At 38.5% G+C, this 284,168-nt stretch overlaps 3 protein-coding genes and 1 pseudogene across 8 annotated transcripts; 2 read left to right on the top strand and 2 right to left on the bottom strand.

Annotated features, from left to right (window-relative positions):
- Window positions 1-73,928: 73,928 nt before the first annotated feature.
- Window positions 73,929-76,346, bottom strand: CGA (glycoprotein hormones, alpha polypeptide). Its single transcript, XM_004766947.3, has 3 exons — window positions 76,246-76,346; window positions 74,667-74,851; window positions 73,929-74,244 (listed from the first exon to the last, which is right to left on the bottom strand). Exons 1-3 carry the CDS (start codon window positions 76,343-76,345, stop codon window positions 74,167-74,169), a joined length of 363 nt encoding a protein of 120 aa, XP_004767004.1. The 5' UTR covers window position 76,346; the 3' UTR covers window positions 73,929-74,166.
- Window positions 76,347-85,787: 9,441 nt separating this feature from the next.
- LOC101677441 lies at window positions 85,788-86,575 on the top strand (annotated as a pseudogene).
- A 55,885-nt stretch (window positions 86,576-142,460) lies between these two features.
- On the top strand, window positions 142,461-234,779 carry ZNF292 (zinc finger protein 292). 6 transcript variants are annotated; one of them, XM_013063729.2, is made up of 10 exons: window positions 142,461-142,592; window positions 142,726-142,887; window positions 143,089-143,285; window positions 189,305-189,459; window positions 189,846-189,924; window positions 192,176-192,311; window positions 208,591-208,793; window positions 215,020-215,156; window positions 217,361-217,502; window positions 225,681-234,779. In XM_013063729.2, the coding sequence occupies exons 3-10, from the start codon at window positions 143,118-143,120 to the stop codon at window positions 232,827-232,829; spliced, it is 8,169 nt and encodes a 2,722-aa protein (XP_012919183.1). In that variant the 5' UTR covers window positions 142,461-142,592; window positions 142,726-142,887; window positions 143,089-143,117; the 3' UTR covers window positions 232,830-234,779. The 6 variants fall into 6 exon arrangements, with proteins under 6 accessions (XP_012919183.1, XP_004767002.1, XP_004767003.1 ...); XM_004766945.3 differs by lacking the exons at window positions 142,461-142,592; window positions 142,726-142,887 and having other exon boundaries at window positions 142,939-143,285; XM_045075856.1 differs by lacking the exons at window positions 142,461-142,592; window positions 142,726-142,887; window positions 143,089-143,285; window positions 189,305-189,459; window positions 189,846-189,924 and adding an exon at window positions 190,496-190,593.
- Window positions 234,780-250,548: 15,769 nt separating this feature from the next.
- Window positions 250,549-263,744, bottom strand: GJB7 (gap junction protein beta 7). Its single transcript, XM_004766942.3, has 2 exons — window positions 263,596-263,744; window positions 250,549-252,645 (listed from the first exon to the last, which is right to left on the bottom strand). The coding sequence occupies exon 2, from the start codon at window positions 252,616-252,618 to the stop codon at window positions 251,926-251,928; it is 693 nt and encodes a 230-aa protein (XP_004766999.1). The 5' UTR covers window positions 252,619-252,645; window positions 263,596-263,744; the 3' UTR covers window positions 250,549-251,925.
- Window positions 263,745-284,168: the final 20,424 nt, after the last annotated feature.

Here is a 284,168-nt window from a genome sequence, read left to right as displayed (position 1 = left end):
AGCAAGCACCACATATGAGAATGGGATCAAACCTTGTTCACTTTTCAAGGACCACCATATGCAACATGTGAAAAAGCAATGTGCTCAAATTATTGACTATAACCAGCAGGAAACAAGGAAAAATGATTAATGGGATGAAGCACCACACAGTAGTTGTGAGCACCACACAATAGTTCTAGAAGGTGTTTGAGAGTGTGTATGGGCATATCTATCACAATAGAGAACACTAATGGTATTTTGTAGGAGGAGGCACGGAGGCTAAATTCTGCAACTAGGGGGGGAAGCCCCACTCAATAAAGAATTGTCACACCCAAAATACCAATATCACTACCTGCTAAGAAACGCAGTAGTACCACCATCGAAATGGGATATGCAGAAGCCTAATGTTAATTCAGGTATTGGCTAGGGATTCTTTGAGAATTTAGAAGACGAAGCATTGCAAAAGTGCTGCTATGACCTTTTTTTGCAAGCCATGGAGGGTTGTAGAGGTTCAAGGCCAATTTGAATCTGCCCAATATCAAAGTGAGGGTCAGACCAACAAATATAGACAACACGTTGATTAGAGAGTCTCCCATGACATTGGAAGAGATCACTGAGAAAAGGAACACAACACAATGTCTGTCAGCAAGGAGGAGGTATTGGTGACCCAGAGGATTGACTCAGACCCTTATCTGATGGAAAGGCTTTCAGAAGTTAAACATGGTCTCACCTAAGTCACTTCAGAGTTAGAGTTGAAAGAGAATTTCAGGTGCCTGTCACTAGAAGCAGGAGATATTTCAAAAGGTGGGAAGGATGACACTGGATGTTCCTGGGACCCTTAAATTATCCCACGACCCTCCTCTCACCCCATAAACCCAACCTTGGAGAAAACATGGCAGGCTTCAGCTTTGCCAGGAAAATGGTTTGAAATTATTTCCTTCAGAATAGAAGAGTATTATTAGGAGAAGAGAATTTTTTCAGAAAAGTGAACTGTCAGCCCCCTGGAAGCTGCTAACACCTAACACAGAGGGTGGTACATGGTGGCTTTCAATTTACATAGCTTACACGCCTGCTGAATTTAATTGAAGTGAACACATTGAATACAGAACTCAAGAAATTTAAAACTGGAACTATGTTGTGGTTAAGAAGGGAATGTCCTCCTATGGAGTTGTCAAATATTTATTTATTTTATTTATTTATTTATTTATTTTAACTTAAGGAAAGAGGGCATCGGGACAATGACGATACAAAAGAAATAGCAACAGGAGGAATTTGGAGATAATATCAATAGAGTTTTAGGCAATAAAAAAAGTTAACCATCTGCGGTGAGCTTGAGTTGATTATAAAAGTTCTTCACTGAAAAAGAAAAAGTGGTGTAAGTGCAATCGTATGACAAAAGCAAGAACAGAGCAATGAAAAGAGCAAAGCTGGGAAGATAAGGTTGATGGTAGCTTGAGGTCCACATACATCAAGTGAACACCGGCCATAAGTTTGACCTTGTACTAGGCACTGGGATCTCTGTAAGGAAAGAAAGAGGGAGGGGAGGAATTGAGCAGATAATTCAGGTGGAAAACTACATAAGACCCAAACCTTAAGACCAGATTTGTAGAAAGCTGATTATAGTTATTTCCTGTTTGGATAAAACAGGATTTCAAGGGGAGTTATAAACATTGCCTTTGCCTAAGGGGTTGGGGAGAAAGAAGACAGAGGACAGCATTTTGCACATTTGAATCTTAGGGAAAAGGAAGGTGATACCAAAAACTCTGAAGCATGGAGGAGAACAGATGTTTCTTCAAAGAAAGTGTATAAACAACATGGATACAAGAAAAAAAAGGTCTTAAGGTCATGTGTTTCCTGTTTGCGTGGTATCAAACAGTTGGTACAACAAAGGACGATTTAAGAAAAGTGAATTTATGGGGCGCCTGGGTGGCTCAGTGGTTAAGCCTCTGCCTTCAGCTCAGGTCATGATCTCAGGGTCCTGGGATGGAGCCCTGCTCTCTGCTCAGCAGAGGGCCTGCTTCCCCCTGTCCTGCCTGCCTCTCTGCCTACTTGTAATCTCTGTCAAATAAATAAAATCTTAAAAAAACAAAAAAAGCTAATTATGAAGACATCCAAAGGAATGAGGATGGAAACAGCTCTGAGGAAAATGTAGATTTATAAGGAATTTTATACTAACCAGACCAGTGACCACAAGTGTTTCTGGTTCATGGTTAAGCACTCGGTAAGGAATTGGGAAATGAATAAATTAATTATTCAGTTAAGCCATCAAGCCTGTGTTAGCATTTGGATGGCAAAGGAGAACTTGGTAATATAACAAAAGTAATTCTGTGGGGTTTCTGTGTGGCTCAGTCAGTTAAGCATCTGACTTCAGCTAAGGTCATGATCTCAGGGTCCTGGCAATCAGCTTCACTTCCAACTCCACATCCAAATAAATTAAATCTTTAAAAAAAAAAAAAAGTATCTATTTAAGTATCTATTTTTAATCTTAAAAAAAATCTTAAAAATATCTTTAAAAAAAGTATCTATTTAAGAAACATGCTAATAAAATATGCATTCAGATGTATGAAGAAGTGATATAAAAATGCTAAACCATCAGTCATCCTCTACTCCTGCACTTTGGAAGGGATGGGTAGAGAAGAGGTATTTTATAAAGAACAATAAGCACAACCACAATGTAAAGAGTATTACGTGACAACTTTACCTGATTACTTCTTATTTATCTGTTTCTCACTAACAAAAAACTAAGGCCTAACTGCCCTTTCTAATCACATACACTTGCATCTAGAAATAAAAACAATGTCTTCAACTCTAATAAGGAAAGCAAAGGCCAGTTTTATACAGGCAGATGTCATTGATAGAACTGTTAAAGGAATCCAATTAGAAACAAATACCAGGGGACGCTTGGGTGGCTCAGTCAGTTAAGCATCTGCCTTCTGCTCAGGTCCTGATCCCAGGGTCCTGGGATTGAGACCCGTGTCAGGCTCCCTGCTCAGTGGTAAGCCTGCTTCTCTCTCTGCCCCTCCCCCTGCTTGAGTTCTCTTGCACTCTTTCTCTCTCTCTCTAAATAATAAAATCTTTTTTAAAATAAATAAATAAATAAATAGAAACGAATGCCAAGTGTGCTCTGTATGCACATGTTGTTTCATGTATAGTTATTGGATATCCTACAAGTGGAATAGGAAGATAAAAAGATAACAACTTCATTGGTAATACTTAGGAAGAATCATGATCAGAGCTTCCAAGATATGTCTATAGTAGAGAGATCTTGCCTTAGAATCTTGCCTTACCCATAAACTCCATCTGTGTTACAAGACATAGTTCCTACTGAGAAAAGCAGCTCTAAGTGGTTCTTTAAGCATAAGTCACTGAGGCACCATGTGACTTCCCCTGCTATCCTGAGCTCCCCTATCTGCAGCTGGTTAGTTGGGGCAGTTGGGCCCCTGACCCAAGAACAGCGGGTCTATATTCTAGCCGTGCACTATGACGTGGTCTGGTGGTGAGAGCTCCCCCCACACAGAAGGTGATTGCTTGTGATAATGACATTCCTTTCCTTTCCTTCCTTCCTTCCTTCCTTCCTTTCTGTTTCTTTCTTTCTTTCTTTCTTTCTTTCTTTCTTTCTTTCTTTTTAGAATGGGGGAGGAGCAGAGGGAGAGAGAGAATCCTAGAGCCTGATGTAGGAATCAATCTCACTACCCTGAGATCAAAACCCAAGCTGAAATTGAGAGTCGGATACTTGACCAACTGAGCCACCCACTGATGACATTCTTACCGCTCAAGAATTTGAACAAAAAATACAGAGCCATACTATTGTTGGTGAAAGCAGAACTAGAAAGATAAGCAAAGTGAAGCTAAAACAAAAAGAGCAGCCAACTGGCATCCATGGCAAAGCACAAGAATGAAGCTCAATTAATTCCTGCTGCTAAGAAACTAATAATGATGCCTGTCCTTTAGAGTTGCCTTTTATAATCCCAGACAACCTTTCAGTTCCCAAACTCAAGCTCCAGGTCCTTGAGGTTTAGCTGTGAGAATATTCCAAACACGCCTTTCTCTCTCTCTCTCTCTCTCTCTCTCTCTCTCGACATTTTTAAAAATTTTTTTTATTTATTTATTTTCAGTTCTCCAGAATTCATTGTTTTTGCACCACACCCAGTGCTCCATGCAATACGTGCCCTCCATAATACCCACCAACAGGCTCACCCAACTTCCCATCCTCCTCCCCTCCAAAACCCTCAGTTTGTTTCTCAGAGTCAAATTCTCCCCCTCCAATTTCTCCTGACTCCTTTCTCTCATTGCAACAGTTACCACTACAATCAACCACCAGTACTTGAGGTAACTGGTATTATTCTCTTTCTTCCAATGGAAGGATTCTGAACACACAGAGTTCCTAGGTTTCTGAGCCATAAACTTCTGGAACAAACATCCTGGCTCCATTCGGACAATAAAGGCAACTGGACAAGAGTCAAGTCTTCTCATTCCCATTGACATTTCTAGTGTAGAAATGTACATAGTTTCTCTGATATGTCTCAGTTGTATTCATGAAACTGAATTTTTCCATTTAGTTTTTACTCCATGAATTTCAATTCTATTCCTCATAGGTTGTTTTTTAATTTATTTTTCATTCATTTTCGGCATAACAGTATTCATTATCTTTTCACCACACCCAGTGCTCCATGCAATTCATGCCCTCTATGATACCCACTACCTGGTACCCCAACCTCCCACCCACCCATCAATTCAAACCCCTCAGATTATTTTTTAGAGTCCATAGTCTCTCATGGTTCACCTCCCCTTCCAACTTCCCCCAACTCCCTTCTCCTCTCTAACTCCCCATGTCCTCCATGCTATTTGTTATGCTCCACAAATAAGTGAAACCATATGATAATTGACTCTCTCTGCTTGACTGATTTCACTCAGCATAATCTCTTCCAGTCCCGTCCATGTTGCTACAAAATCTGGGTATTCATCCTTTCTGATGGAGGCATAATACTCCATAGTGTATATGGACCACATCTTCCTTATCCATTCGTCCGTTGAAGGGAATCTTGGCTCTTTCCACAGTTTGGCGACTGTGGCCATTGCTGCTATAAACATTGGGGTACAGATGGCCCTTCTTTTCACTACATCTGTATATTTGGGGCAAATATCCAGGAGTGCAATTGCAGGGTCATAGGGAAGTTCTATTTTTAATTTCTTGAGGAATCTCCACACTGTTCTCCAAAGAGGCTGCACCAACTTGCATTCCCACCAACAGTGGAAGAGGGTTCCCCTTTCTCCACATCCCCTCCAAAACATGTTGTTTCCTGTCTTGCTAATTTTGGCCATTCTAACTGGTGTAAGGTGATTTCTCAATGTGGTTTTAATTTGATTCTCCCTGATGGCTAGTGATGATGAACATTTTTCATGTGTCTGATAGCCATTTGTATGTCTTCATTGGAGAAGTCTCTATTCATATCATCTGCCCATTTTTTGATATGCTTGTCTGTTTTGTGTGTGTTGCGTTTGAGGAGTTCATTATAGATCCTGGATATCAACCTTTTGTCTGTACTGTCATTTGCAAATATCTTCTCCCATTCCGTGGGTTGCCTCTTTGTTTTGTTGACTATTTCCTTTGCTGTGCAGAAGCTTTTGATTTTGATGAAGTCCCAAAAGTTTATTTTCACTTTTGTTTCCTTTGCCTTTGGAGACATATCTTGAAAGAAGTTGCCATGGCTGATATCGAAGAGATTACTGCCTATGTTCTCCTCTAAGTTGTTTTTTATTTTTAGGTTGTTATTTATTTTTGCTTTGGCCCCAGGATAAAGTAACCTATATTTGCCCAAGGAGCAATTTACTTCCTTAATTCTTAGCCTTGGGAATCGGAAAGGAATAGAAAGGACAGAGTGGGAGGGGCAGTGGGCAGAGAGACCAAAGTACTGTCAGTCTGTCAGAGCTGCTATAATGAAAATGCCATAGACCAGTTGGCTTAGAAACAACAAGAATTTATTTCTCACAGTTCTGGAGGCTGAAAATCTGAGGTCATAATTCCAGCATGGTTGGGTTCTGGTAAAGACCCTCTTCTGGCTCATAGAATGCTGAGGAAGGTTTTGATATATGAATTTGGGGGAGCCACAATATTCATTTCATGAAAAGTACTAACAGTCATCTTGAGAGGGTTTGTGAACCAGTTACACTTGCATCCTCAGCAGATGTTTGGAGGGCTTGGGGTGAGGGAAGGAAATATTCTTCCTCTACCCTCAAGGTCTTCCTTGAGGACTAAGAATTAAATTTATATGAGACAGTTGAACAGGAGGTTAAATACAAAAAGTTTTATTACAGGCACATGGAGGCCCAATAATGAAATTGAGACCTAAAAAAGTGCCCAAGACAGGCATCTTTTATTCTTTTTAGACAATGAGACAATAAACCTTTGAGGAATTGACAGACAAAGAAAATTTAACTTTGGGAGCTTTAATTAGTAAAAAATTCTAAAGGTTTTTTGTTGTTTTGTTTGTTTGTTTTTGTTTTTTTAATGTGGTCCCTAATACCCAACATGGGGCTGGAACCCTCAACCCCAAGATCAAGAGTAGCAGACTCAACCAAATGAGCCAGCCAGGTGCCCCAATTTGCAAGAAGTTCTAAGCAGAATCTGGGCTGAGGTCATAAATTGGTAAAAAGTAACAAGGGTTTTTTATACAGTCTTCTTGGCTCTAAATTTCCCATCTCTAGTAATAAGGATTCTCTTTATTACTCCCTGGTGTAGGGAGGGTACCTTTCACACGGGAGACTTAATTCCTACTTTCATGGGGGTAGAGAAGGGTCTGAGTGTCCTCCTTGCTCAAGCTGTCTCTTTAGTAACTTTCATTTACAATGTGGTCCATCTTGGGGCAGCCTGTCATCGGCATCTCTACAGGGGAACAGAGTCATGACATTAATGACTACTGTGTATTCAACCAGGCTTAGCTCTGTCACAAGCATCCTAGGGAATAGAATCATCTCTTTTAATCTTATAAAATATTGTAGATCTGAATATACTCCAGCAAAAGAGCATATTTCTACTGGTATGAGAACCTTCTTAATAAAAATAACCAGAAGAGGGGCGCCTGGGTGGCTCAGTGGGTTAAGCCTCTGCCTTCGGCTCAGGTCATGATCTCAGGGTCCTGGGATCAAGCCTTGCATCGGGCTCTCTGCTCAGCAGGGAGCCTGCTTCCCCCTCTTTCTCTCCCTGCCTCTGCCTACTTGTGACCTTTCTCTCTGTCAAATAAATAAATAAAATCTTAAAAAATAATAATAACCAGAAGAAATTACTAAAATCCAGCAAAAGGGTGTGTGTGAAATTTAGTCTACTAAATAATAATTTGAAGATAAAGTTCACTCAACACATATCTATTAATATCTATGGGTCAAGTTTCACTACATATTGTCTTATGAATGATACACAGCCCCAGTCCTGAAGAAAAACATGACCTATTGGAAGAGAAAACCAAGTAAACAATAGAGTAGGATACATTGCATAGTAGACACAGAGGAAAAAATTATCAGTTCTGTGCGAGATAGAGGAGAGTAACCTTCACTAAAAATTTGAAATGGAACATGCTATAAGAATTCAGTTGGCTGAAAATTCATTCTGATAAACAGCATAAATAAAACCATGGAGACACAGAGATTCAAATGGTGTTTGGGGAAGGAGAAAAGGCCTGCCATAACCAGCATATGAGGTAGGAAGGAGAAAGGAGACTTGTGGTCCAGGCGTGTCCATGAAGGACCTCAAATGCCTCACAAAGGATGTTAGATCTTATCTTGCAGACAGCATAAAATTGCCTGAGGTTTCTAATCAAAGGAGATCATGATCAGACCTCCAGTTTTGAAAGCATCCTTGATTGAAAGAGGATAGAGTAATGAAGATCAGATTAGCAGGTTTTGGAATAAGCCAGGGAGTAAAAAAGGTAGAGTCTGTACTAAAAAGAAGGAAAGTGAGCAAAAGGAGAGGTGGTGGAAGATGTTGAAGAAATTTCAAAGATAAAACTAGAGGACAGACAAATCAGCAGACTTATCTAGAAGATGACCTTTTTAAACTGAAAGTGAGCAAAGTTTCAGACTGCCAAAGAAAAAGTATAATAATTTCAGCTGCAGATCATAAATCCCACAATTTGGGGATATAATAGAAGAGAACAAGAGTAACCTTTATTGCCAAATAGACCAATCCTTTTCCCATGTTGGAGATTGTCTACCCTTCCTTAATCATAGTCAACTGGGCAGAAAATCTTTCCTAAGAAATTACAGTAGGTTAATTACACACCTCATTTGTCTCCACAGTTAGCACTACTCTTTCACTGCTTCCTTCTAAAACACACTGGTTACTTAACAACTCAGTTAAGCGAACAACCTTTCCTCAAGCAGATATTCATTTATCATTTAACAAAAATTTTAAAAATTCAGTAAAGAGCAATATTTCTCCAACTTCCAATATGAAAGGTCTAAAGTAAGACCCAAGGTAGTGCATTTCTAACAATTTCCCAAGTGATGCTGATGTTGCTGGTCTAGGAACCGAACCCTGCATGGCATAGAATCATGTAACATGGTCTAGGACATCTTCATCCAAAGCCATCTGAAAAGAAATTGGCAGGAGAGTGAAATCTCTTGCATTTCCCACATTTCATAATTTCAGCAAAGGTAATTAAGAACAGAAAAAGAAATAACATGCACCATCCACGAAGATCTGCAGAATTCTGATGGGATCTTAGCTGATCTTTGAGAAAGTTGGGACAGAAGATAATGGGGATGAGAGTGCCCACACTTGGAACCTCAAGCAGAAATGTAGAAGATGAGTTATAGAGTTGTAGAGGCCGAGAGCCAGGACAGAACACTTACTTCATCTCACAGGCTTTCTTTCTTTTTTTTTTTTTTTTAATCACAGCACAATGTAGAAGAATTCGTATTTAACATCAGGCCCCAAATTAAGTTATATCAGTACTTTCTAATTAATTTTAAGTGTGCTTTTATGCTTACATTGACCACCCTATAAATAAATGTACTTTATCCCATGGGCTGATATCTCCTCAATTAATCCTCATGTTAAAAGCTCAAGAGAGGAGTGCCTGGGTGGCTCAGTCAGTAAGGTGTTGGACTCTTGATTTTGCTTCAGGTCATGATCTCAGGGCTGTGGGATGGAACTCCCATCCAGCTCCATGCTCATTGGAGTGTCTACTTGGGATTCTCACCCTCTTCTTTTGTCCCTCTCCCTACTCGCACTCTTTCTCTCAAATAAATAAGTAAATCTTTAAATAAATACATAAATAAATAGGTCAAGAGAAATGGAAAGCAAATGGAAAAAGGAAGGAAGTCCCCCCTGTTTATTTAGTTAGCCTGCTTTACATCTGACAATATTGGATACTGCAAACCCAGAATCCTAACCATGCAACAGAAAGGCACAGAAACATAATGCAGGAAATCTGGAGATATCAATGAGAGATTCTTCCTCCAGGAAATGCTCTTTACTTTGCATTTTAATTACAATATAATATCTAAAATGTGTCTTTAAGTTCTACAATTTATACCTGTTAACAGAAGATATTAAATGTCTACCTAAGTCAGCATCCTGAAACATAGTTCTCCTGGCTTCCAGAGCTATATGAGATCATATTCAGTGAGCTTGTTCCCTTCCAGAAAGCTGTACTGCTGAGCCCTGTGTTTCCTGGTAAATGCCTCAGTGCAGGAGATGAGCCCCAAGAAGAAGGTACATCATGATTGTCAAGAAAAGCCAGGAATCATGGTTTTGCATAGTTCTCTTTGGCCTTTGTTACATTGGTAACCAAAACGTGTCTTATAGGATACTTCTGAAGACCAGTCCTTAACACCATTAGAGTCTTTAGGCCTTGCCTATACTTGCTCTTGGCTGCATTTATTGGCCTGCCCCCAATAAAGGAGCTGCCCACAGATCCTCCTTGAGATACCCACCCTGGACCAACAGCCCATTCTCCAAAACCATTTTATATCTCTCTTCCTCCGGAAATAGCTCCTTCAGGAGTTTGGAGAACTCTCCCTTGCCCCCATTTCATGTGGCTCCAGGAAGCCAAAGTCCCTTCCTAGGAGTTATGTTCACTCCCTGAGAATGTAAACATAGGAACGCAGTGACCATATTCTCTGCTGTATGGAGGAGCCTGAGCCAATGAGACCAACCCAAGAGATAAGATGAAATAAGGGTAGAGATATGCACAGAGCCATCAGCATTTTTGCTAATGAGGAATTAGAACAGCTAATTCCTTCCACCTCTAAAATCTTATTTTCTTGACAATACATTCATGAATAATTGTAGTTTAGTAAGTTACTTTTAGCAAACAACATATTTGGAATTAAGTGTGGACTTATTCTGGTAGACTGAAAAGAATATTGAACATGGGGCAAGAAAGCCTGGATTTAAATTTCCATCCGAAAATTAATGAGTGACAACAGGAAGTTATTTAACCTCTCGGAGCCTCAGTTTCTTCATCTATAAAAATGAGCCACCTGTGTGGCTCAGTCCATCAAGTGTCTGCCTTCAGCTCAGGTCATGATCCTGAGTCCCTGGATCCAGCCTGGAGTCAGGCTCCCTGCTCAGCGGGGAGTCTGCGTCTCCCTTTTCCTCTGCCCCTCCACCTGCTCATGCAGAGTGTTAAACGACATAATGCTCAGAACAGTGCTTGGTACATGACAAAGTCAGAAAAAAAAGAGAGAGAGAGAGGAAGGGAAGGAAGGAGAAGAAGAGAGGAAAAGATTGAACAGGATGGGAAATGAAATCAGAAAATCTCTAAAACTGCCTAACATAATGAGGGCCTATTTGGTAAGAACACTTGCAAAGAAATCAGACACATGACCACAAACCACCTAGTACTTTTAATACAAGTTCTGATCTGATGTCAGGAGCCCTCCAGTGGTTGAGAGATAGGGATGCATCTGAATTCTCCCTTTTGAGCTGGTGCTCTCAGAAGATGAATAAAAACTAGCCATAACATTATAACTAGAAAAGACCTTGGAGAGTACTTCCTCAATCTCCCATATTTAAAAGATGAGGAAATGAAGATACTAAGGGGCTGTGTACACTTATTTTGAAAGTTAGAAATTACACTATTTTGAGATTTAACCTTTTATTATTTTTCCTAAGAATGCAAAATTCAACAGTTTCCATTTTGACATGAGTAAGAACTACTCTTACTTCAAAATGTATAATTAAGGCATGTCTATAGTGACCAAAACCCCAAATCACTCAATAATACAACCACGATGCTTTGAATATATTTACATCAAGGAACCATTTTTGTATAGAAGCTTTGGCTGAAAATGTTCTGCAATTAAAACACCAATATTTTTGTCTTATCAAAACCTGTACTTGGGACAATTCCTTGATGCCCTCTACTGGCCATAATGTTATTATCCAATGTGAAATGCTAATTATTTCTGCCTAGCCTACTGATCTATCTTGTAACATGCCTGGACACTAGAAAAGTTTACTTTGGGAATAAAAATAAGTAAATAAAAGAATATACAGTATATAAGAATGTATCAAAAACATTGAGGCAATGAAATAAACCAGAAACAAGCCATCCTTGTTGTCAACATTTGGAATGCTAAGAAATTATGATATCAACCAGTTATACCTAATTTTGCTCTACAAAGTAATACAACTAGGCTATGAATTTTGTTCTTAATTTACATATTCAACTGCACCAGATTCCCTAAGGATGATCTATAAAACAATATATTACTGACTTTGACACAGAAAAACAGAGTTGTTTAAATTATTAGGATGCCTGGGTGGCTCAGTCAGTTGAGCAGCCCTTCACTCTAAGGTTCAGCTGAGGTCATGGAATCAAGCCCCACATCAGGCTTCGCACTCAGCAGGAAGTCTCCTTAAGATTCTCTTGCTCCCTCTCCTCTGCTTCTACCCCTGCTCTCTCTCTCTCCACGCCTCCCCCCTCTCTCAAGTAAATAAATAAATCTTTAAATATATTTAAATTATCAAATGTTGAGAGATACCATGTTTAGAAGTTCAAGAAATGGAAAAATATGAATGAATGTACTAAACACCCAGATAGCCTTAAGAGTAGCCTTCTCCTTCCCTGAAACAGAATTTTTCAACCTTAGGATCAGTTCCACAGTTCATGTTGACCATTACGCTGGTTCCTCTGACCTCTCACCCAGTGTCAGGCTGAATCATAGATCCATCTACCTTCCCGTCTATATCATGTTGCCAAAATATTACTATACCTAAATAACAATATTAATAAAAACATTTATTGAGTTGTAGCCATGTTCCAGGCACTGTTACAAGTGCTTCTCATGCATAGTTCTCACAACAATGCTATAAATTTGGTGCAAAATAGATGCTTGACAATTACCTGAAAAAACTATTGCATGAAGACTGTAACTGTCCTTTTTATACAGATAAGAAAAAAATGTCAAATTCCAGACAGTAAGTTGCTTGCTCATTGTCACATAGCCAGCAATTGTCAGAGGTGGGGTTCACCCAAACCTGTGTCCTTACCAGGTCTCAGGCACTGCCATGCCAGGTGGACACTCTTAGAGTTTCACCTGCCAAGCCATCTACTGCTTTGTTTCTCTTGTGACTCACCCAGAACCCATGCTTCAAAGATATGAAACAAGTGAGAATTGTTCTATGACATTCAAAATCAAAATTCAAACAGTAGATAGACACACTTAAATAGACTAGGGTAAGAAATGCATTTAAAGTTGGAATCACTTACTGCTTATGGCAATTTTAAAACCTAGTCTTCAGATTACATGATACTACTCCCACCTCAAATGGAGTATACATCCTCTCTCTTTAAATCTAGATGTGTTTGTGCCAGCCTAGATCAATAAAGTAGGAATAAATTGTACTCTGACTTCCTCAGTGTAGACAGAAAAGACCATCAGTTCTCTACCTGGTCCTTTTGGGATGCTCACTCTGTCGAAGCTGGCCATAATGTGTAAGAAATCTGCCAACTCTGAGATCACCATGCAGGAGAGAGCTCAGACGCCAGTGCTCCGGCTGACAGCTCCCAATGACTCCCTGCTGTCAACCAGCTTCAACTGCCATGAGAGTGAGCCACTGTGTGATCAGTCGACCTGGGTCTTCAGAGGACTGCAATCCTAGTTGACACCTGAAAGCAAATGTGTGAGACCCTCCAAGCAAAAACTGCCTCCCTGAGTCCTTCTTAAAGTATTGCCAAACTGTCAACAAATAAAATGCTTTTTTGAGCCAGTGTGTTTGGGGGGCAATTTCTTATGCAGCAATAGTAACCAGACCATGACTCCACTCAATTTTAGCTTCTCTTGTTACTCAAGCTCTTGACCTTGTCCCAGTTGGTGCAACATGAGAATATTCTAGCAATCACATTCAACTGTGGTTTTGATGTTTTTTAAGATATGCTTCCCCCCAAAAAGGCACAAAGAACACAGGAAACTGGTAGAACACATACTTCCTAAAGTTTAGGCTGACTGGTTTCTACTTTTTTTTTTTAAGATTTTATTTATTTATTTGTCATAGAGAGAGAGCACAAAGGCAGAGTGGCAGGCAGAGGCAGAGAGAGAAGCAGGCTCCCTACTGAGAAAGGAGCCCGATGCAGGACTCGATCCCAGGACCCTAGAATCATGACCTGAGCCGAAGGCAGCCACCTAACTGACTGAGCCACCCAGGCATCCCAGGTTTCTACTTTTTAAAAAAAGAAATAAATATTGCTGTTTGGAATAAACACCAAGAAGCGTAAGTGAACTCAGGGCTTATGAACTCCAGAAAAACATGAAAGAAAGTCCTTATTCTCAGGCCATTCTCCTTTCCCAGATGATATGGACCACTGAAGATATCTTGTTCCACTGTCGCTATATTTTCCCGGTATCCACTCTGCCATGAGGACTTCCGAGGCACCAAAGTGGCCCACATAGTAGGGTACCCGTAGAGTCATCATGCAAGGTTCTGCCACCTCTTGAGTCCTATATACAAATAGGACACAGGACTCTAATACCCATGGAAATTGGTACATTGATGCCTTGCCAATCTCAGGAAATTCATCTCCTAAAGTTTGAAAGCTTTCCTACTTCTCTGAACAAAAGTCTTCACTCCCAGCCCAGAAAGTCAATCCTAATTGCCTAGAAGAGTTTCAGTGTATACTCTAAAACCTTTCTAAGATTGTGTGCTCCAGGTACAAAGGTTTCTGGAAATTTCTTCATTGATCTATGATTGGCACGACATCACAACTGTTTCTTTCCTGATACCATGGAAATTTCAAAGTTTAAAAATACAACCATCCCCCCCAGGAACGATGAGCATATTTAGTGCCCAAACCTTGGTTTCCAAGATCATTCTCCAGCTAAAGGAACTAGGGATCCTTAGAAAAATGGCTGACTCTAAGGCTGGGGCAGGAAATATACAAGATGAATTTAAAATATCTTGTAGTTTCAGAAAGCAAGGGTATCCTCAAAAAACACAATGATAGGAGTGTGTCAAAGAGACACAGTAGTTCACTGATAGAGCTCCCAATTGCTAAAGCTGGAACAATTTTAGGAACAAAGTAAATAATGTCGTTTTGGAATATAGCCCAATGGGTATAATAAAATAAATACCCATAAGTCCATAATGATATAAATAAATTACTAAGTTAAACATGAAAGAAATAGGAAAAAATCCACATAGGATTCCAAATCATATATATAGTGTCCCCTGAAGGAGATAGAGCATAACTCCTCATCACTTAATGGATAGACCATTCATAGTGACCCCCTCCCAAAGAGGTAATGGGGAATGGTTTGGAAAGGAGAACAAAAAGTAACAGCACCTGACAAATACTACTTCAGTCAGATGATCAAGGTTAACGTTAACAGTGATAAGTCATGATGATAAGTCATGTACCCTTAATATGATGTGATGAGAATGGCACTCTATTTCCGTGGTCATCTTCCCAAAACCCATATGTCCTGTCTAACCAGGAGAAATCCAAATTGAGTAATATTCTCCCAAACATCTGAGCAATAATCTTCAAACCTGTCAAGGTCATAAAAAGCAAAGAAAGTCTGATAAACTGTCATAGCAGAAGAGCTAAGGAGACATGATGACTAAATGAATGTGATAACTGGACAGGATCCAGGGACTGAAAAAAGAACTTTGGGTTAAAAATTACAAAAATATGAATAAAGCATTGACCTTAGTTAATAATAATATATGTAGCAATTATATACTTTATACACACATTAGTTGTGACAAACATACCATTCAAATGTAAACGTTAAAATGTAAATGTAAATGTAAACATTAAAGGAAACTCGGTATACAAGAATGGTACACAAGAATGATCTGTGCTATTTTTACAACTCTTTTGTGAATCCGAAACTGTTCTAACATAAATGTTTATTTTAAAAGAATCAAGAAGAATACCTGCTACTATTCTATCAAATTTTCACAGCTGTTTACAACATTTTTGTGCACTTCATCATTCATTCATATATATTTAATCATAAACCCAATTAACAATCACATTATTCTTTTTTTTTTAATTTTTTATTTTTTTTATAAACATATATTTTTATCCCCAGGGGTACAGGTCTGTGAATCACCAGGTTTACACACTTCACAGCACTCACCAAAGCACATACCCTCCCCAATGTCCATAATCCCACCCCCTTCTCCCAAACCCCCTCCCCCCAGCAACCCTCAGTTTGTTTTGTGAGATTAAGAGTCGCTTATGGTTTGTCTTCCTCCCAATCCCATCTTGTTTCATTTATTCTTCTCCTACCCACTTAAGCCCCCATGTTGCATCACCACTTCCTCATATCAGGGAGATCATATGATAGTTGTCTTTCTCTGCTTGACTTATTTCGCTAAGCATGACACGCTCTAGTTCCATCCATGTTGTCGCAAATGGCAAGATTTCATTTCTTTTGATGGCTGCATAGTATTCCATTGTGTATATATACCACAACTTCTTGATCCATTCATCTGTTGATGGACATCTAGGTTCTTTCCATAGTTTGGCTATTATGGACATTGCTGCTATAAACATTCGGGTGCACGTGCCCCTTTGGATCACTACATTTGTATCTTTAGGGTAAATACCCAATAGTGCAAATGCTGGGTCATAGGGCAGTTCTATTTTCAACATTTTGAGGAACCTCCATGCTGTTTTCCAGAGTGGTTGCACCAGCTTGCATTCCCACCAACAGTGTAGGAGGGTTCCCCTTTCTCCGCATCCTCGCCAGCATCTGTCAATTCCTGACTTATTGATTTTAGCCATTCTGACTGGTGTGAGGTGATATCTCATTGTGGTTTTGATTTGTATTTCCCTGATGCCAAGTGATATGGAGCACTTTTTCATGTGTCTGTTGGCCATCTGGATGTCTTCTTTGCAGAAATGTCTGTTCATGTCCTCTGCCCATTTCTTGATTGGATTATTTGTTCTTTGGGCAATCACATTATTCTTAAGTATAACACTCAATAAACCCAAGAATTGAATGCCGCACTATTAATATGAATGCTCGGCAAGCTGTACTCTCTAATACATTCCCTGTAGTTTGGCACTTCATGTGCATGCCCTATAAAGAGCTCTCATAATAAAATCCATGTATAAGATAGCATATGGTAAACTTACGATCTATCTTTAACTGTCCCCAGTAACATGCACTGCGATGCTCCCAATTCTAAAACATACTTCTCTGTTACACTATTCTAACTTGATTAAAAGTTGTTGATGATTTATATTCAGATTTCATTTTGACTAATCCCATAACATTTTCCTCCCCTTCTCAATTCCAATCATTCTTCGTAAAATAGAAGGTTAAACGGGACATTTCCGAATCTCAGCTGAAACTAATAGGTGTCACTTAACTCTAGGTTCTTTTATTTTTTTTAAGGTTTATTTTTTTATTTTTTATTTATTTATTTGATGGAGAAATATCACAAGTAGGCAGAGAGACAGGGGGGAAGTTTCTTGAGGGAAGCAGATTCCCTGGGAGCCTGATGCAGGGCTCGATCCCAGGACCCTGAGATCATGACCCGAGCTGAAGGCAGAGGCTTACCCCACTGAGCCACGCAGGCATCCCTTAACTCTAGGTTCTAAAAAGAGGTTCCAACTATCCATACAGGACTGGCTAAGAAGGATCCCCCCACCCACCCAAAGAAAAGAAAACTACAACCCATAGCATTTCACCAATCTCCAGGATACAGGAAAGCAAGCCAATAAGTGATTTAAGGTTGTTGGTGAGTCCTTGACCAGAACTCTGAGTGTTATGCATTTCCAACCCAACCCCACTGGAGGTCTTCCATTCCCTGCCCCTAGCCTAAGGATAGGGCTTTCAGAAACTGCTCAGGGAGAACAGAGGTGTTTTCTGAGAAAATGAAGGATGGACAATGAAGAAGGGAGCCCCAGGAGAACATTACTGAGCACTGAGCCTGTGTAACCATGGAACAGAGTTTAACCTGTGTCCTGTGGGGTTGGAGAGGGAACATTCTGGGGGCTGTTATTGTCTAGAAAACCTTACAGGAGAGGCTGGCTGGAGTGACTTTTGACTGGATGGGGCAAAGAGAAAACATGACATTTACACTCATAGTGGGTCAAGCAGAACAGAATCAGGCTTGAGTGACCTGGGAGGGACCCTGCCCCAGAGGACTGCTAAAGAGGTGAGTGAGCCACACAGAAAGATACTGCATGGCACAGACAAGAATGGACATTACAAGGGGGTAGCCAGTGAACACAACTAACACAGCTAACTTCAGAGAAATGTTGAAGGCTCTTGGCCAGGGAGGGAGAGGGATATCTGAAAAACCAATGAAAAACTCCACAAGAGAAAGAGCTAGCATTTGGGCATGAGCCACAGAGATCACCAGTTCTAGATTACAGTCATACTAGGCAAGGCCAGATTGTTTCCATTCCAAATGATCACAACTGATTTGAACCTACAGTAACTATCCTACTAAAATAAAAATGTTACAAAACCTGAAAACAAGACATCTTCATAGGTTATGCTTGAATTAATTTACTTTTTATGGCAAAGAGATTAAAAACAAGTAGCAGTTTTGAAGGCACAGAGGGAGCAAGGGAAGGAAGTGATATTATTATTATTATTATTATGCATCCTCTGGCACAAAATAAATAGTTTCTGGCAAACCAGGCTTAACCTTAGAATCATACAAATTGGTTTTTAAGGGAATGGGAAACCTGAAAGAGATCTGAAAAACACAGGTGAGACTCACCTTTCAAAACCATATTGAGGGACGCCTGGGTGGCTCAGTTGGTTGGACGACTGCCTTCGGCTCAGGTCATGGTCCCGGAGTTCCGGGATCGAGTCCCACATCAGGCTCCCAGCTCCATGGGGGGTCTGCTTCGCTCTCTGACCTTCTCCTCGCTCATGCTCTCTCTCACTGTCTCTCTCTCTCAAATAAATAAATAAAATCTTAAAAAAAAAAAACATATTGATTCTGCCTGGAAGCCAACCATTATACAAATACAAATTGCAACACAGGTTTGTTCAAGAGAAAGAGTTTGTTGGCATAGTATCAAATCATGCCCAGTAACCAAATGACCATCTACTTGCTGTGCAAACAGATGTGTCAGTCCCTGCTATTGTCAAGAGATCAGTCACTCACCAACTTCAATTAGAGACTGTGAATCAATACTCTGGTTTAAGAAGCATAACTACTCTCATCCACACAAAAGGATAAATTTCCTCAAGGAAATTTTCTCATGAATTTTTCATCCATGATCAAAATTTACAATAGACTTTACCAAGGTATTGTCAAAATATGATCTTGAGACCTGTAGGTACATGATGATGGCAAAGTCAGATCTGGGGCCTCATTCTCTACAGTATTTCTAATAGAAAACTGCAAGCCCAGATATTCCCCATGCCTGGGATGGACTACAGGCAGTCTAAGCAGTTGTAAGCCATAGCCCACAGGCCCTCATGTTGCTCATCTTGAGGGTTGCTACCTGGATTAGATTTCTAGGGCTGCCATAACAAAGTAACACAGACTGTGTGTCTTAAACAACAGAAATTTATTTTCTCACAATTCTGGAAGCTGGAAATCCAAGATCAAGCTGTAGGAAAATTCCCTTTCTGGTGAGGTCTCTCTCCCTGGCTTGTACATGGCCACCTTTTCACTGAGTTCTCAATTACCTTCCCTCTGTGATCACAGGTGAGAGCTCTCAGGTGTCTTTTGCTCTTACAACATTAGCAATTCTGTTGGATTAGGGCCCCACCCTTATGACCTCATTTAACCTTAACTGCCTCTTCAAAGGCTTTGTCTCCAAAACAGTCACACTGGGGTTAAGCCTTCCATGGTTTACGAACTTGGGGTGGGGAAATGATGACACAACTCAGTCCATAAGACAACCATTTTGGCAATAAGAGCAGAAATCGGGGTGGTTAATGTGAAAATGGAAGTATAAAATTTAATCCTGTCCTCTAACTTCTCAGAATTCTAAGATTAACTATTCAACCAAAGTAACGCTTTACTGATTCAGACATCACTAATTTGAAATTCACACTGGAGAATCTGAAGCTTTCACTTGTACCCTAGAGGCCAAAGTAATCACCGAGGCAATTGCAAGAGTTCACGAGACTGCAGAAGAATTGAGAAACAAGAGAGAATAAATTTCACCCACTGCCATTGGTATGTAAGTAACGAGCAGGTTTCTACTTACCTATTCTTGCTATGAAAGCGGGTCGGCCAGCTCTTCCTTCAATGTTCCCTACTCATCTTTAGTCAACTAACTATATCTTCACTGCTCTACTCTTCAAAAATAGGTCTTTTCAAGAATTTCTGAGCTCTGGTGGTGAGGAGCAAGATGGCAGAAGAGTAGAACTAAATTTCTCCTGGTCTGAGGAATTCAGCTAGATGGTTATCAAAACATTCTGAACATATACAAACTCAACAGGAGATCACAGAGAAGAAGAGCAGCAATTCTTTGAACATAAGAGAGACCACTTTCTGGAAGGTAGGGCGTGTGGAGAAGTAAATCTAAGATGATACATGGGAAGGTAGACCATGGGGGGAGGGAGCTGGCTCCCAGCAAGTGAGAGAGCAGCAGAGCACAAAATTGGAACTTTTAGAAGTCTACTTCACGGAGGGACATTGCTCCAGAGGCTAATAAGCAGGAAGTGGAGCCCTTGCTGGGTCAGTGTGGTCTCAAGACCCTGGAGCCACAGAAAGACCAGAGGTGTCTGAGTGTGGCAGAGCTCCCAGGTATCAGAGCAAGGAAGCTGGATGCAAAAACGGAGCCCAGTAATGAGCTCTCAGCTCAGGGTTGCTATCAACCATGATCGGAGGCAAAGTCCAGCCATGACTCTTTGAGCAGGGACCCCATAAGTGGCAGATCTGGGGAGACCCCCTCCTTCTTCCTCTGGGAGGAGTGGCACGGAATCACCATGGCAGGAACCTGCTGGGTTTGGAGACTCCAAATGGGGCCATGCACCAGAGATAGAAACACTCAGTCACAGGCTGAGTGAGCTCAGAGCATGGCCAGAGACAAGGGAGATGGGAGGGATTGACTACTCTTCTCTGAGGGTGCACTAAGGAGTGGGGACTTGAGCTCTTGGCTCCTTGGGACCAGACACTGGGTAGCCACCATCTTCATTCCCGTCCTCCAAAGATGTACGGAAAGTGTTCAGGGAACAAATGCACCCAAAAGCGAACCTGAGAAGATTACTTAGCCCAGCCCCTGGCAAGGATGGTGCAATTCCGCCTCAGGCAAAGACATTTGACAATCACGGCAACAGGCCCCTCCCCCAGAAGATCAGCAAGAACATCCATCCAAGACCAAGTTCACCAATCAAGAACTGCAGAATTCCAGAGCTAGGGGAAAACAATGCATGGGTTTTTTCCCATGGGTTTTTTCCCATGATCCTTTAGTCTTTCAAAGTTAATTTTTTTTTAATTTTCATTATTTTTTGGTCTTCTATTTTTTTAATTTTTCCTCTTTCCTATTTTAACCTATTTTAACTATTTTCTTATCAATACCTTTTTAAAAATCTATTTTAATTTTTATTTTTATAGTAATATTCTATCCCTTTATTGTATTTAACCTTATTCTTTGTATACATATAAGTTTTTCTTTCTTTAAAATTTTGGGATACAGTTTCTTCTAACAGAACAAAATATACCCTAAATCTAGCATATGGCTTTGTTCTAATCTCCAGCCTGATCACATTCTCTCCTTTTCTTCTTTTCTTTTCTCAACCACCTGATTATCTTATCAATTCCTTTTTAAAATTTTTATAAATTTTTATTTTTGCAGTCATATTCGATCCCTTCATTGTGCTTACCCTTATTTTTATAGATATATAGGTTTTTCTTTCTTTAAAATTCTGGGACGCAGTTTCTTCCAACATACCAAAATACACCCAAAATCAAGTGTGTGGCTCTGTTCTATTCACCAACTTAATCATATTCTTTTATTTTCTTCTTTTTTCTCTCCCTGGTTTCAAGTATCTTCTGATTTGGTTAGTGTATATTTTTCTGGGGTCATTATTATCCTTTTAGCATTTTGTTCTCTCATTCATCTATTCTTCTCTGGGCAAAATGACAAGGTGGAAAAACTCACCTCAAATAAAAGAACAGGAGACAGTACTGACCACTAGGGACCTAATCAATACTAATATTAGTAAAATGTCAGAACTAGAGTTCAGAATGATGATTATAAAGATGCTAGCTGGGCTTTAAAAGAGCATAGAAGATACTAGAGAATCCCTTTCTGGAAAAATAAAAGAACAAAAATCTAACCAAGTTGAAACCAAAAAAGCTACTAAAGAGGTGCGATCAAAAAGAGAGGCTCTTACTGCTAGGATAAATTAGGCAGAAGCAAGAATTAGTGATATAGAAGACCAAATGATGGAGAATAAAGAAGCTGAGAAACAGAGATAAACAACTACAGGATCATGAGGGAAAAATTCAAGAGATAAATGATGCCATAAGACAAAACAATATTAAAATAATATTAGAATAATAACAATATTATAATAATTAGAATAACAATACTAGAATAATTCTTCCCAGAGGAAGAAGAGAGGGGACAGAAGGTATATTGGAACAAATTATAGCAGAGAACTTCCCTAATTTGGGGAAGAAAACGGGCATCAAAATCCAGGAGGCACAGAGAACCCCCCTCAAAATCAATAAAAATAGATCAACACCTAGTCATCTAATAGTAAAACTTACAAGTCTCAGAGATAAAGAGAAAATCCTAAAAGAAACTCAGGACCAGAGGTCTGTTACCCAGAATGGCAGAAATATTAGAATGGCAGCAGACCTATGCACAGAGACTTGGCAGGCCAGAAAGGACTGACCTGATACAGTCAGAGCACTAAACAAGAAAAATATACAGCAAAGAATACTATATCCAGCTAGACTGTCATTGAAAATAAAAGGAGAGATAAGAAGCTTCCAGGACAAACAAAAACTGAAAGAATTTGCAAACACCAAACAGCCCTACAGGAAATATTGAAAGGGGTTCTCTAAGCAAAGAGAGAGCCTAAAAGTTACAGACCAGAAAGGAACAGAGACAATATACAGTAACAGTCACCTTACAGGCAATACAATGGCACTAAATTCATATTTTCCAATAGTTACCCTGAATGTAAATGGGCTAAATGCCCCAATCAAAAAACACAGGGTATCAGAATGGATAAAAACCAAAACCTATCAATATGCTGTCTGAAAGAAACTCACTTTAGACCTAAAGGCACCTCCAGATTTAAAGTGAGGGGGTGGAAAACAATTTACCATGCTAATAGACATCAAAAGAAAGCTGGGGTAGTTGAGCTGGATAAAGCAATCCTTACAGTCTTTGTCTGAGCCAAAGACTATAATAAGAGATGAGGAAGGACACTATATCACACTCAAAGGGTCTGTCCAACAAGATCTAACAATTTTAAATATCTATGCCCTAACATGAAAGCAGCCAACTATATAAACCAATGAACAACAAAATCAAAGAAACACATTGACAATAATACAATAATAGTAGGGGATGTTAACACCCACCTCACTGAAATGAACAGCTCATCCAAGCAAAAGATCAACAAGGAAATAAAAGCCTTAAATGACACACTGGACCAGATGGACATTACAGATCTATTCAGAACATCCATCCCAAAGCAACAGAATACACATTCTTCTCTAGTGCACATGGAACATTCTCCAGAATAGATTGTATCCTGGGTCCTAAATCAGGTCTCAACCAGTATCAAAAGATTGGGATCATTCCCTGCATATTTTCAGAACACGATGCTTTGAAACTAGAACTCAACCACAAGAGGAAAGCTGGAAAGAATTCAAATACATGGAGGCTAAAGAACATCCCACTAAAGAATGGTGAACCAGGAAATTAAAGAATTTTTTAAAATTCATGGAAACAAATGAAAATGAAAACACAACAGTTCAAAACCTCTGAGATGCGGTAAGGGCTGTCCTGAGAGGAAAGTGGGTAAAGTCTGTCTCAAGAAACAAGAAAGTTTTCAAATATACAACCTAACCCTACACCTAAAGGGACTGGAGAAAGAACAGCAAAGAAAGCCTAAACCCAGCAGGAGAAATCATAAAGATCAGAGCAGAAATCAATGAAATAGAAACAAACAAACAAACAAACAAACAAACAAAACAGTAGAACAGAACAACAAAACTAGGAGCTGGTTCTCTAAAAGGATTAATAAGATTGATAAACTCCCGACCAGACGTAGCAAAAAGAAAAGAGAAAGGACCCAAATTAATAAAATCATGAATGAAAGAGGAGAGATCACAACCAACACCAAAGAAATACAAACAAAATAAGAACATATTATGAGCAACTATACACCAGCAAATTTGACAATCTGGAAGAAATAGATGCATTCCTAGAGACCTAAAAACTACCAAAACAGAACCAGGAAGAAATAGAAAACCTGAACAGACCTGTAATCAGTAAGGAGATTGAAGCAGTCATCAAAAATCTCCCAACAAACAAGAGCCCAAGGCCAGATGACTTCCCCGGGGAATTCCACCAAACATTTAAAAAAGAATTAATACCTATTCCCCTGAAACTGTTCCAAAAAATGGAGATGGAAGGAAAACTTCCAAACTCATTTTATGAGGCCAGCATTACCTTGATTCCAAAACCAGACAAAGACCCCATCAAAAAAGAGAATTACAGAGCAATATCTCTGATGAACACATATGCAAAAATTCTCACCAAAATACTAGCCAATAGGATCCAACAGTCCATTAAAAGGATTATTCACCATGACCAAGTGGGATTTATTCCAGGACTGCAAGGTTGGTTCAACATCCACAAATGAATGTGATACAATACATTAATAAAGATAAAGAACAAGAACCATACAATACTCTCAATAGAGGGGCGCCTGGGTGGCTCAGTGGGTTAAAGCCTCTGCCTTTGGCTCAGGTCATGGTCCCAGGGTCCTGGGATCGAGCCATCAGGCTCTCTGCTCAGCAGGGAGCCTGCTTCCTCCACTCTCTCTGCCTGCCTCTTCGCCTACTTGTGATCTCTGCCTGTCAAATAAATAAATAAATCTTTAAAAAAAAATACTCTCAATAGATGCAGAAAAAGCACTTGTCAAAGTACAGTATGCTTTCTTTTTTTTAAGATTTTATTTATTTATTTGACAGAGAGATAGAGAGAGAGCACAAGTAAGCAGAGCAGTAGGGAGAGAGAGAGAGAGAGAAGCAGGCTCTCTGCTGAGCAGGGAGCTCAATGCAGGGCTCAATCCCAGGACCCTGGAATCATGATCCAAGCTGAAGGCAGCTGCTTAAACAACTGAGCCACCCAGGTGCCCTACAGCATCCTTTCTTGATCAAAACTGTTCACAGTGTAGAGATATAGAATATATACCTCAATATTATAAAAGCCATCTATGAAAAACCCACAGCAAATATCATTCTCAATGGGGAAAAACTGAGAGCCTTTCCCCTGAGGTCAGGAACACGTAGGGCTGTCCACTCTCACCACTGCCATTCAGCCTAGTACTAGAAGTCCTGGCCTCAGCAATCAGACAACAAAAAGAAATAAAAAATATCCGAATTGGCAAAGAAGACATCAAACTCTCACTCTTTGCAAATGATATGATATTTTATGCAGAAAACCCAGAAGACTTCACTCCAAAACTGCTAGAACTCACAGGAATTCAGTAAAGTGTCAGGATAGAAAATCCACGCACAGAAATCAGTTGCATTTCTATACACCAACAAGACAGAATTAAGAGAAATTAAGGAATCCATCTCATTTATAATTGCACCCAAAACCATAAGATACCTAGGAATAAATCTAACCAAAGAGGCAAAGAATCTGTACTCAGAAAACTATAGAACACACATGAAAGAAATTGAGGAAGACACAAAGAAATGGAAAAATGTTCCATGCTCATGGATTGAAAGAACAAACATTGTGAAAATGTCTATTCTACCTAGAACAATCTACACATTTGATGCAATTCCTATCAAAATATCATCAACTCATTTCAAAGAAATGGAACAAATAATCCTAAAATTTATATGGAACCAGGAAAGACCCCAAATAGCCAGATGAATGTTGAAAAAGAAAACCAATGTTGGCAGCATCACAATTCCAGACTTCAAGCTCTATTACAAAGCTGTAATCATCAAGACAGTATGGTACTGGCACAAAAACACATAGATCAATGGAACAGGATAGAGAGCCCAGAAATAGACCCTCAACTCTTTGGTCAACTAATTTTCGACAAAACAGGAAAGAAAGTCCAATTGAGGAAAGACAGTCTCTTCAACAAATGGTGTTGGGAAAATTGGACAGTCACATGCAGAAGAATGAAACTGGACCATGTCCTTACACCACATACAAAAATAGACTCAAATGAATGAAAGACTCATTATGAAACAGGAATCCATCAAAATCCTTGAGGAGAACACAAGCAATAACCTCTGTGACTTCAGCTGCAGCAACTTGCGAGACATGTCTCCAGAGGCAAAGGAAAAAAGGTAAAAATGAACTATTGGGAATTCATGAAGATAAAAAGCTTTTGCACAGTAATGGAAATAGTCAACAAAACCAAAACAACCAAAAGAATGGGAGAAGATATTTGCAAATGACATATCAGATAAAGGGCTAGTATCCAAAATCTATAAAGAACTTATCAAACTCAACACCCACAGAACAAATAATCCAAATAAGAAATGGGTAGAGGACATGAACAGACATTTCTTCAAAGAAGACATCCACATGGCCAAAGGACACATGAAAAAGTGTTCAACATCACTCAGCATCAGGGAAATACAAATCAAAACCACAATGAGATACCACCTCAAACCAGTTAGAATTGCTAAAATTAACTAGTCAAGAAATGGCAGGTGTTGCTGAGGACATGGAGAAAGGGGAGCTCTCCTACGTTGTTGTTGGGAATGCAAGCTGGTGCAGCAACTCTGGAAAACAGTATGGATGTTCCTCAAAAAAGTTGAAAATAGAGCTACCCTACAACTGAGCAATTGCCCTACTGGGTATTTACCCCAAAGATACAAATGTAGTGATCCAAAGGGGCATGTGCACCTGAATGTTTATAGCAGCAATGTCCACAATTGCAGACTATGGAAAGAGTCTAGATGACCATCAACAGATGAATAGATGAAGAAGATGTGGTATATATATATACAATGGAATACTATGCAACCATCAAAAGAAACGAAATCTTACTGCAATGACATGGATAGAACTAGAGGGTATTATGTTAAGCAAAATAAGTCAATCAGAGAAAGACAGGTATCATATGATTTCACTGATATAAGGAATTTGAGAAACAAGACAGAGGATCATAAGGGGAGTGAAAAATGAAACAAGATGAAACCAGAGAGGGAGACAAACCATGAGACTCTTAATCTCAGGAAACAAACTAAGGGTTGCTGGTGCAGGGGGAGGGCTAGGTTAGCTGGGTGATGGACACTGGAAAGGGTATGTGCTTTGGTGAGTGCTGTGAATTGTGTAAAACTGATGAATCACTGACGTGTATCCCCGAAACAAATCATACATTATAAGTTAATTTAAAATTTTTTCTGAGCTCCTCGTGTATTTATAAATCATACCCAAGATTCTCAACCAGAGAGTCATTTAATTTATACAGAGTTGCTCTTCTCTAAATTTCCAGATCCATTCCACTACCTCTGGCTATGCCATGCAGCTCTTCTTGCTAGTTATTTTTCCTAAGCAGGTCTTTAAATAATTGTGAATTCTTTCAAGCCAGGTACTACTGACTTTTAATGTTTTTTAAATATCCAAAGGGCTCAACACAGGGTAGAAACACAATGCGGTAAATATTTTTCTCTTCAAAGTACCTCAAGTTCAAACCTCTCACTCCTTCAAATCAATCTTTCCAAGTAATGTTAATTACTGAGGCTGTGCCGCATCTGGCATTTTATTCATGCTTGACATCTCAAATCAATTCTGGAGCAAAAACTCTGTGATATCAAGAAAGAAACATAAGAGAGGTCTGAAAATTGACAATTTTTTTTTAATAAGGTGGAAAGAATCACTGAGCAGTAGTCAAGGAACGTCACCCAGGGAAGTTTTAATATAGAAAGGAAAGTTCATACTTGAAGTACTAAGTGGGAAAACAATTTAATGTTAGCTTACATGTATTGGTGTGAATTATTTAAATGATAAGAATAAAATTAGTTCTTTTCTTAAGACCAAATAAATGCAAACCTCTTGAATTTTCTGAAATACTAAAGCAAAGTTTTGGGTAGAATGGGATGGGGTAGGACAGGGCCGGGGGGGGGGGGTGATTGTTTTTTTGTTTTTTGTTTTCAGAGAATTCATCACCTAAGAGCAACTTCTACCCCTTTCCAAAAGAATAAGCTTACAGGGGTCACATTCTGGCCTCACTGCAACATGAAACAGTGATGAAAAATTGCCTCTTACAGCTCTGTGAATTAATAATTTTCAACCCTTTCAAATTGCATCTCTTACTCTAACTTGTCTCTACAACTGCACTCCACTAAGAGTCATCCATGATATAATTACGTACACACTTGAAGCATATAAGCTAAAAATACATACTTTCACTAAAACTCTAGATACAAAAGGATAGGATAGATGGCACTGAATTGCCTAAGATATCCATTCTAGAACCTAAGCAAAGATTCTCAGCACTTTCTAATGCAGACTTTTACAATCCTGAAACTCCAGGCAGAGAAAGCTCATAACTCCCTCTTCCTGAAGTCCTTGAAGTTTGATAATCCAAGCAGCATTCTCAAAAGGTTTTGGACAAAACATTGATTTTATATGGACATAACTATTATTCACATTAAGCCTGTCTTATTTATTTATTTTAATCCCAGTATCGTTAACAAGCAGTGTGGAGAGTCCTCAAAAATTTAAAAGTAGAACTGCCTACAATCCAGCATCAATTTTGTCTTTGATCTGTCTCTGATATATTTCTTTAAATGACAGCTTTTGGGTTGTGCCAAAATTATACAGTGAGGATTCCCCACTTGATCCAATGGTTAATCTTACTCAATAAAACCTATGCAGCAAGTTCGGAAAATAGCCATACATGTTTCCTCTCCCTGCAATGGCCGATGCAAAGAAGTGTGAGCTAAATGAATGGTTCTTGTTTTAAACTCCCAAGTTTTGAGGTGGTTTGTTATTCAGTAAAAGCTAACTGACACACCATGAGATTTCAAATAAAAGTCTACCATTCCCCTCAGCTTTGACTTCAACTCCTATAATCCCTTGTTTAAACTGGTCATTGTGAGGTCTTTTATTTTTCCTACACAGTGAGATTATGGGATTGTGTCCAGAAACCAACTCAGAGATCGAGGGATTGTCCATAAAAGGGTGTGTGGGAGTGTACTAGTTTTCACCAGCTGGGTTTGACTCATTTTCAGGTGTCCTATCTAAGCAATGTATTCCAAACGGCTGAAATACACACAACAAGAACAGCATCTTTCCTTGGAAAGTAATTTGAAGCCTTGTGAAACAAAGAAGGCTTTTGAGCAAAACAACAGTTTACCTTTGTCTTTTTTAATACAGAAAGCAGGTGGCCTATGGCATCCTATAGCCACAAAAAAAAAAAAAAAAAAGCCTTTCAATTTCAATCCATCTGAACAGAAACTGGACAGTTATTTGGATCAATCATGGATCAAAGCCTCAAATATCTGTAGTTTTTGTATTGGTTAGAGATTGCAAAATTGAACGAAGGGTGAATGATAAAACTAAGTTGTAGCACATCCAAAATAAACCATTAATTTGTCACTGATAAAAGTCATTCCATTTTCTGCTATTACAATTACAGTTATGGTATCTATTTTTTCTGATTCCTGTGACAAAATATGGTATTTTAAAATTTTGCATACTTGATAACTATTCTTGCTTAACTTTAGGACATTGGATAGGTTTTTCCCACCAACTTCTTCAGGCCAAAAGTTATTCTGAAGTATTTTTCTCGCCTGCCAATGAGGAGGCAAAAACTGACAACCAAAGTGGAGGGTCATCACAACAAATATCCCAGGGAGGATCCTTGTAACATTTGCAGAGTTAAGTCTTCAGACAGTTTTATTACTTGTCGAGTTTTCTTTTCTGCCATCTTTATTCTTGTTGCATTTGTGGGGAACTTTAACATGCTTAAGGGAATTTTGATTGAGATACTGTACCTTTTCTTCTCTGAAGAATGTATTCCACCAGGATTTCAGAAACTCTTCTCATGTCATGCCAAAATGAACTCAAATAAGAAATACTCCCTTTACAATGCAGGTATCTGATAGGCAGATCAGTTACATATGGGATTTTTTTTTTTTTTTTGAAACTAGAAACCTGGTAAAATAAAACAGAGTTGACATTCTCAAGTCGAACAGACTCAAATCTTTAGGTTAAAACAGTGATAATTTTACTTGTGTGCTGGATGAGGAAAAGTCACTGAGGATATAGACTTTACAAAAGTGAGAAATGGATTTCTTTCTCCATCATCAAATGATTAGATATTATTTAATAGTTTATTATATCCGGGGGGGAACAGACCAAGATTAATTTCACAATTATTAGAAGCAGATACTGACATTGATAAAAGGAAGTTGTTGAAAATTGTACCCTGGCTTTTCTACTGTTAAAACACTCTAACTTCCTGTCACTTAGATAGCAACCTGGGCTGTACGTGATCCCAGGCTTGAGTTCACAATATAAAAAAAAATAACCCAGTGAACCTTTTTCATGAGAGAACACCTTTCAGAGTTAGAGGAAAAAGAGAAGGCCTGGTCTGTTCCATGGTTTCACATTACACCGGAGTGAACTCAATCCCTCAGGACACTTAACAAGTGATGAATAATTATAACCCCTTTATTCAGAATCCAGTAATTAGGTTGATGGAAAAGCAACTCTTTTGGATGGGTGTGAATTTATTACAGCAAGTATAAACTCCTCCAAACTTTCCATAGCTACCAACACCATATTATGTGTCTCCATCCCTTATCTCACTTACTCTTCACAAACAACCCCGCAGATAAATAAGAAAATTGAGGCTAAAGAGTCAAGATAACTTGCCTGTGATCTTACAGCCTATAAATATTTAATTCAGGATTTGGACCAAAGAAGAGTTTTGCCAACAACTACATTCTTAACCAGTACCTTCCCTGTAACAACAGAAGTAGTAATAAGGAAACTGGGAGACCCTTGGTTTTATGGCTATAATTCCCATTTAACTGGTGTGCTTGGTCCATAAAGACAAACCAAAAACAGTTGATTTGCACTACAAATAAACCCAGGCAGTATATTAGACCTGACCCTTAGTGATATTTTCCTTATGTACCCTCAGTCGCTGAGCTTCAACACTCTAAATCAATGGAACCATATGTCAGCTGAGTTTATTGCATGTGGAAAAGCACCCAGGAACAAACAGAAGAAAAAAGACATTGTTTCCAGGAGCAAGTAAGTGATTATTGATCATGATACAGAAGAGTTCACTCAGGGGCTTTGCTGTAGTTGAGTGTAAGAAAGAAAGAAAACAGGTTGGTAAAATAGCGCTCCATAAAGAGGTGGATATTCTCTATGCTGTCCCCAAACATGATTTAAGAGTATAAATTTGTACCTCAGAGCTTGCCACCCACCAACCACAAGTGTAACCGTATCAACATACTTTTATTTTATGTTAACCTTCGTTCAGTGCTCCCTCTCTATTCTACTCTCCTTTTTGCCTCAGGCAACCCATGTGAACAATCTCGTCTACCATAATTGTCTTCTTTCGTCCATAAGCATGTGAAAACTCCATTAATCGTGTGCACACACGGGACTCGGTGACTGTTCTTTAAAAACTGGATTATTTTATGCAGTCCTTGGCAACTTCCTTTTCTCACTCATGTTATCTCATGAAAATCCCTCCAAATCAATCAGAAGAGGTAAGTCTAATTCATTCTGGGTCATGGTTGCAGAAGAGTCCATTCTCTTGCATGATAGCATTCACTTTGGTTCTAGATTTTCTCTACTAAGAAACCATGCTACAATAAACATGATTGCACAGGTACTTTATGTAGTGGTGATTTTATTTGTAAGGGATCCATTTCCTGGAGTGAAGTTTCTGGGTTAGGGTGTATATGGATTTGTGATTTTAAAACTGTTGCTAGATGTTATATTGCCAAAATGCTGCAACAATTCCTATTTGCACCAGCTGTGAATGTGAGAAGCCTTTGCCCCACATCCTCACCAGCAATGCCTTTTTCATGTCCATCTGTTTAAGAGTTCTAAAATGATATCTTGGTGTTGCTTTAACTTGCATTGCTGTGAGAATCTTTTCACAGGCTTGCTACCCATCTGAATTTTCTGTTCTGTGAATTGTTCATGTCTTTTGATTTTATCTCTACTGAGGTCTTTTGACAATTGGTTTTAATTTGTAAGGGGTCTTTGAATTTTATAAGCATTATCCCTCTGTCTGCTGTCTGTATTATAAATATTTTCTCAAGGCTTTCATTTGTATTTTGACTTAGTTTATAATATTTTTTGCCCTATTGATATAATCTGAAATTCTGTCTATTATTTAACAGTTTCCAGATTTCCAGTCCTGGATAAGATGTCTCCAGCACCGAGATTTCTCAGAATTACCTAGATTCTCTTCCACGATATTAAAATGTTTACAGAAAGCTTTTAATCTATTGAAATTATTTTATGGTTTAATGTGGGGATAAAAGTGGGAGCACACATTTCCTTTTTTATATTAACGGCCAGTTACGCAAACACCATTTATTACATAATTCAGTCTTTCACACTGAATTGAGATATCTATTCGTTTCCTATTTATTAATTCTCACATATACTGGGATATATTTTTAGATTCCGTTCTGCCCTATTCTGTCTCATGAGTCTATTCATGTATTCCTAGGTCAGCATTTGACATCTATTAGAGCAAGTCCTCCTTTCCTATCCTTTTCTTTCCCCCCATATATTTACTTTGGGGGTTTGGAGCATTTATTTTTCCTTTAAAAATTAAGTCATTTTATTCAATCTTCCAATTCTCCCACCACCCAGACTCCTTTGGCATTCTATTTGGGATTGCCTCAAATGCATTTGTTAATTTTGTGAGAATTGACCTTTTATGATATTGTTTTTCAATCCAGTAAAAAGGCACAATGTTGTTTAAGTCCCTGACTTGTGACCGCTGCCAATAAAATGAGATCTTTGAAATACTTTTGTTTTCTGTCTCCCTTCATCCTCAATCCTAGATGACACCTTTGAAAATGAATTTCCATTTTTCTAAAAAGCACTTTTATTTCTAGCCCATTATTCGTACTTATTCATACTTATGCCATATTCATTCATTCATTCATTCAAGTAAACCCTTATTGGGAACCTACCATTTGCTATGCATGGTTTCAGGTACTGGGGCTAGGTCAAGCGGAAAAAATCCTCTGCTCTCATAGAGTTTACATATGGGGAAACAGATACTGGACAAAATGAATGAATTAAATATAACTATGTTTAAAGGCTAAAAGAAATATTACAGAGAAAATCAAAACATGAAAGTAGGATGTAATGCCATGGCATCAAGCAGAGAGTACATTAAGTGTTGAAGGGTGTGGTCAGGGAAGGTCTGAAGGACAATGTGGCACTGGAGAAAAGACTTGAAAGATGTAAGAGAGAGGTCTGTGTGGATGTCTGAGGAAAAGCAATCCAGGCAGAGGAATGAGAAGTAAGAAGGCACTGAGGAGGGGCACCTGCATGGCACAGTCAGGTACGTGATCAACGCTTGGTTTCAGCTCAGGTCATGATCTCAGGGTGTGAAGACGGAGCCCCCAAGTCAGAGCAGAGTCTGCTTGAGAGTCTTTCTCCCTCTCCTCCTGCCCCTCCTGCTTGGACTCTCACTCTCTCTCAAGTAAATAAATAAATCTTGCAGAAAAAAAAAAAGAAAGAAAGAATGCACTGAGGAGGGATCATGACCAACTACTCAGGAACAACAAGGAAACCAGAGTGATGGATGAGGAGTAGAGGGCAGGGTCAGGAAGGGTGAGAGTAGAAGAGTAAGAGATGAGGCCTTAGAGATGATGGGGGTCAGGTCACACAGGGCCTTGCTGCCTATTATAACTTTTACTGAAATTTCACTCTGAGGGTAATGGGAAAGCCATTGCACAGTTCTTTGTAAAAGTACCATGATCTGGGGTTCCTGGGTGGCTTAGTCAGTTGAGCGTCCAACTCCTGATTTTGACTCAAGTCATGATCTCAGGGTCATGAGATGAGCCCCTCATCAAGCTCTGCACTCAACAAAGGGTGTGCCTGAGATTCTCTCTCCCTTTCTCCCTCTGCCCTATGCCCCACTTTCTCTCTCTCTCTCTGTCAAATAATAAACAAACAAACAAAATCTCCATGATCTGACTTAATGCTTTAACAGAAAGATCATTCCTGTGTTAAGAGTAAAGTGTAGGGGAATAAGATGAGTTGGGAGCCTACTGCAATAGTCTAAGCAAGAAATACTAGTGTTATTGACTAGGTGACAAGTGGTCAGAAAAGTACATATTTTTAAGATAGAGCAATGAGGTTTGTTGAGGGATTATATATAGTGTACACGAGAAACAAAGAGTTCAAGGATAACCGAAGATTTTTGACTGAGCAACTAGAAAGATGGAAATCTATTCACTGAGACAGAAATCCATGAGAGGAACAAAGTAAGATGGTAAATGGAGGTGGTAAATCAGGAGTTTTATCTGGACAGGTCTACTAGACTTCCAAGTAGCTGAGATAATAGATGGTTATGCCAGGTGTTCAGGAGAGAAGTCCAGAGTAGAGATATAAATCTAGGAATTGTAAGTATATGGTGGGCACTTGAAAGTATGTAACTGGATAAAGCTATTAATGAGGTAAATGGAGTTTAATGAAGAGAAGCAGCTCAAGGATTTTACCATGAGGAACTCTAAACTGAAAGACTGGGAAGACAGGAGTAGCAAAAAGAAACTGAAAAAATGTGGTCGATGAGACAGGAGGAGAGCCAGCAGAATGTGGCATCTTGGGAAATCAAATGAAAAAAGTATTCTAGAGTGAGGAATGATCAACTCTGCCAAACACAGCTGAAAAGATGAGATGAAGACTTAGAATTTCCCGGTGGATTTAGCAAGGTGGACATGATTGGCGACCTCAATAAGAGAAGCTGTGGTCATGTGGATGGCATAAACGATGATTTAAGTGATCCATAAAATAAATAAATAAGCGAGGAAAAAATATATAAATAGCACAGCCTTGTGAACAGCATCTGAAAAAGGAAGTGACATAACATAATAAAAAATTACTTAAAAAATAAATTTTAAAGTTTTTTAAAAATTAAAAGGAAGTGATATATTTCTTGAAACTGGGGTTCTAGTTACATTTGGATTGTTAACTATAATTTTATTTTTTATATCAAGTTTTTTCATTGTCAATTAGCATGAGATAAAAAGGCATCTTCATCTCGTATTTAATACTCACTGGCTCTTGAAAGATATTTGTTTGCTAAGAATGTATGATTTTTACATTATAACACTTCCTAGCAAGGGCTTTCCTCATCAAATCAACATGCTAACAAATGACAGGAGTCAAGAACACAGTGGTCTCCTTAAACTGGTAAATGATTATCTTTTACAACGGTACCTACAAGATCTCTGTTGATGACTGTGCCAAATGGTGAAGTAAAATTACATGAATTCTAGTCCAGACCCCTAACTTAAACTCAAATAATGTTTGCAAGTCCCTAGGTAGGCACTGAAGGGGAAAAAAATATGTCATCTAGGACAGATGGCACTACTATATGACCTTTTAATCAAAGAGCTAACTGGCTTTTAAAGTTTTTTTAAAAGATTTTATTTATTTATTTGACAGAGATCACAAGTAAGCAGAGAGGCAAGCAGAGAGAGAGGAGGAAGCAGGCTCCCCACTGAGCAGAGAACCCGATGCAGGGTTTGATCCCAGGACCTTGGGATCATGACCTGAGCTGAAGGCAGAGGCGTTAACCCACTGAGCCACCCAGGTGCCCCCTAAGTGACTTTTAAAAGTAAGTTTTCAAAACTGATCTATGTGTAAAAAGAGAGAAGTAGCGAGAAGAATAATAGCCCAGAAAACAATGCAATCCAATATGCCAGGTTTTGGTAGAAGGTGTCTTCCTGTGAGAATTGCATACTAGATGGTGATCAAACAGGAAAGAAAAAGAAAAAGAAAATGCTGTAAGAGATAATGTTCATAATTCCACTCCAATGGGTTTTGTGAATAAACACTTGTGAACTCCCTTGATGTATCTGAGGCCTCAAGCCATTATAAAGTGTATGATACTCCTTTTTCATAAAGTAGAGTTAAATTAGATCTCTCAAAGCTTCACCAATCTTGCCTCATGTACAGCAATTTGATTACAGATTAAAACACCTCTAAAATTCAGAGTAACCATTCTCACCCATTTAGAAAATGCACAGAAGAATGAAATTCTACCTGCAGTACATTAGCCAGAAACTCACATAGTAGAGCGTGTATGAGGAGAGAAAATCCAAATGTGTAAGGTGAGGAATACAGTCAAGGTGGTATCTTTATCCTCAAGGAAACAAAAGCATGTGATAAATGAGGGTGAAAAAAAAAAGATATAATTTATAAAGCTGCAAATCATTTTCTTTGATTTATAGTAAACCAAATAATTACAAATATAAGTTACTATAAGGCAGGCACTGGATGACCTTGAGTCTTTGGAGGAAAATTGACATTAAAAATAACAAGATTGGGGCGCCTGGGTGGCTCAGTGGATTAAGCCGCTGCCTTCGGCTCAGGTCATGATCTCAGGGTCCTAGGATTGAGTCCCACATGGGGCTCTCTGCTCAGCAGGGAGCCTGCTTCCCTCTCTCTCTGCGTGCCTCTCTGCCTACTTGTGATCTCTCTCTGCCAAATAAATAGATAAAATCTTTTAAAAAAAAAAATAACAAGATAAACTATTTGGGAGAGGGACTTTTTAAAATTGGGGTATATTAACATGTACCATTATATTAGTTTCAGGTGTACAACATACAGATTCAATATTTGTTTACATTGCAAAGTGATCATCACAAATCTTGTTAACATCCATCACCACACAGAGTTATAAATGTTTTTTTCTTGTGATGAAAACTTTTAACATCTACTCTTTTAGCAACTTTCAAATATAAACATACTAGTATTAATTATAGTCACCATGCTATGTACTATTTTATAACTGAAAATGTGTACCGTTTGACTACCTTTACCCATTTCACCCATCCCTATCCCCACTGCCCCCCACCCGCAACTAGCTATCTGTTCTCTATGTATCTTTGAGTTTATTTTTGGTTGGTTGGTTGGTTGGTTGGTTGGTTGGTTGGTTGGTTTTTTACAATTCTACATATAAATGAGAGACATAGTATTTATCTTTCTCTGTCTGATTTATTTCACTTACCATAATGCTGTTAGTTACATCCATATTGTTGCAAAGGGCAGGATTTCCTCCTTTTTAATAGCCAAGTAGCATTACACATGATTATACAGTATGTGCCACATTTTTTATCCATTCATTCATCCATAGATACTTAGGTTGTTTCCAGGTCTGGCTATCGTGAATAATGCTGCTATAAACATAGGAGTGCAGATATCTTTTCAAGTTAGTGTTACTGCTTCTTTTTGACATATTCCCAAAATTAGAATATCTGAATGACATGGTATTTCTATTTTTAATTTTTTTCCATTGGGTTACTTTTTTTTTATTTTTTAATTTCTTTGCAGTGTTCCAGAATTCATTGTTTATGCACTAAACCCAGGGCTCCATGCAATACATACCCTCTATAATACCCACCAACAGGCTCACCCAACTCTATTTTTAGTTTTTTGAAGACCCTTCATACTCTTTTCCATACGGCTGCACCAATTTATATTCCTACCAACAGTGAAAGGTGAACTATTGATATGTTATTCTACTCAATTTTTCAGCTAATATATCAGAGAGGTATTGTTAAAAATGTCTCTTGGGGTGGGTGGTTGGCTTAGTCACTTAAGCATCCTACTTCTGATGTCAGTTATGATCTCATAGGTGGTGAGATGAAGCCCCACCTGGGGCTCCATGTTCAGCCTGGAGTCTGCTTGAGTTTCTTACTCTCCTTTCTGTTTCTCCCTTCCCTTAAAAATAAATAAATAAATATTTTGAAAATTGTCTTTCAAGGGGTGCCTGGGTGGCTCAGTGGGTTAAGCCTCTGCCTTCGGCTCAGGTCATGATCTCAGGGTCCTGGGATCGAGCCCCGCATCTGGCTCTCTGCTCAGCGGGGAGCCTGCTTCCCCCTCTCTCTCTGCCTGCATCTCTGCCTACTTGTCATCTCTGTCTGTCAAAAAAATAAAAATAAAATCTTTTAAAAAAAATGGTCTTTCAGGGGCACCTGGATGGTTTAGTGGGTTAAAGCCTCTGCCTTCGACTCAGATCATAATTCCAGGGTCCTGAGATCTAGCCCCACATCGGGCTCTCTGCTCAACAGGGAGCCTGATTCCCTTCCTCTCTCTCTGCCTGCCTCTCTGCCTACTTGTGATCTCTCTAAAATAAATAAATAAAATCTTTTAAAAAATGGTCTTTCAAACAACTAATAATAATAATGTTAAATTTAATATACACACATATATTCACTCTGAAAGTATGGAAAGCTTATAAAAATGTCAGTAAGTGGCTTTTCCCCCTATTCTGCTAATCTTTATTTCTAATTTTTTTACAGTGAAACTGAACTGCTTATATAATTTTTAAAGGTTTTTTTTTAAATGTTCATGCATGGAAGAGTAATGGTTGTTAGCCAAATTTAGGGTACTTGAACTGAAAAATTAGGAAGTATTTCATCCAATGTTTCTATGTTACAGATGAAAAGACTGAGGTAGAGAAAGGTAATGTCAGTTTTGCTAATAATGATCTGAATGTATAGATCATGTAACTCAGTGATTCTCAACCCTGGCTGATTTAAAGGATAATAAAACTATCCCTAACAAGAGCCTATTCCAAACCAGTTGGATTGTAATTGGAGCTACTGTGGACAAGAAGTTGAAGGTTCTCCACTCTACCTCCAAACAATCTAAGAAGAATAATAGGGACAAGAGATCACCAAAAATAAAATCAACAGAAACTTTAACAAGTATCTCTGTCTAAATGCCCTTTCCTAAACATATACTTGTCTATTAAATGTGTGAACCAGCTCATTCTGAAACACAGCTTGGCAATAGGGATGATGTATCTGTCTCTTATGCTAAGGGTGTGAGTTCTTCTTTGCACCCTTTAGATAAATTCACATCTCGGATTCTGCAATGCATAAGAAGAGTAAATATTTATTGAATGCTTACTATATGCCAGACACTCTTCTAGCTGTTCTACATGTTTTATTCAGTTTATTATCTCAATCCTAGGAGGTAGGTTTTACCACTCTCCCTGTTACATGGACACTGCAGCTCAAAGAAGTTAGGTAACTTTGCCTACAGTGACTAAGCAATTTTTTGTATTACCTTCAGTTAACCACAGTACAGTACAGCATTAGATTTTGGAAGCAACTTAAGTGGACAACCCTGGAGTTGAACTCAACCATGATCCCAAACACGTGCCCTTCACCTGCACAGTGCTGTGCTGTAGGAGGATTACACATAACCAAGTCCAAAGAGTTAACTTGGATTCTGATTTCTGCATAGTAAATCAATAGCAGGGCTCCAGAAGAAGAGGGGGAAAGAGGACACAGGGGAGAGAGAGAGAGAGAGGACAGTGTAATAGTACCAGAAGGAGAATCTAAGATGTTTAAGTGTTTCCCCCTGAGGAAAGTCTCCAAGCTTTAGTATGTAGACTTCAAGTCATCTTTTAACCACACAGCAAACCTCATGCTTCACGGCTGAGCTCTGAAAACTGAGGTTGCCCGAGGGTGTCCACTGTAGAGGGGAGTGTGGCTACATCATCAGACACTTGATCAAGTATATGCATTTAAAATAAAATAAGTATTCCAGAGCTCCAATGTCTCCAAACCAACCAACCAACCTCTGAGATCAAGAAAAAAAACAAAGCCAAGGTTAATATCCCTGGTCCCACATGGAAACAGACATTTTCCCAGCAGTATCAGCAAATAAGTTAGACTGAATCCGTGTTTCTCAAACTTGAATTCACAGATACATTCCCAAGGCACCTAAGGATAACTTTCTATGAGAAAGTTAGTGTTGTCACCTTATTTTAGTCATGATCTTGGGGCGCCTGGGTGGCTCAGTGGGTGAAGCCTCTGGTCATGATCTCAAGGTCCTGAGATCAAGCCCCGCATGGGGCTCTCTGCTCGGCAGGGAGCCTGCTTTCCCCTCTCTCTCTGCCTGTCTCTCTGACTACTTGTGATCTCTCTCTCTCTCTCTGTTAAATAAATAAATAAAATCTTTTTGGAAAAAAAAATATTTTCAGTCATATGGATAATTAGTTGCCTTATTAGCAAGACTGCCATGTAATTCAGTACTTGTGTTTGTACTTGTATTTACAATCCTCCCATGCCCAACGATTACCTGTAATCATGGTATTTATCTTATGTGTATGTTGAGCACCAAGTGTGGCCACCATTTTGTTGTCATATCCTAACTTCTCAATGATGACAGCTGGCCCACATCTGCTTTTGTGTACTGGTTATAAATAAAAAAATGGTTTTCCTTTTCAGTTTAAAGACTTTTTAAATTAAGACTTTATTTTCTTTAGTTATAAAATTGAACTTGACTTACTATTATTTAAAAACATATAGTAAAGCAAAATAGTTCCTTGTCACAAGCTAATGGAAAGAACATAGATAGAGACTTCAAGCTCTATTACAAAGCTGTCATCATCAAGACAGCATGGTACTGGCACAAAAACAGACACATAGATCAATGGAACAGAATAGAGAACCCAGAGATAGAGATGTAGTAGATAAATAACTCATTTACACCAAGTTACATGGTAAGCTTTCCCCCGTCCTCCCTTCCCCCCTGGCTCACTCAGTCCAAGCTAAAGTCATATTGTCCAGAAATGTATGTCAGCTCCCCTAGAAGTCCTTGAAGACATTGTTTCTCTCCCTCCATTCACCTTCTGCCCTACGTGAAGATTGATATGATTAACGTTGGGGTAAATCTTCACAACTTTAAAAGCACATTCACTTACATACTGCATTTAATCCTTATAATATCTCTGTCATTTTCATGTCCATTTCACAGATGAAAATATCAAGGCTCAAAGAAATTAATAACTTAATGATAAAAATAACAATAACGATAACATTGGCTACAAAACCTGTGCTAAGTATGTAACATGCATAACATGCATAACAAGTCTTAAGGTACAACAGGCATAATTCTGGGGTGACCCACAAGTTGCCCTTCATCCCCACCCTTTGTACATTCTCTGGACAATTCTCGTACTGTGAATTCGATAGCTGTCTCATCAAGGTCATTAAAAGCAGAGCTGACGAACTTGTTACATAAATAGCCATTGCCCTAGCTCTTTCCTCTGGTCACCCTCTCTTCTCCTCAAAATCCAACAACTGAAGAATTAACATCTGTCACAGTCCATCTAAAAGGTACCCTTGAAAGGCAGGTGATTGTGCCTTTTTTATTGCTAAATATATTTACATGAACCCTGACTAAAAAGACGGAATGTCCCCAGCCTCATGCCCACCGGTGTCCTTTGCGTCAAATATGTCTTTCGGCTTATTCAGTATAACATGATTGTACATGATTTACAGGCCAAAGTACTCATATTCACCAAGACTCTGTGGTCTTGTATCAGACATACAACGAGCTGGCTATAGGTGGCAGAACACAACAGTCAGCATCAAGAGCTCTGGTTTTCGGCAGAGTGCCGTATTGTCCTCCTCAGTCATCATGGCTGCCTAGAAGGGAATAAATACTCAAATCCTAACCCTGTCCTCCTTCCAATACCCCAGTGAGGTCAAATCTGACTCATGCAGTACAGAAATGCCCAGCACCTGCTCCACCAAGTGGAGCAATTGAAGACGACCCTCCAAGAGACCTGATAAGGTTGGAATCCCAGAAATATGTCCTCAAGTCTCAAGTTGGGTGACACAGAAAACAAAGCAGTCTAAGCTCAAGCCCAACACCTTCGAAAACCCTAAGAGGACACATTAGGTCTGCCTCTAGATAAGCTGTGTGAAAGGACGACATTTCTGGTTTTAAAAGTCTGTGACAAAATGTTTTAGAAATATTTACAGATTGAGAAATATTCTAGATAATTTATAGGTCAAACTTAATCACTGCAACAAGCAACCCTATCTCAGGATTTGTGTTCTTGCTGTTCCCTCTACCTAAAATACTCTTCCCCATGTAGACCATCACTCCCTTCATGCCTCTGTTCAAATGGCACATTGCCAATCCCTGTATAAGGCGAATCTGCTCCCATATCCTCCCCTGGCCATCCTTGTTCCCTCCCCTCTCTCTCAATGTTTCTTTCCATGCCTCTGTCTCCATTGGCCACACTCTATACTTATTCATTTACAGTATACATATTATATATTATACATAATATATCATTCTATAATAAACAAGTCATATATTATAAAACATAATGACATGTACTAATTACTAAGATATACGTTGGAATAGAACAGGAAATTTGTATGCTTAGTTCTTTGCTGAAATCTCAGTCCTTAGACAGTTCTTGATACACAGTAGGTATCAACAGCTACATACTAAGTATATTCTACTGAACAGGAGATTGCACTAGAGAAACTAGATTGGCTCATGACAGATCCAGAATTCTGACCTAAAAGTTCAGATGACAAGTGTGAATTCTTTATGTGGAATAAAAAGGAGAGGTGCGAGATACGTTTGATATTCACTAGGGAGTTAAAGGTGAATTTGCTCACGCTGGGAAGCTTGGTCTGCAACAGGAGGCTAGATCCTGAGAATGACAACCAGTCTCAGAAACAGACATGGCAAAACCAGCAGGACACACCTCAAAATTCTCTGAAAGAGTGTGGTTTTGCTGGAAAAATTAATGTTCTGTGAGCAAGGAGTGGAAAGAAAAGAGAGAGGAAAAAGAGGGACCAGAAGATCTTTCTCTGTGGTCTAGGCTATTGGTTACAAGTTTCTATTGCTGACTGATTATGCAGGAAAAGGATTTTTAAATAAAAGGATTTGGGGTTCTTCTAAAAATCAGGGTGAGATGGAGAAACAGGGTTGGCACCTGAGGAATCTTCACTGATAAGGATGGTTTTTCAGCTGACTCATCATTCTCAAGTATAGCACAGGTTGCAGGTTTAGGGGCTGAGCTATTAGACAAGATGGATCAGTGAGGGGAATGCTGGGGGAAAGGAAGAATGGCTGCCAGGAAGCGCAGGGCCAAGAGGGGAGGGGCCCTCCAGGTGGCATCACACCACAATCCTACAGGAGGTCTCTGCTATCTCAAACTAGTTTCAAAACTCACAAGAAACTTTGCTGCTTGAGACACAGAGGAATAAATGGAACCAGGAGGATAAGTACAGGTAAGTAGGCTTCCTTTCCCATGGATTGGCCCCAAAAGGGCTCCAACCAGAATGTACAGGGCATCCCAGGATGCAGAAGGAGTGACAGGTGCAGTCTGCAATGACACATGTCCAGGGGAACTAAGTATGGAAAGCAGAGTTGGGAACAGCAATGGAGAACCCAGTAACACGTCACATATTCCAAACATAGATGAGAACTGGGGAATATGCCACAATGTGACTGAGCAGCCAATATAATTCACCTACTACACTCCATGCACTTTTTCAGAGAAGCAACTCGTGCTCCATTCTGTATCCACTTACTCTTCTTTTACTGCAAAACCCTATCGAGTGTAACATCTACTTCCCAAGCCCTCAACATATTGGAAGCAGGAGAAAAGCCACACACCAACTTCTACAACAAATAGCAGATGAAGGGCGCCTGGGTGGCTCAGTGGGTTAAGCCACTGCCTTCGGCTCAGGTCATGATCTCAAGGTCCTGGCATCAAGTCCCGCATCAGGCTCTCTGCTCAGCGGGGAGTCTGCTTCCTCCTCTCTCTCTCTCTCTGCCTCTCTGCCTACTTGTGATCTCTCTCTCTGTCAAATAAATAAATAAATAAATAAAATCTTAAAAAAGAAAAAAATAGCAGACGAAAGAAAGAAAGAAAGAAAGAAAAAGAAAGATAGCAGATAGGAGTTCAATGTTTGGGAAGAAACAGATAAAATCAGAAGACTAACAGACAGCATTTCATGTAAAGGTTAAAACAAAACAAAACAAAACCTTACACATCTCAGTAGCTCCATGATAACATTAAATTAGAACAAATTATAATGAAAGAATTGCTCGGGGTGCCTGGGTGGCTCTGTCAGTTAAGCATCTGCCTTTGGCTCATGTCATGATCCCAGGTTCTTGGGATCAAGTCCAGTGATGAGCTCTGGGAGTCTGCTTCTCCCTCTCCCTCTGCCCCTCCCCCATCCTGCTCATTCTCTCTGTAATAAAAAATTAAATCTTTTAAAAAAGGATTGCTTGGGGCACCTGGGTGGCTCAGTGAGTAAAGCCTCTGCCTTTGGCTCAGGTCATGATCTCAGGGTCCTGGGATCGAGCCCCACATTGAGCTCTCTGCTCAGCAGGGAGCCTGCTTCTTCTTCTCTCTCTGCCTGCCTTTCTGCCTACTTGTGATCTCTCTGTCAAATAAATAAAATCTTTTAAAAAGAAAAGAAAGAAAAGAATTGCCCAATGTATTCATTCATTGAGATATTTAAGAATATTTATTCAGCACCTAAAATGTGTCAAGAACTGGGCTAGTTGCCTGAGGCAAAACCATGAATGAGACAAAGTTCCTGCTCACAAGGAAGGCTTGATCTAAATGAAGATACATATCATTTTAATGCAATACAGTTGATAATGAATTACAATAAAATAATAGAGAAAAGCAAAGAATGCTATTACACACAGAAGACCAGCACAAAACCTCATCGAGAAAACTCAGGAGAGGCTTTCCAGAGACATTAGGGTCTACACCAGGGCTTGAGGGATACATAGGAGTTAGTAGGGGAAGCAGAGACGGAACAGAAGATGTGATAAGAAGCAGTAAGAATAGAATGCACAAAAGTCCAGAGGCAAATAGTAGCCCAGGGTCAGTTTAATGGGCATGTAACCCACTTTCCGGTCCCGTGCTCAGAAGCCTAACCCCCTGCTGCTTAGTTTAATATTGTGCTCCCACTGTCCTGAAATTCTGAATAATTTTATCTTTGAACTTGTGTCTAGGAGTAAAGGCCAATGGATAATGTGTCACGTGGCTGAGCAGAGGAGACACTCACAACACACAGTGGGTAGCCACCATTACTGTTCCATTTGCCTACAGCATTCCTCTGATGAGCACAGAAATCTGGCAGGCCCACAATAGGTGGAAGTTCATCAAGACTCAAAGCAAGTAAAAAATAAGTGTGTTGATCTTCGATTGGGTGAGTGGGGACTGTTAGAGATTATGTGCCTGTTCCAACCAGAACTTGCCTCAAACGAAGAAAGGAGACAATGGTATTCTAAGAAACATAGCTTTTCTTACCCTTACTTTTCTGTCTTAGTGAACCACCTAAGCTGGAAATGATGACTTCAAAAGGAAAGGATATAAAGAATAGCTCACGGTTCTTAATTTCAGCCTTTCCATCCCCATCAGAAGATGAAGACAGGAAGTGTTGGTAGAATGTACAAGTGTCAAAAGGGAAAGAAAAACAGTTGAGTTAGTTCTGTGAAGTGTTTTCACTATCCTGAAGAAAACCAAATACATATGTGTGTATGAACTACAAAATAAAAACTGCAATTTCAGTGATTATGCATGTAAGATAACTGCTCTTATACATTTGTAAAACCAGCATCACACAATATAAAGATGAATGATAAAACCTAACAATACAGGGCACCTGGGTAGCTCAGTGGATTAAGCCATTGCCTTCGGCTCAGGTCATGATCTCCGGGTCCTGGGATCGAGCCTCCCATCGAGCTCTCTGCTCAGCAGGGAGCCTACTTCTCCCCCCACTCTCTGCCTACTTATGATCTCTCTCTCTCTCTGTCAAATAAATAAATAAAATCCTAAAAAAAAAAAGACGATAAAAAAATTTTCATTTTTCTTTACTTACAACATTAAGTGGCAACTGAAAAACACTGTAACAACTAGAGAGAGAGAGACTGTGGAAGAAAGGAAAAGTTATATGCTTCTCCTGCTTTTGGGAAAACGGCCCCACATTTTCTGTTTGTACTGGGCCATGCCAATTATGTAGCCCGCTGTGACAACGTAAGAAGTCTGTGTGATGTAGAAAGTTCCAAATTAGAGGAGCATATGATGTATTGTATCTGTGGTTGTTGGGAAGGAAGAAGAGATTTGAGGATTTGAGTCAGGGAAGACCATCTGGCAATCTGTAAGGGAGGAGAGTGGCTTTGAACATCAGTGAGAAAACTGATAGGAATTTTGGAAGGGCTGAAGTCTTGACAAAAATTCATCTAAAGGTAAAAATCATAGATTGAGGGGTGCCTGGGTGGCTCAGTGGGTTAAGCCGCTGCCTTCGGCTCAGGTCATGATCTCAGGGTCCTGGGATCGAGTCCCGCATCGGGCTCTCTGCTCAGCAGGGAGCCTGCTTCCTCCTCTCTCTCTCTGCCTGCCTCTGCCTACTTGTGATCTCTCTCTGTCAAATATATAAATAAAATCTTTAAAAAAAAAGCATAGATTGAAAAAAAACAACAACAAATTTGCACTACGGAAAGACTACTTCCAAGGTCACCACAGGGAGGAAATGTCAACATAAGTGATTTTTTTAAATTTTTAATTTTCTCAGTGTTCCAAGATTCACTGTTTATGCACCACACCCGTGCTCCATGCAATACGTGCCCTCCTTAATACCCACCGCCAGGCTCACCCAACCCTCCTCCCCCATCCCAGGGTATATACAAAACTATTTGTTGCACAATGTTTATAATAGCTCCAAACTGGAACCAGCCCAGATGAACACGAGCAGGAAGATGAATGAACACCCAGAAGCACGGTCATGCAGTGGAATGCTGTTCAGCGATGAATGGACTACAGCTACCATGCAAAGACATGGATGAATCTCACAACGTTGGACCCCAAAAAAGGAAGTCACAGAAGAATAATGGGATACAGTAGTTCCATTTATCAAATTCAAGTATAGGCAAAATTAAATTGTATATTCTTAAGATATTTACGTAGATGGTGAAATCATAAAGAAAAGCAAACCATTAACACAAGTGTTAGGATAGTAATTACCTCTGGGGAGAAAGGAGGGAAATCTCGGTAGCCTCCTTTTTTTTTTTTTAAGTCTTTAAAATTTATTTATCTGAGAGAGCACACAAGCAGAGGGAGAGGAGAACACAGAGGGAAAGGGAGAGGCAGAAGGAGGGGGAGGAGCAGAGGGAGAGAGAAGCAGACTTCCCGCTGAGTGCAGAGCCCCACTGAGGGCCAAAGCCCTGAGCAAAAGTCAAACTGAACTAACCAGGCACTCTTCAGAGGGCTTCTTGTTCTTCTATATTTTTTTTAAGCATTTTACTAAAAAAAAAAACACACACACACAACATTTTACTTATTTATTTGAGAGAGAGAAAGTGCCTGTGCGAGCAGGGAGGAGGGGCAGAGGAAGAAGGATGAGCACATTCCCTGCTGAGCAGGGAGCTCAACAACTTGGGACTGTGTTCCCAGACCCTGAGATCATGACCTGAGCAGAAGGCAGGTGCTTAACCCAAGGAGCCACCCAGGTGCCTTCTTGGTGAGATTCTAAGAGACATTTCTTGACCTGAAAAGTGGATTCATGCAAGACAATTAATTTCAGTATTGTTCTCTGGACTGTGCATATATATTTTATAGACTTTCTTTTCTATATGTGATGTTTTACAATAAAAAATATTTAATATGACCATTTTATTAGACATGAAAAAATGGCTTTTTAAAAAATACTTTCAGCAAATTACATAGAGAAAAAATTCTGCATTCTAATGAGAGCAATCAAATAGAAATGTGCGTTAAGCATCTCATTAAAACATTAAAAGCAGACCCCGGTAGGGTCAGAAGAGGTGCAAGGCTGCCTTGTCACTGCTAGTCTTCATTCTGGATAAGAAGCATATAATTTTTTTATAAATTTGAAAACATTTAATTCACTAATGAGTAGCTGGTACTTATTTCATTTATCATATTGACAAAAGCTAGGCTGACATTCTCATCATGTGACCATATTCCCAGGAATAATTACTAATTATGCATTCCAACTCATTTAATAATGAATTGTCCCAACAGTACTAATTGTTTTGAACTGAACTTTGTCAGCTTGTAATTCTATTTCTCTGCTTCCTTTGACCAAGGATTACTTTTAAAGAACCATGTCTTCAGAAGATGAAACCATGAGGCATTTTGGTAGAGCAGAAATGTGTAGACCTCGAGGTCAGTCAGGAATATGTGCCAGTTCAGCTCAATCACTTCCAAACTGGATGCAACCACGGGCATATCACTTAATGTTTCCATTCTTCTGTTTGATATCTTAAAAACTGAGGATTAAAACATGGACTCCAAGGTCTACTTTGCAAAAATGTCAAAAACATTCAAAACCATACGTGGTAATAATACATGCCTAGATATAAAAGATGATTCAAAACAATATAGTTGAGGGGCGCCTGACTTGACTTGCTCCAGTGGTGAAGCATGCAACTCTTAATCTTGGGGCTGTGGGTTCAAGCCCCATCCTGGGTGTAGAGATTACATAAAGAAATAAAATTTTAAAAAATAAAATAAAATAAAGAGGCACCTGAGTGGTTCAGTTGGTTAAGCATCTGCCTTCAGTTCAGGCCATGATCCCAGGGTCCTAGGCTCAAGCCCCAGCTCTGGCTCCCTGCTCAGTGGGGAGTCTGCTTTTCCCTCTTCCCTTCCCCCACCCATTCTCTTGCTCTCTCCCTCTTTCAAATAAATAAAATCTTTTAAAAAAATAAAATTAAAAATATATAAATAAAATGGTGTTGTTATGATTATTTTTTTTAATTTCATAAGATCAAAGCCAATTAAATCCCTAAACCAACCCACAGAATGCTGTCAAAGAGCCCTGGACAGAATTCTGGTGTGCCACTCCTGTTCTTGTTGAACATCTCCTAGTCTACGTGTTTATCAATAGCGTGAGACACACATGGAATGATTGTTACATTTCTAGATTATGTAACACTAGACCAGATGGATAAGACAATTCAGTAGATCCTAACAACATTGGGACCAAAATCAACAAGGCAAAATTTGACGTGAATGGTCTCATGCTTGAACTTTCCAATAGCGGTACCTCACCGTGCCCTAGAAGCCAGTCATGACTGAAAGACCTATGTGGCTTTGAGTTTGTGGAAATGTAGGCTACAGTAGTCCCCCTTATCCACAGGGGTACATCCCAAGACCCCTAATGGATAAGTGAAACTTCTGACGGGAAGACCCTGTATATATTATGTATCTTTCCTATGCCTCTTATAAAGTAATTTATAAATTAGGTCTCATAAGATATTAACAATAACTAGTAATAAAATGGAACGATTATAACACTATACTGTAATAAATGTTATGTGAATATAGTTTCTCTCTCTCTCTCTCTCTCTCTCTCTCAAAATATATTAATGTACTGTACTCACCCTTCCTGGGATGATGTAAGATGATAAAATGCCTGCATCATGAGATGAAGTGAGGAGAATGATTCAGGCTTTGTCAGGCTACCACTGGCCTTTTAATGATACATCAGAAGGAGGATCATCAACTTCTGGACCACAGCTGATCGTGTGTAACTGAAATTGCAAATAAGGGAGAACTATTGTACTTGACAAGACACAGGCAGTATCCAAAGGAAGCAATAGAGACACATTATGGGAGGGGCCCCAGTGCAATAGGCAGGAAAGGAAGCGCTCTCCTCATGAGTCTATGACCCTTCTCAAAAGCCCTGGTAAGGTGGCAGTGGGAACACGCAGATTTGGATATGTTCATATCCATCCAATGTTTAAACTACTAAAGTGTCTATTTCAATAATAGCCTCAGGGAATAAATACTAAAAACTATCACAAAAACTCAGGTTTGTATTTGGGGATGGGGGCAGAGTGGTTTGGCTTGGTTTGGTTTGAATACAGAGTGGCAACAATAAATGAAATGTCATGAACCAAAGGAACAAAAGCAAAAAGAAAGAAAGGTAAGAAAGGTAAGAATTACAGTCATGACGATTGCAATGGTCTCTTCCTATGCCTCTCTTGGAGTCACCAGTTTCTTCAGTTCATTTCAAAGAAAATTAATCAATTGGTTCTAATATTGCTTCCATCTCCAAATTTTATATATATATATATATATATATATATATATTTGCCACACATTGCCACTGGGTGGTGCTCCAAGTCAACAAAAATATCTTAGGGTTGCAATAAGCAAGTAAATAAAAAGCAGGCAGGCATTGACTGGTTTTCAGACACACACCCAAAACGATTAAAATATTTTCTCTTTTGTGTTGATGCATAAATGAGCACAAACCCTGAAAGAAAGGAGGTAGAAGGAAGAGGCCATCTTTAAAAAGAAAAAAAAAATGCATCTCTGTTACCGAAGAGAAAAAAAAAAAAACAGCCAGCTATGAAAAGAGGTTGCTGCAACAGTTTTCAGACATCAGTTTCATGCAATCTCCTGAAGGTGTGATCGGTGGCTTACAGTAATGGCAGAACTAAGGGGCTTATACAGTTATACAGAGATTTGTTTTTTTATTATTATTATTATTCAGCTTTTTCTCTTGCACAGAGGCACTTGCCTCTTCTGAAGCTGATTCACGTATGGACACTGTGTGGACATGTGCTTCCCTGATGCATATATGTTAAATGTATTCCTGCAAAGAAAGCCAGGGATGCCCTTGGGGCCCAGAAGGTCTATCTGGCTCCAGCATCTATCCCTTTGGGAACATCAAATACAAAATGCCGCTCAGACAATCAACTATTGCACTGTTTTAGATAAGGCACTTTCCCCCTTTATCAAATTCCTGAAAGGAAAAGGTGCAAACCAGAGAAGAAAAGAATAATGTGCTTTTCATCGCCTACAGAGCATGTGCTGAAAGGTCCTTTGTCAAAGAGAAAATGGAAATCGGATGTGTCTTGATTGGCTCTCACATTTGCGTGTGTAGCTATAATAACATTTGTTTCCATTTTTCAGTTTCTTTTTATTGCCCTGATTTACCCGATACAGGTTTAACAAAATATAGTTGGGTAATAACAAAACAGCTAGTGATGCTGGATAATTAAAAAAAAAAAAAAAAAAGCTGACATTGAATGAGCTTTTATTACATGCCAGGTGCTGAACAATTCACTTCCTCATTCCCTTTAATACTCATAACCACCCTCTCAGGAAGGAATTTTTATCATCTCTACATTACAAGTATGGAAATGAAACCTCAGCAAGGTTAAGTAACTTGTGCAAGGACACCCAGCTAGGAAATGGCAGTTCCTGGCCCAGATGCATTTCTGCACCAAAACACATGCTCTTCCTTTTCCATAAGTGCATTTCAACAAGATCTCAGTTGTCCTACTTAAGGCACTGCACCTGAGAGAAGGTGTCCTGGTTATGAGCTACCTTGCTGGCCCTGCCCCCTCAGCTCCTTCGATCACAGAGCAACACTGGGATCTGAGGGTGATGGAAGACCCGGTTTTCCAATGGGAATTTCACCCAAAATAAGCACCACGCCCCCTCTGTTCAGCAGAGTTTTGATTCTGCTGACCTTCATTTCCATCCATGACAGTCACTGGAGATCACCCAAATCTACTGAGCCATGAGGTGACTTAACCTCACTTGTGTTTTTAAATCTTTGAAACATGAATAATAGAAATACCTACCACTCAGGGTGTTGTGCAAAATGAATGAACGTGTATAATGCTTCCAACCTTGCATGGCCCACTGCACAAGCTAACAAGTGTTGGCCATTATCAGCATCATCGATCCCACATCTCTAGGTTTGCAACCCCTTTTCCCACCATGGCCTCTCTGCCTGCCACCTCTCTGCACACATGACTGCCTGTCTGCCATGGAAGCATCTGCCCTGCCAGGTCCCTCCCTCTCCAAGGAATCTTGCAGCTGGCTTACAAGACTATTGTCACTGAAATGCCACCAGGTTCCTCACACTTTCCATATTAAATAATAATGATACTTCTCCATGATCTCAAAGTTTATGTTTTGTGTCCTTCCACTACCCAGTACTTTCAACAATCTGCTTCCAACCTATCTTTCCAAGCTTCTCTCCCCAGTTTTTGCTTTATTCCAGTCATGCCTCATACCAAGCCTTTGTACACAATGTCCTACATGCCGGCATAACCACCTTCATTTGTCAAAAGTTGACTTACCACTTAAGACATGGATGAAATTCTACTTTCTGCCAGCCTGATGTAACTGTTTTCTCATAGGAATTCCCACAGCTTTCTTTTTTGGAAACTTCTTTATTTCTCTGAACTTATTCACTTGTTTTATTGTTATTTCATCCTTGCTTTTATGGCTTTTTCCTCAGGTAGGTTATAAGCTGAATGAGGGCAGAGACTGTTGAAATTGTATATACTTAATTAGCTATATACTATAGCTAAAAGTCCTGAACAGGTATATGAGAAGCTCTGAAGGAATTATTTACCAGAACAAAGCCAGACAGAATTCCTCCCCCAGACTAACAGGAGTCAATATTTGTGATCCTGAGAGTCTGAAAGCTTAAGTGAAAGCTTCTAAGATGGTTGATGTGAGATGTTTGGTCCTCTGCATTTCCTGAGATAACAAAGTATTGTTAGAATTACCAAAGGGAGAGAATAGCAACCTCGCTGGCACCAAAACGCTGGACAGATTAGTTTTGCCTAAAGACTCTAGTCAACCAAATGCTCCAGCAAACTCTAAGAATGTAATAGAACTTGCTATTACCAGGAAATTTTAGGAATTATCAAGAAAGAACATGCAGGATATTTTTTAAATGATTTTAACATTCTTGAATATTGAACTATTCACTATTAAGTATCAGAGTCTTCTGGCCACAAAGATTGTGAAATAAAATGTTTTGTTTTTGTTTCATTTGTCTACATATTTTATTACTTTAATGTGCACCGCTCCCCACAGGTTTGATTTTGATGTTCCAAACACTGACCACTCTGAAGAAAACATGGTCCATATTTGGAAACTTTTTTGGCAGGTCATAAAGCTCACATTGGTCAAGTCTACATAGTTCTACAGGGGCCAGTCCTAATTCTCAGTAGCTCAATAAAACTAAGCTTAATTTTTCACTCATACTACTTGCCCATTGTGGGTGGGAAGCCCTGCTGCATATAGTAACTACTCAGGGACCCAGGCTTATGGAGGCTTCATCCTCTAGAAATTCACCCTGGAACAGTCCCTGGGAGGCAAAGAAAACTTACATGAAAGTCACTTTCACTCATATCTCATTGGTCAGAAGTGGTCACATGGCTCCCCATCTGCAAGCAGGGACTATATATGGACTTTTTATATAGGCAAGCACGCCTGTATTCATCCAAGACACACTGATCTACACTTCTCCTCTAATGGATATCACCTTCTGTTTCTTGTGTAAAAAGTTCAGAAAACTCGGGGGGACTGGTCACAGATGGCAGAGGAGTAACAGGCTGCGATGACATCAAGTCACAGGAGCTCAGTTAGATAGTTATCAAACCATTCTGAACACCTACAAATGCAATAGGAGATTGAAGAGAAGAAGAGCAGCAATTCTGGGAACAGAAAATCCACCACTTTCTGAAAGGTAGGACCTACGTGAATCCAAAGTGACGGGAAGATAGACCGTGAGGCGTGGGAGGTGCTGGCTCCCAGCAAGCGGCAGAGCAGCAGAGCACAAAATCAGAACTTTAAGAAGTCTGCTCCACTGAGGGACATCGCTCCAGAGGCTAAGCCAGGGTGGAGCCCTCCTGGGGACAGTGTGGTCTCAGGTCCCTCAGGGTCACAAAAGGATCAGGGGTGTCTGAGTGTAGCAGAGCTCACAGGTATCAGAGCAGGGAAGCTGGCTACAGAGACAGAGCTGAGGAGTAAGCTCTCAGCTTGGGGTGACCTTAAACTGTGATCCGTGACACAGTAAGGACACTGCTCTTTGAGCAGGCACCCCACAAGTGTCAGATCCGGGGAGAACCACCAGAGAGCAGAGCAGCAGGAATCTGCTGGGTTTGGAGACTCCAAATGGGGCTGTGTGCCAGAGACAGAAACACTCAGTCATGGGCGGGGAGAGCTCGGAGTACGGCAGGAGACCAGGGAGACGGGAGTGATTGACCGCTTTTCTCTGAGGGCACACTGAGTAGTGGGGCCTGAGCTCTCAGCTCCTCCAGGCTGGAGATTGGGAGGCTGCCATTTTCATTCCCATCTTCCAGAGCTCTACGGAAAGCATTCAGGGACCAAAAGTTCCCAAAAGTGAACTGGAACAGATTACTTAGTCCCACCCCTGGCAAGGTTGGAGCAATTCCACCTTGGGCAAAGACATTTGAGGATCACTACAACAAGCCCCTCCCCCAAAAGATTAGCAAGAACATCCAGCCAAGACCAAGCTCACTGATCAAGGAGAACAGCAGAATTCCAGAGCTAGGGGCAGAAAAGGATGCAATTCATGGCTTTCTCCCCATGATTCTTTGGTCTTGCAAAGTTAACTAAATTTTTTTTCTTATTCTAATTTTTTAACTATTCCTCTTTCCCTTTCAACGTTTTTTAAATAGTGTATTTTGACAATACTTTTTTTAAAAATCTTTTTAAACCTTCATTATTATAGTCATATTTTATCCTTCATTGTATCTAAAGTTATGTTTTGTAGACATATAGGAGTTTTCTTTTTCCTAAAAAATTTTGGGATACAATTTCTTCTAATAGATCCAAATACACCCTAAATCAAGCACAAGACTTTGTTCTAGTCTCCAGCCTGAGCACATTCTCTCCACTTTTTTTTTCTCTTTTTCCCACCAACTTATCAATTCCCTTTTTATAATTTTTTTTATTTTCATCTTTACAGTCATATTCCATCTCTTCATTGTGTTTACTCTTATTTTTGTATATGTTTTTCTTTCTTTAAAATTTTGGGAAGTAGATTCTTTTAACAGACCAAAATACCCAAAACCAAGTGGGTGGCTCTATTCTATTCACCAGTCTAATATGTATATATTTTTTAATTTTTAAAAATTTCTTTTTACCCCTTTTCTTCTCCCCCAATTTGGGGTCTCTTCTGATTTTGTTTTTTGTTTTCTTGTTGTTGTTGTTTTTTTTTTCTGAGACCTTTGCCACCATTTTAGTATTTTATTTGCTCCTTCATATATTTTTATCTGGATAAAAAGACAAGATGGAAAAACTCACCACAAAAAAAGAACAAGAGACAGTACCAAAGGCTAGGGACCTAATCAGTATGGATATTGGTAGTATGTCAGATCTAGAGTTCAGAATAACAATTCTCAAGGTGCTAGCTGGGCTCAAAAAAGGCATGGAAGATATTAGAGAAACTTTGTCTGAAGAAATAAAAGCCCTTTTTTGAGAAATAAAAGAACTAAAATCTAACCAAGCTGAAATTTAAAAAGCTATTAATGATGTGCAATCAAAAATGGAGGCTCTTACAGCTACGATAAATGGGGCAGAAGAGAGAATTAATGATATAGAAGACCAAATGATGAAGAATAAAGAAGCTGAGCAAAAGAGAGACAAACAACTACTGTACCACAAGGGGATAATTTGAGAGATAAGTGATACCATAATATGAAAAAATATTAGAATAATTGGGATTCCAAAAGAAGAAAGAAAGACGGGAGCAGAAGGTATATTGGAACAAATTATTATAGAGAATTTCCCTAACATGGCAAAGGAAACAAGCATCAAAATCCAGGAGGCACAGAGAACCCCCCTCAAAATCAATAAAAATAGGTCCACACCCAATTATCGAATAGTAATACTTACAAGTCTTAGTGACAAAAAGAAAATCCTGAAAGCTTCCCAGGACAAAAAATCTGTAACATACAATGGTAAATATATCAGATTGGCAGCACACTTACCCACAGAGTCCTGGCAGGCCAGAAAGAACTGACATGATATATTCAGAGCATTAAATGAGAAAAACATGCAGCCAACAATACTCTGTCCATCTAGGCTATCATTGAAAATAGAATGAGAAATAAAAAGCTTCCAGGATGAACAAAAACTAAAAGAATTTGTAAACACCAAACCAGCCCTACAGGAAATATTGAAAGGGGTCCTGTAAGCAAAGAGAGAGCCTAAAAGTAGTAGACAAGAAAGGAACAGAGACAATATATAGTAATAGTCACCTTACAGGCAATACAATGGCACTAAATTCATATCTTTCAATAACTACCCTCAATGTAAATGGGCTAATTGCCCCAATCAAAAGACACAGGGTATCAGAGTGGATAAAAAAACAAAACCCATCAATATGCTATGTACAAGAAATTCATTTTAGAACCAAAGATACTTCCAGAATTAAAGTGAAGGGGTGGAAAACAATTTGCCATGGTCATCAACATCAAAAGAAAACTGGGATAGCAATCCTTATATCAGATCAATTAGATTTTAAGTCAAAGACTATAATACGAGATGAGGAAAAACACTATATCATACTCAAAGGGTCTGTCCAACAAGATCATCTAGCAATTTTAAATATCTATGCCCCTAACATGAAAGCAGCCAACTATATAAACCAATTAACAAAATCAAAGAAACACATTGACAATAATACAATAATAGTAGGGACTTTAACACCCCCCTCACTGAAATGGACAGCTCATCCAAGCAAAAGATCAACAAGAAAATAAAGGCCTTAAATGACACACTGGACCAGATGGACATTACAGATCTATTCAGAACATTCCATCCCAAAGCAACAGAATACACATTCTTCTCTAATGCACATGGAACATTCTCCGGAATAGATCACATCCTGGGTCATCAATCAGGTCTCAACCAGTACCAAAAGATTGGGATCATTCCCTGTATATTTTCAGACCACAATGCTCTGAAGCTAGAACTCAATCACAAGAGGAAAGTTGGAAAGAACCCAAATACATGGAGGCTAAAGAGTATTCTACTAAAGAATGAATGGGTCAACCAGGAAATTAAAGAAGAATTGAAAAAAATCGTGGAAAAAAATGATAATAAAAACACAATTGTTCAAAATCTATGGGACACAGCAAAGGCAGTCCTGAGAGGAAAATATATAGCGGTACAAGCCTTTCTCAAGAAACAAGAAAGGGGCGCCTGGGTGGCTCAGTGGGTTGGGCCACTGCCTTCGGCTTGGGTCATGATCTCAGGGTCCTGGGATCGAGTCCCGTGTTGGGCTCTCTGCTCGGCGGGGAGCCTGCTTCCCTCTCTCTCTCTCTGCCTGCCTCTCCGTCTACTTGTGATTTCTCTCTGTCAAGTAAATAAATAAAATCTTAAAAAAAAAAAAAAAGAAAGAAAAGAAACAAGAAAGGTCTCAAATACACAACCCAACTCTATACCTAAAGGAGCTGGAGAAAGAACAGCAAAGAAAGCCTAAACCCAGAAGGAGAAGAGAAATCACAAAGATCAGAGTAGAAATCAATGAAATAGAAACCAATAAAACAGTAGAACTTATCAACAAAACTAGGAGCTGCTTTTTTGAAAGAACTAATAAGACTGATAAACCCCTGGCCAGGCTTATCAAAAAGAAAAGAGAAAGGACCCAAATTAATAAAATCATGAATGAAAGAGGAGAGATCACAACCAACACCAAAGAAATACAAACAATTATAAGAACATATTATGAGCAACTATACACCAGCAAATTTGACAATCTGGAAGAAATGGATGCATTCCTAGAGATCTAGAAACTACCAAAACAGAACCAGGAAGAAATAGAAAACCTGAACAGACCCATAACCAGTAAGGAGATTGAACCAGTCATCAAAAATCTCCCCAAAAAATAAGAGCCCAGGGTCAGACGGCTTCCCAGGGGAATTCTACCAAACATTTAAAGAAGAATTAATACCTACTCCCCTGAAACTGTTTCAAAAAATAGAAATGGAAGGAAAACTTCCAAATTCATTTTATGAGGCCAGCATTACCTTGATCCCTAAACCAGACAAAGACCTCATCAAAAAAGAGAATTACAGACCAATATCCTTAATGAACACAGAGGCGAAAATTCTCACCAAAATACTAACCAATAGGATCCAATAGTCCATTAAAAGGATTATTCACCACGATCAAGTGGGATTTACTCCTGGGCTACAATTTGGTTTAACATCAGCAAATTGATACAATACATTAATAAAAGAAAGCACAAGAACCATATGATACTCTCAGTAGATGCTGAAAAAGCATTTGACAAAAGTACAGCATCCTTTCTTGATCAAAACTCTTCAAAGTGTAGTGATAGAGGGTATATACCTCAATATCATCAAAGCCATCTACGAAAAAACCCACAGCGAGTATCATTCTCAATGGGAAAAAACTGAGAACTTTTCCCCTAAGCTCAGAACACGGCAGGGATGTCCATTATCACCACTACTCTTCAACATAGTACTAGAAGTCCTAGCCTCAGCAATCAGACAACAAAAAGAAATTAAAGGCAGCCAAATTGGCAAAGAAGTCATCAAACTCTCACTCTTTGCAGATGATATGATACTTTATGTGGAAAACACAAAAGACACCACTCCAAATCTTCTAGAACTTGTACAGGAATTCAGTTAAAAATACACAGAAATCAGTTGCATTTCTATACACCAACAACAAGACAGAAGAAAGAGAAATTAAGGAATCGATCCCATTTACAACTGCACCAAAAACCATAAGATACCTAGGAATAAACCTAATCAAAGAAGCAAAGAATCTGTACTCAGAAAATGATAAAGTACTCATGAAAGAAACTGAGGAAGACACAAAGAAATAGAAAAATGTTTCACACTCATGGATTAGAAGAACTAGTATTGTTAAAATGTCTATGCTACCTAGAGCAATCTACACATTTAATGCAATCCCTATCAAAATACCATCAACTTTTTTCAAGGAAATGGAACAAATAATCCTAAAATTTATATGGAATCAGAAAAGACCTCAAATAGCTGGAGGAATGTTGAAAAGGAAAGCCAATGTTGGTGGCATCACAATTCCAGACTTTAAGCTCTATTATAAAGCTGTAATCATAAGACAATATGGTACTGGCACAAAAACAGCACATAGATCAGTGGAACAGAATAGAGAGCCCAGAAATAGACCCTCAACTCTATGGTCAACTAATCTTTGACAAAGTAGGAAGAATGTCCAGTGAAAGAAAGACAGTCTCTTCAACAAATGGTGTTGGGAAAATTGGACAGACACATGCAGAAGAATTAAACTGGACCATTTCCTCATACCACACACAAAAATAGACTCAAAATGGATGAAGGACCTCAGTGTGAGGAAGGAATCCATCAGAATCCTTGAGGAGAACACAGGCAGCAACCTCTTTGACTTCAGCCACAGCAACTTCTTCCTAGAAACATTGCTAAAGGCAAGGGAAGCAAGGGCAAAAATGAACTATTGGGACTTCTTCAAGATCAAAAGCTTTTGCACAGCAATGGAAACAGTCAACAAAACCAAAAGACAACTGACAGAATGGGAGAAGATATTTGCAAACAACATATCAGATAAAGGGCTAGTATCCAAAATCTATAAAGAACTTTTCAAACTCAACATCCAAGAACAAATAATCCAATCAAGAAATGTGCAGAGGACATGAACAGACATTTCTGCAAAGAAGACATCCAGAGGGCCAATAGACACATGAAAAAAAGTGTTTCACATCATTCAGCATCAGGGAAATACAAATCAAAACCATAATGAAATACCACCTCATACCAGTCAAAATGGTTAAAATTAACAAGTCGGGAAACAACAGATGCTGGTGAGGATGTGGAGAAAGAGGAACACTCCTACACTGTTAGTGGGAATGAAAGCTGGTGCAGCCACTCTTGAAAACAGCATGGAAGTTCCTCAAAAAGCTGATAATAAAGCTACCTTATGACCCAGCAATTACACTACTGGGTATTTACCCTAAAGATACAAATGTAGTGATCCAAAGGGGTACGTGCACCTGAATGTTTATGGCAGCAATGTCCACAATAGCCAAACTATGGAAGGAACCTAGTTGTACATCAACAGATGAATGGATAAATAAGAAGTGGTATATATATATACAATGGAATTCCATGCAGCCATCAAAAGAAATGAAATATTGCCATTTGCAACGACATGGATAGAACTAGAGGGTATTATGTTGAGCAAATAAAGTCAATCAGAGAAAGACAATTATCATATGAGCTCCCTGATATGAGGTATTTGAGAGGCAACATGGGGGTTTGGGGGTAGGGAAGGAAAAAATGAAACGAGATGGGATCAGGAGGGGAAAAATAAGATAAGAGATTCTTAATCTCACAAAACAAACTGAGGGTTGCCGGGGGGAAGTGGGGGTATGGAGAGGGTGGTTGAGTTATGGACATTGGGGAGAGTATGTGATATGGTGAGTGCTGTGAAGTGTGTAAGCCTGACGATTCACGGACCTGTACCCCTGGGGCAAATAATACATTATGTGTTAATTTTTAAAAAAGAGAAATTTTTTTTAAAAAAGTTCAGGAAACTCAATGTTATTTAAATAAATGAACACACTGGGAAGAACAGAGAGTTCAAGCAGATGACTTCAGTGTGTTTAATTCCTGATCAGGATTTTAAATTCCTTCTGAACTCCACCAATATCTGTCTCTTTTAGTTAAAATAATCATCTAGGCCTTCTTTGATATTTTGATTAATGGAACAATCAGAGAATGTGACTAAGTGGAACATTTTTCTCTTTCCCTTCCGAGTAGAGAATGGACAGCCAATAAACACTTGAATTTATTTGGTCAAGAACAAGGTTAAAGACTTACCATTTTCCTTTGTGCTCTGACTTCATGGAGTTGTTGTTTGTAGTAGCAGTGATTTTTTATTGCCTGTGTCCTGTGAGAAAGATTATGTGTTAATAAGAACCCCCTAACCAGCCTTCTTCACATAAAAATGTGACGTGACATGACAAATGAATCCTTTGAGGAAATTTCTCTAATTTGAATAGAGCCAAAACCACGGGGAAAAAGGGCAATAATCATCGCTGCTTTCTCTTGCTGAAACTTAGCCCAAGATGTTTATTTGAGAGAGTTAAGGATGAAGAAATGCAAAATAAATGATTTTCAAGCAGTACTTCAAAACTAAGATCAAATGTCCTTGAGGAAAACAGTTTCAAAAATTGTCCGGATTCTTATTGCATTCTTACATCAATTAGGACTTTAGGAATCATCTGGAACAGCAGTTTGCAATCACTGGTGGACATTAGAAATACCTGTGGTGGGGTACCTGTCTGGCTCAGTCAGTAGAGCATGCAATTCTTGATCTCAGGGTTGCGAGTTCATGCAATTCTTGATCTCAGGGTTGCGAGTTCAATGTAGAGATTATTTAGAAATAAAATCTTAAAAAAAAAAAAAAGACATTCAGAAATTAAATTCTTTAAGAAACACCTGTGGGGGTGCCTGGGTGGCTCAGTTGCTTAAGTGTCCTACTGTTGATCATGGTTTAGGTCTTGATTTTGGGGTCATGAGTTTTAAGCTCTGAGTGGGCTCTACTTTGGGCATAAAGGCCCCTCAAGGGAAAGACTATGTTATTTCACTCACTAATGTGTAAAAAAAAAAAAAGAAGAAGAAGAAAAAGAAGAAAGAAAGAGAAAAAGAAAAGAAATACCTATTGAGTTTTCAAGTATACACATACTTTGGCTCAAAAACTAGGAAGACTGATTCATTGGGTCTGGGGTTGGGCACAAGGATCTGTAATTTTTAAAGCCTTAAGTGAGGTTACAATTTTTTTAACTAGGAAATTAAAAGAACCTGTTACCTAAAGGAACATGGCATTCTGGATTTTGTTCTTCAGTGCTATCACTAATGTATTCTCCATTTATTGAACTAGGAAAACTGAGTCAGGGCACCAAGGGAAAGAGTCATTATTAGAGCAGAAAATAGGATTTTCTCAACCAATAATCATTGCCCATTATTTGCAGCCACATAATTGATAATCAAATTCTCTTTCCAAACGTACTATCTTCATCTGCTACAAGCAGGTTGTTGGTGCATGACAAGAGAACAACTGGCATTTATCTTCTCTGTGTCCTTGGGACAAAAGCAAATTCTTTGCGATTGGCCCTGTCTACCTTCATCCATTCCAGAGATACCAGCCAGATTTTTCTATTTCAGCAAGTCAGCTGGACTCTAGGTAGGGCAGAAACATGGATTAGATGGCCCCAACTGGAGCAAGAATGGGGGCAGGGACCCAGGTGTGGCCCTTGGAGAGTCTAGTCAGGCTTTACTGAGGAGTAGCCAGTCAGTGTCAGAGAGATCCAAAAAGTAAGGAATGCGTGGGAGTACATAGTCACCAAGAATTCAGAGATAATTAAAACCTGGGGAGCCACTAGCAGCTAGACTTTCAGAGTCTGAAAAGGCATTGAATTAGGGCTCTAATAAACCTAGAAAAGTATCTTAGGTAGATGTCCAAGCAGATTGAAAGTCAGGAAAATTCTGTCACAACAGTCTGTGATTAAAGAACAATTAAGCAGCTTAACTGAATTTCTTTACTAATTTTTTCAACGAAAACATGAATAAGTCTGTTACTGACCCCTTTACATAGGTTGAGAGCAAAACTCAACTGAGAACAAAATCACTTCCTTAGAGCAGCATGCCTCCCGCACAGATTCAGCCAGAACGCCTCACTTCCCAGCCTACAGCACTGAACCACCAAGCCGGAGTACTGGCCAATTTCCTCACTCACACCACATCAGAGCAGGCCTTGGAGTGCAGAGACAGCCATTGCCTCTGACTGGAATGTCCTTGGATTTCCTTTTCTGCCTTCTGAGGTGATGTCTGTGGGTCAATGCCTGCCTTAGAGATTTCCAACCATAGAGAGTGGCCCCTGCCCAAACCTCCTATCCCAGGCAGAGATGAATACCCCCACCCCTCCCCACCTCAAGCAGCGCACCTCAAGGCATTCTCAGGGACAGCGAGGTTGGTCGAGGCTGAGAATCACTGTCTTAGAATGAATATCTGTTACACGTGTATTTGAAAGTCAACAATTCTAACTTCTTCACTTAGGTTGAATTCAAATGAAACTAAATTTAAACAGCATATACAGTGTGGCCATGTTAGTGAGCATATTTCCTCTTCTTTGTGTGTATGCATTAAAATATCTATTCACCGTGATTGTTTCCGAGTGGTGGGATCATGAGTGGTGGGATTATGAGTAATTTTTTTGCATTGATTTTTGTGCTTTTCCATATTGATAGAATTATTTTAACAATGATATTTTTATAAAATGAGTAGTCCTTTTAAAAGAGACTTTATCTATCTTACCTAAAAATATCTACCCAGTCCCACCCAGCCCACTATCCTCTATCACTTCATGATATTGGTTTTCTTTATAGCTCTTACCACAGTTTGTAGTTATATACTTATTCATTCATTTGTTCATTTTCTGTCTCCTCTTGACCTTAAACTCCTCAAGGGAAGGACTATGTTATTTCACTCACTAATGCGTACACAAAACCTAGCTTTGGGCCTGGCACAGAGCAGCTGCTTGATGGAGGCCTGGCACAGAGCAGCTGCTCTGAAGTATTTGTTGCCTGACAGATGGGTAGACAAACATGTGATATAGTAGAAGGGGGTCCAGCATGACTTGAGGGAAAAAGAAGAGACTGAATACTGATAGAGAAGATCAAAGAAGGCATCCCAGAGAAGGAGACACATGAACTGAGTCTGGAGCATTGAACAGGATTCCAGGCAGCAAAGAAGGAAAGCTCTCTAGGTGGGGAGACTATCCAGAGTGAGGGTACAGAAACATGCAAGGATATAAATGTTTGTGAAACAGAATCTGCGTGTGGCCAGAAGGTAGGCAGAATCATATGGGGAAAAAAAAAAAATGAGACAGGAGGGTTGGGTTGGAGCCCACTGTAAAGAGCTTGGAATCCCTATTAAGTAGTGGGGACTTTAATTTACAAGGCAACCTTAGAACGTAAGGGCAAAAGAAAAGGAGGGCAAAGGACAAAAAGTCTAAGAAATACCTTGTGGAGAGACGAAGATGGGAAATGAGTTCAAACAGAGCAGCTGGAGTTGAGGAAAACCAGGAGAAAAAAGTGTGGTGGGAGGCAAGGAAAAAGTGTTTTAAGAAGGAAGAGGCTCAGAGTGTCAGATGCTGCAAAGAGAGAAAAACAATAGAGTTTGGCACATACACAGATTAGCAATGACTGTAAAAAGACTCAATACAGTGGAGAAGGGGATACAGGAATATGATTATAAGGAGAGTTTCTGTAAACTTATTTTTTTAAAGATTGTTATTTATTTATTTGACAGAGAGATCACAAGTAGGAGAGAGGCAGGCAGAGAGAGAGGAAGGGAAGCAGGCTCCCTGCTGAGCAGAGAGCCCGATGTGGGGCTCGATCCCAGGACCCTGGGATCATGACCTGAGCCGAAGGCAGAGGCTTTAACCCACTGAGCCACCCAGGCGCCCCTCTGTAAATTTATTTTGAAGTTATTGTGGATTTGCAGAAAAGTAGGAAAGTAGAACAGAGTTTCCATATACCCTTCACTCACCTCCTGCTAATGTTAACATCTTGCATAACCAGAATACAATGATCAAATCCAAGAAATTAACATAGGCACCATACTATTGACGAAAGTACAGATTTTATTTGGATTTTACCAGTTTTCCACTACTGTTCTTTTCCTGTTTGGGGATCAAACCCAAGAACCCCACTTTGCGGTTAACTGTGTGTCTCCTTATTCTTCTCCCATCTGTGATGGTTTCTCATCTCTCCTTGTCTTTCATGACCTTGAACTTTTTTAAAAGAACTGGTCAGTTATTTTGTAGGTTTTCCCTCAATTTGCACTTGATGATTTCTCAAGATTAGATTGAGATTATTATGCATTTCTGATCTGTCTTGGCTTGTCATTTTGGGGGGCTTTGATGTTGATAACACGTTATTCCTGGTTCAAAGTTATGACTTTTCCCTTTATAATGAGTAGGTGTCTTTGAGCAAATTCTTCTTGATGATGTAAACATCCTATTTTTTCCTCAAACTTCTGCCTACCAATTTTAGCATCCAGCATCCTACAATTATTACTGTGGTGATAACTTGCTATTTTTCTCATTCTTTCCCTTTTTATTAATTGGGAGTCTGCCATAAGGAAAAACTATATTGTGTCCTCATTTGCTCATACAGTTAAGCATTTATATCAGCAAGGATTCATGGATATTTATATTATGGGTTTAATCCATTATCTTGCTATTTAAGTTGTTCAAATTGCTCCAAATTTGCTCACTGGGAATTCTTTTAGGTTGCTTCTGTACTTTGCAACTCCATCAGGTGAAGTTCCTCAGTTAGAGATTTGATTTCAGCTTTTCAAATAAAATCAGCCTTGTAGAAAGATTGTGCTACAATACTCTACCCTCACAAAAACTCTCCACTCATTTCCTCCTCAAACCTTGGAAGAGATTGATTAGGAGGCTTGGATAATGTCAAAAGCTGTTATAAAGTAGCCAGTAAGGTTTTAAATTATTTGTTGTCACCTTACAGGTGAGTATGAGAGCAGGTATGAGAAGAAGCACATTCTCCTAGAGCAAATGCCAGAATCACCTGTGGGGGGGGGCGGGCCCAACCACACCATCTCCTTCCAAGTAGTGGTGAACCACTGTCACTAATGGGTATCACACAGTCCTTCAAGTCAGCTGTTATGGGGAAAACATAGAGGTAGGGAAACACTAATATAGGAAGTTCTGGAAATGAGAACACAGCTGTTTGTCAACCCCCCCCCAACCTGCCTTTGGCCATCAATGTATTGTCCTTTTATAACATAATTTTAATCTACAACTCTCTTGAATTCCCAGGCTCATCAAACTTCCAAAGGCACAACTCTGAAAGGCAAAGGGGCCATCTGGAACTCAAATGGGCCTGTGTGGGGATCTAGGAGGATTTCAGAGATTTTAATGTTCCTGGTGAGGGGCTAAGCATCAGCCTTCAGGAAGGTCTCCTCCACCCCCAAATTTCACCACAAATTGCTGCTTCCCATTTTTACATTGGAACTGCTCATGCTAAAAGGTAAAAGTATATTATTTCTCTTCTAAAATATAATCAAAGACTTACTGGTATATGGAATAAAAGAGTCTGAAAACTTCAAAGGTTGATGCAACTGGAGGTACCCTTAGGGAAACTGTGGAATTGATAACAAAATCTCCTCAAAGATATGGGGTAGAATTCTTTGAGAGGAAGGTTTGTGAAATGTTCAGAGAGAAAGCCCATACACCCGCCCAACTTCAGTGTTTCTCTACCACTCCTTTACCTTCTCTTCCCTTCATGCTCCTAAGGGGGTAGGGAGGACAGATTAGGGCAGCAAAGTTGTCCAGCTACAACCCCTCTCCTCCAGCAAACAATGGATAGGTGGAGGGACACTATCCTTCAAAGCTCTGGAGCTGAGTAAGACTTGGGGATGTCATGTACAGTACAGTGACTTTTAACAATACCATATTAACAATATGGTATTGAACATTTACGGTAGTTAACAATACCGTATTATATAGCTGAGAGAGTGGATCTTAAAAGATTTCATCACATTAAAAAAAATTGTAACTCTGTGAGGTGATGGATGTTAACCTGGGGCAATGATTTCACATATAATATATGATATATAAGCATACACAATATATTTATGATATATAAGCATATATCAAATCATTATGTTGTGTACCTTGAACGAATACAATGTTATATGTCAATTATATCTCAGTAAAAGTTGGGGTGGGAACAAACACATTAAGAGCATAGTAGTTTTCAACAATATCTCCTAAATAAACTAATTTAAAATTCAATTTTATGTTTCAAAAAAAGAGAAGGCCAGGATCCCCAGTCCCAATTTATCTCTACGGTAAACTGGGCCCAGAACTCTCTGAAATCTTAAGTAAGTTATTCTCACCATCCTACCCAAATTCAGCTCTCAAAATCAAGTAAAAAAACACATGAGTAAATGAGTCCACAGAGATGAAAAAAATATTCTGTGGCCCTTTTTCCAACCACCGGAGAGAAAATGGACTTGACAGAATGAACTTATGAAGGCACTTAGAAATATTTTTATGTTCACTAATGTAAAATGATAAAGACAGTGAACCAAATGAAGATAATGTTAATGGAATATCATACATCTTAAATCATATAACAAGTTACTATATAATTAATTCTATTTCCGTTCTTTATCTTGCTAAACATTTTTCAGGATCTCTCTTTCCTGAATGTTCAATAGATGTGTTTGTGTATGCTTTGTTGTAGACAGCAACCAATCTTTTTTGTGTTTTTTTAAAAATCTTGCCTTCTATCCTACTGCTTCCTAACCTTTCACCTCATGGCATACAGGAAATCAAATGGGATGAACAGACAGGTATTTCGAGATGTCCATATGAGCCATGATTTTTTTTTTTTAAAGATTTATTTATTTGTCAGAGAGAGAGCGAACAAGAGCGAGCACAGGCAGACACAGTGGAAGGCAGAAGCAGAAGCAGGATGGATGTTAACCTGGGGCAATGATTTCAGGCAGAAGCAGAAGCAGGCTCCCTGCGGAGCAAGGAGCCCGATGTGGGACTCGATCCCAGGACGCTGGGATCATGACCTGAGCCGAAGGCAGCTGCTTAACCAACTGAGCCACCCAGGCGTCCCATATGAACCATGATTTTAAATAAGTAAGTAAATAAATAAATAAATAAATAAATAAAAGATGTCAAACTCCTCATCAAGTCTTTTTAATGACAGTCTCTTACAATTCTGGATAGTCCTTACCAGATGAAAACATTGTGCATGTTGGGAATAAAAGAATTTTCAAGCCACTATTTCACAAGCATTCAAAACTTTATAATAGTATAAACTCTATATAAAGAACCGGTGGCTTTTCCTTTTCTTTCATGGACTGTTGTCATGTTGAAATTCATGTAATAATGTGAATAGATGTTGAGCTTTAACTTTAGCTCATCCAATATCTCTGAATAATGTTGAAGCTATAATTTGCTGAGTGCCCATGCATTAAAACTGTCACCCTGCAGCTAGCTGAATGTCACTAAAAGGGCACATGAGAGGCAAATGAACAGAAGGATGGCATCAAGATGAAGACAAATGTACCCCATCAGCTAGACCCATCCTGCCAGGCATCCCTGGAAAAGCACACAGGCTCGCCGACCTCGCCCTCCAACTCCTCCAAACACTCAGTGTACCATTTGTCCACGAGGTGCGGTGTCTCTGCCTCTGACCTATGAACTAGAGGAGGGAGCAGAGGGGAGAGGCCCCTCTTGGCCAGGCTCAGTTTCACAATGCCGTGCTGAGCCCTTTTGTCTTCAGCTTCAGGAACCACGGGGCACACCTTCAGAGTTTACTCTAAGTAGATGTCTTCCACATCACAGTGTGGTAACAGAGACACAGTCACTAGAGTAACTATAATTTAATTTAAATAGTTAAGAAATTCTCTCCCTGGGGGCTCCTGGGTGACTCAGTCGGTTTGGCTCAGGTCATAATTTTACAGTCTGGGATTGAGCCTCACATTGGGTCTTCTCCCTCTCCTTCTGCCCCTCCCCTCTGCTTGTGCTCATTCTGTCTTTGTCTCTCCTCTCTCTCTCAAATAAATAAATAAGATCTTTTTTTTTTAAGATTTTATTTACTTATTTGACAGAGAAAGATCACAAGTAGGCAGAGAGGCAGGCAGAGAGAAAGGAAGAAGCAGGCTCCCTGCTGAGCAGAGAGCCCAATTCAGGGCTTGATCCCAGGACCCTGGGATCATGACCTGAGCTGAAGGCAGAGGCTTTAACCCACTGAGCCACCCAGGCACCCCAATAAATAAGATCTTTAAAAAAAAAAGAAATTGTCTCCCTAATACTCAAAGTTAAGTCTTTAGTTTCTCTCACCATAACTTCAACCCGAGCATCTGCCAGCACCTCCTTCCTTATCCACATGCCCATCCCACTTCCTCCATCTTCACAAAGCACAGGTGCATTTCTAGGTCAAGCCCAGGTTTCCTTTCTTTCTCTCCTTTCATCCCTCGCAAACCGTCTTGGGCAAACCACTACTTCTGCTTTGCCTCCCAGTTCCCCTCTGTTTCCCAGACCTAGCCCTGATGCCTCCTTTTTCTAGTGATCCCCAACAGGAGTTGCAATTGAGAAAAAGGTATGTGTAAGGAAATCTGTACATGGTGAAATTCTACTTAATGTCAACTTACTTGAGAATCAATTACTGTTACAGATAATTTACAACTGAATAAGGGATCACTTTGTGATCAAGAGCACTTGGAGAAAATGGATATAGTTTGCTTCCCAGCTTTACTCCCCTACTTTTCTGCAAACATTTCATTCATGGAAATGGCTTTAAAACAGCAGAATATCTTCATTAGAAACATTCTCCCCAACTTTCAGTTACGTGCCAAACTCCCTGGCTGCTTCTTCAGAGGCTCCTCCCTGACCCCCATTTCCCTCACTCTCTTCCCAAAACCTCAGTTTGCAAGTCCTTCAGATGAGTAAGCTCTGGAAGTCAGGTTCAACAGGCAAGTACTTATCGGAGCATGCGTTTCTCTAGGGTTCCTGAGCGAAATTCATTTAAAAAATTCAACTGTTATTTCCTTTTTATGTCTCCCATGTTGAAGTTTGATGCAATAATTAATTTCTCTCTTTGCTTCAAGCAAACTCAGACTTGGCTTTAGTTCTTTGTGAAAACAACATTTAATATTTACAATTCCATATGCTACCCAGTTTCGAATAGGAGAATATGGAAATCCTACTTGGTTTCAGAAGAAATAAATCACTTTGTTTCTCCTAATGAAGTTCAAAAAGAAAGTGTCTGAAGGAGGTGTTGAATGAATCAAAAACAAAAACAAAAACAGAATGTCATAATGGTAAAACTGAAGCTCTAGCTTCAGACAAAACATCAGTGGACAGTTCATAGTTCAGATTTCATTTCTTTTACTAACATGACATTTCACCCTGAGCAAATCTCCAAGAGAGTGCCGATTCAGGACCCAAGGAAAAATAGGTTCTTTGCAGTTAAACACTTCACACCTTGAGAGGAAATTGGAATTTGAAAGAAACAGCACAAAACTGGATATGGGGAGACCCAGGGTTCCATACATTCTCAGTCCCTGTACAACCAAAGTTCTTTGTGCCTCCATTTATTCAATTGTCAGATGGAGACAATGCCACCTGCCCTGACTTGCAGTCCACAAAGGGCTGAGTCAGACACACCGACATGAGGCACAGAAAGCTTTGAGAAAGTAAAAGTGCTGTACTGATGTCAGGTGGTTTGACATTGATTAACTTTTTATCAAGTGAGGGGACCTCTCTGGACCTCTTGAGGTTTGTGGTCCTCACCAACTTCTTCATGTCAGCTTCATGGTCATTTACATGTGTATTCTCTGGTTTTACCTTCCTGTTGGACCAGATTATGGGCAGCTCTTCTAGTTTCCGCATAGGTGTTAAAAGCAAAATCAAACTATTTGGGGGAATATTTTCTCCAGAAGCCTCCCAAACCTATAAGAATATTAGGAATCAACATTTGGGATCTCAGATTGGAATTGGAGACATGTGGAATCTAAGATTTTCACCAGTTTAGGACATTATCTCCCACAGTCATATTAAGATAAAGAGGTCATGGTTGTGGCTAGTATGGAAAGTTGCACAGTGTGTGGACTGCACAAAGGGGTTAAGAGCTGACTGATATCTATTTTTCTGTGCCATTTAGTTCTGAAGCCATTGACTTAAGGTGCTCTGCCTGCCCAGAGAGGGCATTTTCATCCATTTGCACAAAGGCTCCAGAATGGCTAGAGGTCTTCACTTTGGGTGATTACTTGGATTCCGGCAATGGTGGAGGAAGAGGTGGCAGCGTGTAGAGCCATGACTTTTTCCTCTCTGCTTTAATCCAGGTCAGCCACCTCTGAGGCTGCAAACTCCTCCAGCACCCCTTCTTGTCTCTCCCCCGTCCCTCTCACACGTTTTTCCTGCCCCAGCTTTTTCTACTCCCTCCATTCTTCTTTCTCTTCCCTTCCCTGGGTCTCTTTCCCCCTCATTGTTTGCTGCCCTTTCCTTCTGCTCCCAGGAGACAGACTGAGTCGCAGGAACCATCCTTGTTCCCTGGTCTCCTCGTTGAGCTCTCATCATCAGTGGCATCCCCATCATTACTTAGAAGTTATGGCTCCAGGATTCTTGCTACAACTACAGAGAAGCAGAAGTCTAGCTTTTTTGTTTTATCTTTTCATCATTCCGCCTGACACCCCTCTCTCCCTAGTAACCAGGGTCCATGACCCGAGCAGACAGACCTGGTGGTCTGTTTATCTTATCTCTCAGGTTAATGGTCAACTATGTGGCCTCCGTCAGATGTGTAGTCATGGGGGGAAGAAAAAAGATACCCAGGAGACTGTGTCTTAGTCCTAAGGAAAGAATCCCAAAATGGTAGGATTTCAGGCAGCTTTCTGGCTGAGGTAGATGGTAGAGATTTTTTTGGGTAGAATAATCGCTCAAACACATGCTCGTTCTACCTCTTTCTTTTAGGAATTTTTCACAGATAGGCTTGAAACAAAGTGTCCAGCCCCCATGCCTGCCTCTCTTCTGCCTCGCTGCTTTTATGGTTGAGATTGTAATCTGTTCTCTAGAGAGCTCATATCAGGGCTTTGAACTCGACCGTCGCACAAGGCATTATCATTGTCTCAGCCAGGCTGGCCCAGAATCCATGGTTGGCGGTCCAGCATCTCTTCATCACACCCTCACACACTCCTGAGCAATCCTAGACGCCCCTGTGCTTTTGGCCTCGCCCACCCCTGACGACCCTCAAGCCTGTACCTCAGGGCTGGAGTCCTTTCCTGAGCTCCGTGTCACTGTACAGGCTGCCTATCAGACAAGTTCACCTGATATTCCTTAGACGCCTTAACTCACGGGCCCCAGACGGAATGTCATTCCCGCCTCTGCTGCCATGCAAAACTTTTCCATTTCCTGGTTATTAACCCAGTCATCCACCAGCCACCCAAAGAGCCAGGAGCGGCACCCACAATTAGCTCCTCATTTCCTCCTAATTCCTCCCAACTCCATCTCGTTCTTTCACTCTCATCCTCACGGCCAGCGGACTAGCACCGTCTCAAGCCAAGACAATTGCAAATTTGTAATCCTGGGTCCAGCCTCTCACTTTGCTTACTCCCAAAATGATTTTTCCAAAATGGAAAGCTAACCATATTAATTCTTTAATAATACCTTTTCCATTCAAGTACTCCTAAGGCAAGCTCGCAGCAGGTGTGGGAGGGGTCAGAAGAGCAGGGTCTGAAGGGCCCCACTCTCTGCACAAAGCATTTTTTTTTTTACTTTGATTTTTACAATTTCACATTCTATTCTATAATGTGTTGGTCTTTGTTTTAAAATCAAAATAATATTTCCCCAAAGCTTCAAGCAAAAATTGATCTTGCAGAAAAGGGTGTTTTATCCTGCAGCCTCTGGAACCCTCAGGCCCTCTAGTTTGAGAAGCTGCTGTCCTAGCTGGAGTGCACTTTCTCTGCATGTTACACCAGGACTTTGACAAGTGTCTGTTTGTCTCTGCGGTTGCAGGACTTATCCATCTCCCTGTGATCCAGTCACACTGAACTTCTTGCAATTCTGTGAGCGTCACACCTGTTCCCATCTCAGGATGTTTACTTTTACTGTTTTCCTCCAACTAGACTGAGCCCCTCCCCCATCTCTCTGCTTAACTCTTAGGCCCAACTCCAGTATCATCTGCCCTGTGAAGCTGTCCATGAAAAACCCTACCAGGCCGAGTTAACCATCCCTGTTTTGTGCCACCAAAGTCCCACACCTCTCCCATAGCATGTATCCCATTAGATTGTAATTCTTTGCTTATGTCTTTCTTCCCCAGTGGACTGTGGATTGCTGCAGAGCAAGTCTGTGTCTAATTCATTTTGACCTTCCCAAGCCCAGCATCATGCCTGGCCCATGCCCAGATGGGAAGTGAATATAGCCAAGATGTTTCGTCCTAATGTTCTCCAGGGTTGATCTGATTGATCTGAATGACCATAAGAATGTCTCCTCCCCGTCTGTCAATTAGATGATCCCAGATGGACAAGGACACTCTGATCAAGGGCAGGTCAGTAGCTTTCCTCTCCTGCGGAATTCCCCGACGAGATCTCCAGATCTGACACATGGTAGATTCTCAGTGAATATCTATTAAATATCTGTATGAACTAATGATCAGCTCCACTGTTCTCTTGAATTAAACTACATTGTATTTTCTCCATCTTATCTTTCCAGGAATCCTGATATCCCTGATATCTCCCATAATGTAACAATATGCCAGCACTTACTAGACACTAAATAAATGTATAATAAATGAACAAATGAACAAATGGAGTAATATCTTCATGTGTTTTTCTAAAAAGTACATGCACTCATTTTAATTTTTTATCCTGCTACCCGGTGTGTTTACCAACCTGTTAGGAACTAGTTTTTCATTTAGAAGTGGAATCTTGACAAATTAGTGATAACTGAAATTATTCTGAAACCTTTATCTGTGACCAGTGTGATTTTTTCTTTTTAATTTCAGGCTCCTTTAGGAGAGAATTTTTGAGTGTCTTTGATCTCTTCCAGAGCTAATATAATTTAAGGTATAAGGCCATGAGCCTCAGAGGAAGGGCCATCTCTGTTTTTAAGTATAAATACTTAATAAATGTGACACCGCTCTTAAGCATTTGGATACAAAAACATAAAATGCTACTAAAGTAAAAAGCTTGGCACCCCATCTAGCCCACAGTGAGGGCTCAGTGAGTACTTTGCTCATCATTTATTCATTCCCTTCTAGGCTTGAATGTGGACTGTAAGAGCCAATGTTGGTAGATTATCAAAGCAGTGCTCAATTTTTATTGAGGACAACAATGCCCTTTCCTTAACCACCATTCAGTTGTAACATTGTTGCCAAGGACTAATAAAATGTACTCTTTTTTTAGCTAGGTATAAGTCAAGTGGATTGGATCTTCAGGTTGGAAAGGATTTTGTCTTGCTCAAAACTTACAGCAGTGTTTTTTAATTCTTTTTCCCTAATTTTGCACATTTCTCTCAGTAGAAAGTATCTGATCAAACGTCCTCAATTTATGCAGAATTATTTATTTATAAATTTTATACATTTAGTACCATTCTGCTATATATATACTTTTATAAAAGTCATCAAAGGAGTGATATAAAAATGAATAGCAATGGAGGTTTTTGTGTTTTCTTTCCTCAAACCAACAGATTGTTTTATAACTAGCCCACTGGCTAAAGGAAGTACTTCTGGATCTTACGAGAAGGATCTTGGCAAGATCAGTGTTCTCCAGGGTCACTGAGTGAATGGCACCCTGGCTCACCCATTGGCTCCCTCCCTTCAATGAATCTTATCAAAAGTACCTGGCTTAAACCCTTAAGAAAAAATTAGAATCCAATGACAGAATGATGTTTTAAAAGGCTTTATTTCCAGAGGAACCAGCTTTTTATGTTCATGCTAAATGCAGTACTTCATTCCAAATGAAAAGAACTAGACTTCTGATTATACCGTAGAATAACAAGAAAGGCAATAAAGCTGCAGTACATCCCCGAAGCACACCAAAAGGAGTATGGTAAGGAAAAAGGGGGTTTTATCTCACAAGGCCATAAACACTGAAAAATTAACTTTTCACTCCAGGAAATCAGCAGTCATCAACATGCTCCTTTGCAAAACATTTAAGATTTGTGATAATAACAAGTACTGCAGTGGCATTCCGTGTGGTTCTCCACTTTGGCATTTCCCATCACTGTGGCCTAAAAGGAAAGTGAGAAAAAAGATGGACGGACGGATGGATGGATGGACGGATGGAGGGACAAAACTGAAAAATGTTAAATAACACTGTCTGTAGGCAGCTGGACTAAAGAGATGCTTGTTCTGATTGCACATTCTCTATTTCAGCTAATATTTCACTCTAAAAGTTTGGGTTTGCCCTGTGTACAAATGTTATACTTTCTTCTAACCCACCCCTCATCACCTCCACAGCTGTTCCTTGCATTCTGAATAAGTCCAGCTTGTCCCCACAGGTTATTTTTGATGTAAAGGGATGAATCCATGTACCAATGTCAAGCAAAGGATGGGTCATTAGACACTTCTGACATGAAACCCCATGGATGTGTTCTGGGGACATTTCTCAAGTTGCCAGTTAGAAAACTTCTGGGGCCCTCTAAGTTCTCACCTTGGTAAACGCTTTGGCCACACAGCATGTGGCTTCTGAAGTGATGTTCTTTGGGACCAACATCGTCTTCTTGGACCTTGCTGGAGTGGGATATGCTCTGGAGAAGCAACAGCCCATGCATTGAAAAATTGGGGCACCCAACTTGGAGAAGTATTTGTTTTCCTTTAGCTTGCATTCTGGGCAACCTACCACCAAAAAAGGCAAAGAGTAAAATAATCCAAGAATGACTCAAAAAGAAATAGCTCAAGGGGTGGAACATGTGACTCTTGATCTCGGGATTGTATGTTCAAGCCCCACCCTGGGCATAAAGCTTTTTTTTTTAATTGAAAAATAAATTTTTTTTTAAAGATTTTATTTATTTCTCAGAGAGAGAGGGAGAGAGAGTGAGCACAGGCAGACAGAATGGCAGGCAGAGGCTGTGGGAGAAGCAGGCTCCCTGCTGAGCAAGGAGCCTGATGTGGGACTCGATCCCAGGATGCTGGGATCATGACCCGAGCCAAAGGCAGCTGCTCAACCAACTGAGCCACCCAGGCGTCCCAAAAAATAAAATTTTTTAAAAAGAACCTGAATTTTCCCTGATTATGAGACGGTAAATATTCTTTTTCCATTGGAAATAGAAGGAAAGTAATAAACGTTTTTTGGCTGTTCACTTTCATGCATAGTATCTATTTGTACTGATTGTATTTATTTTCATGGGAAATAATTTTTGCAGATGCATGAGAGATCTCAACAGTCATAGTTTCTCACATAAACATAAAAAAAAAAAAAAGAGGAGTCGTTTCTGTCTCTTCAACCATGGATTCTCTATCAGTGTTAATAGCATGCCTATAGGAAGCACAAAACTTGACAGATGAAACACCATGCTCATCTGAAAGGAGAATTTTGCCCAGAGGCAAAACAGTTTCCCCTTTAGAACATGCTATTGTTTTTTTCCCCGCCATGGAAATTCCAAATATTGACAGAGAAAAATAAGTCAGAATTAAGAAAACTTGGTGAATGGAGAGCCCTGATATCAGATGGGGAGCATCCACATTGGAGAACTGGGATTAAAATATTACCAATTGTCTAAGAAAAACCATAACCAAGAGTAGCTCACAGTTTCATCACATACAGAATTATATCAGCTACTCTATGAGATTTTTCAAACAATACAGCAAAACAAATGTACTGCATAAAATGGTGTTGTTTTTCTCCTTTGTTAACTGATGTGAAAATTCATCTACAGAGAAAATGTTAAGATTTTCTCAAATCTTCTGGGAAAAATGTAAAAAAAAAATCGAGCTGACTATATAAGGAGCATTTTCTACTTATAAAACTCAGATAAGGAATAATAAGGAATTTATTTCAGATGAAAATGTATATGCTGCTATTTAAGTGGACATGTTAGATAAATTTTCACTATACATTATCTGAATCTAATTTAACTTTATGTGTATAGTTCAAAAGTGTCTGGATATGTACCCAGCAGCAAAGATTTATCACATTTGAAAAGGAAGTAGAAATGAAATTAATGGAGTTATTGATGTACATCTAGAAATGTGTGTTTTTCTTATTACTGCAAATCCGTTCGGTCACATACTTTGTATTGTAAACTCTCCTTCAGGAAAGGAATGGAGAATATGCAGAAACACAGACAATGTGGCCAGAATGACAGCTGCATATTTTCTGTAGTAATCCATGGCTCTCCTGCAAAACAGAAAAGGAAAACAAAGTTACTCTAAAATTGGCTTACCAGTCATAAAAACAACTAGTAGTTTTAACAGTACTACTAGTAATACTCATCAGTGTCTTGACCCCTCAGCTTATAGCTCCAAACACTCTCTGGAGCCATGTAAATAGGAAAATAATTTTTCCTTAGGAAAGAGCTAGGAAATCGAATCTTTCCATCTCAAATATAAATCAATAGAATTGGACTTGATGCAAATAAAAAATTCTCTTTTTAAATACATCATTCTGCTAAGCCTCGGTGTTCTTAACTGTAAGACATGAAACTTGAACTAGATAATGTCTAAGAAGACAGAGAAGGCAAAAGAGAGAGATAAGCTCATATAAAATAGATAAGCTTATATGTGATATATAAAATGTATAAGCATTTGAGTTCATCCTTCCCATTCCTACACTGCCAGGTGGGAGAACAGAAGGAAAGGATAATGGGGCACCTGGGTGGCTCAGTGGGTTAAAGCCTCTGCCTCCGGCTCGGGTCATGGTCCCAGGGTCCTGGGATCGAGCCCCGCATCGGGCTCTCTCTGAGTCGGGGGGGCCTGCTTCCCCCCTCTCTCTGCCTACCTCTCTGACTACTTATGATCTCTGTCTGTCAAATAAATAAATAAAATCTTTATTTAAAAAAAAGAAGGAAAGGATAATGTCTTTCCTGCTTTTTTTATTAAGATTTATTTTATTTATTTGAGAGAGAGAGCAGGAGAGGGGAGGGGTCAGAGGGAAAAGCAGATTCTCTGCTGAACCTGGACCCTGATGTGGGACTCTATGTGGGACTCAATCCAGGGTCTCTAGGATCATGACTTGAGCCGAAAGCAGTTGCTTGACCAATTGAGCCACTCAAGTGTCCCTCTTTCCCGCTTTATATTCACTGTTAGTAGTGAGCTCTAAGGTTCATTATCAGCGTGCAACAGTAAATGCTAATCCAGCAATGTGGCAAGAGCAGATAGCAGAGAATGTTTATCAAAGTTTTCCTAAATTCATTTCTTGAGTTATTTAGACCTGTAGATACAGCTTTACCTAAGCATTTTGAGTGCATAAGATCAGGCCAGCCATTGTCAGCTGAATGATTGACCATATCCAGCATTGACTTTACCGCACCTGAGAATGGGCAAACAGGGAATTGGATTGTATCCCTACATTTCCTACAAAAACCTCAAATAAGATAAAATGGGTAAGTTTTATTCCTATTTTTTTAAGTGAAAGTGTTATGGATTACTCATGTTCAAACCATGAGAGATAAGATAAACAGAGCATCAATTACCAATAAAAAGATAATTCAGAACATTTAAAGGAGAATTAGCACCAACTTTACAGAAACTCTTTTAGAAAATAGAGGAGGAGAAATAGTTTCCAACTCATTTTATGAAGCCACCATTACCCTGACACAAAAACTAGACCAATTCAGTATGAAAGAAAGAAAGAACCAAGAAAGAAAGAAAGAACACAAGAAAGAAAATGAAAGACCGGTATACCTCATGAAATTAGATGCAAAAATCCTAAACAAAATAATAGCAGATCAAACTCAGCAATGTATAAGAAGCTTTATATATGACCTACTGGGAATAATTCACATATGCAAGGTCTGTTCAATATTTGAATATCATTTAATGTAATCTACCATATCAGTAAGGTAAAGAAGAAAAAAAAATGATTTGATATATCAGTTGACAACATTCAATACTTTTTCATAATAAAAAGTTGCCACAAACAAGAGTCAAAAGTTTTCTCAACTTGATAAAGAGCATTTACAAAAAACCTGCAGCTGACATCATACTTAATGATGAAAAAATGAATGTTTCCCCCCAAGATCATCAACATGGCAAGGATGTCCACTCTTACCTGTTATTCTGTATAGTCCTGGAAGTTCTAGCCAGTGTAAAATGGCAAGACAAAGAAATTAAAGACACACAAAATAAAAGGGGTGAAATAAAATTATCATATATGTAGATGACAGGATCATCTATGTTTTTTAAAAAAAGGAACCTACAGCCAAGGTCCTGGAACTAATTAGTGAGCTCAACAAGATTGCATGTTGTAAGATCAACACACAAAAATGAACTGCATTTCCTCATCCTCAAAAACAATAATGTGAAAACAAATTTAAAACACAATACCATTTACAATTGCTGCAAAGAAAATAAAATACTTAATCTACCAACATATATACAGGACTCCTTTGCTGAAAATTACAAAAAAAAAAAAAACTGATGAAATAAATTAAACCTAAATAAATGGAGAGACATATCAGGCTCATGAACTAGAAGACTCAACATGGTAAAGGTGTCAGTTGTTTCCAAATTGATCTTTTTTATTGAATGAAATGCCTATCCAAACCCCAGAACAGCTTTTATAGACAGAGACAAGATTATTATTGAAAGGCAAAAGATCTAGAATAGCTAAAACAATTTAAGAAAGAAAGTGGGAGGAATCGCTGTTCTAGTGTTAGGACTTACTATACAGCAACAGTAATCAAAGCTGAGTGATATTGGCAGCGGGATAGATACACAGACCAGAAGAACAAAATAGAGATCCCAGAAATAGACCTACACAAACATAACCAGCTGGCTTTTGACAAAGATGCCAAAACAATTTAACAGGAATTCAACCTTTTCAACAATGGCTGCCAGTACATTTGGACATCCATAGGCAAACAAACAAACAAAAATTAAATACAAATCTCATACCTTGCATGAAAATCATTGAAAATGAATTACAGACAAATGTAAAATGAGAAACTATAAAATTTTTAGAAAAAAAATGGGGGGACCAAGGACTAGGTTAAGAGTTTTTAGAATTAACAACAGAATGTGACACATAAAAGAAAAATTAATAAATTGGACCACATCTAAATTATGGGTTAATGCTTTGTCAAGAAGATAAAAATACAAGGTAGAAACCTGAAGAAAATATTTGCAAGCCACATATCCAACAAAGTGTTAGTATCTAGAATAGACAATAAGCTCTCAAAATTCAATAGAAAAAAAAAATCTAATTAGAAAATGGCTGTTGCAGGGGCACTTGGGTGGCTCAGTCTTTTAGGTGACTGACTTTTGGTTTCTGCTCAGGTCATGGCCTCAGGGTCGTGAGATTGATCCCTAAGTCAGTCTCTGCGTTCAGCAGGGAATCTGCTTAAGCTACTCTCTCTCCCTCTTGCCTGCCCCTCCCCGCTCAAATAAATAAAGAAAATAGTTTTAAAAGAGAGAGAGAAGAAAATATGTTTTGCAGCAGAAAGGATATACAGATGGCAAATACATACATGGAAAGCATTTAACAGCATCAACATTTAGTAACATGCAAATTAAAACTACAGCAAAATAGTATATATCCATCAGAATAGCTAAAACAAAATATAATGATAATACCAAACACTGGTATGGATGCAGAGAAATAGGATAATTCAAACATTGCTGGGGGAAAATAAAATGAAAAACCATTTGAGAGCTTCTTTCTTTTTTTAAAAAAAGGATTTTATTTATTTGAGAGAGAGAGAGAGTGGGCACATGAGAGAGAGAAAGAGAAAGCATCAGCCAGGGGAGGGGCAGAGAAGCAGACTCCCCACTGGATAGAAAGCCTGATGTGGAGCTTGATACCAGAACCTTGGGATCATGACCTGAGCCAAAGGCAGATGCTTAACCGACTGAGCCACCCTGGTGCCCCATTTGGGAGTTTCTTATAAAACCGACAATATAACCCAACAGTTGTACTCAGGCATTTATCTCAAAAAAACGAAAATTATGTTCATACAAAACTTATATACAGAGAGGTTCAGAGCAGCTTTATTTATAAGAGACAAAAACTGGAAATAGCCCAAATGCTTTCAGTAGACAGATAGTTATACAAGCAATGGTATATCCACATGAGCTAATACTATGTAGCAATATAAGGAATACATTATTGATATCCATGCAAGGCAGATGGAGCTCAAGAGTATTGTGTTGAGTGAAGGTTGCATGCTGTATGATTCCATTTATATAACACTCTATATAATATAATAAAATTAGAGAGATGCTGAATAAATTAGCAGTTTTAAGGAGTTAGTGTCGGGGAGGGAACTGAGGGGGGGATAAGACTGGCTATAAAGGGAGCCACGTGGTGATGGAACAGTTCTGGATCTCGATTGCCATAGTTGTCATACTAATGTACACACGGGATAAAATTGCATGGAACTACACACACATTCACACACACGAGCACACACACACACACATACAATACCAGTGAAATCTGACTAAGCTCTGTGGGTTGTACCAATGTCAATTTCCTGGTTTTCACATCATACTACAACTAGTCACAGTATTATCTTCGGGAGAAACTGGCTAAAGTATACCCAGGTCTTCTCTGTACATATTTTTGCAACTTCTTCTAAATCTATAATTTTTCGGGCGCCTGGGTGGCTCAGTGGGTTAAAGCCTCTGCCTTCAGCTCAGGTCATGATCTCAGGGTCCTGGGATCAAGTCCAGCATCTGGCTCTCTGCTCAGCAGGGAGCCTGCTTCTCTCTCTTTCTCTCTCTGCCTGCCTCTCTGCCTACTTGTGATCTCTCTCTGTCAAATAAATAAATAAAATATTTTAAATAAAAAGAATTTTAAAAATCTATAATTTTTCAAAACAGGGATTTTTTTTTAAGGGCATTCTAAAATGAGGTTTAAAATTGCATGAGTCAAAATTTGTGGTTATTTTTCGTGCAGATTGACAGAATGAGACCATATTTTGGCCAAAGGTTTATATCTACCTATACATCTTTTAAGAAAAAAATTGTCAGCAGAACTAACAGTTCATAATACAGAAAAACAAACTGTATGAATATAGGTAAGGCTAAAGCAGAGGTATGTTATTATTTCTCCCTGATGTATGTACTTGTACATAAGTAATTATGGGTTTTATTTATCTCTGTACCTAATTAGCACCAAATAAACATTGTTCTGAGTTGGTGGTTCTCAAAGTGTGATCTGGGGACTCTCAAAACTTTTCAGTGAGTTTGTGAGGTCAAAACGATTTTCATAGTAACCCTAAGATGCTATTCACTTTTTTTACTCTCAGCTTCTCGTGAGTGTTCAGAGAAATTTTCTAGAGGCTACATGACACATGCAATTGCAACAGATGGAGTACAGATGCATATGGGAATCTAGCTGTGTTCTATTAGGCCAATTTTTGGGAAAAAAAATACAGAAAGATAAAACCATGCCATCTTTCTTACTGGTTTTTTGTTTGTTTGTTTGTTTGTTTGTTTGTTTTGGGAGTTGTCATTTTTAATAAATATATATTTGTGTTAATATGTAATAGGCTAAATCTTATTGTTTTAAAATGAATAAATGTGTTAAAACTTTTTCTAACATAATTTCTAAATCAGTAAATATTGAGAAATACAACTTCATAAAAAATTCTTTGGACTCGTCAACAATTTTTAAGAGCATAAACAGTTTCTGAAACGACGAAGTCCGAGAACCAGTGCTTAAGTGATTTACAAAGCCACAAGGAAATTTTCAGAATTGAAACTGGTTTCCTTTTTTAAACTAGAATCATTTTTGTGCTTTGATATGGCAGCTCATATATTATGAAAATTCAGCATTATGCAGTGAACAATTATATCAGAATTAATTCAGAGAGAAACATTTATAACAAGATTGCAGAATGTGAGAGCATGAAGTCAACGTACATTTCAGAATCTGCTTCACGGTAAAGTGAAGAGCAGGTTGAAAAAGCAGAACAAAAGTCACCATTGCTGTAGCTTTCAGTAGCAGAAGTGACTTTATCTTTATTTTTAAAAAGAAATAGGATTAATCAAGCAGAAAGGGATTAACCTTCAAATGCTGAAAACATTTAAATAAATATTTTTATCATTCAAATCACCTTCAGGTCTTTCTGCTTTGGAATTTGGGAGAAAATGTTAAGAATCAAGACAGGAAAAATAATTATGTCCAGCTGGGATTTATGCTATTTTGCAAAATATGCTCAATCTTATTCAGATTTCCTGACCTCAGCCTCTTTTGGCATTGCAAGTGGGTACCTTGCAGACATCCCAGACCCTCTACATCTGATGCCATGGTCAGTGCTCCAACATGCTCTTACCTCCCGCCACCTGCCACATCAGAATGGTGTGAATCCAACAGAAGGTGTGTTTTCTCAACTTGGCCAGGAAATCCTCTCTCCTCTATCTTGGTCCATCCAACTCAGTCCTTTAAGAAGTGGTCCTGCTGCCAGCCTCCCCATGAAGGTTTCACACAACCCCAAAGCCGGAATACATCTCTCCATTGCATCCACCTACCGCTTTGCTTGGAATTCTTAGACCAAGTTCCACAATCTGCCCTGTACTCTAGCCAGTAATGTACATGTTGGTCTCTCCATTTCCGTGAAAACCTCCTAAGGGTAGAAACTACACTCCTCTGATCCACCACCATCCCTGGCCGCCAGGTCTTGCACAGAGTAGATGCAATTATGTTGCGCTGGGACTTTACAACAATAATCATAGTATCAACCCAAAGTTGCTAATGTAGAGCTGTCATTAAAGAAAAGATAACTCTTGAATGGGGACTTAGAATAAATGTTTAATAAAATAAAGTAACTAAAATAAAATAATTTCAAATAATAAATTCATTAGAGACTCTATGTTCTCACCAAGTCCCTAATTTGTAGCTGGCTAACATGTGAATCTCTAAGTGTTGAATATGCCACAGAATATGCCACACTGTATGCTGAGATATAAAAGTCATAAGAATTTAAAAGAAAGCTTTAGTAAAAAGCGTATGTAAGAGCTCCAAGGTTTAAATTGGGTGTCTCATCTCTTAGTTTACATCAAACTATATGTGTGCACAAATTTAAATTTGCTAAGACTGAGGAAAAGACAACATTCTTGAAAGTATAGAAGAATGTTATTGCCATAATTTAATATTATTAATATTTCATATTATTTATTGTGATTATAATAATTAATAAATTAAATGATTTACAAAATAGGTAAATGCTCTACCAGTACATATAAGCTAATCAGCTAGCTAGATAGGCCAAGTATTTGAAACATACACACACATACACACCCTGTATGTCAAATGGGGTACAAAAATCGACACCCCACTTTTGGACATGGAAGTGGCACACATGCTGTCATACTACAGAGGGAATTTAGTCTAAGATACTTCTGTGACCTTCTTTGGAAATACAACCCACTATCTCATGAAAACTTAGGGGCAATGAATAACCAGGGGGCTTCTCTTTGTATCTCCTCTGCTCTGTGGTTTGTTTTTGTTTGTTTGTTTTTAACATTTTATTTATTTATTTGAGAGAGAGAGAGCATGAGAGCGGGGGAGAGTCAGAGGGAGAAGCAGACTCCCCGCCAAGCACGGACCCAGATATGGGACTCAGGACTCCAGGATCATGACCTGAGCTGAAGGCCTTCACCCAACCAACTGAACCACCCAGGTGCCCCTGTGCTGTTTTTATGGCAGAAAAAAATCCTTATAAAGTTAGGCACCTGTCTATCGACAATTCTGGCCTGTACACACATGTATGCACACATATATGGAGATGTACATGTATATCAAAGATTGCTCCAAGAAGATTACAAGTGCTTGGTACAATGTGACATTCTGCCCTTCACTTGCAAAGATGCTGCTATTCCTCCCCATCCCCCACTGCCAAAGAATAAGGTTTTCGGTTTTTCTAAAGGTGGTGATGGGAGGGGTGACTCATCCACACTCTCCACACCGAGAAGCCTGTCTGACTCATAGCATGCTTTTGAGATGACTGGCTAAGACTAGAGGTACAATTCTTTTTGAACAAAACAGTATAAATGTAACTGACTTCAGGAGGGTTAGTTAACCCAAAGCTTCACCTCATTAGCCCAATTGAACCCAGCTAACTACCAAGGAGAGGAAAAGTCCAGCTGCCTTCAGTGAATAGTAACAAAGGAAAGGGAACCTCTAAGGTAGAGCCTTTAATCCTTGGCACATTGCCTGGCATGAGAAAGGTATTTGATAATCGTTTACCAAACAGAGGCTCGGCCTGTTAGTTTTGTGTCTTGCCTGGTGAGAGAAGATAGCCATAGCTCAACCTGAGGAAAGATTTGAAGGAGAAACGTCACAAGGGAAAGTAGAATGTTTGCCATCCATCATCCCACAACTTCCACGGAGTCAGCCCCCCCTCTGCCTGCTGCTGAGTGACTGCCTCTGTTTCTAGGTGGAAGAATTTAAAGAGCCTGGGGCCAGTAGCAAGGAACCTCAGCTTGGAGTGACCCTGGCAACATTTTTCTTTGCTCTCGCGCTGTAGGTGCAGTAAGTGGGTTTCTACCTTGTTCTTATAATGTGCACTGCACCGCAGGTCCAGAATGAGTGTCTTGCATGATCCCATGCTCCAGCCCCCAGCCTCAATGATCCTCTAGGTTCTAGACATTCCAACATTGCTTCCAGGCACACAGAGACCCTCAGACCCATTAACATATTCACTGACAGTTTTTCCAAAGATGATGATGTGGATGGTTGAGCAATTGGGGGGACAAGGAGAGACTGATTAATGCTCCCTCAATCTGTCCCTGGTCACTTCATCCACTCTTGGATATAGATAATTACTATTTTCTCTATCTTATAAGATGAGTTTGGGGGAGAGGGGAACTAGGTGGCCCAGTCAGTTAAGTGCTTTGGCTCAGGTCGTGATCCCAGGGTCCTGGGATTGAGCCTCCCATGGGGCTCCCTGCTTTGAGGGAGTCTTCTTCTCCCTCTCCCTCAGCTCCCCCCTCACTCATGCTCTCTCTCTTTCTCTTGTGCTATCTCTCTCAAATAAGTAAATAAAATATTTTAAAAATAATTTAAAATAGGCTAAAAATAAATAAATAAAAAGACGAGTTTGGGATAATTTGAGAGGAGTTCAATGTCGTTAAGTGCAAAATTTAAGGTCCAAGTTGAACCTCTGAAAGACTTAAAAGACGTTGAATAAGCACCTGCTACATGTTGGGCACCATGCCAAGCACTGGTGACACAAGCACTGGTGACACAGACCTGAATAAGCTTCCTGCTCTCTGGCCCAGATACAAAGGCACGTAACTCTGAGAGGTGAAGAATGCTGTAATGAAAGCATTTGTTAACACTGAGGCATTTGCTGGATGAAGGACATGAAAAAGGAGAGATGACAAGCAAATAAGGATAAGGAGCATCTACTTGACCAGAAAAGAATCTCTATAGCAGTAAATGCGTATTTTAGTGTTTTGATATTTGCTCAGGGGCTTCGTGGATTCAGTAGTCCCCATAACTTATGAAGCAGCTACAGGTGGCAAACAGTGGGACTCAAAGCATCCCAGGATCCAGAGGAAAATAAGGCCAAGTAAAGTCACACAGATCAGGGGCAGTATTAGGGATGGGATTTCCGTCTATGAGTCACATAACAGTGTTTTGTGCCTCTTTCGTTGGGCTGCTGACATGCCGTCCAGGCTGAGAAAGACTTGGAAACTTCCGGGGAACGTAAGCCACAGCCACGGCTGCTTGGGCAAGCACCAGAAGCACCCAGGGCCCAGGGTCGTCCTGGTGGCATGCGTCATCCGCCCAGGATCAACGTCAACAAATCATACCCAGGTTACTTTGGAGACGTTATTTTTAAAGCAGAGTTCTTATTATTACCGAAGCCAGTATTACAGATACTGGCTTTAACCCACAGATACTGTGCAGATACTGTGACCTTCTTTGGAACTACAGCCCACTATCACATGGAACCAGAGCTTCTGCCCAGCTGTCAACCTTGCTAAAGTGTGGGACCAAGTCCATCAGGCAACTGGAAGAAATGTGGCCAGAAAGAGGACGGGAGCTGCTCTCATCATTGATGTGGTGTGGTCCGGCTGCTGCAAAGTTTTGGGGAAAGGAAAGCTGCCAGCACAACCTGTCGTGGTGAAGGCCAAATCCTTCAGCAGAAGAGCTCAGGAGAAAAATTGGGTGGTTGGGGTGATGCCTCCTGGTAACTCAAAGCCAGGTGGAGGGAGGAGGTCCGATAAATGCCAAAGAGTGCTTCACAAGACAACAACAACAACAAAACAGCAACAGTGCTTTGTGTCTTCACAAAACCTTCAAAGGGATCCCACCTGTTTTCCAGATGAAATGGGGAGGAAGGAAATGGAAAAAAGCGGTTCCATGGACAGGAGAAATCTACAGCACAACTTGTACCATTTCTGTCTTACCGAACAGGGGTTTCCATAAGGAAGCACCGAACAAAAGATGACCTTGAGATATTTCTCTTAAATATTTATTTTAAAAATAAAGGAAAAAAGCAGTAATTAGAAGAAAATTCAAGGGCTTATGGATTTATGAAAATAACTTTAATCCCCATGACCATTCTTTTAACCGTCATATTTTAAGAAGTTTCTTTTCTTTTCTTTTCTTTTTTAAAGATTTTATTTATTTATTTGACAGACAGAGATCACAAGTAGGCAGAAAGGCAGGCAGAGAGAGAGGAGGAAGCAGGCTCCCTGCTGAGCAGAGAGCCCGATGCGGGGCTCGATCCCAGGACTCTGAGATCACGACCCTCGTGGAAGGCAGAGGCTTTAACCCACTGAGCCACCCAGGTGCCCCAAGAAGTTTTTTTTCTTAATTGAATAAATTTAAGGGGCTTATAATAAGATGCACACTTTCTACTGTAATTTTTATTTAAAGGCACTTTACAATGTTAATTATGTAATTAAAATCTTGGTTTTTCCATTACCCTCTGGTTTCCCTGGCATATCAGCATTTTTTAAATTGTCTGCATACTAAATCTATAAAAATTTTGATAAAACGGACTCTATGCACCACAAAATACTGTTCTAAATGAGAATTTCAAGTGTTTGCTGTTTAAAAATTCCCAATTTTTAAAATTAACATTATTGGAATAATAAATACTGGCCAGAATAAAACACTGGATAGTATCAGTTTATCACTCAGAAAAGTAAAATATCCAAAGGCTAGAAAAGTTTTATATGGAGCATTATTATAGCAATATAAGAATGTTTCTTGTAACTTTTTAAATTTGTGCGTTGTATTTTGTTGTGTTTCTCTGAGCTATTTTGATGCAATCTTTTGACACACCACACATCATCCCCATTTAAAAGCATTAAGGCATAAAAACATATTTCATTTGCCTTGAAGTTTTTCAATAATAGAATAGACAGGCAGGGTTATTGATTTCTCTTCCCTGGTATCTTACTTTATAAGGATTTGTTTTTCTGTAATAAAAACACCAGAAGAGCTTCAAAGAAAAGCTCCTTTGTTGTTCATTGCCCCTAAGTTTTCATTTCTGTGGCAGGTTGTATTTCCCAAAGGTGGCAACAAAAATATATCTCAGCCCATTCCTTCTGTAGCATGACCTTGCCATTTCCACAACAAAACACAGTGTGTCTAGGGTCATCTGGGTGGCTCAGTCGGTTGAGCATCTGCCTTGAACTTAAGTCACAATCTCACGGTCCTGGGATTGAGCCCCACATTGGGCTCCCTGCTCAGTGGGGAACCTGTTTCTCCCTTTCCCCCTGCCTGCTGTTCCCCATTCATGCTCTCTCTTACAAATAAATAAACCTTTAAAAAAAAAAGAAGAGGAAGAGGAAGAAAACCCACAGTGTGTCTATTTCTGTACCCCATTTGACTACTGAAACCAATAGAATATGGCAGGAACAATATTGGGCCGGTTGTTAGGTATATCCAGGCCCTAACTTGGCAGTTCCTGCTTCCTGTCTCTTAGAAGACAGTTGCCAGGGGCACCTGGGTAGCTCAGTCATTAAACAGCTGCCTTGGGTTTAGGTCATGATCCCAGGTTCCTGAGATCGAGCCCCACATCAGGCTCCCTGCTCAGCGGGAAGCCTACTTCTCCCTCTACCACTCCCTCTGCTTGTCAAATAAATAAATAAAAATCTTAAAAAAAAAAACAAAAAACAGTTACCAGATAGAAAGTGCTACTACTCTGAGATGACCCTACAAGAAGAAGCCAACCTACCCGGAGAGAGAAAAGAAGGCTAAGCAGTAAGAAATGAAGAAGTCATCCTAGATGACCTGTCCAGTTGAGCCTCCAGATGACTCCAACCCCAGCCACAACCTGACCATAAACACCTGAGAAACCCAAGTGAGAAACTGCCCAGGTGAGCCTAGGGTCACCTACAGAACTATGACAGAACAGTAACTTATTTTACCCACGAAGTTTTGGGGTAATTGGATTCACAGCAATAGATCACTGGAACAAATATCTATTGCTCTCTCTTATAACAAAAATTTTTCCTCCAGGGTCTGAAACATAGGACCCCAATCTTGCCTTTCTGCTTTCTCCCCTTTCTACTGTCCTCTTACTTTTCCCCTGTGGGAGGTTATTTCTATAACACGTATTCAGTTTACTCTATTTGAGAAATGTAGCAATGTGTGAAAAAACATTTGGAGTGAACATTATACACAGTATCTGTAATACTGGCTTCGGTAGTAATAAGAACTCTGCTTTTGGGACGCCTGGGTGGCTCAATTGGTTAAGCAGCTGCCTTCGGCTCAGGCCACAATCCCAGCGTCCTGGGATCGAGTCCCACATCGGGCTCCTTGCTCCGCAGGGAGCCTGCTTCTCCCTCTGACTATGCCTGCCATTCTGTCTGCCTGTGCTCCCTCTCTCCCCCTCTCTCTCTCTGATAAATAAATAAAATATTAAAAAAAAAAAAGAACTCTGATTTAAAAATAATTCCTACATTTAATGGAGCACTTGTGTGTGCTAGATGTTCTTTTGGGCACCTTGAACACATAAACATATTCAATACTGATGACAATCTTGTCAAGTATTACTTTCATTTTGGCTAAAGAAATTCTTGAGGCAAAGTAACCCAGACAAAGTCACAAAATTTGTCGCTAGTGGAGCCTAGATTTTAGAATATCTCTTTACAATTCCAAACTCCAAGCTCTGAACCACACTTCGCTACACAGCCTTCAAATCTTTATATTTTACAATGGAGTTCTTAAATGACTTTTTCGGATGGTATATCCCTAAATAAGATGTTGACATCTTTTTGTCTAGAGCAGTATTATGTTATGCCAGCTTAAATATAACTTGCCCATGTAATTTTTGATTTTACATATTTATCTGACTTCACCTTCTTCAGAACAGCCTCAAGAAAGCCATTCCATCTGGATAGAGAGGCATTTTATACCTGATCGAGTTGTGAGGACTGGTATCTGACTGTGGGAGAAAGGAGGAAACATTGACTTTCACGTTAACAGTCCTTTGTGTGAATCTTTTTACATCTCTAAGAGGAAAGCCTTGTGGTGGCACAGATTTTGCAGGCTAGAAAACTATGCTTCAGAAAATTAAAGGGATCAGCCAAGGTCACGTGGAAAACGATCTTTCCTAAGATCATACTTCTTCCACCCATACCACTTCTATGGCCCTACTTAGTTAATCCATTACCTCCTTTAGGACATTGATTTACCTATAGATCATGCTGTTACAATTGTCTTCTCTAATTTGTTTCCCAATATTGCCCCTGATTCCACACTAGTTCAGCCTCAGCCCCTTCTAAACCCTCTGTGAACCTTAAGCCCTGTTTAAACCCTCTATTGTATTAAGAATGCTAGAGCATTTTTATAATGTTATCTCTGAGTCTGATGAACCAAGAAATAACCAGATTACTTTGTGCAACATTACAATATGTAATGCTGAAATGTTACACACCAAGACCAGAATTTGCAAAGATCATAAACTGATAACAAACCCTCCAGGATTCACAATCTGTAAAAAAAAAAAAAAAAGGAGTTTGGTGCTTTGAGTTGTACTGTTCTCAATGGAAATATTAATTGATTCCTATACATTTTCTCTTTGTGAAAGCAGATTATCCTGATCTCTTTTTGGACAAGATGTACATTACTTTCTAATTTTACCATTTCTATTTCACAGCTTTACTTTGAGTTTTCATGTAAATTTGAGTCCCACATTTATAAGAAATGTACAATGAAACCGAGACTCTGTTCTGGAACATAATCAATTGCTTTTCTAACATTCTTCACATGCTACCCTTTTCAGCAGGAAATGGTAAGAAATATGACTCAAAATTTCAGAAACTCTATTACAGAAAAGAGAGAGAGAGAAAGGAAACTTGAACCAAAACCAAAGTTAAAATTGAAATGAAAGCACAGGAGCTATTCATAAATCGTAACTGTTCTTATCTTTTTTTAAATAATTCAAACTATAGCAAAGTATTACAATGCAATTTGGATGACCAATATTTTAAATAGTTGATCTGGCATTGGGTCAAGTAATTATTTAAAAGGTATCTTCAGGGGTGCCTGGATGGCTCAGTGGGTTAAGCCTCTGCCTTCAGCTCAGGTCATGGTCTCAGTGTCCTGGGATCAAGCCCCACATCAGGCTCTCTGCATTGCTTCCCCCTTCTCTGTTTGCCTACTTGTGATCTCTCTCTCTCCCTGAGAAATAAGTAAACAAAATCTTTTAAAAGATAAATAAATAAAAATAAATTAGAAAAAGGTATCTTCAGAAAATTAGATCTAATATTAAAAAAATATTATTTTTGGGTGGGGAAAGGATCGTAAGTGCTTAGGAAATAAAAGCTCCCATGATGTTTAAATGGAGCTTCTGCATTCTCCAAGAGACCCATAATTCTTCCATGCGCCCAAATCCTATTTCTCAAAACTAATAAAGAGGGACAAGAGAGCACTTTTATTTTCGAGTCTCACTTTCCCAATAAGCTGCCGTTTCAACTAGTGCTCATGTAAATATAAGGTTAACAAAAGTTTCCAGAAACTCGCGTTAGAACACAACCAACTAGACTTGGTCAAGAGATTCAGAATTACAAGGTCATCAGTAATAACTGGAGAAATAGCTCTGACTCTTATTTTTGTAGCATTTTATGAAAGAATAAAATGCAAACAATGTTGTCCAAAAATTTTCAGCGTGACTCTATTCACGTCTACAGGAAAACATCTATTCAGAAGCTATGGTCATTCATTCGGCTAAACAAGTGAGCAGCTTTATCACTGGCCAGATTGAAGATATAGTTATGCATCATTTAAAAACTGATTAGGGGCCCCTGGGTGGCTCAGGCTGTTAAGCGTCCGACTCTCCATTTTGGCTCAGATCATAATCTCAGGGTCCTTGGACCCAGCAGAGTCTGGCTCCCCACTCAGCAGGGAGTCTGCTGGAGATTCCTCCTCCCCTTTTCTCTCCCCCTGCCCCAAATAACATGCTCGCTCATGCTTTCTCTCTCCCTCTCTCTAAAACGAACAACAAAAATCTTTAAATAAATAAATAAACAAATAAATAAAAACCGATGGTAAAACAGTCTCCACACCTTATGTAATATCTACTCTCTTTCTACCTGACCCCTGTAAACCACTCAAACTAATGTCTTTCAAATGACACCCAATATTTCTTGAAGAAAATTTTTTAGATACTGACAGGCACTTGCAGATCTCAGCAGGAGACATTTGGTTTCTGGTTTCTGGTTTCTGTTAGATAACATCTTTGCCTGTGATCACGGACCACAGTTTTGCAGACTTCCTCCCAATTCAATTATGAGTGCCAAAAAGAGAACGTGTAAATGTCTCCTCACGAAGGCTTATGCATAGCTGACCTATGTTATAGAATATTATACTCCTTACTCAATTAGAATCCCAGAAATTGTTTCATTTATATTACCTTCCTCAGGACTTTTTGCAGGATGTGTTCAGGGCAGTTGATTGTGGATCTGAAGAGGGATTTTAGCTTTGCCTTGTGATTTCTCAGTAACTACAGTTAATAAAGTTGTCACTTGTCTTTTATACCAGCAGAGTAATAAAAACTGCATGTTCCCACCTGCATCTAAGCCCAGGGATCAACAGTAAATTCCACCCAGTGATTGAATGGTCCTTCATGTAATTACCATGACATCAATTTGATCTTATCTTGTTTCAACCCTTAGATCATTTTTTGTTTTGAGCCCTTTTCAGGCGGTGGTGACTTCAAGGTCAGCCTATGAAAAGAGAGTACACTCATTATCTATGTAATTTTATCAAGACTTACACACAACATCCTGAAAGTGGACACTTTCCTATAAACAAGACTCTATTAATATTAGATTTAATTAGCTAAGTACCTGATGTTTACTTAAAACAGGAGAGGAACTATAAATGTCAGATAGTAGATATAGAACATTACCAGGCTTACGTTATTCTAGTAGGAAACAGAAAAATAAAACACATACCTATTTAGATTTTTCTAAACCATTACTATGTATTTGGATTTGATAAGGATGCATAAAAAGCACAAAATAGTTCTAAGAAAGACTGATTAGTTCTCAACCGTGACTTTTTTTCCTTTTTTAAAAATTTCACATCTGTAAGGCTCAGTTTCCGCCTAAACAAAAAATACATGTTACAACTTGCCAGCTGGGGACATTTAACTCCAAGATTCCCAAACCATGTCTCTCTAAAACTACCCAGCTCCTCAGGATACAACTCTGGCTTTTATCCAGAGATTATGATCCTTCCAAGCGTCCACTCTCCATCTACTGAGCTCAGTGCCATTTCTGCAGGAAATGGCTTGAAAATAAACTACCAAGGACCTCCCCAGGAGAGGGCTTAGAAGATCTGTGGGATACAAAAAAGCAACTCTTGTTTCACATAAAGACACAGACCAAAGAAAGTAACATTGTGCTGTGATTTATTATCTGTGATAAGTTGATTTGTTTCAGTTCTTACACCTTTTTAGATTTCCATTATCTCGTTCCAGTGGTTTTTCTTAGGATCCACTCTAACCATTCACCTTTTTCTGGTGACAATTGTTGTCACCATTATTCATGAATTTCTATCATTTACATCTCGAAGGATTAGCAGTACATTTTCAAAGTAGCAGACTTACTGTGGAAATCTTGAGCCTTTATAGCTTCAGAGGAAGGAAATCTCTCTAGTCTTAGGGATAGCTTCCTTTCCCTCCATTCCGGCATTTTGTTCTATTCTCTTCCTTCCCTCTGTGCCTTCTTTGGATCCTTTTTTCTTTTTTATCTATGAAAGTTCTTAGGGTATTTTTAAAGTTTACAGTGTTTCTGTATTCTTTTTTAAGCATGGTATGGCAAAATAAATAAATTAGACAACGGAGTTGTCAAAACAGTCCCTTCAGCATGTGACCTCTCCTGCTCCACAGACTCCCAATTTCCCTATTTAGGAGTGACATTGAATCACTGCATTCTACACCTGAAACCAATACTACACTAATGAGAATTTATTTTTTTTTCCCCCGAAGATTTTATTTATTTATTTGACAGAGAGAGAGAGATCACAAGTAGGCAGAGAGAGGAGGGAAGCAGGCTCCCTGCTGAGCAGAGAGCCCGACATGGGGCTCGATCCCGGGACCCTGAGATCATGACCTGAGCCGAAGGCAGAGGCTTAACCCACTGAGCCACCCAGGCACCCCCACTAATGAGAATTTAAATACAAATTTGAAACAAAAGAAAAGAGTGAAATTTTTAGTTTTTATGTTTCTGCATTTATCCTATGTATATATAAAAAAGTTACACATAACTTTCCTTCCCCATCCAAATTATCTTTTACATGATAAATCGAACACAGAAGTTGGAGGAAACTGAATTTGTACTCATAATTTAGAGGAATTTCTTTCTGTTAATATAGTATAAATTCTAGTTCTCCATACTTCCAAAAATGAGTATATATTACTTTTTTGGAGTATATATTACTTTTAATTATAACTGCAGAAATGAATTTTTAGTTACTGGAGGAGAAATAACAATTTTCAATTACAACCAGTTAAAGTACCAGTACTAAAAATGTGTTTTCAAGTCTCATTTTTTTATGTCATTGTTTTCCTGTATTACTAACAGTTCTATCCCATACCAGGCCATTCTCCTCTTGGATAACAGGTAGGGCTGGTGGGTAAGAGATCCAAACCACACCTCATTCATTTATAGTTACTCTCCAGATGCTAAAATTTGGAGTGGAGTGCCCATTTCCAAGAAAGTAGACCGGCTGAAGAACATGAGGTGACTAGGCAAGGTCCTGAAAGGACATCATGCTACAGAGAGTGTGTCAGGCACGTCTTTGCATAGCAGTATGACACAGTGAATTTCATACATGCTAGGCTAAATGCATAAATTTTTCCTAATGAAGTTTTGTCATCTACACATTGGATATTTTTTTAAATAACCACCTTTGTAAATGATTCATATGTCTAATTGATTTGTTTTATTAAACATAATTTGATCTTTCTACTAACAAAGTATAATTATCACAAACATTACGCTATAATCAAAACAGCTGAGGCATGTTAAATGCCTGCTTTCTCGAGTAGTTTATTCTTCAGTAATTTTAATAATACATGACACGATTTTAAATTTTCAAGCAATCTAAGAGTATGTATAATGAAAATTAGTCTTACTTCTATCCCCAAATCTTCACTTCCATTCCCAAAGTTAATCAATTTTTCACAATTTCTTTTTTTGAGAGAAAGAGAGAGAGAGACAGAGAGCATGAGAAGGGGGAGGGTCAGAGGCAGAAGCATACTCCCAGCTGAGCAGGAAGCCTGCTGCGGGACTCAATCCCGGGACAACAGGACCATGACCCAAGCTGAAGGCAGTGACCCAACCAAGGCACCCCATTTTTAATAGTTTCTTAACGTTTTCTGACATTTTCTTCATATATAGATACATTTTCTGAGGTATTACTGTGTCAGGGAGCAAGAATTCCTGTCCCTTCAAAAGTCCTTTTGGCTGGACTAAGAACCAAGTTGTCATGAGGCACATTAACGGGAGAAAATCAAATTTATTAGGCGTATTACACAGGGAATCCACACAGACATGGATTCCAGAGATTATGATCCTTCCAAGTGTCCACTCTCCATCTACTCTGCTCCGTGCTGTTTCTGTAGGAATTGGCTTGAAAATAAACATCAAAGACAGGCAAAATGAAATATATATGCTGAACTAAGGAGAAGGAGCTTATAGGGGTCTGGGTGACAGGGGTGTCAGACTTCAGAGAAAAGGTCTGGGATTTGAAAGGAGAGAAATGCACTTTACAGGGTAATAAGAAGAGCAGATATTTGGTAATTAGATGTTTGCCCTACCATGAAGATGGGTCACTCAGGTAAAATTGATCTCTGTAAATAACCCTTATTCTGGGAAAGACCCCCAATTTAGATTCTTCTATGTGGTTAAGGGAAGGACAAAGTTTCTCTTGGGCCCACAGGGTCTCAAGTGCCTTCAGCTCAAAATAATCCCCATGCCAAAATGGCACATTCTACAGGGGATCCTATACTGGACCCCTTCAACTATATAGAAATATACGCATTGTTTAGTACCCTGACTTCTTCTTTTTATTTTTTAAAGTTTATTTACCTACTTACTTATTTAAGTAATTTCTACACCTAACATGGAGCTCAAACTCATAATCCCAAGGATTGTGAGTCACATGCGCTTCCGACAGAGCTAGCCAGGTGCCCCTTTCTTCTTTTTAAACATTATGATGTATTTTGGTGGGGTTTTTTTTTTTCCCCATGTGCAAATAAGTAGATCTAACCATACTTTTTAAACAGCACAAAGTATTATGGACCATTAATTATTTAACCAGTCCTCTGTTAATGATCATTTGCATCATTTCCAGTTTTTTACCATTACAAACAATGCTGTAATTATCATCCTTGTCCTGGTTGCATGTACATTTATAGTTCTTCAATACATTTTTAGAAGTACAGTTGGATCAAAGAATATGAGTATTTTAAACTAGTATAGAGATTGCTCAAGTGCTCTTCACTGTTCCTCAAAGCCAATACTATAAAATATGTTAGTTTTTATGAAATAGATGAAAAATCATCTTATTTTCATTTGCATTCATGTAATTTTGAGCAGGGTTAAATGTCATTTCATAAATTATAGTTTATTTATGGGTTATTTTTCAAAAATCTTTATTTTCAAAAATCTTATTGTTCAAAAATCTTTCCCAACTTGTTAATTTCACCTTTCATTTTAAGCTTGAGTTTTGACTCTTTTATTATATTTTTATCATACAACAGTTTATGTAAACAAAGATGCCTATCTTTAACTTTTAGACGTGTTGGTTTTACATAATGCCAAGATACTAAAGAGAAGTCTTCTTTTTTTTTTTTTTTTTTTTTTTTTAGAGAAGTCTTCATTTTTTGCTCTAGCATGTGAGCTGCTTTATTTATTTTCAGTTCAGATCTTTAATCCACCTATAACTTCTTTGGGAGTGAAGAGTAAAGTAGAAATCCAGTTTCTTTTTCAATCTAAATGGCAAAAGAGTTGCTATCATGTAGGGAATAATCAATCCTTTATTTTTCTGGAGTAATTTGAAATGCCACTAAATTTACAAATATTTGGGGTCTAGTTTTAAGTTCTCTATTGTGACTCATAGCAATAAAAATTGGTCCATAAAGGATAATAGATGTCCTAAATTTGTTAAGATAATTGAGTAGTAAGATTAGTGATTATCCACAAAGTGTACCAACCAGAGTACATTTACAAGCAAAGAGAAATTAGATGTAAATAATCTCCTTCAGTAGCTAATAATCTCCTTGCTATAAACTGAAGTGTTGGAATTTTTCCCTCAACATTCTCTTTGATTTGTCATGAAGCTACTAAGACAGAATCCTGATCTCTTAACCTCCACTCAACTCTTTGGTGCTATGAGGCTACATTTCTTGCACTAGGTCCCATTTTTCATCGATAACCAGAATTTTCAGGCTGTTTAAGATCCAGATTCCCGGGTCCCCTCTGAGACCTACCACATCCAAATCTGTCAGTTGAGCTGAGAAATTTGCATTTTGGGTACCAAAGCTTGAAACCCATCAGTGTACAGCCTCGTTCCATAAGCCAGAAACGTAGTTAAGGAACAAAACGGTTTGTTTTCATCTTCAGCTGCCCCCGTCACACAACTAACTAAAATGAAAAAGTCATTGATTTCAGCCGTGTGGGCCTCCACTCTGTACAAACAGCAGAGACACACAGCAGTGGGAATCTACCAAAACGATAGACCAAGGCGCAGAACAACTACCCCAGGGTCACAGCCACAAAAACAGCAGCAGACAGTTTCTTGGTAGAGATAAGGTTTTTAATCAGCACAGCGGGTAAGGTGACCGGCAGGCTGAGAGGACAAGGTGAGACGTGATGTCTAACACAGGCGGCTGCCACGGAATCTCCCCAGAATTGATGGACAAGAAGCAGGCGGACGTGACACATGCTAAGCAGCCGAGGATATTCTCCACTAATTCAGTCAAAACAGCGTAGCCTAATCAATAATGCAAACATCCTGTTTCTCGGGCTAACAACCTCTGTCACTTGAACCCTCCGAGAGATAGAGAAACTGCAGGGACAATTATGCAGATTCTTCTTCCAGTCTGAACCGTCCATAGATGAGGCAAATAAGGCTTTGGAGAAAAAGGAGGAAAATCTCACAGGTGAAAAGGAATTTGTTGAACATTTTCCCATTTCTTTTGCTTTGTGCCGCTCCTCCCCACCCCCCCCTTCCATGGCAGGAAGCTTTCCAGGATGGGCTCTCAATGGGAAGCTTCACGAGACAAATGGGTTTTGTGCAGAATCAAAAAAGCAGCAACAGGGCTGATAGAGAAGTTCAGTCATATTTATAGTGCTGCATGGGAGGGACAAATGAAGCCCAAAAGAACTTCCTACCCTCTTTTGTGGGGGAAATCTTGGGAAATTCCATGTCAGGTGGGTTTGCCAAAGGCATCTCTGTGCTGAAGGGCTTGGCTATTTTGCCGTGAGAGCTTAAGGGTGCTACATTTAGAAACCTGTCTACATTCCTTCAGTGGCTGCATGAAAGGCCCCGTGCAGCTTTAGAGACAGTGAAGAACCTTGTGGGAGGGAGTCAGAGCCACTTTTATTAAGTGAAAGGAGCTTTCCTTTGGACAATGTTTTTGGTGTGCGTAACAGAAATCCCACTGTTCCTCTAAGAAGAAGAGTCATCGGTGTTGCTTGTCCTGGCCTAAAATCTTGGCTGCTATCCAAAAGAAAATACATTAAAGGGGGGGGGGGGGAGACCCTGTCACAAACATTACCCTGATATCCTCCCTCCCCACATACCCAACCACCCTGGAGCTCAAACTGAATTGGAGGGTCGAGGGATTCTGTCTAATCTCAGCCTCTAATTGCTGTCAAACACTCATTTGGGCTGGCTGATATGAGTTCCCATCGTTCACTGGGGGGACTCTGCCTCCCACATAGGTGCCTCCAGATTTTGCCAGCCTTTTTGAAATACCATGAACCAGCCAAGACCCACCAGCCCTTCTCCACACCCATACAGTTCCCATACTCACATCTTCAGGATAACTGTCCTCTCTCGGAATCGGGGACCAGTTGGAAATAGAGGTAAAGACATCCCCTCCTTCATCCTTCTCTGTGCCTGATCAGATTCCATGGGAGAAGTTTTAACTTGGGTCTCTCTCTGAAGCACTAAAGTAGGAAAAAGTGAAGAAAGAGAAGAAAGATGAGGAGGAAGAATGGGATGTAAAGAATTATATATACCTGAAAATTGTCAAGAGAATAGAAGCCATAAAATAGAGTATTAGAACTGTTGATATAGACATGGGAAAAAACCAATGTGGAGATTGACACCTAGAATTCAGAGAATTGAGACAATACAATCTTTATTTGAGTATGTGGCCCCTCTTCATACCCTCCCCTCAAATACTGTATTTTTTTTTAAATAAGTTTGTTTGGGGGCACCTGAGTGGCTCAGTCTGTTAAGCATCTGCATTCAGTTCAGGTCATAATCTCAGGGTCCTGGGATTGAGCCCCGTGAGAGGCTCCCTGCTCAGCAAGGAGTTTGCTTCTTTCTCTCTCCCTCATCCCCCCTCCAACTCATGTTCTCTCTCACTTTCTCTCTCTCTCAAATAAATTTAAAAAAAAATTAAATAAATAAAGTTAATTTAATTTTGAAAATTGTGTTTCTCCTTTGAGATAAAGATATTCTAGGTGTGGTCCAGGAACTAGGGATGGAAGCTCTGACCTTAAGCACAATCCACACAAAACTAGTCTTCTGGCATCATTTCCCATGAAATCTCTATTCCATTCAACCTGGCATCATTGTTGAGCTTCATGCCAGTGTTTTAGTTCAGTGTACTAATTATCTATTGCTGTGTAATCAATTACCCCAAATTGGCAGCTTAAAACATATATTATCTCATGTAGCTTCTCAGAGTCAGAATTCTGGGAGCCTCTTAAGTGGATGGTTTTGAATCAGGGTCTTTCTTGAGGTTGCAGCCAAGCTATCAGGTGGGGCTGCTGTCATCTCAAGGCTCAGTCAGGGTGAAGAATCCACTCATAAACCCATTTATGTGATTGCTGCAAGTCTCCATTCCTCAATGGCTGATGGGCAGGGACAGGGAGGTTACCACGTAGAGGTCTCCTTGGGGCTGCTGACAAATTGTAGTGAGATTTCCTGAGAGAGACAGAGAAAGAGAAAGAGAAAGAGAAGACACCTAAAACAGTCACTGCCCGTGAGGATACAGAGTGATTGGACCTCTCATACATTGTTAGTGGGAACGCAAACTGTATAATTACTTTAGTAAACAGTTTAGCAGTCTCTCTTTTTGTTTTTTAATATTTTATATATTTATTCGATAGAGAGAGACACAGTGGGGAGGGAACACAAGCAGGAGGAGTGGGAGAGGAGGAAACAGGCTTCCTGTTGAGCAGGAGCCCGATGTGGGGCGTGATCCCAGGACCCTGGGATCATGATCTGAGCCCAAGACAGACGCTTAACAACTAAGCCACCCAGGCACCCCAGTTTAGCAGTTTCTTATGAAGTTAAATATATAATATATATTTATATTATGATCCAATAATTTCTCTCCTAGGTATTTATTTAACAGAAATTAAAACATATGTCCATACAAAGACCTGTATGTGAAAATTTATAGTAGCTTTAAGTGTAATAGCCAGAAACTGAAAATAATTCACTTGTTCTTCAAGCAATAAATGTATAAAGTATGGTTAACCCATACATAGAAATGTTATTAAACAATAAGAAGACATGAACTACTGATACATGCAACACTTGAATGAAACTCAAAATCATGCTAAGGAAAGAAGCCAGACACGAAAGGCTATACAAAGTATGTATGATTCCGTTTACACGACATTCTGGAAAAGGCAAAACTATAGCCACAGTTTTTCTTACCCCACTGTGGTCATACAGTTCAGGCTTTTATTTCTTCTCACCAGGCAGCCCTCTGCCTGATCTTGGTACATCTGGCCACTCTACTCTCCCTTCTTGACAGATGAGGCTTCTGAAGAAATCAACCTCATCCCACCACGTCCTAATCAAAAATTCAAGGTCCTTTTCAATGAAAATACCCTCTTCCCTTGATCCCAACCTACTTTTTAAAGTTTATTCCTCAATACATGTAAGTCAACAACCTGCTTCAAAGCCAGCCAGCTTGAGTGTTCATGCCCACCTATGCGTATCTTCAGATTTTACAGTTCTGCCCAGACGCCCACTCCTTTTGTCTTCACGAATTAAGCTCCTCCTTGTCCACCATGACCCAGCACAAATTACTGCTCCCTCTCAAAGAGATTCTGAGAGTGACACAGTTTTCCTTCTCTGAACTGCAGTTCCTCTTGGTCCACCCATTTGGGGGTTTTGGATTAGATTGATAATGGTAGTTTTCAAAGCACTTTCCTATTCATCATCCTCTTTGAGTTCTACTCAACAAACGTGTGAGATGATGCCTGTCTCAGAGATAAAGAAGCTATGGTTCCATAATGCACAGTGAATTGTGCACAGTCACATGGCTATGTAGAAAATTTTTAATACATATATATATGTTTTAAGATTTTGTTTGTTTATTTGAGAGAGAGCAGGAGGTAAAGGGAGAGAATCTGAAGCAGACTCCATGCTGAGCTCAGAGCTGGACTCGGGGTTCAATCCCAGCAACGTGAGATCACAACCTAAGGCAAAAACCAAGAGTCAGATGCTTAGCTCACTGAGCCACCCAGGAGCCCCCCAAATTTTTAATATATTTTTAAAATGAAGACAGAACCAGAATGTTGACTTGGCAATCAAGAGGAAGAGGCGGGACTTGTTTGTTTGTTTTTTTAAAAATCTTAATAATATATTCTATTTAACCCAATGTATCCAAAGAGGCAGAGCTGTTTTTAATAGGGAAGAAACTATTTAAAGTCCAAAAAAGACTATGTAAAATCAAAATTTGACCACAACTACATCCAATCTGACCACTCTGTCTGCTCAGTTTTTGTGAGACTGGTAAGATAAAGAGCAGAATTTAATCTAAACTGTTCAACACGGGAAGCCTGGCTGTCTCGGTCAGTGGAGCACGTGACTCTTGATTTCAGTGTTGGGAGTTTGAACCCCATGTTGGATGTAGAGATTACTTAAAAATAAAATCTTTCAAAAATAAATCAATAAGTAAACACTTCAACAGGAGAATTTTTTAAAAGCTTAAAACTGGAAAACTATGCCCTCAGCAAGCACTTATTTCTGCTTTTGCGACTGCTGGCACTGACTGTGTGGGAGAGTCAACTGCTATGTAAAAAGTGAAATTAAAATTTAAAAGTTCTTATGTATATTTTTAGAGAACAGAAACAATTAAGATTAAATGTAGCTCAAAATACAGTTAGTTGAGTTGGCACTTAAATCGGCTGTTTAATTAGCAAAATTCTATATGATTAAAGTAGTCACTTGAAAATGTCTTTCAAATCAAAGCATTTTAATATGCCTCAGTTCTTAGATGATCTGAATCACTGGACCTTCGTTCCCCCTGTGGAATTGACTTGCTCTGCAGTCTGAGTTAAGGTGCTCCTGGACTAAAGATTTAAAAGGGAGCTTATCAGAACGAGTGCAGAAAGTGAATCTTATTTGACAATGAAATACCCAAGACCTTCAAAAACTGTTAGCTATCTCTAGTAAATGAAGGATTATAGGGAGAAAACTTTTTCCATATTGAAGTCTTAGACTCCTAGCCTACATTTCATCTGAGACACTGAGAAGGTGATTACCTGTGAGTGCATTAATGAATCACAGAGTTCTTCAGGTTGTGACCCTGATCTAAAATGGGTTTGAAAGCACACACTTTTAAAAACCCTTATACACAACCATAAGAAGGTCTTTGAGGAGAGGATATGTAGTTCGACCCCCCTTTTTCACTTAGAAGTAGACCAAAACTGTAACGAGTAAATAAAAATCCAGAGAGTTTTTTATTTTTTATTTACTTTTTAAAATTTTATTTTTAAGTAATCTCTAAGCCCAAGGTGGGGCTTGAATTTACAATCCCCAAGATAAAAAAAAAATATATATATATATATATATATATCACGCGTTCTAACCACTGAGCCAGCCAGCCACCCCCATATGGTGTTTTAAAACTCCCCATGGCAGGGACTAGCTAGGTATTCACCAAATGTCTTTCGCCTCCCTGGGCACCCAGATAAACTACATTTTTCTGACTTCCTTGCACCTAGAAGTGGGATCTTTGGATTGAAATGTGAAAGAGAATGTGTAACTGCCTCATCATGGCGGTTAAAGAGGGCATGCCTTCCCCTTTGTGCCACCTGGATGATGCCAGGGCCTTTGAGGTGATACATTGAAGCTGGCAGAACCACAGCATGAAAAGAGCCTATCTTTAAAAGTCTGTATACAGGAGACCTCCCCGCTACATTGTCATGCACAGCCCTATACCTCCCCACCTCCCACCACTGATTGCATTGATTTGTGAGGTGAGCCAGAATTCAATTGCAATTATGATAAGTCTCTGGGTTTGGGGAGATTGTTTATTAGACCACTGGGTGTTGGCCTACCTGTGAACTCTCCATTGCCTTGGAAAGAAATTCCCACTACCACTATAATTCACAATGCAATGTCCAAACAATGTTGCTTCGTGTCCTTTTGTATTAGTTGCCCATAATAGGGCCCTGTGGATCCTAACCTTTTTGGAGACAAGGACTTTTTTGAACCTGAAAAAAATTCAAAACTCTCTCCTTTGGAAAATAAATGCATATGTACTCAAAATTTTGCCTGAAATTTCAAGGTGTCTTGAGAACCACAAGAAGCTCATCAATAAATTCCCAGTTTAGACCCCTGCTACCAGTAATTAGTGTATTAGAAATGTAGAGGGGCTCTGAACAAGTAGTATGTGTATTCCAAGCTTTCTAGTTGTCTTCATCATCCTTTCATATACAGCTGCCCTGTCATATTCATGCCTTTGATCTTTGGATTTTAAAAATGCAGAAAATTAAATGTTTCAACATTGATATTTCTTTCCCAAAGCAAAAATGTCAGTGTAACAGTCTTAATGCCAAACATCAATTCTGTGACCATGCCTTTTGATTTCTGGATCGATTGTGAGCAGCCTGTACATCAGAACCACCAGCAATGGGTCTGTGATGATCACTATTTTATGCCTGGTACAGGGCAATTGCTTTTGGAAACAGAGTCTTAACTACCTAACATGACCCTTGAAATGTTTTCAGTTTTGCTTTGTCAGGTTCCCCAACTTCATTGTCATCATCCCTACATCAACTATTTGTTCTTTTAATTAATTAATTAATTAATTTTTAAATATTTATGGGGTTCCTGGGTGGCTTAGTTAGTTAAACATCTGCATTCTGCTCAGGTCATGATCCCAGGGTCCTGGGATCGAGTCCCACATCAGGGTCCTGCTCAGCAGAGAGTTGCTTCTCCCTCTCCCTCTGCCTGCTGCTCTGCCTACTTGTGCTCTCTCACTTTCTATCAAATGAATAAATAATTAATTAAATCTCAAAAAATAATATTTATGGGTGCCTGGGTGGCTCAGTCAGTTAAGCATCTGGTTTCAGCTAAGATCAGGATTCCAGGGTCCTGCGATAGAGCCCCACATTGGGCTCCCTGCTCAGCAGGGAGTCTGCTTCTCCCTCTCCCTCCTGCTTGTGCTCTCTCTATATATATTAAATAAATAAATAAATAATCTTTAAAAAATATTTATTTAGTGATTTGAGAACGAGAGAGAGGAAGACAACGAGCGAGTACACAAGCAGGGGGATGGGCAGAGTGGAGCCCATGCAGAGCTTGATCTCACAACCCTAAAATCATGACCTGAGCCAAAACCAAGAGTCCCATGCTCAACTGATTGAGCCACCCAGGTGCCTCAACTCTTTGGTCCTTTTAGTACCACAGTGATCATAGTGTACTGAACATGTCCTTCAATGTCTCATGACTTTGGCTGCAATGTCCTTTCCTTGACTGTCCAAAAGCTCCTATAGTCCTCATGCATGGTGAGGATTTACTTCTCTGCCTCCCATGGAACTGCTGGCTCCTTTGGGGTAAAGACTGTCTTCTATCGCATATCCTTCATATAGCACAGAGCAGGCGGAAGCATGCCACCCAAACAGCATGTCTATGTTCCAGACAACATGAGGGAATGAATAGCTGTGAAGTTGCTTTTACTTGATTAAGCGATTAAACTCCTCTGAGTACCCTCAACAGCTAAGAACTTCTTTATTGTAATGTGACATTTAGCTAGGAAACAGGTCAGAGAACTTTTAGAGTTTTTCTCTCTAAATTTCTGATTTAAAAAAAGAAGAAGAAGAAAAGAAATGAAGATGAATTAGCCACAGTTACCTCTTTCATCCTTAGGTAACTTAACACTCACACTTCCCTAATAAAGGCCCACCCTGAGGTTTGGGTGTATGGCTTTTCTTTTTGTTGTTCTCTCTCTCTCTCCCGATTTCTCAGTGGGGCCTTCCCTGAGCACTACATTTAACATAAGATTTCCTTGCACCTCCTACTCCTCTCCTCTTTTGTTTCTCCCCAAGCAGCCATTTACTGTAGAGCCACCCTTTAATACATTCTATCACCTACATTTTTTTTTTTTAAGTATTAGCTGAAATGTACGGGTTCCACAGTGATTACAAATTAATCCTGATTTCTCAATGGCTTAACATAATGCAGATTTATTTCTTGCTCATACTACACATCCATCACAGATCAGCTGGAGTTTCTACTCCACTCAAGGACCCAGGCTGACAAAAGCCCCACCAACACGTAGATGCTCTGTAGGGAATACACAGCATCCCTGATCAGAAGAAAAGAGAGACTGGAAAATCATACATAGATTTTCACTGCCTCAGTCTGAAGATCACTTTTTTTCCTATTTTATTGGCCAAAGTAGTCACAAGGGCTTACAAACTACAAGGAGACTCCTAAATGCAGGAGGTCAAATGGAACATGTGTGAGCATTACTGTCTCTGCCACAAATAATAGTTTTCTTGTCTTTATTCATCCATCTTGTCCCTTGAGAATAGAATAAATTATTGGTCCGATTACATGAACTCAAATAGAAATCTTTTTGAAATTTTGTTTTATGCTTATTTGAAATCCATATATATTTAAAGTAGCTTGAGAATATGAGTCTGAGAAAAAGAAGAATCTTTTTAAGAGTGGTTTCTTTATGTGTTAGCTAACAAATTCCATTGAGGCAAAATGGGAATGCAATGGCCTCCCTTTTTGATATCTTTTTGCCCTTGTGATTTGACACTTTTCCATGATCTGGTTACATGACCCAACTATGAAGAAAAGAAAGATAAATATTCTCTTATATAGATGATATATCTCTATTCAAACGTTCTAAGATTGGCTTTAAGAAAGAATTAACCATTGCTTCCCCCCCACCACCACCAAATGGTGAGAGACCAAGCATTCTATAAATAAAGTTATCATTTTTTTAAAAGATTTTATTTATTTATTTGACAGACAGAGATCACAAGTAGGCAGAGAAACAGGCAGAGAGAGAGAGAAGGAAAAAGGCTCCCTGCTGAGCAGAGAGCCCAACTCAGGGCTTGATCCCAGGACCCTGTGATCATGACCTGAGCCGAAGGCAGAGGCTTTAACCCACTGAGCCACACAGGCGCCCCTAAAGTTATCATTTTTGTTCAAAATCACCCCACATTAAATGGGTTCATGACTTTAAACTCCATAAATCTACTTATCAATATTTAAAGATCACTTTAACTTAATACGTTCACCAGGAAATTATATTTCTTAAGGGTATACATCCTCTGGATCCTTTACTAAAATAGTTTTATGGCCAAGGCCAGTGTCTAGTTACAACAGCTCTATAGTTTTTCTAGGATGAAATAATCGTGGATATAATCAGGATGAAGAACTTTGACCTTTTGAGAGCTCATTTGTTTATGTTTTAGAGCTCGCCACATACCACTTTTGGAGAAGAATTTTGCCCTGCCTAAAGATGTTGCCATAGCTATCTTTGTGCAGAGGTGAGGTAGCTTCCTCATCAGACTCTAAATGCTTGTAACCAGTACACTGTTAAATACTAAAGCCTGTGTCTCCACACATTTGCATCACCAGAGAGTTTGTTAGATTTGCAGAAAACAGGGCCCTAAGTCAGACCAGTAAATCAGAATCTGAACTTTTAACAAGATTTATATGTCCAGTAACATTCAAGAAGCACTACTCTAACCCACATTAACCTTGGGATCTATGTATCCCTGGATGGGCCCCAGGAAGACTCTAAATCCCTTGAAATTGTATTTAAGTGTTGTGCATTTGTACAGTTTCTAGGGAGAGACTACATGATCATCACCAAATTTTTGAAAGGTTTCACTTCAAACGTATTTGTCTCCATCTGTAGATTTTCTAAAATATTTACTAAATTATTCTTTGGTCTTAACTAAAGAATCAGAGAGGTTTGGGCCTTTACCACTTCTATTAGTGACTCATCGCTGCATAACATATTACTCCCAAATTTGGTGGTTTAAAGTAACATTTATTATCTCAGTTTCTATGGGTCAGGAATCTGGAAATGGCTTGGCTGGGTACTCTGCCTCAGGATCTTGTATGAGGATGCAGTCAAACTACTGACCAGGGTTACAATCTTATGAAGGCTCAGCTGTGGCTGGAAAATCTACCTCCAAGCTCCCTCATACAGCTGTTGGCAGAAGCCCTCAGCTTCTTACTGGCTATTGGCTAGAGACCTTAGTTGCTCAGTTAAGTGGGTCTCTCCATAACCTGCCTGAGTGCCCTCTCAACAGGATGGGAGGGGAGGTACTTCCTCCAGAGTAAGTAAGCCAAGAGAAAGACAGAAGGAGGCAGGAAACCACATGGCCTTTTATGACCTGTCTCCAAGTCCCATTGCATCACTTTGGCCTGATTCTATTCCGTATCACAATGTTTTTGTGAGGATTAGTTGACATATGTGTGTAAATAAATACCTCAGCCAGGTGTTTCTCACATGGTAAAATTCTCTGGAAGTATAATCATTTCACTGCTGTAAAGACCAATCCTATACAGACCACTGTTACAGATACACTGTTACATAAAGTGTATCTGTAAACTGTATCTGTATGTAACAGATACACTGTTACATAAAGGTATTTCTAAGAACATTGTCCACTATGCTCCTCAGAAATCTCTTCACAAAGTACTATGGAAGGATTTCTATTTGGTCTCAGTGAAATGAATAGGGGATCCATTTCCTAGACATTGTTAGTTAGATGATTGTGTCCTTCTTGTGTTGACTGGTAGAAAGTATATAACCACAAACATGGCCTGACCTAACAAGGGAGCAAAGACCCTCTCAACAAGCACTTTGTGCTCTACTCTTGCTCTTAACTTCACATTACTTTCCTACACTATCTCCTATCTACTCTGGTCCCCTCACATATCTAAAGTAATATTTTATCTTGTTTCATTATATTTAGTTTTTGGAAACTTTTTAAACCATGCAAGATATAAAATAATCTTTCAAATTTCACTAATAAGAAAGAATACATGAGTTATAGGAAATTTTACTTTGTACATCCTCTCCATAATATGAAATTTAAACATTTTTAGTAGTAGTTACGTATTGATGAAAGCTATGGAAATTCTCCCCCTCTCCAAAATGCACAAACACAAAAGACATTTAGCAGAATTTTAGGAGGCTTATGCACTGCACTAAATCCCATCCACAAGTCCCAGGTTAGAACCCATTCTCTGCAGGGGTTGGTTTAGAACACAGGTCCCAGGTTTAGAACTCATTCTCTTCAGAAGATTCCTCTTCCCCAAACTTCCTATGAGTAAAGCACAGTCATTAAGTGGGGTCCACATGATTCTGGGAGTATTCTAAAACTTTTCAAAGAATAAAGGACATAAATAGTTTTGAGACCATCAATTTTCAAATCCTCAAATTCCCTAGGCATTCTTTTCTAAACTTGATCTGCTTGAGAACACCTCATACAGTCAAGACATGCCTGTTCTCCTTTCCCACCTCCCCTTTCTTTTCATAATTGCATTTCCCACATTACAGAATAAAGACATGTCTCTCGTGCAGCCCAGAGCTTACTGCATTGTATTGCCCTGAGAGTAAAAATCCACAGACTGAAAACAAAGGAAGATCCAAAATAATCCAAAATATCTGTATCAATGAAGCCATCTTTTTTTAAAAAAAGATCTTATTTATTTATTTGTTTGTTTATTTAAGAGAGAGAGTGAGGGGGGAGAGAGAGAGCACACAAGTGGGGTGAGGAGAAGGGGGAGAACAGGCTCTCCACTGAGCAAGGGTGCTCGATCCCAGCACTCTGAGATCATGACACTGGCCAAAGGCCCAACTGACTTAGATACGCAGTGCCCCTAAAGCCATCTTTGAGATGCCATAAGCCCACAGTAGACCTTAGCACCTTTCTTTGTCTTAAACCTTTATTTCCATTAAGAGTGAAGGTAGATGCTAGAAATCTTTGTTGAGATGTTTCAATTTAAAATTTTTTTTTAAGATTTTATTTATTTGATAGAGAGAGAGATCAGAAATAGGCAGAGCGGGGGACAGGAAGAGAGGAGGAAGCAGGCTCCCTACTGAGCAGAGAGCCCAATGTGGGGCTCGATCCCAGGACCCTGGGATCATGACCTGAGCTGCTGAAGGCAGAGGCTTAACCCACTGAGCCACCCAGGTGCCCCTCAATTTAAATTTTTTAAAGTAATCTCAGACACCCTGAGATGTTTCCATTACAGATGGATAGTAAAGTTGGGCAGCAGTGGTCGTGGCAATTGTTGCTCAAAGACCTCATTACCTGGATCACAGTGTTACAATGTGCATTGCCTGTGAAGATAGGTTCTCTTGAGAGCAAAACAAAAGAATCTTAGCAAAGCAAAGTAATAGTCTTTTCTTTCTTTCAGTAACAAACTCCCAGCAAAGCTCCGTGACTTAATCTACACACTTATCCTTACACTTCGGACATTTTCATGCATTGAAAAAAGCTCTAAGGATTTTGCCCCCTCTTAGAGGGGAAAAAAAAAAGTAAATCACAAGATAGAATATATTTGCAAAGGTGAATTGACGTCAATGGTTTCTCAATTTCCCCAGTCCTTTCTGAATATTGGGATGCCTCTAAGGGGATGAGTAAGAGTAACTAATACTCATTTGATAACTCTTAGGGAAGCCTCTTTGGGAGACTTCCCAGAAATCAAAGGACTCCAATGAATAAGTTAGGTGGTTTCTAATTCTGTGCTTTCAACAAAATTGGAGGAGCCACTAATCAAGAAGTCAGTTGCAATATTTTTAGCATATAACTTGAAAGAAATTTTTTAAATTGAATAAATTACCACAATAAAACTTCTTCTATTCCATTACTTATAGGAATAAAGATTTCTCAGAGCTTACTTTATTAAAATAAACAAAAATAGAATAGAACTGAGGCTGAAAATCCCCTCTTATAATGATAACAGTTACCCATAGATGTACCTAAAATGTGAGTGGTAAGCATCACCACACCACAGGATTGGTGTAAAAAGTAAATAAACTAACATGAAAAGGACTTAGAGAATATGTGGCACAAAATGAATGGCAATACACATGACCTGTGACTATTACCATCCTCGTCATTATCATCATCATAGAGTAGACAATTGTGAATCACAGATATCGCCACGTACAATGCCCAAATGTTTTGTGTTAATAATTATCAAATCATAATATAAGTATGTTGTTTTGCTGAATTGGCACTAAAAATATTTTTTGTGGCAAAGAAGGATTTTAGGATTATCTAATAAGGATTTTCAAATATTGAAATATGTCATGTTGGGATAAAATTATGTGGGGAAATGCAATAGAAATGAGGTTGGGGAAAAAAGGCAACTCCTTTATTAAAGAAGAGTTCATATATATTTTTTAATGGCTTATGATAGATAACAAATTGGTACAGCATTTGCATTATATGTGATACATTCAAAAGAGTGATATAACCATTTCAATTTAAAATGTCAAGCTTAGAATAAGCAGGAAATTACATACTTTGCAACTACTTAAATTTACAATGGAAATTTTTTAGAACCTAAAAAATGTATTGACTGGGCACATATATAGTGAAAATATTATGAAGACCACTGCCCTGGAGCTCTGTCTTTGATTTTTCACTTACTGTATAACACCTGCTTAGTCACACTCATTGTTCCATCAGCCTCCTTACCACCAACCTTAACTGTAAAAAGGGAGATTCTCTGAGCAGACATCTCCACATATTTGCATTTTCGTTTATATTTCCAAATGTCTGTGGAACATCTCCAGTTACTGTTCTAACAACCTCATGCACAACTTGTTCAAACCAAACATTTCTCTTCCAAATTCTTATTCTATTTTTGCTAGTATATATATTTTGAAGTTACCAGAAAACTAATACAAATGGAGCTCATTTTAGAAGGAAATCTATTGGCTCATGTAACCGAAGCTTTCATTAAGAGGGATAGTTGGACTGGCTTCTGGGCTCAAAACCTGTCTTTGGAGTTCAGCATCCCTCCTTATTCCCTCTGGATTCTCCCTTCCACTGTGCAGGCATTAGTCACGGCTCCACATGATAGCAGCTGGCTGTAGCAGCTCTGGACTTCACAGTCTCTGAGTTCCAACCCGGCAGTCTAGAGTATCTGCCTTTCTCCTCAAGAAAGACTCCTACTGTCTTAGGGACTCCTTTGGGATCGGTCACACCCAGATGACTAGGGCCAACGGAACTGAAGGTCTGGCCAAGGATGGAATCACCCAAATCACCTGCCTCCACATTTCAGGGCCTGATGGAACTCAGAGCATGAGAGCTACACAGACTGAGATTCTGAAAGGAGAGATCCCAAAACAAAACTTGAAGTCTATAACTGACTCAAAGGAGTTCAGATGCCAGGCCACAATGCCACTGTCCACCCTACAACCTCACTTCCATTCCAACCTCATCCTCCATCTTGGGATTACTTTTGACTTTTCCTCTTGTTTGGTCCCTATACTCATTCACTCAGAGTGAAGGCGATCTGGGCTTAAATCCTACTTCTACTCTTTCCTAGCTCCGTAAATTTGGACAAGTTTGCTTCACTGCTCATTTTGTTTGTCTCTTCATCTATAAGATGGGGATATAGAATCCTTTTCATGGGGTTGCTATGAGAAGTAAATATGCTAATTCAGGGGTACTTGGGTGGCTCAGTCAGTTAAGGGTCTGACATTTGATTTCAGCTCAGGTCATGATCTCAGCATAGTGAGATGGAGCCCACCTTGGCCTCTGCACTGGGCATGGAGCCTGCTTAAGATTCTCTCTCTTCCACTCTTTCTGCTCCTCCCCCACCCTCTCTCTCCCTCTCTAAAAAAAGGCTAGTTCACATAATGCACTTAGACAATGCCTGGCACATAAAACAAAAAAGTTCTATGCAAAATTATCATCATCATCCCTCCATGCTTGGCACAAAAGTTACAAAGATTAGTAACGGAGACAATTTAGCACATGCATGTCAGTCCCTATCTGGTCCCACACTGCTTTTCTAGCTTTCTTTTCCATTATGATCCCCAATGGAGTTGCCCTGGGAGGCTTTCATTTCCTGCCTTCTGCTTCTCTGCTTTGTTCCCTCTATTCACTTTCCTCAAAATGTTCCTGCTTTACACATCTGGGTTTACCAGGGTTTGTTGGTGGTATTTGTTTCTTTTGCTTTGTTGGAGGCACAAGTTAAAATAATTACAGCCCGGGCTGTGGTTTTTGAAGACCACATAAAGGCTGGTTAGTTAAGGACACACTTGTTCTCAGTCTGACTTCTAGTAATAGTCCATGAAGCTTCTTTTTTAGCAGCACAATCGGGATCTTGTTGATGAAGAGAGAGAGAATGCTGCTGGTGAATAATAAAGTATACACTTCATCATAAAAGCTGAGAAGAGTGTGTTCTTCACCGTTTGGGGGGCAAACTGGAGTTTGATGGAATGAGTTGGCATTCTGGGATGAGTAAGTTAAGTAGCCCAGAATTGAAAGACCCTGGACTCCTGACCATCTGTAAAGCCCAGACAGGTGCTAATAAGATTGCCTATCTCCTGGGCACTTGGGTGGTTCAGTGGGTTAAATCCTCTGCCTTTGGCTTGGGTCACAGTCCCAGAGTCCTGGGATCGAGCCCCGCATCAGGCTCTCTGCTCAGCCGGGAGCCTGCTTATTCCTCTCTCTCTCTCTCTCTGCCTATTTGTGATCTCTGTTTGTCAAATAAATAAATAAATAATCTTTAAAAAAAAAAAAAGGGAAAAAAAGATTGCCTAACTCCTCAACCTCATCAAAGTCATTCGTTGAAATGGTGGAACATTCGAACGTGTCCTTCTCACCAGCATCATAAAGCAAGATTATTCCAAGGTTCTGGGCACACCTGGCCTCTATGAGGAGATGTCTTCATAGTCCCCTCCCATGGGGGACACCATATCAACCCATCTTCTCTATACTGGGTCCAACCCAGATTCTCTGACCTCAACTGTCACGGAAAAAGTATAACTTGGCATACATAACTCCAGAGTTCTTAGCCAAAATGGAGTTTTGGCTTTAAAAGAAAGTCATGTAAGTTCATAATCCCACAGCCTTACATCTGAAATCTAAAAATCTCTTAAAACTGAAATTTTATTCATAATTCAGTTGACAATAAAACCTGACCCAATTTAGATTCATTTGGCAGTAAATCCTGGCCTGAACTGAGAAAACCATTTATAACCTGTATTTTACTTTGTGTGAATATTTATGTTTTGCTGAGAAATGTTTGTACACTTGATTATGAGTTATTTTCCCAAACTGTACCAAAGAGAGATACCAAACAATATTGTATTCTCTCCATATATTTATATCTATGTCTATAGCCTCTAGTAGAACTGGGGAAAGTAACTTGTAATCAAGTAATCTAACACCCCAATATTTCTTAGCAAAACATTTATATACATATACTTCTTAAAAAAAATAGTACCTTTAAAACAATGTCTATAAATTGTGAAATACATCTATCCCCAAGGGTTGTAGACATGGAATTATTGACCTGAACAGATATAAAAACAGCTACCAAATACAGTCTTCCTTTGGCCACATGTTTAACCCATTAGATAGGGACTGGGGTTGATTGAGACTGGGTCTAAAAACATTTTAAATAGGTCATAATGGGCACCATATAATTAATTTTCATTTACTATTTCCTGCTTTCTAGAAAGTTTCCCAAATCTCCTTCTCTTGCAGTCTCATGGAAATGCTGGTAAACTTGTTTCGGTTCCTTGGACACAGTACACATCCTGAAAGTTATCCTTTTTTTTTTTTTTTTTGCAGCTGCTTCTTGCCACAAATGCTAAAGCCTTTCTGCTCTTATTACCCAGGACTTGGCACCGTTGTCCCAGAATCCCAATGTAGGCCTGAAGGGAGGCCCCAATTCACCTGCTCCTTTAGGGTTATCTCAATGTCCTTTGTTCTAACAGAAGTAGCAGACTGGTTGCTAAGTGTGGCTTCTTTTTTCCATCTTTGTCTAACTCAAGATTTCTAAAATCCTGCTCTCCTCGTTTGTCATTAACACTTTTTGTCATTTTCTTACTTTTTGTTTTCAACTCTCTCTTTCTTTTATTGCTCCCAAAATAATTGTGCGCTTATTTTGGAAATAAAATTTTCATAATTATCAAAATGCACATAGAAATCAAATTAAGTACACTAGAATTTCGTATAAAAGGAACTTGCACCTAGGGAAGGATCGCTGACTTTATAAGATTTCAAATGTAATTTCTAGGCATCACTTTCATACAAACAGCCCTGATTGTGTAGATGCAGCATAGTCGTAATAATTTACTGGATAATGTGACTTTGACCCAAAGCTGAGACCAATAATTCTTGTTCCTGGCTTATGGGTGGCTTAAAAAGCTCAAGCAGTTCCCACCACCAATCCCCGTGTTACACATGTCTTCACACCCAGTGCAAGCCATTACCAATCTGGGATTTGTTTAATCATTCAGTCTGATCATCCTGGTGGTTCTCTACCCCACATTTTTCTAAGAAGACATCGCTACAGAGCTGGGCATTTTCTTTGGTAGATAGTTCACATCTTCCGTAGTAAACTGTGCTTTTTAGTTTTATACTCATTAAACTAGACATACACATCAAGCAAAAAATCTTGAGCTCTGTGTCTGCACCAATAATCAGCAGCACAGGAATATTTTTCCATAAGATTCTCAGAGAAAGCTTGTAATCTATACAAATTGTAAAAGCATGATCTTACCAGAGGAAGACATGAGACTTCCTAATCCCTGAGATAGCACAAAAGGCTTCTCTGTCGTTTGTGCGTTGTTTGTTCTCTAAGTGATCTTCTCTTAAATAAGTAACAATTGGCGTGTCTTTGTCAGTGGCATTTCATGACTAGACCCAGCTCTGACACAGACGTGCTGACATGGAAGTGGTAAGAAGCAGCAGTTTATGTTCATGCTAATGCTTTCCTGTAGACTGAAAGTCAATAACCACTTGACATTCAGAAAGCATCCTCATGCTGGCAAGTCCAATTCTTTTGCCTTAGTTTGTTCAGGCTGCCAGTTCTGGAAGCTGGGAGTCCGAGATCGGGGTGCCAGTATGGTCAGTTCTGGTGAGAATTCTTCTCCGGTCTTGTAGACAAATACCTTTTCACCATGTCCTCCCATGGCAGAGAGAAAGAGCAGGCTCTGGCATCTCTCCTTAAAGGAGCACTAAACCCACCACCAGGACCCCACCCTGGTGACCTCGTCTAAACCCAATCACCTCCCCAGAAGCCCATCTCCAAACATTATGAAATTGGGGGTGAGGACTTAACCATTCATTGAAGAGAAGGGACACCATTCAGTCCACAGCAACTTCATAAGACCTCATCAGAATGAGCTATGGAATAGTTACGCAGAAGCTAAGCATTGTGTGAAAGCACCTGGACGGGGGTGCCTGGGTGGCTCAGTGGGTTAAAGCCTCTGCCTTCAGCTCAGGTCATGGTCTCAGGGTCCTGGGATTGAGCCCTGAATCAGGCTCTCTGCTCAGCAGGGAGCCTGCTTACCCCTCTCTCTCTCTGCCTGCCTCTCTGTCTACTTGTGACTTGAGATCTCCGTCTGTCAAATAATAAAATTTAAAAGAAAAGAAAAGCACCTGGAGAGAATGATGTAGTAGGTACAAGGGCAAGGGCCCTATTTTGAACTACATACATGCACACACACACACACACGATTTCACAACATGGCATCTGAGAAAATCCCCAAAGCTATGGTGCTTGGTTCTTCACATAAGCCACAATGTGGTCTCTAGTGTGATGATTCTATTAGGGAAATTTATATTTCAGAATAATTTCTGGTGTTTTTGATAATTCCACCTGAAGACTAGCCACAGAAATAAAAACAGGGAGCAGTAATTTTCCCCTAGCCCTTTTTCCTGCTGAACTAGTCTCCTTGCATATCTGTGTCCACAACTGAGCCTCTACAAAGGCCCTCCTTTGCCCATTACTAGATTGGACATGTTGAAGGGAAAAATGAGTTGTCATTTACTGTTCACTTACAATTCTTTTCATTTCTGTACAGTTGTGCTTCAGTGATTGGGTCTAACCTACAGGGGATTCCAGGAATAAAAGACTATTTGGGTTTTTTTCTTTTAAAGATTTTATTTATGTACTTATTTATTTGCCAGAGAAAGAGACAGAGCACAAGCAGGGGGAGCAGCAGAAAGTGGGAGAAGCAGGCTCCCCACTGAGCAGGGAGCCCAATGTGGGACCCAATCCCCGGACATTGGGATCATGACCTGAATCAAGGCAGTTGCCTAACCCACTGAGCCACCCAGGAATCCCTAAAATATTATTCTTTTGAAGACCTATTCCCTCCTTGACTGGCTTTTGTGTTTAGGCTTTGTTTTATATATATATATATATATATATTTTTTTTTTTTAAGATTTTATTTATTTATTTGACAGACAGAGATCACAAGTAGGCAGAGAGGCAGGCAGAGAGAGAAGAGGAAGCAGGCTCTCCGCGGAGCAGAGAGCCCAATGCGGGGCTAGATCCCAGGACCCTGGGATCATGACCCAAGCTGAAGGCAGAGGCTTTAACCTACTGAGCCACCCAAGCACCCTGGGCTTTGTTATATTTTTACTGAAAACCAATGTCTTCACTTCCCACCCAAGACCTATCTCCTTCATGAAACTTTCCTTGGCTCTTAAAACATGTGTTATGTGGACTGCATCATAATTTTCTCAAAAATTTTTGAAGGTGGTCAGATATGACACTCAATAAATATTTGACTGATTCATTGATATTCTTTATAAATAACTCTAGTCCATTAATTATATACCCACAGTGTACAGTTTTTAAAAAGAGAGAGGAAGCAGGGGAGAGAGCAAGTTGTGTGCAATTAATTGGACTTCTTCCTGAAAGCTTCTTTATTGTTTCTGCCACCCAAAGCATCTCATCTGACTCATAGGACCATCAGGAAGAAGGCAGGACACCAGACACAACCACTCTTGGATACCCAAATTTATCTGGAGAGCCTATTAACATCCCTCTCTTAACCCAGAGTGTTATTTGAAGAGGTGCAGACCTCTTTTCAGACGTGTCACTAACATCTGATTACTGTTTACTTTCCAGTGTGGTCTTCCTCTCCCAGTGCAGGAAGAGGTTCATATAGGAGTTTGGTTTCATTTTGTTGTCCTCTTTCCATTGCTCTCAGGTAGGAACAAAGGGAGGCTAGGGCCGAGTGGAACTCACTTGTCAAGTATTCCTTCCAGTCTTTCTGCTTTATCCTGGGTCCTGGAAATTTGAACTTAAAAAGCAAGCAAGCAAGCAAAAGAAGGAAGTTCCTGCCTCAGCTCTCTGGTTCAGTTGTCCCTGGGGCAATGATGGCCTACCATCCAGTAGTGTGTTATTGGGGAAGAGTTAGGGAATTAAAAATAATAATAATAGAAGGTGACCGCATCCATTCATATTTTGAAACATCATCTAGTTGCAGATTATGGCAATTTGGTTCAATGCCAGTGGTACTGCAGTAACTATTGAAGAACTTATTAAAATGATACTTCTGGGGGAACCTGGGTGGCTCAGATGGTTAAGTATCAGCCTTCAGCTCAGGTCATGATCTCCAGGTCCTGGGATCGAGCCCCAATTTGGGCTCCCGGTTCAGCAAGGAGTTTGCTGCTTCTTCCTCTGCCTCTTCCCCTGCTTGTGCTCTCTCTGTCTCTCTCTCTTTTTAAAACAAAAATAAATAAATAAAATAGAATTATATTTCTGGGATCAGGATTTTGTAATAAATTCAAACATTATTTTTAAATGAATCATAAAATTAAGTTTATCCTGGATTCCTTCATTTTTCCCCCAAGTCTTAGCTCAGGCGACAACTTAACGCCATCGACAACCTTTTTCCTGTGAAAGTCCATGTGCAATTTCTATCTATAAAGTGGAATTTTGATCTTTGATTGCTGTGAAAGCAGTGGGTTGCTTTCAGCAAAGGTGACATTTTGCCCCTAATCAAGTAAGAGAATAGTTGTGTAAGGAGCTGTTATCTGAGCGTGAAAAAATGAGGACTGTGCATCCCTGACAAGGAATGTATTTGCAAGTTGTTGATCTCGGGGGAGATTTGGGAGAGGAAGTTAATATTTTCTTGCTAAAATCTCTATCACCATGAACTGTGAACTAATTGTAAATAATGCAAAGGCTTGTATGGGCAAAAGTTATCTGTATATAAAGAGCTGTAGGAAAGTAAATTAAGCTGCTGAAGATATATGTTATAAAGGCTTTTTATTAAAAAGTGCTTAACATTACATTCTTCTCCCAATATTTTCTACATTCTTATTACCACCAGTCAACTATGTTACAAGAGGAACTTATTACATTCGTTGTATTCCTATTAATCTTTTTAAAATAAATATTATATTGTTTTTCATTTAATCATTGCACAGCTATTGTTTTTCCACTAAGCAATGATTTTTACCATATGGCTGAAATCAATAGACATTTCACAAGTAATATACATAGGTTTATCATCAATCAAAAACCCCAAGGACCTAACATAGCACTTAGTAAATTGAGTTTGAATTCATCCTCGCTATTATTATCTCTTTTGAAAGCCTTTTAAAAGGTCCTGGTTTGTTTTACTGAGAAAATAATGCAATTCTCAGTAATAATTGACAAAAATTTAAGGAAACATAATTTGGAAAAAAATTATTTATTTCACATAGCTTGAATGTGAAAATTTGGAAACTTTTTCTTTCATATTTGCTCTGCCTCTGGTTATACAGCACAACAGGATTTTTTGAGGCTACTTCGATTTTCTGCAATTTTTGCATAGAAAACCTTCACCTAAAAAAAGAGTTGGGGGGGCGCCTGGGTGGCTCAGTGGGTTAAGCCACTGCCTTCGGCTCAGGTCATGATCTCAGGGTCCTGGGATCGAGTCCTGCATCGGGCTCTCTGATCAGCAGGGAGCCTGTTTCCTTCTCTTTCTCTCTCTGCCTGCCTCTCTGCCTACTTGTGATCTCTCTGTGTCAAATAAATAAATAAAATCTTTAAAAAAAAAAAAAAGAGTCGGAAATAGAGTGTTTACTTTCCAGGAAGGCAAAACCAAACTCCTCTCTTAGGAAAAGGCATATGAAACCATGAATTGTTTTGGGTTATTTGATTATACCACCTGCCCCCAAGTCAAGATACTGAAATGAGGAAACTAAAAAACTTAAAGGGCCAGGGCACTTGGCTGGCTCACTTTTATAGCATGTGACTCTTGATCTCAGAGTTGTGAGTTCAAGCCCCATGTTGGGTGCGGAGCCTACAAGAAAGAAAGAAAGAAAAGAAGGGTGGGAGGATGGAAGGAAGGAAGAAAGAAGGAAGGAGAAAAGAGAAGAAAAGCTTAAAGATCAAATTTTTAAAGAAATTGTAACACCTAAATTAGAATATGACAGTAATCGATATTGAGAGTAGAAAGGGAAATACAGAGTTAAAATTAAGGGAATTCGTAAACATGGCTGTGGATGGGTACACATATCAAAAGAATCCAACTAGCACTTATAAATCCTGGTTAAGAAAACCGGACAACTCCAGATACAGAAAATACAGAGATAATAGAAATCAAGTGTTGTTACACCAGGACCTCAAACTTTTTATACATCAGTTTCCACGTTTGCAGAGTACCTGGGAATTCCTGCTTCCTGTGTGTAGTATAATCCTCCTTCATACGAGTACCTAGTCCTTTATCATACCCATCATAGTTCAGTCAGCACTTCTTTGGGTTCTAGAACCCACCTGCAGGATTCTCCCACCTGCCAGGAAGAATTTCATGGTTGAGTGTTTACCAATGAATAATTTCTCACTTATAGTAACATGGCAGAGCAGCAACAGTGTATAAGCACTCTTTCTTAATTTAAAGAAACTTATTGCAATCATTTTTACACATTATCCTCAGGAACTTGAACTCAGTGTTATTTAGAATGGCAGTACATGTGTACGTACACACTAAAGTTATAAAGGAAACTTGCCAGGGAATGTTTCGATAGTAGAAAGAAGGAAAAGAAAGGAAGTGAGAAAACACTTTGGACAGAATTAAATTTAACAATTAACTATAGGGCGCCTGGGTGGCTCAGTTGTTAAGTGTCTGCCTTCAGCTCGGGTTATGATCCCAGAGTCCTGGGATCGGGACCTGCGTTGGGCTCCTGGCTTGGTGTGGAGCCTGCTTCTCTCTCTCCCATTCCCCCAGCTTGTGTCTCTCTCACTGTCTCTCTCTCTGTGTCAAATAAATAAATAAAACCTTAAAAAAAGATTAAAAAAAAAAACCTGTGTTTAAAAAAACCCAATTAACTATAAACCCCTGCGAGATACTGGAAATTTTATAAAATAACCATAAAATCTCTGGGCTCACAAATCATTCCATAGTCCTCCTGACCTCTCCATAAACGCTGTCAGAGAGCTAGCCTTCCGCCTTTTGATTTAGAAAGTAGAATCAGATGTGTTTTGTTGAAAAGGACCAACAAACCAAAAGATAATAAGGACCATTTGAAATTTGCAGTTTGGAGAAAAATCAGAGCCAGAAACTTTTTGACTTCTTTATGGTTAATATTATTTTTGCAGAATATAATACAATTTTGCTATGTAGTAACCCATAAAATGTTAGAAGCAAAATCACAGTAACAATCATCCCTTCAAGCTTTAGTTAGTATTCCTTTAGAACAGGGTGCTTTTCAGAAACTTAAATGCTTGCAACTGAAAACAGCTTTTATGAATAAGAATAAGGTAGATTCTTAACAGATCAATACCTTGTTTTCAAGGGGCCAGGTTCTCATTCCATGTAGCTATGGAAATCAGATTACATGGGAAGGCAATCTTCCCCAGAGGGAGCTGGTTACAGGTGAACTTTCTGATACTGCCAGTGAAATTGAAATTCTGGATCCAAGCTATGTTAATTGAATTCAACACGCTCTAATGAATATATACATCATTATAGTATTTTTATTCTGGTAAAGGGAAAACAAAGCACAAATAATATGACTGAAAGTCTTACTTTTCCTCTAAGTATATGCTCCTGAACAAATGTGGGAATATTCTCTACATGTTTAAAACCCTATTTAACAAGGTATCTTTTAACTCCTTCCAGCAGTAACACATTAGCAATTGATTTTGATAAATCACTACCTGAGCCAAATTACTAACATCTACCCTAAGTATGCCTATTTTAAAGTTTCAAGTTGTTGTTCATCATTCTATTAAAATAGACCGGCTTAAATACTATCTTCCTTTTATGACACTAGCCCTTGTATTAGTCTCCTATGCCTGCTATAATGAAGTTTTCACAAACTTGGTGACTTAAAACAATGCCAATTTGTTATCTTCTAGCTCTGGAGGTCAGAAATCCTAAATGGGTCTCACTGTGCTAAAATCAAGGTTTGGACAGGTCTGCGTCCCTTGCGGAGGCTCTAGGACAGAAACCCTTTTCAGGCCTTTTCTAGTTTTGAGAAGCCGCTGTACTCCTTAGCTGGTGGTCCCCTTTTATCTTCAAAGCCAGATATGGCTGGTCAAGCTCTTCTCACATCAAATCATTCTGACCTCCTCTTCTGCTCATTCTTGCACATTTAAAGGACACTTGTGATGACATCAGGTCCCCTAGAATCATCTACCTATCTGAAAGTCAGATTGGCAGGTGTAATTCCATCTGCAACCATAATCCTCCTTGGCCTTGTAACCTGTCCTATTCACAGCCTCTGGGGCTTAGGGCATGGACATCCGTAGGTGAGAAGGCATGATTCTGACCACCACAGTATCCCAATGTTTATTGTAATTTTTCACATCCTCAAAGACTCATTTTTGGACTAAGATATATTTCAACTTTTAAGAGGTCTTTATAGGTCATTCTCTGTTATGGGTTGGATTGCGTCCTCCAGAAAGTTAGGTCAAAGTCCTGACCTCTGTTACTGTGGCTGTGACCTTACTTGGAAATAAGGTTTATGTGGATGTAATCGAGTTAAGATGAAGTCATTAGGATGGGCCCTACTCCAGTAGGACTGGTATCCTGAAAAAAAAAAAAAAGAGAGAGAGAGAGAGAGAGAAATGCCTTGTGACACATAGATACATAGACGAACCATCACAGAGACACTTGGGGGGGATGCTATGTGATGGCAGAGGTAGAGACCAGGGTTGCCATCCAAGCAATGTCAACAACTTACAGCCACCACCACCCGAAGCTAGGAAGAGGCAAAGAAGGATTCTCTCCCACAGGGTTCAGAGTCAACACAGTACTGCCAGCATCTTAATTTAGGAACTCCATGCGGCTTGTGCTATTTTTTGTTTTGTTTTCTTTCTCTCTTTCTTTCTTTATTTTATTTTCACTGTAACAGTATTCATTGTTTTTGCACCACACCCAGTGCTCCATGCAATACGTGCCCTCCTTAATACTACTTTGGGTAATCCCATTTGGTTTCTGGTTTCTTTTTTTTTTTTTTTCAGCATAACAGTATTCATTATTTTTGCACCACACCCAGTGCTCCATGCAATACATGCCCTCCTTAATACCCACCACCTGGTACCCCAACCTCCCACCCCCCCACCCCTTCAAAACCCTCAGATTGTTTTTCAGAGTCCATAGTCTCTCATGGTTCACCTCCCCTTCCAATTTCCCCCAACGCAGCTTGTGCTATTAAAGTATGACTCTATTAAGCAGACCTAAGAAACAGATGCAAACTCTATGTTCTTATCACCCTCATTGAGTTGGTATGGATACTTTCTAGTCTATCAGCATCTTTCTTCTAATGGGCTCCAAAGTACACAAAACTTTACCCAAAATGGAATTTTACCAAAGATGAGTAGAGATGACTTCTTACATTTCTTCAAAGTTCCCTGGTTTAGACATGTTCAAGTATTTCCCTCATTTTGTGGCAAAATTTTCCATTGCATTGTGAGTCCCTGTAACTTTCAATCAAGCCTGTATTGTTCACTGTGGATTAAGTAAATTATCAGTTTAACTTCACTTTTAATATCAGCATGGTTTCTAGGAACCTTACAATAGAAGTTTTCAGCTCTTTCCATAACAATTTTTTGAAAGAGTCTACGCAATGATGAGAAAATACAAAAATGAAAAACACTACTTGTGCTCTAATGACCTGATTTTTTTTATACATTAAATATCTTTGGAGCATCTGACCCTGAAGGGACTTTCTCTGAGAAGAGCCCAACCACATAGGTGGGCCCTGGAAGCCAGGTTTGTCTGAGATGACCTGTCCTGCTGTGACTGACTGCCTGGCTTAGAATGAGTGCTAACCTGATTCTTTTCCCCAGAATTTGGAATTGGGAAGTAGAGCCCTTCGATCTGTGTGTGGAAGCAAGTGGATGGAAATAACAAGGCCTTAATGGAGAGATGTGTTGCTCCTGGGTATAAAGAGAACTTGAAAAAGTCAAAGTGCAGGGGCAGAAAATGAAGTCCCCAGCAACCCCAAATAGAGAGTGATTGAAAGAGTGACTTCCATGGTTCCTGAGCACTTTCCGGTTCCTGGCTAGCCCACACGTGTGAGTTAATAATTTCCTTCCTTTTTACTTAATTTACTGTTTAGAGTGTAGGTCATCTGTAACTAAGCAAATGTTGACCAAGACAGGGGAAATGAAATAAATGCTAAAAGACAAATTAGAAAGTAAGAGACATCTTAAATAAGCAATATGCGTACAGAACACAGTTCAGCAGATGGGACTAAAGAGAGTTTTAAAAGGTCAATAAATGGGATTCTGAGCCAGAAAGGTAGGTCAGAGCTGCACTGTTTGGTTGACATGGCACCATTGACAGTTTGGAGCAGCAAAGTGACATGATAATAACCGTTAACATTTATTGTGTGTTAATTATGTGCCAGGGATGAAAATTTTATGTGTGTATTTCCATTCAGTTGCACCAACTACAGGTTGGGGGAATTATTAAAATCCACAATACAAATAAGGGAAGAAGGTATAAGAGATAAAGTGGCTTAACCAATCCCCCACACTTAGCTCACTCCACATTTGGGGTTCAACTCTTCTTTTAGATTGTCTTCTCTCAAAATCAGAAGGACAGCTCTAGCTGGAAATTCTTAGCACAAAATAGATGAAGAGGCAGATGGTAAAGAGACAAATTAAGAAAACTTACCCTAGGAGAGATAAAGGAGAGCCACTGGGAAAGACATTGGGCATGGAGAAGAGAAAGGATATAGTGATTTCTTTGGCACATCTGAACAGCTTATGGCAACAGGGAAAAGGAAGGGAAAAGTCAAAGCTGAACTCAAGCTTTGGAACCTAAAGCTTGGAGGGATAGTAATGCCCCAAACAAAAAGAGGAAAGCCAGAGCTTGGGAGAGAACAAGGTTGGGAGGGGAATTTGATGAATTCATTTGGGAATTGAATTGCCAGCCAAACATCTGGGTGGGGCTGCCCTACAGGCAGGAGGATATGTGAAGCTAAAACTCAGGGACAAGTTCAGATGGGAGGTATTGGTTTGGGGAGTCATCTTCACAAAATAAAATTTAAAGCCATAAACATGGATGAGGCTGCCAAGGGAGAGATACAATGAAAATTTGATAGTAAAAGAGTCAAAGAAGATGAAGGCAAATATTATATAGTCTTGAAAAAGAAAATAAAAGATTGATAGCAGGAACTTAAAAAACCATTTAGCAGTCTCTGAAGAGTTTCTAGTGAGATCAAAGATCTAATATAATGGAATTACATTATATCACTGGAGGCAAGAACGAAGAAAACAATTAGTAACTCAGTATCTTGAGCAACTAAGATGCGATTTCAGATCTTAAGGACCTAGAAGATATATCTCCAAACTAGATACTTAATGGTGCAAATGTGGCTCTTCCTGGTCTTGGTCCTACTTTGTGGCAACATAGCTAAACACACCAAGGTCAGAACTGTCAGCAAATAGAGGAGCTATTACGGTGTGTCCTTTCAGAAAATGGCTAGGAAAATTGAAATAAGCCAGCATGCCAAGTACACTTTCTCCTTCAGTGGCAAATCCAAAGTGAAGAGACCAGCTGTGGGGCTCTGGCGCTGTGGTTGTTGCATGAAAATAGTAGCCAGTGGTGCCTGGGTCCCCAACGCCACTCCTGCTTTCACGGTAACGTCTGCCATCAAGAGACTGAACAAACTGAAAGACCAGCAGAAGCTCCACCATTTGAAACCTTGCTAACCTGTAACAAATGGGTAAGTGTAGGCAACAAAATTACATGGTTTCTTGTTATTAATTGGATGTTCTGGTTTGCATTACATTGATTTTGCATTCTCAAAAAAAGATTTGGAAATTAAAATCCTTTTAAGTTTTGTGGGGGAAAAAGTTCCTGGCAAATGTGTCACAAAGGAGTTATTTTCTAAAATAATTGTATAAATAAGCGCTTTATGAGATGAGAGGTGGAAGGAAGGAGCTTGTGGTTCAATTCATGAAAGTATTCATTGCAAGTTTCTGGGCATCCTACATTACACACTCAAGGTACGTGTGATAATCTTCAGTCATCTTCAACAGAACAAAGGGGGTTACATTTACTGTGCCTTAAAGGGAAAGCATTTGGAATAACTGTGAAAATTCACAGTGCAAAACAAAAACAAAAACAAAAAACTTATACAGGGAAGTGATGGTAATCAGTTACCCTTTTAAGAATAGCCTTTTGCTTCTCATAAAAATAGTGCAAGTATATAAAAGATGCAAAATACTCCAAAAGATTGAGTTTTTCATAAAACCAGTTTTTAGAGTGTATAGCTCTCTAACCTCAAAGAAAAACTACAGAGCAGTTTCTAATAATCCTGTGAGGAGCAATACAGACTGATCATTTGGAAGTTAAAAACTCATGTTTTGACTTTAATCTTGAAAGTTCATTTGAACCACATCTGGTTCATTTTTAAGTCCTGGTTTTATGCATTTGACAGGAAACTCGAGCAAAAAGAAAACAAATTTCTAGTGGTTTCTCCTTTCAGCTTTGCTCCCCTGCTGTGTTGTGCCAGTCACTACTCGGCCAGAAATGATTCTTGCTTTCTAAATGATGCACCAAAGCTGCAGACAGTTGAGTGCTTATAAAGGTTCTGTTACTTTCTACAGTTAAAATAGGGCAGAGCTTCAAAGAAGGAAATGTTTCAGTGGAATAGAAGGGACAGCAGAGATGAGCATCCTGAAGCAAAGAGGAAAGGACGTTGCCTCCTTGTTTCGCATTATATTTCATGCATAGAATAAGTAATTCTCCCTAGAAATCAACCCATTTACCTTTGTCTCTAATTCAAAAGAGGACTAATATGCCAGAAAGCTATTCAATGGGCAGAAATATCAAATAAGAAAGAAACATTAGGTCCATCTTAATATTCCTCTATCAACTTAAGAGTAAAGTATTCCCCTAAGAGTATACTTTAAATCTAACTTAAGCAATTTCAAGCACAGTATATTTATGGAATTCCATATTAATGTTATGCAGAGCTAACAATTGCTTAAAATCCTATCTGATTTTAAATGACTATATCCTTCAGACATCAATAGCAGCAATGATCAAGTCAAGAGATACTCAATTTCACCCCAAATTTAAGAAATGCTCATTAAAATGGAGTACTATTTTTAAACTATGAAATAGTTTTAAAAGTTTGACAAAACAGTTCTACTAAGAATTTAGAGAAAACTGGCTCTCTTCTACTCTGTTGATGGGACTATAAGTTGGTCCAACATTTTGGAAGGGCAATATGACTAAATTAAAAGCACACGTTGCTTAATTAAAAAAAAAAAAGCACACGTTGCTTTTGATCCAATAATTCCTTGTTGGGGGGAATTTTTCCCATGGATATTTGCTTGCTCAGATAGGTAGATATATGCACCAGTTTACTTAAAAAAAAAAAAAAAAAAGAAAGAAAGAAAGAAAGAAGAAAATGATGCAAGGGCCATGAGTTGGAGGGAAGGAAGGAGAGGCAGAAATAGATAACCATAGGTCTAGAACAGTATGATCTGAAGCCCCCTGAAGTATTAACTAGAAATGCAGGTTTCCAGGGCCCAACCCTGAATCAGACTTTTTAGAAGTATGGTCTGGGAAACTGCATTTAAATTAACTTGTCTAGTTGATCTTTATCATACTAAAATTTGAAAGCTTTTCTCTCAGAGAATTCAGATCCTGAAGAATAAGTCCTACCTGGACCCAGAAGTAATCTCCTCACATTTATTTTCTCTTTAGATTTCTAGGAAGGTAGTTAGGGCCCATATTAAGCAGTGCATTAGATGTTAGTTGGTAAACTCATGGTAAAGAAATTGAGAAAAGAACCAGTCATGTTGGGGCGCCTGGGTGGCTCAGTGGGTTGGGTCGCTGTTTTCGGCTCAGGTCATGATCTCAGGGTCCCGCATCGGGCTCTCTGCTCAGCAGGGAGCCTGCTTCCTCCTCTCTCTCTCTCTCTGCCTGCCTCTCTGACTACTTGTGATCTCTCTCTGTCAAATAAATAAATAAAATCTTTAAAAAAAAAAAAAAAGAACCAGTCATGTTAAGAAAATCACTGGGTTGGAAATTTAGAATCTCTCAAGAAGACGATGGAAAAAAAAAATCAATATTGTGACAAAATCCAAGACCTAAAACAAAACTAAATTAGACCTGAAGCACAGATTAAGGTGGTGAAAGAGAAAGCTAGAGCCCATGTATTTGCCGTTCCTCTGTTACCATGTAACAACTGAACATATATATTCTCTTCTTTCTATTGTACTTGAGTTACAACTTTTGATTATAGACAATGTTATTGTTCAAGTATAGATCCCCCAAATATTTGAAAGACAGTTGTAAATAAGTTTCTAAAGTTTGGAGGGCATATGTTCCCCCTGCAGAGTCTAGGACATTTTAAATAATAAGGATAATTATAAATGCATATCCATAGGACTGTAAAATATAAACTGAATTGAATTGGTTTCAATGGGCATTTACTGACTACTTATTATTATCTTGCAACGTGCCAAAGGGTTTTAGAGAACTGAGGCTGAACACAAAACAAGATCTCTACCCTCAAAAGGCTTATGGGCTCCCGAGCAAGGCTCATCTATAGATTAACTGTAATAAAAGGCAAAGTGACAGATTCCAAACCAAATATAGTAAGTAGCAAATCAAAGGTATGGGTATTTGAAGAGCTGTTATTTCTGTATGGGAAGGGTAGGTAAGGGAAAGCAGAACAAATGAGTCAAATGTACTATAATGACGATGTTACACCTAGACTTCCCTCCACACAATCAGACCAAGGAAGGCTTCAACACAGGAGCTCAAGAGGATGGGGATGTGGGGAAAGAAATAGAAAGAGAACACCTTTGTAAGGATATGAGAGAGGGTAAGTGCTTAGTGGGACTGATTCTGCCCAGTACACGAATTAAATACTAAATACTCCAGTGATATTAGTTGAATGATTGTTATTGTTTTATTGAAGAATATGTCTGTAAGAGTCACAGACATCAGCAAAACTTCTTAAAGCGAACCTTTTTTTTTTTTTTTTAAAGATTTTATTTATTTGACAGACAGATCACAAGTAGGCAGAGAGGCAGACAGAGAGGGGGGCATGAAACAGGCTCCCCACTGAGCAGAAAGCCTGATGCGGGGCTCGATCCCAGGACCCTGGGATCATGACCTGAGCTGAAGGCAGAGGCCTTAACCCACTGAGCCACCCAGGCACCCCTTAAAGCAAACCTTTTTAAAGTTGATGTCCTAAAACGGGAAGAGACCTGTGCATTTCCAAGTTCGTCCCACTTTGGCAGGCCTATTTTTATAAAAACAGATGCTTATGGGTAAAATAGCTGAAGGCCGTTAAGAGATACAAGCTTCTAGTTATAAAATAAATAAGTCATGGTGATGAAAAGTTCAGCATAAGGAAGAAATATAGTCTAGAATATTGTGATCGCATTGTATGGTGACGCATGGTGACCATACTTATTGGGATGAGCATTGCATAATGTATACAATAGTTTAATCAATATTTTACATACATAAAAGTAATAGAACATTGTACATCTATTTTATTTCAATAAAAGAAAGCATTAAAAAAAAAATCCAGATGCCTAAAGGGAGCAGAATTTACCACCCCAAAATGTGTCTCTTTAGCATGAGGTTTATTTTAATTTAAATTCAATTAGCCAACATGCAGTACCTCATTAGTTTCAGATGTGGAGTTCAATAATTCTTCAGTTGCATATAACACCCAGTGCTCATCACATCTCGTGTCCTCCTTCATGCCCATCAGCCAGTTACCCATCCCCCCCCCCACCTCCCCTCCAGCACCCCTGTTTATTCCTTAGAGTTAAGAGTCAGCACGAGTGGATGGCTCAGTCATTAAGTGTCTGCCTTTGGTTCAGTTCATGACCCCAGAGTCCTGTGATCAAGGCCCATGGTGGGCCCCCTGCTCTACTGGAAGCCTGCTTCTCCCTCCACTCTCCCTGCTTGTGCTCCCTCTCTCATGCTCTCTCTCTCTCTGTCAAATAAATAAATAAAATCATTTTAAAAAAAGAGAGCATAAGGATTATTTTAAACTGGTTATTATAAACTGATTAAGAAACGGCAGACACAGGTCAAGTTCTGAAACCTGAGAAGTTACTCTTTTTAAAAGATATTTATATTGATGAGGGAAATCTCTGTATCTAAGGGTGTCCCCTCTCTGTGCCAGAAGAGGGGAATGACTCCAGTCTCTAGAAACTTTTATCAATAGAGAAAACAAGACTGAAATCTGCATTACAACCATACACTGGTTTGCTGTGCTTTTCCCTGTAATCTCCCTTAACTGCCACCCCCCAACATCTTCTTTTGCCTTTAGCTGAAGATGATATTTAAGGGGCTTGATGGCTTTGGCCATTTGGGAGTTACTGTTTTTCAGGGTCTCTTCCATGTATACAGGAAGTCTATATGAAGAAGCAAGAATTCTTTTCTGTAGAGGCCACTTTTAGGCAAGAGGGTTGAACAATGGAAAGCCGATGGAGATAAAAGGGCCCATAGCAGCCATGGGACTGAATGCAAACAGGTTCATTAGCCAACCCACCTTGAAATAGCCATAACCCCTAGCTGACCAATGGGCAACTTACAACCCAGCACGGGAACCAAAAAAGGAAAATTCCTCACCTTCCCCCCTTCACTACAGCCTCTCACCACTGCCTCCTGGTAGACAGTCTCTCCTTTGCTGTCCTGCTGGCTGCTCTTCTGCAGTGTATTCAACCCTTCCACCTCCTGTGGCACCTGGGCGGCTCAGTGGGTTAAAGCCTCTGCCTTCAGCTCCAGTCATGATCCCAAGGCCCTGGGATTGAGCCCCGCATCGGGCTCTCTGCTCAACGGAGAGCCTGCTTCCGCCTCTCTCTCACTCTCTGCCTGCCTCTCTGCCTACTTGTGATCTCTGTCTGTCAAATAAATAAATAAAATCTTTAAAAAAAAAAAAAAAAGAGTCTGCCTTTGGCTCAGGTCAGGATGCCAGAGTCCTGGGATGAGCCTTGCATCGGGCTTCCTGCTCATCAGGAAGCCTGCTTCTCCCTCTCATCTGCCTGCCACTCCCCCTGCTTGCGCTCGCGCGCTCTCTCTCTCTCTGCCAAATACATAAAATCTTTTAAAAATTAAAACAAAACAAAAAAAAATCGTTAGTTCTTCCAAATCCTTAGTTCTGCCTTGGGTACAGTCTTTCACCACCTGTGCCACCAGGCTCCACCCAATCGGGTCGCCCCACCATGTCCCCTCAAATGTCCTTCTAACTGGACTAAGATCCAAATTGGCATAAGACAGATGCATGAGAGAAAATCAAATTTAATAGGTGTCCACGCAGGGAACTCACATAGACAAGGAAATTCCAAAGACATTCAGGTAAAATGAGGCATATATGTCATTCAGGACGAAGTAGAGGGAGTAGAGGGTCTGGGATTTCAGAGAAGAGGAATGAACTTCTCAGGGTGCTCGGAAGAGCTGATGCTTGGTAATTAGCTGTTTGCCCTACCCTACAGAGAGGTCACTCAGATAAAATTTATACCTGCTAATAATTTTTAGTCTGAAAGGCCCCCAGCTTAGATTCTTCTGTGTGGCTAAGGGAGGAACAAAAGTTTCACTGGAGCCCACAAGCTCTCAGGTGTTTTCAGCTCAAAACGACCCACAGGCCAAAGCGGCACATTGGGTCAGGGGCCTGTCCTGAACCCCTTCATATACATGTTATTAAACTTCATTTTTCTCCTATTTATCTGTTTTATATCAATTTAATGATGAGGCCAGCCAAGGAACCTGGATGATAAGAAGGGAAAACTTTTCCACCCGTAGGGTTTTAGCAAGTGGGGTGGGACCTTCACCAGCCAGTCACTGATTGTTTTAGATGATCAGTAGCTGAGAGATTCTGGGACCTCTGACAAAAAGCTGGCAGAAGGTAAGAATTTCTACCAGCATCAGTCTCCCAGATCTCTGCCTGCAGGGTCTGGTTGGAAGTGAAAGTGATGAGAGTCCTTTTTTTATTTTTTTATTTGCTTTGCTTTTCTGAATTTATATTAGCAGAGAAAATATTTGTGGAACAATTTCCTTGGGTATAGTGACTTTGGTAAAGATTTGTTTTGAGTACAGTTGGTTTTTATTGATCCTTTTTCTCCCAGAGATACTCAATGTTTTTCTTAGTTTCTGTCTGTTGTGTTGTTTGTCATCAAGAGGAAAACCATAAGGTAGGATGTATGCATAGGCATGCCTCTCCATCAGGTTTTTGAGTCAGCCATGGACTGGCAGTTCATGGTTCTCACCAGACCAGCATCTGTCTGAACAAACTTGACTGTAGGTTAATGTGAACATGAGGTGAGGTCGTTGCTAAGGGGCATCTCAAAAGCCAAAGCCACTATATCAGTGGACACAAATAGAGCGCTTAAGAGTGGTTAGAGTGCTTGCCCCCAACCCATAGAACCCCCATGTTAGGATACAGAACAGGTTAGATTGACACAAGGTCACCCACCAACCCCAAGATAATTTCTGTGCAATGAGACACTTTGTGAAACACCACACAATCCCCCTAAGGTATTAGTTTGACTCCAAGAGATCCAAGGCTTAAAGTTGTTAACGTGCATATCAGAAAAACCCGATGAGGCTTTCCTTTAGTCTTCTATGTCTTGGGAGCACGGCTTTGTGACTGGAGAAAATATTCTCACTGCCAACTACAGGATGCACATACTGGTGTACATTTAACAGACAGTCCAGTAGGCTGAGGATCTAAAAAGAGAGGGAGTCATGGGAACCTCTGATTTATAGCCAGTGGGTCAGAAGCATAGGTAACAGCCTGGGCTTGCAATTGGCAACCGTGTTCTGTTTGTCCAACAGAGCCAGTTCTCAGGAAAGTTTGTTATAAGGGGTCCGGGTTCATAAGGGACCTTTATTGTTTCAACCTCTGTTGTTTTGAGAGTGTTGGAAAAGGCCCATTCCAGTAGCGCCTGCCCAGTGTCACAGATTAGCGGGTCTGTGACCGGAGGCATCTCACATTCTCGTGGGAAACTGGATACACAGCTCTACACCATTCCTACCACCTGTGCCAGTGAAGTCTGACTACTGAGGCTACTGCTGGGACACCCTTGGGGTGTTCTCCCTTGGGGACACCTCTTATGTCTGTGGTTAAGACATAAAAAGCCTTGTTGATTTGAGTCATTATTAAGATTAAAACAAGTTCCTACTCATCAATGGTTGGATGATGGATCCTTTGCACTGGACAAATTTCTGTATCTAAATTTTTTTCCCCAAAGAGCTTTTATCCTAAACAATTGTCTTATTGGAAAGACCAAATTGAAAAGTAAATACAAAGGATGGTGGCTAGCCCGAGGGAACAACTCCCTTAATAAGTTGGAAGAATAGAAATTAAACATAGTACAAAACTTAGAGTCCTCATCTAACGTAAATGCCCCTTCTCCACTCTCTCATACACTCCTTTATCCCCACCTCCTTGTCCCAGACCCTCCAGAAGATATTTTATATCTCTGCCCCCCCTGGCTTAACCCCCATTTCAAAATCCAGCTTCATTATCCCAGCAAAGTCCCTTACATACCCAAACTTCTCCAATTGCCCCAGAAAATCCCTAAAATACCCAGCTTCCTGTTTTTGTTTATTTGTTTTTAAGATTTTATTTATTTAGGGGTGCCTGGGTGGCTCAAGTAGGTTAAGCCTCTGCCTTTAGCTAAGGTCATGATCTCAGGATCGAGCCCTGCATCAGGCTCTCTGCTCAGGGGTGGCCTGCTTCCCCCTCTCTCTCTCTCTCTCTCTTTGCCTGCCTCTCTGCCTACTTGTGATCTCTGTCTGTCAAATGAACAAATAAAATCTTTTTAAGGGGGCACCTGGGTGGCTCAGTGGGTTGGGCTGCTGCCTTCGGCTCAGGTCATGATCTCAGCGACCTGGAATCAAGTCCCACATTGGGCTCTCTGCTCAGCAGGGAACTGCTTCCCCCTCTTTCTCTCTGCCTGCTGCTCTGCCTGCCTGTGATCTCTCTCTCCCTCTGTCAAATTTAAAAAAAAAAAAATCTTTTTAAGAAAGATTTTATTTATTTATGTATTTGAGAGAGAGAACTTGATTCCCCACTGAGCAGGGAGTTCAACGCCACTGCTACTAATGAGGCTCCATCCTAGGACCCTGATCCCAGGACCTTGAGATCATGACCTGAGCGGAAGGCAGATGCTTAACCAATTGAGCCACCCAGGCACCCAGCCCCCCACCACTCCTGCAACTGCCTGTTTTGACTTACCTTTCTCTACAAGATTTATAGATGGCACTCTAGTCTGATTTCCACCCCCAGGGTATACAGGTTACTCATGTAAACATTAAAAGTCAGGAAGTGAATTTAGCAGAAGCACCTTAGACTAGGGTAGAGCTCACTCTGCTGTTTCTTACAGTTCCTCCTACTTTCCAGGGCTCTGTAATCACACGGTGCCAACTTCAGGCCTTCCTATACAATGTTCTTTGTGGATGTATCCTGGACCTCCACTGCAAAAAATTTATATCCCCTGGACAGCACAGATCTTCTAAATTATAAAGCCCTTTCAGAAGACCCCACCAAATTTAGAAGGGAGTTGGAAAGATTAGTGGTCATTCACAAGCCCACTTAGAGAAACCTAGATTGGCTGTTAAGGGGTGTTCTTCCCTCTCAAGTTTATACTCTAGTTATCAGACAAGCCAGATGGCCCCCTGGGGGAACTTCCTCCCCTCACCCCCAAAGGAAACAGATGACCAGAATCTCTTCCAGGCCCTCCTACAAATGACCAGGAAATAGCTCAGCTGGAAGCTGATAGGGGCTTGATAGAAAAAATATCAGAGACTTTCTCCCTAAAGTGAATTGGTCTAAGGTTGAGTTATGGTTTGGAAAGAAGAGCATCCAAAGGCCTTTGTTAAATAATGTATACAGACTTTTAAAGGACATAAGACATTAAGCCCTGAAGTTCTAAAACAAAGACATTTTTGAAAATTCCCATTTTATTTATAATGGAAATCTTCCTGATATAAAGAAACAAATCGAAGATAATTTAATTGGATGGGTAGGTCAGCCCCTTGATATTCAGGCTGCAATCCAGTTCTTTAAGGAATTTGAAACAACTGTCTTTATCGTGCAAATCTCTATGAAACCAGAAATGTGGCTATAGAAGCAATTCAAAGCTTACTATTCTCACTAATCTCCAAACTCTCTACTCATCTCAAAATACTTACAGGTATTGTAAAAGATCAGGACATTGGAAGCACAAACATCATGCCCTTAGGGAAAGGAAAACATTTAAATAGTAATAGTAGGGGAGCCTGGCTTGTTGGTAGAGTTTGTAACTCCTGACCTTGGGGTCATTAGTTCAACCTCTACATTTGGCAAAGAGCTTAATTAACCAAAACAAAACAAGGTAGGATTAATTTAAACCTCTACTAAGAGGCAAATATACCCTAAAGCTCCTACTGAGAGGCCTTGCCAGGTCTGAGGACCCAGGAAGGGTCCGGAAGGACCAGCCAGAGGGGTCCTTGGCTGTATGCAGGATAGAAATCAAATTTGAGCCAGTAGGAAATAAGACTAGAATTTACTGATGATATATGAAGAAAGAGCAGATATAGATGGAGAGGCTGGGAGACTCAGAAAGGAAAAAGAGAATGAGTCTTGTTTAAGCTCGGGGTCTGGTGTTTTTACTGAGAACGGTTATCTGGTGTACGTATATTCTTGGGCATTCAGGAACTGGTCGAACAAGGACAAGGGTTCAGCAGTATTCCATAAGTTACTTACGCCCTAAAGCCAAGGGTCTTGGTGTCAGGGTGTCTGTAGTCAGTGGTCTTAGAAAATGCACTTGATAACCTTGCCTGGTGACTCTTTAGACGTTATCTATTATGCTGGAAGTCTCAAAAAAAAAAAAAAAACATTAACTCCTTGACCTTTATAAGGACATACATTAAGGCAGGGGTGCAGGTTCTAGCAAGAATAGAAGCAGGAAAAGGAGCAAAGGGGGAAAAAAAAACAGCTGTTTTCCTTTGCATTTCTTCAGTTTCCTTCTATCACCATCTTGGAGGAAAACTGGATAATTTCTCTGTGTCTTTGTGATGTAGATTTTCTTTCTTTCTTTCTTTCTTTTTTAAGATTTCATTTATTTGTTTGACAGAGAGAGAGAGATCACAACTAACTAGAGAGGCAGGCAGAGATAGAGGGGGAAGCAGGCTCCCTGCAGGGTCTCCATCCCAGGACCCTGAGAACATGACCTGAGCCAAAGGCAGAGGCTTAACCCACTGAGCCACCCAGGTGCCCATGATGTAGATTTTCTACTCCCATCTTCTCTGGGAACTAAGAGCCATTTTTTGAAATGCAAACTTTAGGGAGAAGTTTCTCATCAGAAGAAATACAAAAAGGGTAGGTATTTAGAAAGTAGGCTAATAAAAAATCTTAAATGGATTCTTCAAAAATATTAGTAGAAAAAGCTTTAGCCATCTAAGGAGGTAAACTTAATTTATTCCATTTGGCAGAAACACAGCTTGGATCCAACTTCTCTTTTATAAACCAGTAAGTTTTGCACTATTATGCCCATCTCATAGCTAAAGTTTTATTTTACTTTATTTTTTAAAGATTTTATTTATGTATTTATGTATTTATTTATTTAAGAGAGAAAGAGCATGAATGGGGGGGGTGCAGAGTGAGAGGGAGAAAGAGAATCTCAAGAAGATGCCACGCTAAGCCTGGGCACCAATGCAAGGCTGGATCTCACAATGCTGAGATCATGACCTGAGCTGAAACCAAGAGTCAGATACTTAACCAGCTGAGCCACCCAGACATCCCTCATAGCTAATATTTTAAAGCAAAGCTTTAAGATTTCTTTGAGTTTGTCTACATGTTTATGTGTATCTATGCATGTAAACACATGTTAATAGATATGGGATATTTTTGTTGCTAAAATTAATTTGCAGGAGAGCTCTGTTTAATTGGCTTAAAAACAAATTCTTCTAAACAGTTGTCGGGAACAGATGATTTAGAGAGACATAACTGGGATAAGATGTAAGTTATAGATAAACTTTTTAACAGCAATTATATTTTAAGGTATGTTTCCTTAGAAAAATTTCCCAGATCTCTGGTAATTTGAAACTTTAGTTTTGCTAAGTTAAAACAAAAGATGAGATATTTATTGAATATCTAATTCATTTTCAAATAAGATAAAATATTGATTGTAGAAAGAAAGAATTAAGCCTCAGTAGAAATTATAGTGCATAGATACCAGATTTTAATCCTGTTAACTCTAGTCATGTTAATTGTCTTTGAGGTCTTGGTATTTCCTGTAAATTGGATGGATCCTAAATTCCTCTAGTTTCTTCATCTGGTGACAATCTCCAAAATAACTTTTCCAATTTTTCTCCTATCCTTTGATTTGGGAATCACTGAGAAATAAAACTGTCCTTTACTTTGAAGCCCTGCAAACTGAAACAAGACACTTGATAAAAATTTCAGAGACATTGGGGCGCTTGGGGGGAGTCAGTCCTTTAAGTGTCTGACTCTCGAGTTCAGCTCAGGTCATGATCTCAGGGTCATGAGATCCAGCCCGAAGTTGGGCTCCATGATCGGCTCGGGGTCAGCTTGACTCTCTCTCTCCCTCTCCCACAGCTCTTCCCCATCCCTGACCCCGTATCTCTCTCTCTCTCAAATTTAAAAACTTAAAACTTAAATTTAATAAATTTAATAAAATTTTAAAAGATTTTATTTATTTGATAGAGAAAGAGAGAGAGAGCACAAGTAGGCAGAGCAGTAGGCAGAGAGAGAGGGAGAAGCAGGCTCCCTGCTGAGCAGAGAGCCTGATGCAGGACTCCATCCCAAGACTCCCGGATTATGATCTGAGCTGAAGGCAGTTGCTTAACCATCTGAGCCACCCAGGCATCCCTCAAATAAATCAATCTTTCAGAAAATTCAGAGAAATCGCCACAACAGCTCATATTTAGACAATCTTTTTCACACTTGTTGTTATATGGTCTTCTCAGGAAGCTTATTGGTACACAGATGATATAATCAGAGGCATTCAAACTGCAAACCACAAAAATCTCTCAGATTGTCATTGCCGCCCCTAGCTTCATCTGAAGGTGCTTCAACCCTGACAACTAGAAATTTTGACTGGCTGTCCCCTGGGCTCAGAAACTGATTTATTACGTGTTCCAATCATCAACTTTTGCTTTTCTTTTGTTTCCACAGAAATGGTTCTTGTTAATTATCTGATTGTTTTCACAATACAGCCTAACTTTGGGATCCCATTTAGACTGCCTTCTGAAAGGAGACCTGAGTGCTTAACTGAACAGAACAATTGTCAGGATTAAGAGACAGCTTCAGTGAGATGGAGCAACTCAAGCTTCTTGATTGTGAAATTTCTTATTTAAGGTTTCAAAGGTGGGACTAAAGGGCAGCAGAATTTGTTACCCAAAAAATGTATTATTTTAAACTGGTTATTATTATTATTTTTTAAAGATTCTATTCATTTATTTGACAGAGAGAGATCACAAGTAGGCAGAGAGGCAGGCAGAGAGAGGGAAAGCAGGTCCCCCACCGAGCAAAGAGCCCGACTCTGGACTTGATCCCAGGACCCTGGGATCACGACCACAGCCCAAGGCAGAGGCCCAACCCACTGAGCCATCCAGGCACCCCTTAAACTGGTTATTTTTAAGAAACAGCAGACACAGTTAAGCTCTGAGAACTGAGTAGAAGTTACTCTTTTGTAAGACACATTTATCTTTATAAGGGAAATCTTCCATTTGTAAGGGTGTCTCCCTCCTTCAGGAAGAAGCAGATGATTTGATCTCTAGAAACTCCTATCAACAGAAGAGAGCAGGACTTAGGTCTGCATAACAACCATGCCTGGCTTACAGTTTTCCTGGGTCTGTATACATGTTATTGAACTTTGTTTTCTCCTGTTAATCTGTTTTATAGTGATTTAATCACTAGAACCTAGAAGGGAAGAAGGGAAAACTTTTCTGATCCTTCGTGCTACAAAAGTAATACTCTCTGCTGGATTTCCAATGAGGTCAATGAGATACAGTGATTAAAACAGAAATATAAGAAAAGAAAGGCACTTTCTACATTTCTCTCTTTGCTTCTTTGAAGAGATACTGTGAACTAACTCAAGGATTCCCTGCAGAAATGATGCATACTACTTTCGTGCTTCCAAATTTTGCCCAATTTAGTGATTATTTTCACCTTGGTTGATTTATAAGTTTGAATAATTGAGGCTGTATTATAAAGCATTTCCTGGGATACCTGGATGGCTCAGTCAGTTGGGGGGCTGTCTTCCACTGTGGTGGTGATCCCAGGTCCTGGGATCCAGCCCCACCTGCGGCTCTGTGCTCCATGGAGAGCCGGATTCTCCCTCCCTCTGCCTGCCTCTCTGCCTACTTGTGCTCTCTATTTCTCTGTCAAAAACATAAGCAAAATCTTAAAAAAAAAAAAAAAAAGGCATCCCCTTAAGGTGTTGTTCTTTTTCATTCACACGTGGCTTTTCTTTCTGTGAAAAGAAAAATATTATCCAAATAGGCAATAAAAATGTCCCCCCCTCACTTAATTACCTGTCCATCTCCTTTCTGGGAAAACTCAAGGCCTAAAATTAACCCTCCTAAATGTGGGCTGTGACCGGGTGCGTTGGGAATCATTTCCGGCAAGTGCAACAGCACCTGTCTTGTGTTTTCAGCATCTTACTTGACTCCCCTCCCTGTTCCTCTCAAGAAAAATGTCTTCCTTGTCAAAGTGTAGTATGTTTTTAACCGATGCCAACAGAGCCTTAACCCCATGCTCCTTCTTTGTGTCTGTGGGCACGGCAGTGGTTCCCAGACTCTGGGGATACTTTCTACTGGACCGAAACCCAGACGGACTCCAGTCCTCACTTCTGAGTTCCAGGAGGTGGCCTGTCTGGGGCCGGCGGCCCAGCTCTTTGGAAGAGAGCAGGCTGAGCTGCCAGAGACCAAGCAGCCGTGCCCGCATCGCGGCCTCGTCAGGAAGACAGGAGCATCCTTTCCCGGTCGGTTTCCGGAGGCCCAGCGCCCCGCCGCGCCCAGTTGAAGCTCCAGCATTTCTAGGCCCGGAGGCCCGCGGCGGCCGCTGCTCCTGGGCCAGGAGACACAACCGCTCTGTGGACTCGATCTGCAGCGCTAGGTGGGAAAACCGCCTTGGCCAGTGCTTCGTTACTAGCGCGCCGGCGGCGGCGGCCCCACCACCGAGGACGCAGGCACTCCCGCGGCTGCCGGGCTAGCGAGCGAGATGGGCCACGGTCCGGGGAGCCAAGTGTAGCCTCCGCCGACTGGAGACCCGCATACAGGGTTAGCGGAGCCGAGAGAGCTTTAGTCCGGCTCTAGTCCTCTGGACCTTCTCAGCCGCGGGAGGGAGAAACAGCCGCTCGAGAGCGGCGCGCTGTCTCTGCCACCTCCTTGCCTTGCGCTCTGCCTTGCGCTCTCTCCCTGCATGTTGGGGTGGAGGTCTGGCTACGGTGGTTCTCTGCGCCCGGGATTGGAAGGACCTGCCAGGCCTCACCCCTCAGCGATCCGTTTTCTGCAAACATCGCGCTCGCTGCATCCCTGGCACGGTCCTCTGGCTCTGTTAGCAGGCACAACCCAGCTCCCTTCCTGCCCCTGGGCCCTGCTATTTCAAGAATTCTAGTGAAAAAATGTGCACTGGCGAGATGCAGGCCGGGGCAGGCAGGGCAACTCGCGAAGCAGGCAGGCACAGGTGGCCTGGATGCAAACGTATCTGTCCCCTAAAGTTTTCCCCAGCTTTATTGATCGCAGGAATGGGATAGGGGTCTATTCCTGACTCTCAGATTTACTGTGAAATAGAGCCTCTTGGAAGTGAAAGTGCATATGATTATAACAGTTGCGCTGTGTCCAAAATGGGCATGGGCATTCGCTGTGCTGACAATGAGTTCCCCAGAGAGGCGGATTATCTTGGCCCCAGGGTTTTTTCTTATCGATGGAACAGGCCTCCGATTTCCCCAGGAACTGCTCAGTAAGTAGGGGTGTGTGTGTGTGTGTGTGTGTGTGTGTAATGATTCTCATGAACTGACAGTTTGGTATTTAAGGACAAATGGACTTAGGTAGAAACAATGGCGTACTTTGGATACATATTTTCTATGGATAAGAATGAGATTTCTGATATCTCCAAGACAATGTTGACCTTGTAAGGGAGAATATTCCCAATCCCTCTCATTTCATTAAAAACCTGTACTTTGTTGAGATTCTGTAGACATTCTACACAGCACCTCAGACTCTTGAGTTCTGAACTGAATCTACATACATTTTCATAATAGAATACTTATGTTGTAAATAATGCCTTTGCAGGTGACTCTTCATCACAACTGTAAGCTTCTCCAAGGCAGGAATAGTGTTTATCCACCTTTGATGTTCCCAAACCAAGCAGTGCATGTACATAAATACTCAGTAAATGATGATTTTACTCCTAGTCCTTCCATTTTCTGTAGGCTCTAAAATAGAGGAATGGGGAGGTAGAGCTCAAAGATAACAGATAAAAGTGAAGGACTTAGTCATTCCCGCTGAGGGACATTTGCAAAACCTTTATAGTGCTCAGAATCGATTTGCTAATCAAATCTCTTGGTTTTTAGGGCTATCCTGAGCGGGAGGAGGGAATGACCTACATTCTCAGGCTATTTTTTAAAATCCGTATTTGGATATATTTCTCTTTTCATGTATTTTCCTTTCTTTGCTCTGTTTTTCTTTTTTTCTGTAGATTAGGTGTGGTGCAAGCCATTATTCTTGAAGTGAAAATATGCCGTGCTAACCTTTTGATATCTATCTTTGGATTTACAGGTACATTTGGCTAAATTTCATATTTCTCACTTTTTATATTTGCACTGTCATCCTAAAATAACATAAATTGAGAAACCTGGTTTTGGATGTCTAAAATACTTCACTTGGGAAAGTGAGCTGCAAGTATTAAAATTAGGTGCCTTAATTGTTGCTTTTTCAGCTATCAGTGATACTTTAAAATATATCCCCATTCCCTAGACTCTTCCATAAGTACATATTTGGAGAACTTGTCTTGCTAATATGTAGTATCAGTACACTATGTAGTACTAGTATTTTAGCTGATACTGTTTTTCATAAGGGGTTCAGTTGTGCCCACTCATCTTATACATTGGTACTTAACAGATGTCACTACCACTGATGCATTACAAAACATTCATTCTGGACAACATACTATCTAGATTATTTTCTGTAGCTGCTAGAAATCTCTGAAAGAGGATGCTGCACACAATAGGGATTCTTAATTTAAATTCTTGTACTAGAAAAATATCACTTTGAATGATAGTGAAAAGACTAGGTAGGTGCCTTATCAGTATAGTTTCTGAATTTTTGTAGTTTTAAGATAAGCATCTTGTCTAATTTTCTACTACTAACAAAATATTCATTTTATTATTCTGAGCATTAGGATTAAGGACGTGACTTTTTTTGTTGTACCTCTTCTATTTTCTTCAAGTGTCACCTCTTCATTCCTTTCAGGTAACCAAATAAAATACGGTTGAGAATGCCATCTCTATTTGCAGCACCAGGAAAAAAACGCTGTTGAATTTATAATTCTCGGTAACCTTGTTCTTTTATTTTAGCATCAATTTTCCCTCTTCCGTTATCATTTTAATGGAGTTCTTATTGGTTTCTTTTTTTTTTTCCTTGACCTACTTTCAAGAGCTTTCATATAGAGTGTTTTCAGTGATGGTGATTTCTGTAGTGTGTAGGAGAAAAGTCTTCAATAAAAGTGAAACAGATTTAGTTGGCTATCAATTATTTTAGAAATGTTTTCGTGGTTTAAAAAAATCATCCGGTTACATCGTCCACAATTTCTTAAAGCGAAATCTTTTAAGCTATGTTTTTCACGAGTTCGCTCCGTTTTCCAGACTGAGAATTTGAACCTCATCCTGCTCTGATCCAATTGTTATTTTTCTTTGTTGCCTCCACCCCCTAGAGATTGTGTTTCCACGGGAGAGGCGTTCTTGGGACTGAAGAGCAGAGCCCAGTGAGGTATCTGGTACCTCAGGAACGAGATCCCTCCTCCCCCGCCTGGTGAGAAGTCAGAGACAATTTTGACAGCTCACAGAACCGCTCTGGCTCTCACGCTTGCGGTCCATGGGTAGGTTTTACCTTCTCCCTTTTCCTCTGTTTTGGCTTGCCTACAGGCCAGCCGCATGTGTAGCCTTTGCCCCAGCCGACCCAGAGCTTTCTCTCACCTATCTTCTTGGGGGAACTGGGGCAAATGTCCGCAGAAGACCTCGGGGATTGGGGAAAGCTACGCCGGAATCGGGACACTCGAAAGGGGAGCCGCTCCCCAGGCTTCCCCCCACCCCCAGTCGCGGGGCCCACGTGACCGAGAGCTAGCCTCCACCGGCCCGCCCCTTTCGGCCGCTGCAGCCCACTTCCCGCTCGGGGTAAGTAAACGGCGGTTTTCCGCACCGCCCCAACCCCGCCCTCTTCCTTTCCCCTTCCCTTCACCTCCCTCGGGCTCCCTCGCGCCACTCTCTCCGCTCCCCCATCCTCCCCACCGGGCCCTTTGTACGTGCTCGGCGGCGTGCGAGCGCGCCCGGCACGTGACCCCGCCGAACGTGGCATTGTGTTATCACGTGACCCAGGTGCGTACGCGACGGAGCGGGGTGTGAAGATGGCGGACGAAGAGGCCGAGCAGGAGAGGTTGAGTCGCGGCGGAGGTGGCTGCGTCGCGGAGCTGCAGCGCCTGGGCGAGCGGCTCCAGGAGCTGGAGCGACAGCTGCGGGAGAGCCGCGTGCCGGCCGTGGAAGCGGCCACGGAGTACTGTCAGCATCTGTGCCAGGTGAGGGCGCCTGGGGGTCCCCTCCCCCTTTTCCCCAGCTAGAGGGGGAAGAGGGCGAGCGAGCGTCTGGGGGCTGAGCGGTGGTCGTCCCTTCTTTGCCATCGTTGGCGCCGCCGCCCAGGCGGGAGCGGGGAGTGTGAGGAAGGCGCCTTTGTGTGGCTGCCGTTGTGGCGGTTGTTGTCGGTAGCTCCCGACGGGGGGAAGGGAGTTGTGGTCAGGGCGGAAAATCCCCCTCCCCTTTCCTTCCCCCAGCACGGGACTGCTTAGTCCCCGAGGCCAGGGAGATGGAGACGGCCAAGGACCGGAGTCCTCTCTGCCGCAGGGATACGGTAGAGGAGGAATGGAGGCCAGGTCCTCTTTTTCCTCCTCCTCTTATTGTGCACTGGGGATTACCGCGCCCCCCGCCTCTGCGCCTCTGGTTTCCCACTCCGACGGGCCTCCGCCCCCACTGGTTTGATTCCTTTGCTTCCCCCTGCTTTCATCCGTCCCGCCCCCGGCCCCGTCCTCGCTGTCTCCGGGCCTTTGTTGTTCGAGTTTCGCCGTAGGACTGAAGGGGCCTTTGTTGATGTTCCGTGGAACCGTCCTCCCCGACCCCTTCTAGCTGGCTGAGATGTTCCGGGGTGGGGGCGCAGAGGTTGGCCCTTCCTGCCTTTGCTTGCTTGGTGCACCGCTTCCATGGTAAAGGTTGCTCTCCTCGGTAGAGGAGAGGAGCTCTCCCTGTATCCTGTGGGGCGGCTTTCCAGAGTCCGCTTCTCTTTTTTGCTTTCACCCTTCGAGGAGTACGGTTTCCTCTGCCCTTCCTCCCCCATCTCCCCACCGCCTCTATTACTTGGAGCCTTCCCTATTTGGCCTCCTGGTTTAAAAGAGGATTGAGGTTCTTGTGGACCTGTGCTCAGGTCAGTTTTAGTCCTTTCCTTCCCTTTCTTGAACAAGGACACTGCTTTCCAGTAACTGCGTTCTAACCAGGATTTAGAATGTTGAAAGCACGTTTGCTCGATAGAAATCGCAGACTTTGAGGTCTACATTTGGCCCTGATTACAGACCCTCCAGTTACGTTTGAAATTTCAAGGAGCTGCTGCTGGCTGTGGTGAAGATTTTGGTTAGAATTGTCTTCTCGAGGAGGAAACGGACAATTTATACAGATCACATTTAGAATTAACTTGTCAATGTATCGGTATAGAGAAGTTGTTTTGGAATGATACTGAGCCCAAGGCCGAACAATGGGTGGACTATTTTGGAATCTCCGAAAAGATTACATTTTCATTTAATTTTTAGTCTTCAGAAATCTTTCCTGTAGAAGATAGGGATACTTGAACCCATAGAAAAAAATTTTCCACTAATGTATGCACGTTATTGTCACTGATTATTTGGTAGTACTTCATATCTTAAAAAAAAAAAAACTGTGAGATCAAGTGGTGACTTGTTTAGGAGTCTGTGCAGTGTCAAGAGCTCCCCACTTAAGGTAATAAAGGTCTGATGAATACCTGTGGCAGAATTAGAAAGTCCATCATTCTTTTGAAGACTTGTTTTAAAGAATTGTTGAAATTTGCCATTTTGACCTACCCTGGGAGTGCCAACTCATTGTTAATTGGTCTTTTAGATATATTTATTTTAGTTGTGAGAGAATACTTAAAGTACCCATAAAAGGAAGTGTTTCTGTTAAAGTCTGCTTTAGCCAGTGAAAAGTATTAAAGTCTAGCTTTGCTGAAAGGTGCTTTTTAAATAGCAGTATCCACTGATGGGTTTATAGCTAATTACCGTAAATACTCTTAGCCAGCAATATTTATAAGCCTGATTAATAATTCTGGAAAAAGGAATCTCGTGCAGGTTGGACTTTTTTGAGTGTATGCAATATCAGAAACTTATCACTTTAAAAAGTATTTTTAATGGATGAAACACCATTTATTTAAATCAATATGAAAGGAATTTACTGTGTTTTATATGATTAGTTTTATACCATGTAAATAGTTTTTATGGACCAATGTTGCAGGAAACAGTAATAAAACAAATGCTAGGTTTCATGTTGCAGGAAACAGTAATAAAACAAATGCTAGGTTTCTGGATTTCAAGAATAATGAAATATTTCATGCACTAAAATGCCACAATAATTTAAATGCATTTAAAAGTAATCTCCATTACTTGAAAAGTTGCAGAATGTGTCTGATATTTGATCCCCTCTAGAACAAATGCTGGGGGTTTTTGTTGTTGTTGTTGTTGTTTTTTTAATAATCTGTTTTAGTGATTAGGTTGAATGGGCAGTAACTTGAAACAATTGTTTCTTTAAAATTGTATCCCAGCCATTATTACTTAACATGCTGATAGGAATTGAGCAAAACAGTGGTTAACAATTAAAGAATTTATTGGAGCAATTTAAAAACAGTATTTGAAATGCTATGACCTGGAAATTGTTTCTAACCTTGAGATTAGCTTTTTCTTTGTAAGTTTTTCTGTAAAAGTGTGATATTCACATGCTTCAGAAAGGCAAAGATAAACAAATATTTGTCAGAGTTAGTGGGCTTCAGATTTAATATTCTATACCTGTTAACAGTTAGTGTTTGTGCAGTCCTTATTGTTACATTTGTTTTTAAAAAAATGAGTTAGTTAAAAAAAATTAGTTTAAAAAATGGACTAGTTATATTTGGAAGTTTTACCTCAGCAGAAGATGAGTTTCTTTTTAAGATTTTATTTATTTATTTGACAGAGATCACAAGTAGGCAGAGAGGCATGCAGAGAGAGAGAGAGAGAGAGAGAGAGGAGGAAGCAGGCTCCCCAATGAGCAGAGAGCCGGATGCGGGGCTTGATCCCAGGACCCTGGGATCATGACCGAGCTGAAGGCAGAGGCTTAACCCACTGAGCCACCCAGGCACCCCAGAAGATGAGTTTCTGGAGAATATAGTGAAATCTACAAAAGAAGAAGTTGCTTATGCATCCTAGTTTGTAGATTTTCTTTCTTTTTCAGAGAAGTACAATATAATAGATTTCTTTAGTTCTGAGAAGAAAAATAGAAATAAAAGATATTAAGTAAGTTTTTCTAACTGTTAACAGAATTGTTTTGTTCTTTATATTGTGTTGGAAGTGTGCCCCACTTTTACTTGTTTACCTGAACATTTGCTTAAAGCTTAAGTAGGAGGAGGAAAAGGTGGTAGAGGATGAGTATAAGGGAGTGCTTGTCAAAAATCTCAAATTTCTTTAAATCTTTACAAGCTAGCTTTAATCTAAGTAATGTAGTTTACTTCATTGGTTTTTTTTTTTTTTTTTAAATCAACTTAGAATAAGAATACAGGATAACCAGAAATAATTTCTTACATTTATTTGTGTCAGGATCATTAGTGTACATAAAAATTGATTATAATTGGAACTTCTTGGACTATTTATTGTATTGGACAGGGTCAGTGTTCACTCAGTCATTCAGCATTGTTATTGAATACCTACACTGTGGGCCAGCCAGTCATGATCGTGGTCCTTGGCTTCACAGAGTCTACAGTCTCTGAAGGAAGGTAGACAACCACTGATCCTTGTGTACTGTGACTTACATCTTTTATTTAGGAGATCAGTGCAGTACAGTGGAAGGTTATTTATTTGGGAGTTTAAACAGAAGCATTTCAAAAGAAGAATTGTTCTAAAAGGATTTTAAAATTATTCATTTAAAAAGTTAAGCCATTTAATAGTTGAAGAATGATTTGTTAGGGGATGGTATTTGTTGACAGCATTATGCGCAGGGCTAGATGACTGGGTTGATGAATACATGAGTTGTGACTGGTTTTGCTCATTCATCTTCATGTGGCTGATAATTGTTTTAAAAGATTGACTTGGGGACGCCTGGGTGGCTCAGTGGTTAAGCATCTGTCTTTGACTCAAGTCATGATCCCAGGGTCCTGGGATCCAGTCCCGCATGGGGCTCCTTGCTCAGCGGGGAGCCTGTTTCTCCCTCTGCCTGCTCTCCCTGCTGATGCCTGCTCTTGCTCTCTGACAAATAAATAAAATCTTAAAAAGATTGGATTGCATTTTTGGAAATACGTATTTTCCATGTGTGCCTACATGCACACACATACTTCATACTTTAATTCATGTAAGCAATGATTCTTAATTGCAAAATACTTTCTCTCCTGAAGATCTCTTTTCAGGGGCATTTGAAAATAAGTTAAGGGGTCAGTTGTTTGGTGATTGCAGTATCTGTGGATGTGATACTGGCATTTAGTGTCCATGGCCCATGGATACTAGGACCGTTCCACTCCACCAAAATGGATTCCTCTGCCTAAATACCCACAGTGTTTTTTTAAGAAGTACTGAACAGAAAGAAAAATAATATAGTAAGATTTTTTTTAGTTGCTATGATCTTTTCATAATTATGTAGCTAAGAAATGTAGCTAATCCGGAACAGGTCTAGGTAAATGTTGTTTAGCGATACTTAAATTCACACTGAGTTTGAGAGGTCCAGAAAATGTCTACTTCCTTAGTAGAAATTACAAGCAATTACTTAAACAATTACTAAAACAATTCCTTTTTACTGGGGTAAGAGGTTGGCAATTTAGCATACTTAATTGTCGTGATTTAAGCACAGATTTGACCTTTTGATATAATTAAAATTTTGTACTTTTAAGAAAGCATTTGATGCAAAGACTAGATTAAGATGTTAGCAGGGGACATAAGTTACAGAAGACTCTTGTATATAAAATAAGATTTAAATAAAACTTCAAGATGACAGTTGAAGAGATGTCAAAAGGCAGTGTATCATTAGCAAGTTTATTTTTTATTCTATTCTTTACTTATTTTTTTAAAAGATTTTATTTATTTACTTGAGAGAGAGAGCATGAAAGGGGAAAAAGTAAGAGGGAGAAGCAGACTCCCCACGGAGCTGGGAGCCAGATGTGGCACTCGATCCCGGGACTCCAGGATCATGACCCAAGCCGAAGGCAGTAGCTTAACCAACTAAGCCACCCAGGAACCCCTTATTCTACTTTTTTAAATTGAAAGTGTAGTGTAGGGATGCCTGGGTGGCTTTGTTGGTTGAGTGTCTGCCTTGCATTCTGGTCATGATCCCAGGGTCCCGGGATCGAGTCCTGTATCTGCCTGCTGCCCCCCTGCTTGTGTGGCCCCCCATCCCTGGCAAATAAATAAAATCGTAAAAAAGGAAGTGTAGTGTACTGAATTTTTTTTTTTTTTTATAAATTCAAACAGAGAAAGGGCATATAACAAAAACTTGATCTTCCCATCCCAGACCTCTTGTCACTCTGAACAAAGATAGTCCCCTAATAGTTTTTTATTACTCTTTCCAGGAATACATGTTTGCTTTTTTTAAAAAAATTAAGATGATGGGCGCCTGGGTGGCTCAGTGGGTTAAAGTCTCTGCCTTGGGCTCAGGTCGTGATCCCAGGGTCCTGGGAATCCAGCCCCGCATTGGGCTTTCTGCTCATTGGGGAGCCTGCTTCCTCCTCTCTCTCTCTCTCTCTGCCTTCCTCTCTGCCTACTTGTGATCTCTGTCTGTCAAATAAATAAATAAAATCTAAAAAAAAAAAAAAAAGATGAGGACATACTGTACACTGCATGTGGCTTTTATTAACCAAAAAATACATATCTTTGAGATCATTCCATAGCTTCTCATGTAAATTTGTGGCTTTTTTTTTTTTAAGATTTTATTTATTTGTCATACACAAGTAGGGGGAATGGCAGACAGAGGGAGAGGGAGAAGCAGGCTACTACCCTCTGCTCACTGAGGAGTCTGCCTCCCCATCCACCTGCTTGTGCTGTCTCTCTCTCTCTCTCTCTCTCAGATAAATAAATGAACAAAATCTTTAAAAAAAACCTGTAATAGTTTCAGTCTATGACAGTGTTTAATCAGTTAATTATGGTGGCTGTTCAGAGAAATAAGTTAATTTTATGTATAGTAATTTCAGCAAATTGTTTAAAGTAGGAGGTCAGCATTTCTGGCTGGGGTATCAGAGAAAGCTTTACTGAGATAGGATTTGAGCCAGACCTTACTGCTTTTATTAACTGGTGCCTTACTGGAATAAGAAAGAAAAATCAAAGTAAAACTGTTAGGAGAGCTTCTGAGTATTCGAGTTATATAATTAAAATATTTCGGAGTATATTTTAGTTTCATCTGTTTGATATAAGTTGATTGTTTTATCTGTATGTTCTGTTCAGTTTTGTTTTAATGGCAAAGGTTTTGAAAATGCCCACTTTCCTCAAAAAATCGCTAGTTTTTTTTTTTTTAAAGCTAGGTTTTTTCTTTTGATTATTAGAGGATATCTTAAGTTAATTTTTAGGACACTTTGAATCGGAAGAAAGGATGGCTTGCTTGTTAATTAGTGATAATTACTTTAGGTATTGAGGGAGTAATAAGTCATTTAAACTTTAAAAGTGTAGATAATGCTCAGGGGAAATAATTTTTTGAGTGTTCATAATTAGTATGATTGCATATTGGAGATACTAAATTCCACTTTCCAGAATATGCTTCTACCAATTTTAGCAAAGGAAAACTTTGCCAAATTTTGCTTGCCTCCTTCTTGACAATTACTTCCTGGTCCTAAATTGAAATGGAGGAAGATAAGATGTATTCTCCAGTTGCCCCCTATAATATTTTATATGACGAACCTGCAAAACCAAAGATTTTTGAAAATATGTGTTCTTAACCATATGAAGCTTTTGCTGTATTTATGTTCCTTGAAATTCTGTCAAGAGTTGAGAATTTACCTTTTTTTTCTAACTCCCACACATAAATCCAGTTCATGAAATTAACCAGTCACTATGGGAGGAGCCTCATTTATAAAATGGAAAGTTTGTTTTTTATTCATGCATTTGTTACATACTCCATATAACTTTTTAACTATGTATTGTTCCCAGGAGAATCTCTTGATTCATTATATCCTTTTAGCATTGAGAGTTGCACAATGTATCTCAGAATTAAAATGCTAATCTTTTTCCCCTTAACTGTATATTACAAAAACTTTGTCTGTGAATACACATTTTTAGCCAAGAAGATGTGTTATTAAAATTCAGTCAATTACATGTATTTTTTTCTTAATTTATCCATTGAAAAATTTTTTCTATTTATTTGGCAGAGAGCACAAGCATGGGAACAGTGGGCATAGGGTGAGGGGGAAAGCAAGTTCCCCAACAAGCAGGGAGCCTGATGTGGAGCTCAGTACCAGGACTCTGGGATCATGACCTGAGCTAAAGGCAGACTCTTAACCCGCTGAGCCACCCAGCTGCCCTTTTCTTAATTTATTTTAATTAGGTAATTAAATTCCTCATGTGGGATGCTAAGGGAGCTGTGGAGAATTATGGAGATCTCTGCCTTCAAAGCCCTTACAAATTTGATGCATATATTAGCAGTTAAACAACAGTATTAGATAGTAAAGTAGCTAGTGATAAATAACAGTAAGTGGAGTGTAAATTAAGAGCATTTTGAAATTAATTTAGTAAAAATTGATCTGGAAAGGAACACACTTATTTACATTGAGTCCTTAATGAATTTGGATAAGTAAATAAAAGTGGGAAGGGTGGGAATAAACAGAAGAATGAAACAGCTTCAAACTGGCATCTTGGAGGAAAATGTCAGGGGTTGGGTTGAAGAATAGGATAGAAAAGATAAATTAGAACCCGAGTAAGGGTTTAAGATCCAAACAAAGGAATTTTAATTGATCTTTTAAGTATAGATAATATATAGTAACATTGCTTAAAGACTTACCCTTCTAAATTTGGGACGTTGAAACAGACAAAAAAGCTGAATGTGCTAACTTCAGGTGTTTGTTTGTTTGTTTGTTTTTAAGTAGGCTCCATACCCAGTGTGGTGGTTGAACTCCGTACCCTGAGATTGAGAAGCACATACTCTACTGACTAAGCCCGCCAGGCACCCCCAGCTTTGTTTTTTCTTGAAGTATTCTGTATTATGGCAGTGTAACAAACTACCCCAAAACATAATGGTTTTAGGAAAACAGCTGATGTTTGTTTGTTTTATTTTAAGTAAACTCTACCCCTCATGTGCGGCTGTAACTCAGCTACCCCAAGATCAAGAGTCACATGCTCTAGCAATGGAGCCAGCCAGATGCCCCAGAAGAATAGCTGTTTTTATTAACTGTACTCCAGTCTAGGGGGTCTATTGGATGGTTTGCAGTCAGCTGGGAGGTTGTCTGGGGCTGAATGGTCCCAGACGGTCTCATTCACTTGTCTTGTTGTCAGGTGGGTTGGATGCCAAGGTTCCTCAGTTGGGTTGGCTCATCTGCTCCACTCTTACATCTAGTAAGGTAATCTGGGATTTCTTTACATGGAAAGAGGAGATCAAGTTCTGTTGCACAACTCCTTTTTAAGCCTCTGCTTGTGTCATGTTTGCCAAGCTCCTTTTGGGTACATGTGGTCAAACCCAGCTTCTTTTGGGTACAAGGAAATGGGATTCTTTCTGTAGCCTAACAATCTGACACATATCCCGGTTCCCTTTATTCCCCACTGCAATGTCAGATACTTTATAGGTCAGATTTCATTTTTTCCTCTCTGTAGCCCTACTTCTGCTTTTTTCTTGTCAATCTATATTCTGTAATCAAAGCACATCTCTTTGCTCCTTTTCTCGTAGATTGGCTAAAGGCATTTCTATTTCACATTTTCTAATCTCAATTTCTAAGTAGAAGAACAGTGTCCCCACTACATCACTCAAATTTTGGGAAATTTGTAGAACAGCCTGTTTATTTACAATAGTTCTTTACCTTAATATTAAATCTGGTCTCAGTTTGGTGTTTTGTGCTTTCTGAACATTATGCAGTCCCAACAGTAGCCTCTTAGGTCTTGTTCTAATCCATGGCCTTTTTTTCTTTTTTTTTTTTTAACTGATAAACTTGCTTTTAACCTTACTTTCAATTTGTGAAAGTCCCTAGTATGCTGCTTTGATCTTTCTGCCTGGTTGGCAGTCCAGTATTTGTACCAGTGTTTCTCAAGTTTGAATTCGCAGAAACCAAAAAAGTGTGGGTCTTTCAATCTTAGGGTTACAAGTTTTGACCTCAGCTTTTAGTAATATGTAACTTTTTTTTTTAATTTACCACTTAATTGTCACTCTAAAACAAAAATCTCCCCAAACAGTACTTATCCTTACTAGGTATGATGTATTCTATTTTATTATTATTATATTGCAAAGCTGCTCTTGATTTTATAGTCCACTGATAGGCACAGCCAGTCCCCCTCCTCATAGGGGGAATCTTTCTGCTCTGTTTAGTAGTTAGCACAAGGATAAGGCAGGCAATCCTAAGTTACAAGGCGGCCTTCTAGTCTAGCTGATTCAGAACTTCTTACACTTTATTTAGGAGGAGGATCAAAAATGAAAATATGGTTTTAAATTTCTTACAGTGAATGCTAGAAACCCAGCATAATGGCCATGGAACTCAATTCGAGAAATACTGGTGCATAGGATAACATACAAATTTAAGCTTCGGGCCAGGACTGTGCTTGCTCTGTTGTTTACTTTTTCCCCATCCTTTCTCTGCTCCATTCTGCTCCATTTAAATTGGACTCTTCATTCCTTACAAATATACCTGTTCATTTTACTTTATTTCTGATTTTGCTTGGAGGAGCAGTGTTACATAGTTGAAACCCAAATGGATTTGATGTCAGATATGAGCTCATCTCTAATCAGGACAAGATCTTTAACTCATGCTTTCTTTGAAAAAATAGGCGAGATGAGAGGAAGTTTGGAGTTAGAGAGGCTGTGTTAAGATTGAAGAGGAAGAGAATTAATGTTCAGAAAGGCACCAGTTTGTTTAAATGTCTCACTTAATCCAGATTGCCTCCTAGGATCTCATCATTACTAAATAATAGTTGTTTAGTATGACACTGAATCATCAGAAAATACTCAATTTTATTAGGCATTTGTTTAGGAAGACTGAGATATTTGGATAAATGGCTAAAATGAAAACACTTCAAATATCTGGACATTGTGTTCATGTGGAACATTTGGCATCCTTATTGATGCCTGACATAGGCAGCATTATATATTAAGTTCATAACTCAGATACAGGTTTTATATTTAAAAGGTAATCTGAATTTAAAAGTGGTAATTAACAATTGACTGGATTCCCATCCCAGTTTTATCAGATTATTAGAAAGTTGGTTTATCAAGTATTTAAATTAATAGCTGTGGTAATTTTAGCTTACCAAAGTTAATTGAAGCACCATATTTGTGTTTTTTGAGAGAAAATTATTTCATTAAATAAGAATGATTTTACTACTACTTTTGGATGAGCCATTATCATCAAAACGAGGCATTTAGAATCTTACTCCAAATTAATAGCTTACATTTTGTATTATCTGTATAAACGTTGTACATACTCTTGATCTTTCCCAGATTTTTGCAAATATGATGAATCTCAGTCTGTAAAAAACCTGAAAGGTATATTTACCTCAAAAGCATTATCATTTTGTCAGTTTATATTCTGGAAACTACAAATTTTTGTTTTTAATTTTTTGAACAAAACTTTTGTAAGATTATCTTTCAAAAGAATAAAACAAAGTTTAATAAAATACTTACTAAAATTAATAGTTAAGTAGTTTGAATCTTGTGACTTATCAAACTTCTCCAAACTGTATTTGTATAACTTTATTTTTAAAAAATATTTATTTATTTCAGAGAGAGAGAGTGCGCCCTTGTGGTGAGGAGGGTTGGGGAAGGTGCAAGGGAGAGGATGAGAGATCCTTTAAGCAGACTCCATGCTGAGTGCAGAGCCCAACTTGGGGCTCCATCTCATGACCTAACTGAAACCTGGAGTCCCACACTTAACTGTTCCACCCAGGCACCCCTGTGTACCTATTTTAAAGCTCTATGCCTGCCTAAAATGAGATACTGCACATAAAAACAGGTAAGATGGATAAAATGTATATCCTCGAACAAATTGATCATAAACTTTTTTGTTAGCATGAAAATATTTTATAGGAACGGTTCTGAATGTTCCATAACTGCTGTTTCTTTGGTAATTAAAAATTCACCACCATATCGTGTAAAACCGAATATGTTGGCAAGTCACGCTTAGCATACTCAATATTGTGACCTATTTATAAAATATTTCTGAAAAGGTGACCTGATGTTGCAAATGCTGCCAAAGAGAAATTATTTTTAACACCAAAAAGACCTTTGAGGATTTACTTATCTTGAATGAAGCCATTTGTGGTGTTTGATTTCCACCCCACCCTGAGAATCATCTTTTATAGATCGTGTTTTACTTAATGGAAAAAACGTACTCTTTACGTTCTGTCTCTCATGATACTTTGCTTGACATCCCATTAGATACTGTGAATTAAAGTTGGGATTCTAAGGACACTGGTTTTTAATTTCCACAAAATTGTTTATTTTGATCCTTGGCATGCTACTTACAACTTCGCTTTATCCTTGAAATGGAAATGGTACAGACCTTTGTTGTTCTAAGAATTGATCAAGGACATGTAGTTATTTTAAATGATTGTTACAATATAAAGCAACATTTTCATTTACACTTAGAGACTACTTTGGAAACACCTTTGATGTTTTATATATGATAATGACCTAGCATAATTTAAAAACAAAAATTCTGTCATATTCAATGCTATCTATTATCATCACATTGAAAAATAACCTAGAGTACTGATCTACCAACTTTTTTGAAGTCTGTATTTTAGAGAAGGTGGAATTTTATTTCGTAGTAATTTATAAAAAATTGTTTTGATTTTGGGGGTGTGAGCAGGAGAGAGATTACTTGATGTGTGGAGTGTACCAGGAGTAGAGTAGATTATTGGCTTTACAATTGAAACCTTTCCTTTGTCCAAAATTTAAACCTGGGATTTGAGAGGCTGGGGATGGGAGAAGGTTTTGCAGAGTAACTGAAAGTACAGTTTTTGAACTGTGATTCAAATTACAACTCCCTTACTTCCATTAGGACTTCAGGCTTCATTTTATTCTACAGAGTGGAGGTGATACCTGCCTTAAAGCTGTCGTGATTAAGGCATAATCTTTGCTGAGCACTTTGCATGTTATAATGCTGGAAGTACACAGTGATTGCTAGCTATTAACACACTTAAAAGGACTAGATCTGAAATTTTCCCTCGTAAAAGAAAATTAATCTTAGCGTTAGTAAAATACTCTCTAATTTATTGTCATCTAGATAGTGGTCTTAAAACTTTAAAAAATTGGGGTTCCTGGGTGGCTCAGTGGGTTAAGCCTCTGCCTTCGGCTCAGGTTATGATATCAGGGTTCTGGGGTTGAGCCCTGCATCGCGCTCTCTGCTTGGCGGGGAGCCTGCTTTCCCCTCTCTCTGCCTACTTGTGATCTCTGTCAAATAAAGTCTTTAAAAAAAAAACTTTAAAAAGTTAAGGTAACTCCTTCCCTTTACCCCAAACTCTTACTTGGTATCTTGATGTATAAAACAGAAAAGTTACCTCTGCAGAAAAGTTTGAGAAGTACTAATCTAGCATATATAACAATACCATTGCCAGAGGTTGTAAAGGGAGTTCAGTATACTTTTCTGACATTATTTTCTTCTTAAACAGGTGTGGGTTTTTTCCCTTTTGTTTTCTTCATTTTACTGCTTTCTTCTCTGTATTCTGGAGGAAATAATGAATGTTCTTGTCTTAGAGACATAATAAAGCCATCACTCAGAACTTTCATATATTCTGTTTAATTTTTAAAGAGTTGTAATTGCGTGGCTTGCTTTTGTTTTACGTACTAAGTCACATTAAATAAACTCGGGGTTTTTTGTATCTAATATTTAAAATTCATTTATTTCTCAGGAAGTGTGGTACTGAAATGTATATAATGTATATACTTTATAAATGTATAAATGTATATACTTTATCAGAATAACAATAAATGTTAATAGTGAAACTTGTGTGCCTTTCCACAGATATACTCATTGCTAACATTTAATTCTTCTTGAAAGTTCTTGAAGGAGACCTGCACCATCTTACACATTCCCCCCCAATCTTCATCTATTTTTCTCTGGATCTTTCATTTTCTTCCTTAGGTGTCGGAGAATGCTGCATCACAGTGCCTATGTCGTTCACCTCACTTTATCTCATTGGGTAGGCATTACATAATTTCATCCTAAGAAGAACAAGGGTTAATGTAGCACAGTAAGATATTTTGAGAGAGTGTACACACACAATATATATATGTACTATTACAGCTTACATAGTTATTTGAGTATGTTTACTAAATTACAGAGTTTATGTTTTAGATAAATTCAATAGAACAAGAAGTTTTTTTCCCTTCTGAACTTCACTGTGTACTCTTTCTTTGGAAACCTCTGGTTTATAGTGCTATGAGTAGCTGACATTTCTGAGATAACTTATTAAATAACTGCCTGATTTATTTTTCCCATTTTCAGAGTGTATGGAGATATGACAACAGTAACAGCAGATTTTAATTACTGTCTTTTAGTCAGATTTAATGTAGTATGTATTTCTGGTTTATTGCTTCTCTCACCCTTTACCCTTTATAAAGATACCTGAGTATTAAGTTGTCCCAGTTATCAGATTCCCTCTCAGCTCTAAATCAACTCAGTTACTTGCTCTGTGATATTGGAGCTTGACCCATTAAGCATTTCTTCTTTGATGTTCCGCTTTGTTAGTAGAGCATACTGAAGGGACACTACACAAGGAAGGGGCTTTAGTTTTTGTTTCTCGCTCCTACTGCATGCCTGCTAGTGGGACAGGTATGGGGACATCCCGTGGTGCTCTGTCCCAGGGTGAGTGTCCACAGTAAACACGCTTTTGGTGAGCTCACAGTCCCAGCCCCAACTTCATGACCATCTCACCATAGTTCCCCTGACATGTACATTGCACACCCCGAACATAGGTCTCCTTTCTGGAAAGCCAGTGGCTAGCACCCTAGTTCTCCCTGCATGTCTTCTTACACCATTGAGGGTTGTTTTCCATGGCCCTCCCTATAGGCACTGTTGGGTCTGGTTCTTTGTGTTTCATCTCCCTATGTGTGCTCACTAACCAACCTGTTAGGTCCAAGCATCCCAACCTGGTGAACTTCCTTGCCATCCAGCAGGCTGCAGGCACACCTTTTCCTTGGTGCATACCCTAGTTTGGGGGGAGGGCCCTCTTCTGTGTTTGTTTCTGCCTTGGATACTTTCACCCAGCCCTCTGGTATTCTTTAGAGTTCTCTTTACACATTTATATATGTTACTCCCTTGTTCTATTTCTTTAAGTGCAACTTTCCCTTTTCAAATTACTGTGTGGTTCCTATTTCTTGGTTGAACCCTGATGCAGTAGGCTGAAATGAAATAAATTACATACTATATTTATGCATAAAACCTGTAGATTGGTACCGATACTTTTTCCCTCATATACACGGTATTATTTGGGTCATCACCTAGTCCATGGAAACTTAGTTTAGTATTAAAGAAATAAAATAACATGGTTGTAAAATTCATTCCAGTTGGCTTATAACTGTCTGGGAGTCATCCTTAAAAGTCTCTGGCACCTGGGTGGCTCAGTCAGTTGAGTGTCCAACTCTTGCTTTCGGCTCAGGTCATGATCTTAGGGTCCTTGGATTCAGCCCTCAGTTGGGCTCTGGGCTCAGCGGGGAGATCTGCTTCCACTCTCCCTCTGCACCCCCTCCATCCCACTTGTTTGTGTGCTCATGTGCATGCACACTCTCTCTCTCTCTGAAGTGAATAAATAAGTCTGAAAAAAGTCACTGGCCTCAAAAATTGTTGAGATGAGGGAATGGAATAATCGTGTTTTCATGGTTAATTATGTCTCTAAACAGTCAAGAAACACCAAGTGAGAACTTCTCAATCCTATTAAGTTATGAGCATATTTGATAGCTCAGAAAATTTCTACCTGGTCATTTCTTTTTGAATAAATTAGCAAATGACAGTCATGTGAATTATCTTTTAAAAGTTTACCCAAATAGGAGGTTGGATTAAAAGAAAAGCACACCACACTCTTAGAGGATATGGGGCTGGTAAGGAATGGAGACACAGAAATGCTGTTGTGACCAATTTATTAGTAATGCTAACTTGTTAAATGTTATTTGTAGACATGTAAATTTGTTCATTTTCATATCTGAAGCTTGTGGGTATTTAAAATGAGTACTTTTGCTAATTTTATGATCCCCTTATATCTCTCATAACATCATGTATCTGTAGTTATTTCTTTGCAGTTGACTAAAGTATTCTGTTAATACTACCTTCATTCCCAACTGTTTTTCTCAATTCAGTGGATACTGAATTTCTGACTTAATATGTTGGCTTCTCTGCACCCTAGTGCTTGTTTTTTCTTTGAAGCTGTGATATATATTTAAAAGGGATAATGACAGTAGCTCCAGAAATTGAAGGAGGAAGGAATAGAATTAATGACAGATTATTGATTCTGTAGCAAAATTTGTTAAATCTGCTATATCTGATAGCTTTTATACTGGTACAGAAGTAAAGAATCTGCATTTTGTATTAAATATATTAAAGTAAAATCAATAAAATAGGATATTAGACTCTTGTTTGAGGGGGTTTTACCTCCTGGACCTACTGCTTTAATTTCACTATTTGTGACAAATTTTGGGTAGAGATATTATTGAAGATAAAACTGATACCACTGACCGTGTAGATGATGATCTCCCCAGTGGGATGTTTATCTAATTAGTATTTTAAGTAAATTTTTAAAAGCAAATGATGTTTTCTGTAGAGGAGCTCCCCTCCCCCCCGCCCCTTTATTTTAAACTTAGATTACTATGTATAAAGTGAATGTTCTTGAAAAGGAAAAAAGTACTTTCTTTTTTTGGGAAAAAGTATTTTTCAATAAATTTACCAATAGGAGTTTTCCTCCCTTTCAGTGAAAAGATTCCTATTTTATTCTGTTCTTTGACATGTGAAACTCTGTAAGGGTGTAATGTACTAGAGAAAGATAATTACAAGGGAATGAATCTAATCATAACAGAAAATAGAATTCTTTGCAGTAAGAATAATAAGGAAGAAAATATTCTATAATATACATTGCTATCAGATACATTTTTCTCTTTCCTGCCGGCCCCTACAAGAAAAATCTAACATGAAATTCATATGGCATATATTGTATCTTACTAAGAAGTTACTTCTTTAAAAACTTTTCTAAAGTCTTCCTCGGTTAACACAGTGTGGCAATTTAACTAACAGTAATGTAATAATTTTAATTTTGTTGGTGTACTGTTTGTATTCTTTTAGAACTACAAGCATACTTTTCTGTGTTTATTGATAGAGGTAAACTCCCAGGCTAATCACAGAAGTCTTTTGTTATTTACAGTGTATGCGTTATTCTTTTTTTTAAGATTTTTTTTTTCATTTGAGAGACAGTGCACGTTTGCAAGGAGGGAGGGGCAGAGGCAGAGGGAGAGGGAGAATGGAAGCAGACTCTGTCATAGGGTGATCCCATGATCCCCGAGGTCATGACCTGAGCCAAAATCAAAAGTCGGACACAACCAACTGAGCCATCCAGGCACCCCTACAGTGTATGCTGTAATGTTATTTCGTATTCTAGGGACATTATGCCATGCGGGAAAGAAGGGTTTCCTATTCTTTCTCTTGAGTATTAGACAAGCTTACTATCCAAGTTAGAAACAAGAGGGTGTGTTTGTGTGTGTGTGTGTCTGTAAAGGAACATCCAGAATAATTTCTAGGGATGTGTGGATATGTCTTAGGTAGATAAGATTTTAAGTAGATAATAATGGGGGAAATATGGGTAATTTAGGGAAGAATAATTGGAATAGAAGAGTCTCCAAAGAGAAAAACTCCTGCTCCTGAATCCATCATTTCTCTGAAAACTTGAATTTGAAACTTTTTCTTAACTATGTACATTACATTAGCAGCAAGGCTTCATGGAGTAGATGAATAGGGCAGGACTGTGTGTGTGGCTTTATAAGTTTGGGATTCCAGTTGCGCTGTCTTCACTCTGATCTTTAACAGTTATTATGTGAGTGAATAAATTACCCTTTTTCCCCTTAAATTTCTCATCCTAATAAAAAGTGATCAAATATTTAGGTAAAAAGTGCTTACATAAAACAATTTGTCAATTCTTTCTGACTTAAATACATTAAAAATACTGTGAATTATGGGTACAGATCAATTGTGCTAAGTATCTGGGAACTCTTGTCCAATAACACACTTGACTAAATCTCTGGATTTCAAGGCCTGGCCACTTAGTACTAGAAAATACATACATCCATAGCCAGGTCTGTAGCTGAAGGGCTGTTGGATGAACCTATTCTGTGGACAAATACATGATATTTACTGATGACTAAATATAGTTTGGTGTTTCTGGGTTAAAAACTACTGTCAGGGGTGCCTGGGTGGCTCAGTGGGTTAATGCCTCTGCCTTCGGCTCAGATCATGATCCGGGGGTCCTGGGATTGTGCCCACATAGGGCTCTCTGCTCAGCAGGGACCCTGCTTCCCTTCCTCTCTCTGCCTGCCTCTCTGCCTACTTGTGATCTCTGTCAAATGAATAAACAAAATCTTTTTAAAAAAATCATTTAAAAACTACTGTCATGGGTGCCTGGGTGGCTCAGTGGGTTAAAGCCTCTGCCTTCGGCTCAGGTCATGGTCCCAGGGTCCTGGGATCAAGCCCCGCATCGGGCTCTCTGCTCTGCAGGGAGCCTGCTTCCTCCCCCCTCTCTCTTCCTGCCTCTCTTGCCTACTTGTGATTTCTCTTTCTCTCAAATAAATAAAATCTTAAAAAAAAAAAAAAACCCTACTGTCATTACTTAACTGTTTGTCTCTGCCAGCAGTGACAATAAATGTCTACAAACCCCAGGAATGTAAAGTAGGGTAGGGAAAGAATAGTGAGGAACCACAGTTCCCACCCAGATTCATTGCCTGTTGACTACCTTCTTATTACTGACTGTTGTGTGGGAATTCTGGCCTAGTGTTGCCGGATATTCTGATTTCTCAAGAACTAGAAATCCAGATTCTTAGTATAATAGCACAATCTTGAAATATTGGCAAGTAATTAAAAACGTCTGAGGGGAAACACCCCCATACACTGTATGAGCCAAACAAAACATGTCTGAGTAATTTAAATTTATTCCTGGGTATTTTGAGTGATCTATCATTTGCCAGAAAGAGGACATGAAAAACAGTTCCTTCCTCAGAGTGAGTTTTAGTTCTTTATGATTCCATCACACTATATTGTTTTCCATTTTTCATTTGCATCCCTGGAAATTGTAGTCTCCTGAATGCATCTGGAAAGAGAGTTGTACAAATAGCCAGTGAGGTAAGGGGAGGGAAACAACTCAGGTTGCTTTGGTACCTAATTTGGAATAGAGAGATCTTAAGGTAAAGATTCCCATTGGCAGATAGGTAGAAATCTCTTACCATCTTCCTGGTTGTCTTTTCCTGCTCTGTTTAATTTATTCTGAGGCCTAACAGATTTTTAGCCAGTGTTTTAACTTTCCAGAACTATTTAAACATTCTATGTACCCCAGGGATGATTTTATGAATATTTCAGTGGAAGGATGGAAGAGAACCAATCAGATAACACTAGCTTGCAACCATGTTAACTTGCAGCTAACATGATTATAATTTAGAAAATATACGTACGTTAAAATTAGTTTATAGAATGTCAGTATTGCTTAATTTTTTGCATTATCTGAGAAAATTCTCAAGTTTAGATTAATAATGGTGAGCTGTATTAGTTTCTGCTTATTTTAGCAAGTTTAGTTCACAGTGTTGAAAGAGCCAGTACCAAGTTCAATGGCCAGGTAAAAATAACCAATATCAAGTGTGAGAAGGAGTATAATAATGGCTTTTAAAAATACAAAACTTAGGGGCAGCACCTGGGTGACTCAGTTGGTTAAGCTTCTGCCTTTGGCTCAGATCATGATCCTGGGGTCCTGGAATGGAGTCCCACATTGGGCTCCCTAGTCCATGGGAAGTCAGCTTCTTCCTCGCCTCTCTCCCTTTCGCATTCTCTCTCTCTCAGGTAACAAACCTTAAAAATACAAATCTTAAAAATAAATAATTGCAAATACAAATCCTTTTTTTTTTCTTTTCTTTTTTTTTTTTTTTTTTTAAGTTATCTTCCACATGAAGCCCAATGCAGGGCTTGAAGTTATGACCCTGAGATCAAGACCTGGGCTGAGATCGAGAGTTGGTTGGATGCCTAAACAGTTCAGCTACATGGGTTCCCTGACAAATTTGTTTTGTTTTGTTTTTTAATAAATTTTTATTAAAATATTTTTAAGTTTACAGAAACATTGTGAAGACAGTACAAATTGAATTCCCAAATACCCCACAGCTTATTTCCCACATCAGTCACATTTTATATAGTACATTTGTCACAATTAACCAATATTGATACAGTATCATTAAAATCTATATTTGGATTTCCTTAGTTTTTATCTTAATGTTTTTTTCTGTCAGAATCCCATGAGGATACCACATTAACTTTTGGTTGTCTTAACTCCTTTGGCCCTTCTGAGCTGGGGCGATATCTCAGACTTTTCTTACTTTTGGTGACTTTAAGTTTGGAGTACTGATCAGATACTATGTAGAATATTCCTCAGTTGAAATTTGTCTAATGTTTTTCTCTTGATTGGGCTGGAGTTAGGATATTTTGGCAGAAAGATCACACAGGTAAAGTGCCATTGTCATCACAGTCATATTAAGGGTGCATATTATCAATATGACCTAGCACTGTTGACCTAACTTTGATCACCTGGCTTAGCAGTGTTTGTCAGTTTACTCCACTGGAAAGTCATTCTTTTTCCGTACTGTACTCTTTGGAAGAAGTCACTGTGTACAACCCACAATTAAGAGTTGGGAAGTTGTACTCTACTTCCTTGAGAGTGGAGTCTAGGTAAATTATTGGGAATTTTTTTCTATAGGAGGTTTTCACTTCTCCTGCATTTACTTATTCAGTCATTTATTTATATAAGTATGGATTTATTTATATAAGTATGGATAAGTATGGATATAACACAAAGTATACTTTGTGTTATAATCCAGTACTGTATTTTCTTGCCCAGATTATGCCAGTTTTGGGCATTGGGAGCTCTTCCAGTTGACTCATGTATGCCTTTGACATTGCTTTTCACCCCAGTCTGTGTGGTGTGTGTGTGTGTGTGTGTTTTGCGTGTAGATGTGTTGTAGCACAAGTCTTTTGATTTAGAAGAAAAATTTTAAAATACAGATTATGTTTTATGTACTAATTATCCCTCCATTTTTACACCCTTGTTAACCCTAAAGTCCCATAATTAACACTGGTTACCCCTATCAGCCTTCTTCATTCAGGTATTTCAGAGGCACTGGTGAACATTGTCAGGATAGAGGATTCTGGAAGATTTTGAAGTTCTCAGAGCAGTTAAGAATGCCTATGCTTGCTACAGGGAAATTTACCAGGAAAAGGGATTTTTAAGCAAGTGGATATATATTTTTAAGAAGACTGCAGGAAAAATTCCTTCAAAGGAGTGTTTAAATAGCTGAAAAACATCTTTGAAGCCTAAGTTTGTTTTACTTTGGATCAAGTTTTTGGTGGTATAAAACTCAATTCCAGTAATTGGACTTTCATATATAATCAGCCTGTATAGTTGGATTTACCAGGAGCCAGAGAAGTCATTGCTTGGGATGGGGGTGATCACTGATACTGATTTATTTATGGAAATGTAATCAGCATCCCAAGTCAGTTCTAACAGTTTTCTAGATATCTTCTAAGAGAGATACACTTGTGATTAGCTTTTCTTAACTCTCTAATACATAGTATAAAAGGCAGTTTTTCAGTTTTCAGTTTTTTTCTTCACTGTTTCCTTTTTTAAGTTATAAAAATAACATTTTTGTTATTTAAAAATCCAAACAATACAAAGATTTTTATCTTTAACCTCCTGTTCCACTTTTTACTCCTGAAGTAACTAGTTACATAATTGAGTATCTTTCCAGACGTTTTTCTATGTATTCACATAAGTATAATTCATTGGTATTTATATGATCAAGCTTAAAAAGTGGGATCATGTATATTGTTCTGTGCCATACATTTTTTTCACCTTTTGATATATCCTGATCATCATTCCTTGTCAATAAACGCAAAACTACTTCATTTTTAAAAATCTTATTTATTTATTTATTTTAAGATTTCATTTATTTATTTGACAGAGAGAGCAAGCAGGGGTAGCAGCAGGCAGAGGGAGAGGGAGAAGCCAAATACAGGCTCAATCCCGGGACCCTGGGATTATCATCAGAGTTAAGCTTCAGTTAAGCTGAAAGCAGACACTTAACCAACTGAGCCACCCGGGCGCCCCTTAAGATTTTATTTTTTAAGTGATCTTTACACCCAACATGGGGCTCTGACTCATGACACCAAGATCAAGAGTCACACACTTTTTCAACTGAGCCAGCCAGGCACCCCTACTTCATTCTTTTTAAATAAGACATTTCATAGTATGGACGTACCATAACTTATTTTTAAAGTGTCTTCTATTAGTGACATTTAAGTTATTTCCAATATTTTGGATTACAGGAAATGTCAGAATACCCTTATATCTCTATTTTTGCATGTATGTGGCAGTATTTGTTTGGGATTTTTTTGTAGAATCAGGATTTTTAGTTTAACAGTTGTGCCCATGTGAAATGTTTTTATTGCCAGCTTGACCTCCGGAAGACTGTACTGATAAATATTCTACAGCACTGATTGTTTTTAAAGTTTTATACTTTTTGCCATTTTGCAGGGTGAAATGGTGTCTCCTTGTAATGTTTTTATTTCTGACAACTGTGGAGGTTTAATTTCTTGTTACACATATACTTTGCAAAGAAGAAGTCTTTAAAAAGTTTTAATTTTCCGTCTCTCAATAGGGATAATTGAAGGTGTTATAGTAAAAGTGGTTTTCAGGTAATTTCTATTTTAGGAGTGTTTTTGAATTACAGTTAATTTTTTTAAAAGTAATATGATTTTGAACCATTAATATTTAAGCAGTGTTTAATATATGTTGATGGGTATTTTCTTTTTGATTAGTTTCAATTTCATTCTGTAAATTTGATTACTTATATCAGAAACTTCAGGTAGCCAGGGATCTGTCTTAAGTGACACTAATTGTTTAAAATTTTTCAAGTCTGGTTCTATAGAACAATCCTAAGGAAACTTTCTCTATATCCTCACCAAAACTTGGTTTGTCTGTCTTTAATTAAAGCCATTCTAGTGGATGTGTAGCAGTTTCTTGTGTTTTAATTTGCATTTCCCTGATGACTAATGATACTGAGAATCTTTGGTGTACTTTTTAAGCCATTTTTTTTTTTTTTTTGGCAAACTGTCCATTTACCTTTGCCCATTTTTGTGGGGTCATTTGTCTTTTTATTATAGAGTTGTAGTAGTTCTTTATGTATTCTAGATACAGGGCCTTTATCAGATATCACTTAAAAACATTCTCTTCCAGCGTGTGCCTCTTCATTTTTTAATCTTCTTTTTAAATGAGAAATGCTTCTACCCCCCATTTTTTTGGGTATAATTGATAGATTAAATTATATATATTTAAGGTATGCAAGATGACATTATGAAATGATTACAGTCAAGTTAATTAAAACATTCATCACCTCTGTGTGTGTGTGTGTGTGCATGTGTGTGTGTCCACGTGTGCATTGAGAACACTTAAGATTTACCCTCTTAACAGATTTGAAGTATACAATACAACTATTATTATTTTTTTTTAAGATTTTATTTATTTATTTGACAGACAGAGATCACTAGTAGGCAGAGAGGCAGGCAGAGAGAGAGGAGGAAGCAGGCTCCCTCCTGAGCAGAGAGCCCAATGTGGGACTCGATCCCAGGACCCTGAGATCACGACCTGAGCTGAAGGCAGAGGCTTAACCCAGGGAGCCACCCAGGCGTCCCTACAATACATATTGTTATATAGTTACTCTGGTTACCATGCTAAACATTAGATCCCTAGAATCTGCTCATCTTATAACTGAATTGCTTAATTTCCCTCACTACCACCCCCCAGTCACTGCCAGCCACCACTCTGTATTTTCTGTTTGTGTGAGTTTGACTTTTTTTAAAAAAGTTTCTCTGTATGAGTGACATCATACAGTATTTGACTTTCTGTGTTTGGTTTTATTTCACTTATGATGTTCTCTAGGTTCATATATATTGTAGCAAATAGCAGGATTTTCTTTTCTTTAAATGGCTGAATAATATTCTGTAGTGAATATATACCACATTTTCTTTCTTTCTTTGTCAACAGCTAGGTTATTTCCATATATTGGCTACTGTGAGTAATGCAGTGAATACGGAAATACAGAGACCTCTTTGAGATACTGATTTTATTTCCTTCAGTTATATACCCAGAAGTGGGATTGCTAGATCATTGGTAGCCCCACTTTTAATTTTCTGAGAAACCCCTTATTGTTTTCCATGATGGCTGTACCAGTTTACATTCCCACCAGCAGTGTACATGGATTCCTTTTTCTCCACACCATGGTCAACACTTACATCTTATCTTTCTGATACTAGGTATGAGGTGGCATCTCATTGTGGTTTTGATTTACATTCCCTGATTGGTGATACTGAGCACGTTTTCCTATATCTGTTGGCCATTTGTATGTGTCCTTTGGAGAAACGTCTCCAGGTTCTTTATCTGTTTTTTAATTGGATTTTTGTTGTTGTTAGCAAGCTGTATGAGTTCCTTATATATTTCGGATATATATATATATATATATATATATATTTCAGTTATCAACACTCTTATCAGATATATGATTTGTGAATATTTTCTCTCATTTCATGTTTCCTTTTAATTTTGTTGATTGTTTCCTTGGCTGTACAGAGCTTTTTGGTTTGCTGTCCCCCTTGTCTATTTTTGCTTTTGTTGCCTGTGGTTTTGGTGTCATAGCCAAAAAAAATCATTGCTAAGACCTGTGTCAGGGAGTTTCTTGTTTTTAATGTTTTCTTCTAGGAATTTTATCGTTTCAGGTCTTATTTATGTTTACGTCCTCAATATATTTCAGGTTATTGTGAGTGATAAGAGATAGGAGTCCAGTTTCATTCTTTAGTATAACCAGTGTCAAGGAGTTTTTTGTTTTTAATGTTTTCTTCTAGGAATTTTATGGCTTCAGGTCTTACTTACATTTATGTCTTCAATATATTTCAGGTTATTGTGAGTGGTATGAGATAGGAGTCCAACTTCATTCTTTTGTATGTGAATATTCAGTTTTCTCAAGACCATTTTTTGAAGAGACCATTTAATGAAGAGACCATTTGTTTAAGAGTCTTTCCCCATTGTCTGTTCTTGGCACCCTTGTCAAAAGATTAGTTCACCAACCCTCCCCCCAAAAAAACAAAACCCCAAAAGATTAGTTGTCCATATATGTATGGGTTTATTTGAACACTCTCTATTAAATTCCATTCATCTCTATGTCAGTTTTCATGCCACTGTCACACTGTTTTGATTATTCTAGCTTCATAACATGGTTTGGAAACCAGGAAATGTTGATGGCATCCATCTTTGTTCCATCTCAAGATTGCTTTGGTAATTTGGGGTCTTTTGTGGTTGCATACAAATTGGTCTTTCTCTGTGGCAAATGTCATTGGAATTTTGATAGGATTGCATTAAATATGTGGATTGCTTTGGTTGTTTACAGACATTTTAACTATTCTTCTAATCCATGTGCATATACTATCTTTCAATTTACAGTCCACTGTCCAAAGTAGAGTGTTCTTATGAAACTTTTCATAAGCCAAAATTGTGTAAATCAATGAAGCAATTCCATTTCATAAAAGCAAAAATTTTCAAATTTCTTTTAGTTAGTGAAAACAGATACTAATGTAGGTCTTTAGCAAAAGCCCAAGTGGCATAAAGCAAACTTTCAGATAGCAGGGGAAAACTACATGTTTTGCATTTTTTTAATTGATGTCTTAAGTTTTCAGGGTAGTCATCTCCTTGGTTAAATTTATTCCTAAGTATTTTACTGTTTTTGGTGCTATTGTCAGTGGGATTGTTTTCTTAATTTCTTTTTCAGATAATGTTACTAGTGTATAGAAATGCAACTGATTTTTGTATTTTAGTTTCATACCTTGCAACTTTACCAAATTTGTGTCTTTTCATTTTTTAATGGTTTTTTGAAGTGCAAAATTTTTAATTTTGATGAAGTCCAATCAACTTTCCTTTTTTAGATCACACTTTTACCTTGCATCTACGAACTCTTCCTAACTCATTGTCACTAAGATTTTATCCTACGTTTTCTTCTAGAAGTTTTATAGGTTTGGCTCTTCATTTAAGTATAGTCCATTTTGAGTTACTCTTTATATGTGACGTAAAAGTCTCATTTCCCTTTTATGCATGCAAATATCCAGTTGTCCCAGTACCATTTGTTACGTTGAGAATGGATCACATCCCCTCATAGTTCAGCTTATGTTGATTAATATTTTTCCTGGGAAGAAGTAACTTTTTATGTAATTTGTTTTTGTTTGTTTGTTTGTTTTTAAAGATTTTATTTATTTATTTGACAGACAGAGATCACAAGTAGGCAGAGAGGCAGGCAGAGAGAGGGGAAGGGAAGCAGGCCCCCTGCCGAGCAGAGAGCCCGATGCGGGACTCGATCCCAGGACCCCGAGATCATGACCTGAGCCGAAGGCAGCGGCTTAATCCACTGAGCCACCCAGGCGCCCTATGTAATTTGTTTTTAATCAAAGCTCCTTGTGGATCATTAAATATAATATAAATGATTAAAATTTCTAGAAATGAAAGAAATTGAGCATCTTTTAAGCTGGGCCTCCTGCCGTTGTATTTCATATTCTGAGGTAAGTGTACTAGTCCATTTGGGCTGCTGTAACAAAAATACCATAAACTGAGTAGCTCAAAGAGAACAGAAATTGATTTCTCACAGTTCAGGAGGCTGGAGAGTCCAGGATCAAGGCACTGGCAGATCCAGTATCTGGTTAGAGCCTTCTTTGCAGTTCATAGACTGTGCGCACCTTCTTGCCATGTCTCACATGGTGGGAAGGGCAAAGGAGCTCTCTTGAACCTCTTTTATAAGGCATACTCCCATTCATGAGGGCTGTACCTTCAGGAGACCTAATCAGTTCTCAGAGGCCCCGCCTCCTAATACCATCGTCTTGGGGGTTAGTATTTCAGCATATGAATTTTGAGATATATGTGTATTCAGTCCATAACAGTGGGGATATCACATATGTGGCAATTGACCCATGATAGGCATACCCAGTAGACTCTGGTACCTTTTCTGCCTGAGCCCAGCAAGTTCAGATTGAAACTCATGCTGTTGTTTTTTATGGTATCTTGACTCTGCTGCTTTGAATAGAGTTATATGCAAGTGGGTTTGTAGGTTCCTGGATATAGTAGGATTAAATTCTGTGTAGAGAATTTCTTTCCCCAACTCTGCAGGTTTTGGACCCCCCCATGTGACATTTGCTGTATGTTGAAATAAAGTCATCCCTCTTGACTTTAGCCTTGTACTTCCCTTCCCTAGGACTGAGTATTGGAATCTTGATAAAAGGTACAGGTCTGCCAGACATATGTTGTCATGGTTCTTGGAAAATAAATGCAAAGTTAGAAATGTTGTGGAGATTAAACTTCATGGTTGGAGTTGTCCTTTTTAGGGTGCCCTATGTATAGAAATAATTATATAGCATTATGAGAATTAGTTCATTGAATGGGATCTAGAAACATTCCTTCTCTAGGTTATGTAGTAGCAATTTTTTTTAATCACTACTTCCATTACATCAAGTTTTATAGGAAGTTAGTTACTTGTGAGCATTGTGAATAGTTTCATATCAAACTGGTTAATATTGATCCAATATTGACACCCTCTACACCAAGAAACTGATCTGGTTGCATATGTAAGCCTTGCTTATTGCAGAGGATGTACTCTACAAGAACTGGGCCATGTCTGGGTAGGGAATAGGAAATTGGGAATCATGATGTTCATGCTACCAAAGTGCTGTGAAGAAAGTAGGCCTTGGAGTCTGAGAAATTCTGAAGAGAGTGTTTGTAGCATCTATCCTGAAGAATTTTTTTGATTGAAAGCTGTCAGGAGCTCTGTTTTTGAATGATTACCTCAGTCCCTAGAATGAGTTTATGAGAGTATGAATTATATCATTGAAGATGGATTTTCTTTGTCTTAGTAAAATATTTATTTGTTAAAGTGTCACAGGTTATTCAAGATTATATAGTCTTAAATCATGGGTTGCAGTGTAACATGGATTGATATGGAACTCAGTGCCAGTGTAGTCTTTTTTTGTACTTTGAGAAAAATACTTATAGGCCAGAAGAAGAAAAATATTTTGATTTTTTAAAAGGGGATGAACCATGGTCTAATGGAGCCAGTTCTGCTGGTATGAGACTTCTGCCTTGGCTGCTGTGGACAGTTTCTTCAGGCCACCAGTTCAACAATTAGCTTTGTAAATTGAAACATTTTTTTTAACTTTATCCAATAAAAATATCAGTGGCAACTTTTAGAGAGAGAGAGAGAAAGGGATTGTGGTGCTCTTCAGGTTAATTTCAGCCTTTCTGGAGCCTGAAGACTTCCTCACTGCTGTGATGGAATCAGCACTGTGCCTGGTTCCTGCAGATGATGGAGAGGGTGAAAACATCTTCAAAGCTGATTCCAAGGATGGTGTTAAGAAGAAAGGGTACTCAGTTACTGTGTATCTTCCCCCACACCTGAATGGTTTTAGGGACCTAGGTTATTGGTTTTAATAATAAAGACTATAACTTTATTATAACTTTATTATAGAACAGCCAGATGGGAAAGATGCACAGGGCAAGGTAGGCAGAAAGAGCACAAATGTTCTACGACCTCTCCAGGGATGTCACTCTCCCAATATCTTCTTATGTTTATCCTGGAAGCTGCCCTAATGGATTTTCTTTGAAAATGCTCAAGTGCCCTGAAATTGCTAAAATAGTGGCCATTTGCCAAGGATAGTAGACTAAAATGTGAAACAACAAGTATCAGGACCAGAATAATGTCGAAGTAAGATGATAAATGATCTTGGATTTCATTTTAAGTAAGAGACTCTCCTGAACTCTTAATGTTTAGGAAAAGGTGTATGAAAGTAGCATACTCAGAAGAAAACGTGGTGGAAAGTCAAACCTGAGATAAAGAGGCAGACTTTGGAGTTGGAAGTGATGTTGATGAACATCAGTTCTTTAAGTGAGACTTCTGACAAGCTTGGTAGTTGGAATTCTCTTGGACATCTTATGTATGAATTGTCTCCCATAGTGACATTTTAATTTTTTCTCTGCAGTCTTTATTACTTTCATTTCTTTTTTTGAATTGCACTAATTAGTGTTAGGTGTTGAATAGAAGCCGTGGTAGCAGGCATTTTTGTTTTGTTTCTGACTTTAAAGGGAAATGATTTTAACATTTCACTTTCACCAGTGCTACTCAGAGGTACCTTCTTACCCCAGAGTCTACCTGGGATTTTAGTTGATCACAGTTTTATCTTAATACTGGATTAACCATTTAGCTAATAGTTATCCTTGGCCCATTTCATTTGGATTGTGTATGTGTTTCTTTTTTCTTTCCCTCTTTCTTTTTTTACTGATTTGTAAGTTATTTTTATATTATGAAGATATGCATAAGCATTCTTTGGGAATATGGATTGCAAGTATTTCTTCCCAGTTCATGGCTTTTCATTTGATTTTTTTGTGGGGTTTTGATGGACAGAAGTTTTAAGTTCTACTGTTGCTGCAGTTGTCATTGTCTTGCTTTATGATTTTGTTTTTTTGTGTCTTATTTTAAAAGCCCTTCACTTTCCCTTGAGATATTCTCAAGCTCTTGAGAAATTCTCTTATGTTTTCTTCTTAAAATCTTCAAATACTACTTTTCACATTTTTGTATTTAATCCATATGGGGCGTAATTTGGCTGTATGCCGGGGAATAGTTGTGATTTTTTCCCCTGTATAACCGGTTGTTTCATCATTAAGGAATAGTCTGTACTTTACTCACTGATTTCTTAATGGCTCATCTTTTATGTATTAAGCTCCTGGGTATACCTAGTAATGCTATTTTAAGGCTCTTGATTTTTGGGACACCTGGGTGTCTCAGTGGGTTAGGCAGCTGCCTTCAGCTCAGGTCCGGCATCAGGCTCCTTGCTCAGTGGGGAGCCACTTTCTCCCTCTGCCTGCTGCTCCCCTTGTGTGTGCTCTTTGTTTTTCTCTAACAAAAAAATAGATAAATATCTTTAAAAAAAAAAAAAAAAGCTCTGATTCTCTTCTGTCATCTATACCTGTACCAATAACACATTCTCTTAGTTTTTCTTTAGGATAAGTTTTGCTATCTCATTAGGGCAAATACTGCCACCTTACTTTTTATTGGTTTGTCCTTTTTTATGAATTTTTCCAAGTTATATGAAAAATCCTATGGGGGAATTTCATTGACATTGCTTTGATTTTATATATTAAATTTGGGTCACATTGCCATCTTTATTAATTTTATCTTACTACATCCGTGAATGAGGTTATTCCCATTTATTCAGGCCTTCCTTTATGTCGTTAAGTGAAGTTTCATATTTTTTTCTGACAAGATCTTAAAAATGTTTTGCTAAATTTATTCCTAGATATTTTCATGGGTTTAGTTATTTCAAGTGATGTTTTTTAACAATTATATTTTCTACTTATTTACTTGTGAACAGAATTGATTTTTTGCATTGACTTGATAACCCTGCAGCGATATTGAATTCCCTTCAACTTCTTATGTATGCATTGTCTGCAGTAATGACATTTAAATATATATCTATATATCTATCTACCTATATATGTTTGTTTATTAGAGCACATGAGTGCACACCAGCAGGGAGAGGGGCAGAGGGAGAGAGGAAGAAAGAATCTTACGCAGGCTCCCTGCCCAGTGCGGAGCCCAAAGCGGGCCTCTATCTCAGGACTGGAGGTCGTGACCTGAGTCAGTCACCTAACTGAGCCACTCAGGCACCCTGATAAATGATGCTCCCCCCCCCACACCCCCATCTAGCCTTTATTACTTAAACTTTTTTTTTCTAACTACACTGATTAGCCCTACAGTGTTGAATAGAAGCAGTGATAGCAGGCATATTTTATTTGGTTTCTGACTTTAAAGGGAAATATTTTAACATTTCACCGTAAGTATGAGATTTGTTCTGGGTTTTACTGAATACCCTCAATTATTTTGAGGAGCTTTCCTTTTATTCATTGTTGCAAAGAAGATTTTTTTCTTTACCTTGAATGGGTTGCATTTTTCCATGTTCTTTTTTTTTTTTTTTAAGATTTTATTTATTTATTTGACAGAGATCACAAGCAGGCAGAGAGCGAGGAGGAAGCAGGCTCCCTGCTGAGCAGAGATTCTCTTTGCTGGGCTTAATCCCAGGACCCTGGGATCCTGACCTGAGCCACCCAGGTGCCCCTCCATGTTCTTTTTTGAGTAATTACTGAAATAATCATATAGGTCCCCTTTAAATTTATTATTACGGTAAATTTGTAAATATATTTTTCTAATTTTAAACTGTCCTTGTAATGCTAGGATAAATCCTACTGGATCCAGAATACATTTTAAAAATACATTGTAGCCATTCTTTCCTAACCACATAACTCAGTCCTTATCTTTAATCCATTACATAGGGTGAAATAGGTAATTTGGGGATGGGAGCAGGGGTGCTGCATTGACCCAGAGTGAGTGTCAAAGCCCAGATCAGGCAAAGAGGGTATCTGCACAGAAGAGCAGCTCAGTGGGGCAGGAATCAAGCCCAGTTAGGATGACGAATGTTCCATAGGGAGGTGACTTACATGGCTGTGTGTGGAGATTTAGAGCCCAAGAGTGATGAGTAGAGAACATCCATGAAGAGGAAAGGGAGCAGCCTGAGGTGGAGCTTCACAGCCCGACCAGAGGGGAAGGGGGGCATTTCTGTCAGGGCCTAAGCAAAGGGAGAAGGGTGGTCTGGTGTGTGTGTGGAAGAGACAGCCAATTCCAGCATGCTAAATCAGAACCCAAAAGAGGGCAGACCCAACTTTAATCAAGTGATCAAAGGGAATGTCATAATGGGACAGATTGAAATCAGATACTACTTAATACAGTGAGATACAGTGAGAAGAAATCACTATCACTTCAGTGGTATTCCTGCCAAAATGCATAACATGAATATAATTACAGGAAAATACCAAACTTAAATTAAGGGACATTCTACAAAACAGCTGGCCCATAATCTTTGATAGTGTAAGGGTCATAAATAAGTCTTAGAGACTGAAAGGACATGATAGCTAAATATATTGCATGGTTCCAGATATTGTACTTTTCTCTACAAGGAATGGTTGGGATAATTGGCACACTTGAATTGTGTTTGAAAACTAAATGGCATTAACTTACCAATATTTATTTCCTGATTTTCATGGTCATACTCTGTTTGCATAGGAGGTCCTTGTTTGTAGGACATACATGCATGTATTTAAAGGCAGTGGGGCATCAGGTTGGCAATTAACTTCCAGATGGTTCAGGAAAAAATTTTCTCTCTATTGTATTGTCAGCTTTTCTGTAACTGTGATTGTTTCAAAATATTTTTTTTTAATTTTTAAATGTTTATTATAGGATTTGATTTAGTAATACTTGGGATTTAAAAAAAATGTATATATTTATTTGACAGAAGGAGAGAGTTCAAACAGGGGGAGTGGCAGGCATAGGCAGAGGGACAGGGAGAAGCAGGCTCCAGTGTGGGACTCAATCCCACAGCTCAAACCCAGGACCCTGAGGTCATTTCCTGAGCCAAAGACAGATGCTTAACTGACTGAGTCACTCAGGCATCCAATATTTAGGATTTTAAAATCTCTGTTTATAAGTGAGATTGGCCTGAGATTTTCCTTTTTCATGTTACGTATCTCAGTTTTCTTCAGGTTTATAATAGCCTCAGACAATGAATTGGGAGAGTTTTCTTTCCCTCCATATTCTCGTTCCTTTTTTCCAAAAGTTTCTATACTAAAGAGATTATCTGTTTTCTGACAGATTGTTTGCTGGATTTTCCTGTAAAAATCATTTGGTGATTTTTTTTTTTAATCTTTTTTTTTTTTTTTTAAGATTTATTTATTTATTTATTTGACACAGAGAGAGAGAGAGAGATCACAAGCAGGCAGAGAGGCAGGCAGAGAGAGAGAGGAGGAAGCAGGCTCCCTGCTGAGCAGAGAGCCCGATGCGGGACTCGATCCCAGGACCCTGAGATCATGACCTGAGCCGAAGGCAGCGGCTTAACCCACTGAGCCACCCAGGCGCCCGATTTTTTTTTTTTTTTTTAATTGGATTCAGGTTCTGTAGTAGGTAAAGGACTTGAGTGGGTAAAGGAGGTAAAGGACTCTTTCTTTCTACTTCTTTTTGAGTTAGTTTTAGAAACTTTTTCTAAAATACTTCCCATTCAGATTTTTAAGCTTTTTCATTAAAAATCAGTTAAATAGTTATAAAAAAGATCTTTAAGCATTTCAAATAAGGAGTAACATTATTTAATGTATTAAGAGTTAAAAAATTGTAATGCTTCGGTAATGGTGATCTCTTTCTCATTCCTATTCTATGTATTTGTGCTTTTCTTTTCTTTTCTTTCTTTTTTTTTGATAAATTTTGTCACAAGATTTCTTATTTTTTAATCTTTTCAAATGACTGGCGTTTGGATTTGTTGATATTTCTCTTGTATCTTTATTTTCTATTTCATTTATTTCTTACACTTTTTTTACTTTAAAAAAAATTCTTTTACATTGAGTTTATTCTGTTTATTGTCTAAGTTAAGTTGGCTTAAGTTGGCTGCATAGTTGTTTTCACAAAATTCTGCATAATAACCACAAAAGTCTTAGTGATATGTAACACTCAGCATGTATTGCTCACTTGTCCGAGGTCAGATGATGATTGGCTAGGCAGTCTGCTTGTCTTGGCTAGAGTCATGCGTAGGTAAGACGCTGACTGGATGTTGACTGACACAGGTTGGCCTCAGCCAGAGCAACCAGATGACATCTGCTTCTCATCCTCCTGATTAGGGTAATCTGGATATATCTTCTCGTGTTGAAAGTAGAAGCAAAAGACAGGACAAGAGCTTTAAACTTACAGCTGGCCTACCATTACTCCTGCCCCATTCTTTTGTTTAAAACAAGCTGCAAAGGACAGGAATATATTCTCTACCAGTATGGGGAGTATTCTAAAGTCATGTCAAAAAGAGCCTGGAATGCAGGGAGTGGAGAATTCAATCTGCCACCCTTGCCATCGCCAATGTTTTGCTTTTCCAAACTTTTTATTACAGAAGAATTACAGAATAGTACGATGGACACCTTTCACAAGATCTGCTAGTTGTTAACATTTACTGTGTTTGCTTGTCTCACACTTATTTTCTCTTTCTCCTGGATTTTTTAAGTTAGTAGGCATCATGACATTTTCCCCCTTATATTTTTATATCCTAACGCCAAAGACATTCATCACACTCAGGAAATTTAATATTAACACATTAATATATCTAATTACAGAGTATGTTTAGACTTCTGTATTCGTCCCAATAATATCCTTTATAAGTGTTTTTCATTGTATCTTTTCTAATGCATTCAGTTTTGCTTTATCACAACATATGTATTCCAAGCAGACCTTATTGTGCAATTACACAACAAAAATCACGGGGTTTGGGGCACCTGATGGCTCAGTAGGTTAAGCCTCTGCCTTTGGCTCAGGTGATGATCCCCGGGTTCTGGGATGAAGCCCCACATTGGGCTCTCTGCTCAGCAGGGCGCCTGCTTCACCTCCCTCTCTGCCTGTCTCTCTGCCTACTTGTGATTCTTCTCTCTGTCAAATAAATAAATAAAATCTTTAAAAAAAAAAAAGAATCACAGGGTTTATGGAGAAAATGGGGTTAGAGGCACAACACTGAAAAACTTCATATCTCTCTCTCCTTCCCTTCCTCCCTCCTTTCCCCTCTCTCTCTTCCTTCCTCCCGCCCCAACAGAGAACCATATAAAAACAGTAGTACTCTTTTATATCCATTTAGTGGTTAAGACATATGGAAATACTAGGATGAATGTGGTACTTGACTTGAAAAAGACCTGAAGTTTGCTTGTGGAAGTAGGTGTGAGAAGGGATACAGCTTGCAAGTTATTGTGAGGTGGTGGAAGGAGGGTTCTCTGACATTGGACAGAAAGAGTAATACTGTAGGTGTGTGTAGTTGTGGTTCAACACACCTGGTGAACTGATATAGATGGTACATGTGTTTAGTTTTAATGTATTTTGCATGTTCCAGCACAGCTCAGTTCCTCTGGGTTCAGTTTTCTGCTTTCACTGGATGTTTCTCACCCAATAAATAAATAAATAAATAAATAAATAAAATAAAATAAATCACACATAAGCAAGTGGGAAATTCTTGTCTTACTCATACTGTGTTGAAACAAATGTGTGGGTTTTTTGTTGATTTTTTTTTTTTTTAAGAAAAAAGTATAGAAGAATTTCAAGATGAACATTTGCACCTATAAATTTTCCTTTTTAGATTGCTTTGGCTGCATCCTACAAATTTTGATATATTGTGTTTTTGCTGTAGTTCAAGTCTAAGTATTATTCTTTGTTTTCTATTATGATATCTTCCAGCCATGATTTAGAAGTACATCTAAAGATTTTTCAAGTTTGTAGTTTTCCTTACAGGAATATTCATTTGGTAGTAGTTTCTAACTTTATTTCACTGTGTTCAATGAATGAAATATATGACATGAATTGTTTGTGGGTATTTTTTCTTCCTTTCTTTTTTCTTTTTTTTTTCCCCCTTCGGTGACCAATTTGTGGGTTTTTTTCCGTAAATGTTTTATTTGTGTTTGTAAAGAATGTTCATTCTCTAATTGTTTACCATTTTCTAAGACTTTTTGCTTTATCTGAATTACATACACACACACACACACACACAAACACACAAATATATACATATATATATATGTATATGTTTTGCTAATTGAATCCAAACTCTTCCCTTAGTTGTGTAAATCTCTCAGTTTATTCAGGCACTTCAGGCAGTCCATCAGGTTCCTCTTGAAGAAATTTCTCCTAGAGCCATCTGTTAGGTTGCAGTTATTCTTTGGGCCTGTTACACAGCTTTCTTCTTGGATCTTCATTGCCTTTCTCTTTGTTAGCTTCCCTTTTCTTGGATATCACTGTCATTTCTTTTTTTGCTTTGTTCTCATTTTGGCAAAATTCTCCCTTCGGTAGCATCCTGAAAAAATCTTTAGAAGGTGAAAGTTTTGAGAACTTGCATGTCTGAAAATGAGTTTGCTGTCTTAATATTATGATAGTTGGATGGAAATAATTTCTCCTCAGTTTTTAATACAACACTTCATTTTCCTTTGGCTCCATTCCTGCTGTTGAGAAGTCTTTTTTCCTTTGAGCTTATTTTGATCCTCCTTGTCCTTGAGCTCTGAAATTTTATGAAAAAGTGCCTTGTGTAGGTCTACTTTCAGCAATTATGGGCACTCGGTGGGTCTTTCCATTAAAATTCATGTCCTTAGGTTGTTGGAAATTCACTTAAATTAATTCTTTGATTTCCATTTCTCTGTTTTGACTTTCTGGAATTCCTGTTGTTAATTGTAGGACCTCAGGCATTGGTCTCCAGATTTCCTTATCTTTTCTCGCCTATCCCTTTTATTGTACTTGCTGGGGACCTTTCCTCATCTTATCTTCTAGCTCTTTGAGGATTTCATTTCTGCTATTTTTAATTAGATCTTTTTTTTCTAATATGACACTGTGTTTTGTTCATAGGTCTGTGTATTCTCTTAACCTTTGAGGACGTTAATGATTTTTGAGGACGTTTTTGGATTTTGTTTTCTCCCATAGTCTCATAGTCCCTCCTTACTCCAGGTTTCTTTCTTGTTTGTTTTGTTTTGAGTTTGAGTTTGTGTGTATGTGGTTTTTGTTTTTGTTTTTTACCATTTGTTTTGATCTCACTATTAGTTGCTTCTTAATCAAATGTGTAGGTGGTCCTTGCCTGTGCATATCTAAAGGTATACTACTGAAAAAGTGATTCAGTGCTCCACTCCCCGGAATGGGGTTTGCTGTGGTCTTCACCTAAAGGGAACCTAGCTAGTCGTCTCCCCCCGCCTACCCCGAAAAGCCTGGCAGAATCTCTGGGTTTTTTCTCTTGAGTTCCAAGAGAAGGACTCCACTAAAGCCTCTGGAGGTTCTGACAATGATTTTGGGAAGAGGGCTTGAGAAAGGGAGCTGCCTTTATAGTTAGTCTGTGTGTAAAGTTGACTTAATGCTTTGCTATAAAAGTAAGATACCCCTCCTCAATTGTGTATGGACACCTTTTAAAAAAAAAAAAAAAAGGGTTGGGGGAGGAAGAAAGAAGACTTCTCTACAGAATAGCTTCTGCTGGCAGTAGAGAGTATAGTTCCTAGCTTGGGTCACCTAACTGTGGAGAGCGACTATGAAATCAGAGAGGCCTAACTGCTTAAATAGACTTTGAACCAATCCTCTTCCTAGACCCACCTTCACCCCCATTTCTAGAGGTACCTGGTGCTCCCAATTCTTGAACCCTTTGGTGTTCCTGCAGTTAGTGATTTATATACTTAGGAGTCACTTTTCTTAAAGTGCCATTCTTCCACTCTTACATATGCTTTTTAGTGTTTAAAATTTTGTTTCTCTTTCCTCCATTTCTATTTTCTTGGTTTATGTGGGCTTATAATACTTAATTTAAATTTAATTTAATTAATTTGACAGAGAGAGGGAGCACAAGCAGGAGGACCAGCAGAGGAAGAGGAAGAAGCAGACTCCCCACTGAGCAGGGAACCCAACACAGGGCTCCATCCTAGGACCCTGGAATCATCACCTGAGCCAAAGGCAGACACTTAACCAACTGAGCTGCCTAGGTGCCCCTGGTTTATGCTACTTTGGTGAAGTTTGGAGAGAGCAGGGTACAAAAATGTAAACCAGTCAATCATTTTTATACAAAACCTTAAAATACATTTTAATAACTTTGCAATTTAAAGAGCATTACAGGGGCACCTGGGTGGCTCAGTGGGTTAAGCCTCTGCCTTCTGCTCGGGTCATGATCCCGAGTCCCACATTGGGCTCTCTGCTCAGCAGGGAGCTTGCTTCTCCTCATCTCTTTCTCTGTCTGTCTCTCTGCCTATTTGTGATCTCTCTCTCTGTCAAATAAATAAATAAAATCTTAGAAAAAAAAAATAAAGAGCATTACACACCAAGTGCTCAGGGGGTCCAAAAAGTCAAAACTATAAGATGTTATTTGCCTTCTTTCACTTGTGTACAGTGGAGTCTTCCAGAGGTTACATGATGTGTGATAGTGCAACAGATTACATGCAGAATTAGGCGAGTCATGCTTTTTTTCTAAGTCAAACACTGAATAAATTTGAAAAATTTAAAATAATGGCATTCATTTTACTAATTTTTTGGAAAAGTTTTTCTCTAAAAATATCTTATTTGTAGTAACATCATGTTTATTTTTTTAAAAGATCTATTCAAAAATACATAGTTTAAAAATCTTAGTTTTCATTTCTCATATGGTGAATATTGGTGGTTGTAACCCACATAAAAAACAGCCACTGGTATCTCTTATTTTAAGAGAATTAAGAGTCATGAGGTCAAAACTTTTGAAAGCTTCTGCTGTAGACTATCCTAGATATAAATTGGAACAGAACTGGGGTATAATGGTATAAACATAACCAACACTGCACTAGTCTCAGCTTTACATAGGACAGTAATGTGGTTTAGTCCTCATGCACACTCCTGTGGTTTTACTCAAAATTCTTTTCTTTTCTTACCTAATAACCCTTAGAGGAACAAAAGGAAGCTGCTGGAAGTTAATTTATACTGTCTTTCTCCTTAGAGTATTCATGTTCCAGTCTCTGCTGACTTAGATAATGAGAAATAAGTTTAAGAGCCAAAATGTTAAAGTGTGCATTATTATTCCCAAGGGGGTGAAACTTGGCTCTTCAAGAGAAAAACTTAGAATTATAATAGTTTGTGGCCCATAAGGAGGTATACAATACATCTGGTTATTTAAAATTTCATTGGAGATGGAGGATGGTTAAGGGAAAAAAGTCAAAGTTTCCTTAGGAAAAAGAGGTTGGAAAACAGTGCATTAGAGATCCTATTAGAGCATGATCTGTTAACCTTTCTCTTAGTTACATTTTTTTCTCTTCTCTAGGCTTGTTCCATAATGCCAAAGAGTAGAGGCTGTAACTACAAATTCCTTGTAGGGGTGCAGTAGGTCCCTTAAAGAGGGAGACAACTAGGTAAAGCTAGTAGCAACCCGAGAGTTTATGCCCAAGGACCTTGGCTCATCACTCAGCTCCAGCCAGTTGTTGTCATAGTGGAATATATGCCCAAAGTTGCCAAAATTCCTAAATTTTTTAAAAGAAAAGCCAAAAATCCAATTTTTAGGGACAACTTATTTTTAGGGGCTCCTGGGTAGCTCATTCGGTTAAGCATCCAACTTTTGATTTCAGCTCATGTCATAATCTCAGGTTCTGACATTGAACTCACCTTGGGCTCCACACTGGGCATGGAGCCTACTTAAGATTCTACTTTCCCTCTCCCTCTGCCCCTTCCCCCTTTAAAAAACTTATTTTTAAATATCAGAAGCTAATTTAAATAACTTTAAAATAATACAGCATTCAGAACCTCTATGAACCCCTGGTTTAGGACACTCCCACACATACCACAGTAAGTATAATCTCTTCCACTGTGATAGACTGTTCTCCAAAATAGGACTCTCCTGCAGCATCCTGAACTCTTAAGTCCCTGCTTGATAACTGTGGTAGATCCTCTTGTCTCAGGAGGCTACCCTGTACTATTTTGGTTAACTCTGATTGTTTGATGGCTCTGCCTCAGAGGAAGCAGAAATCTATCTTCTTCAAACTTAACCTAGTGGTCCTGGTTTGTTTTGTGAGACGACACAGAATAAAATTTACTCTTCCCTTACATGACAGGTCTTCAGATTTGTGAATTTGAAAATCAAAAATTTCTTCAGAAATGTAGAGCATAAAACTTAAACTCTAAAGTCAAGCTTGTTAGGGTTTGGATCTCTTCTCTGCCTCTTAACTAGCTCTGTAGTGTTGGAGCTTGTTACTTTAATCTTTTTGTACCCAAGTTGGTCCAGTTTAGTATAGTACTGTAATTTATCTAATTGCTAATAAGTATTACATGTAAAGCTCTCAGAACAATGCCTAGCCTATAGTAAGTACTGAGTAAATGTTACTATCCCGATTAAGCATCCTTAGTTCCATCAGTCATTCTTCATATAACAGTTTTATATTTTCTTGCCATACTTTACTCATTAATGGAAGCAGTCTGGTGCCTTATAGGAGACTTTTCTTTCCCAAACTCTTACCTTCTATACTATCCCCTCACACTTCTCTCAAAACCAGATCACAGTGACTTTTTTATCTTTGTTTATATGTATATACAAATATAAATACACATACATATATGCACACATAAACATTGACTTCTTCATTCTTGAGGGTATGTGGACATAAAAACCATTAGACAGCCAAACTGTAAGACTGGTTTCTCCCTCACTTTCCTAATAGAACTCTGATTTTATTCAGTTTCCTTCTTCTACACAGTTTTATGCTTCAGAGAATCAGGCCCTATCTCCAGCCTTGGATAGTGGGTTCTCCTTGGTTTAAAAGTCAACCAGGGGGTTCCATGATGTCTGGGTAATTTTTGACATAGGTGTGTGATGCAGTTGTGGCCATTGAGATCTGAGGAGAAATCGGGATGGGAATTGGGTTTGGGGTTTCTGAGAAAGGAATCCTTGTTCCTAAATGAGATGCACATGAAGAGATAGTCTCATCTTTCTGGTTACTGCTGAGACTGGATAAGAAACCTGTTTCACTGTCTTAAGGCCTGGGAATTGGGTAGGGGTACCACCTGAGGATAGCAGAGTGAAGACATAGGTGGGTTCTTGATACAGGTGGGTTCTTGAAGACATTGTTTTTATTTGTTCATAATTTTTTTCTTTCGAGTTTCTGCTTAAATTCCATTTAGTTAATATACTGTGTAATACTAGTTTCAGGTATATGCGTTAGTGAATCATTGCTTACATTATCACCCAGTGCTCATTACAATCTTGAAGACTTGAGCTGCTAAACTAACCAGCCCTTCCTCTTAATTTCCCGTTTTGTGAAAAACTTTTTTATTGTATGCTTCTTTGAGTCTGACCTCCAACTAAAATAAGCTTAATCAATAAAGAGGTTATTTATTTCTAGTTTGGCTGGCAAATTGGATAAATAGTACTTCATCTCATAAGTTACGAGGAATAATTGAATTAATAGAGGTAAAAGGTACTTTGTAGTTACAGAGTAACACCACAGATGTAAAGTTCTCTTATAATAACATAACCAGTATTTGTTTGTAGTGGACAGAATGTTTCACAGAGTGAGGGTGCCTGGCTTTGCAAATTACCAGTTCTTTTAGTATTGTGCAGGTCACTAGACCCTTTAATTACTACTCTTAAAACAGAATCAAATGATCTTTAAGGTCTCTTGTAATTCTGTGAAAAGAATAGGAGTCTGATCATTCTGACATTTCCACTTAAAATTCCTTGTATAGATTAATTAAGGCAGTAGATATAAATAAGTAACTTTTTTAATAGAAGAAGCATAATTTATTAACCAGTTATGTTGGGGATAGGCCAGTTTCACAGTGGTTCTACTTAGTGTTTTGAGAAACAGTGGAAGCTCTACTATTAAAACACTTATTAACTATAAATACCAACTCTCAAAGCTCTATACACATAGATACTTGCTTTTTAACCATTTTTTTAACTTACTTTCTTAATACGTAATCATTATGAGCATATCATCACATTTCTCATATTATCTCAATCTGCTGTCATCTTTCTACCCTCTTCCTAGTTACATTATTCCCAGACTATTAAATGGCCACCTGAGTGGTCTCATTTTCACCAGAATCTACTTCCTCTCCCTCTTTCCTCATCAATAAAATGAGGTGAGGAGAGAGAGTTTTTAAGGTGCTTTCTGGTTCTAACATTCTGAGATTTGTCAGTTGTTTTTCTCATCAGTTCAGACTCTGTTAAACCCAAAAGCATTCATCCTTGGTTACCTATTAGAGTTAAGTTTAAAAACTTCTTTCATCTGAGGACAGTAGAACTCAGGTCATGAAGGAAAGAAATAATGGATGAGTACCCTTTGCAGAGTTAGACATATCAAGAAATGTAGGTCTTGGGAAAAGTGTAAGTACAAGCATACCTTGGAGATACTGCAGGTTCATTTCCAGACCACTGCAATAAAGCAAATGTCACAATAAAGTGAGTTAGATGAATTTTTTGTTTGCCTACTGCACATGAAATTACACTGTATTGCAGTCTATTAAGTATGCAATAGCACTAAGTCTAAAAAATATGCACTTAATTTTTTAAAAGATTTTATTTGTAAATAAGCTCTACACTTACATGGGGCTTGAATTTACAACCTCCAAGATTAAGAGTTGCATGCTTCACCGGCTAAGCCAGCCAGGTACCCCTGTACTTACCTTAATTTTAAAAATACTTTTATTGCTAAAACATACTGTCATCTGAGCTTTTACCAAGTCATACTCTTTTTGCACATGGAGGGTCTTCTTTTGCTGATAGCTGCTGATCAGAGTGGTAGTTGCTGAAGGTTGGGGTGGCTGTGACATTTTCTTAAAATAAGACAACACTGAAGTGTGTTTTGATTGACTCTTCTTTTCACCAGTAATTCTCTGTAGCATGTGATGCTGTGTGATAGCACTTTGCCCACAGTAGAACTTATTTCAGAATTGGAGTTAGTCCTCTCATATCCTGCCACTGCTTTATCAACTAAGTTTATGTAATATTCTAAATCCTTTGTTTTCATTTGAACAGTCTTCATAGCATCTTCACCTGGAGTAGATTCCATCTCAAGTAACCACTTTCTTTGCTCATCTCTAAAATGTACCTCCTCATCTGTGTAAATTTTATCATGAGGTTGCAGCAATACATTCACATCTTCAGGCTCCACTTTATTTTTTAAGTTTTTTATTTAATCTCTACATATCCTGTGGGACTCAGGCTCTATACCTCAGCCAAGATCAAAAGTCCCATGCTCTTCTGACTGAGCCAGCCAAGCACCCCTTTAGGCTACACTTCTAATTCTAGTTCTCTGGCTGGTTCCACCACATCTGCAGTTACTTCCTCCACTAAAGTCTTGAACCGTTCAAAATCATTCAGGAGCATTGGAATCAGCTTCTCCCAAACTCCTTTTAATGTTGATATTTTGACCTCTTCCCATGAATCACAAGTGTCCTTAATGGCATCTAGAATGGTGAATCTTTTCCAGAATATTTTAAACTTACTTTGCTCAGATCCATCAGAAGAATCATTGTTTCGGGCAGTTCTAGCCTTATGAAAGTACTTCTTTAATAAGTTTTGAAAGTTGAAATAACTCTTTGATCTATGGGCTGCAGAACAGATGTTGTATTAAGTATGAAAACAACATGAATCCTGTACATCTCCATCATAGCTCTTGGGTGACCAGGTGCATTTATCAGTGAATGGTAATATTTGAACAGAATCTTTATCTCAGCAGTGGGCTTAAAATATTAAATAAACCATGTTGTAAACAGATGGACTCTCCAAGTTTTGTTCCACTTACAGAGCTCAGGCGGAGTAGATTTAGCATTAATTCTTAAGGGCCCTAGGGTCTTCAGCATGGGCTTCCCTTAAAGTCACCAGCTGCATTAGCCCTTGACAGAAGAGTTGGCCTTTCCTTTGAAGCTTTGAAACCAGGCATTGACTTCACCTTTCTAGCTAAGAAAGTCCTAGGTGGCATCTTTTTGTGATAGAAGGTGGTTTTGTCCACACCCAAAATCTATTGTTTACTGTAGCCACTTCCATTAATGATCTTAGCTAGATCTTGTAGGTGACTTGCTGCTTCATGTTACACTTTGATGTTACAGAGATTTTTTTTTTCCTTAAACCTTTTCTTGAAGCAACCTCTGCTAGCTTCAAACTTTTCTTCTGACACTTAATTACGTCTCTCAGCCTTCATAAATTAAAGAGAGTTAGGGTCTTGCTCTGGATTAGGTTTTGGCTTAAGGGACTCTTGTGGCTGGTGATCTTTTTATTCAGACTACTAAAACTTTCTCTATACTAACAATAAGGCTGTTTGATTTTATTAGCATGCCTATGTTCATGGGAGTATCACTTTTCCTTCAAGAATTCTAACTTTGGGGACATCTGGGTGGCTCAGTGGGTTGGGCCTCTGCCTTCGGCTCAGGTCATGATCCCGGGGTGCTGGGATCGAGCCCCGCATCGGGCTCTCTGCTCAGCGGGGAGCCTGCTTCCTCCTCTCTCTCTGCCTGCCTCTCTGTCTACTTGTGATCTCTCTCTCTGTCTAATAAATAAAAAAAAAAAAAAAAAAAGAATTCTAACTTTGCATTCATAACTCGGCTGTTTGGCACAGGAGGCCTAGGTTTCAGCTTGTCTTGGCCTTTGACATGCCTTCCTCATTAAGCGTAGTCATTTCTAGCTTTTGATTTAAAGAAATGTGTGACTCTTGTTTCACTTGAATACTTAGAGGGCTGTTGTGGGGTTAATTGCCCTAATTTCAGTACTGTTAGGTCTCTGGGAATACGGAGGCCCAAAGATGGTCAGTAGAGCAGTCAGAACACACACAACATTTATAGATTAAGTTCACTGTCTTAGATGAACGCTGTTTGTGGTGCCCTAAAAACAGTGACAGTAGTTACATCAAAGATCACAGATCACCATAGCAAATATAATTATTATAATGAAAAAGTTTGAATTATTGTAAGAATTATGAAAATGTGACAGATACAAAGTGAGCCAATAGCTGTTGGGAAGTCTATGCTGTTAGACTTGCTCAATGCACGGTTGCCAGAAACCTTCAGTTTTTAAAAAACTGCAGCTTTGAAGCACAATGAGGTGAAGTGCAACAAAAGAGGTCCTCCTAGATATGTGCATGTGTGTAGACTTTAGGGTTTCTTTTGGTTAGGAGATAAGAAAAGGAAAAAGCTTATAATTTCAAACCCATTTGGAAAGTGGTGTGCTTTATTTTGTCTTCTTTTCCAGCTAAAGTTAAAACTCTTTTATGGAAATTGATTCGTTACTGCTAGAGGACTAATAGGGGAAACCTAAGCTTTTAATCTTACCCATATTAGATTAGAAACATTTGCCCGGCATGAAATTTCCTAGGCATCTAAACACTTTTTCCAGAAAAAGGAAAATAATATTTAATAACTTTGTGTAGAAAGACAGGTGTTAGCTGAAGTAACGCACAGTTTTTAATTCTGAAATTCTTGAATATGTGAGGTCATCCTCTGCCACATCACCATAAAATGCCCAAGGAACACATTAAAACCAACTTTAAAAACAGAATGTTATACTCTGTTTCATTCGTAGAAATAGAAAGATGGCTACAAACAATCCCAAAATGCAGATATTTCCATTCAGTTGGTAGGTTTGGTTTAGATTTTATAAATTCTTTTTTTTTTTTTTAAGATTATATTTTTATTAGAGAGTGAGCAAGCATGCCTGCATACACGAGCAGGGGGAAGGGCAGGAGGAGAGGGAGAATACACAGGGCTGGATATTTATACAAGTTCTGTTGAGGGATTTTTTTCTTTTTACTGCTAACATGAAATACATGTTCTTTCTCTATACCTTTTCTCTAACTCTCCAACACCAAATTAGATTTCTTACCATTGAATTCTGACAGTTAACTCCCTGAACTTAGCGTCAGACCTCCCAGTTTAAAGGCTCAGTCCCACAAAACTGCCCTCGCTTTAGACATCAGTGGCAAGTTTGGATCTCCAGGTTACCTGCATTTCTGTCCAACTTGGAGAGGATCAGGGTCTGTGAATATATGACTGCTCAGAGAGTGAGTTGTTACTGTGTTGCTCTTCAGTTCACCAGATTCCTCCTTTTAGTCCTTCTTTCTTCCTTATTCTCCCTGATCACTTACTGCTGTTAGAGGGACTAGAGAGGACAAGGCAGTGTTTTGAGTGTTTGTAAGTTCTTCCTTCCTCATTCCTTTTTGTCTTCTTTCCTACCTTTCTTCTGCCTATCTACATATTTTTTAAAAGCTGCTTCTGTATGCCAGAGGATGTAAGCCCTCATGGAGTTTTCATCCAAAATACCCTCTTTTCTGGGAAAGGGCACCTGAATTTCCAGATGTGGGGAGAGGAGTTTTAAATCTTGAAGTGTGAAGAGAACCAATTATGGCAGTTTTCTATTTTATGAAAACAGTTAGTATAATTATAGAACTTTTTAGATAATACTTTTTAGTAATTCGCTATTTTAATAGTTGTAGAGTCTTAAATGTGGGTGTCTTTAAATGCTGCTGCCAGTTTCTTCCACCTCTTCTTTAGGATAAACATCAGGGGTGGTGGTGGTTTTGTTGTTTTGTTTTCTTATTTTCAGTAATTCTGATAAGGTATATTTGAAATATTTGCTTTACTAAGGGATAAAGAGTTTTTTATTTAAAAAAAAATAAGCACTTTATTCCAAAAGTTACTTAATCTTATAATTTTTAATATCTTTAATATTGATTTTATGTATGTTGAAGCTCTTCATACAATTTTTTAAATGATAAAGATTGTCATAAAAATAGTAATATGTTGTACTATTATTTTTTTATTAACTGAAAAATTACATGTCTTCTAGCTATTTGCAATTTATTTTAGGTGTTGAATTTTATGCTTTTTACATGAAAAATAGAAATGTAAATATTTGAAATTCTTTACTGCTTCCCTTCTGGTGAAGCTTGTCTAGGTATCTTCTTTTTAAAATAACTTCTAAATCTTAGCAGTTTTGAGGTGAAAGGTGGCATTTTGACTAGAGAAAGAAGTCAGAAGAAGTTAGAAAGAAGATAATGTTTGCAGTACTTAACATCTTTCATGAAATGATGCTGTTGTTGGATAATTAACACTAATCTTTTCTCGTATGAACAGCTGTTGGAAATAAGACTATGGCTTTATTACTTTTAATATTTTAATCAGTGTAAGCTACTTTTTGTTTTTATAAATATTTTATTTTTCAAGATTTCTCAGGGAGGAAAGAGAAACAGTTGATGAACCAATGTGTATTTTGATTTACATTGAATACTTTCTATTACTCTTTCCAAAACAGACACTCCTTGAATATGCAGAGAAATGGAAAACTTCAGAAGATCCTTTACCTTTATTGGAGGTATACACAGTGGCTATCCAAAGTTATGTTAAAGCGCGACCTTATCTTACCTCTGAATGTGAAAATGTAGCGTTGGTTCTGGAACGCTTGGCATTGTGAGTAGACCTTTGAGTAAATAAAAAATTAGATTTAGCTTTTTTTTTTTTTTAAAGAATTTACTTAATATTATTGGACAGAGAGAGACACAGCTAGAGAGCGAATGCAAGCAGGGAGAGTGGGAGAGGGAGGAGCAGGGAGCCTGACGCAGGGCTCCATCTCAGGACCCTGGGACCAGGACCTGTTTGGAAGGCAGATGCTTAACGATTGATTGAGTCACCCAGGCGCCCCTAGATCAAGCTTTTTTGTCTCAATTCTGTATCTCAGGATAGTTTAATTTTAAATAGAATAGTTATGGGGTATCTGCTGATACAAGGATTATTTGTTTTATTTTACTTTGAATTTTAATAAATGTTTGTATCCTTACCAATTTTTTGTTTTTTAGAAGCTGTGTTGAACTTTTACTGTGTCTGCCTGTTGAGTTATCAGATAAACAGTGGGAACAGTTTCAGACACTGGTGCAGGTGAGAACATTTACCTATTAGATTTCATATAGGTATATCATATCCTTTTTCTTTATTAATAAATTATTTGGTTATACTTCAAACCATCTAAGTAATAATAGGCATTATTTGCAACTCTTATTAACACTGGTGTCATTCATATGCTAGATGTTCAATAAATGTGTGTTAAATGATGATATACATTTAAATAGATTGATTGAATATTGTTGCAGTGTTCTTTAAGATCAGTTAATTAATACTTTGCCAGACCGGTAAGGGAAAACAAAAGAAAATGCCCTAATTTGTATTTAGAAACAGTTTACTTGCCGAAAATCTGCAATGTGCCTTAAATGAATTTAATATATCATTTAATCCTTATGAAAACTTTGTGGGGGAAGTTGTATTTTTCCCATATTAAAGGTGAGGAAACTGAGGCTCATACTTTAAAATATTTACCCAAATTTATACAGCTAATACTACAGAGTAGTTACTTGAATCAGGGTTCTTTTTTTCAAAATCCATGCTTTTTGCCTGTAACTGAAAACACATGCTTTGTCTCTCTTGTTTAGTGCTGTTACTCTACCTTACAGAAGTACTACACAATTTAGTACTTAGTTGTGTTGGAGTATTTTCAAGAATGTTAAATTTTGTTTCAAGCACTAGATTGTGCTGGATATACTATAGCTTCAAGTAAGTTTTGATTAATTGATTAACTAAAAAGAATGATTTTACTAGTTAGTTTTAGAAAGTATTTCTCTTTCTCTAGCCAGAGTTCATAAAACATGTTTGGCTTGATGTTTTTTTTTGTTGTTGTTGTTTTTGTTTTGTTTTGTTTTTAATTTTTTTCCTGTAGCGATTAAAGAGAACTAGTTGCAAATTTCAGAAGCATGTGAAATAAACTGTAGTTAGGTAGAGAAGTCAGCTTTCCTGTTTTAATATTAACCATTGAAATCTTAATCAATTGCAAAATTCTGGAAAGGATTTATATCTTAATATCATAGGATTCCACATAGTGTCTTACACATAATTAATTGTTGAAATGAAGGTGTCTTGTGTTTGTTACATTGCAACTAATTTTTTGATCACGTAATTTCTACTTCAGAGTTATCAGTAACTCATGTCTTAGGTGGTTTTTCCAGCAAGTATTTATTTTTAGGCAAATAATTATTTTAGAACTTTTAATTGTTTGGCATTCTACCTCAGAATTAATTAAGTTGTTTATGTACAAATACAATACTGAATTTCTTATGCTATTTTGTCAGCATATGATAACTTTTAAACTTTCCCTTTTGAAACAGTAGCACTAGTTGATACTTTTTCATATGGGTTAATGAGAAGGAAATAACTCTTTAAATCCTTATATGGTAGATTTCAGCAATTGTTCGAAGAAACTTTCTTAAAGCACTGGAACTTGTTGCAGTGGGGAGAGTTTATGGTTTTGAGGAATAAACTTTTTGAATAAACATAGCATATAGCTTTAAGAGTTTCCATGACACTTTGCTCTCATTTCAGAGCTCCCTTGGGGTTATTTTGTATTTGCTTAACAGCATTTGTTTCATTTTACCTGTGTTTTACTGTTTTAACTTTCTTTACCCCACTAGAGGATAAGCCCCATAAATGCAGGGACCATTTGCTCTCTTCCCTAGTCCTTTGCCCGTAGAAATTCCCAATAAACATTTTCTGAATTGAATAAAAACCATTGGTCTTTCAGGTCTTGAAGAATATGCTAATTGCATGAACACTTGGAAACAACTAGTAATCAAGTTTTAGTGTCAGTTTTAAATAGAATATTGCCAAATCTATATAATGAATAAATGAAAAACCATGCATTTAGTTTTCCTAAGTCCCTTTTATTGGAATATGTGTGTGTTGTCATTTAGGCCTTGATGCAGATCTGTCCTTTATTAATGGTAGTTTTTTTGGGAAAAAGTTTTTTACTAACACAAGATATAAAATGTGTAAGGTCTTTTATATTATGGATATTCTGATAGCTTCCTTCAGAAGTAACTGTTCTTGGTCTAGATTTTGGGGGAAAAATAATTTTGACTTATTTCTAGAAATACATTGTATTTATTTAAAAGTTACAAATGATACAGTTCTTGAGATTCATCTTTAAGAATCGGAAGTAAAGGAATTCAGCATTTTGTAATGTGATGTGAAATTTTTAAGATAAAAGTCTGATTTTTCAAAAGTTTAGTATTATATTTAGAGCTTGATAAGCTTGCTTTTAAAATCTGTTGTAATTCTTTGGATGTTTATTTAATATTTATAGGTAGCTCATGAAAAGCTGATGGAGAATGGCAGCTGTGAATTGCATTTTTTAGCTACTCTAGCTCAAGAGACTGGGGTGTGGAAAAACCCGGTACTGTGCACTATACTTTCCCAGGAACCATTGGATAAGGATAAAGGTAAATTTTCTAGAGAGAGAGAGAAAAAGAAAAAAAGAAAAAAAAAAACATTAGACTAGAAAAAAATAAATACTTAAAATTGTTTTGATAAATATAATTCATTTCAAGATTTCCCAAAGAAGGACCATTCAATTAAATTTTAGCTGAGGTACTTGTGGCCCTTCACCTTATTTTTATTTGGGGGAAGATGTATTTATAGGATATTACACAGTCTTAGAGTAACAGAAAAACTAAAATTTTTCCCCAACATGTTTTCACATAGAGGAATTCCCTCGGCAATATCCTGACAGGTGGCAATCTAGCTTGTATTTGATAACTTACTTGACAGATGGGGAAGCAGAAGTAGGGTAGTTAAATGATTTTCCTCAAAATAGAGAAAGAAATTAAACCTAGAACTCTCAAGTCTTCTGCCTCTAAGATTAGTACTCTTTCTCAACAGCTTATCACTCCATTTTATTTTATTCTGTTTTGTTGTTATTTTATGAGCTTGGGTAATAAAGATCCCAGTTAAACTCAACTGGCAGATACCCTGTTGGAAGTAGATGGTTAAATCACGAGTAATATGTGTAAACGCTTAATGTTCAGAGCTCAAAAATTTTATATACCATGAAGAAGAGCATAGTTACTGTCTTTGGTACTTTTCTTGAAATTTACTTAGGAAAGTGCCCAGATTTCACCCAAACTTTTTCCAAGGTATTTAACTGAAGAAGTAAATAAACTTCTTCTCTTGTTCATTTCTGCTTTGCTTGTTGATGGATGGCAAACCTTAGATATATTGCTATGTGGTAGCAAATTGTGAAGGCTCTGAGAAAGAAGTTAGGTCTGTTGCTTGTGAAGTCTTCTGATAAATTGATACCTTCCAGCCAATCCCCAAACTTCTCCTCAAACTGGTTTTTCCTACCTGGCTCCCCTCTTAAAATTTCTCTGTGCTTTCCTGATAGTTCTAGCAATGTTACCTGTTTCTTACTTTTCACAGGCAAATTATTTTTAGTACCCCCTGCCATGGTAGATATCCACAGTATTCTCACAGTATTACAGTATTCTCAAGACTTTGGAGAAATGGGAACTGGACTCTCATTATTTAAATTAATAATAAGAACAACATTTAAAATTGAGAATCTTAGATTTTTTTTTTTTGCCTTTGGCATATTAGTTACATTCCCAGTATACTAATACCACTAAGATTTTGTTCTTATAATCAAATTATACTTTCTAATCTATTCAGCTTTTGGATATACTGGATATAGTATATTACTACTAATATCAGATTACATTGTATAGTTCCTAACAGTTTGAAATGTGCTTTTATATTCATGGTTTCATTTAACCTTGATGATCGTGTGAAAAAGGTAGGATCTTTATTATCCCTATTTTACAGATGAGAAAATGGAGGCTCAGAAAGATTGGTTGTCTTTTCAGTATTACATTGCCAGTGTTGTGAGGCAGAGCCAGGAATTGAAGTCAGGACCTCTCTTCATTTAAATCATGACCTGTTGCACCTAGCCTAATAAAATTGCACCTAGCTTAAATAACTAACTCCTTTTTTCTGTTGTCAGTTTCTGAAGAGCATTTTTGCTGAGCTCACACATTACACTAAAACAGAACCTTTACCTTAGCAGAGATTTAAAATTTATTTTAAAAGAATATGTGCTCCAGGGGCGCCTGGGTGGCTCAGTGGTTAGGGCCTCTGCCTTCGGCTCAGGTCATGATCCCAGGGTTCTGGGATGGAGCCCCGCATCGGGCTCTCTGCTCAGCGGGGAGCCTGCTTCCTCCTCTCTCTCTGCCTGCTTCTCTGCCTACTTGTGATCTCTGTCTGCCAAATAAGTGAATGGAATCTTTAAAAAAAAAAAAAAGAATATGTGCTCCATTTCCTTACTTGCTTAAATGTTTCTAACATCATTTCTGTTAGCAAAGTCTCTGCCCATCTCTTTGCTGCTTTATTTCTTGTTCTTTGCCTGACTTAGCTACTAGAGTAATTTGGATTATTCAACCAAGAGGAATTTCTTAGGATTGTAGGTAGCCAGACTTTAATAAAACTAAGTGAAGCAGTCAGATGGTAAATGACAGATTTTGCAGCCATAATCTTTACTTGGTTCTCTGGTATTTAGAATGTCTCTTTGATGGGAGTCATTTTATGAATAATCACAGAAGCTAGAAGTGTATGTTGAAAAAGTTGAAGGAATTAACATTTTACACCTAATATTAATTTATTTACATTATCAAATGTGATGATTCAGAAGGATGGGGAACTTTTAGCTTTGAATACCCAGTCTCTTAGTTTAATTTAACTACAGCAAGTTTGAAGAGAACTAGAGCTTAGAGAATAATACATCTCAGGAGGCTATGCTCATTACTTTGTTTATAGTGAACCCTTTGGAGGTTTGATGTAGTATTTGAACAGTAATCTACCTAATTGTGATTTCTTTTAAAATATTTATTTCTCAGAGAGAGAGAGAGGGAGAGGGAGCAAGTGAGCGCACAAGCAGGCAGAGTGGCATCTAGAGACAGAGAGAGAAGCAGGTTCCCTGCTGAGCAAGGAGCCCAATGTGGGACTTGATCCCAGGGCTCTGGGATCATGACCTGAGCCGAAGGCAGCGGCTTAACTTACTGAGCCACCCAGTCGTCCCAGAATTTTTTTTTTTTTTAAATTGATTAAATTTGGACTCACTAAAACCCAGCTAATCCAAGAAATGCTCTTCAACTTGGGGGATTGAGGGTGGGTGGAAATGCTAGTTTCACTATTAAGGTTTCAGCATCCTAGAATAAAGTAACTCTAATAACTAAATTTACACAATTCAAGTAGGTGCCCTTTGAATTTCTTAAGGAACTTTATGCTTACGTATTACTTTTATCTTTCTTTGGTCATAATCTCAGGATTGGAAAGACAATGAATGCTAATTTTTTTTTTTTAACCCAATTTTAACTGCTTCTAAATATCACTGACAAATAAATGGGCCCCCCCCTCTCTCTCTCTCTTTTTTTTTTTTTTTAAGATTTTATTTATTTATTTGACAGACAAAAAGACAGGGAACACAAAGCAGGGGCAGTGAAAGAGGGAAAAGCAGGCTCCTTCTGAGTTGGGAGCCCGATGTGGGGCTTGGTTTCAGAACCCTGGGATCATGACCTGAGCTGAAGGCAGATGCCTAACGACTGAGCCACCCAGACACACCAGTTGGCCTTCTCTTAAACACTAGTTTATTTGCTAGAGAGATGGTTTGCTGTGTAGTTCAGTCTATTCTTAACCTGTGATTTCTTCACTATAAAAATTGTGTAAACTACATTCTTAGAATTCCATCTTTTGGATCTAGTACTACCCCTAGAGCCATGCCAAACAAAGTGTAAGCCCTTCCTTTCATGCCATAGCAAGGTTTTTAAAATGCATTTTTTGGATCTCTTTAATACGTAATTCTCAGAACTTAATGTGTACCCTGAATATGATCTGGCTGACTTTGAGATCATTGGTTCTCTGATTTTTCATTCTGACAATTTATACTTCTAGTGTGACTTAAGATGACATTAAATTTTTTGGGTAGCCATATTATTCCTACAGGTCCGTGAAATTATTAATCACGCAAAAAATTTTAAAAATAAACAGTACCCTTAAATTACCAACTACAATTTTATACTTTCCTTTGGCACACAAAGCATTGCTTTTTCCCCCCTGCTTAATTTCAGTGTTAGATTCATTCTGTGCAACTTTTCAGCATTCTTTTCAATCTTGATTTTGTTATTCAAGGTGCTTGCCCTTACCAGTTGCCTCTTGTTAACATATATTCTTTTGGCATCCAGGTCCTTGAAAATAACCATAAAATGGTCATGTCCAGAAACATAGCCTCTCAGATACTTAACAGAAATCTTCCTTCTTGCCTTCAATCCTTAATCAATACTCTGATTATGGTTGTTTGATAAAATACGCCTGTTTTTCCTTGTGTCTGCTCCATGATTTTACTTTTTTGTATATATAAGGATTTGATGAAAGACCCTAACACCATAACAAGTATTTGGCTAGAGTTCTTTTTTTTTTCTTGCTAGAGTTCTTTTAAGCAATAATGTTTAATACTGAGGTTAGTATGAGCTAATTTATAAATTTTTTAAACTTTTTATTTTAGAATAGTTTTAGAATTACAGAAAAATTGTGAAGAGTTCGCCTATACCTCACTACTAATTTTTTTTACTCTTCATATCTTGTATTGTATGATACATTTGTCACAGTTAATAGACTAGTATTTATACTTTGTTATTAACTAACTTCCATACTTTATTCAGAGTTCCTTAGTTTTTACCTAATGTCCTTTTTCTGTTCCAGGATCCCATCCAGGATACCACATTACATTTAGTCGTCATGTCTTCTTAGGCTCCTCTTGGCTGTGACAATTTTTCAGACTTTCCTTGTTTTTGATGACCTTGACAGTTTTGAGGAATACTGGTCAGGTATTTTGTAGAATGTCCCTTAATTGGGAGTTGTCTGATGTTGCTCTCATGATTAGAACTGGACTTATGGATTTGGGGAGGAAGATCACAGAGGTAAAATGCCATTGTTATCACATCATATCAAGGGTACATATTGTCCACATGACTTCTCATTGTTGATATTAACCTTGATCACCTGGCTGAGGTAGTGTGTTTGTCAGGTTTCTCCACTTGAAAGTTATTCTTTTTCTCCCTTTTTATACCATACTCTTTGGAGGGAAGTTACTACATGCAGCCCACACTTAAGTGGTGAAATTTAAGCTCTACATCCTGGAGGAGGACAGTATCTACACAGATTATTGGAATTTACACAGCTTTATCTTTCCCCCATTCATTTGTTTATATGGACTAATGAATATTCATTTTATACTTTGGTCATAATCCAATATTACTTTATTTCGTTACTCAGATTGTCCCAGCTTTGGCCATTGGGAATCCTCTTATTTATTAATTTCTGTATCCTTTTGATATACCCCTGTCATTATGGGTTGTATTTTTTTATTTGAGTACTCTCTTGCTTTCTGGCACTGTAAGGTGCTCCAACTTAATTTACGTATTTCCTGTCCCAGTCCTAGAATCAGCTGTTTTTTCAAGGAGCCATTATTCTTTTTTCTTGGAGAACAGTAATAGAAACCAAGACCTGATAACTGGATGTGTTTATTGCTACTGAAGTGACATTGTTTCTAGGGTGTCATTGCTTCTAGGTCCTCTCAACAGACAAAGCAAATTATATGTAGGTGTACTAATCTGTGTGTAGACACATCTGTAACTATTTCCATATGTAACCAGCTGTATTTACATCAGACTAAATAGGAGGGTCCATACTGATATCTTTCTTCCACTAATCCATACCAAAAGAATCACTCTAGTCTTGTCTTTTTGCTTATCTGTAACCTCTCACTTCAACAGACTGTCCTATAATGGGAATCATGCACTAACACAGTATTTTCAGACTGACCTTTTACCATTTGCTATCTATATACTTAATTATCAGCATTAGTGTATAGACTCCACTCATTCAAAGATATGAATCTTTGAATTCATATCTTTGGCAGGCACTTTAGTTCCTACCTCTTTCAGTGAAGTTCTGTCATAACATTTGTAATACAGTTAGGTTTTTTATCCCCTGTATTCATTTCATCTTGGGCTTCCCCAACCTCCTAAATATTTTTTTAAAATTTGCATACCTTAAGATTTCTTGTTTGTGCTGTAAAGTTCTATAGGCTTTGACAAATGCATAGTATATACGTGTATCTACCATTAGAGTATCATACAGAATTGTTTCACTACCATACATAAAAAAAATCACCCACTGAATGCTCTTCTAAACACCCGATAACTACTGATTTGTTTACCATCTCTGTAGTTTTGGCTTCTTGAGAATGTCATATAATTGTAGCCTTTGGTCTAGCTTCTTTTACTTGGCATTCATCTATGTCTTGAATACCTTAATGGCTCATTCCTTTTCATTGCTGAATTGTATACCATATCATGTGTGGTATGACTGTACCAGTTTCTTCATTTACTTATTAAAAGACATCTTGTTTACTACCATTGCTGTTTATGAATAAAGCTACTGTAAACATTTGCATGAAAGTTTTTGGGCAGACATAAGTTTCACATGAATTGGGTAGATACTAGGGGTAAGATTGTTAGATCATGGGGCGCCTGGGTGGCTCACCTGTTAAGCATCTGCCTTTGGCTCAGGTCGTGATCCCAGGGTTCTGAGATCAAGCCTCACATAAGGCTCCCTGCTCAGCAGGAGCCTGCTTCTCCCTGTCCCACTCCCCCTGCTTGTGTTTCCTCTCTTGCTGTCTCTCTCCTTCAAATAAATAAGTAAATAAAATCTAAAAAAAAAAAAAAAATAAAGATTCTGTTCTTTTAAAAAAAAAAAAAAGATTGCTAGCTCATATAGTAAGACTATGTCTTGCTTTGTAAGAAACTGTTGAACTGTTTTCTAAAGTGGCTATACCATTCTGTATTCTCACCAGCAGTGAATGAGAATTCCTGTTGCTCTAGACCCTCATTTGTAATTGGGATTACCTGTTTTGGGAATTGTACCCATTCTAATAGGTCTGTAATAATACTACATTTCTGTTTCAATTAGTATTTCTGTAATGACATCAGGTACTGAGCATGTTTTCATATGCATATTTGCCATCTGTGTATCTTTGATGAGCATCCCTTTAGGTTTTTTTTCCTTATTTTTAATCAGTTTGTTTGTTTTCCTATTGTTATAACAATTCTTAGTATATTTTGGATACGAGTTCTTTATCAGATAGGAGTTTTGCAAATAACTTCTTTCAGTCTGTGACTGATGCTTTTCCTTAACAGTGTCTTTCACAGAGCATAAATTTTAAAATTCTAATGAAGTTCAACTACACGAATTTTTCCATTTGTGGATTGATCATGCTTTTGGTGTCTTACCCAAAAATTTATTACCACGGGACACCTGCGTGGCTTAGTTGGTTAAGCCGCTGCCTTTGGCTCAGGTCATGATTCTAGGGTCCTGGGATTGAGTACCACATCAGGCTCCTTGCTCAGCGGGGAGCCTGCTTCTCTCTCTCCCTCTGCCTGCTACTCTGCCTGCTTGTACATGTGCTTGCGCATGAGCTCTCTCTCCCTCCCTCTCTCCCTCTCTGACAAATAAATAAATAAATAAATAAAATCTTAAAAAAAAAAAAACACGTCATTACCACTATGTTAACTATACTGGAATTAAAATGAATTAATATAGGGCACCTGGGTGGCTCAGTAGGTTAAGTGGCTGCCTTCAGCTCAGGTTATGATCCCAGTGTCGTGGGATCAAATCCCGCATCAGGCTCCTTGCTTAGTGGAGAGCCAGCTTCTCTCTCTCCCTCTTCCTGCTGCTCTGCCTACTTGTGCTCTCTGTCAAATAAATAAATAAAATCTAAAAAAATCCATACAAAAAAAAAGTAAAGTGACTGGTATTTGGTATTATCAAATCTAGAGTTCTATAGATTTCTCTAAAAGAAGTTTTATAATTTAACATTTAACATTTGGGTCTCCAGTACATATTGAGATAATTTTTGTGACAAGTGTAACCTAGTTTATGTTTAGTGAATCTGTCTTGGCTCTTAACAGTCACATATCTTCTGAACAATCACAGGCCATGTTTTTAATATGATTAATTTTGAAATTTATTCAGGATTATATGTATTGCTCAGCCCCATTTTGAAAATTACTTTTTCCCATCTATTTTCCTTTGTTCCATTGTTCTGCCCTTTTAAATCCAAAGCTTATTAACAGAACCACCATTAGGGGAATTCTCCTTTTTCTCTGTCATCATAAATAATACTAGTCAAACCCAAATAGTCTTTCTCCAGAATTCACCCACCTCTGCCAATTTGATTGTTCTCACCATTTTTGGTAAGCTACGGATCATTTTGGATTCTAGCCTTAATAACATTTTGCATAGGTTAGTATCAGCATAGGCCAGTACCAGGTCTGTAACACTGCATCATTAGTCCTAAGCCTGCTTTCCATTTTGTACATGTCATCATTTTATAATCTAAACTCTTGAGAGTGCCCTATTACAGTCACACTGAAATCCTTCAAACCTGTCCCTTATGCTTCTATATTGGGATATTTTGCAATTGCACAAATCACATTTTTGTTAGCTTGCCAGTCCTTTCTTAATCTTAAGCTGCAGTCTCCCCCCCGCCCCAGCCCCTTCTTTTTCAAAGGAAATTTCTTTTTTTTCCTCAAAGGAAATTTCTAAAGCTTAAGCTTTACCACAGTACTTAAAAATCCTTAAGAATTTTGTGAGAAAATAAGTCTTTATTTCAGTAACAAACTTTACATTTAAAATTGAAGGTGGAAAATTGTTCCCTGGTTTATCAGATGTTAGCATGCGTAAGATATACTATTTTGAAGGGTGGGAAGATGGGAGGAGAGAGCAGGTGATAACTTATACTTCCCAGGTAAATAGGATGAGGTCAGATCTGATTACATGGAGCTGCATTCACTCTGATACTTCTGGTGTATTTTTCATGTGTGTATGTAGAGCTTTACATGTCTATACAGAGAAGGCCAGAAGAGGTGACCCTGAAAATTAGATTTAAATCTGTTAACAGTTTCTTTGTGTTAGGACATTTCTTACAGAAAGTCACTAAAAAGAGTACCTTAAAGACTATATTAAGTACTTTTAGAAATACAGTTGGCCTGACTTGTTTCTCTTTAGTTTTGTGTAGTTTTTTTTTCTTTTCTCTCTTTCTCTCTCTGTTTCTTTCTTGTTTGATTTTCCCTTTTTGGGTGTGGTTTTTTTTTTTTTTTTTTTTTTTTGGCCTTAGCTCCTCCTGTCTTCTGTGCCCTTAATTGACCTTGTCTTGGTATAAAAAAAATAATTGAATGGAACATTCTATATTTTATTTCTAAAAATCACTTCTAAACTAGACTGCCATTTACTTATGTATGACTCTTAGATCCTTGAGGATCAGTGGCTGGATAGAATTAAGCTGATAGAATTTAACTGTAGAAAACCTATAAAAGTGTTCACTTCCATTTTTGATTGATGACATACTTGTATTTAATATTAATTATATTCTTCTTATATAATTAAATATAAATGTAGTGACCCCCAGATTTTCATTTTTACTAAAAATGTTTTTAAAATACACTCATCGGTGGGGCACCTGGGTGGCTCAGTGGGTTGAGCCTCTGCCTTCGGCTCGGGTCATGGTCCCAGGGTCCTGGGATCGAGCCCCACATTGGGCTTTCTGCTCTGCGGGGAGCCTGCTTCCTCCTCTCTCTCTGCCTGCCTCTCTGCCTACTTGTGATCTCTGTCAGATAAATAAAGAAAAAATCTTTTAAAAAAAAAATACACTCATTGGTTTCTTGAAACATCTTTAAGCGTTCTATTTTAATGAGTGTATTTTATAGTAGCATTAATGGATAAACATGTCAACTTAATTAAATTCAGAATTCATAATGAAATCTTATTTCACATGAAAATTTTAGTGTTACATACTAACTGGGTTCATCTGTGGCATGGAATTTTTTTTAGTCTTTAAAAATTCAGTTTTTTAAAAAAAAGATTTTATTTCTTTGAGAGACAGTAAGAGAGTTGGAGTGGGGGGTTGGGAGGGGAGGCAGAAGCAGACTACCCACTGACCAGAGAGCCCAATGCAGGCAGATCCAGGGACTCCAGAATCATGACCTGAGCTGAAGACAGTTGCTTAACCCAACTGAACCACCCAAGCACCTCTAGTCTATAAAAATTCTGTTTTATAGCAACCATGTTAAAAAATGAGTTATAATCATAAAGTTTTACCATAATCAAGTAATGACCATAAAGTTTCAGATTTAATGAAAAAGCAAACATCTTGATTTAAGAAATACTGAAGTCTTTTAAGTAAAAAATTATATTTCTTATAAATATACTCCCTCAAGAAAGAGTGAGTGGTAGGGTAAAGATTAAGACTACCCCTAATTTGTAATTTGGACTCTGAAATACAGATTCCTAGAGGAGTGCCTCTCAGTCCTGTCTGTGCTTAAATTCCCTAGAGGGCGCCTGGGTGGCTCAGTGGGTTAAGCTGCTGCCTTCGGCTCAGGTCATGATCTCAGGGTCCTGGGATCGAGTTCCGCATCGGGCTCTCTGCTCGGCGGGGAGCCTGCTTCCTCCTCTCTCTCTCTCTGCCTGCCTCTCTGCCTACTTGTGATCTCTGTCTGTCAAATAAATAAATAAAATCTTTAAAAAAAAAAAATTCCCTAGAGAGTTTTTAGGCATTTCAGTGCTGGAGGCCTGCCTCAGACCAGTCTCTGGGTTTGAGCCCCAGGCTTCAGTGCTTTTTATAAGATCAACATAATTGTGCGGCCATGGTTAAGAACCACTTAAGTACATCTTGAAGTGTTGTGTTTTTATTATATTTCTAAGTTTGGATACTTGTGACAGTGCTACATTGATTTATTTTTTTACTGTGGTAAAAAAAATACAACAAAATGTAGTATTTCATCATTTTTAATTGTGTAGTCAGTATTGTTAAGTATATTCATATAGTTATAAAACATATCTTCAGAACTTTTCCATCTTGCAAAACTAAAACTCTGTAACTTTTTTTTTAGTAAGAGAGATTACACATTAGTAGTAGGAAGGGTAGGGGGAGGTCAGTAGATGACCTGCTGAGCATTGAGCCTGACTTGGGGCTTAGTCTCAGGACCCTGAGATCATGGCCTGACCTGATGTCAGACACTTAACTAAGCCACCCAGGCTTCCCAATAATTTCTTTAAAAATCTGTAACAATTTAATATCAGCTCCCTCTACTGCATTTCTCCCAGTCCCTGGTTAACCACCATTTTACTTTTGGTGTCTGTGACTTTAGTTACCTTTGTAAGTAGAATTATATCATATTCACCTTTTGTGATTGGCTTATTTCACTTAGCGTGAAGTTCTCAAGGATCATCCATGTTGTAGCATGTCCCAGGATTTCTTCCTTTTTAAGAGTGAATAATAGTCCATTGCATGGATATACCACATTTTGTTTATTCATCTGTTGGTGGACATTGGGATTACTTCCTCTTCTTGGTCTTGTGAATAGCACTGCTATGAACGTGGGGCTGCATATGCATAAACGTGGGGGTGCATATGCATATCACTTGAAGACCCTCCTTTCAGTTCTTTTGTCTACATACCCAGAAGTGGAATAGCTGGATCATATGGTAGGTAGTTCTGTTTTTAACTTTGACGAGCTTCCAGATTGTTTTCCATAGAAGTTGTACCATTTTACAGTCCCTTCAGTAGTGCACAAAGGTTCCAATCTCTCCATATCCTCACCAGCAGTATTTTCTAGGTTTGTTTGTTTTTAAATAATTATTCTGATGGGTATGAGGCGATACCACATTGTAGTTTTGATTTGCATGTCTCATCATTAGTTGGGTACATTTTCATATGTTTGTTGGGCTAAATGTCTGTTTTAAGTCCTTTACCCACTTTGTAATAGGACTATTTGATTTTTTTATTGTTGAGTTGCAAGAATTCTGTATATATTCTGGATATTAACCCCTTATCAGATACATGATTTGCAAATATTTTCTTCCATTATGTAGGTTGCCTTTTCACTTTGTTGATTCTTTCTTTTGATGCATTAAAAAAATTAGGTTTGATGTAGTTGCAGTTGTTTCTTTTTGTTGTCTATACCTTGGTATCATATCCAGTAAATCCTTGCCAAGCCCAGTGTCTTCAAGCTTATCATCCCCTTTGTTTTCTTCTAGGGGTTTTATAGTTTTGGGTCTTTCATTAGGATCTTTAATCCATTTTGAGTTATATAGTAATTGTCCAGCTTCATTCTTTTGCATGTGGACATGAGTTTACATGAGTTTTCCCAGCACTGTTTGTTGAAGAGACTGTCCATTTCTCACTGAGTGATCTTGGCACTCCGGTTAAAGATCATTTGGCCATGTCTGTGAAGGTTTGTTTTTGGCCTTTTTGCTCAGTTGCATTGCCTTTATGCCTATATGTCTGTCGTTATGGTAGTACCACACTGTTTAGATTACTGTAGCTTTATGAATTATTTTGAAGTGAGAGAGGTGTGACACTTCAAACTTTGTTCTTTTTCAAAATTGTTTTGGCTTTTGGGAGTCCCTTGAGATTTCATACGAATTTTAGGATGAATTTTTCTTCTCTGCAAAAAATTATTGCGATTTGAGAGGAATTGTATTGAAATCTAGAAAGTTTTGGTAGCTGGACATCTTAACAATATTAAGTCTTTGAATCCACAAACATGGGGGCGCCTGGGTGGCTCAGTGGGTTAAGCCTCTGCCTTCGGCTCAGGTCATGATCTCAGGGTCTTGGGATTGAGGCCCACATCGGGCTCTTTGCTCAGCAGGGAGCCTGCTTCCCCCTCTCGCTCTGCTTACTTATGATCTCTGTCTGTCAGATAAACAAATAAAAAAATCTTTGAATCCACAAACCTGGGGATCTTTCTACTTGCATCTTTAATTTCTTTCAGCCATGTTTTGTAGATTTCAGGGTATAAGTCTTTCACTTTCTTCTTTAGGTTTATTCCTAAGTATTTTATTTTTTGTTGATACTACAAATGGAATTGTTTTCTTAATTTCCTTTTTAGGTTGTTCATTGTTAGTATATAAAAATGCTACTTACTTTTGTATTTTAATTTTTCAATCCTATAACTTGGCTAAAGTCTTTCTAATTGTTTGCTTGTTTTGTTGAATTCTTAGGGTTTCCTACATAAAAGATTATGTCATCTGTAGTCAGATTATTTTACTTCTTCCTTTCCAATTTGGATGCCTTTTTTTTTTCCTTGCCCAAATGCTAAATTGTTTTTAATAGAAAATACAAACTATTTTTTAAAAAGGAGTAGTTGATACGAATTAAGGTAGGCCATGGTGAAAAGTTCAGAATCTACTCTTTGAAATCAAAGGGAAAATATTGGAGCATTTTAACCTGAGAGAAGATGTGATGTTGTAAGAGTGGATGCAGAAAACTAGCAGAGTGGTACAAAGTGGTCTGATGGATAAATGACAGGCTAGGAGGAATGGATGAATGGCAGGAGTAAAGATGGAGAAAAGTGAATGGGATGGAGTATTTAGGCATTAGATTAGATATGTGGGTGAGAAGAAGGCACAAGAGAGCTTTTTTTTTTTTAATGATTTTTTTTTTTATTTATTTGACACAGAGGAAGAAATCACAAGTAGGCAGAGAGGCAGGCAGAGAGAGAGATGGCAGGAAGCAAGCTCCCTGCAGAACAGAGAGCCCGACATGCGGCTTGATCCCAGGACCCTGGGATCATGAACTGAGCCGAAGGCAGAGGCTTTAACCCACTGAGCCACCCAGGCGCCCCACAAGAGAGCATTTTTAAGGCCACTGTTAGGTTCTTGGCTTGAACATGACTAAGTGAATTGAGATAATAGATACTGTGGTATGGAGATGTCTGTATGCAGAGTTTGAGATGCTTGCTAAATAGCTAGTTCAGAGATGCTGCAGAGGAGATTGTGTGCAAATCTGGCCATGGAAATACATGCACAGTAAATAAATTGACTCCATTTTGAAGAAGTCCAGGACCTAGTTAGTCTAAGCTTTGGTGCATAGGACATGTTCATTGAATATTTGTGTAATGATTGGTCACAAAAATTGAATTTAGATACTGTAATATGTTTAAAGCTAATTATCTTTAATGTAGAAACTAGTACTTTTTTTAATACTATGTAAGTGGCATTCTATGAGAAGAAGCCATTCTTTCTTAATTGAACTGGCTAAATTAAATTGAACTGGCTAAATTACTGATTTACATTGTCATTTTATGTCATCCAGCTCTCTTGGTAGACTCTAATGTGGTAAAACCTGTGTTTCTGTTCAAGTCCATAAATAGAGAAAATAGATTAAAAGTCTGCACACAAGTAAAATTCAGGATATTTTTATTTTTCTGGGATGGGAGTGGGAAAAGCAGAGTAGGGAATGAGGTATATAATGTGACTAGCTACTCAGGGATAAATATAAAACTTTTTTCGTAAGTCTGGCAAGCCTGAAAACAGTTAGTCTTTGATGTGATATTATAACACTGTAAGAAAAAGCATGTCCTGGATTGGAGAGAAGTAGAGAAAGATAGAAGGAATGGGAAATGGAAAGCAGTGAAGGCGAAATGAAAAAAAGGCCAGGGAGAGTAAGCATTCAGCAGGTTCTGAACTGAGTATTAGTATGTAATCTACTTTTGATCCATTTGAATCCCGAGCTTCAGAATACATGATTAGTTTCCTTTAACAGTTAATGCTACTTCACAGCTCTTGACTGCTTTAAGTGCCATTCTAATCCGAAGTAGACACACTTAATATGAATATGTTCTTCTCATCCCACCACTGTATTAAGCTGGAAGTCAGAAGACCCATTATTCCAGTCCTGGTTCTGTCATTAACTGGCTTTATGACCCTGTGAAGTTAACTTACTTTCTTTGAGCCTCAGTTTACTCATCTGCCAAAAATGATGGAGCTGGACAAAATGATCTGTAAAGTCCCTTCTGCTCTAAGATTCTATATTTCTTTGGGATGAATCCGTTTTCCCCTAAGTGTAGCAGTGGTTTCCCATCAGTAGAAAAATAAAAGTCTGTGTTTTTGAATTTTATGTTAGCATATATTCTCCTGTATATTAGCACAGAAATTATTTTGCACAATCTGTCATTCTAATTTATATGTTGCTATTTGAGATTTTTAGGGACTATTTGAGATTCTATTCAGTGTCATCAGTTTTATTAAATACTTGCCACCTTTAAATCATTTCTTTGCCACAATCCTCAGAATTTGTTGATTATGAATTCTAGTGGGAGTATTTTAAGTAATTCTCAGACTTTTTATTGCTGGGTTTTTCCCTTTGAGAGAATTATTGTATTAGGAAAGTAAAGTTGCTTTTTAAGTCTATGACTTATTTATGGCCAAAACTTTAACTTCTTTTTTTCTCAAATTTTCATTTACAATCTTTCTTGGTTTTGATTTGACAGTGAACTGAAGGGTGAAATGATACTTGTGATATAATTGTGCAAGGGGAGTCATGTGATACTAAAAAAAGAAAAGTTAATAACCTGTATATGTAAGACATTACTGTCAGAGGCACGAGAGAGTTATACATTTAGTTTTATTTATCTGTGTTCAGTCTTCATACTTTTTGATTTAATGTGGCAGAGAGTAGAATAAAGTCTGGCAGGTACAAAGGTCTAGACTTAAAGAAAAGGATAGAATTTGAGATCCTGTGTTAAAATACTTATACGTTCATGGTTTTAATACTGAGGAGCCATGATTATACTGTTACATAGAACAATCTTTTCACAGTGGAATACAGTGCTGTTAAATCTAAAAAATAAAAGTACGAGCAGGTAGCAAAGGATATTTAAAGAAGGAAGAACATTTCTTACTCTCCATCTTTTAACCTACAAATTACTTACTAGATGTATCTTCCAGTCTGTTCATAAGTAGAGAAATTGTGTGTTTTATTTAGAGTATTTAAAATTTTATTACTAAAAACCTTCCAAAGGTTTCAGGCTAGCTATCACCAAGTAAATTTTTAAATATGATTTTCTTATTCTGGTAAAGAAAACAGGGAAGAGTTTAAATTTGCACTTGTTAAAATTTAAGGTCTCACTCACAAACACAAAAAATAAAAAATTTTATTTGTAGTTGATCAAACAAGCAGTAGGAAATTCAGAATAGAAATGTTTTATATGTAAGTGGTTCTTAAGCAAATGTTGAGGTTTACTGGTCGATGTTTTAAAAATTGCAAATCTACAGAAATTTCAGTAGCCCTCCCCCCTTATTTATTTTTCTATAGATATTTAATTTGTTCTAAAATATCTATTAGACTTCACCATTGTAAAATAAAAAATACATCATCAGTATTGAACACAATTTTAGTTGAATCTTGTCTAGAATATCCAGTGGTTACCAATATAAGTGTGCAATGCCCCAAAACTGCAGATCTCCAGGAATGCAAACTTCTGATATTCAAGAATAAATGCTGTGGGGAAAAGAATTTAGTGTAATTTTAATAGCATGGGCTATTAGAATTTAGTGCAAATTACTTTTACCATAAAGAAGTTAATTAACCTCATTCTAAATGGTACTCTCAGGGGTAAAAATATTTAATGCAACTTTTAAAAGTTAGCAATATAATTTTCTTTTGCTTATAAAGTCAGGTATTTCATAGTAGTATGACAGTTACAGAGAATTGCAAAGCAAAAAAAAAAAAAAAAATTAGTTCCTGTGCTTTAAAAAAGATATTCCGAGTATTTGTATTGCAAATGAATTATTGCTAAATGTTAATAATCTATTATGTCTTGTTTTTTAAAGTGAATGAATTTTTAGCTTTTGAGGGCCCCATCTTGTTGGATATGAGAATTAAACATCTAATCAAAACCAATCAGTTAAGTCAAGCAACTGCTCTAGCAAAGCTGTGTTCTGATCATCCAGAGATTGGTACAAAAGGTAGTTTTAAGCAAACTTACCTTGTTTGTCTTTGTACATCATCACCAAATGAAAAGTTAATCGAAGAGGTGAGTATGTTTTCTTTTGTTAGTAATTATTTTTAAAAATGAAGAAGTTAATTTTCAATTAGAATATCTTTGACTTCTCTTAGATAGTGAGGGACTGTTGTCAATCTTAAATTTTAGTATGCTCTGGGGTAGTGATTCTAAGCAGCTTTCAGAGTTATATGTAAACTGATTTCATCTAGCTTTTTTTTGAATTGAATCTTTACTGCTGAGGTTAAATTCTGGGATGGTGGAGGTGGCTTAATAATTGAGTAGGATGTTTTTATTTGTCAGCAGTTGGACCTTAACTTTAGTTTTACCTGACTTCAGGATACTTGTAGATCTAACTGGCTAATTTAAGTAACTATAGAATTTATATGACTTCCTCCTAAAAATATGTTCTCTGTTTTATACACATGCATATGCACACACACATGCATAATGTATTCCTAGGGAGAAGTGTACACACACACACACACACACACACACGTATGTATAGATCTGTATCTATATATATTAAGATCAAATTTTTATTTGCATATTTAATGTAAAGTTTTATTTTCTGTGAGACATATGCTTTTTTTTTTTTTTTTTTTGTACTTCTAGTTTGGCATAAAGCATAGTATTCATGCATTTGTTTTGTACTATAGAATTCTGAGATAGAATCGTGGTCCAAATGGGAATTTGGATTTTGGAGAACTCATAATTCCAAAATGAAATTGGAGACAGGGTAGGAAAATTAAAAGTTGCTAAATAAGATAAAGGCAATATGCATTTAAATAATTTAGATTAAAAAAAACTATAATGTTTAATGGTGTTGACTTTGCATTTAATGCAAACAAGTGTCTTATATCTCTAATACAAGTATCCTTCAACCTCAGAGCAATAAAGAGAAGAAAATGACTAAAGGACACACTTAAAGATGTGTAACAGGAAGAATTGAGATACAAACCAAGACAAGAGAGCTTGTATAATCAGCTGTGTAGACAGATACTGTAATCAGTCTGGAAGAAGGATAGTGTCAGACAAAAAGCTGAATGCCTACATGAGGTTAGAGCTGGTTTAGGTAGTGATAATTTTGTGGGTTTTTTGTTGTTGTTGTTGTTTTAGAAAATGAAGAGGAAAATGGTAGGCTTGGACCAAGATTAGAAGTAAGGTTATTGTGGATGGTGAGGATAATGAGGGTACTAAGAGTGATGTCTGGCAATTCCTAGATTAGACAGAGTAGAGCTAAGGGTTGTAGCCTAGGAAATTATATCATTAGTTTGGACATATAGAAGATTGAAGTTTTCTTATTAGTTCAGAATAGCTATGTAGACAGTTAATTGGCAGACAGAGTTTCTTGAGATAGCTTTTGAATTTTAGGATTTTTTCTAAAATTCTTAAATTTGTGTTGCTATATCTTAGATACTTTTCAGCTTCTTAATAAAGCTTTAATTATCAGTTCATTCCTTGCCCTTATGTCAGTCTATCCATCTATCTATTCTTCCTTCATCAGATTTTTATTAAGTGAATGATGTGTGATGTCTAAGCCCTGGGGGTTAAATGTAAGTTAAGGCATAAGTCTTGGCCTAAAGAAACTTAACTTCTAATAGGAAACTATCTAAATGTAGGGTTGTTAGGTTAGTTCTAAAGTCCCTGCTTGAAGTTGAAGACTACGAATTTATAATCTGCAGGAAAAATCTGTATTTCTAACTCTGGAATAGTCAAAAGATTTTGTAGAACTGAACTTTAAGTTCCCTTTTGGTTTAATTTTTCAGATTTGAGTAGCAGCAGCCTAGCTTGATTTGGGAGATCCTCAGGAAAATTCTCTGTGAGGGCCTCATGTATCTCTGATATCATATAAAATGATTTTTTTTTCTTCTTACATTAAGCAGGTAGAATTAAGGCATTCCTTGTTTCTAAGCAGAGTTCACCAAAAGTTTCTGTACCCTACTCCAGAAACACCACTAGATCTTGAAAGTGCAGAACAGGACAGGATATGTGTAAGTCGACACATTCCTTGTTAAAAGTCCTCTTTTGCTTAGAGATTGTTTGGTTACTCTTTTATGTTCCTATTACAAATAGTAGAAATTTTCTCTTCATTGTTCCATGTGAAGTGGGTTAAGATTGGCTGTCACCAAGGCCTGTATTTGCCCCAAGGGAAGGTAGTCACTTTGGAACAATTGCCCAAAGATATTGCCCCCTTCATAAGAGGTATGCTCTCTCTCTCCCATTCATTTGCTTTTACCTGTCTGGTTCTTAAAAGCATATGAGTTTTTTACTTTGACTTCTTTAATTCTGGTTCTTAAAAGCATATGAGTTTTTTCATTAGTGTGTGGTAGGAAGAGATATTGGAGAGAGTCAACCATGGCTTGAATTCTGTGGTCCTTTTGAGGAAATCCTTGTTCAGGGAAGCCAGTAAGCAAGGAATTGACTAGGATTTTCAGGATCCTTTCATTGTAATAGAAATAGCAGCTAGCACTGGTAGATGGCTGAGGAATGGTACTAAGAGAGATGAGTGCCTATCTGGATTCTCTCGAAGGAAAACCTTGGCCCGTATTCTTGGTGTAGGTATAAAACAAAGTGAGCAGTATTTTAGTATTTTAGAATTGTTTAGAGCCAGTATAGCTCTTGGTTTTGTCCTTAAAATAAACACAGAATTTAAAAAATAAATCCTCTTTCTCTCTAACCATCCCTTCTCCATTTAATACTTCCCCAAGTAATCATTCAGTTTGAAATTTGATAAATAACCTGATCCTTTTCTATGCACATGCATATATTTTTATATGCTCCAAACATACATATGCACACCCTGCCTGCTGTTCACTTTCCCCCACTTACTATGGATGTCCTTTCATATCATTCCACATAAATCAACCTCATTCTTTCTTCATGACTGCATAATTCCATAGTATGGATTTGTGATATCTTTGGTCAGACTAGATGACATTTAAGTGGTTTCCTTATTGTATACATCCTTTCGTTCTTGTCAGTGGTTCACTGGTAGGGCAAATTTCTGGAAACAGTTGCTGGATTAAGGAGTCTACATGTTTTAAATTAATTTATAAAGCATGCTACCATCCAAAAAAGATTATGCCAGTTTAGGCTCCCATAAACAGTATATGAAGTTTCCTCTTTACTAACACTGGAAATTATTTGTCTTTTAAATTTTTGCTTGCCCGAGAGTTAAAAAATAGTAGCTCATGATTTGATTTTATGTTTTTTCAGTATGATAGGGTTACCATTTAAGTTATTATTATTATTTTTTAAAGATGTATTTATTTTAGAGAGAGGGCCAGTGGGGGGAGGGGCAGGAGGAAAGAATCTTTCAAGCACACTCCTTCCCTAGCAGGGAGGTGGAGGTAGGAGGTGGAGGGCCAAGGGCTCTGTCCCAGGAACCATGAGATCTATGACTAGAGTTGAAATCAAGAGTTGAAACGAAAAGTCCTATGCTCAACTAATTGAGCTACACAGGCACCTTCTAAATTCTTTTTTAATTGGAAAGCAATTTTATGTAAGCAAGACTTCTTAAAATGTGATGAAAGCCAATACATTTTAAAAGTACACTTGGTAATTGTATATAGAATACTGTTGAAGTGTTCTGTGCTTTTTGAATACCTGGCATAAAGAGCCATATTAAAACATAAAAGCCATTATTCACATTCTTAAAATTATTTTTGTTTTACAGAGGGAGTTAGCATAATATGTCTTTAACAAACAGATCATTCTGACTTTGAAAATTTATTCACAGTTCTAAATTTACTAGTGTTTAAATTTTTGCTCATTTTTCAAAGCAATAGAGAAAAGATATCTATACTAAAAGATATCTATTACCATCTATAATGGTAATTCCTACTGTGTGCTGCCTTGGATTAAAAAAATAATTCTTGTTCATTGATAGCTATATTTGACTTGTACTTTCATGGTTTGAATTCAGCCATCCATTGGTTTAAATATGGTTTCGGTTTTCCCTGTCATTCTCTTTTGTGTCCTGTTTTTTTCAAGAGGACCATCTAGTGGCAAATCAGGGAAATGAAAGCTATGGAAGTACACACTAAAAATTGTTTTCCTAGCATACCTTTAAAAAGTGTGGTTTTCTGTATTACTGAATATGGCAAATGTTTCAGTTTGATATGTTGTATATATGTGAAATAAACATGCTGAGGCTATTTTAATACAAATACATATATATGTTTCTAATTACTAAGTGCAAGCTAATGTAGGTGTCATTGGGGAAATAAATTTCCATATATATATATATATATATATATATATATATATATATACACATTTTGCATCATATGAGCATTCAACAAGATTAGCTTAGGTTTTACAACAAAAACAACAAAAGATCAGATTCAAAACAAATCATTCTGTCAGGATATAAGATTTTTTATTAAAGCAGAACGTGTAAAGGGTCAATATTTAGCAATAAAAGGCTTCAATGCTTATGCATGGAGAGTTCTGGAAAGAGCAGACTTTGAAGCTGTACCTGGGTTAAAATCTTGACTGCCACTAATTAAGTAAGCATGTGATTTTGAGCAAGTAAATTAACCTCTCTGAACCTTATTTCTAGAAAGTTAGTAGAAAGTTACTAGAAACTAGTTACTAGAGTTAGTAGAAAGTTACTAGTAACTAGAAAGTTACCAGGCAAGCTATTGTGTTGGTTAGCAGTGCTATTTCTGAAGAAGCTGGCACTAATAAATAGTGTTATTATTATTATTATTTCATGTTATTATTAACATGAAAAAATAAAACTTACGGGGTGACTTCTAACATTTGTCCGCATGTCTATAACAAGGTAATTGTTCAAAGTTAACACAGCTTGCAATAAAAGATAATGTGATGAAATAGAAAGAGCTTGAGTGTTTAATGCCAGTTAGACAAAATTTGATTTATAGATCTACTGCTTAATTAACTGTTGCAGTTTGGGCAAATTAACATAATTTCTTTGAATGCCACATTTTTCCTACCTAGTAGGAAATTTATGATTAAATAATAAAATATGTCTGATAATGCACTTAATAATGTAGAATATTTGAAAATATTCATTGTATGATTATATATTGATCAGCCCCCCCTTTTTTTTATTTAAGTGGGGTCACTTAAAGATTTGTTAGAAAGAGATGAAAGAATAATGGAAAGAGCACTGCATCGGGGAATTCCAAAACATAGGTTTCAGTTTTAACTCGGCCACTAACTTCATCATTCCTGTAAGAAGTCATTGTTCTTAAATACACAGACTCAGAGTTGGGTCTTGTCTTGTTTTAGAGTTTTCTAGCCCAACTTAATGTATAAAATGGAACCTCAGAATCTATCCTCATGCAACCTTTATCCTCCTCAAAGATCAGTCTCAAGAGTATCCTCATTTAGATATTTGTTCAGTCCCGAACACATTACATTTTACATACATGCACACACGCACACACTTTTCCTTTACTCACAAGTTGATCAGGACAGACAAGGTCAGCGAGGAGGGGCATGGTTATCTCTGTGGTATATGGGTGCCAGTCATCTATATTGGTCTTCATTTTTTTTTTCCATTTATCTTTTTATATTGTGGAACACCAGTGATTTGTGATTATATTCTGTTTGCTTATATCCTTGTCTTACAGAAATGCTTATAGAGATCTGTTTACATATTAAATCATTGTAATGTGATAATTTTAATTTTTCAAAAAATAAGTAATAGATAATACATGTGTAATTAAATGAAGAAGTTGCCTTCATCTAGGTTATACTTATGCATGCATGACTGTTGACAGGCTTTGAGATGGAATGAATTTATATGAAAAGAAAAATAATGGAGATTTATAGAACACTGAGGTGAGCTTAATTTAAAGGTAGTATAACTAAAAATGTTTCATAGTATTCTTTTTCCCCCTCAGATGAATAGACACTTTATTAGTGTATATCCAGCATACCTTTCTGTGTCTTTCTGCTGATTTTAATGGTTTTTAAATTACCAGATAAAGGGGGGAAAATACAGCTTTTCTTTTTCAGTATCGTAGTCCTGATTAATGGGTAGAAGATACTTATAATTAGCATTAGTTATTTCAGATAAATAAGTATTTGTAAAGTTTATTAAAATAATTGGTTCTCCGACTTGAAGAAAAATTATTTCTTTACTGCAGCCGAGTAATGACAAACTAGAGGTTTTACTGATAAAAAATGATCTATAAATATCTAATGATTCAAAAGTATATTTTTATATATCCTAATAATAAAACCATTTTATGGCATGTTTTCTATATCCTTTTTTCTTTAGATTTCAGAAGTTGACTGCAAAGATGCACTAGAAATGATTTGTAACTTAGAATCTGAGGGTGATGAAAAAAGTGCTCTTGTCTTATGTACTGCGTTTTTATCACGTCAGCTCCAACAAGGAGATATGTACTGTGCTTGGTGAGTTGATTTTATTTTGTAAAGAAAAATTGGTTAAATAAGAATACAAGATAGGTTATGAGAATTCAGAGAGCTTAAGAACATACTTTTTAATATTTTAAAATCTTATCAAAACAAAAAGCTTATAAAAGCTTATTTTCAGTTATTACATGCCGTTCAGACTGACCATGAAGTAGTTCATATTGTAACTTTTTTATGTTAAGGACCACACAACCCCCTTAGTATACCAGTAATGGTTGTATAATGATTAATAATGATCAGGAAATTTTTAGATGTTAGAAGATGAAGGAAATGTTCATTTTGTCTAATGCCACAATATTTTCAGATATCTAAGTAGTCTCTGTGTATATTTTTCCTCTACATATTACACACTTGCAACTACATAACTAGTTTAGTAATTTATGTGTGGAAATAAAGTTCATTTATCATTCTACTTCACTAACTTCTTGAGTGCATATTTCTTTATATGGTACATTTTCAAGTGTGCAGAAGCCTGTTACATATAACGTACAACTAATAAAGATGTTGACTTCAACTGACTCAAAAAAAGATCTTAAGATCAGTTGTCTTAAATTAATGTGTTAGCTAAAACTGACAATTTATCTGGCCAGTGAATAGCATTATTAGTCTTCAGTGTTAGTTGGTAATATTGGAAACACAAAATTCAGTTTACAACATTCAGACTTTAAGAATTTTTACCAAATGATGTATGACATACAAATCCCATGAATATGGGACAGGCAAGCTAAATCAGTGTGTAATTAAACAAGAATAAAGTTCACAGTTACAAAGGTTTTCTGAGCAGTTTTGAGTTTTGTTATGAAGAGAAAATCATATATGCAGTACACAGAGGATTGATACAAAAGGTAGAAAGAAAGATTATGAAGGGATAATAAAAAGCATGCATTTAACTGAGGAGAAGTAGATTTTCCATGTAATATAAATATTAGTATGACTTAATTAACTCTTGCATTGCTTTGAAAAATTCATCAAAGTCTGAATTTCATTACAACGAAGGCAATCTATTAAAAGTTCTTAAGTGAGGGGGGAATTTATGTTTAAGAAATGCTATTTAATACAAGTACTTGAGAAGGCTTTGGGGTCTTAACAGTGAGGACGATTGGGGGGAAGTGGCAGGACAGAGTTGAGCTTGAAAAGTGAACTAGAAAGCCAGTTAACAGTCAATCTGGGAAGTTAAGAAGGCTTCTTTATGGATGTAGGATGGGTTGAAATAATGTTGACACAAACAGTCTTTAGGATAATAGAAAGCAGAGGCTTTTATAGGGTCAGTGATAATGATGCATTTAATTACAAAGATGGTGAACTGGAAAGAATGTTAATCATTTTCATATATTAAGTTTCAGGTTTCAGAAGAGATCAAATTGGAGAAGTCTTAAAAAGAACTAGAGAGGTGAAAGTGGCCAATACTGGAGAGACAGATTTTGAAGTCCTCTGTATATAAGTTAAAATCCAGTAAATGATCAAGTTATTCAAGTGGGTGGTGAAAGGGCAGTGTTCCTGAGGAAATAATATTAGGAAAGGCCTGTATTGAGGAGATTACTTTGTGAGGAAAGTTGAGGAAAGGAAAAAGATTTTTGTGCAAATTAACCACAGAGGACAGAAGAGAAATAGGACGATAGGTAAAAGGGAGGAAAATTCATCGTTTCGTAGGATTATTTTCTGTGAAACCTACATTCTAATTGTATTTGAAATAAATTTCAAAGTTCATTTTTCAAAGTTTATTATTTCACCAATTTGAGAAATTAGTTGTTTCTTTTGAGTTCTTTGTCGTCATTAATTTTAATATTTAATAACAAATTTTTAAATTTACGTGACCAGTTGGTCAGTTTTCAGTTTCAGGTAGAAGATAAAATTAAATGCTTTTAAAAATACGCCATTGATCTGTATAGATCAATGTGGCTCAGATACCATTTGTATAATGTGTTTAAATGAGAGGTGCTTTACTAGTACGGGTATCATTTCTCTCTGACATTGAAAAACATTAAAAGAATGATATCCTGATTTTATTTAGTCTCTAAAAAATTTGAAATATACCTTATATTTTATATCTAATTTAAATTTAATTTCCACATGTAGAATTTGGAATCTAAAACCAGTTTTAATTTCAAATGTAATGACTGGACCAATATAGTCCATGATTACTACATTATTGTTCCAACTTATTTTTTTATACTTTTTTTTAGGGAGCTCACTCTCTTTTGGAGTAAATTACAGCAAAGAGTAGAACCATCTATTCAAGTGTACCTAGAAAGATGTCGGCAACTTTCTCTGTTAACCAAGACAGTATATCACATTTTCTTCCTGATTAAAGTTATTAATTCGGAGGTAAGAATGATCAAGCTATTTTTTCTCAATTTAAGATGTATTAATTACTTTTAATAAAAACTATTATTTTGGCACCTCTTCCAGTGACTTCTGTTATTTCATTTAAAGTTTTGAACATTGCTTTAATTAGTCTTATAATAGGCATTTGATAACAGAAAAACTTAAAAGTACAAATGAGAGCTAGGGGCTTGCTCTTGACCTAAAGAAAAGTAATATGCATATACTGGTATTTTATCATTTGACAATTTTTGCTCCTAGGTGTTACACTATTTTGATAACTGGCTTTATAGAAATTTAAGAAGGTATAAAGAGAGAGATGTAAGGTAGCTCCCTTTGCTAGCAGTTTGGCAGATTACATTATCTAAAAATCCTTCTACAAAGTGCCCCAACATAGTTGGTGAAATAAAATAAATATTTCTTTTGATATATAGCACCTAAGGTTGCAGGAATGTTAGGGAGAATCCATAGGCCCAAAATGAAGAGGAACTTAAAGCTTTCTGAAGCCGAAAGCTTAAGCTGCTGCTGGGTCTCTCCTGGCCTGATGGGTATTGGGATAGGTTACTACTTGCAGTAACCAAGGAATTTGCACATTGGGATGGGAGATAGCTTTATGGGCCCTCCCCAACTCCCAGTTGGGGAGTTGGAACTCAGCAATCTGTCCCCCTACCCCACCTGCAAAGTTCTGTAATTTCTTTGAAAAAGTAGACCAGAAAAATGGTGCTTTTTAGTACAGATAGATGGTAGGGAAGCTTATGCATGTTCTACTGGGCTGTGGGTCAGAGAAAGAAAAATGTTTCCCTTAAGAGGTTGTAACCATAGGTCTACCCTCACACAGATTTGTGGCCTAAATTTACCATATTTATAGTCCAGAAATCCTCATGCCAAGTAAGTAATGTTTAAGAAGGTAAGAGTGGAGTACTGGGCTGGTAACATCTGGCAGAATGCAGAACTTCTTTGAAGGGACATACTCAGTGCTGGATTCTCAGGTAAAGTCCTGGTTGAGATGAGTTCATGATCAAGAATTATGGAACATGAAACAGTTTGTCATGAGGGAATTTTGTCAGAGAAAAATAACAGTAGAATTAAATAGACTATTTAAAGACAAAAATGTAACCATCAGGATTTATACATGTATCAGTATACATTTATACTGAGCCGGGGTGGCTCAGTTGGTTAAGCAGCTGCCTTCACCTCAGGGCATGATCCCAGGGTCATCTACTTCTCCCTCTGCCTGTGTGTGTGTGCGCGCGCGCGCGCGCGTGCGCACATGACACTCACTCACTCTCTCTCTCTCACACACACACACAAAATAAAAAAATTTATAAAGCATATGAAACAGTGACATGAATGAATCTCAGTAGAGAAAAATTATTTGCGTAAGTTTAAGTAATGCAATTATGGAAAATTACATAAAATACATATATTTAAAGACAAAATAAGGAAGTAAAGCATGAGAAAGAAAGATACTATCAAAATGACCAAGCAGATTTTAAAGAGTCAAAAAAAAACTTCTAAGAATAAAAAACAGTTATTGAAATGAAAACAATTAATAAGTAGATTAAATAGATTAGATATAACTGAAGAGGAAAGCAGAGGTTACATATATGTTTCTAATTATCTCAATTGGAGGCTGAGTTTTACAGAATTAATTTTTTTAAAGATTTTTTTAAAAAATTTTATTCATTTTGAGATACAGAGAGAGCGAGTGTGCACCAGCAGGGGAAAGAGGCAGAAGCAAACTTCTTCCTAAGCAGGGAGCCTGACACGGGTCTCAATCCCAGGACCCTATGATCATGACCTGAGCTGAAGGCAGATGCTTAACTACTTGAGCCATCCAGGCGCCCCAGAATTAATTTATTTTCTTATAGTAACCCTTGTAGTAATGCAGTTGGTTTCCATTTTAAATGTACACAGAAGACGTTTTTCTAAAGTTGCGGATATTATGTAGAATGGGGTGCCAAACAGTGTTTAGGAATCCTTAAGAACGGGGATGCAGCTTGAAAGAAGGATTTAAGATTCATTTATTTATTTGTAGAGAAAGAGAACACAAGAGTGGGGGAGGATAGGGAGAGGGAAAATCTCCATCACAGGACCCTGCGATGATGACCTGAGCTAAGATGATCTCAAGAGTCAGACTTCTAACCAGCCGAGTCACCCAGAAGCCTCAAGAAATATTTTTTAATTCATCTGTAATTTCTTTTAATTCATCTGCATACGCGCGTGCACACACACACACACAAAAGATACTCTCCTGTTCCCCCTTTAAGAGTAACTTCTAAAATCTGAAGTTGGTCAGTAAATCTTACAAATTTCCCTTTTTCTCTTGAAATAATTTCAGAAGAATAGAATTTCTCTTTTAGGAGTAAAGAACGGGGTGAATTAATCTATATAGTTTTTGTCTGTCAACCTTGTTAATTCATTCTGATTTTTCATTTTATATATTGTGCTGCAGGTAAAAAATAGAACTTAATATTAAGTTTCTTTAAAAATTATTGTACAATTTTAAAATACAGGTTGTGCCACTGCTTTATGTCTAACTTGAAGAGCAGTATAGCACAGTGGAAGGACTTTGAAACTAAAAAGCCTGGCAGATTGGGTGACTTTCTCTTGACCACCTGGTAACTCTAACCACTTTGTATTTCATTTCTTAATTAGATTAATCGAGGAAGTTAGGTAAAAATGACTCTCCTCCCTCATCCTTACACCCCACTAATAAGGAGATTGTGTTGGAGAGGGAAAAACTTGGACAAGAGCTATACTGTCCATTATTGGTAACCAGTAACCTTTATTTTAGGTGCTCTGTAGTTCCATGAGGCTAGTGACATTGAATAGGATAAAGAATGCTTCTATCATCATGGACAGTCTGCGGAATAGTAACTTTGTGGAGAGACTTTAGGTTTAGAAGTAAAGTCCATAAAAAAAGCAGTTAAAAGCATGAATAATAGCTTTAGAAAGTTGGGTCAGGGGAGCTCACCTATTCACAAGAATAACTTGGAACTTGCTAATCAGTTACTCTGCCCCCAAAATCTTGTTTCCTATCGCATAAAATGTTTTTCCCTTTTTTTTTTACTTTCTGAAATCTGATCAGAGGTTTTATTTATTTATTTATTTTTAAGATTTTATTCATTTGAGAGAGAGCACAAGCAGTGGAGAGAGAGAAGCAGGCTGCCTATCGATCAGGGAGGCTGATGCGGGGTTTCATCCCAAGACCCTGGGATCATGACCTGAACTAAAGGCGATTGCTTGACCATCTTAGCCACCAGGTTCCCTTAGAGGTTTTATCTTAAAACTGGAATCATAGGGACGCCTGGGTGGCTCAGTTGGTTAAGCAGCTGCCTTCGGCTCAGGTCATGATCCCAGCGTCCTGGGATCGAGTCCCACATCGGGCTCCTTGCTCCGCGGGGAGCCTGCTTCTCCCTCTGACTCTGCCTTCCACTCTGTCTGCTTGTGCTCGCTCTCTGCCCCTCTCTCTCTCTCTCTCTCTGACAAATAAATAAAATCTTTAAAAAAAAAAAAAAACTGGAATCATAGGGGGGCGCCTGGGCGGCTCAGTGGGTTAAAGCCTCTGCTTTCAGCTCGGGTCATGATCCCGGGGTCCTGGAATCGAGCCCCACATCAGGCTCTCTGCTCAGCGGGGAGCCTGCTTCCTCCTCTCTCTCTGCCTCTCTGCCTACTTGTGATCTTTGTCAAGTAAATAAATAAAATCTTGGAAAAAAAAAAACTGGAATCATAGGGCACCTGGGTTTCTCTTGGTTAGGCATCTGACTCTTGATTTCGGCTCCATTCAGGATTTCAGTGAAAACGAGCCCTGCATTGGGCTCCAAGCTTAGTGGGAAGTTTGCTTGAGATTTATTACCCTGTGCCCCTATCCCCAGTGGCATATGTGTGTCATACTCTCTCTCACAGAACAAAACTACAATCATAGATTATTACTGTTTTAGAACTAAAAGAAACCTTTAAGTTAACAAGGTTAACTAGGTTCTAGTGTAACTCCTTATTTTTCACATGATGTAATTTAGTCTCAAGGTTAGTGATTTTGGTTAACTGGCAGCCCTCTTTCAGAATTCCAGGAGCTATTGAACAGTTTATTCGTGCTTTTTCCTAGACCCTTGAAATTAAAAGTTGAAAAATACAGGTTTTCATAGTCTACTAATGGAGACACAAACAGTTGCAATTTGGTGTATGGGTCTTTCTGTTTTGGTGGAGTGCTGAGACTCCTGTTAGAGCACATTGCTTAGCACTGTGCCTGGTATAAAGTAGCTGAATGAATAAAAGAGGTGGACATTCTAATCCACTTGTCTGTGTTGACTCTGTGTGGTAGCCACACAGAGTGGGAGGGGAACGTGTTCCTAGTAATAGAAAAAGTATGAAAAGTGGTATATGGAAAAATTTTTCTTCTCTCTTCACTACTCACTGAAAATTTTGGGTCATCAAATATGTGGGGATGGTCTCTGCATCAAGCAGATACCTGATTCTGTGGACACCAGCTGGGTATCCTACAACTTAAGTCTAACACTATTTAACAGGCGATAGCACAGTCCCACAAGACTAACACACACACACATACACACACACACACACACACACACACACACACACACACACCACTCCCCCCCCTTCAGGTGCTAATCACAAGTCCAGTTTGTCATCTGTGCTTCTGACCAACTGGCTAAAATCAGAAGTTCTCACAACCACCTCCTCAGATTTGATTAATTTGCTAGAGTGGCCCACAGAATTCAGTAAGACCCTTTACCTACTAGATTACTGGTTTTATGAAAGGATACAACTCAGGAAGAAGCAGATGGAAGGTAAGCACAGGGCAAGGAGCAAGCTGCCTTCCCAGATCTTCATATGTTTACCAGTGCAGAAGATCCCTGAACCCCATTCTTTTGGGGTTTTTACAGAGGCTTCATTACATAAGCATAATTGATTAAATCATCAGCCACCACTGGCAGCTGATTTAGACCCCAGCTTTCTCCCTTTCTTGGGATGGGGGTGTGGGCAAGAGCTGAAAGTTCCAACCCTGTAAATCACAGGTTTGTTCCCCTGTCAGCCCCCATCTGGTGGTTATCTAGGGGCTTTCCAAAAATGGCCTCATTAACATAAATAAACTTCTTTGTGGTTAAAGGGGACTTACTAGTAACAGCACCTGTTTCACAGTTTAAGGCTCTGGAGCTGTTTCAGGAGCTGGGAACAAAAGATGCCCATATAGTTCTTATCACTTAGGAAATTACAAAGGTTTTAGGAGCTACTTGCTGGGAACCCTGGATGAAAACCAAAAAATATATGTATTTCTTATATCATAATATCAAAAGTGGTATCAAGACAAATGAGAGAATAGCGTCTTTGAGGAAATAGAGTTAGTTTACCTGAAATATAGGCTATTTGGATAAGGCAAAAGATAAATCTAGACCAGATGAAGCATACTTAAAGATTGTGAAGGCCCTTTTGTTATTCCCCATTAAGAATATATATCTGAGGTACAAAGGTAACCACTTAGGTTAAGACATGTTGCTGTGTGTGGATGGAGAGGGCTGTACAGGATGTACCGGGGGCTGCTAATCAGCCTTTAAGCCTTTGGGTAGTTTTGGGCCAAGGATACTAGGCAGTCAGAGGAAAGGAACAGAAAAGTTTGGGGGGGGGGCAGTACCAAAGCTAAAATCTTGTATCTTTTAGAAGGTTGCCTCATGCTGGATTATTGTCAGTGGGGGGTGAATCTATATTCCTCCTCTCAATTTTTAGCACTTAACCTTCATCAGTCACTCTTAAATTTAAGTTGGTATTATCAGTAACTTTTATTAACTAATGATAGGAATTAAGTAGATTTTTTAAAAAGATTTTTTTAATTTATTTGAGAGAGAAATCATAAGTAGGCAGAGAGGCAGGCGGGGGTGGGGCGGGGGGAGGGGGAGGGGAAAGCAGGCTTCCCGCTGAGCAGAGAGCCCAATGCCGGACTCAGGTCCCTGAGATCATCACCTGAGCCAAAGGCAGAGGCTTAACCCACTGAGCCACTCAGGTGCCCTGGAATTAAGTAGATTTTTATGGGCTAATTGTCAATTACATATTTATGGGAAATTAGTAATTCAAACTCATCTTTAAAAACACTTATTTACCTATAAACAATTTTTAATCACAAAGATGAAAAATTCCCAAGAATAAAAAACATTGTTGTAGTTTCATTGGCATTAAGATTTCACATTTAATTACAACATTAAGGTATTTTTAAAGCAAATTTATTCAAAGCCATTTGCCCTTAATGAGTTGAAATCACCCTTGAATCCAATAGCAGACTGTATTAGAACTGTTGAGTTTCTCTCTGAAATAATTTTAGTTGCATTTTTTAAGCAGTAAGTAGAATTTTTGAATCTGCTTTTGTTGTTTATGAAGGGATCAACAGTTACATGACAGAATACTTCTTGTCCCTCTTCCGCAGTGCAGATGGCATCCACAAAACAGGCTTCCTGAAACCTTTCTTAAAGTCATTTCTTCCTTCATCATTTCCTGAATTTTCTAAAGAAAAACATCCTTCTCCACAATTCTTGTTCTGTACAGATGTACTAGTCCTTCTAGTATATGTCTTCATTATCACTTCATCTCATATTTATGGTTGACTTCATCTTGGATTTCTCCAAGATATCCTCTCTATAATACATATCTTTTTTTCATACTGTGAGAAAGGAGTGACCTAATTATCCATTATTAATAGTAGCCGCTAAGGCATGTAACAGAGATACAGATATTTTACAGTTAAAGTTTTCTGGCTCGGATTTATCTCAAAATAGTAGAAAATAGATATATGGTTTTGACGTAAAAGCTGGAGACAACCATATGGTCCCTGTTGTCCTTTCCTCGCTGTCACTTTTAAAAATAAGTATCATCTATTGTCCATTTTTTTCTTGGTCTTTGTACCCTTGCTTTTCATGAAGTCAAGCCAATTTAGTATCCTCCCCTCACTTTCGTATTGCCCCACAAATCTAAGCTGGTTGGGTAAAATATTTTATTTCCTTCTTAGCCTGTGTAAATACCCTGTCAACTTTTTTTACTTATCTCTTCTCTGCCTTTTGATCTGGTGTAATACATATTCCATTCCCATGATTGTGACCACATCTTATACTGGTTTATTTCTTATATCTATGTCTTCTTAGTCCTTTTAAAACCCATTTTTATTCTCTTCACTACCTCTACTTTCAAATGACTCTTACCCTTCATTACTGCTATCTTATAATAATAGTTCAAGATGCTTATTGAAAAGGAAAAACATTTATTGTGTCTCCTTGTACTTCTGATTTTTAAGGTGGTTCAACAACGAGGTAAGTGATTTGGCATTCAGCCAGTGTATAATAGACCCCCCCCCCCGTGAAGGATCAAGTTAACTTTATTCTGTTAAAAGTGAAAATCTCCTTTCATTCTAGTAAATTAGGAAATACAGGGACTTCCTCAGTTCTGTAACTGGGTTTTTATTTCAGAAGGATTCTAAATACAAACTTAGGAAATAAGATTTGTGATAAAGTTGACATTATTGATCACTTGCTGTGTACCAGACATTATACTAAACTGTATCATATACTTTTGATACGTAATATTCATTAATGCTCACAGCAATTTTATGAAGTTTAAATGCTATTTTGATTTTTATAAGTGGGCTGTGAACAGTTAGAGAAGTTAGTAACTTCCAGGTTTGCCTAGCCTTTTTTTTTTTTTTTTGAAGATTTTTATTTATTTATTTGACAGAGAGAGATCACAAGTAGGCAGAGAGGCAGGCAGAGAGAGAGGAGGAAGCAGGCTCCCTGCTGAGCAGAGAGCCAGATACGAGGCTCGATTCCAGGACCCTGTGATCATGACCTGAGCCGAAGGCAGAGGCTTAACCCACAGAGCCACCCAGGTGCCCTTCCTAGCTATTTTAGTTGATTTTATACCCAGGTCTTCTCTTTATTTCCAATGCTTATCTTTCTCCTGCTGTTCTTTATAGTTCATTTCTTTCTCTCTCTGTCTCTCTCTCTCTCTCTCTCTCACACACACACACACAGCTAAGCTACAGTGCTTTAGAAGAGGCAGCATTTCATATGTTGCAGCTACAAAATTTGAGAGTAGCAAACGTTAGTTTCAAAATTACTGAATTCACAAATACGTGTTGGTTAGTGTAGATTAAATTAACATTTCCTGTTTGCTTTTTCACAGACTGAAGGGGCTGGACTTGCCACCTGTATAGAATTATGTGTAAAAGCCCTTCGTTTGGAATCTACAGAAAATACTGAAGTGAAAATATCTATTTGCAAGACCATTTCATGCTTGTTGCCTGATGATCTGGAGGTTAAACGTGCTTGTCAGCTGAGTGAATTTCTTATTGAGCCTACAGTAGATGCATATTATGCTGTGGAGATGCTGTATAACCAGCCAGACCAGAAATACGATGAAGAGAATCTTCCAATACCAAATTCTCTACGTTGTGAGCTCCTACTTGTATTGAAAACTCAGTGGCCCTTTGATCCAGAATTCTGGGATTGGAAAACGTTAAAACGACAGTGTCTTGCATTAATGGGGGAAGAAGCATCTATTGTGTCTTCAATAGACGAACTAAACGACAGTGAAGTTTATGAGAAAGTAATGGACTACCAGGAAGAGATTAAAGAAACTTCTATGAATGGACTTTCTGGTGGAATTGGTGCTAGTTCTGGCCTTCTTAAAGACATCTGTGATGAAAAGCAAAAGAAGAGAGAGATAAAACAATTAAGAGAGAGGGGATTTATTTCTGCTAGGTTTAGGAATTGGCAAGCCTACATGCAATATTGTGTGCTATGTGACAAAGAATTCCTTGGTCATAGAATAGTACGACATGCTCAAAAACATTACAAAGATGGGATTTACAGTTGCCCTATATGTGCAAAGAACTTCAATTCTAAAGAAACTTTTGTCCCTCATGTCACATTACATGTTAAACAATCTAGTAAAGAGAGACTAGCAGCTATGAAACCATTAAGAAGATTGGGGAGGCCACCTAAGATCACAACTTCCAACGAGAATCAGAAGACTAATGCTGTGACCAAGCAGGAACAGCGGCCTATAAAAAAGAATAGTCTCTATTCAACAGACTTCATAGTATTTAATGACAATGATGGTTCAGATGATGAGAATGATGACAAAGATAAATCATATGAACCAGAAGTAATCCCAGTCCAAAAACCAGTACCTGTTAATGAATTTAATTGCCCTGTAACTTTTTGTAAAAAGGGCTTTAAGTACTTCAAAAATTTAATTGCTCATGTAAAGGGGCATAAGGATAATGAAGATGCCAAGCGCTTTCTTGAAATGCAAAGCAAAAAAGTTATTTGCCAGTACTGTAGACGGCATTTTGTAAGTGTTACTCATCTTAATGATCACCTACAAATGCACTGTGGCAGTAAACCATATATCTGTATACAGATGAAATGTAAGGCTGGTTTTAATAGTTACGCAGAGCTCTTAACACACCGAAAGGAACATCAGGTTTTTAGAGCAAAGTGTATGTTTCCTAAATGTGGCAGAATTTTTTCAGAAGCTTATTTACTGTATGATCATGAAGCACAGCATTATAATACCTATACTTGTAAGTTCACAGGTTGTGGTAAAGTGTATCGTTCTCAGAGTGAGCTAGAAAAGCATCTGGACGATCACAGTACTCCTGAAAAAGTGCTGCCTCCTGAAAACCAGCGTACTTCATCTGGAGATTGTGTTCAGCCTTCTAAAGTGAATCCGAACACAGAAGTGAGCTTTGAGAAAGAGAGGTCTGTGCTTCCTTCAGAAAATAATATTGAAAACACCTTACCGACAGATGGAAGTGATGCTTGGGATAAAAGCAAAGCAGAATCAGCTGTGACCAAACAAGACCAGATTTCTGCATCAGAGCTCAGGCCAGCTGATGGACCATTGTCAAATGGTTTGGAGAACTCTGTGACTACTCCTCTGCTTCAGGCCAGTGAAGTAGCTGTGTCCATTAAAGTGTCCCTCAATCAGGGGATCGAGGATAACTTTGGAAAACAAGAAAACTCATCTGTGGAAGGCACTAGTGAATCACTGGTCACAAACTTAAATACAGCAGGTGGAGATACTTGTAATGATTTGTGTCGTCCAAGTTTTCAAGAAAGCAAGCAGGATTGCTTTAATGAAGCCCAGATTACTCAGAATTCTTTAGTAAATTCAGATACCCTCAAAATAGGTGACCTTACCCCACAAAACTTAGAAAGACAAGTGAACAACCTAATGACCTTTTCTGTGCAAAATCAGGCAGGATTTCCAAACAGTTTACCAGCTTCCAAGTTTGAATGTGGAGGTAATGTCAAAACATCATCCAATCTTTATAATTTACCTCTTAAGACATTGGAAAGTATCACGTTTGTTCCACCACAGCCCAACCCAAGTAGTTCTTTAGGAACTCCATCAGTGCCTCCAAAAGCGCCAGTTCAGAAATTCAGTTGCCAGGTCGAGGGATGTACTCGAACCTATAATTCTTCACAGAGTATCGGGAAACACATGAAGACAGCACACCCTGACCAGTATGCTGCATTTAAAATGCAGCGCAAAAATAAAAAAGGTCAGAAATCTAACAACTTAAATACACCAAATAATGGAAAGTTTGTTTATTTTTTGCCATCACAGGTGAGCAGCTCTAACAATGCATTTTTTACACCACAGACCAAAGCCAACGGGAATCCTACTTGTTCAAATCAGTTGCAGCATGTCTCGCCTTCAATTTTTCCAGCTCATTTAACAAGTGTGTCAGCTCCACTGCTGCCCTCAGTGGAAAGTGTCATAAATCCAAATATACCTTCTCAGGATAAAAATGAACAAGGTGGTGGTATTATATGTTCCCAGATGGAAAATTTATCTACTACTACCTTGCCAGCACAAATGGAAGATCTAACCAAAACAGTTTTGCCTTTGAATATTGACAGTGGTTCAGATCCTTTCCTTCCTCTACCTGCGGAAAGTAGTTCAATGTCTCTCTTCCCTTCACCAGCAGAGAGTGGGGCTAATTCTGTTTTTTCCCAACTGGAAAATAGTACAAATCATTTTTCCTCACAGATTGAAGCAAACGCTAATTCCTCCTTTTTAAAGGGAGGTAATGGTGAAAATGCAGTTTTTCCTTCACAAGTAAGTGTTGCAAATGACTTTAATAACAGCAGTGCCCAACAGTCTGCACCTGAAAAAGTTAAAAAAGACCGTGGGCGGGGCCCAAATGGGAAGGAAAGAAAACCCAAGCACAACAAAAGGGCTAAATGGCCTGCAATTATCAGAGATGGGAAATTTATCTGTAGCAGATGTTACAGGGCTTTTACTAATCCCAGATCTCTGGGTGGACACTTATCTAAGCGATCTTACTGTAAACCACTGGATGGAGCAGAAATTGCTCAAGAACTTCTACAGAATAATGGACAGCCTTCTCTTCTTGCCAGCATGATTCTCTCCACAAATGCAGTAAATTTGCAGCAGCCGCAACAGTCTACCTTCAATCCAGAAGCATGTTTTAAAGATCCATCATTTCTGCAACTTCTTGCTGCTGAAAATCGCTCAACATTTTTACCAAATACATTTCCTCGGACTGGTGTGACTAGCTTTAGTACCAGTGTTAGCCAAGAAGGAAGTGAAATTATTAAACAGGCTTTGGAAACTGCTGGCATTCCCAGTACATTTGAGGGTTCTGAAATCCTTTCTCATGTTCCAGCAGGTTGTGTTCCAGATGCAGCACAAGTAAATGCAACAGTGATGCCAAATCCAGCTGTACCACCCCTGTTGCAGACTGTATGCCACCCAAACCCCCTGCTGACAAACCAGAATAGGACACCAAACTCCAAAACTTCCTCCATTGAGGAATGCAGCAGTTTGCCTGTTTTCCCAACAAATGACTTACTACTGAAGACTGTTGAAAATGGTTTGTGTTCTAGTTCATTCCCTAATTCTAGTGGGCCATCACAAAATTTTACCAATAACAGTTCACGTGTTTCAGTTATAAGTGGTCCTCAGAACACAAGGTCTGGTCATTTAAATAAAAAGGGAAACAGTGCTTCAAAGAGAAGGAAGAAAGTTGCTCCTCCCTTAATTGCACCTAATGCTTCCCAAAACTTGGTAACAAGTGACTTAACAGCAATGGGACTTATAGCAAAGAGTATTGAGATACCAACTAGTAACCTCCATTCAAATGTAATTCCAAATTGTGAGCCTCAGGGTTTGGTGGAAAACCTAACACAGAAATTAAATAGTGTTGACAATCAGTTATTTATTACTGATGTGAAAGAAAACTTTAAAACCAATCTTGAGTCCCATACAGTGTTAGCGCCTTTAACATTAAAAACTGAAAATGGTGATTCCCAAATGATGGCTTTGAATTCGTGCACAACTTCAATAAATTCTGATTTGCAGATTTCTGAAGACAATGTTATACAAAACTTTGAAAAGACTCTTGAAATTATTAAAAGTGCTATGAATTCTCAAATACTTGAGGTAAAAACTGGATCTCACAGTGTTGGTGAAACGTCACAGAATGCTCAAATAAATTATAACATTCAGCTTCCTTCAGTAAACACTGTACAAAATAACAAGTTACCTGATTCTTCTCAGTTTTCTTCCTTCGTAGGTGTCATGCCAGCAAAAAGTAACATTCCTCCATCTGAAGTATTACATAAGGAGGATCAAATACAGGAAATTTTAGAAGGCTTGCAGAAATTGAAATTAGAAAATGACTTGTCCACTCCAGCACCCCAGTGTGTACTAATAAATACATCAGTGACACTGACTCCCACTCCTGTTAAACCAGTTCCAACTGTCACAGTTGTTCAGCCAGTTTCTGAAATGATAAGCAACATTCAGTTTAGTGACAAAGTTAATAAACCTTTCGTGTGTCAAAACCAAGGTTGTAATTACAGTGCTATGACAAAGGATGCTTTATTTAAGCACTATGGTAAGATTCATCAGTACACTCCAGAGATGATTCTTGAAATTAAGAAGAATCAGTTGAAATTTGCTCCATTTAAATGTGTAGTACCTACCTGTACAAAAACATTTACAAGAAATTCTAATCTCCGGGCACACTGCCAGTTGGTCCATCATTTTACAACAGAAGAAATGGTAAAGTTAAAAATAAAAAGGCCTTATGGAAGAAAATCTCAGAGTGAAAATTCGTCAGCCCCACGAGTTCCACAAGTAAAAAGACAGCTAACTATGACGGAGGAAAACAAAAGGGAATTCCAGCCTGCTTTAGATTTGGGACCAATGAAGGAGAATGCCCTCAGTAATGAAGCAGTGATCCCAGAAAAACAACTTGTAGAAAAAAAAAGTCCTGAAAAAACAGAAAATTCCTTGCAGGTGATCACAGTTACTTCAGAACAATGTAATTCAAATTCTCTCACAAATACACAAACCAAAGGACGAAAAATTAGGAGACATAAAAAAGAAAAGGAGGAGAAAAAACGCAAGAAGCCAGTTTCTCACTCTGTTGAGTTTCCAACAAGATACAGCCCCTACAGACCTTATCGATGTGTTCACCAGGGTTGCTTTGCTGCTTTTACTATACAGCAAAACCTAATTCTGCATTACCAGGCTGTACACAAGTCAGATCTACCTGCATTTTCTGCAGAGGTTGAAGAAGAAAGTGAAGCTGGTAAAGAAAGTGAAGAAATTGAAACCAAACAGACTGTGAAAGAATTTCGGTGTCAGGTGAGTGACTGTTCTCGAATTTTCCAAGCAATTACTGGCCTGATACAACACTACATGAAACTTCATGAAATGACTCCTGAGGAAATTGAAGGTATGACTGCTTCTGTGGATGTTGGGAAATTTCCATGTGACCAGTTAGAATGTAAGTCTTCATTTACCACATATTTGAACTATGTTGTTCATCTTGAGGCAGATCATGGAATTGGAATCAGGGGAAGTAAAACTGAAGAAGATGGCATATACAAATGTGACTGTGAAGGCTGTGACCGTATATATGCAACTCGGTCAAATCTCCTCCGACATATTTTTAATAAGCATAATGACAAACATAAAGCTCATTTGATTCGGCCAAGAAGATTAACACCTGGTCAGGAAAATATATCAAGCAAAGCAAACCAAGAAAAGACAAAATCTAAGCATCGGGGGACAAAACACAGATCTGGAAAGGAAGGACTCAAAATGCCTAAGACAAAACGAAAGAAAAAAAATAATTTAGAAAATAAGACAGCTAAAATTGTACAGATCGAAGAAAATAAGCCTTATTCTCTGAAACGTGGAAAGCACGTATATTCCATAAAGGCTAGAAATGATGCCTTATCTGAGTGTACGAGCAGATTTGTGACCCAGTATCCATGTATGATAAAAGGGTGCACATCAGTTGTTACAAGTGAAAGCAATATAATAAGACATTATAAATGCCATAAATTATCAAAGGCATTTACATCACAACACCGTAATCTTCTCATTGTCTTCAAACGGTGTTGCAACTCACAACTAAAGGACACTTCTGAGCAAGAAGGTGATAAGAATGATGTGAAAACTTCTGATGCATGTGTAACAGAGAGTAATGATAACTCCAGAACAGCTACAGTTCCACAGAAGGAAAGTGAAAAAAATGAAAAAGATGAAATGGATGAGCTAACAGAATTATTTATTACAAAATTAATAAATGAAGACAATGCAAGTGTGGAGACCCAAGCTCATACGTCTTCAAATGTAAGTAATGATTTTCAGGAAAATAACCCCTGCCAGTCAGAAAAACAAAAAACAAGTAATTTGAAGAGAGTTAATAAAGAAAAAAATGTCTCCCAAAATAAAAAGAGAAAAGTTGAAAAAGCAGAACCAGCATCAGCAGTTGAGTTAAGTAGTACGCATAAAGAAGAAGAAACTGCTGTTGCCATTCAAACTACAGAGGAGCATCCTGCATCTTTTGACTGGAGCTCATTTAAACCAATGGGATTTGAAGTATCATTTCTGAAGTTTCTTGAGGAGTCTGCAGTAAAGCAGAAGAAAAATTCTGACAAAGACCATCCAAATAGTGGAAATAAGAAAGGATCCCATTCAAATTCAAGAAAAAATATTGATAAGACTGCTGTGACTAGTGGAAATCATGTATGTTCTTGTAAAGAAAGTGAAACCTTTGTACAGTTTGCCAATCCATCACAGCTTCAGTGCAGTGATAATGTAAAAATTGTTTTAGACAAGACTCTTAAAGATTGCACTGAACTTGTGTTAAAACAACTTCAGGAAATGAAACCTACCGTCAGTCTGAAAAAACTTGAAGTACATTCAAATGATCCAGATATGTCTGTTATGAAAGAAATTAGTATGGGTAAAGCTACAGGTAGAGGGCAGTACTGATAACTAATGTACTATAAATATATTATTTACGGTTTTATTTTAAATAGGAAGCCATCAAGCATGCTAGAATTGTGAAACTTTTTCATTAATTTTTGTTGACATGAATTAACCTGGCCAAAAAAAGAAAAAAAAAAATACATGGCATTTGTCATGTAAAACTTTTTTTTTATCCCTATGGGACTTGAGGAACAGAATCAGTACTTCAGTTATTGTAAATAGTTGAGCTACACCTCAAATTTCTATCAGCCAGTTGCCCTTTCCATGAACTAAATTGAATTATCTGTGTGATTGATCGGTTTCACCAGGTCACTGCTCATGTAGGACAGTAGTCTTTGTTTGTAGATACCTTTTTTGTATATATTTATTATTGTAAATCATTTGCTGCCACCAGCAGTGTGTAAGTCTAAACTATTAAATGACACGTTTATATTTGGAATTTTAATTTTTAACTAAGTGATCAAGTTTTTAAAACTGTTCTTTTATGGTTTTAAATTAAGAATTTTTTGAACTAAAAGTAGAAACTCTGCCATAGTTCATTGATTTTTACATAAAACGTTTATTTACAAGATCTCAGAATTACTTTTCACAAAGTAGGCACATTATATCAATATCTTGCTCTGCTTTGTAAATTTATCCTCCAGAATTTGGGGGTGGTATTCATGTGAAATTATAGCAGATTCTTTAGAGGTTTCCTATAGCTACAGGTTTTTTTTCAATGCTTCTAATTGGGTATAGTTACTATGATTCCATGAAATATAATGGAAATGTGAATAAAGAATTTACTACATCAAAGATTTTAAACATTTGGTATTAAAAAAAAAAAATCCTTTGTGAATGTGATAGAAACTAGTAGTGTGGAGCAGTGTAAATATTTGAGGTGGTGATTTGTGAAGTAGCCCAGTATTGCCTTAAATAAAATCACATTTCATTTCTTGTTTTATACATGTGATCTTACAAAGTTTTTTTTTTCCATTTTCTGAGATTTATAGATTGGTGTATAGCTTTAAACTGTATAAACTTTTGTGGAAAGATTTTTTTAAACATTTTTATAAATCTTAAAATTGGTATCATCAAAGTGAGCCCATCTTGTGTTTATAAAATGCAAGAGTCCTTAACATTTATAATTACATAGATGAAACACTTTCTATAAGGAAGTTGGATGTTTTGATTTTACTGTTTATAGATGTTAGATTGTACAGATTTGTATTTTCCCACCACATCTAATGATACTTTTTTCATTAGATTGGTCTTCCAGAGCAGTATTAGTTGTTACAATTGATTATTTTGGTTATTCAGTATATAGTTAGCTCTTATAGTTTAGCTTTATTCACCATATTTATACTGTGGATTCACGGCAGAGATAGAGGTTATTTCAGGAGAGTTTATTACTTTCATTTGAAGTCCAGCTAAAGTCAGGACTGGAAACAAAAGAAAACACCTTTTGAATTTACTTTTGTTTCTGTTTGCCGTATATAGTAGCATTGATTTTTGACTTTGTGTTTGTTATAAACCAGTTGCATTCACAATATTATTAGCCTGAGATATTGATGATGTTGTAATAATAAGAAAATGTGTATATTCCCTGTGCAACATCAGATTTGCAGGAAAAATGAAGCACTTAACTGAAATTGCTGGTACTCTGAATAAATAAGCATGGTCAAGGAGTGAATTATTTTCTTTTGGAAAAATTTTTTTTTAAGTTTTATTAAAGCATTATAGTTTTATTTTTAGGGCCTAATGGGTTGTATTGAATAGTTGGTTTCACCTCCTTAAGGTTTATTACCAATATGCATAAAACTTGACACATTAAAATTCCTTCCCTTTGATAAGCCCACTGTTATTTATTAAAATAAGAGTTGTTCTTATGGGTAATTAATACATGTTTTTTTCTAAATTAACAGTAACTTAACTCTGAATAATTTTAATATTAAATTTTTGTTAACAACTGAATGTTTCCGTAAGTTTCTTGGAAGTTGATCTAGCTCTTAAAGATAGGCATTTGGCAAAACTGCCCTCAATAGTGCAGTAGCAAGTAGATTTATTTCTGGTGAATGTAGTGATGAACCACTGTGAAGTGAAAATACCATTGTATTGGGGCTTTTCTTTTGCTCATTAGCTCAAGAAAATTGACCCTTAGACATTTCTGTAATTGTTCTACATGACAGGGGAAAGTTTGCCAATATTGAGTTAATTTTTTCTATATTCCAGGTACTGCTTGCTAAATATAATTATAGCAGAGTGGGCTTTTTAGCATGAAACAGAAAAATCAAGTTAGGTTTAAAAATACAGATTTATAGAACAGCATGTTGGTAAAATCTGATATGGAATGTAATGCCTGAGTGTTAAAAAAGGAATCTTAAAGTATGTATTTTTCACTTATACTTTTCCTCAGTCCATTGAGGTATTTTCTTTCTACAGCCTTAGTTTGCTTAGGTTTTATCATTTAAAAATGGATTTTTTTCCCCTTCTTCTAAACCCAAAGAATTTTAATCTACAGATCAGAACATGTTATTCAAAATACATCACGTGAAGTGAAAAGGTAACAGTTCGGGAACTTTTCAGTTGTGTTACATTCAGCCTAAATTATTTTAAAGGGCTGGACAGAGATTGAGTTTCTTTTTGATTGTCGGGTAAGCAAACAGTTGCTGTAGCTATTAAGACGACATAAATACTATAGCTAGAGATAGTCAAGGAGGGAATGCCGTATATTGCAGGGGCGGGTGTTTATGAAAATCTTTGGAAAAGATGAGTCTTGAAAGATGAACGACTAGTCCTGGAATGGTCATAGGGAAACGAAAATTCTAGGTATGGAGGTATGTGGCAGCATAGTGCATTTACAATATTGGAAGTAGTCTGTGTGGAAAGATAGGGGGTTGGAGAAGCTGAAGAGGAAATGGGCCAGGTCATGAAGGTTCTTGTATGCCTTATAGTTTTCAATTTTGATTTGTTGAGTGGTTACTGAATGCATTTAAGTTCAACAGTTTGAACAGGTACCAATTTTAGAAAGATAATACGTATTCTATAGAGGATGATAGATTGGATAAGTTGGAAGTTAAAAGCAGGGAGACTTGAGGCAAAAAATTTCTTCTGGGGGCCAGAAGAAAAGGTCTTAACAGAGTTGAGAAGTAGAACAGTAAGACATTCTTTTTCAGAATGTTTATTGTAGTGAGATACCACCAGGTTGGAACATCCTGTCATCAGAGTTGTCTAAACTGCAAGTTTAAAGAGTTCAGTGTGCAGTAGTATATTAAAGACTGAAAGTTCAAAAAAAAAAAAAATGAAAATTCTATGCAGGGAACATGTTAACTGTTAAATGGGAATATTTCAGACTTAACTGAAAATGAAAATGTTTTTCTTTTTTAATGAAAGAAATACTTAAATATATCCAACTAACTTAGTGTTCTAGGGAGCATGTTTAAGGAAACACTCCTCTAAAATGGCATTCATTAAATCAGGGCTGAGAATAAGCAGGTGTGTGCACTAGTGCAGCTTGTATCAGCTGTTTACAAATGGTGATTTTTCAGATTGGCCAATTTATTCATTCCAGTTGATAGGTTTCACATGTCCTTTTATAACAGTGCTTTTAATTTTATATTGTTTATTGTCTGTGCCTCCCAACACTACCTACCTCTCAGTGAACAAAATGATAGTATCTGCTTTACTTCTCAGTGGTTTTGCTCCATAGAGGTGGTTCATTTCAGTGATCAGCTCTCCATAAAGGGGAGCCCTACATGTATCACTTCCATATTTGGAATTTAGATTCCCTTTGTCCAACCACAAACTGCTAGCTCACCTGCTTGGGATATATCCACTAAAAAAATACTTCTACCTCATCGAAACTAGTCAGTTAATCCTACCACCTGCTCATTATTCATCCCTGTCCTCAACTTGTCCTACTTAGAAACTAGATCCCACTGTTCAATGCACTCTTTTACAGGTATCCTCACACCATGCCTTTCTCTCTGTGTCGTAATCTAGAACAATTTCAAAACCTGTCTGCTCTTGAGCAGTTGAATGGGAGGGAAATCATTACAACAGGCAAGTTTATAATCTCAGCTTCCATTTAACTATAATCCCTTTTATTAGGTTCCCATCATAGCTAATCTTGAGTTGTCAAACATTCCATTTCTTCTCATTTACTCCCACTATATATATTCCCCACAACTGTTCTGGGATTGCTGTCATCAGGATCACCATTCTCTTCCATGCTGCCACATCTGTTATTTTTTCTGCTTGTTCACTGCCTTAGGAGCATTTAATAGGCTTAATGAGTTCTCTTGGAAATACTCTCTCTTGGTTACCCTACCTTTCTGGCTGCTACATTGCTAAGTCCAACCCTATTCCCTCTCAGTACCTGACCTTGGCTTATTGTGTGTGTATGTCACCACTCTCTTTGGATGATTGAGCCCATTCTCTGGTGTTCAGTATGAATGTACCATCACACCTCTAAGACCAAACTTCATAGTTACAGACTTGTGAAATTTCAACTGCCTACCTCCAACATAACACCTCCAAATCATTTCTTTCCCTACCCTACCTTCAATCTGTTCCTCTCCCCTATTCCTAATCTGGATAAGTGAAATAACTACCTAGGTTCCTCATTCTAGGTTCTCTAACATCATCATGGTAACCAAGTCACCCCCTTAATGTTTGGTCACAATTTAAGGCATTTTTACCTCAAGCAAAAAGGAACCCACTTCTCATCCAAATCATTTCTTGCCTACACCACTGTAGCATTCTCTTTATGAGCTTCCACAATATTCCCCACTGAACAGCTAGGTTAATTTTTTTTTTAAGGTAATTCTAGTGGGTCTGTGGGAAGTGTGTGGAGAAAGGGAATTTTTTCTGCACACTGCCCTTTGAATAAAATGTGGTGGTTTTACTATGATGCCTGCCCATCTAAATTCTTGTTCTCATTTGCCCGTTGTGTTCTAGCCACATGGATTTCTTTTGAGTTCCTCAAACCAACCCGGCTCTTTAACATCTCAAGGCCCTTGCATTAGTGGTTCCTTCTGCTTGGAGTGCTATATTTTATTGTGTTCTAACTCCCTCTTCTTTAGGCCTCAGGCCTCATCCCCGTCATCAATTACTCCATTGCAGCACTCATCTTTCCTTGATAGCATTTATCAGGTTGTAATTTTTATTCTGTGCTAAGGAACAATCCAGTACCTACCTCAAACATAGTACATATCTAATGGTAGTAAAAACTTCTTGAATGCTTAAATGGGAGATAAAGAGAACTTGATTATGACTGGAATCAATAGTCTCTGGAGCTGAGTCTATACAGTTAGCATAATTATTAGTGCTAAGGGCATTACAAGAATATATAACAATGAGAATTTGGTACTATGTAGTCTTTAATGAGGGAAAGCAGTTAATAAAGACTTCTCTAAAGAAGGAGATAAGGGGAAGGAACTTAGAGAAAACTCCAAGCTGGTTTTAAAAGTTCATTCTAGTGAGGGAGTCTTCCAGTGGAAAATTAAAGGAGACCAGTTAAAGAGTCTATCCAAGTTGTCCAGGAAAGAGCAAATACAGTCTTGAAAAGTGGTGATGGCTGAAGGAGAAAAGTCTACAGACTTGAGAGATCTAGGATATTTGACAGGACTTGATCATTATGGGTTATGGGAAAAGAGGAAGAGGAGAGAAATTGATAATTTATAGGTTTTTAGTTTGAATAAATGGTTGAAATGTTATTTAGGAGGGTGAGGATAAAAGAGCAGTTTTGTGAATTGATGATTGCGAAAGGGAAGATTGTATAGAAAAGAATCCAGGACCTAACTCTGAGAAACTCAGAATTTCAAAGTAGATTAAAAGAGAAATAGAAAAAAAAAAATCATGAGACTTGTAGGATGGAACTATTTCAGGTGTCCTGTTCTGCTGAGATAAGGGAATTATAAAGTCTCCTTTGGATTTAGTGGTAAGAAAGTAATCTGTAACCTTTGCAGTTACTTAGTTTGAGTGGAAGTCAGTTTGAGAAGTGTAGAGAACAAGTGTAAATGCCTATTTTTGGTATTTTATTGAAATAATTAAAAAACCCACAATAGTTGCTAAAAGAGTCATGGAGTCCAACCAGTTTTTCACAGTATAGGAAAATTGAGCATTTTCAGGTTCCACTGAAAAGGATTTGGTAGAGAACGGGTTAAGTTCCAGCGAGAAGGATTTGGTAGAGAGGGGTTAAGATGTGAAAAATAGTATATGTTGTAAAATTCTCAAGTTTTGGCTTGGATAATTGTGAATGGTGATGTTGTTTGCCAAGATAATATAGAAGAAATAGGGTTGGATGGAAAGTTAATACTGAGTTTGAGGTTTTTATAGGTCATTAAGGCAGAGAGGAATAGTGATCAGTTCTTTATCGGGTCTGAAACTACAGTTGTGGACTTGACTCCTTGAGTACAAGTATCTTGGCCTCTGTCTCATGAGCATTTTGCTCAGAATCTGAGATATAGGGAGCACTTACTAAATTTTGCTGGAATTGAAAGAAATAGCAAGCATGTAAGGAAGGATAAATCACCAAAGCTAGAACCCAGAGGAACACCAACACTTAGTAGGCAGAAAAAAAGAAACTAGCAAAGACAACCTGGAAAGGAAGGTTTAAATGAGGTGAGGACCAGGAATGGAGGTAAGGTTATAGGGCATTACAGAAGCTGGAAGAGAATGATGAAGGGTAGTTTTTGGTCCTGTATTGTGCCACTGGGAGATCATTAAGAATAACGGAGCTACTAGAATTAATCTTTGGTAGTCATTGATCTTTAAAGAAGTTAAGTGAAGTAATAAATGTCAAGTAAATAAGAAATGCCAAGTAATAAGTGTTTGTGTAGTTATATTCAATTGGTGAAAGAGCTAAGGAAGTCAAGGCAATGAATTATTTAAGCATCTTGCGTGAAAGAAAAGGAAATTGGGTGTTTTCCCTTATTTGAAGGATTTTAAGATGAGTCTTGAATATTTGTGGATTCTGGGGAGGTACTTGTTAAAGAGGTAGAGTAGAAGTTTAAGTAGAGTAGTAGATGGAACCTGATCCTAAGATCGCAGGTTAGAAATGTTAGCTTTACACAATGAAAAAGGACCTCTTAAACTATTGTTTTTCGGTGGGGCTTTTTTTTTTTTTTTTTTTTGTAAGATGTTATTTATTTGACAGAGCACAAGCAGAGGGACAGGGAGAAGCAGGCCCCCTGCTGAGCAGGGATCCTGATGTTGGGCTTGATCCCGGGACCCTTGGATCATGATTTGAGCCGAAGGCAGACACTCAACCAACTGAGCCAGCCAGGCACCCTTCTCTCTCAGACTTGTTCAGTAAAAATGTTGAGCTCCTTGTCATGAAGAAAGGAAACAAAGGTACAGAATAGCAAGCCTTGGAAAAGTAGGAAGCCAAGGTTTAAATAATAAAGGTTTGAGCTGAAGAATGGGAGAAGCTAAGTAGCAGGTATAAAAGGATGATGAGCATTCAACACAGCTGAGTTGAGAACCTGATCGTGTAGTGGCACTGTCTATGATTATGCAGTATTTCCAGTACTGCTCCTCACCTTGAGTGGAGAAGACAGAAGAGGTTGGATAGTCTATGGCAGAAGTAAATACATCAATATTAATTGAGCCCAGTTAGAGTAGGAAACAAAGCCAAAAGGACTGAAGAGAAGAGAGTCCAGGGATTGGAGGTCTTGTGGTACCAAAGAGTATGATGGGAATAATGCCAAATTAAGAGGTTTGTCAGGAAGAAAGCTTCCACGCTATGTGGGACATGGAAGGAGTTTGGGAAAGTAGCTTCTTACATCCTCTTGGCCCGGTAGTCTTGGGAGATCCAGATTCAGTTAAGGCTGCAGAATACAAATTTGTGAAGTAGCAAACATAACTCTTTAAAGAACATAATAGAGTTGAAAGGGTTAAGCACAAGTCAGGGAGAGGAATTAGAATAGTAAGAATGGAGGTAGTACGGTGAATACTTCTTTAAGACCAAGGCTACTACAGTCTAATGAGAATCTGCTATTCCAAGCTCTCCCAGGCCTAGGTCCCATGTTTCAGATCTGCTAGTGATAGTAACAGTTAATATTTATTGGCTGCTATGTGCTAGACTGTGCTTAAGGACTTTCCTTGTATTTCCATTTATTCTTACATCAATTCTTAGGTGCTCATATTCTCATTTTAGGATGAAATTGAGTAAGATAGGGAAAAACTATGTATCTTGCCTAATAGTTACACACCTAGTATGTGGCATAGCTGAGAACTGAAACCATATCCATTGACTCCAGAGCTTATATATGCCTTTATTTGGGAAACATAGGCAGCCAAATGAAGTAACAAGTTTCTCAGTGTCTTTATTTAAAATGATGTAATAATTGTCGTGGTAGCTGAAGAGAATTGTCCCCCAGGCGATTAGTAGATAATTCGTAAATGACATTTTTAATGTTGTTACATGTGTTTGTACACACACACACAAATATATTGTTTGCTGTTTACAGTTAATATTGATTCCAAGGTGGGGGGAATAGATGAACTTCTGGAGTCAAGTCTGGCACCATGAAGAAGGTAGCTGTGTTGATGAAGGTAGGGAGCACAGAAGAACAAAGGGCTTACTACTAGGGATCTTTGCTGCAGCTGTGTACTATTAAACCAAAGAAGCTAAGAGAAGAAAATAAGCAGTTGTAGAGGGGTTGAATGAATTCTGACCAGCTGTCTTCTCTCTCTCTGGTGTGTATTGTGAGCCCTATAATTGAAACTGGTAGTCACGTGTTTTGTTTGCTGCCATTTCAGCTTCCAGATTCTTGTGTGTGTTCAAAGTTCCCTCAAAGTAACTATGGGCATGTCAAAAGGACGTTCACTGTGCAAGCTGCCCTTAAAACAGCCTTGAGTACTAAGTACTACTATCCCTAATCGCCTAAAAGCTTCTGTCACCCAGGGTAGGTTGAAGAAGAGGAATGGCGCATCAGAGTGATAATGATAGGCCTCATGTGCTGTGGTCCCTCTGTAGCAGTGAAGTATTTAAGTCACTGGGCTTTTGAGGACGCAGAGTAGTTTTCAGACTGTTAAGGAGCAGATCACACCAGGAAGTTCTTCATCGGAAACAGGTACCTAGAAGTCAGCCCTACAAGGAGTGTGCCCTCCTCCTCACCAAGCCAAAGTAACCCTTTTTATAATGGAGACTTCAAAATGTTAACCAACACTTAAAACACTTGGGTGGGAGGGGGGATGGGATATACAGAGAATCTCTTACATATTGGGAAAAACTTTTCTGCAATCTACAGCGCAAATATTCAAACAAGCATATTGGCAATTCTTACTCATACCTCCAACCCTAAAACACAGCTGGTAAACACATTATTATATTTACTTATTTGAAAGTTTCAAAAAAAACCCCTTAAAAGTATTTACTAAACCTTCATAACAGCCTCTTAAAGCTGGAACATTACAAAGTTTGGGAATTTCTCAAGTATATGCCCTTAAAGGGAATTTTCTCATCCCATGACGGCATTTGGATGGTGGTCTTACCATTATGTAGGCAATTTAAAATGGAATTCTCAAATAAGCCTTGTCCCATAAGAGGAATAGAAAAAGTAGCAACCTTTTTATAGATGAGGACAGTGAGTTGGAGAAATGTAATGACTTGTAATAGCAAACCTACAAAACAGGTCTGAGCCCTCACTTAGAATGCTTTCTCTACCGTCCTGCTGGCTGAAAGTATTGCCGTTCCAAAGCAAAGGATGATTGTGGAGAGCGTCAGGATTACATAGTGAAAATTATCATTGCAAATATGGAAGGCAGTGCAATATACTTAGGAGTAAATAAGGCAAAATTGTAAGTTCTGTCACATGTCATGGCATATGTTGTCTTACACTTTAAAAATAGGTTTCTTAATGTAGTCTACATGTTACCAGTATAAAATGAGAAACTGAAGCAATTCGTTTCTTCCAGTAAAATCTTGATCCTACATCAGCTCCCCAGCCAAAGTTGATTAGCCAGAAGTATGAAAAGACAGCAGCTGTTTTGTTAGAAGTGAAATGACCAGAAACATCCAGAATGTTCTGTATAATGCTGTAAGCCTTTCTACCATAAAATGGTGGGTTGTGTGTAATCACTGAGATTTTTAACTTGTTATTGTTCTGTCAAAGCCACTATTCCCAAAAATGAGAGAAAAAATGAATTTCGATTTTAAAACTGTATTGGCAGAAACCCAGTCCTATAGGATGGATACATTTTTTTTTTCTTTCCCTTTTCGTTGCCCAAGCTATAATGTCTGTGTGGGCAGCTTTTCTCAGAAGTGCAACCCTGAAGTGAAGGACAGACCTGCGCTATTCGTCAGAGGTCTTTGGTACATTGAGTTGGGCAATTAGGGGAGAGACAGTTAAAGTATTGAGCTCAAAGATCCTGGAAGGGAGGTTTGGGGAGCTGAAGACTGAAATCAGGCATTATCTATCTCATAAGGGCAATAGATAATATTTAATAAACAACTGTGTCAGACCTCTGAGTTCATTAAATGTCAACTCATTTAATCACAGCCATAGGAAATAGTTGGTATTGGAGGTAATTGTCACAGTTTTTATTCATATGTCACCACTTGACTCATCTATTCTGAGAAACCCATGTGTTACAGAAGTTAAGCCTAGAATACTGCTTGAAGGAAAATTTAAATTGTAGTCACAATGGTGTATATATGCGTGTGTGCGCGCACGCACGCACACACACGTATGTATACCTTCAGCAGAGAAAGCAAACGTTGTAGTAGATTTTATAATCTTGTCAGAATGGGAAGAAAGACCATGTCACCATTTTGATTTGGTAAAATCTACTTCTAAATCCTGTTATTACCTTGCTTTCCCATCTTTATCAGAGGCCATGTTCATATATTGACTTCACCAAAAACAAAAACAAAAAAAAACCACGTAAACTCCTTTTCAGCAAACATATGCATGTTCTATTCAATAAATATTCAGATGTTTTTTAAGTACTTGTCTCTCAGAGCATATTTTTTTAATTATTCACTTGTCGCTGCCAGCATTTGTATTTCGGACTACAGATTTGTCAACCTTTGCTGGAATGAAGTTGGTCTGGGAGTGAAATTTGCTGTGCATCTAACTTATATGCTGCATATAAAACAAAGGAAAAGTGGATGTGTGAGTGTGTGGTGGTCAGATAATGAGTTGCACAGGAGTAAGAGGCCACAAGATGGCAAATTAACATAGGGAATCCGGTGTAGAGCCAAGATCTAAAAATTGAACCAGAAATTACTTTTCCATTTTTTTATTTATACATTATAAAGGACATGGCCTAAGATGTGGTCATTTTTATTTTTGAGTACTTAAGATAAATTGAACAGTTACTGAAGTACAATTTTGAAAATTGGGAAATGACTGACTTTTTTAATAGAGCACCATTTACAATGAAACAGGCTAGAGTCACCTTTCTGTATTACACATATTTTTAACATTCCTGAAAGCACAAAACTTGTTTTGACAAAAAGGTAGTCACACTGCTACCTCTACATGCAAGGGAGACTTGGAAATGTGCATTTATTTTTTTTTTTAAGCTGGGCACATTGTCATTCCCACAAAATCAGAATTTAGTTGACCACTAAGGTAAAAACAAAACAAAACAAAAACGGAGAGCAATGCAGTTGGTTATTACATGGGTTAGCAATATTCCAAAGATCTTCGAAACAATTTTGTGCAGAAAACTTCTGAACAAATAGATTTGGAGTTTAAAAAAAAAAATCCAGTATTCTTACTCCATCACTTCATGTAATAAACAAGTCACTTTATCATTCTGCTTTGTACTCTTCTCATTATAAACATTTTAAAGATTTCTTCCATTCCAGGATACCATGATTTTTTTAGTTCATGCAACATGGTTAGGCTGTAAGATTCATGGATATGTTAGTTGTTGCTGAGCTACTCCTGTGGGTTAAGCCTTGAAGGTACAGTGGCAAAGGACATGGCTCTAGCCTACAGTTCAGTATGTTCATAATTTAGAGGGAGATAAATGCACAAATTATATAGAGATAAGTGATATAATAAAGCCATGTGTTATTAATTACAATACCTAATATTTTTAAAAAATAATCTCTGTTTACCAATGCTTTGCATGGATTATCTTTAATCTGGTTAACAACCTATGACATAGGTATTTATTCCATTTTACATTTTTAAAAATGCTCTCTGGTAGAAATATTTGATCCAAGCCTTGAAATGAAACTAGATTTTTCAAGGTTGAGAAAAGAACGATAATTATACAAAATATTAAGTACCTTACATGTTACTACAATATCATGATTATCAAGGAGGTAAATCTTGGGACACCTGGGTGGGTCAGTCAGTTAAGAGTCTGCCTTTGGCTCACTCAGGTCATGATCCTGGGGTCCTGGAATCAAGTCTGGGTTGGTCTCCTTGCTCAGTGGGGAGTCTGCTTCTCCTGTCCTTCCCCCTGCTTGTGTGGTTGTGCTCTCTCTCTCTCTCTGACAAATAACATCTTTATTTAAGAAAGATAAATCTTGTTAGGAACTGCCTAAATTGTTTAAAGAGGTGTCTTACAGTACATGAAATTTGTTTTTTAAAGGTGATTCTCTATTAGAGATCTTTCTATGGTATTAGATTTATATAGTAAGATAACCAACACGATGTCTTATTTTGCCATTACACAGTATATATTCTGGGTATAAGAACCATAGAATCTTGGAGAGTTAAAAGGAAGTTTGGAGGTCATTTAGCTATACCTGCTGTACAATTCAGGAATCTTTTTTTTATCATCTCTCTCAGTGTTAGGGCTCTCACTACTTTATTGGGCAGTCATTTCATTTTGAGGTAGTTCAAATTAATAGAATATTTATGTATTAGATAAAAATGTTTATCTCTTTGACGTTCACCAATTAGTCTTGGTTCTTTGAAACACATAAGTTATTTCTCTTTCAAGATCTTTCAAGATCATTCCTGATAGTCTGGACACAAAATTCTAATAACACAAGATTAACTTTTTTTCAATAGTCTTATATTACATTTTGCTCATTTCTAAAGTGTAAGTTTAAACTCCAAGGACTTTACATTATGAACTAACACCAATCCTTGTCTCATATTAAATTTTTAAATCTCGATACAGAATAACCACTTGTTTCATTTCATCCAACTTGTTCTGAACAAAATACTGAAATTTTTAATCATGTTTTCTGTCTGGCATTCAACATACTGGTCATTTCTTCTTTTTTTTTTTTTTTTTAAGATTTTACTTATTTACTTGACAGGGATCACAAGTAGGCAGAGAGGCAGGCGGGGGGGGGGGTTAGAGGAGGAAGCAGGCTCCCCACTGAGCAGAGAGCCCCATGAGATGCGGGACTCCATCCCAGGACTCTAGGATCATGACCTGAGCCGAAGGCAGAGACTTTAACCCACTGAGCCACCCAGGCACCCCAATACCTATCATTTCTTTTGTCTTCAGTAGATAAGCGTATCTTCTGTATCTTCACCCTAATCACTAACATGAATGTAGTCAGGAACTATTTTTGGCTATAAGTAAAAGAGCCTAACAAGGCAATGGCTTACATCAGGTAGCAGTTACATCTCACATAACAACAAAAACAAAAGCATGGAAATAAGCAGTTCAGAGCTAATATGGCAATTCCATGACAGATGGCAACAAATGTCCCAGCAGTTCTTTCTGCTTCTTCATGCATTAGGTCATTCTTCCATCCTCAAAGCCACTGCATGGTAGAAAGATGCTTACTGCAGCTCTAGCTATGATGTCTCAGGCAGAAAGGGGCTGGGAAGTGAAAAGATGCATTCAAGCTAGTAGGTCAGCCCTACTTTTTAACTTTCCCCAAAGCCTTGGTCAAAAAATCTTGTGTCTTTATGGGTGCCTGGGTGGCTCAGTGGGTTAAGCCGCTGCCTTCGGCTCAGGTAATGATTTCAGGGTCCTGGGATCGAGTCCCACATCGGGCTCTCTGCTCAGCAGGGAGCCTGCTTCCTTCTCTCACTCTCTATCTGCCTGCCTCTCTGCCTACTTGTGATCTCTGTCAAATAAATAAAATCTTAAAAAAAAAAAATCTTGTGTTTTGTTTGTTTTTGTTTTTGTTTTTGTTTTAGATTTTTATTTATTTATTTGACAGAGATCACAAGTAGGCAGAGAGGCAGGCGGGTCAGGGGGAAGCAGGCTCCCTGCTGAACAGAGAGCCCGATGTGGGGCTCAATCCCAGGACCCTGGGATCATGACCTGAGCCGAAGGCAGAGGCTTTAACCCACTGAGCCACCCAGGCACCCCCAAAAATCTTGTTTTGATAAGATTTCATGCTGCTGCTTTTACATGGAAAAAAGATTTGGAAATGTGACTTTTTAGCTGGGGACATTGCCACCTTCAACAAAATTAGAATTCTTTTAGATGAAGAAGAGTAAATGGTTGGGTAGACAAAGGAAGAAGCAAAAAGAACAGATTTTTTTCTCAAGAAACCTTGAACTCCTAAGTACCTAAGCTGTGGGGATACAGGATATGGAAAGATGAATAAGACAACATTCACCTTAGCCACAGTGAGTAGTTTTTAATGTCATCAAGTTAATGTAATTAGAGGCCATTTTCTCTGAGAAGATTGGTTTATCACATTTGCTAGTCTCCCATAGAAAGTCAAATCTCAAGTTACTGCACTGACTGCCCTTTGAAATAAATGCTTTATAAATGAAAGCACTTGTTTAACCTAATGACTAATACTTCTTTTAGTTGCAAGGGATTGATGATCATCAATTTAGTTAATGAAATTTTTATAGCAAGAAAGTGAAAATGGGATTGCTTAATATTTGTCTCCTTTGGACCCAACCTGTTGCACAGAGTTCAACATTGACCTTTTTCTAAAGGATAGAAAACTGGAATTCACTTCTTCAATTTCCTTTTATTCTGTACAGACAGTTCTATACCACAGCCATCTGTCCATCTTGACTCTGACAGCACTAATATGTCTGAAAAAAATTCAAGACAAAATTAACAGAAGTTACATATATCACTTCGAACAGTATTTTTCTTTTTGATAGAAAATTAAATCTCCATAGTAGGGGAAGGAGCAGATACTTCACCTTTAAGTAGATGGAATGTTGACCTATTTGGGCAACACGCAGAACTCATTTTACTTTGCTTTCAAATAATATATGATATATCGCAGCTTTTTAAAAAATGACCTTAATCTACTTAGAATAAGAACATTTCCCTGACACAGTGGAGACAAGATAGGTCTGTGGAAATTTCTCAGAACTCCCCACAATCACCGTTATCCTTTACAGCTGAAGGAAGATTTGCTCTGTGAGAAAGACCCAATTTTATATTAAAGAAAGAGCTTCTGGTCAGTTTCTCCCAGAACACCTTCCTTGGGATTTTGTCATAAAATCCAAAGGAATGCTGACACTTTTTGCCTTTAAACGCTCCACCAGTGGTTCTTGCTTTCCTCACCATTTTTTTTTTTTTACAGAAATGGGACACACCCTCTCTTTTGTGCTCTGTGCTATTAATATAGCAATATACAGAAATAAAATATAAACTAGAAATAAGTTGGCATCAGTATTTGAGGAAGGTGTGCTATGCCTATGTTGGGATGGGGCACTTTAGGCTTTTAACTGCTTTATTTTCTTTATTAAATTTTTGAGAACACAAAAGTGAAAAGACTTATCAAGAAAAATAATTCTCCTTTATCGTAACCAATGTTGAAATCCTTCCACATCTCTCCCCCTATTCACTCAAACATTCTATACATAGACACATGTAAAAGTTAGGATGCTCGATGCCTAAAAAGGGAGAGTAAGTACAAGAGAAGTGTCCTACCTCCTCCTCTTTTTTTAATTGTATGGGAAAGAAATGTATAAAGAACATGGTTTTTTTATGATTCTTCCAGTTGCAAGATACAGAAACCCTATTTAAACCAGCTTACGCAAAAATGGGGAATTCATCTTTCATTTAACTGAACTGCAGAAAGCTGGGGTGGAGTGGGAAGGGGGGGAGCCTGTGTCAGAACAGCAGGATTGAACAATTCAAACATTCTCAGGTCTTTGCCTTTTTCTCCTCTCCTCCTAACTTTGCAATCTTTCTGTCTTGAGGAAGTTGATTTAATTTCCTTGGAAAGCCTGGAACCATAGCCCTAGGCATTCTTTCATACAGGCACTTGAAAAAAAAAAAAAATTCCCTCCAGCTTCGATGAGAAGGAAACCCTGTGGCCACAGACAAAATCCGTAACCAGAAAGATTTGGGGGATGAGTGTAGAAAGCCAAAGTAACTTGTAGCTCAGGAATGGCTTGAATGACATTAAGAAGATAACTGTTTAGTGATCTGGGAAGACTGATGAGATGAGAAAGTGGTTTAAGGAAAAACCATGGTTGATCACTAACTCTACTTTTACTAGATGTATATCCCTGAAAGGAAGTGACTGAATCGTGGGGTTCAAAGGTTATTGCCTACTTTCTGAGCATCAGTGTTGTAGGGGGGTCAAGTCAAGTGAGGTGACCATGTCAATCCAGGACACAAGTGTGAAATTCTCCTCCTGCCCCCATTTTCACCTCCATGCACCTCCACGAAAGTGGAGATTTTCTTGAGGCCATAATTATAGATCTCTGAAGGTACAGCACAGTGTCTTTTTCATATTGATCATAGCTCAATAAATTTTAATTTATTGATAAGAGAAACAATAAAGATGTCAAAATTTAAGTGCCAGTTTCAATCAAATGCTTTGCATCTTCTAAAGGGGAAAAAAGGGGGCGTCTGGGTGGCTTAGTGGGTGAAGCCTCTGCCTTTGGCTCAGGTCATGATCGCAGAATCTCAGACTCCTGGGATCAAGCCCCACATCAGGCTCTCTGCTCAGCAGGGAGCCAGCTTCCCCTTCTCCTTCTGCCTGCCTCTCTGCATACCTGTGATCTCTCTCTCGTTCTCTCTCTCTCTGTCAAATAAATCTTTATAAAAATAGGAATAAAATTTTTAAAAATCATTCCCCTTCTTGTCTAAACAACTTTATTCACAGTCCTTTCTCCTGCTACCTTTCCATTTTCTCTCCATGTGCAGTGGGAGAGCAAGCAAAGCATATGTCCCACCCATTCTTTTCCCCAGAGCAAAATTTGTTGTCATAACTGATGCTAAGAGACTGAGCTCCTCAAAACATCTTTGACAGCAAATTTACTCTCAGACTGAAAAACCGTCTCCATTCCAGTTCTGTGCACTGAAACCCAATTTTCTAGACTCTGTGCTAAGATCGGGGCCTCAAAAACCTTAAACTTCTTTAAGCCCCATCACTGTCAAAAATTTGTATGTATTCCTTTGAGGCCTTCAGTGGTTATCTGCACTTGTGAAGCTGAGGTGTTTTCATATCAAATGGATGTAGCCTTATGAGTGCAATAGTGTGGGATCTGAGGCATAAATTGAAAGACGGGGAAAACCACAAAGTTCACCTTTCTCTGTGTTGTCCAGGGCACAGTCTTTAAGGCAGATTATGACCACTGTTGGTGACACAGTTTGTAGATAATGACAGAAATAACCTTCATTATGCATGAATTGCAGTGGCTTTCTGCTGAAGAGGGCAAGGCCATGGAAGACATGACAAAATCGGTTTCAGTTAAAATTACATTTTTATGCACTGTAGTCTCATTAAAAAATTCCCAGTGGGGAAGAATGATTTCTGAGCTATCATTACCAAACAGGGTTGCAAATCGTGTTCTGAAACTGTCAGAAAAGGTTTATTTCACAGAATAATAATAGTGCAATCAAGTAACAATATCAATGACAGACAACACAACAAAACCACTTCATTTTTATTCTGGATAAGTGCACATCCATTAGAGTATTAAATCCAAAAATAATATATCTGTGATTTTTTAAAGAACATGAGAAAGTAAGGGGTCGCTGGTTGGGTCATTTGGTTGAGCCTCTGACTCTTGGTTTCCGTTCAGGTCATGACCTTAGGGTTGTGGGATCCCACGCTGTGTGTAGAGCCTGCTTAAGAGTTTCTCTTTCCCTCGCCCTCTGCCTCCCACCAGCGCCCCTTATGCTCATGTGCCCTCTCCCTCTCTCTTAAAAACAATCTTACTTGATTGGGAGCCTAAAATCTAGGCTCCCAATCAAGTAATAATAAACATTTTTATTTGATTTTTTACATTTCTCACACCAATGTAATAGCACAGTACACATTTTATTATCTAGATAGAGATGTACTAGTAAATTGTGGGCAAACTATGATATATTGTGGAATACATTCTGAATTTCTGATTATAAAAAACAAATACAACAAATACAGAAATTTACAAAGTAGTTCAATGTTCAATGGTAGAAGTGCCAAGTAATTATCAAGCTGGGTATGTTCTCTTTCTAGATCCTACCCTGCTTCAGGTCAATGTACTCTTTGGGACCTGCTTCTGTGTCTCTAGAGTAACCCTTTCAGGTGCCTCCTAGTTCAGGCTTAAGTGGAATATCTCCTGGTAATATTGTATCAACTTGGAGACCACAAATGATGGCTTTCTTCCCTCTCCCCTAGTCCACTTACAACCAGGGAGTCGTGACCTGCAGAGTCCTGGGCCCTGTGGTCATTTCTCCAGGCCAGGCCTTCTTACTGAGTGTCATTGTGTGTGCTTCTGTGTGCCCTCGGTTAGCTGCTGCCCCACCCTCAACATACTCTTTCTCTGCAGATATTAAGTAGGGCTGAGTGAGGGGAGCCTAGGCTGCCACTCTGGAAAGATTGCCAGTGCTTCAACCTCAGCTTGGAGGCCATCACATTTTCAGAAGTGTCACTTTTTATATCTTCCGGTTGACGGATCTAAGCATTTAAAAGAATGCTGCTTGTTGAATTTCTTCAGACTAATCTGCAATTAACTATTCAAACACAATTCACGTACCCACTAGAACCCTACAATAATGAGATCTCTGTCTAGTGTATACAACTGAGCACATATTGAAAATTAAAAAAAAAAAAAAAAGGAATCCCAAATCCTATGAAGGTCGATGCCCTTTGTTTTCTAGTGTAGCTCAGATCTTGTTCAGAAAGGATGCCAGTTTTCCTTGTCTAACCCTCTTGCGTGTCAAAAAGTAGCTTTGTTTTATCTTGATGGGGTGAGCTTGTGGCCAAATTCGAATGGCGATTCTGGAGTAAGAGAGGAGTTCCCATCTCACACCACATTCAACATATCTGAGGTTGTGGCTCACATGCTGAGGACTGAAAACTTTTAGAGTATTTTTGGACACAGCACTTAATAAGGCACTTGAGAACCAAAAAACTCAGTTCAATGAAATTCAACACAATGCACAGGCATGAGATAATAACCAAGAGGAGTATGAAGATGGTTTTCTCGGTGGGTTTGGAGATGAAGCAGTCCACAGTGTTGGGACAAGGCTTCAAGTCACACTTCATAAGGTAGGGAACACTAAAGCCATCATACAGTTTGTAAAATAAAACCAGGAAGCCAATCTCAAAACCAGTTTTAACGATGAGGCTGATAAGGTAAGTGTACCACAGGTCCCCATCCATCATACCTGGGCTGACATACTGTCTCTTTCTGTGCCTCTTCTCTCTACCCTCACAATAGGCTACATGTAGAACCACCAGAAGTGAAGGCATGGAGACCATGATCAGTTGTAAGGCCCAAAGTCTGACCTGAGAGATGGGGAAGAAGTGATCAAAACACACATTTTCACAACCAGGCTGTTTCACATTGCACTCAAACTCTTTCTGCTCATCTTTCCACACATGCTCTGCCGCCACCATGTAGACCAGCAAACGGAAGATGAACACAACAGCTAGCCAAATCCGTCCAATGCCAGTTGAGTATTTGTTTACTCCAGTTAAGAGGTCTCTGAGGAACATCCAACTCATGACTTGGGTTCAAAAGAAGGTAAGATTCTGCAAAAGAAAACAATTTCATCATGATTCATTTATTTTTATTTCATTTATCATTTTCACTGTCTTACTTGATTATGGGATTGTGGAAAAGAAACTCAAATTTCAACTTTGGATGTTGAGGATTCACTTTCAAGCATGGAGATAACACAATTAGTCTGTATATACAATTGATCTCATGCCCAGTTCAATTTGGAATTTGGTTGGTGACCCCGCACACACTATACCCATTTTCAAACAAACAAATTCTTCAGTTTATTGCTTCTCTATAAAGATGGATGTGTTCTGTTACTAATTTAGAAAAATTCAGATATGAATCCCAAGGTAACCTTGGTACCTTGAGATATCCCTTACATACCCACTTCTTGAAGTTGTAATCTCTACTCACTTTTTCCACTTTGTTAGTGCCCCTCCCCAATCCCTAAAGGTTAGTCACTGCACTTACCTCCCTTTGTGTCCCATATCTTATATCAACAGCTGAGCTTGCCTACAGTCTGATAGTGAAAAATGATTCTCTCCAATAAGAATTTCTTCAAACTCATGTTTCCTCACCCTTCCAGACCCACTTACATCCCTGCCCAACTTAACTTGCTCCACCCAGTCTAGAGGGAGGGGTCCGTCTCATCTTGCCTCAAAATGCTCATTCCAGCTCTACAGCCCATTCCCATGGATTCAACTATTACTTTCAGACTCCTAACTCTCAAATCTTTGGCTCCTCCCCAGATTTCCAGACCTCACTGCCTCTTGGTTAGCATTTAAATATGTCCCAGGCATCTAAAAATTGTTATATCTACAGCTGAATTTATTATCTATCCTGCCTTTTGATTTTCTTGTTCAATGGCATCACCAATACCCAAGCGCCCAAGTTGGATATCCCACATACATCCTGGACTCCTCTCTCATGCCCCTTTTTAATTGCTCTCCAAATTCCAATTCCTCCTAAATATCTCTCAAATTTCCTTCCAGGTCACTGCGGAAATCTCTCTCACTTATACATCCTTCCCACACCTTTCCATTTCCAGTCTCATCATCTCTTCTGGTCTCCTCATACTATGTCCTTGATGATGCTTAATTATCTTGCACCTCTCTCCATCTCTTTTGCTCTTTTCCATATAAAAGCTGAGAGGACAAAAAATCCAGTCAAGAAATGGGCAGAAAACATGAATCGACATTTCTCCAAAGAAGACATACAGATGGCCAACAGACACATGAAAAAATGGTCAGCATCACTTGGCATCAAATCAAAACCACAGTGAGATACCACCTCACACAGGTCAGCATGGCTAAAATTAATAAGTCAGGAAACAACAGATTTTAACAGGGATGTGGAGAAAGGGGAACCCTCTTACACTGTAGGTGGGAATGCAAACTAGTGCAGCCACTCTGGAAAACAATATGGAGGTTCCTCAAAAAGTTAAAAATAGAACTACCCTATGACTCAGCAGTTGCACTACTAGGTATTTACCCAATGGATACAAAAATAGTGATTTGAAGGGGTACATGCACCCCAATGTTTATAGAAGCAATGTCCACAATAGCTAAACTATGGAAAGAACCCAGATGTTCATAGACAAGTGAATGGATAAAGAATATGTGAGAGATATATTTATATGTATATATGTGTGTGTATATAAAATATGTGTGTGTGTATATATATATGTATGTGTATACACACACACAATGGAATATTACTCAGACATCAGAAAGAATGAAATCAAGCCATTTGAAACAATGTGGATGGAACTAGTGGGTATTATGCTAAGTGAAATAAGTTAGAGAAAGACAAATACCATATGATTTCATTCATGTGGAATTTAAGAAACAAAAAACATAGGGGAAGGGAAGGAAAAATAAAACAAGATAAAAACAGAGAGGGAGGCAAACCATAAGAAGCTCTTAACTATAGGAAACAAACTGAAGGTTGCTGGATGAGAGATGTTTGGAGGTTGAGGTAACTGGGTGACGGACATTAAGAAGGCACTTGATGTAATGAGCACTGGGTGTTATAGGCAACTGATGAATCACTAAATTCTATGCCTGAAACTAATAATATATTGTATGTTAATTAATTGAATTTTCTATTTTTAAAAGTTTTAAAAAGTTGATAGGATGCTAGGGAGCCTTCTTTTTCATATCAGTGATGTCTTCCTGGCTTCTATCTTGTCTTATAATTGAATGCTGTGGTGTGGCCCCGAATTTTTTTTGTTGGGCCCATTGTATGCTCAGCACTCTCTGTTCAGTGCTTTTAAGTTGGTTTCTCACAACTACTCTGGAAAGTGGGGTTCTGTTTGCTTTTGCTTGGGTTTGTTTGCTTATGGTGGTGGATGTTTTGTTCTTTCAGATGAGAAAGCAGATTCTAAAAAATGAAGCCACTTTCCGATGTGTACTGAGTAAGATGCAGAGCAGCGTTCAAATCCAATTTCTATCACTCTAAAACAGAGCCTCCCAACAGTAGCACTATTAAACTTGGGTCCGGATAAATTCTTTGTGGGAGCGGCTGTCTTGTGCATTGTAGGTGGTTCGCAGTCTCCCTGGCCTCTACCAGTTAAATGCCAGTAGTGAAATAAGCCCAGCAGGGTGGCTTTCAAATGCTTTGTAACATTAATAAATACCCTGCCCCCAGTTCAGACAACCAAAAATGTAGTCCATACATTTCCAAATGTGCCCTGTGGAGATGAAGCAAAATCTCTCTGAATAAAAATCACTTCTCTTAACTCTCTCATCAGAAGATGTGGGCTCACTTATTTGCGGAGCATAACAAATAGCATGGAGGACGAGGGGAGTTAGAGAGGAGAAGGGAGTTGGGGTAAATTGGAAGGGGAGGTGAACCATGAGAGACCAGGGACTCTGAAAAACAATCTGAGGGGTTTGAAGTGGCGGGGGAGTGGGAGGTTGGGGTACCAGGTGGTGGGTATTAGAGAGGGATCGGATTGCATGGAGCACTGGGTGTGGTGCAAAAACAATGAATACTGTTACGCTGAAAAGAAATAAAAAATTAATGTACTATATGTTGGCTAATTGAATGTAATAAAAATTTAAAAAAATAAATGTTTGGTACAATTCACCTGTGAAAAAAAATAAAAATAAAAAGTGCTATAATTTATTTAAAAAAAAAAAAAAAAAAAGGAAGATGTGGGCTAGAACTCCAGGTCTGCCACTCATATACTTTGTGATTTCTCAGGTGAAATCCTTGCCATTTCAGATCTTGCTTTCTATTACAAAAATTAATTAGTTTTTGCTTTCTCTATAGCTCAGCTGAAAGAGTATCATGGAAATGGTGGTGTGAGGGGAATCAGGATGTTAAGAAAATTGGGATACTGTTATAGCAGCACACCTGTTGGAGCATGTCACATTACCTCTTATAGAGAGAACAATATGTAGTAAGCCCACACACTAGAGCCCTGAGGAAATGTACGAAGGTTAAGAGACGTTTTCAGAGAAAACAAAGACACATGTACACAGTGCTCTATTGAGCAGGGAATAAATACTTCACTGTCCTTGGGTTTTCAGAATACAAACAAAATTGTATTAAATAAAAAGGATTCTCAAATCCACCTGAAAGGTTAATGTCTCCATGAATTATAAAACAAAGTCCCAAAGATTAAGAAGGGAAAACAAAGGGTATTATGTTTTCCTGTAACATGTGTCATTGAGCATTTGTCCATATTATTCAAAAGGGTATTTATTAATGTTACAAAGCATTTGAAAGCCACCCTGCTGGGCATTTTAGAGAAGGGAGGAAGGCAAGAGTAGATTCAGACTTTTTTGCTAAAAGGAGAGCAATAAAAAAGCAACTGGTGTTTGAGTAGAATTGGAAGACTGATACCATCAAATGTGATAGGATTATGAATTTCATTTGGCTGATAAATATCTATCCTATTTTGAAGTTCTCTGCTAATGGAAAGACCATGGCTTTTCTCAGGAGAGAAAGGTGTTCTAATGTTAGTTCAATTTTAACAAGGGTGGTTTAGCACAGTGAATAAAAGCCTGGGCACAGTGTTGGACTCCTCAGGTTCAAGTCCAAGTTCAGCTTTGATGATAATAGTACCAGCCATGTTGGGCTCAAAACAGAGTCTGACCCATGGTAAGTGATCCATAAGCATTATTATTATTATCATCATCATTATTATTTTGCCATTAAAAGCCTTTCTTCAATGTCAAATTGGAAGTCTTTCCAATTGTAAGTATATATATATATTTTTTTTTCCCTAGCTTTTTTCCTATGAAGGTGGGTAAGTTAGGAATCTTCATATAATGGCCCTTTAAGCATTTGAAAGCAGTCATTATTAGTTTGAAATCATTAGCTCATCATTCTTATCTCTTTATTTAAAAAAAAAAAAAAAGATTTTATTTATTTATTTGACCACAAGATAAAGAGAGAGCACAAGTAGGCAAAGAGGCAGGCAGAGGGAGAGGGAGAAGCTGCCTCCCCACTAAGCAGGGAGTTCAACATGGTGCTTGATCCCAGGACCCTGGGATTATGACCTGAGCCGAAGGCAACCACATAACAGACTGAGCCACCCAGGCACCCCAACGTCATTAAATAATAATTCAGATTATCGCTTTATCTTTAATAAAACTCTTTAAATTATCTCTTTTCTTAAACCACTATGGATAACTACCTTGAAGAGTTTCTACTTGCCAATTCTAATGTACTAGTTCTCCTGTGACTTTCTCTTTTCTCTTAAGAACTAGCAGTTAACTGCACAAGAATTTAGTTTGGAAAATTCAATTAATCAAATATTTTCAGGAAGTAAAATATTCAGTATTACTAATATCAGGAATAATATTGGGAAATTGCAAATATTCCCCAAACATCTTATCTGAATTAAAAGTGGAGGTGAGAAGAAGGTGCTGGGTCAATCAGATTTCCATATGAACAAAAATGAAGTTGGGGGGCGCCTGGGTGGCTCAGTGGGTTAAGCCGCTGCCTTCGGCTCAGGTCATGATCTCAGGGTCCTGGGATCGAGTCCCGCATCGGGCTCTCTGCTCAGCAGGGAGCCTGCTTCCTTCTCTCTCTCTCTGCCTGCCTCTCAGTGTACTTGTAATTTCTCTCTGTCAAATAAATAAATAAATAAAATCTTTAAAAAAAAAAAAATGAAGTTGGATCTCTACTTTATACCATTTAAAAACTTGCCTTAATATGGATCAAAGACCTAAATATGAGAGTCAAAACCATAAAATTCTTAGAAGAACACAAAGGGGTAAATCTTTATGATCTTGAGTTTGGTAATAGATTCTTGGATATGACACTGAAAGCATGAACAACAAAAGAGAAAAATAAATTGGATTTCATCAAAATTAAAAACCATTGTTCATCAAAGGACATTATTACAAAAACCAAAAGACAACTCACAAAGTGAGAAAAAATACTTGTATGTAATGTATCTGGTAAGGTTTTAATATCCAGAATATGTAAGGAGCTACTAAAACTCAACAACAAAAATAATTCAAAAATGGTCAAAATATTTGAAAAGACATAACTCCAAAGAAGACATACAAATGGCCAGTCAATACATGAAAAGATACTTAACATCATTAGTCATTAGGAAAATGCAAATCAAAGCTACAATGAGATATTACTTCACATTTACTAGGATGAGGACAGTTTTTAAAATATAAAATAAAGGGGCAGCTGAGTAGCTCAGTAGGTTAAGGATCCAATTTGACTTTGGCTCGGGTCATGATCTCAGAGTTGTGAGATCCAGCCCCACATTGGGCTCTGCTCTGGGCATGGAGCCTGTTTGAGATTCTTCCTCTCCCTCTGCCCCATCCCACCCACTCTTTCTTGCTCACTCTCACTCTCTCTCACTCCAATTCTTTCTCTCTCTCCCTTAAAAAAAGAACTGTGACAAGTATATGCTCTGGGTGCTGAGATACAAGACTGAGCTGGATAGAGAAGGGCCTTGCTCTCATAGAGCTTATATTCTAGAGAAGGAGAGAGACAATAAATAAATGCAGAATATCAGATAATGATGAAGACTGTGAAGAAGCACAAGCAGAATGATGTAATTTTGATGGGGCCAGGAGAGTCTCTTTGGACTGGGAGGCCATGGGAGAGCTCTCTAATGAGGTGGCCTTCAGATGAAATCCCAAGTGGTAAGAAGTCAACTATGTGAAGCTATGAGGAAGAACATCCGAGGAAAATGGAATGGCTGGACAAAATGAACTTAACGTGTTTGAGGAACAGAAGGAAAGTCCATGTGACTGGACCTTAGTGAGTGAAGAGTAGATGGTCTGAGATGAGGCTGGAAAAGGAGGTCCAGCCAGGTCACATAGAGCCTTAGAGGTCACAGTGGGCTGTCCTGTGCTATGTCACTATAGACAAGAAGTTCACTTTTTTGAGGGTTCATTCTCCCTGTCCATAAAAAGGGGATACTAATATTTTTCAAGCTGACTTCATGAAGTTTGTTAGGAACATAAGATGTTGGGAACATAAGATGAAATATAAAAATTTCGTGAAGTATGCACACACACAGAACAGAACAGAACAGAAAGGAAAAGAAAATAAAAGAAAAAAGGAAACAGCAAAATTGAATGTTGATTCTCAGGTGAATTATTCAATCTCAAATTTCTTTGCTCTTTGCCATAGAATGAATCACTCATATAGTCGCCAAGGGCCTTAATTCTTCACACTGATCACACTAAGAATATTGAGCTAAAAGATGAGAGATTAATTTTCATATCACTTTGCTGTCATCTCTAATATCAATATTAGTAGGAAATATCCATCCATTCCTATTTACTCATATAATTCAAATCTTAAGCTTATAGCAAGGGTTTTTTTTATTATTGGCATTAATGTTGATACAACTATTTCATAATTCTATTAAAATTCCCAGATGAAATGTATCTGGGAAGTGGAGACAGAGGGTATGTGGTTGCACATACGCCCATGCTCTGTGGGGATGAGGAGTGGGAATGCTTTAAGAATAATGATTGACAAATTGTTTGGACCCTTCTTTTCACAGCAGAGAGCTGATCCTCAAAATGGAGATTTTGGATAAGAATTGTGTTAAAATGTAAAATTTAAAATGACTGTCCCCTGCGTGTTGCATATCCAGGAGTCACAACCAAATGAATATGAGGAAGAAATAAATTTGTACATGTCAGAGTTTACTCTTAGAAGGAATTTGTGTTAGTATAGCTATGAGTAAATAGGTATAAATGAATAAATTCATTTGAAGCACTTGGGATATCACCTGATGCATAACAAATACCAATTTAAATATCATCATCATTATCAAACCAGTGAAAGTTGAAAGACCCCCAAAAGCTCAACAAAAAATCCTCTACCAGCTATACTGAGGTTCTACTAACTGATTTTGTTTAAAGATTTTATTTATTGATTTGGCAGAGAGAGAGACAGAGAGCACAAGCAGGAGGAATTGTAGGCAGAGGGAGAGGGAGAAGCAAGCTCTGTGGAACTCCATCCCAGGACCCTGGAATCATTGAGCTGAGCTCAAGGCAGATGCTTAACCAGCTGAGCCACCCTGGTGCCCTCTACTAACTGACACAGGCCTCAGTCACAGGCCTCCATAAAACATGACATCCTGGAGGGAAAGCATAATCAGACCAAATCAAGTAACTCAGAATTTGGAGACAAATACCTCCTTTGAGTGTGAAATAACTAAAAAGCATCATTGGAAAAGATTAGTAATTCGTATAAGAAAACTATCTCAAAAAGACCATCTGTCCTATATTCCTGGGATAATCTGGAAAATACTAGAATATTAGTAGATATAAGGGTGTAAAATTATGTAAGACCCTAAACGTCAAGGTGAAAATTGGAATTTTATTTTCCCATCATAGCAACTAGAGTGTCCCTAAATAAAGTTGATAGTAAACGAAGAAACAAGCTAATCAACCATGTGGGCCTGGCATAATGATGTAGCAGCAAAGGTCAACAGGAGAATAGAGCTCCGCATGAATGCTAGGTGAGTAGAAACTACGTAGACCTTCTCAGTGTCTGCCTACTTCTATGTACAGGGAAAATGTACAAATATAAAACACTCCAACACTCTTTCTGCAACCAAGGATTCTGGATTTTCTGGGACAACCCTATTGCAAATATGCTGATGTCAGAGCTAATGAGAACATGTACAAGTTTTAGTTGAGAAAATTAGTTGCAATAACCATAGAGTAGGAGCAAGGATAGTTAACATGTCAGAATTTTCTACATCCTAGATTAAATGTCCATTACAGTCATTTGATTCTCATTCCTCCAATTTACCAACCACTGAGTCATAACTTTCTTGCTGAAAAGATTCCCTAAACTGTGCAAGGATATTCTCCTGCTACTACATACAAGAGTTCCAGTCTCTGGAGAGCCACCTTATAAATCTGGCCCCTCTGGGTTTGGTTAATGAGTCCCTTAGAGCTGACTCACCTTGGGGTGAATCATACACCTGAGTTTTTTAAGCCTTTGGGACTGAGCATCTGCCCACCTGTCCTTCACTTATTGCTAAGTGAGCCTTTGCTATGCCACCAACTCCCCCCACACCGAAGCCTCACTTCCAGTGTGGTTCAGCTATCTGCAAGCAATGCCTTCTCTATGCTCTGAATGGGCACAAAAACACTGCCAGGAGCTAGAGTCCTGCTCTGAAAGTGCTATTTTGAAACTTGGGTTTGAGGGGCACTGGATTTCCAATATCCTTGCAGACTGCCAGGGACAAGCCCTGAAAACGGTGTCAGCTTCCACACACAGCTCCTTTCATGTCTCAGTAATAACAGTACCTGCCCTTGGGTAGTGCTTGAGCATTTCCAAAGTGTCTCTCAGCATCTCATGTATCCCCCACCTCCATCCTGTGAAGCAGCTAAGGTCTGTGTGTGGTGATAAAGAAAGAGAAACTCAGAGAAGAAAGGGGTTTGTGCAAGACTCCCCCAAATCAGTAGAAAACCCAGGAGCAGTGGTGCCTGGGTGGCTCAGAGGGTTAAGCCTCTGCCTTCAGTTCAGGTCATGGTCTCAGGGTCATGGTCTCAGGGTCCTGGGGTCAAGTCCCGCAAGGGGCTCTCTGCTCAGTGGGGAGCCTGCTTCCCCCGTCTCTCTCTGCCTGCCTCTCTGCCTGCTTATGATCTCTCTCCCTGTCAAATAAATAGACAAAATCTTTTTTAAAAATTAAAAAAGAAAGAAAGAAAGAAAGAAATCCCAGGAGCAGAACACAGATCCTGAATGACTGATCTCCAGCTCCCTGAAGCATGCTGGGTTTTCTGGTTCTCTAATAATTCTGTTCTACCCTGTACACAAATTATTTAACCTCTGAAGAATAGTTTGTTCTCAAGGGCCTCTTTCCACCACCTGCTGACACTTGCAAATTCCATAAAACCCCCTGTTTTAATACAAGGCATTTTCATTTTTAGCAATAACCTGTCTGGAAAATCCCTAAAGCAAGGTGTTTCTCAGTCCATGATCTGTGACCCTGAGGGGTTGTCATTAGATTCTCAAGGGTTTGTGAGAAGTTTACGTGTGTATATTTTGTCTTTATGGTCTTAAACAAACAGACCAATGCTGGATGACTAGCTCATACCTGAGGACTGCCACAGGCTTTCAGTACTCATAGGCTATTGAGAGTGCAGCGTGAATGAATGAAGCCTGCTGGCAGTTTGAATGGAGACAAGTGGTGGGAGAAAAAGCCATAACCTGACCCACAGTGCAACAGGTAGGACCAACTTCAAAGAATCTGGGCTTCTGGGGGCACCTGGGTGGCTCAGTAGGTTAAAGCCTCTGCCTTCAGCTCAGGTCACAATTCCAGGGTCCTGGGATTGAGCCCTGCACAGGGCTCTCTGCTCAGCAGGGAGCCTGCTTCCCCCTCTCTCGCTGCCTCTCTGCCTACTTGTGATCTCTCTCTTTGTCAAATAAATAAATAAAATATTAAAGAAAAAGAATCTGGGATTCTGCTGTCAGTATCTTATTCTCTTAATAAGTAGTATTTAATTTCAGCCAAACCATATCTTTTGTCCACTAAACTTTAATTTTTAATTTTATTGGTTTTGTGATGTTTGATTTTTCTTTTATAAATATAGATCATAAGAGCTATAAGTCTAAGGATTAACCTGTGATTATAAAATTACTTCACATCTAATTTTAGGTTTCATACATATAAATAATGGTATACTAAAAAAAATAAATTGTCAACACTAAAGGTTCATGAACAATACTGAGTAGAACAGTACCCACACGGGCCAACACACACACAGATAGATATATATGTATATCTATCTGTGTGTGTGTATATATATATATATATATATATATATATATATATATACTGCTTGCCTGGTATTTTAATTTCCTGTCAGAATAAAGGCGTTGCCATTTTTATTTTTTATTTTTAAAATAATTTCTAAAGATTTATTTATTTATTAGAGAGTGTGCGTGAGCGAGGATTGGGGGTAGAAGGAGAAGGAGAGAGATACCCAAGGGTACTCCCCACTGAGCACAGGGCCCAGATGCAGGGCTTGATCCCAGGACCCTGAGATCATGACCTGAGCAGAAATCAAGATTCAGATGCTTAACTGACTGAGCCACAAAGGGGTCCCAAGGCACTGTCATTTTTTAGAGGTCCCCCCTCTTAGGAACAGAGCAAAATTTGTCCTCAAGCCACACAGAAGGGGCCACGAGAGGTCCTGTGCTGTTCCTCTATGCCCTCAAGTCCCACTCATTCACATGAGTGGATGTGTTCAAGCCAGGTGTTCCGACTTGGCCACAGCCGCCAAAGCCCTCAGATCCATCACACATTCCACATGGGCAATTTTTCTTAGAGGTAGCTTATCCCAAAGGGGCATCTGTGATGCGGCACAAAACTGGATAGCAGGACATCTAGCTTGTAATAATTAGGATTACTTCTCTCAGCAAAACTTTTTGGAAAGAGGTAATGACTACCTGATTACAAGAAATGCCATCTTCCCATTAAATAAACAAACCGTAATGTAAGAGAAATAAGCTTAACTTACCTCTTGACACAGATGTGGAGATTAAGAAGAGAGCCAGTCGGTTGGTTGCTCATTTGATTAAAAAAATCATGAACTGATTTTATTATTTCCCAGAGAGGAAGCTATTGCTTTAAGCTCAGGCAAATGGAGTCCAGCAGTTTCCAAGGTAGCATAAGCCAAACAGGTGTAACCTGATCATCTGTTTTGGCTCATAACTTAGATGAGAACTCTTGGGTCTCTGCTGTTTACAATAAATGTTAAAAGAGAATTGAAACTGGAAAAACTAACACAAGGCCATTCACGTACATTCAGTTCATTGAATATCTCTTTTTATAAAACCTTGTAATCATCTACACAAAGAAACTGGAACAATGAGAGTTGTTTCATCTCTTTAAACGATTTTCCAAGATTATTTATCAGAACATATCTACCAAAGACAATAGGCAAAAGAACAATTTAAGTCAATGTATCTTTGATGAATATACTTTGACTTCATATCATATATGCTATTCTTAGAAATTCAGAAAGTGGGCACCTGGGGGGCTCAGTGGGTTAAAGCCTCTGCCTTCAGCTCAGGTCATGGTGGCATCGAGGCCCGCATCGGGCTCTCTGCTCAGCAGGGAGCCTGCTTCCTCCTCTCTTTCTGATTGCCTCTCTGCCTACTTGTGATCTCTCTCTCTGTCAAATAAATAAATAAAATCTAAAAAAAAGAAAAAAAAAGAAATTCAGAAAGTAAGGAGACATAGTAAAAATCACTCTCACAAAACCAGGAAGCATCAATAATAGACATTTTGCATGTACAGAACAGATGTGAAAGGGAGGGGGAGAAGAGAGAAAGAGAAAGTACTTTATCTTTTTATTCTTAGGTATGAAATCAGCTAAAATTAAAGATATGTGGAAATAGAAATGAAATCATTTTCCTCTTAGAATAAGAATAGCTTACAAATAGAATTTCACAGTTGGAAATGAATTTGATGTCATGAAATTTAATGCCTTCATTTTAAAGATGAGAAGACAGAACCACAGAGAGCAGCCTGCCTCAGGTCCCAGAGCCAGGATAGAGTTTTTGTACTGAAACTCTTTCTGCCAGTTGGATTGAGGTAGTTGGTTTTGAGGGTAACCTTCATGCAGGCCATACTGATTCCTTGAGCATTAATGATTCAGAGGAACCCAGCCTTCCAATAATATTAGCACTAACCCAAACAAAGGTAAGATTTAACAGTTTACTAGACAAAGGTTCCTGTCCTCAAGGATCTTGCAGAAGCCAGAGGAGGGAGAAATTGCCAGGGGCGGGGGGCAATCAGAAAATGCTCTGTAGAAGAGGTAGGCATGGGATGAATCTTTATGTAATGAGAGACAGGAACATGGGTGTGTTCTGGACAAAGTGTCTCTGTTGAGCCCTACACCTTCTCAGTCACACTCAAGGACTCTTGCTATGCTTTTTTTTTTCCTATTTTTTAAATTTTTATTTTAATTTCAGTTAGCTAATATACAGTGTTACATTATTTCAGGTGTACAATATCATGATTCAAAAGGTCCATACATCACTTGGTGTTCTTTACAAATGCATTCTTTTTTTTTTTCAATTTATTTATTTTCAGAAAAACAGTATTCATTATTTTTTCACCACACCCAGTGCTCCATGCAATCCGTGCCCTCTATAATACCCACCACCTAGTACCCCAACCTCCCACACCCCCGCCACTTCAAACCCCTCAGATTCTTGCTATGCTTTTGACAAAGATTGAATTCTTCCATTTTTCAGAAGAAACAGGCATAATAAAAACTACAAAAAGAGTGCTGTATTGTAGTAGAAATAACAGCATCTACAAGTCAGAAAGCTAAGGGTGGGGAGAAATAAGAGAAAGGCAGAACTAGAAAAAGAATGCGATGGATTCTGCAAACCTTGTTATCCTCTCCTTCTTTAAGATTTGGATTTCGATAGCTCTGGCCCCTGTAAAATGTCAGCAAGAGCAGAGTCCAGAGCAAAGGCTGGATATGCCAGAGCCTTCAAATGTCCAGTGTGCCCCCCTGGCTAAGGATGGGGACTCAGGAAGACTTATCTTGGTGATCACTCATTAAGAAAGGCCACAACGTTGAGTCGAGTGCAGACACCATGTGAGGAGAACATGACCAAGGTTCTGAGAGTTACAGTCACAGCTGGCTGCTGCAATGGCAAAATAAACACTACTATGCACACAGATCACTGTGCTCTGAACTTAACCTTTGTTGTGTCTCAGCATGTCTCTTCCAAGGAAGGGTGGGGGTCTTTTCTGCTCAGTTTAGATGCAGTTCGAGCACCGTGTTTTGTTCTAGTCTGAGTAGGACCTTTGACAAACTCAAGTAGGTCTAGAAGTCCGACCGGGGTGGAGAGGGTGTTTCTAAACATGCATAAAAAGGTTTGGAGCAACTGAGGTGCTTGGCCTGGATAGGCAAGGTCCAAGGGAGTTACTTATCAGAATACGATGCTAATTCTGTCAATTTCAATGTTTATATATTTTGCAATAATAGAGATCCCATAGACTCTGCGTTCAGATAAACCAGGGTTGGAATCTTAAACCTATTTCCCATTCACTTTGTGGCTCTGCCTAACATGCTTGGGTTCCCTGAGCCTCCATTTCCTCACCTGCAAAATAGAAAGGCATTCCCTACTTCAACATTCTTACGATAGTTAAATGAAATAATAACTGCTTGATAAATGGTAGCCACTACTGAAAGGAGCACTGACCTTGGATTGTAAAATTTCCTGTTAAAAAAAGGAGGGGCACCAGAAATGAGAGACACACACATGGACTTGATAAACCACAAAAGTTACCTTTTATGTTGGGGGGAACTTGCCTGCACATTTCAGAGCAATTGCCTTTCAGTATCTTTTGTGATCACAAGACACCTACATGAAGGAAGAAGCTTGTAGGAGGAGCTTGTAGGAGATTTGTAGCATTTGGGACAACTCCAGGGACACATTAAGTATTCCTTAATAATGATTGATGTTTATGATTTCCAGTGCTTTTGAGGTTTCATGTTCTAGTAAGAATGGTTTGAGGGGGTGCTCCTGGGTGGCTCAGTGGGTTAAAGCCTCTGCCTTCGGCTCAGATCATGATCCCAGGGTTCTGGGATCGAGCCCCACATCGGGCTCTCTGCTCAGCAGGAAGCCTGCTTCCCTTTCTCTCTCTCTGCCTGCCTCTCTGCCTACTTGTGATCTCTGTCTGTCAATTAAATAAATAAAATCTTTTTTTTTTTTTTTTTTTAAAGAGTGATTTGAGGCTCTCTGCCTTCCACTGCTATGTCTTCTGGTGCTGTAAGTGATTCATTCCTCTTCTGACTGATATAGGAAAGGATCAAAGGAAAATGTTTTATGGGTACAGAATACCTGAAGGATCCAGGAATGGTCCCATTTTAGCACCATTTCTATATCTAAAATGAGTTTTTAACATTTTTAGAGTGAAAATGTGAGCACTGTCTTCTTGGCTTTAACCTCTCTTAAGTTAGCTCTTTCTGGCCCCAGTACATGATGAGCTTGCCCCATATCACGGCTGCCAGCAGAACCATTGTCCCGGGCCCCCATCCAGATACCATGTCTCTTTCTGGATCATTGAAAAGGCTCACATTATCAAAAAAGTACTTAAAGCATCAAATATTTTCTACCCATTTTTCCATGTCCAAGAAATGCTTGCGATATTGTTGTGCCAAGAAAAAGAAACTCACAGGTTATCTATCATGAGTGTAACCACAACTCCTTCAAAACTTGCAGGGCTCAAAGTTGATAAATGCATGTGCCTCTGGCTCTAGTTAATTCTTCTTGCTGTTAAGTCAAGAGATAAAAGGCCAGATTTTACTTATGAGCATTTTGTGCACCTTTACTTAAGAAAACAAGTGCACAGTATTGGAAAATATTTAGATTCAACTAATTTGTTCACAATATATATAACAGTTATTACACCTATGTGACAGATAAGTCTAAATTTTTATCTCTCTTCCCTTATTATTTGAATCTGCTTTGAAAGAAATAGTATCAGTGGTTTTTTGTGTGTATAGATGTTATTGCAGATATTGGAGATTAAACAACATATTTTACTTTGGTGAGTGCTGTGAAGTGTGTAAACCTGGCGATTCACAGACCTGTACCCCTGGGGATAAAAATATATGTTTATAAAAAATAAAAAATTAAAAAAATATATTTTATCTGTTCTCCACCAACTTTTGCCAAATAAACAGTTCTTAATTTAATCACTTGCATGCCTTCTCCAAGAATATCATTTAATACTTAAATTAAATTTTATTTTCTTATTTATTTAACAGTGAGAGAGAAGTGGGGCAGCAGGTAGCAAGAGAAGGAGAAGCAGGTTCCTTGCTGAGCAGAGAGCCCAACATGGGGTTCCTTCCAGGACCTGAGCTGAAGGCAGGCTCTTAACTGACTGAGCCACCCAGAGTCCCCTTTAATAGTTAAATTCTAGCTGGAGACATAAATGTAGACATCAAAATCCCATTTTGTTTGGAAAATATATATAAATCTGTAAAAGTAGCCTGGAGATTAATAATGTGAAACATACATTCATATATGAGTAAGGATCTCCTATTCCAGAATAGTTGGAATGGATTGGACTCATCACAGCTATAACTTCCTTATGTGCTTGGGAATTGTTGGCTCTGATTATCTAGCAATAATGTGAAATTATTGGGTAACAGTGTCCAACATATAATAGACCTTTGATAAATGTTACTGTAATTAATCTGAGATTCATGTTTAAAAAGGGATCACAATATGTTAAAAGTAGTAGCATTATTTCTTCAGGCTATTGGTTAGTCCAATGGGGCAGAAGGGCAAAAGTATTAATACTTGCACACGTAATTAGAGAAGATGAAATGCATCCTCCAGTGCTTGACTACACTAAATAAAAAATAATAAGGTGCTGGGTGGTTCACTTGGTTAAAGCCTCTGCCTTCGGCTCAGGTCATGATCCCAGGTTCCTGGGATCGAGCCCCGAGATGGGCTTTCTGCTCAGCAGGGAGCCTGCTTCCTCCTCTCTCTCTGCCTGCCTCTCTGTCTACTTGTGATCTCTATCTGTCAAATAAATAAATAAAATCTTAAAAAAAATAATAAGAAATTACCTTAGACATCTCTTTTTGTAATTCAGATGAAAAGCGCACACTTCAAATCCCACTCCAAGCTTAAGGTCTATGGATTGTGTCACTGTGTATGTTGCCATATCAGCTCAGTAGACAGTGTTCTCTAAACATGGACATAACATACCCATCTCTTCTTCTAAGCTTTAATGCCCAAGTATGCTTGTATTTTGCTTCTTATGATGTAATAAACAAGGCTAACTTTGCACACAGCCTTCATATGGTTTTATGTAAAACTAAGACAATGGCACCCAGAACCAACACTTTGAAGCCACAACCTGAAATCCAGACACTTCAACAACTTTAGCTTACTGGAAAAGTGGAGAAGTAAACCCAGTGTATATAATAGTCTTCCATCAGATTTGAGATATAGAGGAAGGATTAAAGACTATTCCAGTAGGTTTGGGGGGGTATGGGAAATAGAGGGAGGCAAGGCTTTACTCACTCTAGTCTTCTGTAAGGACAATGTATTTCAGAATACGCTCACCACTCTTTGTCCTCTCAAACCTTTGAGAGTGAGAAAGAAGAGGGGTGGGAGCACTATATTTGATTAAACATTTAGAGAGAGAGAGAGAGAGAGAGAAGGAATATAGAGAACAATTATTGTTCTCTTCTTCCCTCAGAAAGTCCTACTGAAATGAGACAGGGGACATTTTTTGATGTGGTGCTGAATCTCCTTAAGACCATGTGTATAAACCTATATAAAGGGAAAGGACTGAGCTTTCTTTTCTTTGTCTATGATTATTTCAGGGTCCACACTGACTTATAAAAGCGTACATTGTTATATTAGTTTCAGGTGCACAATGTAATAACTCTATACATTACTCAGTTCTCATCATGGTAAGTGTACTCTTAGTTCCCTTTATCTAGTTCACCCATCCTTCTACCCACCTCCCCTCTGGCAACTGCCTGTTTGTTCTCTGTATTTAAGAGTCTTAGTATTTTTGTCTCTTTTCTCTTTGTTCGTTTGTTTCTTAAGTTCCACAAATGAGTGAAATCATATAATATTTGTCTTCTCTGATTAACTTATTTCATTTAGCATTATACCTTCTAGGTTCACCCATGTTGTTGCAAATGGCAAGATTTCATTCTTTTTTATGGCTGAGTAATATTCCATTATATATATAATGGAATTATTCACATATATATAATCTCTTCTTTATACACCTATTAGTGGATACTTGGGTTCCTTCCATGTCTTGGCTATTGTAAATAATGTTGCAGCAAACATAGGGGGCATATCTTTTCAAATTGGGGTTCTCATCTTCTTTGGGTAAATACCCAGTATTGGAATTACTGGATCATATGGTAATTCTGTTTTTAATTTCTTGAAGAACCACCACATTCTAAATGTGCTACCCTGTGAGGAGTAATTAAATAAATACTATTTAAAGACATGGTAGGTTTACACAGAAGTTAATAAAATGCCTCCTCATCAGCATACCCCCCCAAGTCCCTGGAAATGGGCCCAGTATTGTTTTCATAAGCACATGTTTCTATAAAATTTAAGATATTTTAACTGATAAGATATTTAATATTTAACTTATTTAAGATATTTTAACTGGTAAGATAATCAATTAAGACTGCTGTCTCCTTCTACTACAACATCACCTGCATTTCTTCCTCTATCAGAGTTTGGAATGGCTGTGGTTGTTTTGAGGATCCAGCTAAGGAACGTTTTAGGCTTACTTTTGGTTTAGTGAAATATATCTGTGTGGTTCACAGGCACTTTTGTTTAGAGGTAAGTTATTTTAAAGTGTTCTGGTGTAGATATGGCTTTCCAGAATCATCCTATTGCCCATTGTGCCCACTCACCCATTGCTATAACCAAAGGTGCAGAAATTGCAGTCTCTTTGCAATTTGAATGTGTCTAGTGAAACCCAGTACCAGAAGGATTTGAGTTATGAAGTAGAAATGGAGTTTGAAATATATCAAGGCAGATTTTGGTCTGGAAGATTCTTCTAAATATGAAGAAACTTCATGGAAGCTTTTGTCCAAATTGGCAATAATCTCCAATTTATATGCTATTAGTAGAAAGTAATGGGAAAAATGTTTTTCTAAATTATCAGTAATAATAAACAAATTTTGAACAACTATGCTAGAGGAATGTTTGGATTGTCTCTGTGTAGTCTCTGGAGAAAATTTAACAGTTCTTATCAGAGAGAGGCAACATAAGAGTATGCAGACAATAAAGCTTCCTTAAGGAACTCAGACTAGTGGAAGACAGAGACATTCCCAAGTTTACACACATGATTACAGTGTAATAAGGCAGGATAAGCACTGAGTCAATGATGTTCCTTACTCCTAATGTACAGGCAGAGGTAAGGACTTATAAATTTTGTGGGACAGTTCAACTGAACCTTGAATGCAGGGCTATTTCTTCTGTTTATTTATTTTTCTTATAAAGACTCCAGAGAAGAGGTGACCATGGACAAGGGGAGGAGACAAAAGGTATTTGTCCAACTTTGTCACCAAAATTAAAGGTTCTGATCAATTCAAAGCAAGGGAATGCAGGTACTGAGAGTCAAAGACAGAATCAAAAGGAATAGAAGGGGACTCCTTCTTTCAACTATGGCATATTACTTCGTAGCAAATCACAGATCTGATTGAGAATAGCTAGAAACCTGTACACAATACAAAAACAAAACACACAAAATTGTTTGAGAGCATCAGAGAGGCACCTGTAACCACGACTTAAGGAGCCCAGAAATAGACAAGGCTTTTAAAAGGCTGAGACTCAACTCTGAATCAAATCAATTCCCTATTAGATGAAGATACTATCCTATTTTAACTGTCTCAGGAGCTTAAAAAAAAAAAAACCTTTCTGGAGGAAAATAACATTATCTAGAACCTATACAGTACTAAATACACAATTTGAGGTATTCAGTTAAAAATTACCAGGCGTACAAAAAGATTCATGTGAGAAAAGCAAGAACACAAAGCAGACCCACAGGTATTCAGGGACTGGTGTTGTTAGATATAGGTTTTAAAATAACTATAATTAATATTTTCAAGAAAGTGGATAAGATGAATTTCATCAGAGAACAAAAATATATCAAAAATCAATTAAAATTTCTACTTAATATTCAACATCCAAAATTAAAAATGGATTAGAAGACTTTAACAACAAATTAGCTATTTTGGGAAAAATCTCAGTCTTTTCTCCTGTGTCTCCTTCACTGTCAAACACACATTTCTAACAACAGAGGTGTGGTTTTCCCCACAAAGCAGTTATTTGCGACACCAGCTGAGTGCCCTACAATGAGGTTAAATGCCGACATTTCATACCTGGGGATAGTGTCAGATCCTACAGGTTTAAGATTCAGTCCCATAAGACTGCTCTCACCTGGCCTCAGGTGCCATTCTCAAGTCCAGGTCATCACCTATGCTTCTGACTAGCTAGGGTCTCACAAACTCCTCCTTGGATTTAATTAATTTGCTAGAGTGGCTCCCAGAACTCGGAATAATTTACTTATGTTTACTAGTTTATTAAAGGATGTGATAAAGGATACAGATGAAGAGATACATAGGGCGAGATCTGAGATCTGAGTGGGTCCCAAGCGCTGGAGCTTCTGTTCATGTGGAGGTAGAGTACGTCACCCTCCTCGTATGTGGATGTGTTCACCAACCTGGAAGCTCCCAAACCCTGTACTAGGGATTTTTATGGAGGCTTCCTCATATGGGCATGATTAATTATTAACTTCATGTCTAAGCTTTTCCCCTCTCTAAAGAGCTGAAATTTTCAAGCTGTGAATCACAGCTTGATCTCTGTGGTGATCAGCCCCATTCAGGAGCTCACCCAGCATCACCTCATTAGGAAAAAAAACTCTTCCTAGTGTCTTATAACTTAGAAATTTACAAGGGTTTTAGGTGCTCTGTGCCAGGAACTTGGGGCAGAGATATAACACACACACACACACACACACACACACACACCTATATATACAGATATATATGTATATATATGCATATAATATATTATTATTATCTAATGTTAGCTAAAGAGAGTCTTAGCAATCTGAAAACCAAGTCAGTAAAAAACATCCAGACTGAAGACTGAAGCACAGAGTTAAAAGAATGAGACATTTGTATGTGGTACATATTATGGATGTGGTGCATATAATGCAGCCATCAAAAAAAAAAAAAAAAGTTTTTAACATATGAGTTTTAGAGTCCTAAAAGGAGAAGAGAGAGAAAATGGGAAGAAGTGATATTTAATTACTGATCAGGAATCTTCTAAACCATATGAAAATTATCAAGACACTAATTCAAGAACTTTTATGAATCCCAAGCAGGATTAAATACAAAGAAAAACATACTTAGTCATATCATAGTAAGAGTACTGAAACCCAAAGGCAAAGAGAAGATCTTAAGAACAACCAGATAAAAAGATGCATTCCTTTCAAAGAATAAGTAAGACTGACTGCTGATCAATTAACATTAATAATGGACTCCAGAAAACAATGACATACATTAGTGCTGAAGGAAGTGACAATGTAATACTCTAAACCCAGTGGAGATAATCTTATAAGAAACACATCTCCATCTCCGTTTCTCAAAGGAAAAACAAAAATACTGAAATAACTCTGAGATGCTTTGTAATGTGTCCGTTTGCCTAGGTTGAACTACATTTTCCAGAATTCTCTCTCTTGTATGTTCTTGATTAAGGTGTGCTACTAGGGAGATACTTGGGAGATTTGCAAGGAAAAAGGGAAGCAGCAGCTACTGTAGCTGATGCCCATTGTCGCTGATATGCTGATTCACCTGCTGTTGTGAAGTAGCAGCTGGACTCGCAATCAGTTCACCTTCTCCAGGATCATCCTTCAACTTTCCTGACTTGGGCCAGGTATGTGTTTATCTCTTCAACTGAGGGCTGAAGCTTCTGCAGGATGCCCCTAACACCAAAGTCGGAGGCAACAAGAACAAAGGTTTCAGTGATCCTTGTGGGTTTCCCACTCATGCTTGTGAGTTCCAGGCTGCTTCATGATCTTCCCTTCCTGACTGCCTACATTCTGGACTTCAAGCTCCAACATCAGAGAAAGAGATAACAGCCTTACAGAGTCTGCTTAACCAGCTCCCCCAATTCCCTGAAAGTCCAGAGAGACTCATACATATTCAGCCCTTAACTTTGTACAGTGATAGTACTGCAGCACAATGGAGAAAGAATGGTCTTTCAATAAATAGTGCTGGTCAATTAGAAATCCATTTTGAAAAAAAACCACATCTTATTTATACCTCATACAATATACAAATGTAACTGTAGAGTTGTAGATCTTAAAAAAGAAAGAGAAAATAATAAAGACTCTAGGATTCTAGAAGGTAATAAAGAAAAATATTTTCATGGCCTTGATGTAGGAAAAAATTTCTTAACATGATATGAAAAGCACTAATCAGAAGGGTTAGTAAAGTGTGGAGGCCAAGAAAAACAAGACTGTACCCACCTCGAGTCTAGCCCTGACATAAGTACAAGCCATCTTGACAAAGCAAAAGCTGGCACCTTGCACCCCCTCTCCACCCACTCCCCTCTCCTCGATAATTCATGGGAACAAATAGTTAACTTGCAGAAATCACAATCCTGCAAGACAGGAGTCTCCCTCGGTTTACAAATGTCCTAGTGATTTACAACAAAGAAAGGTAAATTTCCTCTAAACCTAAATCTCACTAACAAGGACGATTGATAGGAGGAATGGGACATTCCACCAGGAAACTCCCAACTGTCTTCATGTTAGTGCCTCATTAGAGGGAAAAAACGGCCTTGGCTTGATAATAACCAGGCCTCCAATATCCTGACAGTCTTCTTTACCCTGATAGCCCTTCTGAATACCCGCTTTGCCCTCACCCACTGCCAAGTCCACCCCTACTCTGCCTTTAAAAACTCTGACTGCAATCTGGTGCAGGGTCCAAGTCCTTACTCTGCTGTGTCGGGTATACTTGGGCCCAAGCTTAAGCTTCCTGAATAAACCCTCGTGTGATTGCATCGGTGCTTGGCTCCTTGGTGGTCTCTCACATGCAAAAACTTGGGCATAACAAAGTGACTTTCAACTTTTCAAGAAATTGATAAATTCAATTTCATTAAAATTAAGAATACCACTAAGAGAAAAAAAAAATCACGTGTTGGGAGAAGATATTTGCAATACATCCAAAAAGAGACTTCTATCCAATATCTTTATAGAACTTGTGAAAATTAATAAATACAAATTAGAAAGTCCAATAGAAAAACAGGCAAAAGAACAAGCGTTTTTGCAAGAGGATGCCCAAATGAAAAACAAGCATATAAATGGACAGCAATAGGCAACAAGCAAACAAGCAAAGACACCTAAACTTGTAGTTTATCCAAAAATTATCTTAAAATGGATTGTAGAGATAAATGTGAAACATATTACTATAAAACTTTTAGAAGGGAACACAGGAGAAACTTCACAAACTAGGGATAGGCCTGACTTCTTAGAAATGATACCAAAAGCTCTGGCCAGAAACAAAACAAAAAGAAAGAAAGAAAGAAGAGGAAAGGGAAGAGAAGAGAACAGGAGGAGAATAAAAAGAATGAAAAATGGATAAATTGTACTTCATCAAAGTTCAAAACTTCTGCTTCGCCAAAGATCCTGTTAAAAAGATAGACAAGCCATTGATTGGGAGATAATATTTACATATATGGCAAAGGACTTGTATCCAGAACAAATAAAGAATTCTCTAAACTCAACGATAAAAAAGCAATCCAATGAGAAAATGGGAAAAGACATGAACAGATACTTCATCAAAGAAAATATTTGAATGGCAAATAAACATATGAGAAAATGCTCAACAATGCTGACCATTAGGTCAATGCAAATTAAAAGCACAATGAAATATCACTACAGAGCTATATATGGATAAAATGTAAAATATAGATAATGCCAAAAACTGATGAAGTTGTGAAGCTATTGGATCTCTCATATGTTGATGGTGAGAATGCAAAATGTTACAGCCACTCTGAAAATCAGTCTGACAGTTTTTTAAAAAAATTAAACATACACTTCCTGTAAGACTCAGCAAACACACTCCTGGAAATTAATCCTAGAAAAAAAATGAGCTTTTATGTTCACACAATAACCTGCACATGAATGTTTATAGCAGCTTTATTTGTAATAGCCAAAACCTTTAAGCAACAGTATAAGTGGATCTTAAGGACATGATGCTTAGTGGGAAAAAAGCCAATCTCAAAAGATTACATACTGTATGACATCATTTATATGACACTCTTGAAATAACAAATTTATAGAGATCTAGAACAGATAAATGGTTGCCAGTCATTAGGGAAGTAGAAGGAGCTTCCCTTCTGTGACTGTGACTGTGACTGTGAAAGCAAAGCACTGTGGAGATCCTTTGTGGTGATGCAACAGTTTTGAATCTTGATTTTGGTGGTGGTTGTAGGAACCTATACATATAACAAAATGTCAGATAATTATACACAATGACATACAAAAAGAATGAATGCATTCTAAAACTGGTGAAGTTTGATCAATATCTGTTGTCTAGTTAACTGTATTATGTTGATCTTTTCCTGGACTTGATACAACACTATGGTTGTAGAAGATTTTGTCTTTGTTGGGGGAAGCCGGGTGATGGATATGTAGAATCTCTCTGTACTATTCCTGCAATTCTTTGTGAGTCTATCAGTTTTTTTAAGTTTAAAAATTGGCATATGAAAAGGGATTAGTCATCAAGGAAATACAAGTTAAATCATAATGAGCTACCTCTACGTACTCACCATTATAGCTAATACTAAAAAGGCTGACCATATCAACTATTGGTTGTAATGGGTAGCAAGTGAAACTCTCATACATTGCTGGTAAGAATATAAATTGGCACACTCACTTTGGGAAACTATTAAATCTATTAAAAGTGAACATACACCCACTGAGGACTCTGCAATTCCAACTCCAACTGTATAGTGATGTGCATCAAAATACAGTGTTCGTAACAGGACTGACCATAACAGTCTTAAACTGGAAATGCCCAAATGCCCATCAAGATAAAAATAAGTAAATAAATTGTGATATATTCATATTGTCAACTTCCTTACATTGACCACCAGAAAAACATGTTGATTTAGCAAAGCTCACAGAGTCTCATTGTAAATGAACTGATGTGAGTTCACTCTTTGGTGAGTCGGAAACTGCATAAAGTTAAGTTGTTGCACAAAGGAGACTTTACTTGCAAAAAATAAGGAGATCAGAGGGAATAACTTCCAAAGCTGTGACTCCTTGGGCAAAAGTGGATGGATTCCTTTTATTTAGGGCTTAGAGAAATGTTTAGATAGGGAAGACTGGTCTTCTTTTCTTTCCTTTTTTTTATTTTTAATTTTTTATTTTTTCAGCGTAACAGTATTCGTTATTTTTGCACCACACCCAGTGTTCCATGCAATCCTTGCCCTCTCCAATACTCACCACCTGGATCCCCCAACCTCCCAACCCCTGCCCCTTCAAGACCCTCAGATTGTTTTTCAGAGTCTGTAGTCTCTCATGGTTCACCTCCCCTTCCAATTTCCCTCAACTCCCTTCTCCTCTCCATCTCCCCTTGTCCTTCATGCTATTTGTTATGCTCCACAAATAAGTGAAACCATATGATAATTGACTCTCTCTGCTTGACTTATTTCACTCAGTATAATCTCTTCCAGTCCCGTCCACATTGCTACAAAAGTTGGGTATTCATCCTTTCTGTTGGAGGCATAATACTCCATAGTGTATATGGACCACATCTTCCTTATCCATTCGTCCGTTGAAGGGCATCTTGGTTCTTTCCACAGTTTAGCGACCGTGGCCATTGCTGCTATAAACATTGGGATACAGATGGCCCTTCTTTTCACTACATCTGTATCTTTGGGGTAAATACCCAGTAGTGCAATTGCAGGGTCATCGGAAATCTCTATTTTTAATTTCTTGAGGAATCTCCACACTGTTCTCGAAAGAGGCTGCACCAACTTGCAATCCCACCAATAGTGTAAGAGGGTTCCCCTTTCTCCACATCCCCTCCAACACATGTTGTTTCCTGTCTTGCTAATTTTGGCCATTCTAACTGGTGTAAGGTGGTATCTCAATGTGGTTTTAATTTGAATCTCCCTGATGGCTAGTGATGATGAACATTTATTCATGTGTCTGATAGCCATTTGTATGTCTTCATTGGAGAAGTGTCTCTTCGTATCTTCTGCCCATTTTTTGATATGATTGTCTGTTTTGTGTGTGTTGAGTTTCAGGAGTTCTTTATAGATCCTGGATATCAACCTTTTGTACTGTCATTTGCAAATATCTTCTCCCATTCCGTGGGTTGCCTCTTTGTTTTTTTTGACTGTTTCCTTTGCTGTGCAGAAGCTTTTGATCTTGATGAAGTCCCAAAAGTTCATCTTCGCTTTTGTTTCCTTTGCCTTTGGAGACATATCTTGAAAGAAGTTGCTGTGGCTGATATCAAAGAGGTCTTCTTAAGTAGAGGGGGACAAAAGGTTGCTTGTGTGCCTTTGGGAAACATGCCTATATACATATTGTATGTTATGTAAATGGAGATGAGTTTCCTCCTAGGGTGAAGATTTTAGTATTACAATGAGGTGAAGGTTGTCATTGGCCATTTTAGGGGTCACTCCATGGTCCACCTGCACCAGTGCGAGTCAGGGGTTTAGCTCAAATGGGCTTGGCTGGTCTGGGCTGGCTGGAGGTCTTGTCAGGACAGTCGCTATTGCTCATGGGTGGTTTTGCTTTCCATTTGCCTGAGTTAAGATAAGCTGGAAACAAGACCTTAAGGAAAAATGTGGGGGAAAAATGGGTGAGTACAAGCAGGTGGACATTAAAGATCAAGTCTTAGGGTCTAGCTGGTGACATTAGTACTGTCTCCAAAAGGGCACATCAAGGAAGAGTATTTGTAGGTTTGGGGATTCTGAACTCAGATTTGTGGCAGGTCTTTCATGGTAGGGGAACTCTTTGGGACTGAGTGAAGTTCATGACACAATTTTTCAGAATTGTTGGTCATAGCAAGATTATGAAGATGAGTTTAATGAAGAGCAAACTATTGTCTTGATAAGTGAGTTGTTTACCCAGACAGGAAAACTATTTCCTTAAAGAATGGGTTTGCAAAGTCATCCTGGTGTAAACACTGAAGTATTTGATGGATCTGCTATTGTATCTCCTTTGGCAAGAATTCCCTGGGGATTAAAGGCAGTAATTTGACACAGGTGGTCTCAGCCATCAGTCTCGTCAGTTAAGTTTAGGTTGGTGCAAGTAATCTCAATTCTTAAGATAGTGGAAAACTCAACAGCAATGGAAATGAGTAACTGACAAATGCATCAATATGGATAAATTTTAAAGCCTAAAGTTTAAATGAATATGGTGATAGAAATCAAAATAGCAGTTAATGGAGGGGAGAGATAGTAACTGAGAGGAGGGAGGGGTAATGGGATTCTGGGGTGCTGGTGATAGTTGAGTTTCTATTTTGTGTTGTTGAGGGGGTTCACTCTGAAAATCCATTAATTTGTACAGTTAGGACTTATATGCTTTTCTGTTTATGTTATGCTTCAATTAAACAAAATGATTACTTAAAAAATAGAGGTGGGCTAAGAAAAGGCCTAAATTCTGGCAACAGTTTTGATCTTAAATGATTGAAATTAAAAATAAATGCAACATGGGACTCCTGGGTGGCTCAGCTGGTTAAGTCCCTGCCTTCAGCTCAGGTCCTGATTTCAGGGTCCTAGGATTGAGCCCTGCATTGGGCTCTCGGCTCAGCGGGGAGCCTGCTTCCTCTTCTCTCTCTTCCTACCGCTCTGCCTACTTGTGATCTCTCTCTTTCTCTGTCAAATAAATAAATAAAATCTTTAAAAAAATAATAAATGCAACAACAATATTAAAGAAGATTTGAACAAAAGGAAGTAATTTCTCAAAATCACAAAATCCTGTTATCCTGTTTGCCTTGATTCACCCAGTTTCCATTATTCTGTGACTGTCGTTTTGCCTCACTCCATCAGGCATTTATGGGTTAATGCAGAGCATTGTTTCCTTGCCTGCTTTTTCAAACTGTATTGATCAAAATCCTGCCTCTTGCAAAAACAAGAACAAACATAAAGTATGTTTATGGGACATGGTTGGAAGACCTTCTTAGCTGCTTGGAGTGAGAGGTAGAGGTTTATTGATCTAAAACAAATAGAGAGTGAGCATCTTGCTCAGAAGAGAAACCCCCAACTCTTGTTAACATAGGAGACACCCGTCTTCTGGAGATTTTAGTCTTTTTACTGTGGGTTTTTAACAACTGCTATCATTAAGGAAGAAAAGCACTTAGCTTGTCAGCAGGTTACCTTAATTCAGCACATCTGCCACTTTACTGTGAATACAAACACTTAACTGTAATACACAAATATCCCTGCCTTGTGCATCATCTGTTGTAGAACAACTTCTAAGTGACTTGAGGAAGATGCCCAAGTGTTTTAGAAAGAAAGAAGAAACAGGAAAAGAAAAAAGAGAGAGAGAATCAAGGAAAACAGAAGACAAGGGAATCTTTATTACTTGTTTGAATTTAAAGAGACCTTTTGTTGTTTATGGCATTGCAAAACATCCTATAAAACTATTACAAAAAAGGACTTTATTATATTTTATGCATCTAGAAGAGGTCTTCAGCTACAACCTCCATTTTGACCTCAGTCTGTATTTTCTAAGTGATTAAGCTCTTTCCAGCTCATCTCTTAGCTCAGGCAAAACACCCAGTGGGCAAAGCATCCCCTGAGGGAAACTAAAACTACCCCCTCACGCAATGACTGCTCAGAGCCAGCAAGACCCCGCCCATGACAGTGATCCAGCTGACCTTCACTGCCCACTCACCTTTGTCCCACATTTTTCTCATATAAACCTGGAAGTATTTTCAGCACTTTGGAGACAGTCTTAGAAACACTTGTCTGCTCTTTCTCACTGAAATCCATTCTTTTCTTGTTTCACTAGTGTAGGGACCTACTCAGCCAGAACGACTCCATCTTGGTTAAGCAGCCATTTTGTTGTTCATGCAGTAAAACTTAAACTGACCCTGCTGCCCACCCCCACCCCCAGGGAACTTACTTAAAAGCAAGTCTGGGGGGGCGCCTGGGTGGCTCAGTGGGTTAGGCCTCTGCCTTCGGCTCAGGTCATGATCTCAGCATCCTGGGATCGAGCCCTGCATCAGGCTCTCTGCTCAGTGGGGAGCCTGCTTCCCTCTCTCTCTGCCTGCCTCTCTGCCTAGTTGTGATTGCTCTGTCAAATAAATAAATAAAGCTTAAAAAAAAAAAAAGAAGCAAGTCTGGGAAACCAGTAAAATATGGTGGACCAGTCCCTGATAACAGAGCCCAAATACAAGGACGGGTCAAGTCAGGTAGAGATAACAGATCCCAGAATGCAAGGACGAGTCAGGTCAGGTGAAGACAATCTCATTGGCCAGGCTCAACCACGTGGCCTTTGCCCTATAAAAGCTAGTCCGTGAAGCTGGGGGTTGTCCCTCTCTCCGAAAGAGATGGCCCGGCCTGTCGGTTTGATTCTCAATGCTTGGAGCGAAATAAAGCTTTGCTGGACCTTCGCTTTGTATCAGTCTTGCTCCTTTGATCACGGACCCCATCAACTACCACTCATCTCTCTGCCTTTGGATTTTGTCAGTGGCCAGTGGCTGAACCTGGTCTGTGTGGGACCCTGGGAGCCAGGCACACTTGTAGCCTGGCTACACATCCAACTAACTCAATTATTTGCTTTATGTTCTAAAAGGATGAAGATAAAAATAATTAGAAGAGAGTCTTTAAATTTCCTAAAGTCTCTGTATTTTTCAAGTCTTAGGAAGCACCTTCTCATGATAAAAGTCATTGTACCCAAATGAAATTGTCCTTTTTCACTGATCATAATCCATACAGACCTATAATAAATACAAACTACACTTAAATCTCCATCATCTGAAACAGTTGTTCTATATGCTTTTCTGAAGTCTGATCAATTGGGTCAGATATTTAAATCTTCAGAGGAATTTCCTTTTTTTTTTTTTTTTTTTTAGATTTTATCTATTTATTTGACAGACAGAGATCACAAGTAGGCAGAGAGGCAGGCAGAGAGAGGGAGAAGAAGGCTCCCCGCTGAGCAGAAAGCCCGATGTGGGGCTCGATCCCAGGACCCTGAGATCATGACCCAAGCTGAAGGCAGAAGCTTTAACCCACTGAGCCACCCAGGCACCTTCAGAGAAATTTCTTAAGTTAGAATATCATACATCCCTGTCCCCAAAGTAGAAACTAATGCAGGCAGGCTGGGCCAGAGGACACAGGGGCAGAGAGAGGGCATAGGATCAGTCAAGTCCTTGGCTTCATTCAGGAGAGAAAGCGAATGTGAGCTGGAGAAAGTGGAAGAACAGTTTGTTGGTGTAGGGCGAGTGATGGAGAATACCAAACAGAGTGTTGGGGAGACTCAGCAAGGAAAAAAGAATAAGGTTCATCATTGCTTGGGGTTAGGGGTTTATAATGGAAAGGGGTCTAGGGTATGTGTTCCTTCAGTAACCCAATGTAGGGTGTGATCAAAGGCAAGTGTCAAGTGAACAACAGGTCTTGTTCCATACATTACCCAAGGTAAGGGGTATTGATGCTGGCATGAGCTGAGGTTTGCTCAAAGCTGATGTCCTGTAACATGCTTGGAATCCAGCTCTTCTTAGGTGTTACTAGGTGTCTGGGGCCTAGTACAAAATTCAGAGAATGATTAACTTTCTGGCTTCCCTCTGGAGGTGACAATGTACATTCTTTGGCTTATTCAGAGGCAAATATTGAACATGAGTATATAGGACCTCACAGAAAAACAGCAGAGATGGAGCCTTTCTAAAATGGAATTCCTTCAGCTTCCCTACCTCAAAACCATCCAATTAAAAACAATAATGTATTATTTGGCAAGAGAAGAAGGAAAGCGACCCATCATGTACATCAGTAGTTCTCTTGGTGAGGTCCAAGGAGGTGGGCAACAGAAGCCCCTCAATTTGGAGTTGAGTTTCTCAGGCCCCACCTCAGACCTATTTTATGAGACACTCTGGGCTTGGGATTCTGTAATCTATGTTTCCTAAGCCCTCCAGGTGATTCTGATGCATGCATACTCAAGTTCAAGAATCCTTGATGTAGGATAATGCTGATGGTATATGAATGTCACACCAACTGACAAGCCTTCAGAAACACTAAGGAATCCTATAGGTGTATCTATTAGGCACTGGGAACTCTAAGAGGTTGTCAACTTGGGAACACCTGAGTGGCTCAGTCCTTAAGCAGCCGACTGATCAGGTCTCAATCACAGGGTTGTGAGTTCAAGCCCTGTGTTGGGCCCAGTGTGGAGCCTACATTTAAAAAAGAAAAAAGAGTTTGTAAATTTAGTGTGTGGAATTTTACATGTACATTAACATTGTTTTATTTCAAAGGCATGGTGTCACAAACATCAGTTTCTAATACAGCCCAAGCGTCCACAAATTTCTCTAGTATTTGGATAAAAATAAGTCACTTGAACATTGACACTGCCCTGTCACTGACTTATTTGCAAGGTTTAGGACCAAGGCCCTCCCTACTCAGGGTGTGGCTTCCCTCTTTTCTGGAAATTGGGTTTGTGCAAGGGAGGAAGAGTGAGAAGGGTAGTTTGAGGGGTTGTGTTTTTATTCAGTGATGGGATCAGGTTGGCAAAGGAATAAAAGCCTGATGGAGAGGGGCAAAATGACAGTCACAGAATAAAATATAAATATTTTCTTTTAAAGTGCCTTGGGATCCTCTCATGTACATTTGGCACCAGGCCACCTATGTCTTCCATTCTTTTTTTAAAGATTTTTATGTATTTATTTGAGAGAGAGAGAGAGAGCTTGAGAAGGGGGAGGGTCAGGGGGAGAAACAGACTCCCTCCCCACAGAGAGCAGGGAGCCTGATGCAGAACTTGATCCTGGGAGTCCAGGATCATGACCTGAGCTGAAGGCAGCCACTCAACCAACGGAGCCAGCCACGCGCCCTATGTCTTCCATTCTGGCTGCCTCATTTCATAAGTTTCATTAGCCATGATAGGAAGAAAGTATCTCTTTACCACCATATGAGAATATGGCAGCAGCACCGCTCAGCAAAAAAAGCTCTCTTCTATGGTCCCTGCTGGCTGCTGTTTTCCAGGAGCATACTCCTTGCCCCAGCTGAATATAACCTGACCTGGAAAGCTGGTCTACCTGTTGAGAGGACATCTGCTGATTTTGTCTTCCTAGCACCTCTATCCCATTCCAGCCCCAAGGCAACTGCTTCTCCACCACTGTGATGACATGACTTGACTCAGGCCTGGCCAGCCAGGGCACCCCTTCCTCCTGTCCACAGCAATTTGTCCTGAAAAATGGCACATGATCCAAAAGTCATGAAGTCAGAGCTCTCTTACAAGATTTGATATATGAAGGATTAGAAAAGCTCCCTTTCTAGTTGAATGTACTTTAACATGGTAGGTGCCTAAAACTGCCAGCAGTTATGT

The sequence above is a fragment of the Mustela putorius genome, unplaced genomic scaffold (genome assembly GCF_011764305.1).
Source record: "Mustela putorius furo isolate JIRA1106 unplaced genomic scaffold, ASM1176430v1.1 tig00000166_pilon_pilon_pilon, whole genome shotgun sequence".
NCBI classification, from domain to species: domain Eukaryota; kingdom Metazoa; phylum Chordata; class Mammalia; order Carnivora; family Mustelidae; genus Mustela; species Mustela putorius.
This window is presented reverse-complemented; position numbering and strand designations above follow the sequence as displayed.

Excerpts from the sequence above, each read along its gene's own strand:
- CGA (XM_004766947.3), bottom strand. The coding sequence starts at position 76,345 with ATGGATTACTACAGAAAATATGCAGCTGTCATTCTGGCCACATTGTCT. Across the intron at positions 74,852-76,245 it reads AGGAGAGTTTACAATACAAA|GTTGCCCAGAATGCAAGCTA; the intron begins GTATGTGACCGA and ends TTTTGGTGGTAG. Across the intron at positions 74,245-74,666 it reads TGGCCAAAGCGTTTACCAAG|GCCACAGTGATGGGAAATGC; the intron begins GTGAGAACTTAG and ends CTTTCCTTTTAG.
- ZNF292 (XM_013063729.2), top strand. The coding sequence starts at position 143,118 with ATGGCGGACGAAGAGGCCGAGCAGGAGAGGTTGAGTCGCGGCGGAGGT. Across the intron at positions 192,312-208,590 it reads ACCATTGGATAAGGATAAAG|TGAATGAATTTTTAGCTTTT; the intron begins GTAAATTTTCTA and ends TGTTTTTTAAAG. Across the intron at positions 208,794-215,019 it reads ATGAAAAGTTAATCGAAGAG|ATTTCAGAAGTTGACTGCAA; the intron begins GTGAGTATGTTT and ends TTTTTTCTTTAG.
- GJB7 (XM_004766942.3), bottom strand. The coding sequence starts at position 252,618 with ATGAGTTGGATGTTCCTCAGAGACCTCTTAACTGGAGTAAACAAATAC.